General features: G+C 38.3%; 18 protein-coding genes across 39 annotated transcripts in view; 12 read left to right on the top strand and 6 right to left on the bottom strand.

Moving 5' to 3' along the window:
* Window positions 1–58,435: 58,435 nt before the first annotated feature.
* noctb (nocturnin b) lies at window positions 58,436–79,906 on the top strand. 3 transcript variants are annotated; one of them, XM_079462574.1, is made up of 4 exons: window positions 58,436–58,645; window positions 71,280–71,491; window positions 77,802–78,077; window positions 78,559–79,749. In XM_079462574.1, exons 3-4 carry the CDS (start codon window positions 77,810–77,812, stop codon window positions 79,413–79,415), a joined length of 1,125 nt encoding a protein of 374 aa, XP_079318700.1. In that variant the 5' UTR covers window positions 58,436–58,645; window positions 71,280–71,491; window positions 77,802–77,809; the 3' UTR covers window positions 79,416–79,749. The 3 variants fall into 3 exon arrangements, with proteins under 3 accessions (XP_079318700.1, XP_079318699.1, XP_079318701.1); XM_079462573.1 differs by lacking the exons at window positions 58,436–58,645; window positions 71,280–71,491 and adding an exon at window positions 73,844–74,016 and having other exon boundaries at window positions 78,559–79,906; XM_079462575.1 differs by lacking the exons at window positions 58,436–58,645; window positions 71,280–71,491 and adding an exon at window positions 76,044–76,145.
* A 521-nt stretch (window positions 79,907–80,427) lies between these two features.
* elf2b (E74-like factor 2b (ets domain transcription factor)) lies at window positions 80,428–95,820 on the bottom strand. Of its 4 annotated transcripts, none has more exons than XM_079462569.1 (9): window positions 95,435–95,820; window positions 90,202–90,321; window positions 88,833–89,037; window positions 84,088–84,201; window positions 83,825–84,001; window positions 83,562–83,642; window positions 82,908–83,097; window positions 82,403–82,765; window positions 80,428–82,314 (listed from the first exon to the last, which is right to left on the bottom strand). In XM_079462569.1, exons 2-9 carry the CDS (start codon window positions 90,274–90,276, stop codon window positions 81,564–81,566), a joined length of 1,956 nt encoding a protein of 651 aa, XP_079318695.1. In that variant the 5' UTR covers window positions 90,277–90,321; window positions 95,435–95,820; the 3' UTR covers window positions 80,428–81,563. The 4 variants fall into 4 exon arrangements, with proteins under 4 accessions (XP_079318695.1, XP_079318696.1, XP_079318697.1 ...); XM_079462570.1 differs by lacking the exon at window positions 95,435–95,820 and adding an exon at window positions 92,731–93,144; XM_079462571.1 differs by lacking the exon at window positions 95,435–95,820 and adding an exon at window positions 90,490–90,517.
* A 326-nt stretch (window positions 95,821–96,146) lies between these two features.
* mgarpb (mitochondria localized glutamic acid rich protein b) lies at window positions 96,147–103,126 on the bottom strand. Of its 2 annotated transcripts, XM_079463326.1 has the most exons (6): window positions 102,935–103,095; window positions 101,289–101,383; window positions 100,965–101,037; window positions 99,024–99,296; window positions 96,807–97,460; window positions 96,147–96,655 (listed from the first exon to the last, which is right to left on the bottom strand). In XM_079463326.1, exons 1-6 carry the CDS (start codon window positions 103,008–103,010, stop codon window positions 96,618–96,620), a joined length of 1,209 nt encoding a protein of 402 aa, XP_079319452.1. In that variant the 5' UTR covers window positions 103,011–103,095; the 3' UTR covers window positions 96,147–96,617. The 2 variants fall into 2 exon arrangements, with proteins under 2 accessions (XP_079319452.1, XP_079319453.1); XM_079463327.1 differs by lacking the exon at window positions 96,147–96,655 and having other exon boundaries at window positions 96,759–97,460; window positions 100,961–101,037; window positions 102,935–103,126.
* A 384-nt stretch (window positions 103,127–103,510) lies between these two features.
* On the top strand, window positions 103,511–108,119 carry hpf1 (histone PARylation factor 1). Of its 2 annotated transcripts, none has more exons than XM_079462446.1 (8): window positions 103,511–103,659; window positions 104,215–104,380; window positions 104,631–104,817; window positions 105,163–105,261; window positions 105,405–105,555; window positions 105,972–106,059; window positions 106,227–106,399; window positions 107,080–108,119. In XM_079462446.1, exons 1-8 carry the CDS (start codon window positions 103,618–103,620, stop codon window positions 107,212–107,214), a joined length of 1,041 nt encoding a protein of 346 aa, XP_079318572.1. In that variant the 5' UTR covers window positions 103,511–103,617; the 3' UTR covers window positions 107,215–108,119. The 2 variants fall into 2 exon arrangements, with proteins under 2 accessions (XP_079318572.1, XP_079318573.1); XM_079462447.1 differs by having other exon boundaries at window positions 103,591–103,711; window positions 107,080–107,949.
* A 957-nt stretch (window positions 108,120–109,076) lies between these two features.
* ank2a (ankyrin 2a, neuronal) lies at window positions 109,077–161,145 on the top strand (the record flags this gene model as incomplete). The annotated part of the gene is given in 48 exon segments (XM_079462736.1): window positions 109,077–109,196; window positions 123,780–123,881; window positions 126,223–126,321; window positions 127,283–127,381; window positions 127,467–127,565; window positions 127,736–127,921; window positions 129,956–130,054; window positions 130,652–130,750; window positions 131,176–131,274; window positions 131,411–131,608; window positions 131,699–131,797; window positions 132,026–132,124; window positions 132,334–132,432; window positions 133,086–133,283; window positions 133,407–133,505; window positions 133,590–133,688; window positions 133,766–133,975; window positions 133,979–133,993; window positions 133,995–134,144; window positions 134,828–134,926; window positions 135,069–135,167; window positions 135,748–135,846; window positions 135,941–136,013; window positions 136,417–136,540; window positions 136,670–136,754; window positions 136,861–136,961; window positions 137,154–137,189; window positions 138,004–138,228; window positions 138,462–138,560; window positions 139,328–139,482; window positions 139,616–139,827; window positions 140,084–140,276; window positions 140,361–140,457; window positions 140,583–140,811; window positions 140,929–141,054; window positions 141,272–141,394; window positions 141,487–141,519; window positions 141,824–141,845; window positions 143,113–150,696; window positions 151,364–151,441; window positions 151,834–151,965; window positions 152,090–152,230; window positions 152,349–152,550; window positions 152,749–152,815; window positions 157,408–157,491; window positions 157,741–157,905; window positions 158,294–158,467; window positions 159,387–161,145. Coding segments are annotated over 48 exon segments (13,146 nt in total). The 3' UTR covers window positions 159,408–161,145.
* A 4,718-nt stretch (window positions 161,146–165,863) lies between these two features.
* On the bottom strand, window positions 165,864–194,276 carry camk2d2 (calcium/calmodulin-dependent protein kinase (CaM kinase) II delta 2; the record flags this gene model as incomplete). Of its 7 annotated transcripts, none has more annotated exons than XM_079462836.1 (21): window positions 193,920–194,276; window positions 192,597–192,691; window positions 183,852–183,911; window positions 183,708–183,762; window positions 182,017–182,082; window positions 181,444–181,516; window positions 180,878–180,980; window positions 180,389–180,472; window positions 179,754–179,848; window positions 179,102–179,224; window positions 178,906–178,989; window positions 178,671–178,713; window positions 177,058–177,098; window positions 175,257–175,316; window positions 173,296–173,340; window positions 172,813–172,861; window positions 170,783–170,803; window positions 168,929–169,004; window positions 168,546–168,640; window positions 167,362–167,590; window positions 165,864–167,265 (listed from the first exon to the last, which is right to left on the bottom strand). In XM_079462836.1, the coding sequence occupies exons 1-21, from the start codon at window positions 193,979–193,981 to the stop codon at window positions 167,262–167,264; spliced, it is 1,563 nt and encodes a 520-aa protein (XP_079318962.1). In that variant the 5' UTR covers window positions 193,982–194,276. The 7 variants fall into 7 exon arrangements, with proteins under 7 accessions (XP_079318962.1, XP_079318963.1, XP_079318965.1 ...); XM_079462842.1 differs by lacking the exon at window positions 165,864–167,265 and adding an exon at window positions 172,407–172,505 and having other exon boundaries at window positions 167,358–167,590; XM_079462837.1 differs by lacking the exon at window positions 170,783–170,803.
* Window positions 194,277–200,328: 6,052 nt separating this feature from the next.
* On the top strand, window positions 200,329–203,376 carry cxcl8a (chemokine (C-X-C motif) ligand 8a). The gene is made up of 4 exons (XM_079461557.1): window positions 200,329–202,214; window positions 202,402–202,531; window positions 202,682–202,768; window positions 202,880–203,376. The coding sequence occupies exons 1-4, from the start codon at window positions 202,151–202,153 to the stop codon at window positions 202,890–202,892; spliced, it is 294 nt and encodes a 97-aa protein (XP_079317683.1). The 5' UTR covers window positions 200,329–202,150; the 3' UTR covers window positions 202,893–203,376.
* A 984-nt stretch (window positions 203,377–204,360) lies between these two features.
* On the bottom strand, window positions 204,361–206,263 carry pde5aa (phosphodiesterase 5A, cGMP-specific, a). The gene is made up of 4 exons (XM_079463336.1): window positions 206,188–206,263; window positions 205,954–206,054; window positions 205,785–205,860; window positions 204,361–204,887 (listed from the first exon to the last, which is right to left on the bottom strand). The coding sequence occupies exons 1-4, from the start codon at window positions 206,212–206,214 to the stop codon at window positions 204,762–204,764; spliced, it is 330 nt and encodes a 109-aa protein (XP_079319462.1). The 5' UTR covers window positions 206,215–206,263; the 3' UTR covers window positions 204,361–204,761.
* Window positions 206,264–214,840: 8,577 nt separating this feature from the next.
* Window positions 214,841–224,659, top strand: ppp2r2ca (protein phosphatase 2, regulatory subunit B, gamma a). The gene is made up of 9 exons (XM_079463454.1): window positions 214,841–215,685; window positions 216,827–216,924; window positions 217,146–217,320; window positions 217,606–217,718; window positions 217,869–218,046; window positions 218,919–219,083; window positions 220,337–220,506; window positions 221,225–221,316; window positions 221,562–224,659. The coding sequence occupies exons 1-9, from the start codon at window positions 215,622–215,624 to the stop codon at window positions 221,851–221,853; spliced, it is 1,347 nt and encodes a 448-aa protein (XP_079319580.1). The 5' UTR covers window positions 214,841–215,621; the 3' UTR covers window positions 221,854–224,659.
* Window positions 224,660–224,999: 340 nt separating this feature from the next.
* Window positions 225,000–233,415, bottom strand: wfs1a (Wolfram syndrome 1a (wolframin); the record flags this gene model as incomplete). Its single annotated transcript, XM_079462735.1, has 9 exons — window positions 225,000–227,646; window positions 228,520–229,208; window positions 229,303–229,440; window positions 229,595–229,725; window positions 229,889–229,966; window positions 230,549–230,722; window positions 230,867–231,011; window positions 232,231–232,307; window positions 232,839–233,415. 9 exons carry the CDS (start codon window positions 233,413–233,415, stop codon window positions 226,467–226,469), a joined length of 3,189 nt encoding a protein of 1,062 aa, XP_079318861.1. The 3' UTR covers window positions 225,000–226,466.
* Window positions 233,416–234,300: 885 nt separating this feature from the next.
* On the top strand, window positions 234,301–241,225 carry crmp1 (collapsin response mediator protein 1). 2 transcript variants are annotated; one of them, XM_079461620.1, is made up of 14 exons: window positions 234,301–234,973; window positions 236,214–236,302; window positions 236,461–236,645; window positions 236,730–236,894; window positions 237,120–237,181; window positions 237,263–237,343; window positions 237,524–237,592; window positions 237,682–237,802; window positions 237,987–238,143; window positions 238,537–238,678; window positions 238,805–238,975; window positions 239,072–239,251; window positions 239,431–239,596; window positions 239,720–241,225. In XM_079461620.1, exons 1-14 carry the CDS (start codon window positions 234,620–234,622, stop codon window positions 239,809–239,811), a joined length of 2,034 nt encoding a protein of 677 aa, XP_079317746.1. In that variant the 5' UTR covers window positions 234,301–234,619; the 3' UTR covers window positions 239,812–241,225. The 2 variants fall into 2 exon arrangements, with proteins under 2 accessions (XP_079317746.1, XP_079317747.1); XM_079461621.1 differs by lacking the exon at window positions 234,301–234,973 and adding an exon at window positions 235,290–235,500.
* Window positions 241,226–242,883: 1,658 nt separating this feature from the next.
* LOC306897743 (D(1B) dopamine receptor) lies at window positions 242,884–244,053 on the top strand (the record flags this gene model as incomplete). Its single annotated transcript, XM_079462734.1, has 1 exon — window positions 242,884–244,053. The coding sequence occupies exon 1, from the start codon at window positions 243,022–243,024 to the stop codon at window positions 244,051–244,053; it is 1,032 nt and encodes a 343-aa protein (XP_079318860.1). The 5' UTR covers window positions 242,884–243,021.
* Window positions 244,054–247,359: 3,306 nt separating this feature from the next.
* Window positions 247,360–254,278, top strand: fip1l1b (FIP1 like 1b). 4 transcript variants are annotated; one of them, XM_079462322.1, is made up of 17 exons: window positions 247,360–247,669; window positions 248,070–248,127; window positions 248,404–248,518; window positions 248,791–248,897; window positions 248,985–249,043; window positions 249,620–249,730; window positions 249,804–249,934; window positions 250,086–250,198; window positions 250,456–250,509; window positions 251,035–251,134; window positions 251,245–251,398; window positions 251,514–251,540; window positions 251,615–251,669; window positions 251,840–251,898; window positions 252,005–252,185; window positions 253,454–253,597; window positions 253,805–254,278. In XM_079462322.1, exons 1-17 carry the CDS (start codon window positions 247,591–247,593, stop codon window positions 253,944–253,946), a joined length of 1,689 nt encoding a protein of 562 aa, XP_079318448.1. In that variant the 5' UTR covers window positions 247,360–247,590; the 3' UTR covers window positions 253,947–254,278. The 4 variants fall into 4 exon arrangements, with proteins under 4 accessions (XP_079318448.1, XP_079318449.1, XP_079318450.1 ...); XM_079462323.1 differs by having other exon boundaries at window positions 247,383–247,669; window positions 249,623–249,730; window positions 253,805–254,120; XM_079462324.1 differs by having other exon boundaries at window positions 247,384–247,669; window positions 251,843–251,898; window positions 253,805–254,127.
* Window positions 254,279–254,510: 232 nt separating this feature from the next.
* Window positions 254,511–259,910, top strand: chic2 (cysteine-rich hydrophobic domain 2). Its single transcript, XM_079462710.1, has 6 exons — window positions 254,511–254,825; window positions 255,393–255,447; window positions 255,745–255,900; window positions 256,379–256,435; window positions 256,695–256,754; window positions 258,693–259,910. Exons 1-6 carry the CDS (start codon window positions 254,698–254,700, stop codon window positions 258,741–258,743), a joined length of 507 nt encoding a protein of 168 aa, XP_079318836.1. The 5' UTR covers window positions 254,511–254,697; the 3' UTR covers window positions 258,744–259,910.
* Window positions 259,800–262,444, bottom strand: LOC306897717 (OCIA domain-containing protein 1). Of its 2 annotated transcripts, none has more exons than XM_079462707.1 (8): window positions 262,106–262,444; window positions 261,757–261,841; window positions 261,625–261,678; window positions 261,483–261,530; window positions 261,270–261,399; window positions 261,081–261,196; window positions 260,788–260,937; window positions 259,800–260,140 (listed from the first exon to the last, which is right to left on the bottom strand). In XM_079462707.1, exons 1-8 carry the CDS (start codon window positions 262,163–262,165, stop codon window positions 260,103–260,105), a joined length of 681 nt encoding a protein of 226 aa, XP_079318833.1. In that variant the 5' UTR covers window positions 262,166–262,444; the 3' UTR covers window positions 259,800–260,102. The 2 variants fall into 2 exon arrangements, with proteins under 2 accessions (XP_079318833.1, XP_079318834.1); XM_079462708.1 differs by having other exon boundaries at window positions 260,001–260,140; window positions 262,112–262,426.
* A 767-nt stretch (window positions 262,445–263,211) lies between these two features.
* On the top strand, window positions 263,212–270,810 carry slc34a2a (solute carrier family 34 member 2a). 2 transcript variants are annotated; one of them, XM_079462766.1, is made up of 13 exons: window positions 263,212–263,782; window positions 264,787–264,850; window positions 264,931–265,023; window positions 265,228–265,356; window positions 265,457–265,600; window positions 266,490–266,601; window positions 266,682–266,877; window positions 267,086–267,181; window positions 267,282–267,369; window positions 267,648–267,815; window positions 268,394–268,510; window positions 268,749–268,873; window positions 268,957–270,810. In XM_079462766.1, exons 2-13 carry the CDS (start codon window positions 264,790–264,792, stop codon window positions 269,509–269,511), a joined length of 1,884 nt encoding a protein of 627 aa, XP_079318892.1. In that variant the 5' UTR covers window positions 263,212–263,782; window positions 264,787–264,789; the 3' UTR covers window positions 269,512–270,810. The 2 variants fall into 2 exon arrangements, with proteins under 2 accessions (XP_079318892.1, XP_079318893.1); XM_079462767.1 differs by having other exon boundaries at window positions 263,459–263,782; window positions 265,441–265,600.
* Window positions 270,811–274,373: 3,563 nt separating this feature from the next.
* rbpja (recombination signal binding protein for immunoglobulin kappa J region a) lies at window positions 274,374–280,456 on the top strand. 3 transcript variants are annotated; one of them, XM_079461913.1, is made up of 11 exons: window positions 274,374–274,405; window positions 275,112–275,150; window positions 275,238–275,333; window positions 275,589–275,754; window positions 275,854–276,028; window positions 276,160–276,297; window positions 276,885–276,997; window positions 277,176–277,316; window positions 277,477–277,632; window positions 277,716–277,819; window positions 278,119–280,456. In XM_079461913.1, the coding sequence occupies exons 1-11, from the start codon at window positions 274,386–274,388 to the stop codon at window positions 278,450–278,452; spliced, it is 1,482 nt and encodes a 493-aa protein (XP_079318039.1). In that variant the 5' UTR covers window positions 274,374–274,385; the 3' UTR covers window positions 278,453–280,456. The 3 variants fall into 3 exon arrangements, with proteins under 3 accessions (XP_079318039.1, XP_079318038.1, XP_079318037.1); XM_079461912.1 differs by having other exon boundaries at window positions 274,395–274,478; XM_079461911.1 differs by lacking the exon at window positions 274,374–274,405 and having other exon boundaries at window positions 274,976–275,150.
* Window positions 280,457–283,078: 2,622 nt separating this feature from the next.
* The window catches only part of stim2a (tromal interaction molecule 2a), a gene marked incomplete at both ends in the record, with an annotated part of 7,970 nt that continues 2,690 nt past the window's right edge, over window positions 283,079–288,358 (top strand). The window contains 10 exons of the mRNA XM_079462733.1: window positions 283,079–283,196; window positions 283,941–284,080; window positions 284,797–284,911; window positions 285,395–285,506; window positions 286,083–286,198; window positions 286,636–286,813; window positions 286,891–287,068; window positions 287,144–287,305; window positions 287,487–287,587; window positions 287,817–288,055. Coding sequence (XP_079318859.1) covers window positions 283,079–283,196; window positions 283,941–284,080; window positions 284,797–284,911; window positions 285,395–285,506; window positions 286,083–286,198; window positions 286,636–286,813; window positions 286,891–287,068; window positions 287,144–287,305; window positions 287,487–287,587; window positions 287,817–288,055 — 1,459 coding nt within the window. The remainder of the gene's footprint in view (window positions 283,197–283,940; window positions 284,081–284,796; window positions 284,912–285,394; window positions 285,507–286,082; window positions 286,199–286,635; window positions 286,814–286,890; window positions 287,069–287,143; window positions 287,306–287,486; window positions 287,588–287,816; window positions 288,056–288,358) is intronic.

Here is a 288,358-nt window from a genome sequence, read left to right as displayed (position 1 = left end):
AATAATTTGTTACTTCACATGGATAAGCATGGATAATTCATCCATAGAAAACAACTCACCAACAATGGATCCAGCAGTCCATTTGGCTCCCCGCCTCTTCCAAGAAGACGGACCTTTTTTGAGTGTTTGGAAGCCGCTCCTTGGGGGGTTTTGATTTGTATCATTGTAGTCCTTTGTAGTTTTTCTGGTTTATTAGTGTTCCCCAGGTGTGTCTTGTCATCTTGTTAAGTTCTCTGTATTTAAGCCCTTGTGTTTCAGTTGTTGTTGTATGAGGTTCTTTTGTGTTGGCGGTCTGGCTTTTGTGGATTACGCTGTTGTTTTGTTACTTTGTTTTATGTCATTATAAAACATTTTAAAGCATGGATCCGTTTCTTGCCTGGATTATTCATTGTTTCAGTTTGGTTCCAAATGGTTACATGGAAACATTAAGACAAAAAAAGGTTCTTCTATGACATTGTGAAGTACCTTTTTTTAACAGTGTATATAGTGAATAATAGATAAATATGTGAATAAATATAAAGTGTTTGCATAAACTTACCTGCCTATAGTTGACTCAGCATACTAAGCTGGGACACAATGACAGGAATGTGCACAGTACTTAAGCTTTAAAGAGCCATCAGTGTGTTGGCAATGTGCTTTTCTAGCAAACAGGTCTCTCTCACTCCAGCCTGTTTACTCTGTTTGTCTATAAGCTGAAAGCGAAACATAAAGAAGACATCAGGTCTGTCAGCTAGGACTGCTTTTCTTCTCTCTGGTCCTGCGAAATGACTAAATGTTAATGGTCCTTAAGCAATGTCTAATTAGTCATTTATTTGGACTTAGTGCCAGTCATGAAATTTGTTAAATTATATTCTATTACATTCCTTAAATCTGCTTGTGAGCTTTCTGTCTATAGGCAGCTGCATTATAAGGCAGATTTCTAATCCCCATGGAACCCCATAAGTGACTGGTTAGGAAAAATGTCCTGATGTTGAAAATATAACATAAGTATGTTTCTAAATCAACAGTATAATAGGTAAAACAATACAAAGCCAGTTTTGCATTATAATAAAACCCCTTTTATGAACTACAATATAAAAAAAAATTAAAAAAAGTTCAAATAGCAGATGTATTTCCAAAACTTTTTTTAATTACATACAAATGAATTAACTAAACGTGTCTCATACTAAACAAAATCGTTTAATTAAGAAATAAATGAATAAGCTAACAAAACAATTCTTTAGACAGAAATAGCACAAAAAGCATTAAAACACCGACATGCCGCCATTACATTTTTTTAACTTGACCCTGCGCAACCAATCACATTACCCTCGTGAGCGCACACATAGAACATTGTGGGACATTGAAGGCAGTGAAGGATACATCTATGCTGCCTTCAAAAACCGACCTGATGGAGGTAGCTCAGGAGACAGGAAGTAAAGCAAACATTGGTTTCGGACGTGCCTTGATGCCTTCCTACCTTGAAATGCTGCCTCCGAAGGCATCGTTTTCGAGCTTTCGGACACAACCATAGTTACAAACCTAAGACGTCTCTCAACAATACAGCTTAACGTTATACAATAAGATAAATTCCTGTGCGATGCATTCTGGGAATCCTTTTCCGTGAAAGCTTAGATGTGATGCTGCCTCATAATTTGGCCAAAACTAGGTAATTAAGATGGCAGAATTAATGTTGCTTATAACATACTGTGCTTACTCTTGTTTGCACTAAATGAGGGAAAAAAACACAATTAGCCCTATTTAGAATGCAGATGAACACAACTTCAACAGAAGCCATTTCTCTCAACCTCTCTCACAAACCCACTCCAGTTTGCATATAATACCACACTGAGTTATTGTTTGGCAAATGCAATTAATGAACTCTGGATTAATTACCACAAATTTCATCACCGTCTGTCTGACTGTTTAAATATGAATAAATATGGTATTAGGCTTTTTGAAGAAATTGTTATAAGCTCTTAGAGAGAGAGAGATAGCACATTTACAGAAATGGAGGTATTCTAGTGTGGGATGTTCTTTTTGGGGCAAATCCTTTTGGTCAAACATTGACCACCGGAATAAACCAGCCTGAGGCAGCATGGAAATGCATGCAGATCCAAGCTGGTCTTTTTGAAAGCAAGGACGGAAATATGAGATGAAAGAACACAACAGGACAACAGAAGAGAAGATGAGATGATATGAATAAAACCGATGTGCAGGATAGAGGCTGGGAATCTATTTCTCATTCAAGAAGCATCACGGCCATTGGGGTACGATGCTGGAATGGAGTTGATCATACGGGAACAGACTGGCTTGATTTGATGCTTGATTGAGCTCTGTTTGAAGATGTAATCCATTCCAATTGTGATGAGCAGGGAAGAGAAAAAACAGACAGGAACGACAAGACACGTACGGTTTCAAAAAAGAACAAAACTGCAGGGATTGCTCACAAGTGGAGTCCTTCGCTCCGTTCAAATGAGAACAAAGTTCAGCAGCTTTTCAAACCCTGGCAGATAAGAGGAAGAAAGGGATAAAAGCTAAAGAGGGCAGAAAAAAGAAGGACCATAATGAAGGCCAAGGTGCAGAGAGAATTTTGAATGTTCAGAGGTGGAATATGCAACTCCTGTCAGAGAGTGTTTCTGGAGGTCTCTATGGGACTCGTGTCTCGACACCCTCTGATCGTCAGCATTACTTTGGGGGATTTAATTAATATAACAAAGTCGAATCTCTTTCACACACATACAAATTTCTCTCATTGCCTCTAGCGCTAAGATTGAGGCTCCATGTTATTGCCTCTCTGTTTCTCTTTATGGGGTCGCTGACTGTCAGATCAGTATATATGCTGTGATTTGTTTTGTGTTTGACTTGTTTGTGTTACGTCGTCTTCGTGCTCATCTCATAAGTCTTGTCTTAGTCCAATATACCCAACATGCAGTTTTCTAATTTCAGCGTTTATCATCTTTGATTTCACAGGTACGTCCTACAAAATTAGCCATGAACATATTGACCGGGTCACTCCGGGACGCATATGTAGGCATAAAGAAAATTAAAATACTACTCTATACTTTAATTATTTTATAAATATTGTTATTATTAAAATAAAGAAAATATTCATATATTTTCAAACATTTTTACAAACTTATTACATGTTTTACACCCCCCTATCATAGGAATGGGAACATAGAGAATTTCCAATGTCATATTGGATAAAAGCATCTGCTAAATGACTCAATGTAAATATAAAATATTTAATTAAAACATCTAGGTGCTTTACACTGGTAGTAATAATAATATTAATAATAATAATAGCCATCATTTATTATTGTTGTTGTTGTTTGCAATGCAAAAACAATTCATATTTAGTAATTCTTTGTTATATTTTTTCCTACACTTTGAAATATTTGTATTTATTTCTTTTATTTGTATTACTATTTTGTGCTTAAATATGACCTGACGTACTATCCCAAAGCTCGCCCATGTTTATAAAAAATGTCAATCTGAGCATTGACATTTTGTCATATATTTGTTGCATGTCGTGTGGAGAACATGTGTCGTTTTGAGTTGTAGAACGCCTGCTTGTGTTAGTTTATTGCAAGAGATAACCACCTTAAAAAATCTAAATATAACGGTGCTGACTTTTAATTTATGATCCATCGCATTTGTTATGATCCACAAGGTCAGACAGAGCACTGACCGGAGTCATAAAAAGGATTTGTAATACCAATCGCAGAAAGATTTGTAAGCTACCATTTGAACAGCGGCATAACATATCCAGCGTGTGTGTGTGTGGTATAATCACTCAAGCTTGGAGCACTTCTGGTTAGTAGATTAGTTTGTGTCACTAGGGGTCCCCGCTTTCCTGAGGTGCCTCTGTTGTGCTGTCTGCTTTGTTTAAGTGTGTATTTGTTTCCTTGTTTATTATGAATCCTCCAGATTGTAAAATTGTTTTGAATATAAATGTTGCGCAGACTCTTCAATATTCACATCAGGCGAGGTGCAATACAATTCGTTTCATTTGGCAGAATATGTGAGACACTGATTCTTAATCACCTAATATCATGCCACAATGAACAGATCGGAAAGTCGCGAGTCAGGACCGCACAAGACGAAAGAGAGAGAAATGAAAGCGAGACAGCAAAAAGTGCTGCTAATTTACAGTTAAATATGATGGAAGTAATTCGGGAGGACTTAAGCGAGACAGGAAAGCAACATCGGATGCTTCTAAGATGATGAAACTTTCGATTTGCCATAAGGACATCAATATGCCAACTTATTTATGCGTAACGCCAGCTACGGCCAGAATCATGCCAGCTATTGTCTCTTTCATGGGATGCAGCGATTTGAAAGTCCCCTGCATTTGTTTAACATGCCCAAACAAACTCCTACACTCAAACGTTGGCTCTGTTTGCGTAGAACGTTCTGTCAAAGATCTCTTAAACCAAATGAACTATTTGAAATCGAGATGAAGGTTATACATCGCACCCACGCACGCAAACGTTCATAATTTCAACAATTGGACCTGCAATATGCTGGCAGACGTAGATGATTTTGAAGGTCTACTCCACAGAGTTGTTAAAAGCAACGTTTCCATCCCACTTATTGACACATCCAGCCAGAGACAGAAAGACGAAGCCAGTCAGGGCAGAGTGGGAGAGGAATGGGTTGCATTAGCTGGCACGCCAAAGTTTAACTGGCATTTTCATGCAAATTCCATTGGCACAATAAATGCCTATCAATGAGCTCTGAACGAGAAACAGAGTTTTGTTCTGTACTGGTTTGATGTTAGGGCCAAAATGCCTAGTTTCTGAGGCAGGATCATATGGATTACCAGAAGTCATTGCAACAAGCAGTAAAAAACAGAGGGAAATGTGTTGTGATGGATTAATCTTTAAAATTGACTTGTACAACATTTATAAAAAATTATGTAATATATTTGTACAAAAATAATGGGTTATTTTCAACTCAACATGGGGTCAAAAAGGGACGAATCCAGCCATTAGGTTAAAACAATAGGTTAAAACAACCCAGCATTTTCTGGAGTATTACTGGAGTTGAGTCTTGAATGAATTTCATTTGCGAGGCACTGGGGGTCCTGTCCATGTAATATGTTCCGAATCAACATTCATTTTTGACCATTTCAACCCAGCAATGGGTTGCGTTGACCTAACGATAGGATAAAAATAACCCTGAATGTGGATGTTTTAGTTTAGTAGAACGGCACAAGCATGCTTCACACACAGACACGTGCACACACACACATACCATGAACAAAACAGTGTGGCATATACTAACCTATGTAAACAAGCCAACTCTTTCTGATTTTCGACCACAGCATGAGTAGGATGAAATCTCAAAGTTCAAGTCTTTCAGTCGATAAACAGTGACATAGACCCTTGATTTTCCTTGATCCAAAAGCGTCATCATTTTACAAAGGATTTACAGAACACCTTCTCCAGAAACTTCACAAAGTTCATTCTGTGAATGTTGCCTGATCCCCAAAGGTCAATCCATCTAGAGCCATAAACGTAGGTTAAGGAGGGGGTCAACCAAAACAGTTGTGTATGTGAGGGTTTCACACTCACAACTGTTTCTGTTGACCCCCTCTTTTTAGCACTGCCCTTCTTTGGACAAACAAACAGCCATTTTGGCTCAAACACAATGCTGAAGAACAGTACATAATCTTTTAGTGTGCAATCAATAGAGAGCACTGGCAGGAACATTTTAACACACTTTCTCATTGTGGAAAGTACAAAGACGCATAACAGTGCAAGAGTTATGATTTGATAGATGCTCAAACTGATCGCTAGATGACTGTAATAAATAACAAAAATGTTAAGTCAGATGTGTCTTAATGATACCACAACGTCCAAGAGTTAGGAAAACATTTGCATTTAAATAAAGCACACATTTCGACTGGATACAAAAGATTCTTCCAGCCTTTGACATGCCCTTAAAAATTAAGAAATCCTCCAGCTGTGAACAGAGTATGATGAAAAACACTAACTGCGACAAGAAGCTATAAGAGGAAATCATGCCCTTTAAAATGCAGTCTGTGTATTTATTTTGATCTTTTTCTTGTCCTTTACCACCTCTTATTATAATGCACCATTAAGGACACCTCTGTTAGCATAACTCTTTATTATTAGACAAAGACATGATGTATAAATGGACAGGTACTGACGCCAGGCACAAGCGCTCATTGCCAGAAAAATGCTCATTGCCATTGATCAAAAAAATGAGAAGCGGAGATGTGCATCCATTTGCTGAAGCAGACGGAACAAACACATAAAAACAGGTTTAAAGAGAGAGATGGTTGGTTTGAAAAAACACATGCGAATGAGAGGATAAATGTATAGATTTAATGTGAAAAAATGGAATGGCCAATAAAACAAGATAAAATGAAATATCAGAAAAACATATTTGGTTGTATAAGCGTGGCTACATTTTAACAAGCTACAAAGTCTTTTTTACATATTCATAAATACACAGGTGATGTGAAGGATAAGGTTGCCAACAACATCGCCACCATATTTATGCAGTAAAAATCTGGCAACCCTAGAGTGGAGGAGGGACTTGGAATAGATTAAATTGATTTAAAAAATCTATTAAAAAACACATTTCCACACAAATCTTTACACATCAAATCTGACTGACAAATACAGTACAACAAATACATAATAATGTTTTACAGCCATTATTTATGGCAATATTGTCAGTAATTTACACACTTTTCATTATCTTGGTCCACCTGGCACAATGCATGGGCAAGAAATGCTCTCATTGCATTCACCAAACCTAGATTTACATGTCATACCACCAGAGAGAAATGCATACTTGAGATTACTTCTAAAGTCCAATTATAGTGTGCTACACTGGCATCGAACGCCCATTTCAGAGAGCCCAAAACCTCAAGCAGAGATTGGTGTATTCTGTGAGTCGGTATGGTTTATAACTTCACAGCCGTTATTGCTTCTACATGCTTCCAATCCACAATAACAGCACTTACGTCTGACCCGGGAAGAGACAGCCAAGCAGAAATTTAACAAAATTATTTGTTGGAAAAATGGCACGCTATGGTGGTGCCATGTTGAAAGTCACAAAGCTTGTCTGTACAGGCTACTGGATTGGAAGCGGGAGAGTCTACTCTACTGGTTAGAAAGAGTGCCCATTTGGCATTGGCACACAATGAAACAGACAGATAAATAATATTGAATAGAACCCGAAACACTTTTTGAGCCAACGCGTCTGTCACTGGATTTGACTGTACCAGCCCAAATCAAAAAGCGAGACCAGTAAACTGGAATCTAACACCCACACCTTGTGCGTTTTTTTTATGACGTTTCAGCAGATATTTTAAGATATTGCATGTGCCGCCTTGCTTTTGTGGGCTTCACTAGCAGGAAATGGATGTGTTAATCAGATGTAAGCCACATATTGTTTATCACAACAGATGGGTGCTCAAAACATAGTTTTTACATGTTCTAAGGTGTGCATATGAAGTGCTTGATTGTAAAGACTACGGGGATTTTAGGGAATTTACACAGTAAGAATCCATATTGTGCCCCTAAGCTATAGCTCAGAAGAGAGAGATTTGACTGACACAGAGCGTCAAGGCTAAATTATATAAAGCGTATATAACATGTTTAAAATATGGCATGAAATAAAAACACAAACCAATAATATTAAAAACCTTGTCGAAAAATTATAATATATTTTTTCTGTCTGGACTACTGTGGTCAAATATTTAAACAATAGCAATATTTAAGGTTGGTGGAATACAACTGTTCTGGACAAACTCTCCGCTGTCCATGCAGAGCGGGAGCGCAGCAATACATGTACCCCACCTGGGGAACTAGAACAGTTCATTATGCGTAACAGGATTCAATGAAAACTATCCGACAGATACAGGCTGATATGGAGGAGATGGGGTTGATTATTATTATCGTAATGTTTATTTTTGTCTTTTATGCTTTATTTTAATCACTGTTTATTCAATAATAACTGTTAGTATTCTTGTTACTATTTATATTTTTTGTGCTATCGATATTTTATAACCGCCTTTGTGTGTAAAAGTCGAATGATTATACTACCAATAATTTGTCTAATGTAATCTTGAAGATTTAGTGTTGCAATTAACACCAGAAGAGCTGTGCGTATAAGTGTGTGTCCAGAGGACACAAGAACACACACCTGAGGGCACTGGCTACACCTAATGCAGGTCTCACCTGCAATGCGACACTGAGCTGTAGACACTGTCAGTGTCTTATTCATCTTTATTTGTGCTTTTACTCCTGAATCATCTTGATGTAAATCATTATATTCTGGAGAAAAACATTTGAAGTGAATTAAATAGTTATTAGATCCCACGGGAATGACAATTGCTAATGAGATCTCATACATATCCCTGATGTCTCTCTTAGAAAATTGCTGAAGTCTCTTGTTTCTCAGGCCACAATTACACCTGAATTAACATCAGTCTCAAGTGATCCGATCCAAAATTGTCAAATTTACAACTGGTAAGAATCGCAAATGCATCTCATGTGACCACTTGGGGTTTTTACATGCTCAAATGATCTGGGTTATGCTAGCCACATTAAATTGTCGGTTATGTTTAGCTCTGTTCTCTTACAGTGTTGAGACAGTCTCAAATGCGTCTTTATATTTTATTTCTTCCAAGAACTTTTAAGTGAGAAATATAAAAATGCATATAATATAAAACATGTCTAAGTCTAATGTCCAAGTTTTGAAAGAGCAACTCATGAGCGATGAAGTCCTCCTTTGGGACACTCTATCACACTCAAGTAAAAAGCGTGAAAGGTTTCAATTTAAAATCCCACATTAAATTAGTCCTAAACCCCTTAAATTTTAGCTTTCACTATTTTAATGTCTATATTTATTTCTTTAAAATGTTAGACGTAAAATATTACTACATGTTTCTTTATCTGGTCTGGAGATTTATGTTTATGTTATGTTTATTTAATTGATGTATTAAACAGAATCCGCATGCACTGTCCTGTTAAACTATGCCGCAGGTCACAACATATTTTAGAATGCAAATTATTTATTATCCAAATTATGAAGCTAATTATTTACAGCAATACCTACATGGTGGGAAAATACATTGTACACTGGTACACCCGATTGATAAAAACAGCCAGGCTTGCCAAAAAGATTTTCCCATGTCAGGCATGTTTGGTTTAATAGTTTCAGAGGGCTTCATCTGTTTAGGCTAAGGGACCATCTTAAAAGCTGAAACAAGATAAGACCAACAAACCACCATGCAGTTAACTCCAATAAGTCATTCACACTATAACTTTATAACAGTCACTTTTCCATCTGCTTAAGTGATTGAGGTTAACTCCGTGTAAACCAATTAAACCAACATAAGTGCTTAAATGGCATCCAAACATCTAACTGACTGTCAGACTATTAGTTAAAACCCACTTCCTCCCTTAAGTAGTGACGAACAGACGTGATAAATGACACGTGGTGGAGAGCCATTTGGCGAAGCGCAGTACCACACAATCTGAAATCCAGGTTTTAAACCTCACAGTGATTTACTTATTTTGCCTTGTTAATTTAGGAAAAAACACATACAGCGCCTCGTGGATAAATTAAAAAGTTTTGCCAGTTTGTAATACCCTCATCTGTGGATATTTAGAAAGATTTTTTTTAGAGCGACATCATTAAGCATGTCCAGCTTTTATTTGGGGTTGTGTCCGGGCGCAATCGTGGCAAAAAGCAATCAGCAAGGAGCGCTCGATAATTTCTCAGTTATTTATGAGTTCATTACAACCGTTCTCACCTGTAGCCAATAAACTCATGCGGCTGCGCAAGCTTATAAACATGAAATATCATGTCACGGTCAACGGGTCAACCGTCGATGAATTAATCACAACAGAGCAAATGTGATTACGTCAAATAATCTCTGCTGGAACCGTAAAAGTGGGGCGATCGAAGACGGAGAGAGACAGTCAGTGCGCAGCAGACACATACATACTTTTCTCATTTGAAGGATCCCTAATATGCTTAATAAGTGAGACTGGGATGGTTCAAAACTTGATATTGTGATCTCATCCCGGAAGCTAAAATTGTAAAACTGTAATTGCCACCTACAGTCACTGGACAGCCATTCATTTATTAGGCATATTAATGTTGCAATTGTTGGCCAGTAGCTAGAAAGCACTATATCCACTTCAAATGAAACCTCATGCAATGAGATATCTCACTTTTGTTTTTGCTTTTACGTTGAGCCCTATTAAAGGTTTCAGTGAAAACAAGTGTCATGTGGCCCAAACCTAACTTCCGGTAGACCTCCGCAAAGAATCAATAACTGTTAAGTAGCTTTAATGTAATTTAATACACTTGATAAACAAAAATTAATATAAATTACATACAATATTAAAAAAATTGTTATAACCCAACACAGACCGGAAGATCGTGCTTGGGGCGAACTTCCTATGTGCACAAGCCCTTTGAAACCATCCATTTATTATAAAATGTAATGCAGTGAATTTATGCAAATTAGCCCGAATTTTATGTCCAGTTTCCTGATGTCCCTTACCATAAGATTTTTTTGAGACACCCCTTCACTCAATGAGCATTTGGCAGAAATTGTTTATCCAAAGTGACTTACATGCATTTAAGGTAGACATTTTTATCAGCTTTTTCTGGGAATTAAACCCCTGACTTCTAAATGCAACGCTCTACCAACCAATCCACAGTATATGCATGCAAATTCATTATGTTTCAGGTACAGTACTTATTAATAAATCCTGAGATGCAGCTCGGAAGACATTTTTTCTTTACTATCTTGCTTTATGCTATGGTCTAGACAGCAGAGAAGAAAAGGAGAAAGGACTAGTTTGATACGTTTCAAGGATCTGGGCTCAGCTGCAAGAAATAACTTAAGCAAACCTCATGTAATTGAAAAAATATTGTCACTGTTCGTTTTTTATTTCTTGCTTAAAAAAACATTGCCAGACCAAACTGCAATATTTGTGTACTGAAAATTACTTTATTTTAGTCATAAACATACATTTAATAAATTGAGCCAGTGCACATTGCAGCATATTTTCTGAAATATTTATGTTCTCTGAAATGAAACAAACTGTACAATCTGTGTACTTAGTTTAATGGCAAACCTCTGCCAACAACGGGCCATTCACTATGCATTCCAAACATTTCACTTTCATAAATTGTGATTGTTTATATTATTCTGGACTTGTGAAAGGCAGATACTTTTTCAATGGGCACACAACATACAGTTAATCTTTCATGGTAAAAACGGTTAAAGTGAACAAATTATATCAACTTTCATTAAACTTTAAAAAAACTATATCATTCGGTGCAGTAGCTACTAGCTCCACCGTTTGAACATGCGTTTGATTCTCAGGGAACACACGGATGATATACGATTGTATATCTTGAATGCACTATAAGTCACTTTGGATAAATGCACCTGCCAAATGCAGAAAATTTAATAAGATGAATCATGAATCAAATTGTCTAGCCTCCGACATACCTCAGAGCAGAATTTATTTAAAGAAATATAAAAAATTATTATTGGTTTTTGCCAAACAGTTTAATTCGAAAGACGTGTGTGGCAAAAGCATTTAGCTACAGCAAGCACCAAGTTAAAAACTACAGCATTCATGAAACTAAAACATCATGAAAAAACGTTTTCACCTTTTCACGAAAAGTGTTTTAACAGTGTTTTTGCTGGCTGGAATCTATTTCAGAGTCTGATCCCTTTAAACAGTACACCTTGCTTGAAAACGTCTTTTGCATAAAGCAACTTCAACGGATCAAGCTTTAAAATCACGGGGTGGAGGCGTGGTGTTTATTTAGAGATGTTCAAAGTCTATTACACTTTCAAATCTGACATTTTGACTTTACCCATCACTTCTCAACCCATCAAGCAGAGACACAAAACGATAGAATGAGAGAACGAGAGTCTGAATCAAAGTAAAAAATCTCCTCCCACCCGTTATCACCCGTGTGGGTGGAGTACTCACGCGCCCGTGCTGGAGCTCCCGGTCTCCAGGGTGGGAACTTGTAATTCTGTTTAATCAAATGCCAAAAAACTCTGACTTACAGAGAATGAGGAGGTGAGAGAGAAAGACAGGCAATGGAAAAAAATGCGAGACAGACGGTTAATATATGTGTGCGTGCCCACAAGGCAGTAAACTGCGAGCTCTGAGGTCAATACACTGAACGGTGGGTGAATTTACTGCATATTCATGCTATAAACTAACTACATTTTCTACACATTAACACACACACGCCATGTGTAATTCAATGTCATTAGGTGTTTGCAATGGTCAGAGGAAGATCAAAGATTATATATTACATTTGTAAATGACTATTTGACATGTTCATGTCTTACAGCACTTTTTAATAACGGAGTAGATCATCAATGTATCATACTGCTCCAACAATGACTTATTTAACTTTATAGCATTAGCCTTTGCTTATGCAAGTTAATACAAATTCAGTTGTTCACTACAGTGTCTTTCACTGTGCATAAACTAATTAGATACAACTGTTGCTGTAAAATTATTAGTTAGCATTGCAATTTTTGCATCAAAATCATGTAATAGCTAATATTTTTTCTATTGAATTGACGATTTTTTATGTCAGCTGGGTAACTTATTTTTTTAAGTTGAAACAACATATACAATTTTAAAGGGAACAATATTATTTTTCCTTTTGTTGTATAGTATCATTCGCATTACAGCCTCAAAAGGATCAGTTAATGCTGTGTGTAACCTGTGTGTTGTGTGTAACCAGCTCTTATCCTTTCTCACATAGAACAACCTCCTGGACAACAACCAGTCTGGTTTCAAGAGCGGTCATTCATTGAAAGAGCCGCCTCTAACTCATCTGTTCTTCTCCTACTGGATTAATCTGCTGCTTTTGACACCGTTAACCACGACTTCCTCCTGTCGACCCTCAAGACTATGGGTGTCTCTGGAATGGTCCTACAATGGTTCAGGTCTTCCCTCTCAGGCAGGTCAATTAGAGTATCCTGGAGAGGTGAGGTCTCTGAGTCCCAACATCTCAACACAGGGGTGCCTCAGGGCTCAGTGCTTGGTCCGTTGCTATTTTCTGTATACATGACATCCCTAGGCTCTGTCATTCGGAAACATTGCTTTTCATATCTGCTATGCGGATGATACACAACTCCACCTGTCATTTCAGCCTGACGATCCGACTGTTTCTGTTCGCATTTCAGCATGCCTAGCTGACATTTCACTCTGGATGAAGGACCATCGCCTGCAGCTGAACTTTGCAAAATCAGAACTGCTTGTAATCCCGGTTAACACAAAGGTTCATCACAACTTAAATATAAACAAGTTGCATTTAACAACACACATGCACGTTAATATATTTTAATAAATATATTCTTTCTGCAAATTTTTTCTGGTATATTGAAATTTTAGGCTCCCAGTCCTGATAACAATATTTAATGTAATAATATACCTAAATAAAATATACTTTGAATCTTTTACAGTTTCTGACAATCCACTAGCATCAGTGCACATTGCATAGAGAAAAACTTGCATTACTACCATGTATCTCAATTCCGTCAATTCTCTTTCATTTCCACCTACATATATGTATATATTTTTTTATTATGATCTATGTAAAGCTGCTCAACAACAACGAAAATTGTGAAAAACACTATATTAATAAAATTTCATTTAAATGAACTTTTTTTCATTGTAGGTTCATGCTAACTAGTGTAATCAAAATAAACCTTGTATATTTGTTCAGGGGGAAATTACAAATTCTACCATATGTACATTTGAATAAGCAAAATGGGAACTGTACAACCAGTGCTCACCATGCACTTTATCTCTGTGGGAAAAAACATGTTTTGATAATAACCTTCTTTGAGTAAACCTTGTTTTCGTGTTGTAAGAGAAGAGGTCATGAAACTTGGTGGACAGAAAGATAAATTGAGAGATTTTTCCTTTAGAAGTTTCATTGAAAATCCATTTGCCTCAAAAATCTAACCTGAATTACTATGATGCATCTGATCAGCACTTACAAATGCACGCATCTATGCATGTATAAATATTCATCTGAATCAAATACATGAATTAGTTCTCCTCATCTGTCTTTTGCTGGTAAAGTTAAAAAAAATCATATACTGAATAAAACAAGCAATAACTAAAGACTACAATATTAGAGTAACCTGGAGGCGGGGTATTAACAGTGAGCAAACCAAGGGTAGCACCCTAGCAATGCTCTAACAACCACCCAGAACATCATAGAAAAAATTGCTGCTATGGTGCTAAGAAAATGTGGCCCATCCAACACGGTAAGGGATAGATGGGATACAGCTTCGGCGAAAATCGTATGTTTAGGGTCAGGTTTGGAGGTAGGATTACTATATGTTCATCCAGTGAGATTTTGGCCAAAGCTGTATATTTAGGTTTATTCATTTGGCAGACGCTTTTAGGCAAAACGACTTTCATGTAGGAGAGCACATAAACATTTTGTCAGAGCTTGAAACACTTTCTAGCCACAACCATCCTACACCCTCTGTGATTTTCCCAATACTTTCTTCAGTCCAAGAGTTTTAGTTTTCGTTGGCTGTAGTTGCACTCTGACTCAGCAGGAAATATGTGCATATGCAAAATGCTATTTTTTCTCTTTAAGACTTTGGCTGAGATGAGAAGTTGAAAAATTTGCTTTCGCCAAGTGATGGATGATATGTTTATGTTGGAAAACAGTGGGGCTGATCAAATACTGTTCTTGTAATGTAAACATGGAAATGAGTTTCGGATAAATACTTACAAGAATAAATATTTACAATATATTAATCTCTCCATTTCATAAGTATCGTCTGACCTCAAAATAACAAACAAATTAAAATGGCTACTGATGCAAATGTCACATCTCCTTGCCAAAAGCTTATGCCAGGATCTCCCAACTCTTTTCTGATAACTTCTCATCTCCTCTCTGATTTTGGCTGCTGTTTAATAATTCTCTGAATGCCTAGAAACACCTGCAGTACGGCCCTTTCAAAAGCATGTATTTAAAATAAACACAGTGAAAAGCAGAGGGACGGGGAGTGTGGACACAAATGCCACTTAACTGAATTACCACCGTCCATGGGACTTCGAAATCCGTGGCCGGAGCCAAATTCTGCGAATCTAAAAGAGGTTTCGCATTTGAGTCGGTAAAGCAGAGAGGGCTTTCACAGGGAACACATTCAGCATGTCGAAACTAGTTTTCCCTCAGGGCTCCTAGAGGAACAGAGTGAAACACGTCTACACAGAAAATGAATAAGATGTTTCAAATGACTTGCACTCCCTTTTGTGGCGTTCAGTGTTTTGCTGGCTGGTACCGAGGGGCTCTTGAGAGCACATAAATGTACCCATGTCTGTATCTGTGGTGGTTTGAGACCACAGATGCATGTTTGGCAATCGAACACTCTCATTTTGAGCATAAAAACACCGGCGCTTTCAGGAAGCAGAAGAGTGTATCTGAGAGCACTCCTCTACCACCACACACACAGAGAGCAAAACGGACAGTGAGCCTACAGCCACAAATCCATAGTAGGGTCACAGTCTGTCAGCCAAGGTTGAAATTGCAATTAAACAGTAAGTAGAATTTCTCTGATTTGTGGGAGGTTAAACTTTAGGGTAACCTTCAACGAAATGTTTGCGATAACATTGGAAGCCACTCTCTAGACCCCCCTGTGGGACACTCGGAGTTGAACTTAGAATTAGTTTTGAGTCACAGTTAGCCCACAATTTCTGTGTTAACACACATGGTAAGACTCAAGACGGACCATTTATCATCCAACAAGAAACTGTGAAAAGCAAAGAGCCTGTTTGGTAAATTACAAAGAAGAGAAAAGAAATACTGCCGCTCCTTGGGGAAAACATATCAGAGCTGAATACATTTAAAGGGTTGAGAAAATTGAGGTAGTAGCGGTACAAAAGAAATATGAAATAGGAGAACTCGCTTAGATCTCAGTTGTTTCTTTTCGAGAGCGATGAGATTAAACATCAAGTAAATGTAAACATTTGATCAAGCGTCTCTGATATTTCTCCTGAGGAAACGTTTCATATGAAATCGTTGAAAATGTTACAAACTGAGCTGAGATGTGCTAAATCTGAAACCAAACCTTGAATTTTAGATTTCTCATCAGACTTGACGAATTACAATTATTTAAGTTATATAATCTACATTTATTTCTAAATAATATTAACATACTTTTTCAACTTTATTTCAATGTATGTGTCTCATTTTTTCTATTTCCTCCAAGCTATTTATGAAGAAACATCTTCAACAAATGTGATATTTTAATAAAAACCTTTCAATCAATCAAATTTCTTGAACTATCAAAAGTTGCATTTACACAACAAGGTTTAAGTGACCCAACGTGACACTTTTCATGGCTGTTTTCTTTCCAGGAGTTTTTTTTCCATGACTCTTTTCAATGGAGCAAAGATTGGATGCCCAGTAAAAGAAAACCCCATTCCCATTGCATATTACTTCCTTTTTTACTTCCGTCCACCCTGGATTGTTGGTTATAGTGTTTAATGCAAATGTAAAATATAGATTTTTTTGTGTCATATAAAAAACATATATAGTCAACCAATCGTCATATAGACGGTTTCATCAGGCACACACGCCTCGTCCAAACTACTTCAGAAGATTGTTTGGTTATCGATTTTATTTATATTATTTGAAATTTGAAATGACTAAATGTATATGTAAAGATTAACTTATATTATTTTTTTATAATAATTGTATTGAATTAAAATAAAACTACTCAACAGTTAAAGCATCTCTGCGGAGCAAAAGAGCAGTCTGTTAACCATAAAAATTTCGTCTCGATCATGTTTTAGTAATTTAAACATAATGCATGCATCCATATTATTATGACACTTGTATGAACTGTAACTCCCTTTGGATAGAAGTGCCTAGCAAAAGTATTTTAACATATAACGACGTAAAGATTTTAATATATAACACCAATGCAGCAGCTTTAATGTAAATCAATAACCAGGCAAAGTTTGTGTAAACAGTCCAATCGGGGTTGAATAAACATGAAACATGGATTTCTTTAAACTGACATCCATGCTAGGCACATTTGCCAAATGTGAACAATAGACGGAAACGGAGAGTGAGAGGTTTACTAATGCACGATGCTTCAGTTCTCCTGTGACAATGATTTGATTAAGATACAAGTATTAATATGATGATCCACAACTACACCTTAAATCTACATGGGGATAAGTCTCCATACCGGTCAGACCCAGAGGAATCCAGAGCGGCAGAACGTAATGAGAAATGCACACAAATACATGTCCATACGACACATGCACGCATATTAAGATATCCGCGTTCATATTTTATGAGGAACATGCTGTATTTGTCCTCCCCAAGCCAGATAAATGATACATGAGATCTCAGCGCTCGCTAATCAGAGCCCAGGCTTCAAACATATTCAAAGCGGCTGATATATTTACATGATCTGGAATCGCAAACAGAACAACGTTGTTGTGTTTAGACACGAGCACTCGGTTGTATACAATTCCCTCACTGTGGTTGTACAGAATGGCAGATAAGATCCACAAGTGTAGTTTGGCAGTTAAAGCGCCCGTCACAATGCCGAGAGGATAATCAGATGCCTGAGATGAGGCTGATGAGAGGATCCATTAATCTGCCAGAGATAGTCGTCATGCTGGAGGCTCTATCGCGCTCTCTCTCAGGTTCTCTGCATTTTAACAACCTGACAGAAGTCTATTATTACTCTTACCGGGACTCAAGTAAACCCAGTGGTTGCCAATGTAAAAGTCGCATGGTGGGAAAAAAATAAACAACATTATAATATTACAAGACAACATAATTGCAAAAATAAATATATACTTTCATCGGATGCACGCGTTCGGCCTGAAATTAACTTTCGGTCTGGGTTTGTTGATTGGTCTGGCTAGTGGCTAATAATATAACTATTTATATTTCATTTAAATTATATCAATATTATTCAATATTACCATTTCATTGAATACATTTGTATTAAATAAACAATTTGTTGAATTGTATCGCATATTCATTTTATAAAGTAAACAATTTGCTGAATGAGGTTGTGTAACTTTGTCACATTTAAGTTTAGCCAAGTAACGGTTCTTCTACTGGTTACCCCAAAAAAGCTGGCTAGATATACTTTTAATTTGATAGCTAATGTAATTAACTTATTTATTTTGCTTGTTTTTAGAAAGAATCTGCAGGTACTCTATTCTTTGCGTATGCGTACCAGAGGTTAAGTTTGGGGCACAAAATCGTGCATTCTCTGTATTGTTTGTTTATGTTTTTGCTTCAAAACCATCAGTGTTTCTCAAACAGGGGGTCCGTAGAACATTTTTGAGTTATTATCTTGCATTCAGGGTTTGAAATGAACACACACCAGACGCAGATAAAAATGAAATGCCGATTTGACAGGTTACTTGAGTTCTTAAATTATGTTCACTCACTTTGCAGGGACGGTTCATGCAAACCAAATTATATGTAACAGTGTGAAAAGTTCATATCACGGTTATGGTGAACAACATTATCACGAATATCAATATTACCACCTTTGTGTTAACATGTTCTGGAAATGTCAAAAAAGTACTGATGTAAACCATATTGAGTTTACCTGTAAATGTACTTTTGTTTGATTGACATCAAATAAACAACATTAATATTAGTCATGACACGTTGGGGGCATGAGGCTACAGGGCGATATGGCTGCTGACTATTTTGTTCCGAATGTCAATAATCCTGACTCCTGATGCACTCTCCTGACACCCACGTTTCAAGTTGCATGCACGTTTTAATCTTGATAACTTTGTTTGATGCTTGAATGGTTTTTTCGAGCCGAAACACTGGTGTGGTTTAAAGGTAATTGAAATATGACGCTGTAAATAAACCGGTAATCGTTACATCCCTATTGCGCAGCTTCTGTGCATTTCTGACTCCAACATACCCGTCATGCGGTGTCATTTAGAGCGGTTGATGCAAGACATCACAGCACCGGTAATTTGAAGTTGATTCACAAAGAGATAAATCAATTTACATATTTTACAATTTACAATACATATATATAATATAACATAATAAGAGTAATTAAAATTAAAATTAAGATTATTAGATTTTTTAATATAAACTTGCCTTGCCTAAACATCCAACTAATTACAAACTTCAGCTTTAAATGATAAAAACAGACAAAAGTAATACTAACATAGAAATAAGTTAATCATTGTTCTCCAGTAAAAATATCCACCTTAAATATACTTAATTATATTTCTGTTTTCAGCCTCATTTTCAAATGGTTCATTCTTGTTTTAAGCATAAATCTAACAAAAGCAAAGAAATAGCAAGAAAAAAGCAATTTGCTTAAATAGACTTCATTCTATAATCACTGAAAATCTTTTTATTTCACACATTTTGAATCCTAGTTTAATTTATCTTGCTTAGATATTTTTACTTGAAAACTAGACAAAAAGTAAAATGACTCATACGGTGGGAGCAGTGTCATACTATAGCAACATCCATAAAGAGAAAAAAGAGGAACAGAGGGACAAAAAGAGAAAAACATATATCATTAGTCCAGTCCGGCTGTAGCGCTGCTGTCCCGGTCTCTGTCGTCTCAGGCACTGGCACAATTGCCCATTCATTTGATATCTGAGATCCGCTTCTTTGAATTGACTCGCTTCCCAACAAGCTCTTGTCTGTTTCCACCTCAAGACAACATCCACCTGTGTCATCCATTACGCACGCAAATAAATGGACATGTTCGAGCGCCCGGCCTGTGGGAGATTGCTCACCGCATGATGCATATTTCCCAGAATGCACCGGGTCATCTTTAACCACAGCCACAACTTAATGTTTAATTTCCTTTCCACACCCTTCCAATCTCCGCCATTCCATTTCAGCCTCTCTCCTGCTTTTATTTTCTGTGTATTCTGCTATCTCTCTCAGCACTTTTGTTTTCTGTTTTGTGATATGTTTTTACTCATATACCTGGGCGTTATCATGGAATCATACGAAGTTACAAAGAAAGCCAAGACGGAGAGGAGGAAATAAAAGGAAAAGATGAGCAAAAATGGACAAAGACACCGCCCAAATTTTGCATAACAATACTCAGATCAGAGTGACAAAAACCAAAGGATGTGGGTTAATATTTACTGTAATGATGATTCTGAGAAAGGTCCGTAGGCGACCAGAAGAATCACACACACAAAGGCATGATAATTAAGGCATGTATAGAGGACCGCTGCTCTCCCCACATGTGGGCTGCCATGTTTGTGTCTTCTCTTTTCTCTGTGCGGGACTGATGAAGCTCCCCTGAGCGACTAGTGATGTCTGTTTTTGTGGCACAGTGGGAAGCGTTATGTGGGCTTGGAGCAGTGTGACTCAAGAGTGTGTGTGTGTGTGTGTGTGTGTGTGCGAGTGTGTCTACGTCTACACCAGTGAAAAGAACAGTGGGGAGCAGAATGTCACTGTAATTATAATTTCATTCGATGCTCTGTTGATCAGAGTTAGATACGGAGGTTGAAAAGGAAGACCCCAAAGCGTTTGTGTGTAAACACACACACACGGGACAAACATGCCTTACATGTGTATGCACAGAAAGATGTTAACTACAAGAAAGCTTTGTGAAAGTGTGTCACAGTGTCTCACCCTGCTGCATCAGTGGCCATCCATAGGGTACGAAAAATGATCTAAATCCAATGGAATTATTAAAAGAAAGTGATTGTTTTTAGAAATTGTCAAAGAAGATGTGGTCAGGAGGTCAAAATAATTTTAAAGTCGCAGTGTGGGATTTTTTGCGGGCACTAGTGGTGAGTTTGAGAATTGCATGCAATCTCTTAGTCCACGCTCACCCCTCCCTTTCGACACACAACATGGATTGTCGTCAGCTGAGACAGCAGATAGTCGCCCTTCAAGCAACAATGTTTCTTTACAAAGTTAAATATAGAAATTATAGGTCTTTATACTCCGCAAAGACCGGGTTGTATGAAGAGGTCCATGCAGTTCACGATCCGTGGACATGCTCAATGACTGTGATGCTGTGCTCGCACAAAAATAAGGATTGCGTTCCTCGCTCTATATTTCTAGCAGGAATAGTTTGTTGTTTTCGGGACATGAAAAACATTGTGCGACAGAGAGTGTCTTCACGCATCCAGATGTGTCAAACTGTAGGTGTCAATGAGCTCTTCGTGCAAATTTCTCGCTTAAGTTGAATTTTTTTAAGAAGACACATCTATTCGCGTCTTTGCATTGACTTAATTTATAATTTACGTTAAGAATGAACGCATGGTTCATATATAACATAACAAGAATTTTGTTTTCTACCAGCCAAAACACACATATCTGGGAGTTATGGCTACAGTGTTCATTTTACCATCAATGTTTTGCTATATGGCATACTAATAAACACAGACCATACAGTAGTTTAAAAGTGTACTGAATGTGGTGTAAAAAACGGTGTTACTCTGAAACAAGTTGACTCGATGCAAACGCTGTGGAATAAGCAAGAAATTGCTCACACATTCATTACAGAGGTCTGCGGCGTTAGTTTGCTCTCACTGGCGGAGCGAGAAGATTAAAATGGAACAAGATGGAACTACGGCACAATAGGAAAAAAGAAAACTAAATTACTCTCTCTCACACATTCACTCCCTACCTCGCTCACACAGAGGTACAAAGACACTGTATTCAATTCAAAGGCACTGAACAAAGATTTTGCCACTTTTCAGTTTATGAATATTTGGGCCAAATATAATGTCTCCGTCCAAAAATAGAACTGTAAAACTAAAGCAGGGCCAGCGATTCAAAGTCACATACAAATAGTTGAAAGTTGAAACAGGCCAATCAACACTTTACTTCTTTGGCATAAAATTCTTTCATCCATGGGGGAAGAATTAACAGAAGCCAACATGCAAGTACAAAGTTCCACAGTTCCGTTCTTAAAAAGTCTCTTTTGAGAAATAAACCGGTGGCCTGTTGGTTTGAACCTGTGACACGTTGAGCCGTGGTGCTGATGTGGGAAATGCAGGTTTGAATCCTTCATTTCACTTTCTCTGTCAATAAATATGATCAAAAACAAATGAATTTTTTTAAATGTTAGTTTTAGACACAGTTATGACAGATAAAAGCAAGACAGATGAGAGATATAAAAAATGTCAAGAGGTTTCAAAAAGATGCTTTGGTTTAATTGCGTGTTTGAACATCAGGCCCATGTACTTGAATGAAGGTAGGGTTAGCATCAGTAAGTGTTAAAAAACAGCAAATGACAAAAACCTGGAGATTAAATGAGAACTCTTGCCATAATGTGAAGTAAACAGAGGATCAGAGGTAAAGGGAACTGGGTGACTCACAGTCCTTGAGGGAAGAAAAGAGCTTCAGAACGTGTTTATACTCCGAAAAACCTTGTCACTCTGAACCCAAAGAAAATCTTACAGAAAAAAACTCCATTAAAATAAACTATTTTCCTGCTGGACCCCGGAAGATATATTTCTCTTATTTGCGGATACACAAGCATTACAGCAACCCTATTAATCCAACATAGAGGCACATGAGCTAATATCAGTGTGGATATCTCGGTTGGATTATTGCATTGGCCTGGGTGGACTAAAAGTGAAATTCTTCGATGAAAGTCAAGGGGTCATATGGGATTGCAGAGCTCCGAAATGGCCAAAGATATCATCAGGATGGTAACAAATGACCTTAACCAAGTAATATTCCTATAATTATCATTGGCTGTGACATCTGTCGAGGCATCCAGGGATAGGCTGTGACCAAAGGTTGTGATCCAACGTGTCCTCAATTATATCGAGACGGAAAGCAAAATTATGTGTTAAGGGATGTTATTTGGATGAGATATTTTGAAACACAGCCTACATCCCAGAATGGCCGTATGTAATATGGCTTTTTAATCAAAAAGCTGTGGACACATGTATTTTTATTCTGTGTGTTTGTTTAAATCGAGTCTGTTTGTGTTGGAAAGCCATAGGGAGAACTTGCTGGGGGAAAATGGTTCGATCTAGCCTGTAGCTAGCAGCCAAAACCGATCCGCATTTCGCACATCCCTCTATCTCTCCCTGCCATGGGGGAAGAAACAAGAGGAAGGGTTATGTAAATAATGGAAAAGGGTAATGGGCCTTTAAATACATTATTGAACTACAGGTGTCTATGAGAACACACACACAGACGGGCAGATAAGGGCCACCACACAGGCCTTTCGAGCCTCTCTGGCCCAAAGCTACTCAAATCTCCGATATCTCTTTATTGTGCTGTTTATTCTGCTATCTGAATGCATTTCTTAGCGGCTCTGTCTTCAAACAGTCCATTTACCACAAACAGTCTGAGTATAGAATAACAATAATTTTAATATCCTCCGTTATTCTTCCAGACAGTGCAGAGCATGTTACCGGTGCTGAAACACAAACGGCTTTAAACACAAGAAACACAATAAACACAAAGGAATTCATTAGATGTTAATTATTTGACACTCAATGAATATATGATGAAAGATGATAATTTACTTTGTAAAGCATCTTTATACGATATCAGTGTTATATTTTCACAGAACGTTCTTAAAGTCACCAGGAACAGGAAAACTCTTAAGTGTTTTACACAGTGTAGCAGTGATTATTATAAATTATTTATCCGTTAATCATTAATTAACGATTTTTTATTTATTTATTTGCACTTGTAATCTTTAATCAAACATGTTAAGCTCCTCCCCCCCTCTCAATCACATGATGTGCAACAAAAAAGAGGTAGGACTATTTGGTCTGGCATTTTTAGCCCTCCCCACCAGGCCCAACTTATAAGAGACAAATCAAAAAGGGAAGGGCATTTTTTTCTAACTTCAGTTTCACTCTGATATACATCACGATACGGAAAAGAAGTAAATCGCAATGTCCATTTCATGGGGAATTTAAAGGGGGGGGGGGGTCTAATGGGATTTCATTTTTTTTAATTTAGTTAGTGAGTAGTATAGCTTTTGGATAAACAACATCAGCAAAATCACAATGCCCAAGGTTCACAGAAAATGAAGATATTTTTAAAGTGATGAAAGGCTCGTTGGTTCAACATCAAGCTACTTCCTGCATCATGACGGCCAAATATTACACTCACCCTGGCCTCTGGAACACAGGTAATGGGCTGGAACTCTCAACACATACTATAAAATGTAGACCAATCACAAATGACTGGCTCACCTTGACCAATCAGAGCGTTTCAGAAGGAGGGATCTCATAGAACCAGGAACTCAACATCCTGGTTTACGTTTACATTTATGCATTTGGCAGACGCTTTTATTCAAAGCGACTTACATTGCATTACAATACTTTTTTTGTTTTCTGACTATGTGCAATCCCCTGCGATCGAACCCATGACCTTGGCGTTAACCACTGAGCCACAGGAAAGCTTTTCTGAGAATAGAGATAACAGTGTAAAACACATATGAAGCATTTTTTGACAATCGAAACCTGAACACATATTTTTTGTATAAATGTATACATTTCTTTGTTCAGATGAACACAAAGAGAGATATTTTGGAATAATGTTAGGAAACGACAGTTCTGAGGCAGTATTGAGCCATAGGAAAAAATTTAATGGTTCTCCAAAGTGACTCAGAACTGTTTTTCCTACATTCCTCAAAATTTCTTCTTTTGTGTTAAACAGAACCAATAATTACTAAAAAAATGTCCCACTATGGCAATCGATGGTGCTTCAGAACTGTTGGTTGCTTACATTATTCCAAAATATCTCTCTTTGTGTTCAACCAAACAAAGACATTTATACATGTCTGGAACAACTAGAGGGTGAGTAATTCATGACAGAATTTTCATTTTTGGGTGGAGTTACCATTTAAGCTGGGTTTTCGCAGACAGGGTCACATATTTGAAGCACATTACGTCCAATTGGATGTCATTGGTGTTTGTCTCTCTGTATCTCTAAATAAATTTAAATATGAAAAGCCATGAATTATATTTACTTAATTTAGATTATAGGAACTACAGACTGCAAGCACACATACAGTAATTTTATGGTTGCTTTAACTGTTTTTATAGCATGGAAAAAATAATAGGGAGAGCCTTTACTCTACAAAACCAGTATAAAAAACAGCTTTTACTTAAAATTAGGCTAACATTTGAAGTCAACCTCAGAGAACGTTATAAAATGTTTAAAAGCGGTTCATGACACCTTTAAAATTCCTACATTTGGATTCCACCAAAACGTAAGGCATACGTGTTTGAAACAATGTAAGTCTATGTTAGCAAAACGTAGTGCATGTAAAAAACAAATTCATTAGTTAACTAATATTTTTAAACTCAAAACTCTACTTATTCTTTTAAGTTAACCCACAAATAATTTTTTACACTGCATGCTATTTCAACAACACCCATGTTAGCTTCATGAAGTACATGCTACGTTCTCTACAGGTTCAGGGGCACAGCTGTAATTACAAGTTTAGTTGATGAATCGTGGCCCGTGTTTGACCTTGACTCTTCACTGAGGCGGAGAAGAGCCTCACAAAGCTTCCCTGTTCAACACACCCTCAGACTTGTACTTCCCATCAGTCTATCCCTCAGGAACAGGAGAGATTGTTTTTTCATGTTTCCCCTGTTTTTCACATCTTTCCTCTTCTCACTTCCACTCGCTCTCCTCCTTCAATTGATCCCACTGAGACTACGACCAGAAAAAAACGGAGGAGGGAGAAATAACGAATGATGGTCTTCCTACTTGTTACCATTCAAGTGGCCATAAGCGCATCTCACTCAATCTCTCTAATGAACTTATATGACCGAAGGACTCCGCGACACACCCACCCTTCATTCCCACTGATGTAGTGGGCCGCACATACACGCTGAAGGCGTGTGATGGTCGAGATAAAATATGAGCATTGTGAAAGATTCGTTTTTTTCTGCACGACAAAGTCCACTTGAGTACTTTGTTTTCATATTTAAAGCAGAACTCCTATAATGGAAGTTAATTAGTTTCAAATAATCCATTTTCTCATAATTACCCATGAATCATAGGGAAATATGAGAACGTATACAATAAAAAGGGAGTGTATGACTCAAAGCCTGGCCATTTGTTTTACTCTAGCGCATCATTACGAGCAGAACAAACCAGTTTTCTTCACTGTCTATTTGTCTCCATCACTATCAAATCTCACTTATTGTATGAAGTTTGACAGTAAACAGTCCCGTATTAGGATGAATGCTGGCGAAAAGGTGCTGCGGGGACCCCTGCAAGAGGATTGAAGCACAGATTCCCAACCTCTAGTCCCCAATTTCCATCTTCATGCATTGCGTATTCAGCTCAGGTTGGGCTCTCCAGGTGTGGTGGCAATCATATCTCTTTGCAGAAGAGGATGATGTCAGCTTTTTAGGGATGGGCTATTTTTCTGGCTGTGCTGTTTCCGGGGCCGCTTTAGCGGGGCACAACCAAACACTTATTACTCAGGGGCATAGATTATGACAGGCCAATCTCCGTGAAAAATAACAACAAGCCATCATAGTCAGGCTGAGAGAGAGGAAGGAGAAGCTCAAAAGGATGAGAATGGGAGGAGAGAAAGACACAGGTGAGAAATTAGAAAGTGAGAAAAATGAAACTCTAACCGGCTAGAAAATAGCCAGGGAGAGGATGAGAAATAAGAGAACAGAAAGAGGTCGAACTAAAAAAGGAGAGAAAGAGTGAATGGGAGAGGTGATGATTCAGTGAATTAAAGGGAGAGACTGAAAAAGCTGACATTGTCCAAATGAAGAGAAAGAGATAGAGGGAAGTAGCATCATTAGGTGAATAGAGATATAAATTATACTTCCTCGGCTAGAGGAACCCCGGAAGATTAAAACGTATAGAAGGAATAAAAGTACCACAAATGACAACTCTTTCATGCAGTATCATAATTGTTGCTTCTGGCAGCTATAAGAATAAATGGAGAGCATATGCACGGTTTTGCTTGAAGGAACAGTTTACTCAAAATTTACGAATCTGTCATCATTTACTCACAGTCATGTTGTTTCTATACTGTATGCTTTTCTTCCATTTAACAAAAACAATATTTTATAGAATCTTTCCGAGCTGTTACCGGGGTGGTATATTTTAAAGAAATACATTTTTGCACTTAAGTGGTGCATATTATTTCCTCAGAGGGACGTATTGGTACCAATTATACACATATTTGTACCTAAATGGTACAGCACATGAGGACCTTTTAAAGGGATAGTTCACCCAAAAGGGAAAATTTCGGCATTATTTACTGACGCTCAAATTGTTTCAAACCTGTATACATTTCTTTGTTCTGTTGAACACAAAAGAAGACACTTGAAAGAATGTGGGAAATTACAGAGTTCTGAGGCACCATTGACTACTGTAGATTTTTGTAGATTATAGTAGTCAACATAGTGCCCCAGAAAAACAAGAAAATGTTTACAGGTTTGAAACAAGTCGAGGGTGAGTGAATTATGACACAAAATTAATTTTTGGTTAAACTGGCCCTTTAAATATTCTGCCCCGTGACAGCATGGGTACATTTTGAGCATCTTTCTGAGAGTGGATGTGTGGATTTAAATAATCATAGAATCAAATGTAACTTAATGTTTAAAGAAATGTAGTTTTCCTTATTATTATTTTTACACAAAATCCATTTGAAATCACACACATCTATGGTAACCTTTATGCAGTTATTTTCATCTGATAGTATTTATTTATACTATATTGTGCACAAACTAGCACACACACACATATACAAACAGAAATGTGAAGGACTGACAGCCCCAGTCATCTCTTCGCTTTCATTCTAAAAAAAAAGTAATTTCTCTGTATGTTCCAGTAAGAAAAATCATGTGGATTTGGTTAAGGTTAAGCTTCTAAGAAGTTTCATTTTCATATAAACTAACTCTTTAAATAGAAAGTTGAACTACTTATTCATACTAGGCTGGGATGAACAAAATTATGCAAAACACGCATTCATTCCACACACATGAATTCTCTAAAGCAGGCTCACACAAACATTCTTTCACTCTCTCTCTCTTTAACACACACACACACACACACACACACCATAATCAGCATTCCCACATTAAATCTGGACCAACGACTTCATCTTCATTTACACAGTGGGGGCCTCACAGCAGTAATACTGTCTGTTCGCTCATGAGGGTTTTGAATCAGGAAAGCGAAAATACCTTCCGCACCCCCCGCATTCAGACTCTTACCTGCCGTTTCTCTCTTAGAAACACACACACACCCTTCTCCTCCTCATAAACCCCCTCATCTCACCTCTAACTGCCCTTAACTATTGTCTCCCCATGTATTCATCACCTCCTCTTCTCCACCCACCTCAGCTACGCTTATCTCTCGCCAGCCAGTCCCTGCCTCCTTCACCTCCCGTCTCCCCCGGTCCACGGCTTCATTCACAGCCGGGCAGCGGCAGGGGTTTGGCCCCCAGCAAAGCGGTTCCAGAGCACGCTTATTTTCTCCCTGTCCTATCAGCGCTGATCTGCTGTCAGTTAACCAGGCCCGGGCAGAGTTCTCGGGCCGCTTCCACTGATCTCCTGTCAGTCACACGGACCTCGCTTTAGCTTCCTGACCATTCCCAGCTGCTTGTTATTCCACACAGGGAGCAATCTGTAGAACACTCAAAATAGCAGAGTAATGGATTCCTGGCGTCAGCGATGCAGTTTAATGCCCGAAAGCCGGCTGGTATAGAGAACTCTGGTCATGTACACTGCTGGGGGACAGAGTGGATCTCATTTAGAAAGACTGCATAGTTTAAACTTCAGAGGTGACTAAACCGGGATTTCGACTTAAACCTGGATCGAAGAGTTCTGTCTATGAAACACCAAACGCATGAATATTAACACCAACTGCTTAAGACTGCGGTGGACCTGCAGCTTACCCAAAAGATCATATTAAAGCAATTATCTATTAAAGTACAATTAGTCCATGTATACAGTAAATACTTATACATTTTACCATAAAAAATTGGTGACTACTTTGTTTGAATTCGTATGATCTTATTCATACGTTTTAGTGTGATTTGCTTTTGCGCCAGTGACGTTACACTGTAAACAATTATTTGTTTCAAAAATTAAGTTTGTGATTACGTGAATTTTATGCAAAATTGTTATGTTAAGGAAGCAGGGTAACTTATTTTAAGTTAAAAACAACAAAAGAGTTAAAACAACAAATCAGTTCAAATCTTATAATCGTACATTTTTAAAAGATTCACATCATACAAATTGGCATATATACATTGTTTGTGTATGATTATTATGACATATTCTGTAAAAGAATGAAGTACTGTAATAAAAGGGATTGTACACAAAAAAATAAAAAATCACCCTCATGTCATTCCAAACCTGTATAACACAAAAGAAGATATTGTAAAGAACGTTAGTAACCAAACAACACTGTTACTCATGAACTTCCATTGTATGGAAATCAAACAACACATTTCAAAATTTCTCAAAATACATTTTTGTGTCTACAGAATAAAGAGTCATATAGCAAGAAGAACATTTTAACACTGCAGACAGCAAAAAAAACATCTGAGAAAGCACAGTAAGCAGATAATTGACATTTCTGCTTCTTAAGTCAAAAAGCATCAGCCGTCTGATTCACGTGGAATTGTTTCTCGGATTTATCACTCTAGCTGTCCAACTTGTTAAAAATGCATGTAGATGGCATAAAATGAAAAGTTGATGATGAATTTTAGATAAGTTAGACCTAGCCACGGGCTTAGAGGGCTAATTTAAAACTCTATCAGTCTTTATGGACTACAGGCGCACCCTGACTTAGCTGTCAGTCATCGCTATGACAACCAGCCACCCCACCCACTCTTTAAACCTCAATGAGCGAGAGAGTGAGCGCATGAATAAACGGCAAAGTTCCATCCATCTTTTACTCTCCATTCCCACTCTCTATCTACCACGCAGCCTTTAAATCTCCTCAATCACTCATCCAGCTGAGCCAAGGCCCCTTTCCCACCATCCCGTGGGGATACTTTACATACAGAGTCACGGATTGAAACAGCAACACTTACGGCACCCCATCAGACAAGTCGGACCCAGATGAGCATTCCTAGCATTTGACATTCCAAGCGTTTCCCCTTATAGGTGAAGATTTCCATCTCCATTAATGAAATTCCATCAGGACCCTTACTCTGAACAAAGACCTTGAAAAAGTTGAGCACGATGTTTGACTAAATAAATCTTGACTGTGTAACGTTTGCCTCTATATCCCCATCCCTGTTTAAAACCTAATATTGCTAGTTACTCTGCACACTTATTTTACATGGGTTGAAATCAACGTCAAACCCGACAGTTCAAATTAAAATCATTATCAAGCTTACCAATGAGAATCTAAGAGACGATTTTGAACAGTTTAATGTACGTTTTTTAAAATATTTTTAAACCAAAAAGTTACGCATTCCAATAAAGCGACAAAACAGATCTCCCCACTGGTTCCTCCATCACAATGTCTAGGGTCGCTGGTCACAGCTCCCCAGCACGTCACGGTGCCTAGTGAGGACGATCCGTCTCGACCACGCGATCCGGTTTGCCAGGCACACGTCCAAGTTTCGGGACATTCTTTTACCTCAGCAGAGGGAGATCGCTCCCATGCTTCGGGTCTAGGTTGCCACCCTTCTGGAGAAGAGGGCAATCAAGCCCATCCCTCTGTCTGAGATGTCTTGGTGGTGACAATCCCTACTTCATCGTCCCCGAGTAAGCTGGAGGGCTGCACCATCTCCTGCGATGTTGACGCAGAAGCGCATTGGTTTGTGGTTATCGACCCGAAGGACGCGTACTTTGTGTCTCGATTCTCCCCCAGCAGACCATTTTTTCGGTTTGCCCTTGAGGGTCGAGCATACTAGTACAGCCTCCTCCCCTTCGACAGGGACAACAGGGACCTTTTGCACAGGCACCTAAGCCAATTGGGCCAAAGGGTCAACCAGGACAAGAGCATGCTCTCCCCTTTCATTGGGAGCAGCTGGACACAGGACAAGCGGAAGTATGTCTCCCCCCCAGTGAACCTACTGTGCGGAGACAAGGAAGAGGAGCATCTTAGTCGGCTAGTTGCGGCCGATTGGTCCAACCAGACTTGGTTCTCTGAGCTCCACTCTGACGGCCACTCCTCCCTGGCCGATTCCCCTGAGGAAGGGCTCGGTTCAGCACCCAAGACCAGACCTCTGGAACCTTCATGTCTGGCCCATGGACGGGACGAGGAGACCCGAAGTGACCTGTCTGCAGTCATGAGCACGGTCACTTGGGCCAGAGCACCAACCACTAGACAACTGTTGCTATAAGTGTCACCTCTTCTCGCCCAGCTGGGCATCCACAGCACAGAGTGCTCCGGTCTGTGGCTTCAAGTGTCAAGTGTCCCCCTTCAAGTAAGTTTCTCGGGCAGCACAACCCAATCAGCAGATTCCTAAGGGGCACGCGGAGGGCTAATTTAAACAGTGCCTCTCAAGTTCCTCAGCCCAAAAAGGTGAATGAACGTCCCATTCTCCAAGTTCATTGGCCTTTTCAAAGTATAATCGGAGACGATAGGTTCTCAAGTTAAACCCCATTCTGTCAACCCCAACGTTTGCCGCTACTCGCGTTAGCGTATTGCTAATAGCAAATTAGCAACTCTCATTTAAATTACATGGCATTTGGTCCCTCTGACTCAGCAAAACTCGTTTGATTGCGGATTTGGCTAAGAAACAACAACTTCTTTGATTATAAAGAAAGCATCCTTATTTTGTCGAAACGCTTGTAAGAGGTGCTTGTGTAATAGTTTAATCCAATTCACTGAATTAAAAGCACTGGGAAGTTTTCTCTCAGTGCGGCGATAAGAGCTGTGGATTAATCTGCCTAGTGTTTCTGACAGCCAATTTGATAAACAGCCACTTATCTCTGGGGCAGCTGCAAGGGAAGAGAACAAATAAATCATCGTAGAGAGAAAAATAGGGAGAGACTGTATAAAATAAGCCTTTGTGTCCATGCTTTAGATAAATGGCCGTGAACATGTATATTCAATTAAACATGTAGAGCAAGAACGTGCTACAGTGCCTAAAAACCACTAAGCCTTCTGCTATTATAGGATTTGCTCTTGTGTATGGGTGTGTTCTTGATGTGTGGGCTATGTCAGCTGAATGGTGAAATGTGTCATTTCTGGATGTTAAAAGGCTTTCTCAAGCCCAGTTTACTGTGCAAAGACTACTCTAACTCAAGATTAAAGGGATAGTTCACCCAAAAATGAAAATTACTTACTCTCAAGTTGTTCCAAACCTGTATACATGTATTTGTTCTGTTGAACACAAAGAATTATATTTGGAAGAATATTAGCAACTGACATTTATGGGGCATTATTGAATACCATAGTAGAACAATTAAAATGGTGGTCAAAGGTGCCCCAAAACCATTTGCTTTCCTAAATGTATCAAAATAAATGTGCACAGGTTTGAAGCAACTTTAGGGTAAATCGTAATAGAATTTTCATTTTTGATTTGAAGAAATTTGGGGTGAAGAGAAATAGAAAAATAAAGGTTGTGAAAGTGAGGGAATACAAGTTGATGAGGTGGAGGATGAGGGAGAGAGAGAAGAGAGGTACCGGCCGTTTTGACATATGACAGTGTTTGTTCTGTTAGCTCACAGTTAACCGAACCTTAGTGTGTGAGTGCCCGTCTGTGTTAACCTGTCAGAGGGCCTAACCCAAGGCTAAAGTGGCAATTTCTTTTCACACTCCAACACTGGAGAGAGAGAGAGAGAGAGAGAGAGAGAGAGAGAGAGAGAGAGAGAGAGAGAGAGAGAGAGAGAGGGAGAGAGAGAGAGAGAGAGAACCTATCATCAGCCAACTGCAGCAATGGCCAGAAGACTGTCATAAGCCATTGGAAGATTTGCAGTATGGTTATTGTAAGGCAGGGGGAGGGTTGGCCGAATGTTTTTCAATCGCTCTGCCATAACTCTCTTTTCAATTATACCTGACAAGAGATTTTTCTGGGCTTTAGAGCCGCCATGGCAGCATCATGTGGGGAGAAAAGAAGCACTATCGCTACTGCTCATACTTAAGGTCAGGGATTTGAACAAACCTTAAACTCAAAATTAACAGGTAGGAATGATGCCTCAAATCGCAATGCTTGTCGAGGAGAGCAGTGATATTACTTTTCTAAAGAAATGGACACAAAATGAAAACAGTAAATACCAGACCAAAACCATATTCAGAGAACATGGGATCCCTTTTTTCACATGGGTAGTGACCACTCAGAACACAATAGCAACGCACTAGTAACCATTCACAACACCACAAAACAATTGGCTACCATTGACTTTCATTGTATGGACACAAAAAAAAACACTAAGACAAGTGCCATATAGGCCTATAGCTTAAATAAATTTTTATTTTTAGGTGAACTGTCCCTTCAAAGCCTAGTGAACAACATGACAGCTAGAGAAAACAAGACATTCACGCTGTCATTGTGTCAAGTATGATGCACAATAGACCAATAATTTCAGCCCTTTGGCATTTAAACGTTTGGATTTGACCTCACACACTCGTATACACTCACGAAAAGCTAAATCTCACCTGGTCATCTCTTGTTCCCTCACAGCGTGAAAGAAGGAAGGTAAAAAGACAGAGGAGAGACACCTGGAGAGAGTCTTTCTTCCTCCTGTATTGAGAATAGAAAGCAATCAAAGGGTCACAGCGACGACCACACGTGGGCCACGCAATCACACGCTCGCACCCACGAGCCACAAGCTGTGACGAATGAAGAACAATTGACAGACCGAAAAAACAACAACAACTGGCCCGCGGTTTCCCCACCGCTGTGCGAACCGCTAAGTATTCCAGAAAATACACAGGCATCTCGAAAACAGCAAATGCGGTTTCACCGCCTTGTTAGGAATTCAATAAGTTGTTCGTCCATGGGGTAGATTCACAAAGGATGGATAGCGTTGAACAATAATGTGTATGAGTGCGAGTAGAGGTCACGTTGTGTCCCTACAATGATAGTAACAGCAAAAATCTAAATTGCGGGAAGCAGCCAACAGCACCCAGGAGAAAAATGGGTTTACAAATATAATAAATAATGTAAATAAAGCTTTTTGAGGGTTAGAAGATATAAGTACAGTAGCAACTATAGATAATGTGGTGGAGGCATATCTGTAAAAAATGCTGTAAAAAAAAAGTGTACTGTGCTTTTTTGAACAAAGACAAAACACTGCATATCAGAGAATATGGGAATTTTGTGTTCTTCTAACCTTTGTTTTTATAAACTTGTTGTTATTTTATCTTTAAAGCTTCACGCCTATGCAACATGCATAGATTCTTTTATCTATGCAATTGTAAGTGTTGGAGCTGGAGCCAACACTTAGAATTGACCCAGGCCCCTGTGAATTCGAGCAAGGGCCCCTATATAGCTTCTGATGTCTGTTTGTGTGTGTGTCTGTGTGTTTACAGCCTTTTGTTTGAGTGTTTTGTTGAATTGTTTGCAGCAATCACATCTTCTATATCCTATCAGCAGAGCCGGCGGTTCTTTGAGTTTGCGAGGTTGCTTTCTGGTAACACTTGAAATCAAATGCAGGCTCTTATCTTCAATGGTTGCTAGTGAGGAGCTTTACACTGCCCACTGGCATTCACCCAAACTCTCTACGGGTCCATCACCTCCTCCAGGCAACAAGTGTGTCTTCACTTAAGAGATGAGCAAATGACTGGGCTACACAAATTGTTTTTTCTGTGGAAACAAGATCGGACATTTACATTTGTGCATTTGGCAGACACCCTTATCTAAAGTGTACTAAATAGAGTTCAAGGTACACTTTTTTTTACCGGATTTGGACCTGTGACCTTGGTGTTGATAGCACAGTGCTAATACTTGAGCTTTTTATATGATAACGCAAAATGTTGTTTTCATAACACTTTTGGAAAATGAGTGCAGCAGAATATTGGGTGCAAGATAAAATAGAGCAGGACTTGATCTCATGCATCCAAATTTGACAGGATCTGGAGGGGTTTCAGGTTTCAGTATTATTGTTTAATATTATTTCCCCCTGCATGTTTGGTCTTTGTTACATCAGCAGAAAAGGGAGTCATTACAATTCAATGCTGACGTCCGTATATTTTGCTTCTATGTTGCCATCCCTGTTTAAAACAAATATTATAGTCAAATGACGTCAAACTTACATTTCCCGTAAAACAACAGATCATTTCAAATCATTATTACAAGCTTACATTGATGTAAGGTTTGTAAAGTTGATTTTGGTTTATTTTTAATAAAAAAGTAACAGAAGCTTTAAAGAAGCATCGAAGAGATAGTTCACCTAAATTTGAAAATGATGTCATCATTTACTCACTCCCATGTCATTTTAAACCTTTATAGCTTTCTTTCTTCTGGAGAACTCAAAAGAAGATATTTTGAAGAATGTTGGTAACCAAACAATGGTCGCTACCATCGACATTTTGTGTACGATCAGTTTTGTGTCCGTATAAAAATATATTATTTTGTGTTCTGCAGTAGAAAGAAAGTCATACAGATTAGAAATGACAAGAGGGTGAGTAAAATGATGACAGAATTTTCGTTTTTGGGTGAACTTAAACACAACTTGACAGCTCTGGTTACTGCTTTCATTTTATGGATAAAGCATAGTGAAGGATCATCACCAGCAGCTTAACCTTGTCAAAACAGAACTGCTTGTAATCCCGGCCGACCCTAGACTCAACACAACCTCTCCATTCAACTAGGCTCATCAACCATCACAACTTCAGTCACTCGAATCAAATTCAAAGCTCGACAAGACCACCACTGGTTCGGGACTCCCATTTCTTCCCTCGCTAATACAGACCTATGTAACTGCCAGATCCCTATGCACTGCAAACGAACAACGTCTTGGAGTGCCATCCCAAAATGGGAAAAATCCCTCTCACGTACCTTCTCTGGATCTGTTCCACATTTGTGGAATGACCTTCCTGCTGCTGCAAGATCAGCAGATTCTGTAGCCATCTTTGAGAATCGGTTTAAAACACATAGCTTCCGTCAATACCTGACCGATTGCTTCTATTGTTTCTCATTTGTAATTCACTATGTATGTCGATATGTAACACATACAGTATCTTCGGTCAACACCTGACCGATTAGTTCTGACTTCTGTTTCTTTTGTACGCTTTCTATCCTTAAAAAATCCTTTGGTCTCATATAGCCTACCACAGTATACGAAGCAGTTTTTATTGCACTTATGCTTTTTGTTGTGCTTATGTTGTTCAAATTGCTTCTATTGTTTCTCATTTGTAAGTCGCTTTGGATAAAAGCATCTGCTAAATGACTAAATGTAAATGGATAAGGCATCACTCCCAATGTAACCATACAGGTTTAGAACAATAGAAAGCTAAAGCCAATTATTTCAAGTGAACTTTCCTTTTTACAAAGCACAGATTATTAGTCCCTTTGCCCATTATCACAATAATGTGCTTTAAATTAGCTTGTGGGTTAGATAACAGCACTTAGTTGTTAGCTAGTAATGCTTGAAATCGGTTGTTTAGACTCAAGACAACATGTCACTCTTCAGCAGGTCACTGCCGCTATGGACTAAATTCTGAGCTTCTTACCCTACCTTATGAAACACATTGAGACAGGATTAAGAGCCCCTTGATGGCATGGCGATGGGCTTTCAACAAAACAGCTGTCCTCCAGCCCAGGCTAGCTGTAAACAAAGGCTATAAAAACTGATTTCAGGTCAGTTTGAAGGAGCTATGTGGAGTGCATAAAAATCTACTTGGCTTGATTTGAGGCCGTGTGTGGGAGGACGTTCGAACTTGAGAGAAATAAAGATTGTTAAACTGATTTGGGGTCAGCTGAAGAAAACCTCTTACATTGAGATGAGACAATCAAGCTGATTTGAAGCTTGCCGGCAGCCGATTCCAGGGCTGTATGCGCACCTGTGGCTCACTGACTCACATTGTGTTGAATAGAGGCTGACTAAGCTTAGAATAAAACTGCAATACTATATCCTCGGTTTCTACACGTAGCTTAGATCTATTAAAAATACTATGCCGTTCAAGTTCTCTTTACCAGCTAATTAGCTTTACAATGAAACTATACTGTATGGTTGATGCTTGAATGAGGTGATTGAAGCCTCTTTAACTTCACATCTGAGGCTAAGAGCCTATAAAAAGTCCCTGCTTCCTAGAGAGGCATCAAGGGTAAACATACAGCAACTGTAGAATTAAGTCTCACTGTTATTGTACTATAACTTTCATTAAAAATGTCAAGTCAGAACATTGTTGAGTGACATATTAATATAGCACAGCCCTATGATTTTCATGATGCGTAAAAGGAAGACGGAATTGTGGAATCCGGGCATAAAAACAACAAATTTGCTGTTTAGAGTGGAAAGTCATTTTCTGTGATTTCTGTCATTAAATTCTGTCATCATTTACTCACCCTTGGCCTCTTCCAATTTAAACCTGTATGACTTTCTTCTGCAGAGCACAAAATAAGATATTTGGAAGAATGTTTGTAAAACGGCAGTACCTCACTTCTATTCACTGTATGGACACAATCCAATGCAAGTGATCACACAGAATTTTTTATACATTTGACCTACAGTTACAATGGGTTAAAACAACCCAACATTGGTCCAACAATCCAACGGTTTTTGACCCAATGTTGGGTTAAAAATACCTGCATTTTTAGAGTGTTTATTACAGTTGTTGTGTACACCCTAAAAGGGTCTGGGTTGCAGCAACACTTCAAACTAAAAAGAAAACTGTCATCACATCTTCACAGGAACGTCTTTGGTAGGACAGTATCAAATGTGCAGTCCGGAAAACCCAAGGCAGTGTCGGCCGCGGCCCCATTAGTGATGATTAGGGTGTAGAGAATGTCTGAGTGCAGTGGAGTCGAAAATGAGTTTTTCACATTGACATTCAGGGCCGCATTGTTGACACCATTCGGTCGCATCTACCTCTGCATTATTGTCTGCGAATTTATCATCATTGTTGATGGGTCAGATTGATGTGATGTGTTACTGAATGCTGTGGCCATTAATATTCCTCTCAGAATCAACTTGATATGAAGTTTGGATGGTATGCTTGACTGTGTTTACTCTGTATTATATTTTAACTCTGTGGATTCAACCACTGAACATGGTGCTACACACTAATTGGCAAAATGATCAAAGGTGACTTCTGCAACTGGTAAACTGAAAATAAATGTATAACTGCGTGTGCGCGTAGAGCACTGTCTAGTGTCTCTCACCAATTTCTACAAGCTGTTCCCCAGGAGTATCAAGATGCCATCTGAAACTGCCAGGCTATTAGTGTAGCACGCGGACAAACAGCTGCAAGCCATGTCTTAGAACCTTATGTAAATATCACACAAATGTATTAAACAGCAAAACTTTGATTTTAGGCAGTGGCCTAGCAAGTCAGGTCCGGGCCCATATGCAGGAACTTTTTACCTGGCCCCATCGGCCTTTATTATTAAACATCTGTTAGCCATTTTTCAAATATTTTCTTCATTTTTATGAAAATAAATGCCTGCATGATCTGATAATGTAGAAGAGTGAGTTGGCAATAGAAGTCTAAAGTAGTTGCATAGCGTCAGAACTACTTGTCACACGTTTTACTCGCTACGCCACTGAAGCTGCTGGGAAAGTGATGTTGTTATAACACTCTATTTACACTTTTGTTATGGGGTAGGACTCACATATGTTCATAGGTAGACCAGATCTGAGATCAGTCATCTAGTCATTTTCTACAGGTTTGTACAGTCATGAATAAAACCCCCAAACCCACGGCCCCACCTGCATACCCTGAGTACCCAAACGCCACGCCACTGATTTGAGTTTCCTTGGAGCTGATCCGTGTCGTAACAGAACCCCTTCTGCAAATAAAGCCATATATTACAAAATGTCATTCGAAAAGTTGATTCAATTATAAACATTAAAAAATTACACATATCAAACTGGCGGTACTTAAACAGCAATGTATTGAACTAAACTTTTATGGCATGTTGATCAATTCTGCATATCAGATTTAGCAAACTAAAATAAATCGCAGTGATAATTATTGTATATTCTAAAAAAAGCCAATTTGTATTGGTTCATTTTCAAATGTATCTCTCCATGATGAGCAAATAAAAGAAAACCAACCAGACATTACATTTTAAGCGGCCATTTTTAAGATATTTTCTAGTTTCAAAGAAAATTTTTAATATGTGTTGGCTGTTCCACCAATACCGATGGCCGATTATGCTGAGTGATATTTTATCTGAAGAATATTTCTTAACTTTCTGAATGTTATTAATTAAGTCTCGACATTTTCTATGTACAGAGCACAAATTCATTGCAATTACATGTCCTATCGCCGATAGAATTGGAATCGGAAAAATTGCTTTAATCAACCTGAATATCGGCCGATATATCGGTGTATCTCTAGATATAACCTTAAAAGTGATATTAAATAGAGAAAGAAAATCTAAATAAACCCATACGAGAATAAAATGCAAATAAAAATGTTTCAAAGAAAGTGGGCCAGACTTTCCTGATAATCAAAGTTAGACTATGCTAGACTCTTCTTGGATGAACAAGACAGTAATGAGACAAATCGAATCTCAGATAAGCAAGAACAAATCCAGAGAAAGGTAATAAAAACAATTACACAGGAACAACTGCTCAAACTTTAAGTGACTGGAAAAACAAAACACATAATAAAAGATTCCTTGAAAATAATTCAATTTGAAATCTTTACATAATAAAGTGTATCTATCCGAGTTAACCACAGTATCTCTGTCCAATCACTGCTGACCACCTGTGTTTGCTGAACACTGCCAAAACCCTCAACCCTCACATTAACCACAGTCACTTCAAATATCAATAAACTAACATGCTTTCTCATTTACGCTTGTTAAATTTGCATTTAAACTTTGAAACTGCTTTTAATCAACATGTTTAGCCACCTGTTTTGTCTATTTTTCTTACAGTCACTTTCATGCAAACACATACACACACAAGCAGATGGAGCCATTATATTTTCTAATAGGTTTCTATGGATGTTTGTGAGAAAGAATCTTTCTACATAGAATAGATGTAGACCTCCATTGTGGCAGAATTAGAGGAAAATATTTCCATTTCTGTAGGCCGGAGCTGTCAGAATGATCTGACTTTTAATACACCGTTAAAGTTTTATCATAAAAATAAATCAGTTGATATTCAAACAGACATACTTTAGCAACTCCTGAAATATGTGTAATGTCCTACTGTGTATCTGCTAAATGTGCACCTAACCATTTAGAAATGAAAACTAATATTTATTTATTGACAGTTATTAGTATGTTCGAACAATGACAAATACAGAAAATTTGAAAAGAAAAACGACCACTTCTTCTTTACCAGACACATGTATCAATAATTGTCGTAGGATAAAATAAGTAATTAAACCCAATGAACATTATAGTTAAAATACACAATTAATATTATAAAGCCCTTAAACTGTGAAGACCTACAAGATGTCTGTTGTGTTTATAATTTATTAACTGTGAAGACCTACAAGATGTCTGTTGTGTTTATCATTTATTACCAAAGAACAGTTCAGATCATGATGACTGTACACAACATCTCCACAGGAAGTGATTTGCTGTAAATGCTACAAAGATGCAGGAAACCTGTTACAATTTCTAGAGGGAATATAAAATGTAAATGAGGTTTTGCTGTCTGCAAAAGGGTGAGACTTTTAGAGAAAATACATGAAGGTGTAGTCTGTAGAGCATCACTTTATGCTGTATGCACTTAAGTGAGAAAGTGTGTGTGCCTGTAAAGGAAGTAGGAGAGCGTGCGAGAGAGAGAGAGAGAGAGAGAGAGACTTTATCACTCCCTCATGGCCAGAAGAACAAATCCATCCATTAAAAGAAAGAGACAGCCAAGGTCAACACCCATATAAGGGCAATCATAGCACAACGCTGCAAAGAGTAAAGGTTCACTCTATCAATGAGGACTAATGGCTGTTCAACACACACACAACGCCAGTTCCAGTGTGTGTGTGCGTGTGTGTGTGTGTGTGTGTGTGTAGGTGTGTTGAGATTTCATGCTGTATAAGAGGAATTTCTCTAATAATTTACAACACTACTGCATGTTCCATGAAAGGCAACCAATATTTAAGTAACATACAGAATCAATGGAAGTTACAGGCTACAGAAGACTGGGTTAACAATGCTGCCGGCCTCCTTAAATGCATGAACCATATCAAATAAAAACTGAATTTTATTGCTATTGGTCAACTTTTGTTAGCGTTAAAAGTTAAAATAATGGTGAATAATAGTGACATCATTACTTGCTCAGGGCAAATATTGGATCAATCCAATAATAGTGATAAAAAACTCTCCGTAAGTTTGCATACCAGCCCTATAAAGGTGTAGAAGACGCTCTAAGAAGGTACTCTAAAATTGCTTGTACTATCTGTTTGCGTCCTGCCCACTTGGGCCATCTCTTGTGTTGTCGAGGCTTCGTTATTTTGTCATTGTATAGGTATGAAAGTCCTGCTGATCGCTGTATAAACGTCAAGCGAGGAATGTTTTCCTTCACGGAGGGTCCAGAATTTGCTCTGGAGATTTAACAAAGTTATCCGCTATGTTTCAGTTTAATATGAACTTTGTCTTGAATATTTCTCCTAAAATTCCTTAGAAATACACACAAACAGAAACAAGATTATTGTTGACATACAGAAAGAACCTCGCCTAGAGATGGAATACAAATAGCCATGCTCAGAATTGGTGTTATAGACACAGTGGAAGAAAAGTTTGAAATAATAAAGACTTTGTTGCAAACTTTGGTATCTTGGCAAATCTGATCATAGTTTGAGACATGTTGAGATTACTCTCTAGAGGAGACACATGTACGATTACAGGTTTTTCAGAGGAAATAAAACACATAAAGGGTTAGTTCTTTAAAAAATGAATGGCCACCCTTATGTTGATCAAACCCTGATGGGTGTCTTTGTCCTTCTAAAGTACATTTTTTCAACAAAAAAAAATTATTTTAACAGACATGCCAATCCAGCTTAGTCTCAAACTTCAAACTAGTCTCTAAACAGTTTTAGCACGATTACTTTTTATAACACATGCTGTAACATCCAGAGGAGTGAATTGTTTGTAAAGAGGCGCAGCATGGGTTTGAGTAAATATTGAAAAAAATATAATTTGGGGGTAAACTATTCATTTAAGCCAAAGTCTCTCCATTTGCTCTCCATTTGATCTTATTGTTATCCAGAAGAATGAACTGAGGCGTGCATTTATATATTAAATAGTTAAACTTGCAACTTTAAAGGTCTGACAAAATGTTCATTATACACTCTTTCACCGGATGTGGAGTTAACACAGCTGGTGTCCCCCTTCAAAGATCTCAAGTGCTCCACAATAACACCTTTAACAACCTCCTGAAAAACATTAATGGCTTCAGCAAGAGCCGTCACTTTGTCCTACCGACTCGCCTAGACTTTCTCTCTCTTCTCTCTCCATCCTCCTCTTTCTCATTACGGCTTTCGTTCTCTTTTCTCTTCTGGCCAATAGCGTCTGTGCTTGGTTCTTTCATACAGAATGAATCGGAAAGATGTGGATGAGAGTCATTTCTCTCTCTATACCTGTCATGCTGTGTTTCCATGGTTTCTTAATGCTCTCCTTTACTCCCAATTCCTGCTCCTTACTTTTCAATAGTCCACCACAAAAGACGACATGAGGCTTCACACTCTAAAAGCTCTCCTCATTTCTATCCGTTTTCTAGCTATTATGCCCGTTTTCTTAATTTTCAGGTTATTCTGACTTCTTTTCTCCTTCCTTTCTTATTGTCCTTCTTGCATTCTTGTTTCTTTCCTTTCCTTTTTCTTTGGATAGTTACTAGTTATCCACCTGCTGGATGAAAAACTAACTTTGACATTCTACGAAACTATTTTTTTAACTATTATATTAAAGGTGCCATTCCACGTGATGCCAATTTTCAAATGTTAGTTAGTTTGTAATGTTGCTGTTAGAGCATAAATAATATCTGTAAAATGATAAAGCTCAAATGCCAAGCGAGATATTGTCGCTATTCAAGGACTACAGAAAATGGCTGGAATCGGACTACAGCCCTTTACTTCCCAGGGAACATGATGTCACTATTTCGATTAACCTTCGACCAGAGAAATACGCAAAAAAAGGGGGCGAGACCTTCCTGAGAGAAGAGGAGTGTTTGGTTATCAGAGATTGTAAACATTTTGACTTACTTTCACTTTCATCCCAGTCCTACAGCTGGTAATAAGAATTCAACTACCCAAATTCTTAGATAACCCATTGTCGAATAACAGCTTCCATGACTTAAAACATCGCCTGTGAAAGCTGTTTTGTGTAATACACTGATGTATTGTGTGTGGGCGCATATCTCTAAAACACTTCTATCAAACGTCCTTTGAAGTCTCCTGGTCAATCTAATTGTTTTAGTTTCCAACATTGGGTCCAATATAAAAAGGCAAAAATAATGTTCTATATAAGTGTTAATAAATATAACCGTTCTGATGCCAATCGGTCCGGTGTCATTTCCCTCACCACAGTAGGAAAAAACGTGATCTCTAACAAAGATTGACGTTTGCACGCACTAGCAGACCTCCGTCACACTTCGATCGATACGCATGTTTTTAACTGATGAAGTGAAGTTGACGCCATTGTTACTGTTTATTTCTTAAAGCCAAAGCTTTTGGAGAGGGTGACCAACCAATCACAACAGCCTGAGAAGCGGAAGCTCGCTGATATGGTATGGGTGGGATCACACACACCCTCTAAGCGGGGAACCAATCACGACAGATTGGGTCAGCTTTGCCAATCAGAGCGTTTCGGAAAGAGGGACTCCAATCGTTTGGTGAAAAGAGGGACAGCGGTGAACAATAAACATGAACATCCATTGTTAAACACCTAAAAAACATAATCAAAGCTTCAAACACAGCTAAAGAATGGTACCTTTAAGAGCCTATTAAAATGTCCAGACACCCATTTAGTCACCTCAAATTCTCCAATCCTGGAAGGCAAATGAATAACATACCAAAAGCCTGAAAGTCTTTGTGAAATAATTGTTACTCTCTCTGTCCCGTAATTACTCTCCATATGACTTGTTACGTACGCAATGCCATCAGAGAAGCATTATGGGATGCAATGAACATCTGCTTGTCACACTGGCGCATATTCTAACAAAACACCTGTAATTATGCAAATAGTACAGCATGTGATTATCCTGTGTTACAATGACATGCGGTAATGATTACAGTCGATTTAATGTCTTACACATTCACCCTTATAGATTAAATATATTTTCACAAATATTATACAGACCATAGTTAACATTCTCACACAAACAATGAAAATGCTTATCTGTTACAGAACGTCTTCCACTGCAAGCTTTAATGACTCCTTTCCAAACATGTCTTTTTTTAAATGTATATGTTTTTTTACTGTTTTAACAGGAAAGTAGAGGGAGGGGGAGGGGTGAAGTGGGTTTCTTTACAATATATTCTTTTTTTAAATAAAAATTCTCTAATAATTCAAAGCAAAACTATATTTATGTCCAACATTAATTGGACATTAAGCAATTTATTGGACAAAAGTCTCAACAAAAACACTTCACTAAAAGTACATATACAGTACTGTATGTTTCCTGTTGTTTTGAGGTGTTATATGTTTAAATGCTTATTTTTATGCATTTCTTTACCCCGGGTACCTGCGTCTGCATCTTCGTGTTCCGTTCCTGGCAAACCCTGTCTACAAGGGACGAAATGTTCAATGGACGGATCAACAATCTTTCTCTTACTGATTTTGGTTCAGGAAATTCAGGAAAGCAGGAGTCTGAAGTAGAGATGGGAGAAGATTGTTAAACTAGAATGAAAATGGAAAGATAGATGACGACAAGAAGAGACAGGTGGAAGAACAGAGATCTCGAGAAAGAGGGTTGAAATTGACAAGTGCTTGTTTGGACAGTGAAAAAGATCCAGACGAGGAAAAGACAAGCAGGGATGAGGAAGAAGAGCTTGAGAATGCAAAAAATGAGGTAGACTGAGGCAGACACAGAGAAAGAAAGATACGCAAGACAATGAAAACATGGCAGAGAGACAGAGAGATAGAGAGAGAGAGCAGTCCGGGAAGACAGCAAGAGAAGGCGTCAGGCTGCTGGGTAATCTACGTTATGAAGAGAGACAGGAAAGACAGGAGAATCAATGAACCTGTCTCTGCGAGAGAGAATGGAGCCCTGGTTCCATGCCTAGCCAGCCCCAGTCATCCTGGAGCTCAGTAAAGCAGACAGACCAGGCAAGCTCATCTCCTCCCCGAGACCAGGGCTACTCACAGGGGGCATCATAGGGCGGAGAGGAGAGCCCACGGAACAGTAAATCAGCCAGAGCTGTCGCTAATGCTTAGCACGGCAATATGTTCCAATACATCCCAGTCAAGGGCACGGAGGCGAGCTGACCCATTGAAGGAGGGGTTGAGAAAGAGCTGATGAACAGGAGCAGTAGAATGTGGGGGGAGACATGATGAAAGAGAGCGAATATAAGAGCAAAAGGGAAAAACAGGTAAAACAGAGCAGTGTTCCTCTAAATCTCAGTGCTTCAAGAGTGAAATTATTATTTATGAAACGTTTTTTTCCAAGCCTTGATGCTGATTGGTCAATATCTTTTTTATTTACGATAAATTATGTGCGTATGAAGCGTTGTTACTTTTTTGGAGAGGTGCATGTTGTGGCTATGGGGAAGGGTACGCGGCTCTGCGTAGGCTATAGCGTAGGTCCTACGCACAAGTATAAACTGAGCTAAGCGTATTACTGAATTATGAATGGGTGGCGCGTCAAAATTACTGAAGTGACATTACTTTAACTTTACAGCTAGCTTACGCAGTAGTTAATATATAGCCGAGAACGTGCTTTAGCATTGTATTCGTCCAGAAAATGAAGAGAGAGCGAGATCGCATGCACGTTAAGACGATATTTTATACTCTATGATGAATAAACTAAAAGTTAATCCGTGGGTCACATGCATTCCGAACTGTTGAGCACGATCTGTACAGAAAACGGATCAACCTCAAACTGTTTCATCACTACCACTGTGTGGTAACCGTTTTATAGACCACTTTGGAAGACGTAAACAACGCTGGTCCACAGGGACTTCCTTTTTCAGTTTTTGACCATACACCAAAGCTACAACATTATCGAAAGCTCATCTTAAGCATATCAAACCCTTTAAAATAATAAAATGTGTGTTGTGAATACAGTTGGAATTTGTAAAAGCGTTTGTAAATAATTATTACTAAAGTCCCAACGTGTTAAGAGCCTCTGTGGTATAACAAAAGTCCCTTTAGGAAAGTCGTACCCCACTCTTCGGAAATAATTGCAATTTCAGTAATAAAAGACCAAGTAAGATCATAATGTCTATGTCTTGTGTTGACAAAATGTTATAAATACTCTCCTACCTGCAAGTCGCTTTGGATAAAAGCGTCTGCCAAATTAATAATTGTTTATACCTGAATAGGAGAAGACACCTGTAAAATCGCTGGCTACAATAAGTCACAATAAAAAAAATCCTAAATCAAAGCTAACATTAACTGTACCGTAAATATTGTTTATTCAACTGAAATTGCACTAAAAAACACATTTTCCCAGTTTCCAGATTAACAACTGTGAGTACAGAGCCCCTCCCCTAGATAATTATTAGTCATTCATGACTAATGATTGGCTCTTTTAACTGTAAGAAAGGACTTTTTGCCGCTAAAGCGTTGCACTTTTCCCTGATTCATAACTGCTTCCTCTTGTCTGCTACTGCTACCTAAATCTCGAACATCTTTCTCCTGTCTTTATTAAAACATGATTTTGAGAGATGCTTTGAAGGTTCTTCTCCCTTAGGAAGGGCCTTAGATTTGTCTGATTCAAAAACAATATGTTTGTACAAAATATAATAAACTAAAGGGGAAAAAAGAGATGATAGAAGACGAAAAGATTGAAAATGAATCGAAAAATGAAAGGCACTTCTTAAAACTATGTATCGTTTTGTATCCCGTCGGGAAGAAACTTGGAAGCCAACAACCTACGGCAGAGATCATTCAATCCGGAGAGCACATCGGTCTCTCAGCTTGCCTCTCTTCAGTAATGTACAGCACCCCAGCTAATTGTCACTCTTTCTCTCATGTCACTCGTCTTTATATGTCACAGATTCCCATGTGTCAACGGAAAGCCTGAGAGCCGATCCTATCTAATTGGACACAGGAGACCGACGCTTCAATCTTAACACATGAAGCATTTCCTCCATCTCGCACATGACGCCCAACTTTCTCTCCTCAAACATATTGGAATATTTCAAACCTCCGGGTGGGAGAGAGATTCTGAACGGTGGATCGCTTAGCGGTGTTAGCTGGAACATGGTTTACATAAGCCATAAGAGTACGTTAGCGGTGAAAATGAGACAGAAACAGACGCATGGCACTGTTGAGAATTATGGATGCTGTTTAAAGGGATAGTTAAGAATGCTGTCATCATTTACTCAACTTCGAGTTGTTCCAAATCCGTATTAATGTCTTTTTTCTGATGACACAGAGAATGATATTTGGAAGAGTGCTTATAACCATAACAGATCTCGTCCCCCATTGACTACCATAGAAGGAAAAAATACAAGTTAAAAGTGCCCAAAAACTGTTTGCTATCCTAAATTTACTTTTGTGTTAAACAAAACAAAACAAATGAAAAATAAATTTAGCTAGTATGGGATGACACATTTTTAGGTGAACTATCCCGTTAAACTAGTAGCTGCGTTCTGTAACAGTTGAGTTTCATTACATCTCATCGGGTTGTCCAAACCATGGCCTTTCTCAATACATGTTCTTCTTGTGTCCTCGTGGTCTCGCTCTACATCATCAAAACCATCAAAGTCTGGTTCCAATAATCAAGAACGCAAGAACAGAGAACCCATGAAAGTACCCAGATATGTTCTTGATATCAAGGATGCATTGTATGCAGCCTTGTAACCCTAAGGAATCCGCTTGAAGTCCAAGAAATCACTGCGGTGCTTCCATCCATGTTTGTTCTTCCAAGGCTGCCTCGCAAGACCGGCCTCCACAAGAACAAAAGTTCTTTCTTTGCGTTCTTGGAATTGAGAAACAGCCCATGTTCCAAAAACAAATTCAACCAATTAACCTGGTATGACGGCCCACCAGTTTGGACTTGGGCAGAAACCAGATCTTATGTTTAAAAAAACAGCTACCCACTTAAGACCATACTTTGAAACAGATGTATAGTGTAATGCAATGTGAGTCGCTTTGGATAAAAGCATCTGCCAAATGCATAAATGTAAATGTAAGATGGATATTGCAAACCAGCAAAGACACCTTCATTTAAAATTCACTGTACGGTCAATAAACCCCAAACGTAAACACAAAAGCCCTAATGAAATGCACATTCACAAATCATAAAGCTGCACAAATCTATGAAGCTCAGAGGCGAAGCAAATAGGTCAAGTTTACAGTTCGAGGCATACGGTATTCAGACATAAACACACTGCAAACCATACAAACACACACATGCACAAACTAAGCTTTGTAAAGCCCAGAGACAAACAGAAAGAAAGAAATGTAGTAGCAAAATCCCACCACCCTTACTAATAAAGCCCCACAGAACTGAATCTGTATGAATTATGTATAGGTGTCTTCAGGCATGTCTTACTTTACACGCACAAACACATCTTAGATAAGTCAAGTGTCTCTTGAGTATCCGCTAAGTGCGCAAATATGTTTTACTGTTCATCTGAATAATCCAAAATCACTTCAGAAATTGGTCATAGGCTCATAAGAACACAAACACAGACTCCAGGCTGTTATCTTGTACATTTTTGACAGTATTGGTTTTTTTAGGTCAAGTTACAAAAGTCAAAAAACTGTGTTGTTGTAGTCGAGCAGTTTGTTAGAGATAAAAATTAAGTGTTAAGACAAAGTCAGGAAGTGCTAATAAAAACAAGACGTGTACTAATACAAAGGTATTTAACAGCATAAGGTAAGTGTTAGTCTGTACAAGAAGGAGGAGTTAGGGATGATAAATGGCTTTAGATGATATTCCCAAATTGGTTTTGTCACATTGTTACCCCAGTTCAACACTAGTTAAAGCTGCAAAGTTTTTATTTTTGGTTAGAAAATAAGTTTATATTAAATGTATATTGTCAGACATCCAGTGTCTTTGGTCCAGTGGACTGTGCCACGACCCAAGTCCCAGCTCGTGGTCCTTTCTCGGTTTCCTCATCCCATAACTTGCTGTCTCTCTTCGCTGTCCCATCAATATAAAGCCAAATGGCCAAAAAACTGTTTTAATTAAAAACAAAAAATTAAAGACTGTCAATTTTGAAAATCCAGCTCCTGGAGGGCCATGATCCGGCAGAAATTATGCATGTTCCAGACAAAGTTGGAGGAGGGAATACTCTAGTTTAAACGTTCTACCTTCTAATTCAGTGCGTTCCATTTGCCTGTCACGGTACATTAAAGATAGCCATAACTGTGTTTATTATTTTAATTTATTAATTAAAACATGGCGAAGACACTTTGTTTCATATGATTTCATTCTCTGAAAAAACTTAAAGGCATTTTCACTTTAAAAAACAAACTTTAAAGTTTCACATGACATAGCTCCGCATTAGTCTCAATGAAAGCATATTTGATATCAAATGTTGCGTCTCCCTAAGGTCGGCCAAGTGTTCAGAAGTCTGAGGTGGGACATTTTTTTTAATTTTCTCTAATGCACCATTAGTACCAATTTTAATCAAACACACAATAACTAGGAATGGTCTGCCTGCAATTCAAAATTGCAGGCAGGTGGGAGTTAAGTTTTGCGATCCTTCAGGAACCATTGTGGACACAAAAGATATTTTAAGGAATGTTGGTAACCGAACAACAGCGGTACTCATTCACTTCTATTGTATAGACACACAACCAATGCAAGTCAATGGGTACCATCGTTGTTTGGTTACCCACATTCCTTCAATTATCTTCTTTTGTGTTCTGTAGAAAAAAGTAAGTCTAACAGCTTTGAAAAGACAAGAGGGCGAATAAATCATAACAGAACTTTCATTTTTGGGTGAACTATCCCTGAACTTACAAGAACTAAAAGTAAAAAGTAACAAAGCTTACCCTCTCCACTTCTTCTGTGACTTCCCTTCCTGTGGGAATATTTTTGTGAACTTGAGTCTTGAACTTGAATATTTTTTTGTTTCACTATCAACACGAGGCCAAAACTTCTCAGTCTGTCCATGAGTGTCCAACTGTTTAACACATTAGTAAAGTTTCATGGTGCTGTGACAGCACTTTGCCTTCAGCAGCTGGAAGACCTCTGCTTCAGGATCTCCAGGGACTTCCTCCCTCCATAATTATTTTAAACCTCTCCAGTACCCTTCCTCTCCCTTCATGCTCCATCTCCCTTTTTCCTCACAATCGTCTCTCTCTCAAACTCTGTCTCCCTTGTCGAAACATCTGTTGTTTATCGGTTCTCCTCATCTCTATCGCTCCTTCCCGATGTGAGGGAAGAAGAGGGGGGTCCCGTCCTGGGGGGCTCCTGTCACTCACTGATCACCTGCTCCAGGGTCTGGGAGGCAGCAGACTTTCCCTACGGCTAACCGCACACCGGTCAGCACCATGACAACGCAGCTAATGTATGCAAGGGAGATGAAAGATGACGATGGGTTGTCCCAGCGGAGGTTCAACCTAGTCACCGGCAGAAAGTGAGGGAGGCCCACAAGACAAAAGTAGAAGGTGAATCAAGGAAGGTGAGATCTAAGCTGCCTTGCTGTCGACGCATTTAAATAGCATTCAACTGAATTCTCAAGAACCGAGACACATTATGAAAAAGGCTATGGGATTGCCATCTTTGTGAAAGGCTGGTGTGGTGCTGTCTTAGAAGTACGAATTGTCAAAGAAAACGTAGAGACATCGCATAACCTTTGGAAAATCCTTTGCCTTGGATGTATACATAAGATTACAATGTAGGTAGGCAGTTTACTAAAGTCTAGGTAGGCAGTTCACTAAAGAACAGGTAGAAGAACAGGTAGAAGGGAAAAATTAAGGAGAATTAAGATGAAGAAACCAAGTGAGAATATGTAAACAGCAACAAACACAGCAGATATTCTTCCCATTTTGCAAAGCGTCATCTTTAAATGGCCAACCATGATTTCTCTTATTTAAACCCAAGAACTCCCATTATTGATCTCCATCTTAGGCTAATTGACTGCTGCCAACATGCACTTGATGTTTCCCTTATGTCTATGTCAGTCCAGAATCTCTCCAAAAGCAGCCGATACTCTTAAACGTTTCCCCCATTTACTCTATTGATTTTTCCACTATTCTACAAAAGCTAAAGGCAGCTTGTAGAATGTGGAAAAGCTGTATTAGGCTTGTTTTGGTCAGCACTCAAGGAAGGCCTGGTAGAGAACAACAATCTTCCTTCAGTTGTGAAGTAACAAAAACAATCAATCGTGTCCCAGAGAGGAAAAGAAAGCACAAAGCCACTTTGTGCTCTACTGCAGTACTCCACTTGATCTTTCAATCTATTCCTCGCAAACGAGAGCTTGCCCTGTCGTAGAGCATGCATGCATTAGCGTGTACATCTGTACTGTGCGATAAAACACCTGAAAACTTATTTTCAACCCTTTGCCACCTAAGCACCAAAGGGCATCTCAGAAACCAAAGTGATTGGATAAATTGATGCCTACCACTCTGAGTTTACCCTTAAAAATATATAAGGACTCCAGGTCCAATTTATACATCTTAAAAGGAATCAAGGGAGATGCACAAATTGCCCCTGACTACTAGGCCTGGGACACTTAGATGAGATAGTAATTTGGAGATAACTTATCTTAGCGCAGATAACAGCCACCAACAGGTTGAGCAGCGGAGCCCTATTAACTATCCGAAACCGCAGGCATCATCTATTCATCTGACTTCAATTTAACAAGTTCAAACGCTTCAGCACACCTCTTTTCCAACCAAAATTTCATTCACTCTCACTGAAACAAAAAAGTTTTTAGAGGCAATGAAAAGGCGTGAAAATTATGTGACATTTGAGCTTAGGAACCTTCAAAAACCAAATTGGATTCGGTGCCACCAGCATGAATGAACGCTCTCTAATACCAAACACACCTCAATGCAAAGGTCAGCTAAATCTACAGCTTACACACAGATGCACTCACCAAAAAGCCCTGTTGTGAAAGAAATCTACTTGAAGATGAACTGTTTATACTGATGCTAAATAAAATGCGTATGAGCGATACTGCTGTGACACTAGCATCTTTTTAATGTATCTCTTTAAAGAGCCACGTATATTATATTAAATGTACATAAACAATTTACATATAAAAAATACATTGTCAACGATTCTAGCACTGGGTTCACACGCGCGCGTAAATAACATAAAAAGTCAATGCAAGGATTGCGTATAGACGCAAACTCGTGGCAGGCGGTGTGAATTACGCAAGTCGGGCGGTGTGATTGTCCCAAACACGCATCATTCTTGTCTACCGCGAAGGTTGATAATATGTTTCAGTAACTTTTTTCCCACGAGTAATAAAGAGCGTGGAACACGATTGTTCGCGTTTGGTGTGAACCCAGCATAATGCCTTCAAAACATTATTCACATCGAGAGAGCTCTCCAAAGACGAACCATAAAAGATCCTCCATCTATCTCAATAGGCTACAAACCCAGACGGCAAAACAGAACATCTGCAATATTCAGCAGAAAATAAGCACTTATTGAACCTCTACAACTCTACAAGGGCGTACGTACCGTTCATTCTTTGTTCAAATAAGAAAAGCACAAGTCCAGCCTTTTATCTTAACATAGTGCCCTCGCAGCGGTACTTAATAAACTGAGACAAGGTCCCAGGAAATGCAGTTACTTTTAGACATATTGTACCGGCACAGAAGTACAGCAAGGAAAAATCCACATATAAGTTCAAGTGAGAAACAGAATCTGAAAAGCAACTGCTCCCTATAGTTCTCCAAACTAATATAGGGTCATTGCATTTAGTGCCGCAGTAGTAAGTCGCAAAATACATATCGTATTAGCTTGGCCTGCGGACATAGATAAGAACATGGAAAGAAAGTGGCTGGGGTATAGGATTGGCAAGTTGCGGTGAGCTGTGACAGGCAGTGGATTTTGGAGAGGTTTTATATTTATAGAATCTGAGGAAAACCATAAACTGAGACCGGTATAAAATGTGAGAGGTAGGGAGAAAAAGAGAACAGTGAAAATGTGGAAAAGAGCATTTGGGATATTCTTCTGAAATCCACCTTTTGCTTTCCGCAGAAAAATAATTTGGTTGACATGACACCCAAAAAATAACAAAAGCAACCTTGGGGAGAGGACCGGGAAACCTTGTAAGAACGCTCTGCAACTTTATCATTAGCTTAATAAGAAACAATCCAGCCATTATTATCCTCAAAAGTGTATGTCCTTGGCCATGGCGACAAGATTCGTGGGGTAAGAAAACACGGATCACTTTCTCCTCATTGGGTACCCCGGCAGACCTGAGCATTTTAGTGCACCATGTATCGCCCAAAACGCGGCTGATGCGTATGATAAGCTGGACCAGGCTTGGAGAATTGGATCTTTTAATCTTGCAAAGTGGGAGAGGAACTCACCAGGCAGAACTGATTGAATTTTTGTTCCTTTTTTTTCTTCTCTGAGCCAGTCCAGAATTGGGGCAATAAAGTTATAACAGCATTCATTACTTTTCGTTGAGTGCTGGGACATTAGTGTCTTCTTGCTCCTTTCCTCTCGCCTTTTTCTCCATCATCCCCACATCAGAGGGCCAGATGCAATTTCAGGTCGCTTTGATTGAGACCACTTTCACATACAGACATTCATCCACTTTAATGTTAACCTACCACTGAGAACAGTTATCCATAAAACATGCATAGTGACAGTAGAATGAAAAGGGGAAGGCAGCGTTAAATATTCACGGCTTCATGAAAGCACAGAAACGTCTGTCCTCACTTAATGAGGAACTTTGCACAATAAGCCAACGTTAACACTATGTTAATATTTAGTGTATGGTAAGTTTTAGTCTGTACTGTACTGTGTCACCCTTGTGTCATTCAAAACACATCTGACTCTCTATTTCTGTGGAACACAAAATAGGAAATTATGAGATTTTGAACTACGGCTCTTTGATGAGTAGAAAATATAGCTCGCTCTAAAGAAATTGAGTCGTTTATAACATGCATTTGAAAAAGCAACACTCGTCAAACATCATTATTATAAATATACTGTGTTATCATAAAAATACTTGAATAGGTTTGACGAACAATAGAATATGCCCATCGGTGTCCCTAATGACATACAACGCACTATGCAGTATGCACTCAACCATTCACATTTATGCATTTGGCAGACGCTTTTATCCAAAGCAATTTAAATTGCATTGCATTATACATTTGTTTCTGACATACATTTGTTGCCATCATCCATGTCTGGACAATCCACAGCGTGATAATTGCAACACAACACTTTACAGGTTCACAAACCTTCTACTTAACGGAGAAAGCATAGTAGGAATTACTTTTCTCATGAAACCTTCTTTACAAAACAACAAGTTCAATTTTACACGTGTAACACTTTCATACAGACATAAAGAGCAAAAGAAAGAGATATCCATGTACAATGATCAAAGATGAATCCTTGCATACCCTGGTAGTACAACTTTTTAAAATCTGTTGAAGACACCTTGTACTTTATGGAAGTCACTAAAATCAAATGTATCTGTTGGTGCTAATGTTAATCGTTGCTCATTTTTTGAGGCTGTCAATTTAATGTGTTAATTTAAAATTTATTATCAAAAAACAACCTGTTAAAAAGTAACACATTTAATGATGTATGTGTGTAAAATCGGTAATACCACTGGAGCAATTCCTTCGCCTAAATTAAAATGTTTTACGAGTCAAAGGCAAGTATGTGTATATATACCGCCAATAAAATCTGAGACAAAATCTGAGACAAACTAACAAACTTTATTACCCGATTGCTCCGAACTTAATGTCACTAAAATGCTTTTGTTCACTGATCCAATGCAAACAATGCATTAACTATCGTCATGTCTTTTAAAAGATTTTCTCGTCTACCACAGTAACACAACACTTGAAATGATCTTCATTTGGCGTATTTTCTCAGCAACTGCATGCGATTCATTCATTTATTAATAAGCGTACATAATTAATTCTACAAAAATTCAATTATCAGCCTTGTAATTGAATCGTGACTTGATTGGATGTGTTAAGATATTCATTCCTTTGCCGTTTGAAGCGCTTGAATCTGCACCACTGAACTTAAAAAACACCTGATTTTGAGAAAAATTGTTGGTTTTGTATGTTTTCGTCATTGATTTCATCCAAGCAGATCGGATTGCTGAATGCCTGTCAGAGAACCAGCCTGATGTTCGCTATCCCTCAAAGAAGACAGATTCAAATGTATCTCCTCTGCTTGCAACCTAAATACACTCCACTTTGCTTTATAGGGTCAGAAGCTTTTGTGAAAACATCTGCTATGTACAGATTGTAACGTCAGGCAGGTTTATGGGCTGTCATGCTCCTGTCATGACAGTTTCCAATATCCATTTTGATACTCTGCGCGGCTCCGGGGAACTAGTGCACTACTGACTGGGGTAAAAACTGTATAAATAGTAGGTGAAGAGGCATGTGTGCAACGATAAAGGCTATATACTGCATGCTTTTTTACTATTTACTACTTGCATACTGAATTTTAAAAATGTTAAAGGTATGAATCAAAAAGGCTTTCCGGTGTACATTGGGCTACATACTGAATACTTAATAGTATGCAAAACAGTATGTTCTGTACGATGATATGACTTTCTTTCTTCTGTTGAACACAAAAGAATGTCGTAATCAAACAATGGCGGTACCCATCGACTTGCATTGGTTTTGTGTCCACAGTCCACACAATAGAAGTGAATGGGTGCCGCCATTCCAGCATTCTTCAAAATATCTTCTTTTGTGTTCTACCCAAAAAACAAGGTCAAGAGGGGTTTTTGGGTGAACTCTTAATCAAGCTTGTTGAGTGTGTGGGATGTTATTACCATACAGCGTGCTTTGCATCTTGCACATTTTTCTCAATTTTGTATGTCAATCAGTATGTATACTATGCCTATGCTAACTTGACATAAAACTGACAGAGATCCTATTTTCATTTGATAATAATAAGCGGCACGCCATTCCAAACACACCCCGAGACTTCATTTGTTTGCAGGAGATAGCAGTGGAGCTCAACGCTTGGAATTATTACGAGCCATGCATGCTGCACAGAATCACAGCTTGTGGGAAAGAATCCAACAGCAACTGTAGTCAATTTGGTAGGTAAATTATTAGCAGCGCTTGTAGGTATTAGCCCATTGTGTCCAAGCCTGTCTGTCAGCTTCAGTGCAATACTGTAATTAAGTGCCTGGATCTACAGAGCATGTAATCTCCTGCTTCGCACCACTGATGCGTTGCACTCTGGGAGTTGTAGTCAGCGACAGGATTGATGGCTGCCATATGTAGTCCATTTATCATCGGGTCTGTTTGAATTCCTTATTAAATGAGACAGGAGCAGCATGGGGGATGGACGCGAACGAATGAAAGAATATATACTTGCGTTAAAGTAGTAAGAAGAATGTGTGTGCATGTACGTCTGTGTACCATGGACAAAAGTATTAGGACACCCCCTTTTAATAGACTTTTTAATCTATTGCAGTAATTCCAATCCAAATAATTATTAATGCTGTACCATACAATACCATATTAAATCCTTTAGTTTCCATCTTGGAAAAGGCTGATATGACTGCACACCATACAAGTCATTGGGGTTGGGCGATGAGTGTTGGCACAAAGGTGTTCAGCTGGGTACATGTTTGGGCTTTATGCAGACCAGTTAAGCACTTCACCACTCGACTGAATCAATCATTTCTCTTTGAATCTTGCTTTGTGCACAGGGGCATTGTCATGCTGGAATAGAAATGGACCCTGGTCAAACTGTTGCTATAAAATAAAAATAGCTCAATTCTCTAGAATACACTATATACTGTAACATTAAGATGTATGCTCACTCAACGAAAGTAGTCAAAGCTTTTTATTAGAAGGGGGCGTCCCAATACTTTTGTCCATGTAGTGTATCTATCTGTCCATCCATAAACGCATAGACTTTGTAATGCACATCACAGCAAATGTCCAAAACAACTCAACAACTACAAAATGGAACTACAGTAATTTCTGAAAAGTGTTTAAGAAACTTAAATCTCCTCACAGGAGGCCTTAGTTGGCTGGACATATATGTGTTTTGGGGCTGGTTGATGTTTAACGGTTCAGTATCTGTACGTGTGGGTTCTGTAATGATTTGCCCACACACCTAGAAAGAATTGCCTTGCTATGGCCGAATGACCACTTACGACAAATACGCACACACAAGAAACACACTTCCTCTCCATCACAAACTCTCAACTTCATTGTTCTACTCATATAAAGAGAGAAACGGTAAAACGCATCTTTTTCGGCCCTGTCTCTCTCTCAGCCTGTCTCTCTCTCTCTCATGTACACTCTGAGCAAAAGGTTGTGAACAACACCCAGACCATTTTCTAAAGCCGGTGCATACGAAACCTCTCCGATAAGGGAGGGTGTCTTCTTTCAAAACAGCTTTTAGCACTCATTTCTTGGAATTGCCTCTCCTGTTCTCTCTCTCTCTCTCTCTCTCTCTCTCTCTCTCCCTCTCTCTCTCTCTCTCTCTCTCTTGTTCAGTCATTTCCCCGCTGTGCTTTGATGTGTCAAGAGCTCCCCCTACTGCTGGCAAACAATCCTGTGAGTTCACCTCACCCTTGTTAACTGGATTCAAATGAGTTATGAATTATTCGTCAATTATTTATTGACTCATTTCCATGATGTTTATCCGGAGTTTATTAAGGGAAGCTGCCCTAATACACCCTTGTCAAAATCCATCGCTTCCCATTTAAAGTCCCTCTAAAGCCAATCATTACAGAAAGAAGTCCCCTCATACAAATCATTGCTTAACAGATCGGCTGAAATAAATGACACTTGCTCTGGTTAGTTGCGAGGTTAGTCTGCGATGTGCGGGACCGTACTGACTACAGGACGACGTTTACAGGCTTATGGACCGATGGTCCTAAAAGCGAGTGCATATTTGGTACCCCAGTGGTTCTTGACTCTGAGATTTGACTGCGAGCATGCATGTGACAGATTTGAAAAGGCATTCAGATAACAGCACGTTATTCATAGTTCTGAATGGACGTATTATGCTAGCTTGAGAGAAAGGAGCCGTATGCGTCTCTCTGTAGTCGGCCGCCTCTTTCCTCGGCAGACTGTTAATCCTATTTGGTCTGTGCAGTGAAAATGACTGTCAATAGTTTAAGCTGATAAGAGAAAGAGGCAACGGGTTTAACTGGAGACCTCTTAACACAGTCTCTCCACAAAGCAGGGATGGAGTACTTTCATTCTCCCGCTTTTTCTCCCCATTTTCTTTCTCTCCCTCTCTCCACATCTCTCGCTTACCGTCTAATTCCTCACCCGCTCTGAATCATTCCAGGGTTGAGCGTTGGAAAGAAGCTCAGGACGAAAAATCGTGTTTTTGTAAGTCATTTTATTCACTTCTCCCTTAACGCTCGTACACTCACACCCACAGAAAGGCAGTGAAGAGAGGCAGTGGCTTGGAGATGAATGCATTGCTTTTGATAAGGTCACACTGTATTCTGAAGAGTTCTTTAAAACAGAAATAGCGCATATATGTTTTATCTCAAAAGCTTTGGTTAAAGAGATGTAGGTCAGTAGAAAAGCTGAAGACTTGTACTTACAGTATCTAAGGTACTAATGTTAAATGCAAACTAACAGAATATAAATAAAAGTTAGCTGTAATTCGGTCGCCTATACAACACGCTGCGATTCAGACTCCCCTTTTAGACAAGAACTGATATTGAATCAAGATATGCATAATAAATATGGAGCTCTAAGCAGAATATATAGTTATAAATCATAAACACATTTATGATTTAAATAAGCAAATGTATGATGCTAAGTAAGCTATGCTGCCTTTTAATTTCCACTGAAACACTTATGTAACTTATACGGTTAATTCTGTCATCATTTGCTCACCTTCTTGTCATTTCAATAAATGAAATGAAAGTTTAAACAGAAATATTGTTTCAGAAAAAAAGTTGCTAACCGAACTGCGACGGCACTCATACTTCTATTGCATGCACACCAAACCAATGCAAGTAAATGGGTGCCATTGCGGTTCGGCTAACAACTTTCTTCAAAATATCTTCTTTTGTGTTCTGCAGAAGTCATACAGGTTTGAAATGACATTAAATGCTGACAGAATTTTAATTTTGGTGTAAACGTTCACTTTAAACTTTTGGACTCCATGCCTGTAGGAGTGTAAATAAGTTAAATATTCCATGTTAAAATACCAGTTCACATTTTTACTTTAATAAGAATATATCAAACATAAAAAATGCAAAACAGATGCCCTTTCACTAGTGGTCTCAGACTTGGGAACTGTATCTAACAGTTATTTTTATGTTCCAGGTTTTGAAAAGACACATGTAAAAGTCTGCCTTACTGTGCTTAATGTTACTTTGCTCTGCCATCAGTGTAGACGATAATCGTTCAAGGCACGTCTCAATCCTCTGGATGTTCTGTGAAGTACAGAACACAATTGTGCAGCGGGTTGAGTTGGAAAGCATTGATCTTGAATCTGACCCTTGCTGGAGGACATGGTTAGAATTTCCATTTGAGAAAATGGTACGATGTTGAGATACAGAGGTACTTTATACAGCTGGGACTTATACTGGTTGGCGATTTTTACTTACTAAGGTTATTGTTGCGGGGATGAATTCTCATTCTGATAGAATTATCACTCGGTTTAAGAATAGGACGTTGGACAACTCAACATATCAACATAAGATTTTCACAAACTAGTATCTTGCAAGATCCAAAAAGTGAGAACGTTGTCATTCATTCAGCCTCATGTCACTCCAGACACGCTACCAAAACATAGTAGAATTTAAGAACCAGTCAAAGATAAAACAAGTACTCCATGTTCTGAAGTCATGTTTGTTTTACGAGGAACGAAATTTAAGCAACCATTTAATGAATATTGCAAACTTTTTATCAAATTGTCAATGACAGGTGGTCAGATGTTGTTTTCAGTCAGGTGGTCAGATGCTGTTTTCAGTCAGTGGTCTCAAATGGCACCGTTTTCTCAATTCAACATTTTTGAAATGGGTCAACATCCACTTTCATTGCATGGAAAAACTGATCAAACATTTTGCTTGAAATCTCCTTATGTGTTCCACTAGAAAAAACACACAGAACATTACAGGTGAGTAAACCACGGACCTAGTATTTTTCTCTCTCCCTGGCAGTAATAGAAGCATTTTAGAGGACCTAAGCAGGACCACCGAGGGGTCGTTGTTTGAGAGCGATTTTTGTCCTTGTGAAGTGGGAGCGATTGAAGTATAGAACCTCTAATAGAGACCAGGAGTGCCTGAGGGACCACAGACTAGCCGGCGAAATACAACACCCGAGAGAACACAGAGCCTGAATCTCTCACACGTGCATTCCAAAAACAACTCCACCCCTCAATAAATAACAGTAAAGGAAATGTTTGCTCATCTTAGGAGTGTGTATTTGGAGAAGTCACACACCCTTAAGGCTAGAAAAAATGAAGGGAACGTAAAAATAGCAGTGGAAAACTGAATATTATAACTAGTGATTGAAAGAACGGTGGAGAGAGGTTAAGAACAAAAGGAAGAGAGAGAGAGAGAGAGAGAGAGAGAGAAAGTGGGATATTATGTTATCATTAAGCTCAAATGTAGTCTCATAGGGCCTTAGTTAACGGCTGTGTGTCTGCGCTCAGAGTGTGTGTGATCATTTGAGACAACACCTCTTCATTTCTATATTCCCCATACACTACCTCATTACTGTATCTCAGCCATCAGACCAACACTTAATTACCGCTCCCTCCGCAGCTCTACGCTTCTGCGCAAAGGCTTCCACAGAGCAATAATACTCGCTTTAATTCTGGGGGGTTTTTTTGGAGCGCAATGGTCATGTCTGCTGAAGCACCTTGACAAGAAAATGCATTATCTAAATTCCCATCAGACCCTTTAGTGTGTTCCTCGGGTTTCTGTTGGGTGGATGTAACTACTTAGCAAGTACTTACTGGGAAATGACATCGACGGTCGATTGTGAAAACGTAATTGTTAAAGGGACAGTTCACCCAAAAATGAAAATTGTGTCATTGTTTGCTCACTTGTTATGCTAAACATAAAAGGAAATATTTGGAAGAATGTTTGTAGCCGAACAGTTTTATGGCACTATTGACTAAGAACTATTACTATTGTTTGGTTTTCCACATTCTTCAAAATATCTTATTTTGTGTTCCATAGAACAATGACATTTATATAGATTTGGAATAAATGGAGAGGTGCATAAGTTGTTTTTTGACACCGTTGACTACATTTATCAGAACATTTTCAACAATTTGACTCCCACAAGTAGCCAAACACACACACACACACACACACACTCAGGGGAATCCTGCACTTTAAAGGAGAGAAAGGGCTGCTGAGCACGAGACAAATCTGCTTCTCTGGTCTTTGTCCAGGTGGGATGATCCACGCTCGGGCTAAACTGTCCTTGGGAGCTGTGCCACATTTCACATCAGCAAGCCTGGCAGCGCTGGCAGCTTTCCGCATGGGCGGCACTTTGAAAAGTCTGCGACAAGAGGAGAACAGGAAATGCAAAGACGGGACAAAAAATAAAAAAGATAGCATGAAATGAGATCAAGCTTTCCTGTTTGTCTGAGCGCTCGGGAAGCGGAGGCTAATTAAGAGATGGATAACCGAGATTAGAAAGACAGCGGAGTGAAAGAAAAATACCATTGCGAATGGATTCAATATGGATTAGATACCAACACAGCAGGACGGGCTCTGCATTCACACAGATACAAAAAAACAAAGCCTCTTAGTACATTTTCGCTTTCCATGTCCATGAAATTATAGTTTACGCAATTACGGTTGGAAAATATTCTAATACTTTACAATTTTGATGAAATTTTTATCCAAAGCAATTTACAGAGGGTAAACTGAATTGAATAGTTACCCTGAAGCAACTGTCTTTCTCAAGGAGCAATGGGTATATAGCATAATTATGATCTTAATAACAAAAATTCCGGGGAGGCTAAACACCCCGTAGAATATTAACAATCATATTACAATGCATTGGGGTTACATAGATTCACGCATCTACCAGAACAAGTTGGAAGATACATTAAAAGCCATTATAGGTTATTCGATTCCACCACATGAATAATAGATACTGTACATGAAAACAACCATGTTACATAGAGTATTGAATAACGTTCAAAGGCCACCTGTGGTTAATACATTAAATGAAAGATAAAGCTAAAAATGCAAATCCTGCATCAGGAGTTGAGTGTGAACTTGACCTTACGCATGCAGAATGCATCCGTTGGGCTTCTGGCACATTTGCAACCACCTCAACATTGCATTCAAGGCATACCATTTTTTAGACTGTATGCATCTTCTCTGGAAATCGAATCTAAGACATTTGCTCTGCTAACGCAATGATCAACCATTGAGGTACAGAAAAGCTTTGGTGTAATTTAGTTCATAGTCACAGTTCATAGCCACCACTGACTACCAGTAGGAAAATTGTTTTATAAATCAGTGTGTTCTGTTGAACACCAAATAAGTTTTTTTGAAGAATGTAGGAAAGCAAACAGTTCAGTTCTTTTGACTACCAATGTTATTTTTCCTCCTATGGTAATCAATGTTGGCCAAAACGTTTAGGTTACATGCAAACACAGCTTCGGAGAAACTCGAGGGTGAGTAAATGATGACAGAATTGTCATTTTTAGGTAAACTGTGCCTTTAAGTGGAGAATGAGGCTTGGCACTATTGCGATAGCGGCCACTCTAAAAAGACTCGTCTTGTTGGTTTATTGACCAAAATGAACATGGGATTGGTCACTAGCAATACTTGAACCCCTTGTCATTTTATACAGAGAAAGTTGGCAATAAGGTATAAATCCATAATGAAGGAGCACCGGGCAGTGCAACAAGAAGCAATCACACACGTCTTATCTATCCGGACACGACTAAATCTCTCAGAGGTTGCCCACTGTCAAGAAGCAGGCTATTTGTTCTCTAATTCATATTGTGGGTTGCGTGAGGGGTTTAATTCAGGTGGGATTAAAATCACAAAGTATGTCCGTGAGACATGCATTCACTGGACCACCTCAGGGAAAACTAGTCCCATCTGAATAGGGTTCTGAAAACTTCCATATGTAGATTCACACCCGTGCCCGTTCACATACATTTTAATAAGCGCAGACTATAAATTGTTTCATCAGAGTGTTTAAAATGGCAAGCTTGACAGAGAGTTACTAAGGCAAACTACTATTGTGCATTACTCGCACTACTGTACTAAATCATATGCATTTACATATTTCAATATTCACTTATATTAGGTTAGGTTGGAGAGTTGAGAGAGAGACAGCTGTCTTGCACGCTTGTGTACCCGACTCTCTCGTCCAAACACATTTTTGAAACAAACACAAAAATGAAAAAACAAAAAGCAAAATGTGAATCTGTTTGTGGAAGCGCTGATGACTGTTGACATTATGAAAAGGTTGATTGAAAGTGATGTCGTGGTAAAAAAGGGTAATAGCAGGAAATCCAAATAAAGGTAATTAACCATCTGCATCAATAACGGAAACATCTCACCTAGAGGCCAATTACAAACACAATCCACAACTACTACAGAAACAACACCATAATCATGACAAATGCTCATGCGAGACCGTGTGTCCTACGGCGGAGAATTCCCACCAAACTGCTTGCGACATCGATGTACGCATGCAAACGCCTTGGTCTTATATAGGAAGCTCGAAACAGATTGTCGGGTCACTGCGTGTTTATCTGCCTCCACTTAACAACCTACACCATCCACCAGCCCTAAGCAACCTTCATACTCCACCGCAGAGAATAAACACACGCAAAAGCACAAACAGGTTCCCACACAGACTTATGCAGACGGCATCGAGCGTTTCCCCCAAGCGGCGAGCAAAAATCCTTCTACCCACACATACACACACCCGAACGCTGCCAAAAGCCTCGCAGAGATTTTGGCACAGATGCAGCGCCACGAAACACTTCCATAAATGAATTCTGTCAAGACGCGCACACAGACACATGCTCGCCAAGCGGCCCAGGCATTTGCTAATTTGTTGGCATGGCGAAGCTTCTTCAAGTAGCCTCTCAGGAGAAGTTCTTGTTTGCTAACAGCAAGGCAACAAAGCGTTGACAGATATGACTCCGGCCTGCTGCGCTTAAACTCGTTTCGCAGCCTCGTGCGGCGATTTTTAACAAAGCCTCGGTCGGTACGCATCACGTCGCAAACCTGATCAAGCTTGTTTAGGCTGCAGCTGTGATGCTCGAGTACTGAAACCCTATCGTAAATGAAACAGTTAACAATTTGAATGAGTCGTGTAGAGGATGTTTTAAAAAGGAACAGACCTGTCGAAGAGACAAATCACAAATGAGATCTCTCAATTGGTTTTCCAAGGTTAGATGAGAAGCAAATGGAGCCGAGAGCTCAGCAATGTCACCAAATGTGACATGATTGTCTGTAATAGTTTTAAAAATGCCATCACTGATCTTGCATTTCATCAAATCAAATTGGTCAAAACTGATCTGTTATTTAATTTATCTCAGCGATGTCTTCCAAAGCTCCTACGATGTCAACAGATGTCTCATTGGATTTAATTTTTAATGACTTGTAGGAGAAACATCTGATATGAAGTTAATATTTAAATGAAACATAACTGGGAACTTGCAGAAAGACTAAAGTCGTTAAATTTTAATTTATTACAATGTACACAAAGTACACTTACCAACTTGTGGCATGTTCAAATTATCTTAACAAAAAAGAAAAATACAACTCTTCCTCAACAATTTCACAAAGAGTCCCATTTAAACACCAAATCATTTCAAACTTTGTCCTTGATTTTACAAGCTTTAGGAAAACAGCTAATAAGTTGGTATGGGTATTTTACTCTATTTTCTCGTGACGTAAATTGCCATCTTTGCTAAATTCAGCAATTGAGACTTCTGACAATGTCTTTTCACATTTTTAAATCCACAGATACTAAAAACTAAAAATACATTTCCATACTCTCAAATAAATGTTTTAGCCACCCACAATCCACACATTTATGTCTCTTTTAATAAACAAAAAGGGCAACCATCAGTACTGTCAGAAGTAATTACAGAAATAAAAGCATTGGTTGCAATAGCACCATGCAGCACCCTCCATTGTAAATGACTTAAACTGCAATAAATTGTCTGGCCACTAGAGACTGGCTCCAAAACAGAGCAGAATCTTATTGAGCCCCATGTTAAAATGGCCAACTTTATAGTGGAGAAAAACTTGTTTACCGCCTGGAAAAAAAAAAGATTGAATATTTTTATAACTAATCTGTTTGAATTATATAAAGCAGGGGTCCCCAAACTTTTTTATGCAAGGGCCACGTAATTCTCCCTGACTTTAATGGGGGGCCGGGTCGGTTTGCAACAGAAAATTAAATGGGCCGGAGGTACTACTCAAATTATTGTGGAGATTTAAATATGATTTGAAATGTATTTATTATGCCTCCTAATGGTAGAATCGTTTATTTTGTTCGCCCGTCAGCTGTTCGATCGCAATGGTACGTTATGTTGAGCATACCATTCTGTTGGTATGTGAATTTAACAAATAATTAGGCTATGTTAATAACTTAGGGAAATTTTAGCTTGAAAGCCAATATTTATTATCAAATAAAGACATGATATAAGTGAAACCATATATTTAAACAAAGAAAATGTGATATGTCTCAGGCATTGTTCAGAGGGCGGTCCAAATCTGTGGGCGGGCCACATTCGGCCCGCAGGCCGTAGTTTGGGACCCCTAATATAAAGCCTTAAAATTCTGCATAATTAAGGGCGTGGCCACTTCAGTGACAAGTAGTTTCACAGTTCCACCCACATCCCACGTTATTATGCAGGAGTGACACGTGGCGACGCGCTGCCAAGATGGCTACGACCGGCTCCGCCTACTTTACTTCAAGGTTGCTCTTCACAAACCTACAGGTGACGACACTGACACTACGTCCATGTTTGATACGTCCATGGATTTGACCCAGAGTCTGTCGTCCAAAATTCACGCAGATAACGCGTTATGGCCAATCAGAAGTTGTCTCCGCCCCTCTCTCTTAGAACACTTTGGATCCAAACATCAAAAAGTAAGAGATTCAATCTCAGGCAGGAAAATTCTTAATCTATACTTCCTTCTGCACCACTCTCGCCACATCCATCTAACTTTCCTACGAGCAAACACACACGGAAAAGATTAAAATGTAATCACTTATATAACCCTCGCTGCAAGACGAGAAAAAACACCACACACAATACTACTGCCACACACACGTAAATCTCTTAATCTAAGCACACATGATAAAGCCTCTATTCTTCGTAAAAGATTGTTTACGTTTCAATTTGAAAATACATTTTGACTTGGCTCAAAAATACTCTAATACCCTGGAGCATCATAGCGCTGACTGTTCAATGAAAGGCAACACGATCTAAAAATCCAATCCTGCATGTTTGAAACTAAACGGCCTTTCAGAAACGTGAGGCGAGTGTGTGATGTGTTGCCGTCTGCACCGGTCAGAGTGAATTAAATGCGATTGATCATCGTCTGTGAATGGTTTTAACAGCCAAAATGTGATGGATGTGGATCATGCAACACTAGAGGAGAACACAACTAGAGGACAATCTTAAAATGGTCAGACTTTTAGATTTTTTTTAAATGAAAGTCTTCAGTCATGCGTCTTAGATTTCGATATGAGCATTATTCAAAATTATCATTAAAGACTGGATCTGAGTTATGCCATCCACATACATTTATAGCTTTTACTGTAGTACTTTATATCTGGTTTTTATTTCTCCTAAAACTTAGGAGATCAATATTTGGCCACGTTAATACTTTATTGTGAAAAACAGAAAGAAATCTTACAGAAACAAAAAATATTGAGATGCACGCTTATTGAGAATTAATATTGAAATATTGAGAATTATGTCGGCCACGATAACTGACACTATCCGGTCTGTTTTTCTCTAGACTAATTTCCCCCACTGGTCGCACTGGTGCGACCCACTTTCTCAATTGGTCTCACCAATTTACAATTTGGTTGCAACCTTTTATTATAGTAATCATAATGACCTTGCATTATGACCTCAGTTGATTCATCGTTCTGTTAATTTGTTACTCTGTCTTTTAAAACACAAAATAATTACACACCAAAATAATTGCAAAGAAACGTTGTATTCGTTATTTTATACAGTTGTTATTATTTACTTTTATATTTAAGTTATATATTGGCTATGAAATGATCTGACACAAATACGTGTTGTATGTAACCAGCTCTCATCCTTTCTTACCCCAAACAAACCTCCTGGACAGCAACCAGTCTGGTTTCAAGAGCTGCCATTCCACTGAGACGGCGCTCCTCTCTGTCATCGAAGTCCTGAGACTGAAAAGAGCCACCTCTAACTTATCTTTTCTTATCCTACTGGATCTATTTGCCGCCTTTGACACCATTAACCACCACATCCTCCTGTCGACTCTCAAGGCTGGTGTCTCTGGAATGGTCCTCATGTAGGTCATTAAGAGTATCCGGTGAGGTCTCTGAGTCCCAACATCTCGAAACAGGGGTGCCTCAGGGCTCAGTGCTTGGTCTATTACTATTTTCTGCATACATGACATCCCTAGGCTCTGTCATTTAGAAACATTGCTTTTCCTATCTGCTATGCGGATGATACACAACCTGTGCTCTGCAAACGTACGTAATTTTGTGGTGCAATCGTATGAATGAAAGTGAAATGAGAAATAAACAAGGAGATGACCCAAAAAAGAGCTTCCATGAGAAAGAGGTCATGGAGGTTAGATAGAAGAACAAGGGAAAAATTGGGCAGAAAAAGAGAGTATGACACAAATGGCTGCTTTGAAGGTAGAAGCAGGAGATGACACAGGGCAAAAGACACAGTGTTAAGTTTTAATGACGGGGGAAAGAGTGGAAGAGAAGGCGAGGCAGCAAATAAGACAGCAAAAAAAGAGATGAAAGATATAAGGGTCATTGAGATATTGCAAAGAGGATTACCGAACTGCATAAATTAGAGTGAAAGAGTGCACTAATGATAAAGAAAGAGATCAGAAATGGACGAGGAGGAGGAGAAAGAAGAGAGAGAGGCCAGGTAAGAAGTGAACAGGTTAAGACTCTTTGTAAGCCTGCAGTGCCCTCTACAGATAAAAAATGTAAATGCCGTACCAAAAGAATCCAGCAGCTTGGTGCCTCTCTATCCAAAAATAATAAAATAATAGATCTTAGGCATTTTCTACTTTACAGGAAGGCTGTTTTTAATGTGATTTTAAAACAATCCCTGAGAGATTTCACCGCCCTGCGGTTGCATTTCACACGATTCCAGAGCCACTTTAGCATGGACTGATATCTTTTATAAAAGCTTCACGGCCCCACACAAAATGTTTTTGGAATCATCCGTGAACAATGCCAAACACATGACACGACGTGCGGTTATTTCCACGCAGCTAACATTCACTGAGCTCGTTTAGCAGATCAAAAGAACAAAATAAATTGAAATGTCAGCCAGTATACAAGTTAGTTTAGCTCGAGATTGTCAAACAAACGTCAAACAAATGAACCATCCGGATTAATCAAAAACTCTAATCCTGCCTGAGGGCCTGTTGGCGGACGTACGCGCATCAGTTTCCGTATTGCATTTGGCCTCGAGCAAGGAAATGGCAAAAACATAACTGTCTGATTTTGCCAATAAAAAGGCTTGTCATTCATAGATCGATGCTCCAGCTTCACAGTGTAGAAAGTAATGAAGTGTGCACGCGCGTGTGTCCTCACGCCCAGTCAATTACAACATCCTTGAGAAAAGGACAAGGACTTAAATAGTGACACATAAGACGGAACTGCGCACACACGCACGCTCAAACACATTCACGGCAGTCTCGTATAGAAGCTCGGCTGTTATTGCCAGCAGCAACAGCAGTATTGATTTCCACCGAGAGGAATGGAGACGGTGACATGGGGAGAAGGAGAAAACACGTGCGCAAGAAACTTTTGATTGGCATGTAAAGGATAAAGTGAGCTGCTTATAATGCAAAGGCTGTAGACTAGAGAAACCTGAGTTAACCAGTGTGGACAGTGTAAAACATACAAACAGAGAGAGAGAGAGAGAGAGAGAGAGAGAGAGAGAGTCATTAAGTGTGTGCCCAGTAGGTTGAAGATGGAGGTCATCTTCAACCCTTCGTGATCCACTGTCGTTTTATCCGGATGACCAGATCGCCCCTGTGCTTTCTTTCATCCGACTCTGAAAACGACAAGAACAGAAAGGAAGACTGCAAAAAGAAGGGAAGCAGATGGAAGACCTTCCTTTGTCTGGTGGGCGAGAGACAGCGAGATTGAGAATCTACGAGCATAGACCCATTTTTAGAAGGAACAGTCAAAACATCGAACCGCAGGTGAACTTACTCTCCACAGCCTGCTTAGCTTCCAGAGGTGATCTTATACGATCTTGGTTTAGTAAAAATGTTCAGAAGCGTTTCAGGAACCACTCCAAATCATAACAGGGTGGTCTTAGAAACCGAATACAGAGTCGACGAATCTCAATGGAGCTGAATGCAGATTTGTTGAACGCGACACTTAAGGCTTAAGAATTGTACATGCTGGAGTACATCTCTCCTTTTTTCATTCTCTCTCTTCTTTACCCTGCCAACAGAACATTTTTAAGTGTCTAAATTAAGATACAATATAGCTCATATCTTGAGGAATCCTTGATCTTTTGAGATTAAAGGCTCTATGAAAACATACTGATATTTTCATAACTTAAAAAATGATTCTCTAGATCAAAAAAGCCAGTGAAACTAAGCTACAAAAAATGCCTGAAGGGCCGCTTACACAAAAAATGAAAACTAATAATATATCTTATTGAAAGCTTGTGAACTGCTAGCGTCATTTTAAATGGACTTTTATTGGCTGTACAGGTTTCGTCTCATCGGCTAGAACAAAAAAATACTCTTAAAGTGATCGTTCTGCTAGTCTTTTACATTTAGAACATACTGTATGGCTGTTCAACGATTATTAGCATCCAAAATAACTTCTGTTTACATGATAATGTCTGTGCAATATGCTTGTTTATTTTGTATTTATAAACACATACATGTATATGTTTTTTGCATGTATATATTTATATATGTATGTATTGTATTTAAACATACATTTTTTATTTTTCTTAAATATGTACATGAGTATGTGATTTTGTATAAAAACAAAATTCATATGCACAGTCATATTATTTAAAAACAAACTTTTATTCTGGATGCGATAATCGTTGAACAGTCCTATTTGAACATCTTTAAAACTTGATCGTTTTTATATCGTTCGTGGTGTGACGGCGTTTTTACTTTATGATCTATTGAAAATGTTATCATGTGACCCCAGATTAATATTCGGTGTCCTAGAACGTCCTGCCGTCACAGTGAGGTAAACAAAATATTATGGTATTATTACTCCTGAACACATCAAAAGTGGAAAAGTGGAAAAACATCTCACTGTTAACAGCAATGGCAAAAAAAGCTTAATATTGTTTATTTGTTGGTCCCAAAATTGTTTTGAAACTTTCTGCCATATATTGGGCTGGACAGCAAAAGTGCAGCGCAGTTACTCACATGTCACATGAAAAGAGAATCAAGGTTCTATAAGAGTCTTGAACACACAACTGCGATACTGAACGGAAAACCAAACCATGCTGGTTGTTAGCGATAAAACACTTCATATGATCAACTTCAGAAAAAAAATGAATGCCAGTTCATAATATGTCTCTTCGCAGGAACACAAGGCAACCTTTGGTACTGTAAAAAGCCAGTAACAGATATCAATACCACCGTAATTATTGTTAATGCATTAGTATGGTACCATATTCAAGAACAAAACATTGTACTACAGTGCAATGGCAGAGATTCGATTCGTTTTGAAGTTTAAAAATAACCCTGTATCGGTCCTTTAGAGTCTCTCTGAAATTCAGAGTTAACTAACAACCTCTCCTTTCTCTTTTCAGCATAATCTGACAGCTTTCCTGTCAACCGTGTCAGAAGAACGGAATTAGAGATGAAAGAGAACAGGAACGGAGGGACCGTGAAAGGAAAAAAGAATGGAGGGGTCGACAAACAGGTCATGTCCCAACTATTATCCTGCCACTGGCGTTAGCCATTAGCGTAGCAGTGACAGTGAAGACCTCAGGGGGATCGATTTTGAGGAGATTCACTGCGGGTATGAGTTTCACCATAATCTTCACCGTGCATAATTTCAACCTCAGTGTATCCTATAGGTTAAAAATGAGGTAATTAAAGTGAGAACATGACAAAAATCGGAATCTGTTCAGCATATGGCACCACGAGAACGCTCACACAGTCCAGAGACGTTCCCTGCTCACTGCCCTGAGCTGTGATGTCAAAGGCAGCTGACCGGACAAAATACAGTCCGTTTTACACAGCACTTCAAAACGCAAATGAGCCATTTGCAAAACATATAATATTGTGAAATAAATTGAAATACTGATTCAGCCTCCGAATGGGTAAAAACGCTATTGAAAAGCATGATGCTGCAGTTATGGCCTCTTCATAACTTAAACGTTTATGAGAGCAACAACAAAGACAGCAACAGCTAAACCGTTCGTGAAATTGACTTTTCAAAGAAAACAAACATCTGAAAAATTGTTCTTGCTTTCTTGAATGCTCTGAAATGTTAGTCTGTCGAAACAACTGGATATTTGGAAACCTGTTCGGAAAAAGTCACGATTTTCCCAAATTCAACTCATGCTGCTTCCATCGGCACAGAAATTACAATTCACCTTTACAATACATGAAATAACTCAATCCAAACTCCATTGACACCATGCATTGCAATTCCATCTTCAACTGAGTTTATTTTCCTGTTTTCACCCTTTTTATAGATTTATTTTCCTATTCCCTTGTCTTGCTATAACAAATTATGCTTTAGGTAACCTAATGTGGTATAATTCATCATCCCCCTCACTGTTCTTATAAATCTGCCTCCATCTTGCCTATATGCTTCATTAAACCTCATAAACTGCACGCGCAGTGGAATCCAAAGAGAAATTAGTTTTAGAGATTATGGCCTACCTGAACAGACATGTCTGAATGCAATACATTTGCAAAACCGACCATATATATTTATCTGTTCATCTTTTCTTTGTTCATCAAAACAAAGCACGTATCGTTTGTTTCCGATCTATTGTATTTCTATACTGTATGCCCAGGCAGGGACTTAATGCATAATGCTAAATTAGGGTACAATTTAACCAAATAAAAAAGCAGTTTTATTACGAATTAAACAAATATTGTGCGTAAACTCTAAATGAGGATGTTGTTTTAAATGAATCAGGTGAAAGACAGGGTGGGGCTTCAAATAATTTTTCAAGGATTTGTCTTGCCAACGGCCACATACAGGCACATTAGCCAATTAATACTTTCCCTTCTTGAGTTTTGGTTTATGTCTTCACCCACTGGTTTCTGATATTGCCTTGATAAATTGTTTTAATTTTGAGATGTTATAGAACTGATGAAATAATATAAAGACTGCTTTTGAAGACAACTGTTTGCCCAGTTGTCTTTAATCTTTGAATAATACCATATCTCATCTCTATAGTATCATTACAGCCTGATAGCATATTTCCATCCTTTTGCCACTGTTTTAGTCATAAAAAGGTCCATTTGAAGGTACTGACTGCTCCTTTATCACTGCTTTCTGAGCCATTATGAAATAATTATTCCTGTGCCACTGCTGAATCTGAATACCATTAGTGTATGATTTTATTTTCTATTTTGAGAAATGTCAATGTATTTTAGTGTACGTTATGCTTTCACATATCTTGAATTGCCGTATATGTAGTTCCCTGGTATATTTGCCAGAGTAAGCCATTTAAAAGAAGAATAGTAGCTTATCTCTCTTTGTTGTGCAACATTGGACTGATTATTCTTTATCAACACAAAAGCCTGTTCTTTTTATAAGCCTGTTTATAATAAAAAGTGTATAGTTATGCATATCATGATTAAATATATTGTGTATTTTGTATAAATTGTGTATTGCGAGATTAACCCCATCCAAAAAAGTCTTAAAGTGGGGACCCCCATGGATGGGAGATGGAGATGGTAGATAGAGATAGATATTGGAGATGGGGATGGGGATGGTAGATGGAGATAGATATTGGAGATGGGGATGGGGGATGGGAGATGGAGATAGGGATGGAGATGGGGGATGGAGATGGAGATGGAGATGGAGATGGAGATGGAGATGGAGACGGAGACGGAGACGGAGATGCTTGGTCCCTCGAGACCGCTTGCAGATTGACAGGAAGAAAGTGCGCAAGACCCTCTCGTTGACACCCGATGCGTGTCATTTTGTACAGCAGTGCGGAGGATTGCCCAACAATCCTTGTTTTATATTTTCAAATTGCTGGGATCTTCACTTATTCAATCCAATTATAATATAATATTAACTAATAAATGAACATGTGATGACGTGTATTTAAAAGATGCACTTTTAGCAAGTAAAACAAACGATCCACCTGAGATTTATTTTGTGTCTATGCAACGCTGTGTCGACCCGCTAGATGGCGATCTAACTCCGCCCATCAGATCCGTTCATCCCATGACCTTGCTTGTGGTTCGCGGCTGTGTTTTGTAGCGAGCGTCGCTTGAGATCACACGCCGGCTGGTTCCATCGATACACACGGTAACTGACCGACAAGAGGAACGGTATTTGACGCCAATCTGGTGAGTGATAAAAGGGCTACGTTAAGCCACGCTTACCTGTCATATAACTACTGTACGGTGCATGCGCTTTCCGTTTCTGCCGTATGTCCGGGGCAGCGCAAGTTAGTAAGACTGCGTCACCAAAGCAGCCTACTCAAACGCAATATATCGTAATGTTATGAATCATAACGTTTCTGTAGATCAATAGGTTCACGTTGCGTTAGCAAAGCAGAGATCGCGGGGTCGATCCCAGTGAATTGCGTATTTATATCGATGTTTAGCGTCTGACTCGTGCTGTAATATCGGTACTATTATACGCAACGTGTTCAATGTGCTCACTTGTTGAACTTAACATTAGTTTATCCTTAAAGATGAGCGATAAAGATGATATCGGTAACTGTTACTATGAAAAATACCGCACATGTCAGATACCGCTACAAATAGTTAAACGTAAAAATTGGTGATGTGCCAATAGATATGTTCACCTATGGCGATCATTATAATATAATATTATATCTCCACAAATCGGTAATCTTTCCCACGACCTCTCCCCCAGCTGTCCTGGGTTTTATCACACAGATGGCTTCAGGTCACTGGGGGTCAGACAGCAGGGATCTGTTGGATCTCATGAACGAAGACCCGGTGTCTTGATCTCAAGCATAAAGTCGAATCCCCCTTGAGATACATTTTGATGTATCAGTGCTGTTATCCCAGTACTGTACACTTTTACTCGTTCTGTTTGTGTTGTCGATGAAGCTATTTTTGATCTGTGACTTTTTAAAGTGACCTCCGGCTTTAAGTTGAAGGACACGCAAAGCAGAGAGGGATGGAGGGATTGGCATTGCTGTGATATCCCTACAAGATGATCCCATCTGTATCAGTAGAACATTGTAAAATGCCTAGGTCAACAGTTTCTGTTGGACCCATCTGCAAAGCTCTTACACAAAAGAGTGAACAAATATTGTTTACAAAAGAAAAGGTGGTGGTAGTACTGTGGTGTTGTTATGGGGCCGTAGTGATGTGATGTATACTGTGGTACAGAGTGATAACAATGGTAAGGTACCACTGTATAGAAGATGGTGCTCCAGGTTCACTACTTTTGTAGTTGTTTGTGACAACTGAAAAAATACATTCTTAAAATTGCACTGACAAAAATGAAGTATACTATAGATCATTTCACAAGACATAAACAACAATGGTCCAGAACCACTTCCCGTTTTATTTATTTTCCTTTCTTAATCTTTAATGTGTTTGTTTAACATTTTGATTCAGTTCTGAATCTTCTGTCGGTTGTATTTTGTTGTTTCGTTTGTGTAGTGTTAAAAAACGGAAACAGGAAGCGCTCTGGCGTCGTTTACGTCTTGCGTAATGGTCTGTAGACATGTTCCATGGCTTTAGAGGTTTACTCATATATTTGACGTTTCTAAAATTCTATGATATCTTTGTTTCTTTTCTTAAAAAAAAACAGTTGCTCTACCATAGTAAATACCTAAACGCATGGTAATATTTGGCAGCTCTTTTCTGTAGAGGATTGTATAGAGGTTTTGTATTAACATGGCTAACGTAAGACAATCACGTGACAAACATAGTAAATTGTGTTATTGGGACTTATAAACCAGTTACTCAACCAGTCAGAAGTTGACAAAAATGTATATTAAGAATCTTAAAATCTAAAGTAGAAGAAGTAGTAGAAAAGAATCTGTGCAAAGGGTGGCTACATTGAGGATGCAAAAATATATCAGTAAAAACTTTACTGAAAAAATTCTAAAGCAAATATTGTGTATGGAGGAGGGGGATTCATTTAAAATCGGCAAGTGAGCGTTTGGACCCTTGCAGAGTTTCCTCTATGACAAGTTAAACACAGAGTTCTCAGTTAAAAAAATTACACCATATGTGTAGAAATTGTTATCGGTGTTACCTTGTTCCTTCCTATAAAGTTGCATGTTCATAGTTTGGCTACATCACGTGTGGATGGTTACATTGTGTGTGCACCATGTAAACAACTTGTGCACTCACTGTGTGTGAGTCCGTATGGTCTCCTGACGTCTCAAGCCTGTAATCTAAGTCTGACAGAAGCTGTTTAACACACAGCCAGTGGTGCATTTCTGTTTGAAAACACACGAACACAACTTCAAGATTGGAGGTTGTTGGTGAGATACAACCACTTTTCCTCTTAATGAAATGTGTAGAATTATAGTTGGTGTTTACTTTCTAATATTTCGTGAACCGCTATTCACCTGTGGAGCTTGGGTTATTGATTTTGTATAGTGACTTACTATGTGTTACAAATCCGATGTCCCATGTATAGACTTTGTATAGGTTTTATGATAAAAACTGCATAAGGCTATTTTGGGTTTATGGTTATGTCATAATTCATAAAGACATGTTTTTAGTAGGACCCTGGTACAGGTATCAGATGGATCTTAGTCACTGTCTTGCTGAAACTTTGTATCTTCGGAACAACTTGTTTTCAGGAAATGGAAAACATACTATATTTTTCGAATAATTTAATACAATTTATTATAAATACTATTACATGCATACTGTAGTTAATTTAGTTTGTATTGTTTTGCTGCATTCATGTTCCTAGAAGCAAAGAAGCAAACAAAGTCTATTTTGTGATTACATTTTTATTTGTACTAAAGAAGATCTGAAATAGTTATTTGGACTATATTGTGATGGAAAGTAGTGGATAAGTGGATGATAAAAGTGTACTGTACCCAATTCCAAGTGGCGTTATGGAAGAATATTTTCTGGGTCTTTCCAACAAAGATATTATACTTATTGCAGATTGTGGAATCACCTTCAAATTTGACAGGATGCTTGATTTATTACTAGAAGTAAAAATGCACATATTCAATGTTTTTCTTCAAAACTTTAAACAATGCTTAACACCTGTTTAATGTTTATTCACTCAGCGAAATGCATTATGTACATAAAAGCCATAACTAGTGCCTATCTGAATACAGTTTCCCTTTTTTCCTTGAATATGATTAATTTCATCATCTACAGAACCGAGAAGCAACCGAGTTAGCAGCCAATGAAGAGTTAATCAGGGATGTTCAGTTGATTAAGGCCAACATGATCTTACCAGTGACCTACAGACCACAGAGGAGTTTTGTGTAACCCACCGGCACATTCTTTTGAATGGAAAAAGTCTACACCTGTGAATATGTACGGCACTGAGACTTTTAAATCAATGGAGCTATTACATGCATGAACGCCTTTCGGTTCAAAGTGAAGAGTGTTTTTCGCTGTCGGCTCGTGTTTGACTGCTGCTGCATGGTGCTCGGTGTAGCCATATGTCTGCTGCCCTAGGGCGGCAGGTGTGACACTGTGGGCGTAGCTTCTAATAGAGATGTTGCCATGGTTGCTGTACTGTTGGCTGCTAGCAGACGTTTTTCATACAGGATACGATTGAATAAGGTAGTTATCCACACTAGCGTCTTTCAAAACCTTGTTCTGTGGAATACAAACAAAGATATTTGAGAAATGTCCATGCAGTGATGTTTATGTACCAACATTATTCAAAATATCTTCTTTTGTGTTCTGCAGAAGAAACTCAGTCAGGAATGACAGGAGATTGTGTCAAAAATGAAAGAAATGTCATTTTTGGTTGAACTTTGTCTCTAAATGGCAATATTTGGAGATGTGCCTGGGTTTGATTTATACAGTATATAGTCCAAAATGTATCAAATTGATGTTTCCATCTACACTTTTATTCATTTCACATTTTGACCTTTGTGGCTATATTGCTGGTAGATTGTGGAACGATCCTAATATAGCAACATTTTCTTTTCTTGTAGTGTTTTCCATGGGCAGCAGCACTAGTAGTTTGTATAGTGCCCTGGCTAAGACCATCAGCAGCCCTGCTCTCTCTCAGCCGTGTGACTCTGGGTACAATCCAAATAGCGACCTGGATTTGCATCAGGACCCGGTGGACCCTTTGGAGCTGCTGCGGGAATGTAAAGAGGTTCTGAGAAACCGGCCAGCGCGACTGCACAGAACCTTCGTTCAGACCGGGCATGGGGACTCGAAGCAGATGCAGATCAGAGTCATGCAGTGGAATGTACTTGCACAAGGTGTAAAGCTGACTGTACATTCACATTTATAAAGAACGATAAAAACACCATATGATTCATATTTTACGTTATATCCAAGTGTACGTTTGACATGTAATTGGATCATTTTTATGCTAGAAAGTATATGAAGAAGTTTGATATCCTCTTTTCTCACTGGCAGATAATGCACTTAGTGTATTCTTTAAAGGGCAAAAAATTTAATTCGGTCATCATTTATTCGCCTTCATGTCCATTGTACGATTTCCATCTTCTGCAGAGCACAAAAGAAGATATTCTGAAGAACGTTGGTAACCAAACAACATTGGCCCCCATTGATTTTCATTGTATGGTCACAAAATCAAAGAGACATTTCTCAAAATATCCCCTTTTGTGTTCCAAAGAGTCGTATACAGGTTTTGAATGGCATCGGGGTAAATTAATGATGCAAGAATTTTTATTTTGGGGTAAATATCCATTTATTAAACACGCTCTCTCTTTGCAGCTCTCGGTGAAGGCATGGACAGTTTTGTGAAGTGCCCCCTGGATGCACTGATATGGCCTGAACGGAAGTATTTGATCCTAGAGGAGATCCTGACCTACAAACCTGACATCCTGTGTCTACAGGAGGTGGATCACTACTTTGACATGTTTCAGCCCATTCTGGCTAGTTTAGGCTACCAGAGCAGTTTCTGCCCCAAACCGTGGTCCCCGTGTCTGGATGTCGAGAACAACAATGGCCCTGATGGCTGTGCTTTGTTCTTCAACCACAAACGCTTCCAGTTGATAAACACTACGAATCTACGACTGTCTGCCATGATGCTTAAGACTAATCAGGTTGCGATCGTCGCTACACTGCGTTGCCAAGCAACGGGACGAGCGTTCTGTGTCGCGGTAACGCATCTGAAGGCACGGAGTGGGTGGGAGGTCCTACGCAGTGCGCAGGGGTCGGATCTCCTGCGGAACCTGAGGAACATTGCACAGAGTGGAGCCACTGAAGAAAACCCAGTCTCCGACATTCCTCTGATAGTATCTGGTGATTTTAATGCAGAGCCAACAGAGGACGTCTACAGGAATTTTGAAACATCTAGTCTCGGATTGGACAGCGCATACAAGCATCTGAGCACGGACGGAAAAACAGAGCCACCTTACACAACGTGGAAGATCCGCCCGAGCGGGGAGAGCTGCCACACGCTGGATTACGTGTGGTATTCACACAGTGCGTTTCATGTTCATGCAGTTCTGGACTTTCCTACAGCAGAACAGATCGGACCAAACAGGCTGCCTTCTTACAACTACCCATCAGATCACCTCTCGCTCGTCTGTGACTTATGCTTTAAGGATTTGAAACCTGTTTACTAATAAAATCTATAGTTTAGACTTGATAGTCGTTTCACAAGATGTTTAACAAGTTGCGACTTGGCAATGTTTCTACATGTTGCGTGTTGTTTCATGCATAATTCTTGATGCATTCTTTAAGGGACAGTTCACACAAAATAAACGTTCTGTCATTATTGATTTCTCCTCATATTAAATCCATCTTTTGTCAAATCTTGCAAAATTAAATTCAAGTAAAACAAATTAATCTACAGATATTATTGAACTTGTTGGTGAAGGTTATGTGCCTCAAACAAATGCATTGTTGTATTCCTTAATAAAAATATAGTTTGATAAAAAAGTAATGTTGTGTACATTCAAGCAATAGTAGTGTATTTTTGTCACTTAAATAATGTCATGCACCATTAATGAATCACTGTCTTTGTGAAATATGTCTATTGTGTAAAGTCGTTGACCATTTAGCAAGAATCCTTTAATTGTCCGTCACTTGAGCATTTCATCAGAGATGTAGATTTATGCTTCATCACCTATAAGCTTAACATTTTTCCAGGTAACCACACTGCTCCACGTATTACTACATGTACAGTCAAAATAGGACGATGCATTTATCCAGTACAAGTACCCTGCATTACACATATTATGCAATGAGAACTGTTTGGCTGATATAAATGTAACACTTTAAATAACTTAATTTAGGTGGAAAAGTATTTGGTCACTGTAGCAAACTGTAAGAATGCCTTAAGAAACTGGATTACACAAGTTATAAGTGGCAGTTATATTACATATTTTAGTTATAATTCATGAAAGTAAATGTGTAAGGTCTTGCATTTTAAAGCAACTGACATAATATTAAAGAATTTAGACTTTATACCCTTTATACTGGGGTTGGATCTAACCCAAATTATTATTGCTGATAGGTTTCAATAATTGCCTTGTTTATATATAAAAGGAAATGTTTGGCCTTCCGTTTATTTTTAGTGGGCATGCAATATAGCATAGCAATGTATCAAGGAAAAAAAAAAACAGTACCACGGCTCAAAATTCATGAAGTTTTTTATATTCGAGTAAAATCTACTTGAGTACACTTTGAAACAAGAGTACAACAAAATAGAATATACTTCAAATGTTGAATATACAAACTAGATTATTCTGAACACAAACACATTGTTCTCTCTTTCAGAACTAATAAAAAGCAAATTGCAAAAGAAAAAGGCGCAATAAACATTTGGATGCATGCTGCCTATAGACCTCATTCTGTACTTCAGTGACAACAAATCCCCCAAAATTTCAGTCGTCAAGTCTCTTGATAGTGGATTCGATCATATGAAAGAATCAAACGGTTCGGACTGTTGAACTCCAAGAGCTTTGAATATGGACCACAAGAATGCATTGCCGTTTGTTTACCGGTAATACTGTGCCTGGTACAATATGTCGAAAAACAACAAGATATTAACACAACAAAAGCCTAATAAGTGTGACTTGCAACAAAATAAGAAAAGTTTTACTGTTCCAAGGCTGCACTGTTTATAAATTCAGTAAACTGTATAATTCATATATACAAAGTCCTTTATTTCCGCGATTATTAGAAATGGAGGGAGAATCGACTTGTGCCGTTTCACAAGTTCTTGTGAAACGGCAGCACATGGGCACAGGCGCGTACTCACAGTGATCGTCTAAAGAAACTGCTGGTTTTGCGTTGCAATTCGAGCATAAAAGAAGTTATAAAAAGTCAGATTTACACTCCATCATTCACATTTCAACTATGCGACTATTCACTCATTAGTGTTCTGTTAAGCTGTTAGTGTCTAAGTTTAATTAAAAATAAAACTATTGTAGAACTGTAGTGATCTTTACACTGGTCCCTACACCAATTCATAATTGAAATGACAGACATCTAATAAACCTTTGACGTGTATGTAGATTTATCCACATGATGGGTAAACCGTGTTGATGCAGGTGAGTCACAATGCTTGATGAGTTTTCGCCTGGTAATTTTTTTATACAATGAAACCACACGTGAACTCTGTACAAAAACTGTACAAGTCAACAGTAATCTCCAGTTAATTTGGTATGGGGTACAAAAAACACACCCAGCGTGTGATTGAATAGTAACTGGGGTAAATGTGTCTATTCATTTATTATCATTCATGACAGAACAAAATGCTTGGCTCCTCAGCTCTCAGCTGTTTCAGACTGTGGTTTTGAACCTTCTACCACCACTTCTACTGTTTGCTGTGTGGTATTGTCCTGCTCAGGTCTTGTCTGGACCACGATCACCCGTTCTCCTGAAGTGCTGTCTGCTTTAGACTCTGAGTTCGGTACGGCGCTCTTTGCTCTCGGAGAAAGCTGGCTCTGTTGAATCTGGATCTGTACTGGGACTGACACTGGATTCTGCACGGAAATCGAAGCAGGTACCTGTGTGGAGCTCTGGATTGAGACTGGACTAGACACTGTCTGAACGGACATTGGGAGTTGAGCTTGCGTCTGGATTGAAATGGGGAACTGTGTCTTAGTCTGACCTGGAGTCTGCTGAGCAGTCACTGCTAGTCTGACCACCTGCGTCCCTGGCGCCACAGAGACGGGTGTGAGGGCTCGGACGGCGAGCTGCGTGCCCATCAGATTGATGCCCGTAGGGGTACCGGGTTTGGTTTGAAGCTGGCACTGCGTTAGCTGGGAGGCGGGTATGGTGATTATCTTTGCGAGCTGGACTGTGATCTTGTCACCGTTTTCTGCTGTGGCGGGCACCATCGTGGGTATGGTCTGGATCAAGACTTTGGGCGCATTTCCGATGGTCCCTGTACCGGTATTGGTTGGCGCAGTGGTGAGGATCGAAGGATTTGCTGATTGCATTGCCATGGTGGAGATTTTCTGACCCAAAGAATTCGTCATAACAACCGGCACTTGCATAGCAACCCGCACAGTCCTGGAAACAAGATATATTATTAGACACTGTTATTCAAAACCACTCATCTGATCTAACTTGCACCATTTTTAAATTCAACTTTGCTTACCTGGGTGCACTGGCATTGGAAACTATGGTGGCATGGGAGTGATGTGATCCATCGGTCGCCGTGGAGACTGTTACTATACGCTGAATGGGAGTTGCCGCCAGTGCAGCTTTGGCTTTTGGAAAGCCTGGGTGAAGCAGAGTCCTACTACCCCCTCTTAAGATGGCAGGGGTTTTGGAGAATTCAGTATGCAACAGTGTGTCAGAAGAAGGAGGTACACGCTCATAGGTTTTCTCTTCGCTTATGTCATCACAGGGGTCACATTTATCGTCATCTATGACAACAATGTCTTTAGGCATTTCCTTAAACTGGTACACCAACCTCTGACCTTCGACTTTAGCCAAGATACCTCTCTGATAGTAATACCTATGAGAGAAAAACACTAATTTAACACACAAGGAAATACAAATATAAAAACATAAGCTGTCCTGGACGCTAATCCTCGATATGGCATTTCAGCTGTGCCAAAACAAATGAAACGAAGTATACGTTCAAACAAATCTTTTACCTGAGTGCTCTGCCCATGGTTTCGTAGTTCATATCAGGTTTATTCTTGTGTTTGCCCCACAACTTTGACACCGCTTTAGAGTCCACCAGCTTAAAGATGCCTTTCTCCCTCTGTGTCCATTTGATGTATTTGGGACAGGTGTTCTTATCCTGCAGAAGGTCTAAAAGAAACTCCCAAAGGTATGTGCTTCCTGTAGGAAAACAGCACCATTAGAGCTAAATCGAAGCAATAATTCACAACCATTGCTAATCTTTCAAAATACATATCACACAAATATTGAAGGATCTTAAGGCTAATAACAGATATTACAACTAAAGTTATAGATCACATTCAAAATTAAATTCCTGTCATCATTTACTCTTTAGTCTCTTGTCATTTCAAACCTGTATGACTTTCTTCTGCAGAACACAAAAGATGATATATTGAAAAATGTGTTGTTGCCAGTAAACAGTTGGTCCCCAACTGTTTTTGCTTACCAACATGTTTCAAAATATCTCGTTTTGTGTTCGGCTGAAGAAAGGGAAGTCACAGGTGTATAATTTGCCAACAGGGTGAGTAAATTCTGACCAAATTGTAATTTCCAGCACTGTAAATAAATAAATTTTTAGTACTACATTTTAAGTACATGTATTCTCTATTTCCTAAAATACATACCTTTTCCTTCTCTTGACTTCTTTTTGATGCCCAGATCCGGAGATCCATTTGAAATGTGATGGGGTTTAGGTCTGCGCCCAGCTAAAATAAAGATTATCAACAGTTTAGAAGCGACCCGGTACTGCTTTTCATATTTTGTCTTGTTGGTCATAAGATGAGTTTAAAAATAAATGATGAAGTCAATAAAACAATAACAAATGGGCCCAATTTTTTTCACTCCTTCACTCCTGTCTACAACTGTACAAATGTTCTTGCAGACTCACATTTTCTTCTCTTAGTGGGTTCCATCTCCAGCACCTCTGGCTCCTGTATAACAGTAACCATCTCCATGGGCTCGCAGTCTTCTGTGCTGACCTCCACCACAGTCTCAGTCAGCACGTCTGGCCGCATGGCAGCGTGAAGGAACTCAGATGTGTTAACACACGGGGGCACAAAAACCTCTACACACCAGAAAGACAAATAATCTTAGTAAAGATGTATGGGCATGTATGTAAAGTGTGTTATGTGATGGGGCACATGTTTTTACCAGGGCTTCGGTCTCCGCGTAAGCTGGATGGAGAATCCATGTGCAGAAGAGCTTCTGCAGCCTCGATGGTTTTATCGGAGCAATGCACAGTTGAGCCATGAACCGATGCTTCCACTGCCATAGAGAAAAGACACACAAGCCAGTTAATATTCTTAAAAACGGTATGTATTGAGTGTGCATAGTATCAAACAGGATTGTTTTATAAGCTGTTCACAGCATTATTTGTTAACAACAACATTAATGCATATCATTGTATCTTTATAACATATACAGCTTAACTTCATTCAATACTCAATTTCTAAAGTCTGTCATGTTTAACGTGCTAACCTTACTTTTTAATTGTAATATCTAAGCGATTTTGTTATTTTATAAATCTACAAATTCATTTTTAATGCAATGGTAAATACACTGAATAACCAACAGAGGGTGCCATTGGGTGCAAAACCTGCACAATTTGGACTTCCCAAAACCATGATCCAATCCAACTAGGTTGAATCCCAGAGTAAAAAACTTCAGCTTCAGCTAAAGCTGTCAGTCAAAAGGATCTCATAGAGATCAAAACATGCAGATCAGTTTGTTTTGACAGAGAAAAGGACAACACTAATAATCACGCCGCTTTATCAATTTCCTATGAAATATCACGAATCCGCACACTTTCTAACAAAGAAACCGTGCTGAAGCAACATTTTGTATTCTTCATAAACAACAAACGATTTAACAGCCAGTGGCAGATTTACATTTACGCATTTGGCAGATGCTTTTATCCCAAGAGACACGTTGTATTCAGGCTATACATTTTGTAGGTGCGTTGCATGGAAATCCAGGACAGGAGGACTGTACCTGTAACAAGTCTACTTAGCCCAATTAGCAAACACTAAGACAGTTCGGATGAAAGCATCTGCTTAATGACAAGTCACTTCCTGGAGGGTCTGAGTAAGCAACAGTTGCGGAGACGCTGATCCGAGACCTGCAAATTCAGGCATACATAGGGTAGAACCAGCACCTGTGCCAGTCTATCCAAGCATTCGCTGACCTCTCATTACAACCTGACCCTGTCCATGTTTGGGTATGCGTGTCTGTTGCCACACACAGGAGCTATCTTTAGGCAGTGCCAGTCATAACCACACACACACACGGTGTCCTTTAGAATAAGTGACCCAGCATTCATTTGCTTCTTGGACTCAGACAAATCATCCCTGGAGAAAATGTAAAAATTAAGCTATTATAAAAAATATTGAAGTTGCGATAAGAGAGTTGCTGTAGATTCAATAATGCATAAAATCTTCCTACTGTGAAGACGTTTTCATTATTTTGTTGATCTAGTTTTACTGAATATCTAGTGATTCGGCATATTAATTATGCAAAACCAAATCTAACAAGTGTATGTCAAAAACAATACTAAGCTCTTTACAAGCAGCAGAACACAAATTGGACTACAAATAACGATCTATTAAATGCGATATTAAAGTAGTAAACATATGCCGATTACGTTCATACTCGACGTATAAAATCGAATAAACCCACGCTAAAGATTGAGTATTGTGGCACTATTTAACCGCTACTAAAATAGCGGTCCAGAGGAAAGTAGTGCAGTCCCTCTTCACTTCCGTGTTTACAGTCGTCGGAGCTTTCCCTCCAGTTCTTTCTGAAGACGCTCTCCGAGTTTCCTGCCACTCGATACCCGCCCCGACTCTGATTGGACGCCGCTCTAACAAACGCCCCAAGAAAAGGACGAGACGATTGGTCCCGTGTAAGATTTCGAACAGAGCGCGTATGCTATTGGAGGACGAGTGCTGTCATTCAAAGTTTAGACAGGCCAGCGGAATAACAATGCTTCCGCCATGAAATCTTAACATTCACTTGAAAAACTCTGAATAGCCATTCGACACATTTGCAACACCACCCGCTTATTTTGATTAGAAATAAAGACGGTTAAATAAAATAAAATGTTGTTCTTAGGTGTTGTAACTTTAGCGACGAAAGCACGCTTAAACAGTGACCATGCTTAGATAACGGGACATTTGCTAGAATAAATCAACGCGCACATAATTACAAAAACAATGTTTTCGCCGTCCAGTTTAACTACGTAAATAAATCGAGTATTCGTTTTTAAATTTTAAATGCTTGTTGCATTTTGTCTAACGTGTATCACATTTCCTTGGAGCACGAGGAGTTCACCTCAAACAATTAAAAAATAAACCTCTCGAATACGATTTTATTTGTAACTCAATTTACTGACGGGTAAAATAAAAAGGACGTTTAAGATATTTATTCCGTGTTTATCAGTTTAAAATACAACTCGATGTCCTTCCGACTCCAGACAGCGTGGCAAAGACGTAGGAAAGACAACATCTCTCCCACTTCCTGGTTTCAGAGCAGCGCACCACCTCCAGAGAAGCCCGTTATTTGAACACACTCCTCGTTTTAAACACCCTCGCGCGCCGTGCAAACTGCACACTGCGCACACAAAACACAACGTGCGTGACTTACATCCACACTACTTTTCAACTTTCTAAAGCAAACGGAAAAGAAAAGCGGGCAACGCCATGCAGGTTGCCAACCAAGGTGATCACTTCCTGAAATGCCCTCCATTACTTTCTAGCACAACTTAACGGATCTCAGCGCTGCGGCTCGAGCGCCGCCGCGCTGCGCCTCAAACAAGCCCGCACCGACAAGGTTTAAAAGCGCTTTTATCTTTTTACCTGCTCGTATAAGAAGATCGAGCTGGTTAGCGGGTCCCTCATGCAGCGACGTCGCCATGTTTCGTCCAGAGGTGCAGATTCACATTGACTCGCATTGAAAGCGTATAGAGACGCACGACTCGAATATCACTCCGCCTCCACAGGAAATCTCCACAAATTCAGCAGCACGCCCCGGGCGAGCACAGATCCTTCCGCGCCGTACACAGGAAATCCTCCGCGCTCTTTGCGTTTACGTTTAATTTACGTCAAAAGTGGAGAGAGAATTCACTCAATTCGTGCGGATTCGTGTCCAAATCGCGTCTATTTTATCCCCAGTTTAATATTATTAGCATACAATATACAATTTAGGGCGATTAAAAAACTGCGCACACGTGTGCTACATATACATACTAAAAACAAACATTCAGCAATTCAAATCGGCTAAAGTATGGACAGTCGCGCATATTACTCGATTGAGAGATTAACATTTGACATTTTCCTATTGTCTTTTTGTATGTTTGAGATATTGTGTCATTTATTTAGATTTAGGTGTTGGCCATTCAATTAAATAAACATATTCCTAAACTCCTTTAATTGTGATAACATTCTCTGAAATTCCTCTGAACAGTAATTTGTTAAAACAATCATTTTAAGATGTCTAATGATCCGTTTTGTACTACATTTTATGAAATGTCCGCAAGAGGGCAGTGGCGATTTACCACCGAACAGCACTGGTTGCATTAGTCTACATTACAACTCTGGATTAGGTAATGTTTAGATAAACGTTCATTTGTTCATCTTGTAAATTATTTAATAACATAACCCACGTGGATCTCTTGTGTGAGCATCCAATGGGGGTGCTTTTCTAAACACAGTAAGAATGTAATATTGCACAAATAAAACAACTACTTGACTCCGTTGACTATGTTTGATTTTAAATATGGGATAATGAAATACCTTCTGGATATACAGTTCATTTCAATTTTTGCTTCACAAAATCTCACTGCCAAGACTTAATACTGCACCGGATACAAAACAAACATGTTGAAGCAGTTTATAAAACAATACTATTAACAAATACTGTCCATACATTTCTGTTCCATTTACATGGAAAATAATTCTCCAGAAAACATTCAAGATCACATAAGACTGAAAGTTAGTAATTCATGGACATGGACAGTGGGATTCCGAGTTGACTGCATTTAACTTGAAACCTTATACAGTCTGTTTATGGATAATATGGGTATGGATTTGCTAAATAACCTGCACTGCTACATTTTCTCATTCTGGATTCTGTGCAGAAGTGTTTGCTGTCTGAATGGCAGCAACAACAAAAGTGGGCATGAAAACATCACTGACATGTGTTTTAAAGCTGGGATATTTCTGTAAAACATGTTAGGTCCATTACATTATTACTGTAGTCTATTCATTTTGTGTTGTTTATACATGGTCAATTCTTCATTCACCCATCACATAAATCCATCAGCGTTAAAGCTTGTACACACCGGGACGATAATCGGCTGCATTTTTCGAGACGTTTTCCATGGCGTTTATACCAAATCGATTTTCAGTGGTGATGAGCCGAGTGAACGTGCAAATTCACTCCCTGGCATAGTTGCCGGTTAATGAAAAACAGAAATAACCTGGCGCTGTGCACCTCTAGGCTTCTAACACTCGATTGTCACACAAAAGAAGAATTAATCTTGCTTCCTCTTCGTCAATATGTGCTCAGCAAGACAGTTTTGTACTTGAGCGCCACAAAGTCATGTATCTCTATCATTAAAATATTTTTTTTTTCACCAAACCAAATGCATAACTTGATAAAATGATCAGTTAGCCTCACAATGTTTCTTGCTCACATTGCTAGGGTTCTATTAGGATATCAAGCATTAAAGAGAATGATAAAGTGCTGTCATTGTTTTGATTCAATTTAATATAACATTAAAAATAATCTCCTTACAAAGAAAAAAGTTATACGGTCTCGAACAACATGAGGGTCGGTTAAATGAGAACAATCACCTATGCGTAGCTTAAATGCAGTAGTTTGAACTGTGTGATTCTTACCCATCTCCATGACTTCTGTCTCCACCTCCTGCTCCTCGGCTACACCTTGCATCAGGTAGGTCTCATCATCATACACCAGCACCTGAGCAGCGAAGCCCTGCTCCATCCGTGCGCTGGGCACATGCTCCACGATCACTGCAGGATACTCTGCTTCGCCTTCCACTTCTCCTTCCATTTCCCCCTCCATCTCACACACTCCTTCCTCCTAAAAGAGAAACAGAGGCTGTGTTAAGTGGTGAAAGACCAAATTCTAAATAGGAATTTCTGATTTATTTTTGGCAGGTTTTTAACTTCATTTAGTACAGTGGGAGAGAGAAGGGGGCGGGATCGGACAACAAGTCAGGATTCGAACTTGGTGACACGTAGCGCAACTGCGACCAATGTCAGAGCTCGTGCCCACGAGACTATTAGCTTTGACAAAATTAGCATTTCTAAATGAAAGAGGCAAACCTTGCTTGCTTGTATAGAAATTTGATGGGTTAGGATTGTGTTGAGCAATGCACTGAAACTGTATTTTAAGCCCCGTTGAATTGCAAGGGAAATCCTTAAATGTATTCCCTCAAAAACTAAATTTCCTTTCGACTGAAGATCGACATAAACATCTTCATGACATGAGGGTAAATACAAAATCTGCAAATTATTGGGGGTATGATATTAAAGAAAAATATGTGATAACTTCCTAAAAAACACGATATGCGATTATATACTCCTTTGTAGTTGTAATATGCCTATTCCAATACACAAATCTACAATTTTCCTATAATTCGATACATAATAGGAACCAAAATGTTTAATTTGTGGAACAATTAATTTGTTTTAAGAAAATAATATTTTAAAACCTTTTCAACATTTTGGTACCTACACCTGTTATTAAAACTTGGTTGTATTTAGCTAAAGTAATAAAGTAATAATCATCTGTAATAGCATGAGAGTAAATTATGAGAGAACTTTTATGAACTATTTCCATTTCTACAAATAGTCAGTAAAACGCTTTGGAAGTCTGTGACTGCAGTATAGTCTTGCAAAGCCATTCTGATACAGAAACTGGTTATCTACATATGAAGTTTCCTCGGGAATATCTCAGTTACTCAGGCACCTTAAAACTACAACATTTTTAAAGCTTTGATGGTTTCGACAGACCCAAATCCAGTTACTAGATCTTCCTCTGAGGTGCGAATTGTGCCAGTTTTGTGTCATGTTAATGTAACTTTTTTAACTGACAAAAACTTGGGAACCATGATTCAAGCAAATATGCATCAAATGTCTTTGAATAATTTGTGGGCGCGCCGTGTCAGTACCAAAGACTAACGCCAACTGCACAAAGCATAGATATGCAGGAACTGGACCTTTGTTGATGCAAAGTTCTTACCGGTAAATGGTCGTCCACTGCAGTGACATACTCCACCACGGCTCCTCCACTGTCTACGAGCACCACAGACGTCATGACTCATACCCAGCGCTCTTCTGACCTCAGTGGCAACCCCATGAACTGCAGACAGAGCACATAAAAATAAATCAAATACATTTAAATAATTGTATAATTAATTGCTTTAAGTGAATACAATGATTGTGTCAAAGCCAAGATATATGTTTGTGAATTGTATCTCAAACAAACACTACTAAATGTTACAAGCAGATTCTAGGCTTTTTAACCTACTCTCCCGCTCTCTTGTCTGCTTGTCTGGGTCAAACAGGAAACTCAGTCTTGCTAAGGAACAGAACACCAAAACAGGAAGCCTGTCGGTGGAACACTGACGTCATGGCAACAACCAACATGCTTTGGTTTGTGGCATGTAAAGCGCAGACACTATTAAAGCAGCAGGACACTCCCAAATTGTGAGTCTTCCTCATTACACTTTCATTAAAGTCAGTGTAACACCGTAGTGGCTAAATTATTAAGTAACTTTACTGCTTCAGATGGCTTAAGTGACGGAGCAATGCAATTCAGTGGTGAAATGTAAATGTTCTCAAACTATTGCAAACACAATATAGTGAAAATAATAAAAACAGGATCCTGTTGAATATGCATAACTTATCAAAACGGTTATATATTTGATTCTGCAGTACCTTTATACAGATGCTTAGCATTGTCCAACAACTGCAACTTTTTCTGTTAAAAATAAACCTTCAACTCACATTGAAGATTGAAGTAAAGTGCAAACAGAAGATGGCGATACAGAGGCAAAACGTACAGACTGTAGCTATAACCACTTTCATAAAGTATCCACCAGGGATGTTTTCAACAGGCAAACTTGGCTACTTTGAAAAGTAGATTTTTGCACAAGAACACTATTTTAGATCACTAACAAAATGTGAATCATTGTATCAGTACATAAGGCCAGATACTGCATGCTGGTAGAACAAAGACAAAGCAATTTCAAACTTGGAGCAAGTTATTACATTCTGTGGAAGAGTACAAGGAAAAATATTTCTGGAAAACATTTCAGGCGAGTAAAATTCTCTCGCACTTGCCCATACAAAACATTCACTTGTCCCGGACTAAAGATGCACTATAAATTATCGTCCATATATGGTCATGTTTAATGTTATCATATTGGCCGATAATACAATTTAGGCCGATATATCATTGCTGGTTTAACTTCTTCAGCTGCACACTGCTCACAGTTAAAATACAGTACAGTACTGTCTCTCTGTCGTGATCATTCGCTTACTATTAGCACAATTTTGTTGATGTACGTACAGTATTTATGGATATGTAAATTATAGGAACATATTGCTTGATCAGACGGCTTTCTACCTTGAGACATGTGGCTATTAAGTACATTCTGGATGAACATCTATAATTTGTTTATTAAATAAAAGATTCTGAAGGTTAAAGTATCGCTAACTGGTGTAAAGTTGTCTTGGTACATGATTTGCAGGGGGGAAAAAAGAGAACTAATGGTCACCTTGTTTTCTGCAGTGAATGTTTAAAAATGAACATTTAGTAATTTTGCAGACGCTTTTATCCAAAAAGACTTACAAAGATTTCGGGAGCAATAAGCGATATGTCCTAAAAGAGCAATGGTTGCTAATACAAAGTTACTAGTTTCAACAAAAGCTAGACCACTACCTGTTGAGAGAAGAGGGTTAGTGTAACTTTTTTTTTCATTTGTCTGTCAAGTATTCACAGAAGAGGTGTGTAATTTTTTGAAGGTTGTGAGATGTGGTTGACCGGACCGCGTTAGAAAGAATGTTCCACCAGGAACGAGTTGGTGGAACATAAAAGCAGTTTGTTTCTTCTTGTTTTAGTCTTAAGGAATGTTGTATTAATATTTAGATACTGTGTGTATCAGCAGATATATTGGTTATCAGTTTTGAATGTTAAAGAATAATCGGTTATAGTTATCGGCCAAAATGTACATATCGGTGCATCCCTATCCCGGACAAGCATTAATGTCTGCACTTAAGATCAGTCTGTTACATTGTTAAAGGAGTCACTTTAAAATTTGCACCCATTCACTTTTGCATAGTAATTTTTATTCCTAATATGGCAAGTCAATGTGGGCAAAATTTTAAGTGAACTACTCCTTTTAAAGTGCCCTGCCCTACTACCATAGAAACACAGTCACAAGGTCTGTGCTAGAATGAAGGGTTGTGTCAACTAAAAGTGACATGCACACTTCCTCACAAATGTGACTGGATCATGTCATCTGTAATTTTAGTTCTTTGTAAAACACAAATGCAAAGCTAAATTCTCAAATGCAGAAATTTATCAAATATCATGCAACAAAACAAATGTAGTTCTTCCCCATTACAAATTCTGTTCAAAAACTGTTTTAGCACACGACAGTACATTGTGATCTGGTGGATATACTATTACTTGATGAGTTAATTCCACAAAAGTTGCGCTTCGAGATGTTATTAAGAAAACTCAAGTAATTCATCCGTTTCCAACCTTTTGTTCCTGGTGCAGCTGTAAAAATTCCACAGCGTTCCCCCTCCAAGATGCATACCAATTCCCAGGAAACACTCCAAGACATTTCCTTAAAAAAAGGCATCCAGTCCACTTTAACCATGGCTTCCTTTTCTTCAAAGATCTCCACATTCCAACAACCTGACTCCACGGAATCCAGTCACTTTGCCGAAAACATCATCAGGGAATTAATGAGTAATGTAAAAATCATAAACAGTCTGACTGACGCAAACTACATTGCTTTCGCTTCCTGTCTTTTTTCGATCTTCTTATATTCCGCAGCCATTACTCTTCTAAGAATAAGTTTATACATTTAATCTCATCTCGTGTCTTAAGGGTAAGACAGCGTCTGTAAGTTCGACTCAGCATTCTGTGAGGCAGGATCACATGGTCTGTGCTTTCCGAACAGGCATCACATGACCAACGCACAACGCTGCTTTTGTGTCCTCAACAGACTCTCCAGTGATGCAACGTCCCACCTTTAAACACACACACACACAGGCAATGCCAAAATCCAGCCTCCACCCAACCGCCCTTCAGATGCAACACATTATTCCTCAATGAGAGTCAGCTTGCATCATCTTTCCATCAAAACGGACCAAAACCCCTTCTGCTTTTACAAGATTCAATTCTTGCTTTACAATAAAGTTGCTCACCCATATGTTTCAAATCTGCAAGACTTCTACTGTGAAACACTTTGAGAAGGGGTCAATGTATACTGTTAATCGATGCATGGAAAATAAAATAAAATTGTATTTCACAGAACAACATCATACAAGCTTGGAACAACACAACACCAGCTAAATGGATTTCATTTTGGGGTGAACTGTTCCATTACGGTCTGTGGTCATTCCTATTTTATGTAAAGAACATGGAATGACACACTTGGGCAGATCGCACACAAAAACACAATGTGGGAGTCGGTGGGGGTCAAATATTTGTGCCAAATGTTAGCTGACCTTGTGCAAATTGGTTTACGGAGCAGAAATCATTTTCCTGCATTCAAAACCGGCTATCCGTTGACTTGAAGACTTACACAGCATTGTAACAACACATCGCCACAAATTCATCAGGAAACAAACAGCACAACCAAGCAACTTTATGAATGATGACATAATTGAAAAAAACAAGCAAGATTTATGAAATATCCATTGGAGTAGTTCAGCTGTGTCAGTAAGAAATAGAAGCATGGCACAAATGTGTATCTACTATGAGCAGATTGTCCACAAAAACAGTCTTTGTGTTTAGTATTGCCTCACCAAATACTTCCTCCTTCTAAACATCTGGAAGAGCAGGGAAATACAAACTTGTCCTGTCTTAAACGGCAAAGTAAATATGGTAACAGTTCATGGGAAAATACGTCTGTGCTTCCATGACAACACTAATGTGTCATAGATGTTTACAGTGAAACAACAACCAGTGATTGATAATCCAGTAGGTTAAAAAAGCTCAATTCTGTTTTGCAGTGAGTTAAATACAAACTCATCCGACTCATGAGGACAGCCACGATGTTTGCATACTGGACATCCATAGCACACAAAATGTAAAATTAGAATGCGCTTCTGATGTCTCTTGTCGTGTCTGTCCAATACTTTGACCTACACGCATCCCCCCATTTTTGCCCATGCTATTGAAAATGTTTCACCATATAAAACCCAGTCAAGTTAGAGACATTTAATAGCCCAGCAAAGATATTTATTCAAGGTAATTTCAGGGCCAGGCACTTTTCATCCCTTATCTTCTGAAATCAGCAATTGCTGATTTCAACAGATCAAAGTCCTCTGCAAGTCTACACTGTTCACTTTACTTTCAGCAGTGTAAACATACGGATCATAGAAAGTCTTCACAAGTGAATAAATCGAACCCAGGGTTAGACCAACCCGGTGCCATTTTTACATAAAGTACGGTTGTGTTTCATGTCAATTATGATAAAAGTCGTGGGTTTAATGTGTCTACTGTGTTACATGCCAGCAAATCAAATCTATAAGCATCATCACAGGTGTGAATGTAAAGCAGTGGATAAAGCAAAGCTGATCCAGTCGTACTCTGTCCTATTTAGTGGGCGTTACAATATAAACTTCGGAGGAAAAACGACACAGTAACATCATGTCAGATCTTAGTTAAGAGGAAAACCACAATTTAACCATTCATGCGTTCTTTCGCGGTGCAGAACAGCAAGCAGAAAGTCTGATCCTATTCAGTATGTAATACACATATGTGTCAGAAATCTCTCGTTGATACACGTTTTACACACTGCACTACTCATACAAAAATGTTGCACTACTAATTAAAAACTGTATTAAGATACGTAAACAAAATATAATAGTTTTTAGGTTACCTGAATAGCATAGAAATCTAACAACAACTTTCAACGGAGAAGTCTGTAACGTTATGCCTACTTATCTTACTTACAACTCTCTACTAGCATTTAGCTTAGCCAGCTAGCAGATAGGAGCCTGGTGAGCTATTAAAAGGACAAATATGACACTTTTAAACAGATAAACGATTAAACACTTTCACGCATGCTAATGTGCCCGAATAATTATTTCAGTAATAACGTAAAACTACAGGAAAAGCCCAGTATGGCGTATGTAAGTTATCCTTTTAGCTTCAGACAAAATAACTACGCGAATATATATTTCGGCTCGTTTATTTAAATATGGAAACTTACAAGTAAATGACTTACCTCACGAAGCCGTTTCTTTAAATGAAATCCACAGTATTTGTTTTCCACGGTTTGCACGCATATACAATGAGCTGGGTAACGTTACGGGCTGTATTGTTGCTGTGGCGGGGGTGAGCTCGTCAGACTGTGGCTGCTAGCTGCTAAGCGCTAACACACCTGATACACACAAACAACCACACCAGAAAGACACACAACACTAAGCGCACACTCAACCTGACTGACTGACGAACATCAAAAACAAAAACACCGGACACACTACGATTCTCATCCCCTGCGACGACGGGACAGCCGGGAAACAAGAAGCGTGTGTTTGCAGCAAATTCCGATCAGAGTCATGATGTAGTGGCTCTCTTTCTCTTTTCACAAACACACTATTGTTTATATATATTTCTTATAACAATTGTAATGTAATTGTATTTTCTTTGAAATAACCCGTCCATTCCCTATTCATATAAAATGGCAACATTATGTAAATAACAGTCATGGGCTAATACGTTTATTTAATCCGCGAATATTATAAACATATGGTCGCTATATCGTTGCAGCATCAATTTTACAACAATTTCATCATCGTCTGATAATTACTTAAATATCTGAATTTGCTTTTTATCTTGATCGCTGAATATTGATAAAAATGCATCTGTTAAAAGAGCAAAGCTGCCCAGAATGAACAATTATAACAATAGAAATAAAAGAAATGAAATTCATGTTTAGTCGTTGTTCATTAGAGTCTTTATTGTGTTAATGACTAAAACTTCATTAAAGAAATCACATTTTTATTTGAAAAACAAAACAGGACTCAACAAAAGCTGTACCACAAACGAACAGGCAAGATTATGTAAAGACTTCTCACCGTTTATTTATTTTCTTATTTATTTACGTTTACTTGCTTTTAGGTAGTTGGAAAGTTGTTTTAATCCATTTTTTGAAAAAACAAACATAGTATGCCTCACTGCAACGCACTGCGGTTTCTTAAAGTATTTTTTTATTATCCAAACGCTCTCGTGATGGACTGCGCAATGTGCGCTTCAAAATAGTGTCAACAGTGACCTCTGGTGGTAAACTTGATGAACAATGTGTCTGGATGTGACAACATTGACAATCTAAAAAACAATTATTCATCCTTTGGTTGAAATTATTTCAGTCTCGTTGTCTATGAATCGTATTCTGTGATCTATTCAGCTCATTCCTGTTCCATCATACCATATCTACTTTCAACAGCTGTGAAAAAATGAACATTTGTGAACACCACTAATTCAAGGATTACAATTATGTTAAAAAGCTATACATTTCTGCTTTTAAAAACAGAATGGAACAGAAATTTCACATTATATTTTATTGACATATTTTAACATCATTTATATCCTACTACCATTCTCTGTAGCTTCAGTTGGTTCAACTTCCTCCACAGCAACCACCATTGTTTCATCTTCTGCAGCCCCTGCTGTGGCCTGCAGATCTTTTTCAAGGGCAGGTGGTGCTGTGAAATCTTCTAAACCAGCTGTCTCGTGACACGATGCTTTGTCTTCCTCCACTGTAGCGGAAGTCACATCTGCTGCTCCAGAAATGGAATCATCATCTGACAGCGTCACGACAGAGCTCTCAGTTTTTCCCAACGCCAAATCATTCGCAATCTCTCCAGGAAGCTCCTCAGGTGCAATTTGAAATAAAGCAGGATGTTCATTTGCGACTTCCGTCTTGACAGGGTTGTTTGTCTTAGTCCCATCATAGTCCGACGTTGCTGCTTCTTCTAGTGCTGCAGGAAGTTTTCCTTCTACATCACCATCGGACCTTCTCATGTCAGTCTTCACATCCCCTTCTTTCACAGTTATAGATCCCTCTCCTTCTGGGACCAACACCTTAACATCTGGAAGCTCCAATCCGTTGAAGGTGTCTCTTGAATGTTGCTCCTCAGCTAACCGCACTGCAGCCACTAGATGCTGGTCTCCAATTGAAGCTGCAGCGATCTCTGCTGTAGTTCCAGCAATCATTCTCACTGTGCTTAGTAGGTCTGACACAGGGGTAGCTGACACAAGATAAGTTTGTTATAACAGATATTCTTTAAGCAGTTTCTCTGTTTTGGAATGGATATAATTCAAATTGAATAATAGTAAATGGTGCATGGTGCAGTAGTTTAATACAATAGTTTTATTTCTCAAAATCCAATTGTAAGATCAATAGTACCATGGATCTGTTTTAGCAACTATTTTTTTTATTTCTGGATTATTTTCAGGAAACCCTGATTTAGTCATTCATGGGTAAAGCATCTTAAGCACACTATAAGTGGCATAAGCCTCTAAGATTAGTGGTGAAATAATCAACGCACATCCTGTGATTTACACAGAATGACTGTAAGAGATGCTTAAGCCTCTTCTAGGTAAGACATCTTAAGATACATTAAGATGCAGTAAACCTGTTACAAATAACAATTAAAGTTGATTTAAAAGCTTGGCAAGATGAAGCTAAATATTTATAGCAGATGAGCTACAAAACTAACACTGTGCAGGCAGGGGCTCTTCTAGAAACAATACAATCGACGGATTCAACGACATCAACATAAACAAACGTTATGTGGCCCAAATTAATCTTCTGGTAGAACTTCGCAAAGAATCAATAACAGTCCCATACAAAATACAATTAATATAAACTTAATATATAATATACATTTTTATAGACCGATAAACAAACACAGGCCGGAGTTAACTTCAGGCCAGGCACGCACAGTATGTTCGATGAAACCATCTTTAGGCAATATACTGTATATAAACACCATAGAATAGGTCAGTATGAGGATTCTTTTGGATTATTTAGAGGATTATTTTTATCTGTTTAATAATGTAAATTTAAATTAGGAATGAAAAAAAATCACATTTCATGAGACTTTATTTAATGTATAAACATTTCCTTTAAGAAAACAATTAACATGCATTGTTCATTTTGAGAATTGGTCAAGCCAAGCTTCAAATAACAGCGAAATGTCTCCAGTGTCAAGCAATATGATACGAAACTGATCATTATATTCCTTTTATATGAAACTAGAACATTAACAGTTCAGTCAATAGCACATTCACCATCTTTATCTCAATAGAGATACAGTGATGCAGGAAAAACGCTTTTTAAGGCTGAAGAGGTGCTTATAAGGCCAAAGAGGGTTGAAGAATAGTTATATAGATATGACTAGACAATTACTCCAAAAAGGTTATTTTAGAGAAAAAGGCACAAGGTATCTACCATGTTCTGATGCTTATGGTATTATTTGTTTTGTCGAAGGCACAAACAGCGAATAAAGAATGAGAGATTAGACACTAAAGTGTCAAAAACTGTTTATAATAATAGTTAAAATAATAAGAAGGTTACAGCATTAGATTAGATATTATGAAGCCTACCTTCAGATTCTATTACTGGAAACCTATAATCTCGTTTTCTCAATTTCACTTTGAGATCAGCACCCTAAAGGAAAAAGGACACTACTTCTGCTCACAGGACAAAGACTCCACACATGTTCTGAAGGTGGGTCAGGGATGGTTCATTGGGTTCACATCTAAGCTGCTGGGCATCTAGGCTGCTTCCTCAACAGAAGATGTCTCACCCGTTGTCACTGCAACTGGAGCTGCAGCATCAGCATCAACATCTTCAGTGGGTTCCTCAGCATCAGGTGTCACTGCCTCAACGACAACAGATGTGGCCACTGCTTCTTCAGCCTCCACTGCCATATCAACCACAGGCTCTGCAGGAGTATCTACAGCAGCATTGGTCGGTTCAGTAGCAAGCACCTCAGAGATGGGTTTAATCGCAGTAACGGTGAGTTCGTCTGCCGCAGTTCCCACAGCTGCTTCTGCTGCTGTGAATGCAACCACTGCTCCTATACAGATTATAGAAAATGGATAAGCAATGGCTAACCAATGTCACATGTATGAAATAAGGGGAATTAAATTGTTAATAATTAAGAGATGACTAAGAAGAAACCTGCTGACAATGCATAGTTTTTTTTTGGGGGGGGGGGGGGCGTTGTATAAATGGTTTGGAATCAGATTTTTGCTTTGTTAGTGCATAGGTTTACTGAAGTAACAAAGGAATGAACATAAATTCAGAGTCATCTAGCAGTTTTTCCATCAGTTAAAGGGATACTTCACCCAAAAATGATAATTCGGTCAACATTTACTCCAAATGTGTTTAAATTGATATAAATTGATATTTGGAAGAATGCTTATAACCAGATTTTGCCCCCCATTGACTCCCATAGTAGGAAAAATACAATGGAAGTCAAACGTGCCCCAGAACTGTTTACTGTCATTCTTCAAAATGTCTTCTATTGTGTTCAATAGAACAAAACAAAAAAGTATTTTTCCCTGGGGGGAAATGGGGGGCGAGATCTGTTTAAGCATTCTTCCAAATATCTTTCTCTGTTTTCATCAGAGAAATGTATAAAGATTTGGACCAACTCAAAGGTGAGAGAATGATGAAAGAATATTCATATTTGGGTGAAGTCCCTTTAAGTTGTTAGTATTCTGACATCAGCAAATATCTTCAAATCTTACAAGAAAATATAGACAGTGAATGAAAAGAGTAAACCAATACAGATAATCAAAAAACTCGGCAGCCTTTACCAACCAAACATAAAAAATTAACAAAACATGCAAGATGATTGGTTTAAATTCTCTCAAATTATAAGCAAGACATTGGCCAAACCAGTTTTTTGATATTCCATGTTCTAAAGAAAGTAAAAGTATAATTGCAGTGATGATGAAAGCAAAGAATTGATTGATGAATATTGCCGCAGGAAAAACCAAGATGACAGACCAGACACTGCACGCTACACAAAAAAAAATTTGAGCCAACATTCTACAGGTTATTGATGTGAAACGTGCAAAGACAGACATGCTGACAAATATAAAGATTATACTCACCCTCATCACCTGAAGAACAAAAAATAAGTGGTTAAACAAAGGAAGTAGAGGTCAAATCTACTCTAGCTGGCTTAGAGGCTGCTTAGTAACTCAGAGAGAGAAAGAATCCAGGAACCACACAAAACAACAGACGAAACAGAGGCAGGCACCAGTCAATTCAATTAATCCTGTATACTGAAAGGGAACTTAATCTCAGCTGTCAGTAGAAATTATTCACGCTTACCGATGTTAAAAGTGTACAGGATTTTGCTTTATAAATAGCGGGTTGGGTTTTGACTTTTACTGGTTTTCAGTTTGTTAGTGACATTATTCATATTTTTAAATGACCTATTTAAAGGATTATTTGTTCATCATTTTAATGTCATGGCAAACTTATTTGATTTTCATTATTTTGTGTTCCACAAAATAACATATTTTTAAAATGTTGGTAACCGTACAACATTTGGGACCCCAATAACTTCCGATGTAAAATCACTGAGACATTTCTCAAAATATCTTATTTTATGTTCCAGTCATACAGTTTTTGAATGACATGAGGGTGAATAAATGATGACAGAATTTTTCTTTTTGGGCAACTATCTATTTAACTGCCTGAATAAATAGATAAAGAATTCTGCACTTACTTTTGGATCTGGCCTCAATTTGAGACATCCTGTCATTATATCTTGCACTGTCAGAGTTTATTGTTTTAAAAGCCTGAAGAAAAGGAAGGGATGGAGAGAATGTTGAAGATGTTAATTACATTTTATTGTACTGTAAATAGCTTATGGTGGTCACTGTGTGATGACATCAAACTGTATTGGTTGTAGTTGATTCAAAGCTATTGTTGAATATGATTTATACTAAACAAACAACATTACAGTAGATCACACCGATAATATACATTTTAACAAGTTATTTGGATGCCAAGAAGCTTTCTGAAATACTGAGGAAATAAAGATACTTACATAAACAAGAGCAGCAGTTAGAGAGCCTCCACCAAGTACCATGTATGCAATGTTTGTGCCTGACGCAGGCAGTCCGAAGGACATCTGTCGCACAGCTATTGAAGAGAAAGAAACAGACAATATCACTGACAACCAGGACTGAGAAAAGAAGATTGCATTAAGTACACATGTTTATTTAAATAATATATACGGTATGAAGGGTTTTAATTGTATTATTTTATATGAAAGGGAAGGCAAAACTGAGCATGAATATCAGGACATCCTTCCAAATACAGAAGCTGAGGGGACTGCAAAAACAAGGTGACTGCAGCAAGGTAGTCTTCGCTTCATTTATACACTTAATCTCATTTATTTCTGTGTCAACAGATCATTAAGGTGAAGGCATCTCTGCAGGAGTTCAGGACAACATGTGCAAAGTCCTGCAGTCCCCACAATGACAAAAATATACACAAGCACAGACAAACACTGACTTTTATTTTAGTCTATGGGGTTGAATCTAGTGGGGTGGTAATGGCTTCCTGCACAATTCTAGTCAGACTCAAGCTGACAGTAAGCCCCGAGGCCCTCTTCAACTATTTGGGTAATTTTAGGAAATGGTTGAGGAGGTTTTGTGAATGCATCAGCTCCGTCATGCATACAGTGCCGAGTCAGCTAACACCCATTAGGCCTTTAAGTTGAAATGATTTTAAACATCTTCCTATTTTGAAGCGCCAGTGAAAGGCACACTAAAACAAAAAATAACTGCACCCAGTTCAAACTGAGTGAATCCTTTTACAGGAAATTAACTTTAAACAAGACATAATCCAGCTATTTCCCAGATGCAATGGAGCAGGCAATATTTACTGTGCACACCCCAGTCGTCTGTAATGGAAAACTCAGCTTTAAAAACAAACTCCAACTAAATCAAAATCCAGACAACACTCACAAAACATTGCTGACAATAAATAAATATAAAATATTTTTATTCCCAAAGGAAATTTTGTTTTGGAATCCAGGGTGCAAACGTACTCGATACATTGTCATTTAACAAAATATTTAATCCAAAAATCATTAGAAAAGTGCCATAAATACTAATAAAACCATGTGAAATCAAAATGATAACAGTCACCATATCCCAGTTAAAAACACCACAAAATCATCAACATTGTATAAAATAAATGTATTATTGTAGAAAGCAAATCAAATTTGTAAAAACGAAGTACAAATAATGAAAATAATAATAAAATAATTATTCATAATTAAATACTACAAAAAGGACATATCTGTTCATTACATAAAATTCTGGTGGTGCCTTCTAAAGTCATAAACAACTTTTCAGTTTGCTGTAAAAATCTATTTGAACTAATTACGTAATTTTACTTTTAACATAAAATGTATATATTGAACAATATTTTATGTGTACTTCTGGACATATTTGGGGGTCTCAACTGTTACATAACACAAGCATGAGAACTCAATGTCCTGAATTGAAGTAAATAGTCAAACCACTGACACGCATCCTGGACACACACTGGAGTTCAATTCAAATCTTACATTTCTCTAACTTATCATTTCTTTCCATATTTTATGCACCAACACCACTCCCTCTTATATTTTAGGCTGGTGCATTTCATTTTCAAACAAGATGGTAAATAGATGTTTCTTACCATTATTAGACAAAGGAGAGAGTGTTTTGCGTGCCAGAGGCGCGAGTCTTTGCCAAGCCGCTCTGTAGAACATCATTGTGCACCCTCGAGGATCCACAGTCAGTAAATGACAACAGTCTCACTGACAGACAGCCTGACTGAACTCAAGCTTGTTTTTCTCTATGAGCCTGATCCTTATAAATTCCTACTGTCACCTCCCTCTTTTCGCGTCATGCATTTTGTACACGTGGTCTGAAAATAATCTAAACACACTGGTAAAATGTTGTGACTGGTAATTAATAAATGTGTAATTTTTAAACCAAATAGTTTTGTTTGATTCAGAAATGTTATCACATTTTTGGACATTATATACAAATATTTTTATTTCATTTCAATTAAAAATTGTATTGCCTAAAATAACGAAGATAACTTTGAAAAGCTAAAGTAAAGTTAACGTTACTGCAAATGAATCTCAAATTTCTATTGTGTTACAAATCCCATTAGTGTTTAACTTCAAATGCGCATTGTCCTTGGTGCGCTTTTTATATTTTTTAAATGACCAAACTTACGTAAGTGCATTCATAATGCTGTCTCGATGTGTGACTCTTATTTTGAAATCGGTGAAAATTCTACCGGAAATCCAGAACTTTTCTACTGTCTGCATCGGTCGGAATCTCGGTAATTCGGCGTGAAACAAAATCAGCATGGCGGGACGCGGGAAAAGAAAACCCAAATCTTTGCCTCAGGTATATCACAACATCCTCGACAGTGAATGGATAGACAAAGAACGGTGTTTAGGTTTGCCATTGTTTCATTGTTGTTGCATTTTATTAAGCGGTTATGGGGTGCTTGTTATGGTGGTGTCACCTTCGTCAGTTTCGTTACCTTTGCCTTGTTACCTTGCGAAGTCAATGCACTTTAAATAATAATGTTTTCACATCATAAGGGAACTAGGTATCTAACTCAAGAACTTATGTGGCTTTGAACAGTATGTAAATAAATGCCATGCAAATCTGCCTTGGCTGTTTTTTGCGCTCATTTAACAGTCAACGACAAAGACCCAGATGCTTGTTTCATTACCAGAATATTAAAATATGTTATGATTTTCTAATCATTTTTTTTTCTTTGTACGGTTCAAAGACTATTATACCCTGTAGTCTAGTGTTGTGCTTCATAGTGATAGATAACTTAAACTTGCATGATGCATACATTTACAGACCGTATAAAATGATTTGGACTGTTACTGTGAACCACCCTATTATTTAAAAAAATGTTTAAACTTCAATTCTTGCCTGATGTAGACAGAAACACAAAATGGAATAGTAAAAAAAGCAAAAGAAGACCAGATGGATGGAAAGATAGAAGAGATGAGAGAGGAAGTGGAGAGGTTGTACAAACTACGAATGCCTGAGGATTTCTACCAGCTTTGGGAATTTTGCAAAGGGCTTCGTGCAGAGTGTCCACAAGGTACTTTGTTATGTAAACATCACTCGTTTTCACTGTTTTGTCTATACGGTGGTACCTTGTGTAACACTTTCATGTAACTTAACGCTACTGTAGTAGTAACGCCGAGGTCACAATTTGATCCCCAGGAAATTAATTTGCTATTAAAATGTGTGTCTTTCTCCTTTGTACACTTTACATTTGTATTTTTTTATCTAATGTAAATTTTCACGTTGTGTAGTCTTTAAACATGTCTTGTTTCTGTACTTAACAGATGCTCTAAAGGAAACGCTTGGGCTCCAGTTAGTCGGTCCATTTGATATCCTGGCCAAGAAGCACAAAAGCTCATCTTCCTTTCAGCCCAATTTCCATCTGCATTGGCGTTATTTTTATGATCCCCCAGAATTCCAGACCATCCTAAAGGGGAATGCAGACACACAGCACCACATGGGCTACTTCCGGTGAGTGTTTACCTGTAAATGGAACGGAACAAGCAAACGGCTCAAAAAGAACATTTGCAAAGATTTTAGATCGATTTGATGTCTTATAAAGTTTAACATTATTTGCATGATTCCGTTTTCAACGTTTATTGCTGAATTTGAGTGTAAAAAAAGGTTCTAAGCACGAGTCAATTTTGATTTATTGGCAGATTTATGGTTTTTCCAATTTCTAGTGTCTTGTGATTATAAGGTTAGGTGTAGAGTTCCACAGTTTTGACTGTAAGTGTGTATTATAATTGATATTTCCAATGTGCTATGTCATTAAAGTTATCAAATCTTCTGTTGTCCTTTTATTTTCCTGTTCAGAGACTTACCTGATGCTTTGCCTGTGTTCATTGGAGAGAATGAAGCCAAGAAGGGCTATACGATCACACAGATTGGGGACAACATATTTGCGGCAGTTCTGTAAGCAACTAGGAAGGATAAAAGTATTTTTGAAGTATACACAGAGTTAAATTTGCAAATAATATAATTAAGATGTTTTAGAATGCATGTCTCCTTGTAAAACATGTTGCAAATGTTAATTATTTACTCTCTGCATTACCCAGGCTGTTTTTGCAGAAGAAAAGAAAGGAGAGGGGATACCAGAAGGATGAGGCTGCTTTGGACAGGTTAGAAAAAGATTTGAAACGAGAGGCAGAGAGGCTGGGTTTGCCTCTGGACCAAAAGACTAAAGCAATGAAGCAAAGAGAGAAAAAGGTACTGTTGCAACATGATGTGAAATGATTTGACATTATCTCTAGAACGTTTGCCGTGTTTCCCATGTAATTTGACAGGCTTGTGGCACTGGTGAAGTCACAAAACTAATTAGCATATTTGTGACGTCATCATGTCGTGTTGGTGTTAGCAATTGGTATCTGTTTTTCTCCTACTCTCTGATCTGAAACATTAAACTGTATTTTACAACTCAATGCCACCAGCAGTCACTTAAACTGCTGCTTAAACCCTGATTTATAAATGAAACACCATCGGACAAAATCACAAAACAGTACATCTACATTATAGAGTGGACCTATGCTGTTTTTTCCTTTCTTGACAATGTGTTGCTGTATTATGAACGCTTCTTTGATTGCCTTTTGCCAACATTTGATGATCTCTGATCTTTTTTTCTGCAGGTAGTATCAAAGACATTTCATGGAGCAGGAATTGTGGTTCCAGTAGATAAAAATGATGTCGGATACAGAGAATTACCAGAAACTGATGGTAAACCTGGAAAACTGGTTTGTTTTTGTTAACTATTAATTAGTGTGTATAAATAATATTCTGCGCTTTAGTACAAAATTTTGAAATGGAAAACAAACACTGCAACACTTGTTGGCACCTTGTAAACATTCTATCTTTTTTTTTGCCTTGGTTTCCTTTGGTTTTAGCGAGTCTGAAAAAGATTTGCAAAGCGATTGCAGAGGCCAAAAATGATGAGGAGAGGATGAAAGCTTTCGCACCCATTCAGGAAATGATCACATTTGTGCAGTTTGCCAATGATGAATGTGACTACGGCATGGGCTATGAGCTTGGGATCGACCTGTTCTGCTATGGCTCTCGTGTAAGATTTCATCAAAGGCCTTGCACAAAGTTGTTATATTTACAAGAAAAGCCCATTATTATGCAGTATTCAGGTTATGACTTTAAAAATGTTTTATAAAACAGTTAGTTCTGGTCCTTTGATTCTGATTGGCTGAACTGAGTTATAAAATACCCGATTTATATTGGTTGACTGCATTACATAGCCTAAATATCATTTTATTAACTTTATTTTTAAAAAGTTAACGGTTTTATAAAAGGAATTAGTCCCGGGAAGCAGTGGATTACAGCGCATTTTATAACAGCTAAGGGGGTTTTAGACACGTAAAATGCACTGTAACCCACTGCTTCTTGGGGCTTATTCCTTTAATATGAATTTAGTTTAAATGTACTGGCTATTCCGTAAATCAGGATAAAAAATAGTTTTTATAGCTTTAATTAATGATATATATATTTTAAATTTTCATAGCTTTATGTTCTGTAACAATAAAAGTAGCAATGTTTGATTCATGTTGGAGTCTTAAGTCTTAACTTGAATAATTTGTTAATGAGTTCAGCTCATTAACTCGATAAACCGGTCAAATTATTATTGACAGTAAATGACTTATTTCGGTTGTTTTTCTGTGTGTCCCTCAATTCCATGATGCCATCTCCTTCCAGGGTTTTTTAATGACATGCCGTTCTCTTTCTTCATTTTGATAGTATTTCTATAAAGTGGTACGTCAGCTGCTCCCCATGGCTTACAATCTGTTGAAGAGAGGTCTGTTCGGTGAGATACTGGAGGCACATCTGACCAGTCGTTCCCACGACAACCTTGACCAGCTCGCCTCTGTCTGATGTATTGCGAGAAGATGATAGGCTGTGCTCATAATGGCTTGAGTTAAAACATTCTGCGGTGGTGGCTGGGAAAGATTACACTTCTTAGTTCTACTGTCGTTACGTGGTTATCCTTTGTTAAAAATGCTTTAAAACCCAAGACCGTGTAGAAGCCTTATTTTCTTAAACCTAAATTTTTTTGTTCTATAAAAGATCTGGCAGCTGCTTAGGTATTCAATACAAGCGTCAAGTTAAATTTGTTTAAATTAAGTTGGAAATATTTATTTCTACTGTTAAACCATTTCACCATAGAGAAATGAATTACGACTTCTGAGTGTTCAGTTGTTAAATGACTTATTTAAGAGTCAGCTTTCTGCATTCTCATTAACATATTTAGCGTAGCCCAATTGCTTGAAGCAAAAGGGTGTTTCACATAAAGATTTATCTGTGAGGTCCAGATTTCTGCAGTCATTGGCTGTGGTTTAAATTCATTCAGTGTAATATCTGTTTGGTTCAGGGTTAATAAATAGGCCTACAAAATGAAGAATGTATGGTTCATGTGTTAGATATCTTTTAGATTTTTGGCCCTGTTGTAATTATTGCTTGCTTATGATTGTTACGGTACCCAAAGTATGAGTGTGTTTTGGAGTTTTTTTGTTAAAGTGTGTCTTTGTTATGATAATTATCTTTTTGTTGCCCAGTACTTATATCATTCCTTGTTCTAAAGTACATTATTAATAAAGTGTTTATTTTTTATGTGTTGCCTTTTTCCTGCGCTGAGTGATAATTGTAATGTATTTTCTTATATATTTTAAGCTTATTGACTCAATAAGCTTATTGATTAATAACTGAGTATTCAATACAGCTATAAGCCAAATATTATTTTGCACATTCCCAGTGAAGAGGTTCCCATTAAAACCAATGTCCAACATTCGTTTCCTTTGTTCAGCGTAGACGAATTGAGTTGAGTGATATATAAAAGGAATAGTTCACCCAAAAATAATAAAACATGTCATCGTTTACTCACGCTTTTGTCATTTCAAAACTCTATGACTTTCTTTCTTGAACACGAAAGAAGATATTTTGGAAAATGTGGTTAACTGGACCCATTTACTTAAATTGGTTTTGTGTCCATACAATAGAAGTGAAAGGGCTCCATTGCTGTTCGGTTACCAACTTTCTTTAAAATACAGTATCTTCTTTAATGTTCTATGGAAAACAGTATCTTCTTTAATGTTCTATGGAAAAAGTAAGTCATAAAGGTTTGAAATGACAAAGGAGTAAATAATGACACAATTTTTCGGTGAACTATCACTTCAATAGTTTCTGAAAATGGTTTTGCAACCGTTGTCTGGTCCTTATATTCTTGTATTTTTTATTTTTTTATCAGGCTACTTTGTGTTCAACCCATCTTGATTTTGCCTCGTCATGTGTAAGTGAAGCTTTGGCTTATGGAGGAGGGGATGGGATGGAATTGGATGGGAGGGAGGGAGAGCGAGCGAGCGCGCACGCAAGAGAGAGGGACCACAGAAGGAGGTTGCTCAACACTCCGATGAGAACATCGCCCACACTGCACATCTCTTCATGTTTACATTAGCCTTATCGTCAGACACGTTCGTTCTTCGTCTTCATCCAGTGTTTAAAATCGAATCGTTGCAGCGTCGTTGCACGTGAACAGCGGGAGTGTCGCATCTCCTGCGCAGACCCGCACCGCGCGGTCACGCCACCGGACACTTGTCTGTCTCGAGCCCACTTTGGTTTACAGTCAAAACATGCGACGGAGCTTCAGCCCCGAAGACTGAGGCCGGAGCACGGGTATCGATAACCGAACAAACGATTTCGCACGATACCGTTTTGTGGACGTCGTCACGCGCTGAGACGTAATGTCAAGAAGCTCGATAGAAAGTCAGAGCAGGGGCGGCTCCGTCCGAGACGTGAGGATGGCGTCTTCAAACACTTCTTCCGAAGGAGGTTCTCCGCCCCACCCGAACCGGATGCGCCAGGTCAGTGTGTGAATCTGAGGAAACGTCCCTTTGATGTTAAATATGTGTGGGCGAGCTTGACACCGGCTGCTCGCGGTATTGTGGTCCATGATGCGGAGGATGAGAGGCGTTGTCCTGGTTACCGAATCCCTCTAATGCATCATTTGACTATCGCAATGTAGCCTGGTTGTTTTTGTAAATCTATAGTTTGTTTTTTATTTGAGTTGGGCTAATATCTATCACACAATAATGTTGACACTTTCCTTTCTAGGCCAGGCCTGTATACACAGAGCTGTGTCCATGTGTACACTGCAAGTGAGGTTTAACACCTGACAAACTGCACAGTTAGAGAAGATGCTGTTTGTTGCCATTTTGGAATGTTGCCTAAGTGCCACTGCTTGAGATTCAATTTATTTACCAATGTGTCGTCATGCATGAAGCCACAGCAATGCTTAAGAATGTCCAAGCACTTGCCTTTTTTCTGGCGAGATCTCTTTACAGCACTGTACAAAACTAAGATTACCCTCTGGGTATTCAGCTTGCAAGTGCATGTCTGTGCTTTGCTATCTTACCAGGTAATTTGTCTATAAACCAGCCATAAATAAATAATGGCCCCGGTGTGTCATATAGGACATTAGTTTGTGTGCATAGATGCCCCGACATGTCACTCAGACATGAGATGATGTGTAGTTGGTGTGATTTGTTGCTCTGAGCCATCGTGAAGGTTGTTTCCGCAGTTTTACATCAGAGCTGTCATAGCTTTTGGTCTTGGTTTGTTAGTACACTAGATCTCCCTATAAATCTCCTCGATCCTTCATCTCTGACATCATGCTTTGGTTCTGTGCCAAACGCTGATGTAAGATTTAGAAAGTGTCAGGTATAAAAATCGGCCTCAACAATGTCTTCTTGCCCGATATAGACTTGTTCGTAGATTATATGAACGTGTGCATCGTAAATACAAATGCTTTCTCTGTAATGCAGAAAGAACTTCTTCGTGCTATTTCCTGTTTGTTATGGAAAAATTAACCCTCTTTCTCTATGCACACGCACTAATACACATTAGTGCAGTTTCCTATTGGGTCCTGTCCTGAGTTATGATATGAGGGAGTGCTATCAGGCTCTCTCTGGATAATTCGATTCCAGTAATGGACCAAGCACTGCAAGCACACACACGCGTGCACACAAGCATCACCTTATCGCACGAATACCATTTTAGCACTCTTTGTATTTTGACCAAGAGATTCCTTCGTATATGTGATTAACAGCCAAGATACATACATACAGTATATCCAGTACCATGCTCTTGTGAGATGATGTATAATAAATGCGAAACAGTCTTTATTTACGTCTCTGTATGTAATTACGACACAGTCCTGTACTCAATATTGGTAGTAATATTGTACAGTTTGATTGGATGTCGGAAGCAATCTGCTCCAAATTTGGTGGACTAACCTTTGGGGTTTTCTTAAAACTCAGTTTGAAGGAGATACAGTGGTAGATAGATACTAAAATCAAGAAGCTTACTATGTTATGGGGCTTGTGTTGCAGGTCGAAAAATAGGCTGCCATCAGTTTAGTCTTTTATATTGCTATTCTCTGGTTCTCCTGAGGAGTGGGTAGGGTATTTGTACCTTCAGAGCTGGTTAAGCGGTACTTGTAGGGTTTCTCGACACTTCAATATATACGGAAAAATGCATGTAATCTATAGGTGAAGGAAGACAATCATTACACATTGTTTACTTTAAGATTATCAGCAAACTAATTCAAGATATTTTATTCAAGTTATTAGATTTTTAAAGCAAAATGTACTGAAATAAGAAATAAACCATTCCAGGTATTTAGATAGAACTGGCTACTCTTGCATTTAATTGTCAGCAGAAAGTTTGGTCAACAAGACAAGACCTGCCAATACTGAAGCCCCACCCCTAAACCTAACATCACTGTCGCGAAAGCAAATCGTACTAAAAGGTCGAATGAGATCACACAAATTCATATGATTTATATGAACCATTATAAAATAGTTTTTGCCGTGAGATTGTATTGGAACTTCCCACTTAGGCTCGAAAATGTTTGTTTTTGCATGTCATTTAGGGGCTGATTTATGTGAAACCATTCATGAAACAATCTAGTCGTGTCAGTTAATACCAACTAGTCATCAAAAAATGATGAGTCTTCACCCAGCTGTATAGAAAACATATATTTCAAGAAAATAACAGGGACTTTTGTTATAAGATCTTGAATTCTGACTTGGACTCTGACTTTGAACTATAATATGAACTATAATTATGTGTAATTCTATGTGCACTATTGAGAAGTCCAAATTTTATGCAGAGAATGTTATTTCATTGCTAATGTAGGAGCAGCCATTTGCCCCCACCCTTCCATCTGTTAACATATCGCACTCTATTTGTCCATTTGTTGTATTGTTCATATGTCCGTTTATGCTGCAAGATTTAGATAAAAACCATGTGCATCCATGCATTATGCCCAATTACTGTTGACACTCATTTGTGACTTATTTTAACCTCACAGGTTACGCTACTCTACGGTATTTGTCTTACAGTGAATGCTGTTTTTCGCACATCTTATCGTCTTTGCTGACTGTCTATAACAGTCTCACTCTTCTCCCTGTGGGAGTGGTCTGATGTGATGTACAGGAAAGAGCCTGTGATGGACCAGCGGGGTTCTATTGCATTACACAGCTGCACACGGTTGCAATGTGGGTAGTGGATGCCAGGCCAGGTCTGCCCTCTGAGGGCTGTTTCCATGGCAACCGGGCTGCCCATAACTGTCTAAACACGACTAAACTTTAATGATGATCTTCAGTGTATTTTGAATCTAAAGCACACAAAAACTTTTTAAAATACCAAGTTTATGTTAGAAAATAAACATACATTTTAATTTGCATTTATTTGCAGAAAATTGGGACAAAAATCAACAATTGCAGACCTTGAATACTGCAAAATAAGGTCATATTTATGTTTAAACAACACAATGCTAGTGTTTTAACAGGATCAGTATTTCTCTCAGTATTTCACATTGCTGTTGGGTGAATTTATGTAATTCCTGAGGTTCGTTTTTATTGAAATTCAACAGACACTGGATTGGAATTATCACAATACATATGCGGTATATATAATTTTTTCACATTTCCACATCACTTTACAGGGAACAATATCTTAATCTTAACTATATAACAACATAGAGATCACAATTACATTTTTTATACAATTGCCATGAAAAGTGATTTCAGTTGTATTTATTGGAAGTATTTTTATTGTTAATGTACTGAAAATAAAGTCAAAGCATGAGAAGTTAATGCATTTACATCTAACATTTTGTAGAATCTTGTGCAGCATACAGAACAAAGTCTGGGTATTGTTTATTAGCTAATGGAACCCCAATGATGAGTTGGGGGAAGGCGTGGAAATGTATTTCATACTTTTAAATATTTATGAAACACCAATCAGGGCTTCCTGCAAGAGTGGAAAATGGATGAGATCAATGACGGCTTGAGGACGGGGAAAACTGATGGGTGGATCGGGGGCGGGGGGGGGTATGAACAGTGTGCTCTGGTGGATGCATAAATGGTCCTTGAACCAGGTCCAAGGCTAAATTTCACAGGGTGGGCCGTCCACTATTCATCACAGGGCCCAAGACAATGTTCCTAGTTGACACCCCCTTAAATATTAATGGAGAATGCTGAAAAAGTGATGGGATAAATTTATTTTTACTATGACACACAAGCCCCCGTATGCTTTAGTACAGTTTTCTACATTCGAGATAAAAGTAAAGATGATGAAACCTCCATATTCATATTTAGCCAAATATAGGGTCTACTAACACCCCCACTCCCCACATGACTTATATGTCTACCAAGGTGATTCACTGTGATGCATGGTACTTATTTGTAAGGAGAGGTCAGACAGCATGGCTCAGTGCACACGCACACAATAGCCTGCCCTTCCCAGAGAGCTAATTGAGTTGAGTGTGTTTGCGAAGGCTTCCCGATGCTCTGATGTGATTGCTGTCCCGTCTGCTGTCTGCATACTTTTATTGATCCATCCTTCCCTCTTCCTCTCTAGCCTTCAATAATGTCCTCCACATTCTCCATTTTTCCACTTAAAAATGTAAGGTATGCTGCTAAAGATTTTGGATCATTTTAAGCCCTTTTTTGCTGGCAGTGCATGTAATTTTAGGTCATGTGATTAATTATTTATCAGCTGTTTTAGGGAGCGGCTCTCTCAACCAAACAATGAATCACTTAAACATTTTGAAGTTTTGGTAAACCGCCTCGGATCCAGCCCTGGTACTTTTCTAATAATATCTCATAGTTAACTGCATGCATAATTTTGACAATTTCTCGGATTAATTTGTCAGATCATTGTTTAATAAACTCTACATAAAATAAATATATAAAAGTTATTTTTATTATTATCAGCTGGACAATTTTTGAGGGGCCCTGGTGAAAATCAGCGCCCCAGACCCTGCCCTGCTCAGATCACTACAGGACGTTATATTAGCATCCAAGTTATTATGTCATTTTGACAGCTAAAGCCCTTTAATATTAGCTTATTTAAAAATGTCTCTTTTGAAAAATGACTTAATTCATATTTTATATTTATATTTTGATATTTTATAGTTGAGAACTCTCTATTCACAAATTTCGGTAGACGGTATTATAAAAGAACAACTGTAGTTTATGAACAGCCTGTAATTTTGCTTTATTGATATTTGAAATGTGTGTTGAGTTCGTCAGAAGTCTTTCCATAGATGTTCATTTTGAACACACATTTTAGAAAAAATGAAATAGTGAGACATTAGTGAGGCTTTAGTTGGGATCTGGCAACCAGATTCCCAAACAAATTAGCACGCGTAGTAGTTTATAGTGTCCTCTTAATAGCACTCACTCACATACGGCCACAGAGTATGAAATGAGTTGCGGAGAGAAACTTCTGGGCTCAGAGTCACCTGCTTTACTGTTATTGGCTTCCCGTAAATGAATGTCTCGCATTGCACTCTGAATTAATGTATCATGATTCAGGCCTGATTCAGTTGTGCGGGTGTCTGTTTAATACAGCAAAGAATGCATGATCGACATACTGTATATCATATAGTGTTAGTGTGGTCTGCATACCACAGACTTATTGTTGCTGCTCTCCTAAAGAAATGTGTGATGATAATACAAAATGATCACATATATGTACTTGTATGGTTCCTATGGAAATGCATAGAAAACATGGTATTACCAGTGTCCCAAATGGTTTTGTGTTAGTTAGATTTTGTTAGAGGTATAACTGGTGTGACGGAAATAGTATCAATGAACATTTGTGCATGTTGGTGAATTTCGTAAGGGTGCGGTCATTGCTTTTGCTCTTCCTCACTGTTGTCTCTCTCCCTCACTTGCTTCTGTCTGTCTGTGTTTGGGTGCGGTCTCTACAGATATGAACGGAGTCAGAGTCCATGATAATTGATCTATTCATGTCTAGTGACATTTGAAAAGGCACAGAAAGGTTTCCACCCAGTGTCATGACAATTTAATAATGAAATATGAGGCTGTTTGTCTTATATTCGAGATTTAGGACTTTTTAGGTCTGTGTTTGTGTGTGGATAAGCAGGGTGAGAAGGGGTGGGGCTGTTCCGTCGCCAGCTTCATGACATTTGCACTTCAAAGAGCGAGAAAGAGAGAGAGAGAGAGAGAGAGAGGCAGCTGTCTACATAACATCATCGAGGGGTTAGACGCCAATTATCCAAATTTCGTGAGCAGTCTTGACATATGCCTTAAAATTCAATTGCATTGACAGTTGCTGAAAAGAAAAATCATACAACACAGCCATATGAAAACAAAACCTTTGTTGATTGACAAATGCAACGTTATAGCCCATATGACAGATATCTAAAAAAACGAATAAATGGTCACACTGTATAGACCGTTACATCGGACGCACGCGCCTTGACTGCTATTAACTTCTGATCTGTGTTTGTTTATTGGTCTGGCTAGTGTCTAATAATATAACTATTGATATTTTATTTTATTTATGTTAATATTAGTTTATATTACATCATTTTCATTTTTGGGTGAACTATCCCTTTAAGTGCAGTCCACAATGCGTGCATGCGCAGTAACGTTTGTTTACGTTTTTACTTGTTCACTCTACTGTAAACAAGCATTACATCACTGTGAACACACAATATAAAGAATTAAAAAAACAAGAGAATAGGATAACATTTTTGAGCTTGTTGCATAGCATTGTGGGATTGTTTTACTTTGGTACTCGCGCAAATTTTAGCTGAAATAAGCTATCTTTTGAGACATTGGGAGTGTTACTAAAAAATGCTGTCCTGTAGCTCACTAAGATTTGACACTGATCTAGGATATTGCTGTGAGAAGGTCTGGGTGCTTTAGTCGTTCTATAAAGATATAGGATATCAATTATAGGGGACTAATACTAAATGACATTAGTTACTATTTGGGTTTGGCTATATGTCCACTTTCTGTAGCCCATAAGTCCTGTGTAAATGTTGTGCTTTTGAGTTGGTTGAAAGATCAAATAGTCAATGTGCTCTTATGAAAGATCGATGTGTTAACTAATGGTTAATGTGAAACACTGTAAGATGTCCAAGACCAAATAGGTTACAGATGACAGCTGTGCTAAAGTGCAGACTCAGCTATGAGATTATACACCGCCTGCATAAAAACACACCATAAACTCTGGTTATTTTATTCGCATTTTAGAATCGAATTGCAGCTCTTTCAAAAAGTGTTTAGATATTTAACACTGCATACATACATGATGTTGTTGGTGAAGATGCAGTTACCAAAAGGTTGTGGGATCAAAACCCGACAAGGGTTCATCTATAAACAAACACCTTTTGTATTTTTGAGTAAGACACCTAAGTGAAGGTTACTCCAAAGGGATTGATCCTGTAAGTCACTTTGGATAAAAGTAATCCTCTAAGTAACTACTTAGTATTTATGTACCCATGAACGCAGGAAGCTCTTATTGTTTTTATGCTGACGCAGCACAATTTACCAGCGTTATTATAATAGAGCTATTGTATGATGGGCGAGACCTAAGCATCCTGGGTAATGATGTTCAGTAAGTGTAGGGATGATATGACATTGTAGCCCCTTGGGAGCTCCGCCCGCTCAGCCCTGATATGCGATACTTGGCGCCTGCACACGAACTGCTGATGTTTATCACTTTATTGATTATGTCCCGTGCTTGTCCATTTATCAGCACAACAGATGTTACAAGGCCTGTTTAAGCTCAAATAGACCAAGTGGCCGTAACGCAGACAGTTTCTGCATATCTCATGTTAATCTTGAGTACTTAAAGAATAGTATCGTATCCTTCAAATATCTTTAGACTCTTTAGTTTCTTCACATTTATAAAAGACAGATAAAGCTCTACGATTAGTTCAGAAAAAAAACGAAGTGTGCGGGGGTAGGGGCAAACTAAAGCACGTGCGCACCCATTGCCAACGAAACACAGCCATATGACTCAGTTTCACCTACCATGCGCGGTTCATTTCCGTCATCTGTAAACGCTGCGAACGCTCCATCTATCAGTTTTAAACGATCTCCAAATCCAGCGTTATATCCACCGTTTATATAACATCCATCACTGAAATGCCGCGAACAAACAAACACACCTCAACTTCTCTCACTTTTATTTGATCAGTTATCAATATTTGTTGATCCTCTCGTGTAGTTATATTTCGTAGTCGTTCTCCTAAGCCAGTGTGCATTTGTTGGGTGTAATGTTTGACCACGCTTCCTTAAAGGAACAGTTAACCCAACAATACAAATTCTGTTATAATTTACTCACCCTCGAGTTGTTCCACATCTGTATACATTTATTTGAATACAGAGAACAATATTTGGTAGAATGCTTGCAACCAAACAGTTCTTGATCACCACTGACTACCATAGTAGGAAAGATAACATGGTAGTCAAAAGTGCCCCAGAACCGTTGGCTTTCCTACATTCTTCTAAATATCTTATTTTGTGCTCAACAGAACAAACTCATTTTCCCTATATGGTAGTCAATGGGGACCAAGAACTGTTTGGTTACAAGCTTTCTTACAAATATCTTTCTCTGTGTTCATGAGAAAAATGGAATTCACTTTTGGCTTTGACTGTATATTCACAATAGTAACACCACCTGAAGTTTAGGCTAATAGTTGAATCATAAGAAATGATCTGTAAGGGTTAGGATTCGGAAATGTCAACGATTTGCATAAAAAGGGTTAGGGTTAGGGTTAGGGGTTAGGGTTTAATTGCGGGACGTTTGGGTAAAATGTAAGTTACAACCCTTAGAAAAAACACGTGAAAATGTATTTAACTTGCTTTAATAAGTTTAACAGCAGACTCTGTTGCCATCGTTAAAAAAGCCTAAAAACGCATCTCTTCCGTCAACACGTCTCTGATTGATTTATCCTAATTCTTTTCCCTTTCCTTCTTAAAAAAAATAATAATAATAATAATAATTAAAAAAAATATACTAACTTCACTATTCTTAGCTTTGTATACTGTGCTAGGCTTTAATGAACTAGTTTGATGCACTTATGTATTTTGTTGCCTATGTTGTTATAATTGCTTCCAATGTTTCCTCATCTGTAAGTCGCTTTGGATAAAAGCATCTGCTAAATGACTAAATGTAAATGTAATAAACTAATGAGAGGTCACAGATTTAATAAAGGAACTGTTTTCAAAACAAACTAAAAAAAGTGTTTCTACTATGGCATGTGTCGAAATGTGTGCCAGGTGTCTACTAAACCACCAGGTGTCAGTGTACTGATGCCTTATTCTCTGAGATATAGTTAGTCGTGGAGGCCAAAAGGTGGAGTAGAAGCATTTTAATTGAGACCTCTCAAAAATGCATGGGATGTTAGAGCTCTGGTGCAACACATTTGTGTTACTTTTAATGAAACAAAATGTAAAACACAATCGACATAAAATGCACTAAAATTACATATAATGTGTTATTTTTCTATTAACACATCCTTTTTGAGAGTCTACAATTTTCTAGTTATGCCAAGCGGTAGAATATTTATTGTTGTGAATGGGGGTTGGGGAGTCTTGATATACCAGGACAAATTATTGGTGAATCTGTTAGAAGAGTTTTTAAACATTTACACATGAATCCACACATATCACAGCCAGTTTGAAATGGAAATTGATGCAAATTGAAACATTGATCTTTATGTACAAAATCTTGTATGCAATTTAATACGATACTTTAACAGATAAACTAGCAATAAGTGATTTCAATTGAAGTGGTATTTTCAGTGAAGTTATGAATCATATCTTTTGCGTTGTTTTTGCTCTCTTCTGAGTTCTTCACTGTGGTCTCCCTCAAGCCCCTCACAGCTCTGAGGAGCACATAGTGTGCCACAGGTCTCCCAGTAGACTAGATGTTTGTCATGCTCCCCCCTCGGGTCAATCTTTCTATTTTTCACAAAAGCTATTCTTTCTGTTTATTTATTTTCCTACACATGCATTAATGAAACACACACTCAAACCATAACCACAAACATAGCCTGATGTCTTTACATCTGGACAGTCATGGTCACCTCCCATCCCCTCTCTCTTTATCTCTCTCACTCGCTCTCTGTCCCCTGATCACACATGGCTGTATAAATTCTGCGAGCGTGGCTTTCCTTTAGCCAACCACCAGACTTCAGGAACCCCTTTGTGGAGGCAGACACATCCAATTTAGAGAGATTATGCAGAGAAACAAAGTAGATTATGTAAAAAAAAAGAGTAATTCAGAGAACATTCTGTGTCCATTAAACAAACTTTTAGCCAAGATAAATGAACAAGATTAACCTTTGGGGATACACCACAAGGGCTTAAATCATCGGAAGGGAACTGCTTTTTATTAATGTGACAAACGGCCTGGGATTGTACCGCAAGTGGTTAACGTGATTCGGTATCGGTTCGGCATTATGGCCCATGCAGCGGCACACCTGAAAAAGGCTCGGGAACTGGAACAACCTCCTGAGCTGAAGGCTCTCGCCAAAGCCAGAGAGAGACGCAAGCGACATAGAGAGAGAGCCGAGCGAAAACGCAAGGTACCTGCACTTACAAACAGTGTTCTAAACTCGGATTAATTCAACCTGTTTTTTCAATTCGTCATCATTTATTGAAACAAAGACGAAAATATCTTAAAATTTAAATATATAGTTTGTGTTTGAAATATACAGTGGGTTGATTGTAAATTATATTATCAGCATAATCTTAGTAAGTAAAAATGAAACATGAATATCATATTTGATTAATATATGGTAAATCCATCTTTACTTACTAAGTACAAAAGTGTTAACATGCTCACAGATTTGCTGGCATTAGATATAGAGAAAGTGCAGTATCTTATAATGTGCCATAAACCTTTTCGCAAAGCTTTTCTTATAAAACCCCAGTTGTTCAATGTGTTTTTAGATTTTTAAACCCCGTTCTGTAGACGATATCTATCATAGGATGAAAGGAAATTAAATATACATTATTATCCTTTAGCATGGAAATTTGCAGTGGGCTTTGTGCAAATCTATCTTTACAAATCTATTGTTAATGTGGATGCAAATGTATATTTAGTGATCCATTTGTGTAGTTTTCCATATTAATCGGGATGTGTTTGTTGCAAATCGTTAGTTCTGGAGCTTTGGGTTTAACAGATGTAGAGTTAACCTGCAAAGTTAATCTCCCTCATGCTCACTTGCAGGCACGTTATGTGAGAGAGGTTTGTGGAGTTCAGTGGGAACGAGTATGTCCTTTAAAAACATTACCTTGAATTGACTCTATTAAATATTTGTGATACTTTGATGCTTCTTTTTTAACCACAAACCTTTATGATTAAAGTGATACTTCACCCAAAAATATGGTAGGAAAATAATTGGTAAAGAAATGTATACAGATTTGGAACATCTCGAATGTGGGTAAATGATGACAGAATTTTAATTTTTGGGTGAAGTATCCCTTTAATGTCTAAAAATCACACATTATTTTATTATTCATTATCCAACCTTTATAACAAATGTAGCATTTTGCATTAAAACACAACCCCAATTGTAGGCCTACATAATGATTCATATGACACTATATGGTTGCGGGTTTTATTTATTGTATTGGAGACGAGCCGCAGGGTTAAGTCCTGTAGTCAGCTGTTCCCCACCTGTTTCAGAGCACAGATACTGGAAGGGCTTATGAAAATAGGATCATCCTACTGTATATGTAGATTTGTCTCTAGAGCAACATTTCATTGACTTAATTCGAGGTGATGACATCACTTTTTGTTATCTTAAATAACTTTAAAATAACAAAAAAAAATTAATTGACATTACACAATAAACTGAGATTTTTATCCATGAACTAATGTGACTTATAATTCAGTTGTAAAATCATTAGTAGATTGTAGGGACATAATTGATCTACAAACTACTGTTTCCTGAACGTGACCTTACATCAGTGTAGGGCAGTCGGTAATAGATGGTACAGTAAATAAAGCTGTCCCGTCCGAGATGCCAAGTTTAAGATACCAAGTACCAACTGAAAAAAAAATTGCTCAGAGGTTGATTTCCTAGATTTTTTCCCTAGATTTTTTAAATAACAAATAAGACCATTTTTAAAATACAGTTCACCCAAAAATGAAAATTCTGTCATCATTCAGAACTCTTGTCATTTCAAACCTATTTGACTGACTTTCTTTTGCAGAACTGAAAAGAAGATATTTTAAAGAATGTCGTGAAACCCAACAGCGAAGGTACCCATTCACATGCATTGGTTTTGTGTCCAAACGAAAGTGAAAGGGTACCGTCGCTGTTCGGTTACCAATGTATCTTCTTTTGTGGAAGACAGAAAGTCAGACAAGTTTGAAATGACAAGAGGGTAAGTAAACAATGACAGAATTTTGGAGTGAACTATCCCTTTAAGAGTAGGGAGATGCTAAATGAATGTAGATTGTATAGCCAAACCTATCTAAAACTGTGTAAATTGGATGAGAAATGTTTGCATTCATATTGAAACCTTCAACAGTTTTGAGGTTGGATTGCAACCTGAGCTCAGTTTGCTAAGATCTCTTCTAATGCAGGATTTATGGGTATTTGTCTCTGGAGAAATATCGGACATGCAGGAGACATATGCAAAAGTTTTGATTTGCTCTTAATAAAATTGTAATGTTAAAAAGATTTCATCGTGATTTTCTTTCTATACAGTGCTTTTGTGACCCATTGTGACCTCTGCCCTGCTGATTCACTTATTCATCATTATTTTCCCCTTAATGGCAGTAAAAGCTTTAGTATTTTAACAGCGCTGTGTCACTGAGCAAGTCAGTCAATGAAAGTTCAATATGTCAGATGTCTAAAGCGGAAGTCAGAAAAGCTTGGATGTTGCATCATTGTCTGGTCAATGTGTTCAGCCTTAGGACAAAGATGACCCACAGACGATTATTCTGATTCTGTGTGATTCACTGAAAGCTATACGTCAGTCATATAAACTGTGTGCCACTCCTTTTACATATAGGTGCTCCATTATATCAGTAGTATTGTGAGATTAAGTTGTCTGGGTCATTCTGTATCTGAACTTCAAAAGGGAAAGGACAGGTTTCCAGTTGGCTCTTCCCCAGCAGGGCTTCGTCTTGCTTAGCCGGGCTCCCTCACATAGCCGCCTGGACCTGAATGGGTTAAAAATAACCCAGCGCCTGATCCAGAACGGGGTGCACGGTCGACCAGATATAGCAGTGGGAGATATGTTTACGGCCACAGTTGTCACTGGCGCAGACAGGCGGGAAGACAAGAGAGTGACAAAAGAAGAGGAGTTCAGGGGGTCTTTTGCACTACAGCTCACTGATTTTCACATTGGAACAGGACAGGGACTTAAAGGAGCAAATAACAGAGGATGTTAGGAACCTGGGGAGAAAGAGCAAGACATGAAAGTTTGGAGGATTTTGCATTAGTTGGATGGATGCTCTGAAGGTGATAATTGAATGGGGTTTGGATTCCACCTGAAGGATAATGCAAAGCCATAAAGCTAAGTGCATGTGAGAAAGGCGGAATCAATCTCCAGACGGGCAATTTGATGTCGAGTGGTTGGTTAACGCCGGAAAAGCAAGCGCGGAAACTCACAGAGGGTGGAGGCGTTTCGTTAAAGAGCGGCTGGGTTTTGATGCAAAAGCTTTAGGGTACATTTTTACCATGGGCAATGCAGCGATGTGTAAGGCATGCAGTTCAGATAAAGGCCTGCCGACCATTGGAAGCGAACCATACCTGGACCGTCACTACTGCTCTATGGAAGATACTGTGGTAAGGCCAAAAGTCTCACTAAAGAAGTGTATAAAGCAAGTGTGGTTCAAACTTATGTCAACCACATGAGCACCAGGGCTCAATTCTGGACTGCATGACTTCATCTGCAGTTTTGTAGCTTCGTCACTGTTTCGGTTTTGGTATGGGACGCTTGTTATACAAGTGCCGCACGTGTTGGGTTGTGACCTCAACAGGGGTAAGGGTCATACCTCAAACATTCCAGTCAAAAACATGTGGTGACACTGACACATTTATGTGTCACTCTCCACGTGACTTGAGAGGTGCTTGTATTTTCATCATATGAGAGTAAGCTTTTGTCTTAAATACAGTATCCAGATCTTTGTATTGCAATTTTAAGATCTTTTGTTAGATTGATAAAGGTTGGCTTTAAAATTTTATTAAAACATCATGTTTTATTAATTTATACATTTTTATTTTATTCAGAATAATGCATAACAAGTACAGGTGTTCTCTTGTTTTTGTTATTAACCGGTAGATTGGTTAACATATTGCAATTGATTATTGACATTTTTGCTGCGATAATGTCATTGGTTATCACCGGTCTAATAAAAAAGTTAGTTTGAGGAAAATGGAAATATTGAAAATAAGCAGGTGTGCACAGATTGATGCCAAAACTGAGATTTGATACAGATTTTCACATGGTTTGTCAGAAAAGATTTGGTGCATGCAAATAACTGCCACAGGTTTCCCCTCTCTCTCTCTCTCTTTCTCTCACTGTGTTTGTTTGATGTCAGCTGTCTTCATTTAGTTTTTTGTCTATATTTAGCAGTCAAACACACTTTAGTGATAAACTACAACCCCTTGTTGGCAAAACTTTACTCACACACCTTTGTTTTGGTATCTTTGTGGGGACTTGTCATATACTTCTATTGTTTATATACTGACCCAATGTCAGCGTCTTTCCCCAACGCATATCAAACCTCTAAAAAACTCACACAGACATTTTTACATTTAAAGAAAAAGCATAATTTAGTATGTTTATTAATCAGTTTTGTGCTGACTGGTCTCAACAATGTAGATGGATTTCATGTTTAACTATACTTGTGGGGACCTGGCCGCAGTTCTTCTGTAGAACAGGACAACTGTATTACAACCATAGTTGCATAACTGTACATAAAAAAGGGAACAAAATGTGCTCTTTGGTCAACTTTTGTCAAAGGGAGTTTTGAGATTAATTGTGCATCTGTCATATCAAACAACGCAATATGTTTGTGCTGTTTAATCCTGGGAATAATGTGACATTATTTGTGTTTCCTAATATGTTTCCTGTTTGTTTCTGCAGTCAGACAGCAACACAAGCTTCCTGAGAGCAGCCCGGGCAGGTAACATCGACAAGGTTCTGGAGTTCCTTAAGGGCGGACAGGATATTTCCACCTGCAATCAGGTATTTTTCTCATGCATAATTCACACAAAGTTATCAAAAAGTCAAATACTAAGTGTGTTTACTAACACAGCCCTATCCCCATCTTTCGCTTTTCGTAAGCGCTCGGCCTCGACTTATGTCCGTCTTGTGCACCTTACTATCTGATTGGCTACGATGGTTGTTTTAGGACTCGGCCCACCATTGTCTAAACACGTGTAATTCGGAAATCGGACACCCCGCCTTTAACTCAACATGTCTGTGTCTAGCTAAAACATTTTTGTAACTTTTAACTTTACATTGTGTTGTTACTTCAATTTGTTTTACACAAAACAAATTACACTATGCACTCATTCAATATATATACTCATTCAAGACAGTAATGTCCACTATGAACCAAAAATGGATGTCCCCTCAAATAGTGCGCTATATTAGGGTATGCCGGTGCAGATCCAGTGATAGTCCTGTAGGCAAGCATTAGCGACTTGAATCTGATCCGGGCTTCAACCAGTCGCCAGTGGAGAGAGATGAAAGGGGTGTCACATGAGCCCTTTTGGGCTGTTGGAAGACAAGGCGTGCTGCTGCGAGCCCCTCCATGACATTCCCTGTTAACCTTCAGAGTTTACACGGAAACGATAATGCCTTATGGCACATACAAATAAAATGCTTATCATGTCACAGAGAGATTTATTTACTACTCATACTGATTCATTTGAAAGAATCTGTATTGCTCTTTTGACATCATCACCCGGCACAAAGCCAGGGACTTTTTTCCAGGATTTCAAAGCGTTTCTCTCGTGTGACCTGCAGCTGTTCACACCCCCGACCTTCTGTAACGTTTGCACTACCAAACTCTCCTTCATACACAACATTGCTGATTTGAACCCTTTCTTGTCCTTACAAATTGTCCCAAGTGTAACATCAAAATACAAAATGTTCTGCATCATCAATAAACAAACTACAGTTAGTTCAGAATGCAGCTGCCAGAGTTTAACCAGGTCCAGAAAATACCATCACATAACCCCAATGTTATCAACCCATCACCAGCTACACATTAAGTATCGTATTGACTTTAGACTTATATGTAGCACCTAAACTCTGGAATAGCCTTCCTGACATCTTTTCAGCCAAGCATTCACTTAATGTATAATATGCTAAATAAACTACCGGGAGACTGCTGACATTAGATAATATTTAATAGAATAATTTTGCTTGTTATAAACACCATGTACCATGTGTTTTACCTTTTTTTGTGTTTTTCAGTTTTTCTTATTTTCTTCTGTAAAGTTACTTTGGAACAATGCACATTGTGAAAAGCGCTATATAAATACAATTTAATTAGATTTATAACACAAAATACAGTATTCGAGAGATACCACATGCAAAATGGGATTCAATGGGGTTTCTTCTGTAGCTTTACTGGTTGGGTGCTCGCTTTCCCAATATCATGAATTTAAGCCCTAGAAGCATGCATCTTTTTAATAATATATTTTTTTACAGAATTTTCTTGACATTTTGTAGGATGTTTTATGTAAAAAACAGTAAATCGTAATTAAATAACTTTTCACCGATTGGGTCACATATATAGAATATCCATAAATTGTAATATGCTAAAAGGTTTATTGTACCGTTTACCCTTTGCCTATAATAACTTAAAGTCTGAATTTGTCCTTGTTCTGATGTATAATAGTTTTTACTGTAACATTATCCCGTATGATGTCATCAGGAGTCACCATTAAGGTGCCTGCCAGTACAACAATGGACATGCAACGACAGAGCTCTCTCTCTTCCTCTCTCGTGCTTTCTGTCCTGTTCTCTCTGAAAACACGCTGTTCAAATCCTCTCTGAGTGATATTGAAAATATAATCTGCACAGTTTTATCAGTTGCCCCTTTCGCTGGAATACCTCTCGCCTGATGCAATAAACAGCTTTCATTATCCAAATAAATGAGATTATATTTTTCCGGTTAATTCTCTCCGCTCGTGTGTGTGACTGCTGTTTTATGAGACATGCACTGTGTCAACATTTGCTCATCGAACAGAGAATAAGTAAATTAGTGAGACAGGTGCTGAAGTTGAAACAAGGGGGATTGCGCGTTCACAGCTGGAAATGAGGAGATTAAATAGAGAATCTCCCATTTAAACATCGAATAAACTCCCATTGATTTTCATTGTATGGACACAAAACCACTGAGACATCAAAACATCTTCTTCGCACATAAGAAAGAATCATATACAGGTTTGAATGACTTGTGGGTGAAAACATAATGACAGAATTTTCATTTTTGGGTGAAATATGCCTGTAAGGGGATTCATGCACATGTGAACTAATTTAAAGTGTATTGATCGTGTCTCTCTCATTGTAGAATGGACTCAATGCTCTCCATCTAGCAGCCAAAGAAGGCCATGTGGAGCTCGTAGAGGAACTTTTGGACAGGGGTGCTGTCGTGGATTCTTCAACCAAGGTACTTAATGCACATAAACACGGTTTGAGGGGGGGGCATTTGAGCCCAAATGGTGAAAGAAAACAAGTCTGGAGGTATGCCAGTCATCTATCACTATGGTATGATAAGTACTGCTGGAGTCTTGTGACTTGGGACACTCCTGTCATCTGTCACACGAGAAGAGAGACAGAGAGAGAGAGAGGGGGGGGCAAAAACATGGACATATACACAACTTACCTGCAATCTACTGCATTAAAAGGATAGTTCACCCAAAAATGAAAATTCTGTCATCATTTACTCAAATTCAGATTGTTTCAAACTTGTATACATTTCTTTGTTCTGCTAAACACAAAGGAAGATATTTGGAAGAATGTCAGTAACCAAGCCGATCTCATCCCCCATTTACTACCATAGTATTTATTTTCCCTACTATCACAGTAAATGGGGGATCTTCCTTTGTGTTTAGCAGAACAAAGAAATTGATATAGGTTTGAAACAACCTAAGGGTGAGTAAATGATGACAGAATTTTTGGTTGAACTGTCCCTTTGAGCACATCCAACATGTGATATAACCTCAATGACACATTCTTAAGTTTTGGAGATTTAGTTAAATGTGATACACTTTTTGACCTGACAACATTTTAGTAATTTTAGTAATGCAAGCAATGACTAAATCATTATCGCTTTATTGCTCTCTGTACTCGCTGTATCTCTTTGGATAAAAGCGTCTGCTAAATGACTAAATGCAAATCGGCTCAGTGTTCTCGATAGCAGCATTCAATCTTACTCTTTTACTCTTGAAATCTTTATTCTTCACTTTACCCAAATTTTATAAACATAATCCATAATTCCATCAGCCTATTTAGTAATCGCCTTTTTGTAAATAGAATTGTCTTAAATGACGTATTGTTAATTGTTCCTCTGTGTCTTCTTCTGACACATTTAAAGGCACAGTAAACATTTCTTTTATTGTTTTATTCAGAAAGGAAACACTGCTTTGCACATCACCTGTCTGGCTGGGCAAAAGGAAGTTGCTAAATTGTTGGTGAAAAGAGAAGCGGACGTAAATGCCCAATCACAGGTGAGAAGAATACTTGTATGTGATCTATAACTTAGATATTTCAGTCTAGGGCTTTAAACCAAATACTATATGTTTGTTACTACAGAATGGCTTCACTCCACTTTACATGGCCGCTCAAGAGAACCACCTGGACGTCGTGCGATACCTTCTGGAGAATGGTGGCAACCAGAGCACGGCCACAGAGGTCTGTAAACTCGTGTCTGTGCAAGGGTTCCATTTTGTGCTTCTGATGAGTTTTTATACATCTTATCTTGAACTATGGCAGAGCATCTTGGCCAGTAATAGTAACACACCAGCAACCACAGATCAGGTCAATATATGTTTGGTACTCATATATGTTCTTTCTTACTGTAGGATGGTTTCACTCCTCTGGCCATTGCTCTGCAGCAGGGTCATAATCAGGTGGTCTCTCTTCTCCTGGAACATGACACTAAAGGTAAAGTCCGCCTCCCTGCCCTTCACATCGCAGCCCGCAAGGACGACACCAAGTCTGCTGCTTTGCTGCTCCAGAACGACCATAATGCTGATGTCCAGTCCAAGGTGAGAGAGGACAGATGTGGGTTTCTTGATATAGGACGTTGTCAAGTTTTATAAGGATTTGGGGTCATGCATGGAAAAAACGAATCTTTACAACAGCTCCCCCTGGTGGCTGTACTCACAACTGTCTGTCTTCATATCGAGATTGAATTTTGTTAAATAAAACTTTAAAATGATGCATTTTACAAACAGTTACCTTTGGTAATACCATGATTTAACACTCTAAAAGGCGCTGGGTTGTTTTTGCTTAGTAAATATTGCACAGAATACACTGCTGGGTAAAAATTACCCAATGCTGGGTTATTTTTAACCCATTTGTCTTTACCCAACCCAGCCGAGTCGAAACGTTGTTGCCATGACATTCCAGTAGGATAATATCATAGTGTTCTTTTAAGTACTATACTCATCAAAATCAGAGGTGGATACTCCTTAAGTATTTTTACTTTCAAGTACTATTTTCGAATATCTGTACTTTATCACAGTGTTTTTGCTTAGAACATTTATGACTTTACTAAATGATAAACCATATTTCATAGTTTTTGCCCCACTGCATTTCATAAATAAATGTTGCTTTCTTCCTTTTAATGGGCCACTTAAGTACAAAATGTAGTACTTTCTTTTACTGAAGTATTTTCCTTTTGAAAAAGTACTAGATTGTTAACGTATTAAAGCTAAAACAAATGTACAGTAAACATTGCTGCATGCTAAAAATGTTATGAAGTAATTTTTTATACTTATACTTGTGAAAGTAAAAAATACTTTGATAAAAATAATACTTCTTAAACACAAAATCATTGTTTAACAGGAGTATTTTTGCAATCTCAAATTATGTATTTTGGTGTATTAAAGGAATAGTTCCCCCCCCAAAAAAAACACACACTCACACAAAGGAATACATTTTTAAGATAAACTTATATTTTAGATGGATACACATTGTCGGTATTTAAAATGTAAAGTGTGAATGAGAGGTAAAGGAATAGTTCACATTCAAAATGATTGAATAATAGATTATATTATATTAACTTTTTTAATGCTCTAAGATAAAAATATTATTCCATATTTTCTCCCTCCTACCACATGTGACACCTTCAGATGATGGTCAACAGGACTACAGAGGTATTAAGACTCTCTCAGCAGAATCCTGCATCTGTCTCATCTCTCATGACATCTACTGTATTACCTAACGTTAAATCTTTCTCGTGAAATGCATGGAGAGAAGTCTTTTAATCGGTGTAGTGCATGACACATTGTTGTTTCGTTTAAGATGGGTTTTTCCTTTATGGGAATTCCTGTTCATCAATACACATTTTTATTGCTGCTTTCTTTCAATTGACATTTGAGCAGGAATTGTGGGTTTATTTACATGAACTTATGATTTTACTAACAAGACTTTTAGAAATGAAGTATCAGTGCATGTTTACTCATCGTAACTAGTGTTGTTACCATCTGTGTACAGAAGTCTCTCGGTCACATTGTGCTGCACATTTTTGTTAATTCTGTTTTTTTAAATTGCACCATGTCTGTCAGAATGGAAAGGTAAGACGAATCATCAAACCAACTCAGTAAGACAGACATCTTAATGTAAATTCCCTGTGTACACGTTCATCTATAGCAATGCGCTGATATGTAGTGAGTAGATGCTGACGAACATTATTTTGTTTAGATGTTTTGTTTTATCATCTTCTCTTGTCACTGAGAAACTTCTCATCTTTTTCAAAAACTCATATGACACCGGGGCTGTGTTCATATCTGAATCCTCTGATTACGAATGTAATCTCTCTGTCTCCTATTTTATCAATGTCTTTCTTTTTACTGTAGTGCATGGTGTGGTTGGATCCATCTGTAGCAGCTGAGAATCCAGACATTGATATACTTTTTCATTCTTTCCTTTAGTTTTTGCACAAATGTGATGAATCATTGGAATGCTGCATGGTAGATCACGGAAGACGAGACTTAAAGTAGTTCCCTTCGTTCTCTTTTTCTGCTTTTTGTATCCTTTTTTATTCCTTCTCTTGTTCCCTTGTTGTTTTATAACAGAGTGGATTCACTCCGCTGCACATTGCTGCCCACTACGGAAATGTTAATGTGGCGACTTTGCTGCTTAACAGAGGGGCTGCCTTCGACTTCACAGCCAGGGTAGGATCACATGCTACTAATGTCACCTTCTTAGCAAAATAACACAAGATTTTTTTACTAATAAATTAATCTTTATAGTTGTATCTTAATCACTTGACATCTGTCAAATCTTTTCTAGACTTTTTTTGTCCTTGTCATGATGGACCATTATCTTAGTGTAATGGATACAGTAATGTTAACCTCAAATATACAACTATACAGGCAATAGAATGAAAACACGACCAAAATCATGACTTTTCTCATCCGTTTAAGCTGATCATGTCTTTAGTTTAAGGGTGTGTATTATTTATTTGTATGTATGGTTTTATTTGTATTTTCATATAGACCACTTCAGAAAGCGTAAACATTACTGGTCCGACGCTGTTCCAGAAGAATTTCCCATTTCGGTTTTTCAGCACTGCACGTTTGCAGAAAATACAGAATCAAAATGTTAAACAAATATCTTTAATAATTTATTATACACGTAAGACTGAATAAATAAACAAAAAAATAAACTTGAAGTGCTTGTGGACCGGTGTTTACACCCTACAAAGTGGTCTATATTTGTATAAGTAAGTGGTTACAAAATTTGCCATTTAAATGTGCAATTTCATACAGAATGGTATAACCCCTCTTCACGTGGCCTCCAAGCGTGGTAATACCAACATGATCGCCCTGCTGCTGGATAGAGGAGCACAGATTGATGCCAAAACTAGAGTGAGTATTTCATCAATGCCATCGATACACTATAAAATAAGTGTGTGCCACAGTGACCCCTATTGCCTGTACCTATAACAGCAATTCAAATAAGAGTGAAACGGCCAGAAGGCGCAAACGCTAACAAATACATTTATACATGGACATTATTGTGATGAACTTTTCGTCACTTTTGAAGTATTTACCACTGAGATCATTTTATATGAGCCTTAAATACCGACTGTTGACTGTAATTGTTTACTCTGATTTTAATACAACAAATGGCTGTTTTTGTTCGCTGTACAACCCGTGTTTATAGATATGTGTTTTTGCATCAGTATTGCAGTGCTTAGGATAAGATATTGTGCATGTGGATCTCAGGTGTGTGTTTTTAAATGTGACTGTGCTGTTTGCACAAATATTTGCCTCTTTTGTCTGATAAACAGGATGGACTGACACCTCTGCACTGTGCAGCCAGGAGTGGACATGACCCAGCTGTTGAGATACTGCTGGAGAGAGGAGCTCCCATACTTGCCAGGACCAAAGTACTAAACTTAAATCTTTCAAAAACTACCGTAACATAAAACGTGGTAAAACCACTGTACATTTTTATTTTTTAATAAGAAAATGCTTTTCGAATTGTATGTGTTAATCTGTGTTTGTTTCTCTCAACACAAACAGAACGGCTTGTCCCCGCTTCACATGTCAGCGCAGGGCGATCATGTCGAGTGCGTTAAACACCTTCTGCAACACAAAGCACCTGTTGATGATGTCACGCTGGATTACCTGACTGCACTTCATGTCGCCGCCCACTGTGGTCACTACAGAGTCACCAAATTACTGCTGGACAAAAAAGCAAACCCCAATGCCAGAGCGCTGGTAACTCTTTTTAAAGATGATTGAGGGCTGCTTTTGTATGTGTATGGACCAGCTGATAAATCTGACGGTTGTATTTTCATTCCTTATCAGAATGGATTCACTCCTCTGCATATTGCCTGCAAAAAGAACAGAGTGAAAGTGATGGAACTGCTGGTTCAATATGGAGCATCCATCCAAGCCATCACTGAGGTAAGAATGTAGTGTATGGCAGTAGTCTGGGTGGCAAAAGGGATTGGAAAAAAACGTCCAGACAACTTTAATATCTTTAATGTAAAAAACCATTTTACCAAAAAGTGGAATTCAACAAATTTGACAATTTCTTCTTACAGTGGTAAAGTGTGTTACGGTCTTTTAGCTCCACTGCTTTTTTGCTACTTTTTAGTATTAAAGCTCTTGCATCTCTATCTTCCTTTTTAGTCTGGTCTGACGCCAATTCATGTTGGAGCATTTATGGGGCATCTCAACATCGTCCTCCTGTTGCTGCAGAATGGAGCCTCACCTGATGTTTGCAATATTGTGAGTACATCATCATTATTATAATTATAGACGTGGTTTATTTCCTCTCATGTTGCAGCCTTGACATATCCGTTTTTTACACATCCTGTCATTTTTTGTTCTCACTTGACATCTCCCTAGCCAAAAAAGAGTAAAACTTCTCAGTTTACACAAAGTTGTATTTTTCTTGTTGTTGTGATAGTATGTTGTTTGTGTGTTGTGTCCTAAAGCGTGGAGAGACGGCGTTGCACATGGCTGCGAGGGCAGGACAGCTGGAAGTGGTCCGATGTTTGCTAAGGAACGGCGCTGTAGTGGATGCCATGGCCAGAGTCAGTCACTGTTAAATATACAGTAACCACAAGACATACACAAAAGTTTTTGGACACTTGAGTGAAATGTTCTACTTCTTTTAAAAAAAATGTAATAAGAAAGTGTTTGCTTAAATGTCTGAAATGAGTTTAGTAGACAAAAATTTGATTTAGCTAATTTTTTCATGACAAAACTAAAATTTTATTTAAAAAAAATGACTTTGACTGAATAATGAAGAAAGAGCAGCCAATAAGAGCTAGAGATAAAAAGCATATCAAGGTGAGACCTCAAGAAGCTGCTTGATAAAATGTCTAGTCAAAAGATGACTAAAGTGAAAATATCACACGTTTTAAAAACATTTTTACAACATAATTCCCATAGTTCCCTTTGTTTTATTTCTTAATTTTGATGAGTTTCTTTATTATTCATTAAGTGAGAAAGTGTCCAAAAACCTTGACCGGTAGTGTATAAACAAAATGTTCCAGAACTTTTTACCTTCATGTTTTAACCACATAAAATCACACAGGATGACTGGGTGAATTGCTCGGCTTCTTTTCTGACCCTGAAACATACAAATATTATTAATATATTATACAAAGTATTCATAATTTTTCATCTTCAATCATCTTCTTTCTTGCACACTCTCACCCTTTCTGTATTATTCACCCTCCAGGAAGACCAAACCCCACTACACATCGCGTCTCGTCTGGGTCAGACAGAAATCGTGCAGCTGTTACTGCAACACATGGCTCACCCTGATGCCTCCACCACAAACGGATACACGCCTTTGCACATCTCTGCCCGTGAAGGGCAGCTGGACACGGCCGCCGTGCTGCTGGAGGCCGGTGCATCTCACTCTCTTGCCACAAAGGTCAGACTTAATCTGAGATACACACAGTTAAACACAGATATGTGACACTGTTACAATTATTTTGTATAGAGACCGTGTATATGTATAGATATTATTCTATAATATTCCCTTTTTTCTTTATAGAAAGGTTTCACTCCTCTACATGTTGCAGCTAAGTATGGAAGCCTGGATGTGGCAAAACTCCTCTTACAGCGCAGGGCACTTCTGGATGATGCTGGAAAGGTACAAATGTAAAATATATGGCGTCATGATTTTTTCGTTAAAATAGAAATATTCACTATTGATATTTTTGTGTTTCTCAAACAGCACGGTCTAACACCCCTGCATGTAGCCGCTCACTATGATAACCAGCAGGTGGCGATGCTACTCTTAGACAAAGGGGCTTCATTTCATGCTTCCGCCAAGGTGCAAATCTTATGTAAATTCAAAATGACATCATCCACTGAACATATCCTAAAGGTTTCTTAAACATCTCTTTGCAGAATGGCTATACACCACTCCACATCGCGGCAAAGAAGAACCAAACACAGATCGCCACTGCCCTGCTGCAGTATGGAGCGGAGACCAATGCATTGACCAAGCAGGGTGTGAGTCCTTTACATCTGGCCTCTCAGGAGGGCCACACAGAGATGGCATCCCTGCTGCTGGAGAGAGGTGCACATGTCAATGCGGCCACTAAGGTAGACACTGTTTAGTGTAAAGACACTTTACATGCATTATTATAAAATATGTGCTAATGTAAATGTTTTTTTTTTTTTTAAGAGTGGCCTCACGCCACTTCATCTAACTGCTCAGGAGGACAGAGTCCAGGCGGCTGAAATACTAGTCAAGCACAATGCAAACATAGACCAACAGACCAAAGTAAGCGTACATTTGTAGGCAAGGGTGAAATTTAACTTTAGAAGAATGGCAAGCAATTTAAAGAGAAATTTGAAAATAAAATATATTTTCTAAAATTAGGCATGTAATATATCAAATTGTAATTTGAAATATTATTGATTCATTTTGAATAATTTGACAATAAATATACAGGTATTTTACAAGATTAGGCAATGAAATTATAAAATTTTCATTTCGTTTTGATATCAAATCACTTGAAAAAGAATTATAAATAGACAAACTGTATAAAGTAATCAACAGTTTCAAATGCAAGGATCAAAACTGTAAAGAACAATAATATAGAATAAGCCCATTTTTAACCGATATAATCTCGTTTCGCTAGATAAAGAATCAGTGTTTTTATTATGATTTAGTCACAGTCATGTAATGTCTGTTCATTTATACTCGAATCCAGAAGCTTTTAATTTTATTGTTAATTTAATGGAAAATAAACTAATGTGCATTCTTGAAATCCAAACAATTCAAATAATACAGTTATTAATATACTGACTTTTAGTTTATCATGGTATTTGGAAGTGTGCACAAGAACAATATTGTGCGTGTTCATTATGGCAATATTGTATTATTGAATACCTACCTTTACATGTCTATGTATATTTAATATAAATGTATAATTTAAACGGAATAATTGTTTTTCCTTGTAGCTGGGCTACACTCCTCTTATTGTGGCTTGTCACTACGGAAATGTCAAAACGGTTAACTTCCTTTTGCAAAACGGCGCTAATGTCAATGCGAAAACAAAGGTAAGAAGTTGTTGTTCAGTGAATTTATAATTCAATAGTTATTTAAAATCCCATAATTAAATCAATCTAAATGATTTGGTCACCCAAATGAGAAATGGACAAATGTTGCATATATTAAATGCTATTTTTTATAATATTTCAGAACGGTTACACACCACTTCATCAGGCTGCTCAACAGGGAAACACGCATATTATCAATGTCCTACTGCAGCATGGAGCCAAACCTAATGCTGTCACCATGGTGAGAGACAAACTTACAGCGGCAGAAAACATTAAGAGACCATTTCAAAATTATTTTCAGTTCTCTGAATTTATTATTTGTAGGTATGTGTCAAGGTAATATCAACATATGTGTTTCATTCTGTGAACTACTATTTTGAAAAACAAAAATATTGTTTCTAAATGCATTTATTTGCAGAAAATGAATACAGTCAAAATAACAGAAGACATGTTCTGTATTTTCTCAGACCTCAAAATACTGCAAAGAAAACAAGTTCATATTCACTCTTTTACATGTATTATTTTTATGCGATATCCACGATTTTTATCAGAGTTTTCATGTGTCTTGTCATGCTGTTGGATGACTTTGTCACTTCTGAGGTTTGATTTTGTTGAAATTCAACCAACACGGGACTGGAATGACCACAATACATCTAGACATGATGATTCCATTTTTTTCCATTTTAATAATATTATTTATTTTCCTCTCTCCTCTATTGACCATCTCTCTTTCTCTCTCTCTCTTTCTCTCTCTCTCTCTCTCTCTATCTCTCTCTCTCTCTCTCTCTCTCTCTCTCTCTCTCTCTCTCTCTCTCTTTTAGAATGGAAACACTGCACTTTCTATCGCCAAGCGTCTGGGGTACATCTCAGTTGTGGACACTTTGAAAGTTGTCACTGAGGAAATAATCACAACCACATCTGTATGTAAACATGTAAATGAAGAACTTTTAATGCATTTATACATTTATACATATTCGTTGAATTTAGTTTTGATGGCAACTTGCACTATTGTAGACGGTGACAGAGAAACACAAAATGAACGTTCCGGAATCGATGACAGAAGTTCTGGATGTCTCTGATGAGGAAGGTATGGTGTACAGTATTTTGAACAGTATTTTCAGAATTCATCATGGATCTGTGTTAAACCTCATGTGCCTTTATAGCCATACAACAGATGGAGGAAGAAGCTCTAACTGAAGTCTCTATGGAGAGTGAAGGTATAAAGGGTGTAGATACAGAATGAACTGATGCCTTTACTAACATCACATTTGACAAAAATCTTTTCAGTTCATTCTGAACCTATTCGGATGAGTGCTTTGGCGTTTGTGTGCTAATCGAACAAGGCATGAATATTGTGTGGAGAACTAACTTTGCACCTAATATGTGGGCCTCAAAAATCTGTCAAACAAGGAAACTACAGGCATGTGTCAGAGAGTCACTTAGTCCGTCATCTGTCAATCATTCAGTCAATATGCATATGTGATGTGCAGGTGAGGACACAATGACAGGTGATGGAGGAGAGTATCTCAGAGCCGAAGATCTGAGAGAACTGGGTGATGACTCTCTGCCTGGACACTACCTGGACGGCATGAGCTACACACACAACCTAGACCGGTATACACATGCATACACAAATATTTTATTATTCACAAATTTAGTTTTGATAAACAAGTACACGCACGCACGCACACACACACACTCAATGTGTCATCTTGCTCGTTCATTTGTATTGTCCCACATCAGATCACACGAGACCCCCAGTCATCTTGGTTATAGAGGTGAAGGAATGTTGATAGAGGACATGATCACCAGCCACCAACTTAACAGGGTGAAACATCACACTACTCATGTGCAGACACAGAGAGCTTGTAGCTCATGTAACATTTCAGTGTTTGGATTTTGTATTTCATGATGTAGTGTAATGTGTTTGTCAGGTGTCTGCTTTTCGAGTTCATGAGAAAGACTCGTATCGACTGAGCTGGGGTGCTGAACATCTGGATAATGTCGTGCTGACCGGTACTCTACTGCAGTCGGGGTTAGTACATCTCACACATGTCTGTTAAACCTTTCTGTGTTTCTTTCTGTCTTTCTTTCTTTCTTTCTTTCCAATCCTAGCTTCCTTTTTATTACCTTCATTCTTTTCTGCTATTCTTTCGTCTCCCTCGATCACTCATCCTCTTTGTCTTTCTCTGCTATTTGTGACGTTTGTCTTGTGTTCTGCTTGTAGTCGATCAACCCCATGCCTTGACCATGACAACAGCAGGTGATTCTTCATTTCTATCCCTTCTGCCCTTTTAGCTTTCTCTTTCTTTATTATAGTGCATGCATTTCAACAACTGTTTTGCATTTTCAAATAGGCCCTTGTGTCTATTGAAACTGTAATAAGCATGTTGGAATTGACATGTTTTAGTGTTCACCTTTTTCAAAGATTTCAAATTTCTCACAAAGGTTTGGTATGACTGGACACAGTATGTTGCTTCATTTTTCACATGTTATCTTTCTTTCTGCAGAGGCTTACCACTGCTTCATGTACAATACAAAACATTTAGCCAGTCAATTTACAAAATGTATTTATTATGCAAATCATCCAATTACTGGTTTATTTTCTGCAGCACAAGCCACTAACTATAATGATGATTTTCAAACATATGGGAGGCCTATTTGCTTGATAAGTGGTTTTGCAAAACCAATGCCTGGGTGGTCTTCCATATGTTTGGAAACTAGAATGTGCACAGCATCCTAAAAAAAGTTGCATGGCTTTCTTTTCCTACATATTTAAATGTAGATAGACTTTCAGTGATGTTAACCATAATGTAAATAACTAGGATTCTAACTAGGATGTAAAAATAACTAAAGAAAGTTTTTTTAGGTTTGGGATGACACTTTTGGAAGGACTGTTTCAATTATTTATCGCACATAATTAATCTCATGTATTTAATGTTTCGTTTTTATTACAGTCAATCTTAGGGATGCAACAATATGTACATTTTGGCCAATGATGATGATTTTAAATATCAAAAGCTATAGCGTTTGTATTATCAGATTAAATTTCTTCTTCCTTTTCTTTTTGAAATCAGCTTCCTGGTTAGTTTCATGGTGGATGCCCGTGGCGGAGCAATGCGTGGCTGTCGTCACAACGGACTTCGCATTATCGTGCCACCTAGAAATTGCTCGGCACCTACACGGGTAACATGTCGCCTGGTAAAGAGGCACAGGTTGGCATCCATGCCCCCTATGGTGGAGGGAGAGGGGCTTGCAGGAAAGATCATTGAAGTTGGACCTACAGGAGCCCAGTTCCTTGGGTAAGTCTGTGAAAGACAGTCTGAGCACAACGACAACATGTTCAGTATCACCAGTATCAACGTTTTTGTCTGCTTATGCGTGTATCTGTTTTTAGGACCAGAATGGTGTATGTTCTCTATCTTGTTGTCTTGACTGTAAAAGCAGCACAGTATGTCATCATGTCTAAGTCATCACTAGTTCAGGAATAACAACAATGTTCCGGGTTTTTTTTTAATCGCTGCGATCGGAACAGTAAACTCCACCTCCCTACAGCTCCTCCTCCTCTAAATGAGGGCGAGAGTCTTGTCAGCAGAATTCTACAGCTGGGTCCACCCGGCACCAAGTTCCTCGGGTAGGAGAGATCCTAATGCCACATACTGGATACCAGTCACACATCTCCCCTAGTTATTGTATATCCATATGTCCCGTGTTAGTAAGACGTTTATTTTGTCCTTTTAATCATTTCGGTTTTGTTGTTCATAAGTGTTTTGTGAAATTACCCTTTTCTCCCTTGTTTATTTTAGACATCACTGGACTTCAGTTTTGTTATTTGTTATTGAATGTTTATTGTGTTGAAAGTGTCAGTCATGCACTGTGTAGATTGCATTATACTTTTGATTGATTTAGTTTACTCCCTTTAGCTACTGTACCTTACTGCATGTTTACCTTATTGGTGACATTTTACAATAAGGTTGTTTGTGTTTACATTAGTAAATACATTAGTTAACATGAACTAATAATGAGCAATATAGTTTTTCAGCATTTAGTCATTATGTTAACGTGTGTTGATGCTAATAATTCATGTTAGTCCATAAACTAACGATAACAGATACAGCTTTTGATTTAAAAAAAATGACTAGCAGATGCAGGAATTAACGTGAACTAAGATGAAAAAATGCTGTAGAAGTATTGTTCATTGTAAGTTCATGTGCAGAAATGCATTAACTAAAGTTAACAAACACAACATTATGGCAAAGTGTCACTTCCGTGCTTGCTTTTTCCCTTTCAAATGCACACATAATACTCACAAATGTACAATGTTTTCTTTATGGTGTAAAATTAAGTGATTTGTCTTCACAGTCTGTTGTCTGTACTAAAGTACTGTCCCGTGTTTTTCAGGCCTGTCATAGTGGAGATCCCCCACTTTGCCGCATTGCGAGGAGCAGAGAGAGAGCTGGTTATTCTGCGGAGTGAGACGGGCGAGAGCTGGAGGGAACATCACTGTGAGCACACAGAGGAGGAACTCAATCAGATCCTCAATGGAATGGACGAGGGTGAGTGTGTGCCGAACCTGCGTGATCTGCATTGGATTTGATTCATTCAATTCCTACACTCAAATCAAATTCAGCTACATTTAGGTCTTAATAATATGAGGATGAAAATGTTTTCTTATCGCATTGACACCAGAACTGGACCCACCAGAGGAGCTGGAGAAAAAACGGATCTGCCGCATCATCACACGAGATTTCCCACAATACTTTGCAGTGGTGTCCCGAATTAAGCAGGATAGTCATCTGATTGGTCCAGAGGGTGGGGTGCTAAGCAGCACGCTTGTACCACAGGTCCAGGCCGTGTTCCCAGAGGGAGCGTTGACCAAACGGATACGGGTGGGACTACAGGTATTGGGCCCTGCCATGCAAAATTTTTACTGGTCTCATAATGCTATATGTGTATTTATCTTTTAAAACTCCAATGCGTCATCTTTTGGAGGATCTTGTAGAAGAAATAGAACATTCTTAAACCACACTATGGAGTAAGAGTGGAATCTGTTTGCTCTCCAAATTGGATAAATAAAAAAGGAATACTGAATTGCATAGGAATAGGACAATGAGGTGTTCATCCTGTCCTAATAATCCTAATCTCAACCTCTCGTAGGCCCAACCAATCAGTGAAGATCTGGTGAGGAAGATCTTGGGCAACAAGGCCATATTTAGCCCAATTGTTACCCTGGAGCCCAGAAGGCGCAAATTTCACAAGCCTATCACCATGACAATTCCTGTCCCCAAAAGTCCAACCAGTGACGGGACCAACAATACACCCACTCTTCGACTGCTATGTAGCATTACTGGTATGTGTGAATTAAATAAGATTTAATCAAAAAGCTCACTTTGTTTTAGAAGTGTGATCATTTTAAATTATATGGTATTTCTAGGTGGGACTACTCCAGCACAATGGGAAGACATAACCGGATCCACACCTCTAACATTCATCAACCAGTGTGTTTCATTCACCACCAATGTCTCAGCAAGGTTAGTTCTGTTAAATTGAAAATTATTTCCTGACTGAGAATTCTTCTTCCTGTAGTTCAGCAGGTAGACGATGGGACTTACAAAATAAAAAAGGTACCTGATTAAATCAATGTTTGTCCTCATAGGTTCTGGCTCATAGACTGCCGTCAGGTCCAGGAGTCTGTCAACTTCTCCAGCCAGTTGTATCACGAGATCATCTGTGTTCCCTACATGGCCAAGTTTGTCATCTTTGCCAAAACATTGGACCCCATTGAAGCACGACTTCGCTGCTTCTGTATGACTGATGATAAGATGGACAAAACTCTGGAACAGCAGGAGAACTTTACTGAGGTGGCCCGAAGCCGAGATGTTGAGGTACGGCCACAATCCGCTTGGAAACCTGAAATTCAATATCATTGTCTGACTATATTGTCTGAGCCTCACGGCAAGTGCAATTGAAAATAACTATTTCTCTATTTTTTAACACTGCAGGTATTGGAAGGAAAGCCCATCTTTGCTGACTGCTTTGGGAATCTAGTCCCACTTACCAAAAGCGGACAGCACCATGTCTTCAGTTTCTATGCCTTTAAAGAAAACCGTCTTTCTCTCTTTATCAAAGTAAGCTCTCATTTTCCAGCTATCACACATTTGCAATTTTGTCTAAAGCTACTAGTTGTACTAATTTTATAAAGTGAAATAAAGGGTAAAAAGGGATTTCCTTTGCTAAAGTGGAACAGTCTGGTGCAACACTTGTAATCTGGCATTCAGCTCGGTTCCAAATAAAAGATAACAAGGTATTGGTGGAAACATTATGGTGCCTCTTTTTTGTCAACAGATCCGTGACAGCGCTCAAGAACCATGTGGCAGGTTATCTTTTACAAAAGAACCACGGACATATCGTACCCTAAACCACAACGCAATCTGCAATCTGAACATCTGCCTGCCTGTGTACTCAAAGGTAAATACTTTTAAAAATCCCACAATCATCAACTTTTTCAAATTGTATTTACTTGAGAACTTTTTTTGAACATTTACTTTACTCTTTTTAAGGATTCGGATTCGGACCAAGATGCAGATGAAGAGGTAAACCCCATTTTAAAAAGTTTTGCGTGTAATAAAGCAAATTAGGGATGTCAAACGATTAATCCCGAATAATTGAATCTGTGTTTACATAATATGTCTGTGTACTGTGCATATTAATTTTGTATTTGTAAAAACATACGCATACATGTATATTTATGAAAAATATTAAAATGTATATACGACTTTAATTATTGGTAAATATAAATAATTACATGTATATGTATGTTTTTACATAAAAAAGCTAGAAATGTTACTCATATTTTCACACTATTAACGCTTTTGTTTCAAACTTATTTCTTTGCAGAGTGAGAAGACACATGAGAAATGTAAGCAATATTGCAGTGCATAAAATATAAACTGTACACTGCTTTTTCATTATTTTTCCATTACACCTCTTGTACGTGTAAGCTGTTAGTCTCCACAGTGTTAGCACAATGGTATAATAATGTTGAAGTTGTCTTTATAAGATGAACAGAAATTGTATTTGTGGATCCTTGAATGCTGTGCAATGGCTAATCCTGTACACATCCCTTCCATTCTTCAGTTTTAATTTCAACGGTCTGCTGTTTTTATTAAAACATTGTATTCAATTTCATATATACAATAGTATCTACTTCTGGCTATGTTTTTTCAAAATTATTTTTATGTTTAATGAGGTTCGGAGTAAAATCTGAAACATGCCAAAAGAGATACTGGAAAACAACCATATTCCCTCATAACAAAATCAAACTGATTAGGCAACTTATTTTTGCCTTTAATGAAAATACTTAATTTGCTTGTCGCAAAATTCACCTTTGCATGGAATTGATTTCCTTTGCATGGAAATAACTTGACTTACACATATTATATTTGTATATGTGTGTATGAATGTGTCTGCTTAGCCTGGGTGTGTGGATATCTTGATTTACCCCTATCGCTCACTTTTAAATATGGTTCACTTTTGTGTTCATTTTTGTTTGTCTTACTTTCATTTACCTCAGTCTTATAACAAATTCCCATTTTGAACAACTCCATGATAGATATAAAGATCTACATGATGAAATAAGCCATAGCATTTCATAATTTAAAAGCTTTAAGCTCCTGATCGTATCTCAGTGCAGCTTGTTAGGTATTGTTTTGGAAATGCTTTCGATGTATCTGTGTTTGTGTTTTTGACAAGAGGTCCTTGTGATGAGAACAATCTTGAGATGCCTCATTTGTGCAGCTCCACCATGTATTACGATTACTTTTACCATTTGTTTATTTGTGTGCGGGTTTTCTTATCTTTTTCTTTTCTTATACTTTTCCTCTCGTGTAAGTGTATGAGTGGATACTTGAAACTAAATGACATGTTTAAGCAAGTTATTTCCTGCCCATTTTTCCCCTCACTCTGTGATTCCCCTTTGCTTTGCTTAACTGCTACCATGCCTCCCTGAATTCTTCGGATCCAAATCTAGTTAAACCATGCGATGTTCTTCATACTGTCAAATAGTTTCCTAAACATCTGAACTGAAGACAGTTTGTATTGCTCCTGCCCTGACTACTTTTCCAATGTCTTCTGTCCTCCTTATTTCCCCTCTTTCTTACGAACATCTTGTTTTGTTCAAATGGAAGACTATGATGGATCTGAGTCAACAGAAATTTCCATGCTGCACATCATTCATGATCCTGCAACACTTGCAAGTCCAGATCTGCTTTCAGAGGTGTCTGATATGAAGCAGGACTTGATTAAAATGTCGGTCATTTTAACATCTGAAAAGTCAGAGCAATCATTTTCCACAGCTGCAGGACATCAATCAGAGAAGGCAGGGAATGAGGAAGTGGATGAGCCTTTTGTGATTGTTGAAAGAGTTAAAGAAGACTTGGAGAAGGTTGAAGAAATCCTGCGTGAAGGAACAATGGAAGAAATAAAGAAGGGGGGTGCTGCTGGAAAATTCACAATCATTGAAGATGAGGAGTGGGTACTTATCAGCGACACAGATGTTGAGGATTACAAAAGCAAAGAGACATTCTTTCAGGAAGTTCGAGTCAAACAATACCCTATACACGGTTCTCCTCCTAAGAGGGACATGTCAGCTATGGTTTCACATCTCAGCAGAGAACTTGAATATTGCCTCCAAGAAACACCAGTACCAGTTAAACAACCACAAGAGGTAGATATGTTTCAAGAAAGTCTTAAAGAGGTTATTTTGACCCATGGCAGTAAAAATTATCCAGCAAAAATCAAAAAGCCGGCAAGAAAAAAGCGCAAAGATAGAGAGTTTGCAAGTGGCAGTTCAGAAGATGATCTGGAAAGGATGAGCAGAAGTCAGTCTGAGGAATCTTTAGATGAAGATGCAGTTATTGGTGAATCGGCACCTGTTTTTGGATCACTTCCTGTGTCCCCTAAAATTGTAGAAACCCCAATTGGATCTATTAAAGACAGGGTTAATGCACTGCAAAAAAAGGTTGAAGAGGAGAAGGAGGTGGAAAAGTGGAAACCCCAAAAAGTTAATATTTCTCAAAGCAAGTTATATATTGCAGAAACCGAAAAATCAAATAAACCTCAGAAATCCCCGAAGTCTCCAAAATCACAGACAGAAAGGCTAGAGGAAACCATGTCTGTTAAAGACCTTATGAAAGCATTTCAAACTGGGCAGGATCCATCAAAAAGCATTTCCGGACTTTTTGAGCATAAAGCAATAACAACTGTAACCACTGAAACAAACGACAATCAAATGCCAGTAACAACCCAAGATTCACAAGACAAATCTGTGCTAGAAAACAAAGTTCTTAAAGAATCAAATTTTATGGACCCAGACACACTTCATCATGAACCAACGATCATGAATCGTGTAACACCATTGATGACTGTAGATAGCACTTGGGATAGCCAAAATAAAGTAAGTGATCAAGCTGTAAATTCAAACATTATTTTCACTTTTGAAGATGAAAGTCCTTCAGAAAACCCATCTGAGAAGAAAACGATAGAACAGCGTGAAGAGAGCGAGGAACAACAAATAACCTCATACACAGTTGAAGATGAAGACCTGGGATTGATACCTGAGAAATTACATGGATATAGCACCTGCCAAGACAGGAGGTTGTCTGTAGAACCCCAGATTAGCCCAGACAGAAAACCATCAGAGGACTTCAGTGCAGACATTAAGGCGGAGCTCGAAGACAATGCAGAATATCAGCTCTTTAGGCAAACCACTAGTGAAGCAAATACCCATTATTTAATATGTAGTGATGGTACATCTTTTGAGGATGGAGATCAAATGCACCAGGTAGCTATGGAGTCTAATTCATATAATCTAGAAACAATCACTGAATTGTCCACTGCTGTGGTGCACAGGGAGCTCTTACTTCAAAGTGAAAAACATGATGACGAATTGGATGGAAGTCCTGATAGTGACAAACATGAGGCTTTGGCAGACTCTCCTGGCAATAGTATAGGGATCAGGACACCATACTCCAGCACAGGGGACACTGACAAACATGGGGGACTTGCTGAAACTCCTCAGGCTAGTCCTAAAATCCATGTTTTATCTTCCCGTACAACAACAGTAGCAGACACATTTCAAGGGAATGACGAGGCAGAGAGTATAACTCACCAAATAATCCAGGTGAAATTTTACGAAAAAACAGAGAGTGACATAAATGGACAAATATTTTCATTAACCTCGCCAGAAAGCAAGATTAAATCACCATCTAGAGATAATTCATTAGTACCATCCACCAGAACTGAGTTACCATCCCCTAATGCTTCCAAGATTGAGTCATCTGGTCCATTCACCAGAACTGAGATATCATCCCCTGATAATTCCAAAATTGATTCACTTATCCAATCTACCAGAACTGAATTGCGATCCCCTGATGATTCCAAGATCGATTCATTTGTCCCATCCACCAGAACTGAGTTACCATCCCCTGAGGATTCCAAGATCGATTCACTTGTCACATTCCCCAGAACTGATTTACTATCCCCTGAGGATTACAAGACCGATTCACTTGTCCCATCTACCAGAACTGAATTGCCATACATAGATGATTCCAAGATCGATTCACTTGTGACATCCACCCAAACTAAGTTACCATCCCCTGAGGATTCCAAGATCGATTCAGTTGCCCCATCCACCAGAACTGAGTTACCATCTCCTGAGGATTCCAAGATCGATTCAGTTGTCCCATCCACCAGAACTGAGTTACCATCCCCTGAGGATTCCAAGATCGATTCAGTTGCCCCATCCACCGGAACTGATTTACCATTCCCTGAGGATTCCAAGATATATTCACTTGTCCCATTCACCAGAACTGAGTTACCATCCCCTGAGAATTCCAAGATCGATTCAGTTGCCCCATCCACCGGAACTGATTTACCATTCCCTGAGGATTCCAAGATCTATTCACTTGTCCCGTCCACCAGAACTGAGTTACCATCCCCTGAGGATTTCAAGATCGATTCAGTTGCCACATCCACCAGAACTGAGTTACAATCCTCTGAGGATTCCAAGATCGATTCACTTGTCCCATCTACCAGAACTGAATTTCCATCCCTAGATGATTCCAAGATCGATTCACTTGTCCCATCCAGCAGAACTGAGTTACCATCCCCTGAGGAGACCAAGATCGATTCACTTGTCCCAGCCACCAGAACTGAATTCCCATCTCCTGAGGATGTCAAGATCGATTCACTTGTCCCATCCACCAGAACTGAATTCCCATCCCCTGAGGATGCCAAGATCGATTCACTTGTCCCATCCACCGGAACTGATTTACCATCCCCTGAGGATGCCAAGATCGATTCACTTGTCCCATCCACCAGAACTGAGTTACCATCCCCTGAGGATTCCAAGATCGATTCACTTGTCACATTCACCAGAACTGAGTTACCATCCCCTGAGGATTACAAGACCGATTCACTTGTCCCATCTACCAGAACGGAATTTCCATCCCTAGATGATTCCAAGATCAATTCACTTGTGACATCCACCAGAACTGAGTTTCCGTCTCATGAGGATTCCAAGATCGATTCACTTGTCCCATCAACCAGAGCTGAATTACCGTCCCCTGAGGATTCCAAAATCGATTCACTTGTCCAATCGACCAGAACTGAGTTACCATCCCCTGAGGATTCCAAGATCGATTCAGTTCCCCCAACCACCGGATCTGAGTTACCATCCCCTGAGGATTCCAAGATCGATTCAGTTGCCCCATCCACCGGAACTGATTTACCATTCCCTGAGGATTCCAAGATCTATTCACTTGTCCCATCCACCAGAACTGAGTTACCATCCCCTGAGGATTTCAAGATCGATTCATTGTCCCCATCCACCAGAACTGATTTACCATTCCCTGAGGATTCTAATATCGATTCACTTGTCCCATCCGCCAGATCTGAGTTACCATGCCCTGAGGATGCCAAGATCGATTCACTTGTCCCAGCCACCAGAACTGAATTCCCATCCCCTGAGGATGCCAAGATCGATTCACTTGTCCCATCCACCAGAACTGAGTTACCATCCCCTGAGGATTTCAAGATCACTTCAGTTGCCCCATCCAGCAGAACTAAGTTACCATCCCCTGAGGATACCAAAATCGATTCACTTGTCCCATCCACCAGAACCGAGTTACCATCCCCTGAGGATTCCAAGATCACTTCAGTTGCTTCATCCACCAGAACCGGGTTACCATCCCCTGATGATACCAAGATCGATTCACTTGTCCCATCCACCAGAACCGGGTTACCATCCCCTGATGATTCCAAGATCGATTCACTTGTCCCATCTACCAGAACCGGGTTACCATCCATAGATGATTCCAAGATCGATTCACTTGTCCCATCCACCAGAATTGGGTTAATATCCCCTGAGGATTCCAAAATCGATTCACTTGTCCCATCTACCAAAACTGAATTGCCATCCATAGATGATTCCAAGATCGATTCAGTTGTCACATTCACCAGAACTGAGTTACAATCCCCTGGTGATTCCAAAATCGATTCACTTGTCCCATCCACCAGAACCGGGTTAATATCCCCTGAGGATTCCAAAATCGATTCACTTATCCCATCTAACAGAACTGATGATTCCAAGATCGATTCACTTGTCACATTTACCAGAACTGCTGATTCCAAGATCGATTCACTTATCCCATCTAACAGAACTGTGTTACAATCCTCTGATGATTCCAAGATCGGTTCACTTGTCCCTTCCGCCAGAACCGGGTTAATATCTCCTGAGGATTTCAAGATCGATTCACTTTTCCCATCCACCAGAACCGAGTCATCATCCCTCGATAATTGCAAGATCGATTCACTTGTCCCATCCACCAGAACAGAGTTACAATCCCATGATGATTCCAAGATTGATTCACTTATCCCATCCACCAGAACTGAGTTACAATCCCCTGATGATTCCACGATCGATTCACTTGTCACATTCAATAGAACTGAGTTACAATCCCCTGATGATTCCACGATCGATTCACTTGTCACATTCACCAGAACTGAGTTACCATCCCCTGAGGATTCCAAGATCGCTTCACTTGTCCCATCCAACAGAACTGAGTTACCATCCCCTGATGATTCCAAGATCGCTTCACTTGTCCCATCCAACAGAACTGAGTTACCATCCCCTGATGATTCCAAGATCTACTCACCTGGCCCATTCACCAGAACTGAGTTATCATCCCCTGATGATTCTAAGATAAGAATTCAAGAGACAGTACAAGCTATGATATACAGTCACGTTAAGTCTATTGAAACAACAACACAACATATGGAAAGTTCTTCAGCCTGTAGGGAAAGTAAGAAGCCTATAGATTCTGATACAATCACTAAGAAGTATGAGGAGGTACATCAGTATAGTCTTTACAGTGAAGATCCACCAAACAGACCTTTTAATTTGGAGTCACTACAGCCTAACACCAGAAGTGAATATACAACTCTCTGTCAGACAGACTCACTTGAAACTAGTCCCGTCAAAGAAGATGAGTCATCCCATAAAAGTCCAGACTCTATTGAGCCAAGCCCAACCAAGGAATCTCCTTCTCCAGACTCTTTAGAAGGAAGTCCCATTGGGCAAGGGCCAGAATCTGGACAATTGAGTTATATTGAAAGGGTCTTCTCAACATGTCCAATGTCTGTTTCTGATTCCCAAGAAAACGCAGAAAATGAAGAATTGATTAAAGAAAGTGAATCATTCCAAATATTACAGAGCCCAGATGTACAGTGCCTTTCCATGTATCCAAAAGAAATAAGAGACCATGAGGATCTTGATGACACCAGTGCTTTACAAAGACAATTCACTCCTGAAGAAGAGATGTTTAAGATGGCTGCAAAGATCAAAACATTTGATGAAATGGAAAAAGATGCAAAAAAGAAAAAAGTAAAATTTGATTTTGATTGTACTTTTATACAACCGGAAGTGCTGTCACCACATAGAAGTCCACTGGACTTTAACACAGTTTTAACGAACGAATCAGAAGAGCAGCGGTTAGAGAGCCTGGCTGAATCTGACTCACATGGCGCAGTATTACCCTCATTTTCTTCATTATCAGATGATGATTATGATAGCCCAAATTTAGCTGAGTCACCTCACAAGATCCCACAAGATGATAGCCCAAATTTAGCTGAGTCACCTCACAAGATCTCTGTAGAAACTGATCAGGCTTTAGAGGATCATAGCCAATCGGAGAATGTCGATTTACAGATATGCAAAGATATATTTGTACAAGCAGACATTGATGATGAGGAAGACAGTGAACAAGTCCATTCAGTGTACCATAGTATAGTAATTAGTCAGACCTACACTGCTGATAGAACAAAGCAGGATGAAGTTACATCACAACTACAGAGCAAAGTGGACGTTGAGATCAGTGATGTTGAAACCGAGTCTTCTAGTGAGAGCCAAACATCTGAAAAAATTCTTGAACCAGTTTCCCCAACCGATACTGTGTGTACCAGTGCTGCAATAAAAGTGCAGGATGAAATCCAGCCAGATGCATATTTTTACGAAGATGACCAGAAAGAAATACCAGAAGAAATACCAGAATCTGTTCTAAGAGACTTGGTACCCTGGAGTGCCCAAGTGGATGATGATGAGGCGTTTGATGCAAAAATTGAAGCGGAGGAGAAGAAAATACTTGCTCTGTGTTCAGACAGTCGATCCACATCTGACACAACTCCAGGACGTACTCCAACTGAAGAAGGGACACCAAATCCATTCCTTTTTCAAGAAGGAAAATTATTTGAAATGACTAGAGGTGGAGCCATTGACATGACCAAACGGACCATGGAGGAAGAGGCCGTTTTTTTCCCAATAAATGAAGATATGACGGAAGATGGATTTGAGCAAGTCACATTTAATACCAGTGAATGTGATGCAGTAGCTTCTTTTGAGGGACCTGTAGATGGTTTATTGCAGCAGCACAGCATTGCTGATGATTCTGAAGCCTTTGAGTCTGAAACCAGAACTGAGGATGTTGAGGCCTGTTTAGTGCAGTCCGAATTCCAGAGTGAGCCAGAAAGCCCCATAGAGAATAATTTATACGAGGGCACGCTAATACTAAACATTAACACTGCCACTTCCACAGTAACACGCACGGTGCATTCTGAGCAAGACCCAGAATCATCTGACTCTTCAATGGAAGATGAACAGCATTCTGTGGTTGAAATGCCCATATCCACCCAAGAATATGTTGTTTCCACTCGTGTCTCAGAAACATTTTCTGCTACATCAAAGGAAATTGTCAGTGAAATAGTGGACGTAACACCCAAACCAAAATTAGAAGTTAAAGCAGCCAGCTTTGACCACATTTTAGGGCAAGGGGACTCCACCGAGCAGAACCAAAGGCCAAAATCTGAGGCTGATATTGACAATGCAGAATGGTCTATGTATGTTGCAGAAGGTCGGAGTAATATCGACAAACCAAAGATTATATCATCCCAGCTGCCTAATTCACAGAAACATGATGATGATTTCCCCCAACCCTCCGAACAACCTGAATCCCCTTCTAAATGCCCTCAGGAAGTGGAACTTCTGATAGGGTTTGAGAAAGGAGCAAAAGCTTCTATTGACTTAGAAAGTAGTTTGAAAACAGTTCGACCCCCATCTATAGGTGAGGATGTCTTTGAGACAAGACCCAACTGGGAAGATAGTGTGGAGACACAGATGCAGAGAATCTCAGACAGCTCTTCCCCAGACCAATGTAAAGGTATCTCAACTTGGCTGTTGCCCCCCCTAGTCTTTACTCCAAAATATACCTACGTTTTTTATTTCCATTTTTTTTTACTGTGCTGTGTTGTCTTTTGTGGAATCTCATGATTTTTGTATTTTTTGTGGTGTTTTGTGGTGTACATGTGCTCATGCTGATATATTTGTGTTTATGTGTGCGTCATGTGTTTTGTAACTTTTAGTGTCATATTTTATTAATTTGCATATACGTGTATACATGAACTAAAATCTCAAGATTGACTGTCTCTGCATTTGTCGGCTAATAATTCCTGTGCAATGCATGCCAAAGTGCTGCATGTTTTTTTCTTCAGAGAAATAACAAAAAAGGTTTCATTAAATTTCTAAACGTAGAAAGTTCCTAAATTATTTGGTAAATACACCATCGGTTAACACAGTGGATATAAAGCTCTACAGCGAATATCACTTTGTTATCCATGCTTATGCTAAATTAAATTAATTTAAAAGGACAACTGTACTTGTAATTTTTTGAAATATTTTATACACTTTCTTTAACATCTCCATAATTGGAGTCAAATATTTGCTATAATTCATATAGGGAATTTCTTGTTTTCCCAAGGTCCTTTTGGTTTTAAACATATTTAAGACATTTACATTTTTATGAAACTTATTTTGAATAATGATTACAGCAGACTGGCATGATGATATCGATAGGAAAGAAGAGACTTTGGCCATTATTGCTGACCTTCTAGGCTTTAGTTGGACAGGTAAGTTGAACAGCACAGCAACACACTGCTAAACTCACTATATACATTTTTACAAATTCTATATATGAAGTATTGTTTCTGGCATGAATGAAGTCACAATTTTTGTAACTTGTTATGAAGAGGTGTGCCTTTACCCTTCTATTAGTTCAGTAAAGAGTTTTGGTTGTTGTATTAAAAAACAAGCCAGTACACTTGAAACGACAGGAATATCACAGCTAATGGCCACCCGTAACACCATGGTAACCACATAGCAACACTCTGGCAGCCATTCACCCTTGCTGAGTATTCTACACAGTAGAATCTCTTTTAATATGTACCAAGTTCCCAAGTCTGTGCTTGCTATATGGTTTTCGGTCATCACTACAAAATTTACATTATTAAACTGTTCACAGAGCTGGCCAAAGAGTTGGAGTTTAATGAGGATCAAATTCAGAAAGTGCGTGCTGAAAATCCAAACTCGCTACAGGAGCAGAGTCATGCCCTGTTACAGCGCTGGTTAGAGAGAGAAGGAAAGCATGCAACCGGTGAGTCTATATGCTCTTTACATAAAACCAATGACCTACTTTGCTTAAAAATCATAAACATGTTTAAACAACCATATCCAAACATTTTAATAAACAGATTCTGTTTGTGTCTCAAATTCCGTAGAAGATACTTTGATTAAAAGACTGACTAAAATCAACCGCATGGACATTGTCCATCTCATTGAGATTCAAATGCACAAGTCAGTCCAGGAGCAAACCTCAAGAACATATGCAGAGATCGAGAGAACACTGGACCACAGTGAAGGTGGGACAATTTTCACCTTCAGTGATAAATGTTTTTTTTTTTGTTTGCTGGGCTTTTCTGGCACGTACTTGCAGAGAGAAGCGTTGTCTTTAAATATAAGTGACACTTTTTCTTGTAGCTCTCTCCTCAGTTCAAGAGGATGTTGAAAGTCTGCGGGTGGTCCGGAGAGTGGAGACTTCACAAAGGCATCCTCCAGCTGTTTCAGAAGAAGACTTATCTGTGGCTTCTCTCCTCGACATTCCATCATGGGCCGAAGCAATGGGAAATGCCCATTCAGAGAGCATTCATGGGGATCTAATGGAGGAATTGGAGATCAACCAGTGAGTAATACATAAAGTTCCTTGAGTATTGACCAATAAGTTTGGGTATTAGGGGTAATTTAATCTATGGTAATAATTTACCCTCTTCTGAATGATACATTTCACATTCTATAAAACTTATTTTAACAGTCTGATTGTAGTGCACTTCTACATTTTGTATATGTTACAGTAATTCCTTTTCCTATCTGCATTTCTCAGGGATAGTTTCATCAATCAATGGCCATCCCAAGAACTCAAGAAGGAATCAACGAATGAGGCTGCAGAAGTAAGTTTCTGACTTTGTGCAAAGCAAAACTAGAGGTTGATGTTTTAAATGTGTGAATCACAGCACAGTCCACAAAGACCAGATTGCATTAAAGATGTTCCAGTCATTGTTGATGTGTTTAATTATTTTAAAAAATTAAACTTAAGAACAGCCATATTTGAGGTTCATATATCTGACACTTTATCCCAAACCAAAAGTCAGGATTGTCACTGGTAATTTTGGCAAGCAGGATGTGATCAACATATTTTATCCTTGAACAACATTAGATTTGAAGGTTATAATTACTGTAGGGTTTGGCTTGGAGCTGGAATAGTGGCTTCAGTTCACTTTTACTTTAAAAGGAATAGTTTATCCCAAAAATGGTCTACGTTTATCTTAACCATCGTCATTTTTATTCCTACTATGTAAGTCAATCGTGACCAATTTTGGATGAACTATTCCTTTAAGGTTAATACTAAGGATGAAAATAGTGTTTTGTATATCAGTGTTGATCCAGGACCTACAAAACATGTTGATCCAGAAACACATCCTACTTGGCTAAACCTGCCTGAGTTTATAGCGTATGCTGTCTTTGTTTGTTGTCTGTCAGTCATTCATTGTGAATATCCCTCCAATTTCATCTTTTCTTTTTTCATACTTTTCCATGCCTCATATAATTTATGCCCTAGGTTTCATCATCTGAGGAAGACAATCAAGCTCAGTGTCATCTTTCAGACTATGAAAGTAGTAGTCCCTCTCCATCACCTGTGGGTTTAAGCAGTCTATCAGAATTAAACCAACAGTCAACAGAGTCATCTCAAAATGTGTTTAATTTCAGTCACGTATCTATTGCCAGATATTCGTCAGGGGAAAATTCAGTTGTTTTGTCAACAGTAGAACCTGACCAAATAGTACCCGACCTCTTAAAACACACTTCACCAGACAGTGAAGTTGAAGAATCTCAACTTCAAGAAACAAACCGTCTGGATGACATTTCTGTGGATATGGATCAAGTATCCCCTGTTTACGAAAAAAGTGATTTAGAAAGTAATGAAAAGACAGAACTATTTAAATCCAGTGAAACTTCAGACACCCCTGAGCCATCTCCAGGCCATGAAAGCAGAGCATCTGAAAGTGACAAATTGGTTTCTGAGAGCAGTCAAATGTCTGGCCAAGATAAAAACTGTTCATTTTCCCTTCATGGTCTTGCTTGTACCATAAAGGAGTCTGGTGACAATTTCTCACACAGGACTGAAACGAGTCAAGAAGTTTCAAGAGTGACTCCAGACCTTATAAAGTCCTCTCCAAAATCTGATCAGGTGTTTTTCTCCAAAGAAAATTTCAGTGATTTAGAGACCTCAGCATTATTGCAAAGCTCTGAGGCAGAACACCAAGATGTTGCTGAAAGGTCCCCTAGAATTGACTCTGGATCACTGCAGTCATCTCCCCATCATGAGATTACAACTTTAAATGAAGATCATTCTGAATCCATTAGCTTTTCACCGCAACCCTCAGAGAACATTTTTACCAAAGTTGATTTTATGATAGAGCAACAAATGGAGTCCCATGAACTTGAGGTCTCATACTGGCAACTTTTGGATTGTCCAGGACAGCAAACGGAAAGCTTGGGCGAATTTTGTAATGAGGAAGGAGATAAATATTGTCCTGAGCAGAAACATGAAGAATTAGAGTTAACACGTGAGCCTCTTAAAGAAGAAACTCATGGCTTTAGAAATGAACTGTTGTCCCAATCGGAGACTGACTCGGACACATGGATTCAATCAGAGAAATCACTGCTGAGTGAAAAGTCTCCTCTCTTAAGCTCTGACATCAGTCCACAAACACCAGAAACTGTCATTACTTGTCAACATTTTGACTTTGGGGAGCAGTCTTCTGAACTCAGATCAGCAGGTATTGAAAAAGCGGTTTCAGAAGACTTTGAAAGTTCAAAGCGGCCACAGTCAGAGTCATTTTTGTCTTGTGCAACCTTTCAGCAGTTAGAAAAGCATTTTGGTCGTAGTCTGTCTGACTCATCCCAACCCTTGGTGAACATGAATCCAGCATTTGAGGAAACTTTTTCCCAGGAGACAATATTTGCTGACAAAAAAAAAATTGACCAATGTCTTTCCGTGTCTTCAGAACCCTTGGAACTCAGTCTTTATATAAATTCAGAGCTCAAGGAACCAGTTTCTCATGATGACGCTGGCAAGTCATCCAAACATTTAGAAGAAAAACATTTTGGTTGTCTTTCTTTGTCATCTGAACTCTTGGAAGACTCTTTAAACATGAAACCAGTTCTTGAGGAACCTTCCCAGGAGGTAGTAGTGGAGTCACCGTTCTCTCAAGTTGACAATAGTAACGTTACAAAAGCCAAAAGTTCAAAACGACCACTGTCTGAATCATCTGTTTCCTCAACCTCCATAGAATCAGAAGTGAAACATTCTGGCCGTTGTCTGTCTGAATCTTCTGAACCCATGGTTCCCAGTCTCACCAGTCCTAACAATCTATTGTTTGAGGAAATTCAGAAAACAGTTCAAGAAGAGAACCCATTGTCTGATCAACCAGCCATTTCAGAGGTGGATCTTTTACCCATTTTTGGAGTTGAAAGTGAAAAACATCATCTTGATGTATCTCAAGGGGAAAAACAATCAGTCATTGAAGAATCAAAAGAATCACCAGAAGATACTATATTACAACATGAGTTGACTGAAAACAAGGAACTAGAGGTGGGCACAGAGATACATTCCATCACTGACATACCAAAGCCTTGCAAAGATTTAACACCAAAACCCAAAGACTTACAAAGTGTTGATCAACATGACGGCTCTGATCTTGAGACATTCTTCGACTGTAAGCAGAACATCTCAGACTATTCTGAACAAGAGGAAGATGACCCTTGGAAAGATACAATAGCCCTCAGTAACAAAGTCATGAAGTCTAATGTCTGTGAACTAAAACAATTAGATGATAGAAGTCCCTCAGCGTATGTGCCATCTGATAAGAGCCCTCGCTGGTCTATCAACTCTTCAGATGGTGAAGATTTTGAGGATACTACCATCATCCAGGAACCCAACGATGATGCCCATGAAAAAGATGTCTACTTCGCAAGTCAGGGGGGAAATCTGGACTCTGCTTTGCAAAATCCTCAGGAGCTTCCTCTTCGAGGAGGGAATGAGTATAATGATGATGAATGCATTGGTCTGAGGAGGGTAAGAGTCCTAAGCATGACCTCCCCTCCCCCATCATTCACTAAGCCACCCTGTTTTATTTCCGGCTGATTGAGTTTGCTCTACAGTATAGGGATGGTGTTGGATTGAACTATTTTGATTGATTCCTGTCAACTAACCTTAAGAATTCATCTATAATAAAGCAAACATTTTTAAAGATGGTCGTGTCACATTTACAGCTTAACCCCAATGTAATTGGTTCACGTTGTTTGTTGTAAGGGCTTGTGGGTGCTGCTGCATGTTTTTCATTGATTGAAATTGCACAAAATTAGGAAAGTGGAAGATAACAATAACTGCTTCATACTTTACATAATAACGATCATTTTAATAAAAAGGAAATATAGTGCATGATTTCAAGTATACAAAATTGTATCTTCATGGCAAGTTCTGTATGACTAAATGTTTTATCTTACACCCTGTATGTTTTAGTTTTATACCGTTGATATAAAACATAACTTTTCACACATAATGCTTGATTAGGAGATTGATGAGGCGTTAGGTGTGCTGTCAGATAGCTCTGACGAAGATATGCTGACCACCACAGTGGTGCGAAGGAGAGTCATTATTCAGGTACAGACATTTATAACTGGGATGTCAGAAGTGTGTCTGGCCGTTGGTTGCTCCATGTTGGAGGTTCAGTGTGAGTTTTTCTACCAAATGTAGTGCACATGACTATAATTTTGGCTCCCAAAGCCTGTTGACTAACTCAGACTCTTGCACGATAGTCTCTCGTTGATCTGTAGTACCTCCAAATGGTCATTAGTGCTTTTTTAATGAAAATGTATACACACTCAAAAATGCTGGGTTATTTTCAACCCATGCTTGGGTCAACAAAGAGATAAACCAACCGTTGGGTTAAATTAAGAAAATGGCCATATCATATTTGAACCAACCCAGTATTTTGAGTGCAACAATCTGAGATTTTGTATATAAATACAAAATTCTACAAAATATTTTTATTATAGATCAATTAGAGACCAACTGGACGGCTGTTTTTAGGTGTTCCATTCCCATTTGAAGTTGGCTTTTGGAATTTTTTGACACTGAAACTATAAAACCCTGCATTTTCAGCTATGGCTTAAGCTCCCTGCTCCTCAATTGTTGGTAGAATTTGTCCATTTTTACTAATACAAAGCAGTTACTACAAGTGGGCTGAGAATATGATCTGTGCTATTACAATTAGAGTTTAAATGAAACATTTAATCCCAGAGTGTCATAAAATGGACAATTTCTACATATTATTGTAATAATCTTTTCAACAATTATTTCTACTTATTCCTCTTTTGCTAACCCGTACCTTTACCCAAGTCCAGGGGAAGCTGTCATATGGAGAATGTTGCTTAAGCAGGTGACATGTGTTGATTGTTTGTTTGATTTCTTTAACAGGGTGATGATGTTCCAGATATTCCTCCACAATCTGTAACAGAAGAGCAATATACAGATGCACAGGGAAACCTGGTAGTGAAGAAGGTACATATATCCGTCTTTTGCCAATTTTATACCTACTGACATGGCATTATTTACTTTCCTCTGGAAAAATCTCACTTGCATTTGAAAATATAAACTATTGCTTTTCATAAACTATACAATTCGGATATATTACACAATACATTATGAATTATGAAACATACTACCAGATCTATTCACAAAGAATCATATTATACTACTTTACATAAATAAACAATAAAACGTGTTTTCCCCTCTCTGTTACCTGTTCAGGTGACAAGGAAGGTGATTCGCCGTTGTGTCTCATCTGACGGGGTTGAGAAAGAGCAGGTGAGGGTGGAGGGATCTGAACAACAGCCTGTCATTGTGGAACAGGGGGACGGATACTCCAGAGTGATAAAGAGGACAGTACTTAAGAGTGAAGGGCATCAGACAGAGGTGTGTGATTGAGTTGATTTACATCTTTATGTCAAAAAAGTACAGATTGCTTTAGTTTGTCTTTGTGTCTGGTCTTAACTGTTTAAATGATGCATTAACAGGGATGAATGATGATATTCTATTGCTTAGTTTTGGAATACTACAAGCTGTTGTTCAGTTTTAAAGTCTTGTCATTCCTGACGCAGAGCCAACGTGCTGACTAGTGTTTGAAATAGTTGACTATTTAAACCCATGTAAAATGCTGCTGCTTATGATGAACAAGATCATTCGTTTATCATTTAATCAATTACACTAAATCAACCTAATCTAAATATAATTTCTTAAACTAAATGAATACAATGAAAATGTGGGAGTAGTTTTGAAAACACATTTTACTAAATCATTTCAGGTGACTTTCCACGAGAGGGCTGGTATGTCTTCTTTAAAGGAGGAATCGGCTGGTGGTCCGGAGGTCAGAAAGGTGGTCCAGACGACAGTGGTACACGGAGAACGTCTGGAAAAGCACGAGGGTGATTCCGTTCTCGCCGCAGACCTGCCCTCTGCTCGGGATGACTTCAGCCAGGTGAGCGGCCAATCACAGCAGACAGTACTGTACATCCTTACAACATCATTATTGAAGATTATTGTTGTTATGATAGGAAAATTACCCCATTACATACAAACATTGTAATGTCCGTGCCACAAAATGTTTCATAAACACTTTTTACTAATGCTTAGATGAAAACAGATCCTAACTCAAGTCATTTGTTGATTGCACACTTCACCTGTTGAATGTAATTCTTCCACTTTATAATGTTGTTTGCTTAAACGTACAATAAAGATTGAGTTTTATTTCTAGCTTCGGTTTCCCAATGACCAGCCATATCTTGCAATCTAAATTAACTAACACAGAATTGACCTTTTCCATGATACCCTGTCCTAAAACGGTCTAACACATGCCAGTAGGATTCATTCAGTGTCACAGTCTCTGCCTCATTCCCTCAGGCTCTAGGCTACTTTGGGGGCTTTAAGAAGGTTTCAATCCCCCATGTGATAGAGCAGGAAATACAGCAACCTGATGGATCTGTTATCAGGAGGTTTGGGAGACAGGCATGCTGTGTGTGTGTGTGTGTTTGCAAAGTCATGTCTGCATAATTACTTATAGTGCCTGAAACTTCATGTTTTGCAAATTACCAGAGATATTGTATTATGGGAATTTAGTGGTGACGTGTGCACTTGCTAACAGAGCATGTGTTTACACTTTATTTATCTCGAATTGACTCACGATGTCCCTACTGTACATATCGATGGAGTGTCTATTCTTTCAGTCTTGTAACTTCTTACCTAAAAGAACCGTAATCTTTGGTACCGTGGTTGTATCATGGTATTCCAAGTACCTCAGTAGAGTAAATTTGATTAAGAATTACCATGGTAAATTTCAATATTGTAAAGGCATTAAAACACGATCTTGATTTCTGTCCCAATCTGTTTTTTCCCTACAGGACGAGGATGAAGAAGTCTAGGACCAGGAGGAGGTCAACAGTGAGAGATGCTGGGGGACCAAAGTGAGTGTGCGTGGAGCAGATAGACGATCGTTCCGAGCACCATGACAACCTACAGCATCACCTCCATCACTTCATTCACCACTATTGTGCCCAAAACGACAGAGAGGAAGAATGAGAGGACGCAGAAGAGATGACGTGATAAATTCCTCCCCTTCATTTTCCTCTCCCAATATTCTATCCCTCTAATCTCTGCTATGCACCATGCTCATGCAATCCCAGAATGCACTTCGCTCCTGCCTCTAACAGTCTTCCTGCCCGGTCAAACCGGACGTTCGGCCTATTTCAGTAAATGGACAGTATTGTCTTTTTATTCCCTTCCTTGTACTCTGTGACCAAAGGGTGTTCTTTCCTTTCGAAGTAGTTTTGAAATCCCTCCTTTCTCTTGAAAAATAAGTAGCTATAGTGAATGCAAAAATCTAAAAAACAATCACAAAGGTTTTAATCCAACAGTTCTCTCATAAATCTTGTTGTTCATACTCAAAGCATTTAAGCTTGAAGCTAAAAAAAGCAGTTCTTGAACTTCAATATCATCACATTATATCGCCACATCAAGACTTGCTCTGTTGATCTCAACAGTTGAGGTCTTTGCCTTCTTTATCAGCTGTTGGGGTATCGTGCGTCTGTGTAATATGTCCATTGAGAGTATATATAATATGCATTTTTAAAATGACAGCAGAGCACATTAGCCACCTGTAAGGATATTATCAGGCATGCTTAGCTGGCAGCATTCACTTACAGTACTAATGTCTTTCTATTGTTAGACAACTGTCGATTTTCTCTCTATCTTTTCTCTCACTTCACTTTGTGTGCGTCTGTGATCTGTAGCAACCCTCACCATAATCATCATTGGAGACATTTCAACAGCTTTTTGTTATAATACAGTAGGTCACATGAGCAGATGCTTACGGTTTTAAATTCAGGCAGTTTTAAGAGGGATTTCGGATGTTGGTTTGGAATTGTTTTGGAGTTTACTGAAATGATGCTTTATATGTTCTTTATGTGCGTGTGTGTGAATGTGAAAAGGGTTTGTGTATGATTTGTTTAGAAATTTATATTAGTTTCACTGTTGTGTATATATTGCTCAATGTCAGTTTTAAGGAGGTATTTGTGATGACGAATGTTTTCATATTGGGTTGGTTTTGGAAGTGAGTTTTTAAAAAGACTGGTATAGTTATGCAAAATGTGTGAAACGGAATGAAAAAAATGAAAGATCGAATCTGTGCATTTACTATTGACATGCCCTTCACCGAATCACGAGTTGGCTTCATTTGAAACTGCTGAAAGAGAGTTTGTGATATCGTTTTTAGTTTTTCTGAGAGCAGCTGTGTTAGAAGAGGTTATCATTTAGTGCTGATCTCAGGCCAGCTCACATGCATGTCCATGCATTTTCCCTTATAATAGTTAATAGAATTCGGGTTTGGGAAACTGGCCCTGGAACGGCACTGAAAGTCATCCTCAACCAGGTTGAACACAGCTACTACTTTCACTGTGACTGGCCCACGTTTGATTTACTGAATCTGCATTCTGTGTCTGTGGAAATAAGAATATGCATATAGTACATATATATATATATCTATCTATCCATAAAGGCATGTATTAGTTTACTATATAACTTTAAAAAAAGACATTTAAACACTATACAATGGCTGCAGTGTGTGTATATGGCTGAACGAGAATAAAAGTGTATAAGTGTCATAACCTTTATGTGATGGTTGTTTTTCCTTGTTTGCTTTGGTGCAATGTTGACAACAATTTTGTGGGATAGTTCAACGTCTGCAGAACACAAAAGAAGATATTTTGAATTATGTTGGTACTAGTCAACATTGGACCCTATTGACATCCATTGTACGCACACAAAAGCACAGAGACATTTCTTAAAATGTTTTCTTTTGTCTCACACAGAACCTAGCCCTGTGTGATAGGGTGATGATACACAGAATAACAACATCATATATTCAGTACATATCACCTTTATTGTATTTTTCATTAAATATGCTGATTTGCTAGAGCCACCATGAAAACAAATTATGTCATTTACAAGTTTATATTGGCTTTGAAGTTTCTGTTGGTATCATCAGAATTTTTTTTTTTAAATAAAAATAAAAAAGTTAAATAGGATTTTTCCATTTCAGAAATGTAGGTTTAGTGAAAAATCTGAGTATATGTTAATCCTGAAATATGGGAAACGTTAGGTAGGCCTATGAGCCAAGTAAGGGTTCTTTTCAGAGGTCGGACCTTTGGGGAACTGGGAGCAGCTTTATGATTTCAGATGCCAGTAAATGTTTTGTGATAGATTGTACGGATGTTTGTGCTTCTGTCATAATATTCAAAGTTTATGTCATATATAGATGACAGACGCGGACGACAGGGAGGAAAAAATTTACAGAATACAGATAAACTGACAACATACACCAGAGGTGGGACCAATGCATTGCTTTCAAGTCCCAACAAAGTCCAGAGTCAAGAGAGGCGAGTCCAAGTGGAGTTGCAAGTCCTGAGCTTTAACCCCCTGAGCAAAGGTGTCCAAAAGACGTCTTTGTTATGCCTTTGGTGATGTTGAAAAGACGTCCCTTGAGGGGCCAAAAGAGAAAGGTTTTTCTACATCTTTTTCGATTGGTTTGGAGCAATGGTAACTTGCGCTACACGGCGCTCCAGAGCAGGTTTTATTCTGGGTTAAAGATTGCGAACCAAATCTGGAACAATCAGCTTATCAAATTATCATGAAAATGTATGTTGAAAGTGAACAATTCCTTTAAAACGGAGAATGGAGGTTGTGTTGTTTGGTATCTGAACATATAAGTTTTTGACAAAAGTCAGAGCGACTACAAGAGCTAGGACAAAAAAAAGAGGTTCTGTGACAAATAATCGCATAGAAAACTAGTTTGATATCTTTATATAGTATTTAAGGTTTAGTGTAGTCTGTTAACCTTTCATATTTATAATCATTGTTTTTATATATTTCGCAGTGGATGATGTAGAAGGAAAATTCTTGGACAAATGGACAAACATCCATTTTCTCACGCTGGGCCGCACCCATTATTTTTCCTGTGCTGTGTGTTCAATTATGTGAAATTACTTGTTTGACAACTGTTTTGAAATGATAGAAACATCCGACAGTATTCACGGATGCAAACGACAAAATGCTGATTTAGATTAGGTAACTGTATAGTCTGTGCTTAAATTTAAAGGGAAAGTTCAGCTAAAATTCGAAGTATTGAAATGATCAAATGTTGACAATCACAATACACTTGTAATCAGGGGCGTAATTTCACAGGGCACAAGGGGGACATATCCCCTCCACTTTTCAAAATCCACTTCGTGTCCCCCCCTTTCAAATTAGTTTGTTATGATTTTTAACCACACGCCGTCATCGCCATGGAGAAGTAGGAAACAAAATCTTGCGCTATGCGTTTCTTTCCCAAAACTCAAAAAAACAGCTTAACGTACCTAAACAACATCCACGGAAAACCAAATTAAATCAATTTAGTTTATCACTGATATCAAACATAAACATGATAATAGAAATGTTTCTCAGGTTGTCGCTGCCTTGAGCCAAGTTATGTGTTTCTTTTAAATAAACATTGAATTTTTGACTGTTTTACACTACCCAAAACAAAAAGGTGTCACAAAACCATTTTTATAGAGTACCCTTTAAGTGCATTTACACTATTCGCAATATCCCACCCCGTCCTCACATTAAATTGTAAGGTTAGGCTGCGACATATCATATAGAATATTGAATTGTATATTATAGAAATATAAGAAATTCCTCCATGATATCCAACTCTGTAGCCAGAATTTGTCTCTACTGTATATGAGTCCTGTATCTCTGTCTATAAGCACAGACTGTGCACTTCTGAAACTAAAGGGCGGCTTCATTGCCCTATTCAATGAAATATGGAGGTGTTATAAAAAAATGATATAAATAAAATAAATGACAATGACCCAAATTAATTTAATCATTTAAATTGACTAACAGGAATTAATAAACGTTCATAAAAATGAATTTTCATTTTCTGGTACCTCCTCCCCTCTTTGACGTTATACAACAAAAGTGAAACTATGCCTAAACAGACTTAAATTACATTGTTGAAACGCTGAGGGTTTTATTGATGCAGCACTGCTGAGGAGGTAGGTTTGTTGTCTTGTTGTGCTTATATTGGTATCTATAGTATTGTAACTGTCTAAAATACAGGTGTTAGACTTATTCAATTATGTATATATTTATTTATTTATTGGAAAAACAAAAAGATCACCATATTGAAGGCATGGGCAAAACTAACAAATATATTTCAATATTTATCCAAAGGTGTATTTATCCAACATTGAGAAGCAGAATGGCATCTTGGTCTGGGAATCCATTTGATCCTTGTTTGATAAACCTTGAATATTACTTGGGCCTTCAACCAATATGCTATCAAGGCCAAAATTCCTACATAATGTATCATGGCACTACATGGACAAATGCAATTAGGATCATGAATGAAGGTTTCAGGCGTTCCACCTTTGGCATGCTGGGACCTGGTGTCTATGTTACCAGAAGCTTTGAGAAAGCATCCCGTTATCCTATACAGTCATATGGTGAGCCGCTAGCTGTCCTCAAACTTTGTGTAAGAGTGGGCAAGGTGAAGAAGATTACTTATAAGGGTCATCCTTATATGCCATCATATGACACAGCGTGGGTTCCTCCCAATTGTGGAATGGTACCCAGTGGCCTAGAGGAGGATTGTGTTTATGATCCATGTCGTATAAAAGTGTTGGACATCATTTCAAACAACAGGCTTTGGTAGAATCTTGATTCAGAATTTAACAGATCCTCTGTAAACACCACAGTGTTGTAAAAATCAGGGAATGTCACTTCAGGAGTTGATGACGATTAAACAATGCGTTTGATTTATTTTAAAAAACATAAGTTTATGATAATCACGTTGTTCATTTATTTACACAAATCAAGTGCAATGCAAGGGCAAGTATTTCCAGTTTAAAAAATACGGTGTAACTGGAGTTTTAGAGCTTCAGGATTTATGACACACACTGGTTTCTTTTGAAAGCAATCCACGGAACTTTGTTATCGCCAAAACTGTTTCAAAATATACGCTTAAACTGGAGAAACAGGACAGAACAGGTTTTGCAATACCTACAGCATTTACTGTAAACGGGCGGAACCAGACGTTGTAGACATTGGGGGCTTAGCCCAAAAGAATGGGCATGGTCCCCCAAGGACAATATTTTTTCCCCGTCTATGGCAGCTTTATTACCATTTTTGTACCAAATTGTTGTTTGTATTATCATTTTGAAACCATAACAAAACAAATGATCACAATGACATTTCCTCTTATGTCTGCAGTGGGCCTGTTACTATGAAGTTACATAAGAAAGGTTGTTAGGAATTTGGAATAAACAGCATCACTAATATAATAATATCTTGAAGTAGTTTTCATCTCTGAATCTTACCATTTAACATTTTTATTGTAAAAAATTTGGTTTTTGTGTCTGCCTTGTTACGTCTCATTCACACGCTGGAATTCACGCATGGTTTCTGTTACGCGCCCGCCTGCCGATTGGCTGAAGTTCGGTATTCTACAGTCTGATTGGCAGACATTCTGCTTGGCCGCTGTCATTTGATTGGCTGGAGTTGCGTAAACTCTGTCTTTCTCATTTGATTGGTCAACTTTTTTACATTTTACATTGAATGCTGCCACCCAGCATATTGAATGATAGATTCGGGGCTTTAGAAAAATCATTCGTGGCTTGAGCCCCAAAAGCAAGCCGGCACATTGAACACATTGAAAATGAAAAAAATGTCAAACATAAACAGACAGTTCAATATATTCTGAGCATTTTTATGTCAGATCCATAACTCAAAATGTCAAACTGTGCATTTACTTTTCACATGCCCTTTATGACTCAGCGAATCACAAGTTGGCTTCATTTGAAATGGCTGAAAATGAGTTTACTACTGTATGTAATAATTGTAGTAATTTATTTTGAATGCAGTAAGAAGAGGTTGTCCTTTTGTGCTTGTCTCAGGCAAGCTCAGATGCCGATGCATTTTTCCTAATAGTAGTTAAAAGAATTCGGGTGTATACGTATATGTTGCAATGTTAACTATGTTGTGTGATAGTTCAACCAAATATGTAATGGGAACCTTAGTGGATTCCTTTCTTCTGCATAACACAAAAGAAGATATTTTGAAGAACATAGTAACCAAACAACATTGGCCCCCATTGACTTCCATTGTATAGACACTGAACGTTTTTAAAATATTTTCTTTTGTGTTCCACGGGTGAGTCGTATGCAGATTTTAAACCGTATGGCAAATGATGACACTTTTATGAATTATTCCTTTAAAGAAACAACACCTAGCCGTGTGCAAAACAGCAATAATACACAAAATAGGATAACAACATCATTCAGTACATATGACACCTTTATTGTAATCTTCATTAAATATGTTGATTTGCTAGCGCCACCATGGCAACAAATTATGTAATTCGCACCCTCATATTGGCTTTGAGGTTTCTGTAAGGATCATCAGAGGAAACGTCTTTAAAAGAGAAAGGAAATGGAAACAGAAAGAAGTATATGGCATTGGCATAGTCCAGAAATGGTGAGGTTTATCCTCAAGGAAGACCGTTCTGACATCACCCTCTATGACATCATCTTCCAATTTAGTGGCGCACAGACACGATGTCGCCACTGAGGGCAGTGTGCATGCTTGAAAATCAGCCCTGGCCTGCTCTTCTTGCCATTGGCAAAACAAACGTCAGGATAAATAAAAAGCACAAATATACCTGAAAAATGATACATGTAGTTTCTCATAAGCTACTTACTGTATATTTCTTTTCTCATACAGCCATGATATAAAGTCAAAAGATAATAGTTACACAGCCACTCATTATAGGAAAATTAAGCTACGTAGATCTGAAGGTAGGGTGATAGTCTTAGATATGTCGGGTCATAATGATAATTGCCACTCTCATCATTACCGTAACAGATCTGATAAAAATAAAACAAACATTTTGATAAGGAAACCATTACACAATGTAAGAATAAAGAAAACACAAAATCAAGATCATTCAAAAAAAATGAGTCCTCCATGCATTACCCACTGCTTGTCACTTTGATGTTGCTACATTCTCTTTGATATCTGTTTTTTCTCATATTCTATGACATAAAGGTAAACAAACAGTCCATATTAGTATTTTGCAATTCTCATAAATCAAATAAATTGGAATCATTAAGGAGCCGAACATTTGAAGCTAGCGAATATAAACAAAGCTCTTCAACAGCGTTTCCTAAAATGTTTTCATTTTGCTGTAAGCCAGAATTTAAAGTACGTATTTTTAAAATATTTTTTTTATTTTAGCGTTTTTTATCTGAACGATCACAACATATGTACATCACCAGAACGATAGCAAGCTCAATATTAACATTCTTATCTTTCAAAATTGTATATATTGCACACACATAGACATAAAAATACAGTACAGACTTGGGGAAAGGTGATTCTCTTTACATATCTATACATTTAAAATGCATACCAAAACGGCTTAAGAAAAGAAACAGAAAATAAAATGTTAAAAATACACTCCTTTTATTAATGTCCATATATGCGAATGGCCCACGGTGTAGGTGATGACCTCTAACAAAACGTTTCAACTCTCTGGTCTATGTGCGCCTCGACGAGAAAGGGAGACGGGCGTGGTGGTAGGGAAGTGGGTGGGCTTAGTAGACACGCCTCCAGCTTGATTGACAGACAGTTGGGTGATGGTTACTTCTCGACAGGGGAAACTGAAGCTTAATATTTCATTAACTACAAACAGAAAAACAAACATCAACTCTGAAATAGGAATGTCACTAAATTATCATTTATTTCTGCATCTCAGTACGGATGCACAACGGGTCTTACTTGATGGGCACGCTGGGGGCTCCGGAGCGATGGAAGTGAATGTTCAGCCACTTTCCATCACGGCGGTGCCACACACGGGTCTCTTCTGACTGCATGGTGCGCGGCATCCCGCTCGCGTCCATGTACTGAGTCAGACGGATGTAGGCAATGCACGCCGCGTCCTCGCCGATCAGGTGCACGTGGGGGTTCAGCAGGATAGTGTGTACAGGTTTATTACCTTTAGACAATGCTGAGGGAGATATAAAGAATGCATGATTAGTGGGTGTCAAGATTTCAGTCATCAAAATATCAAATTGTTCTAGTATATTTTATTTTGATGCAAAGATTGATCAGTGTACTGAATTTTGTGGTTTAAAAAATAAAAGATTTAATATAATAAAAAGAATATATATTTTTATATTTAAAAATAGTTAAAAAAAATCGCTGTATATTTACATGAAATTCTTATGTATAAAAGAAAACTGCCATTTATATTTGTGAAATTGCCATACAGTAAATAAAAGAAAATGTTTTTTAAATGTCACCGTTGTTCAGAAGAGCAGTGCTTGTGCCTAGGATGAGGGAGGCACAAATTATATAATTTAATATGAAAGTACCGTGAAGTTTGAGTTAGACACATGTTTTTGTTCAATGTGATAGTTTTTATTTGTTTACTTTATGTATTATTTACTTATTAAATACATTTAGTATTTGTTATAATATTAAGTAGAATTGACTTTATTCTATTTAGTAAGTTGTACTTGAATTATAGCAGCAGCTTTTTTACAAGGATTGTTGCAAGGATTTTATTTCTATTTAAGTAAATTATATACGTTATTTTTGTTTGGTGAATATTCAAACTATACGCAAAGCCTTGCCATCACGTCCGGGAAATATTTCCGTAAATTTGAGTGAAATCCCAGATAATCCCGTGCGAGTAGGGCTATATATGTCCATACAATTTCCATATTTAAAAACTGACATATAGGCCTATTTTTATGACTTTTTTGCCATTTAATTGACATAAATAGAAAAACACTGTCATATATTTAAATCCTCATATATAAAAAAATGGCATATATTTCCATCCAATTCCCATATATATAAAAAGCCATATATTAACTTGAAATTTACTACCAGTTTTTCCATGACTGTGGAACAATGGCTAGTTTTTAACACAAAAAAATCAGTATTGACCTACATACCATTATCAAAGTAGAACCTGTGGAAATCATGTCCCTCCACCAAATTTCCCAGTGCCTCTGGCTCAAAGGAAGTTAAACCAGGATCACAAATCTTTCTGTGGAAAAAAGGCCAAAGTGATTTTAGAAACTAGCGCTGCATTGTGTGGACATGGTTGTAATATGGTCATAAAACTATGTGTGAATTTTCCTCTGGTCCTCTATCTGTCAATCAAAAGCTGTTATTTAGTGAGCCTTGCTTCTATTTATAGATGGAGCACCTGTTGTGAAAAGGACAGGTGACCATTAGGTATAATCTCAGTAATCAAAGGAAAAATAAAGCAGTGCGTCATTGTTCCTAAGAGGCACTGTTGTTGTCATGGAGACGGGTCGGTGCGTTCACTCACGCGTAAGCCTCAAAGTCGCCGTTGTTGATGGACTCGATCAACTGCTCGGTCACCTTTATGATCTCCTGCTTTCGAGCTGAAACACACAGAGAGTCTAGGGTGTGAGTGGGCTGTCCTCGCAGCATGAGAATCCAAATGATTCATCATCAGAAGCCAACTCAACATTTTAGGTGTCTAAATATAAAACCTCTGTTTGGAAGCACAAGACCAATATAAAGTTTACATGTCTGCCTTTAATGTTATTAGTTGACTTTAGGGCTGGGTGATATATGAGCTATGATATTTTTGCAGTTACCTATATCAGCTAAAAATGTGTTAGAATCTCATTTTATCCAATTAAAATTCAATAAAGTAACAAACAAACAAACTCAATAAAATATATGAAGTAAAAAATGTACTGTATGTATAAATCAACTAGGACTGTCAAATCGATTAATCAAATTATCGTGTTGTGTTTATTTATGTATGTAGTTATATTTTAATATTTTAAAATGATTAAACTTCTTTCAGTGGGACATTCAGTAATATTGTTTAAAAATGTAACTGTTGATTTCTTCATGTAAAGGTACCGTAACAATTATATATATACTGTATATATAAAATGTTTAAATATAAATATGTTTCACATATTTTGTAAATATATACATGTATGTTTGTGTTTTTATTAGGGCTGTGAATAGATACATTTTTAAATCGCACACGTATATTAAAATTAAACATACACTACTTATTTTGATTAACATGTTTATTTTAGAACTGTCAATTGATAAAAAAAATGACTAACTAATCACACAAAGCTCTAATAATTTCACATTATCTCCAAATTAATGTAGAAACAACACATGTCTTTAACAGCATCATTTAACAAATGAAATCCAACATTCTAATATTGTTGGCTTTGCAACTGATGTCTTTATTAAATATAAAATAAATTCTACTAATAAAACCCATTAAAATAAGTCTAACAGGGAGAAAATAAACGTCTAAGAATGCGGCCCTCTATAAGAGCTGCCACTCTAAGCAGGTCTAAAATGCCCTATTTTAACTTTTAAGACTGTGCTTGTGAAAATATAGACAAAATGTGCTTTCCGGCATAATCTTGTGTGTTTTTCTTAATTCAAGCACAAAAGAGAAGTTAATACTGGTGTGCTGTCTGACAGATTCTGACGCAGCCTTAAGCCCATGTGTACACCAAACGGGCGCGACCAAAGCTGTTGCGTTGAGCCGTGTTTCACCGCCAGAAGCTGTATATCTACACTAGACGTGTCTATACAACAGAAATGATGACAGAATAAACGGATGTTGCATTAATGGCTTTTAATATTTTTTAAGCGGTAATCTGGATAAATGTATTGCATGTGTTAACGCATTAACTCTGACAGCCCTAGTTTTTATATATACAAATAAATAGACACGGCAACCACAAACATAAAAAATTTTCCAACAGATTTTTGAATCGATTAATCTTGAATTGATTTGACAGCCCTAAAACTATTTAGATTAACTAATAACATTAAGACTAATAACATTTGTTAAAATAAACTATATATATATATATATAGTGCAGTAAATATCGGCATGCAGTATATAATTTACAAAACCCATATTTGTTTCTAATAGTAACCACAAATGAACCATGATTTTGCTACAGTAACCATAGTTTAACAATGATATTTGTAGTAAAAATATGGTAATACAGATGACAATCATTTGCAAAAAACCCTCGATCAAAAAAAAGCTAACATCATATTTCAGATCTCCCAGTTCATTACGTTGAGTTTCAGAATGAGCAGTGTTTACTGGTAGAAAATCGCAGGCAACACGTTCATTCAAAGTATTAAAGTTTAAATTTACCTTTATTGATAACTTGGCAAGCTAAGGGACAGCAAAGAGACGGCTCATAATTGGTCAAAAAGGCAATTTCTTATGAAAGCACCAAATCAAACTAGTGCAATGTATCTACTTCTACTGACGATGACATAATAACTCCAGCCCACCGGGCAAAAATACGTTAAATGTACTTTGTACTTTTAATATTTAACATTTCATTTAATGTGAATTATTAATTCTATCATTAAATCACACATTCTCCCGCACTGGCTCTGTGGCGTCTGCAAAATTAATAAAGGAAAAGAAAAAAAAGAAAAGAAAGTTTTCTAGCTGATGTTTTTTGCCCGGAAGGCACTGAAAGACAAGTGAGATGGAAAAGGGTTTGCAGCTTTCAAATGAGAAAAAGAGGGCTTTACTTTTTCTTTAATAGCTCCTTTTCTCTTACGATGGACATGCTTCATAACATGGGATCTTTTTCAACATCATTTTGTATGGAAATTTCCAGGGTTTTCGATGACCAAAACACATGAACTAAAATGTTAAATACAATTTTACAACCTTTTTTCCACATGAATCACGACAAAACATCATTTGTCATACGGTCATGTGAATGTTAAGGCTAATTCAGACTGAAACGTGTTTGTTGGATCATTGTGGAACCGCTTTTGGTGTTTGCTGGGTCAATGTGAATGAGAATTTAGAATGTTGTTTGATGAATCAGTGTGAATAAGCTTCTAAATGTTCTCAGAAATACTGAATCTGACGTTGAAAAACAGCGTATTGTCCTTTCAATACTGGTTTGGGTGCGTTCATATTATTGAGGTTCAACAAATCCAGAGTGCTGGTTGAATATCAACAACTTTGAATATGCATAAATCAAATCTGCATTTATTGGTGAGGTTAAGGGAGGGATATCTCATGGAGCAGCAAGCACATTCAAATTCTTCTGCAGATATTTCAATAGTGGGAATGTTCGGTGCAATAAAGGATAATGAAATATGTGGTCACAGCAAAATGTCTTTATTGTAAGATAAGGTTTATTTGAATCGTATAGGGTGCAGTCGGAAGGTTGTGATGGAGAGCTTAAGGGCAAACAGATGATTTCTGTCAAAAGTGAAGAGCGCTTGGGGTTGTTCTCCCACATCGAGGGCTTTTGAAGCGGTATTTAACAGAACGTTTTGGTACTGTGTACACATTAAAACCAGTTTTCCCATTTACTTGAGCATCTTTGGTTATTTGGTTATTTGTGATTTGCTTTGAACCCATCAGGCCTTTCTGCACATGCATCACACATCTACGTCCCCCTGTCCTTCACAGATTGGAGCCCAACAGGTTTTTTGTCTATGTTTTTGAATTTACTAAAAAACTTTTTTTAATTCTATGAATTTGTGCTTTGAAAATCTCCAAAAGCACAGGCGCAAACCATGAAGAGCAGTAAGACGTAAATACGTGTTTTATAGAACAGCTGGATGGCTTAAAACTTTGAGAGCACTGATGAGGGATGAAGCTTGGAGCTGGAAAGTAAAAGAATATCCAGGGTAAATCTGAATAGTTGAGGGGGCTCTTGTTCATACAGGGGGAGTCGAAGCATTTGAGCGATGTCGGGGGAGGACGGGGTGGTTTTCTCTCTTGCCCGTCACGGACTTACGCTTCACTGAGGAGATGGGCGCCTGTTTGGGCTCGGAGTTTTGCGGGCGGCCCGCGGGTTGCCAGATTGTATTAATGCTGAGGTTTCCGAATCGTCTTGCTGTACATTGAACCAATGAGAGGAAGAAACAACAGGAGCAGGACAAACCAAAAAGAACACATTTCAAATAGCACACTCCACAGAAATACTGAAATAGACACCCGAGGAGGGGAAATAAACAAGGAATGGAGGGAAGGGGAGGATGGAGCGCTCGGCAACGGGCAGAATTTGGGAACGGGAAGTGGGGAATAAGCAAAGAAGGACGTATGTGTGATTGGGGAGAAGCGGGTGTGATAGACAAACTGAGGAGAGACAACAGCAGGTCTACAGACAGACACAAGAGAAGCGAGGAGACACTGCACTTTACCTTTGAGGTCCTCGTCCTCGATAGTAGTGTTGGCACTCTCTGTTGATTCCTGCAGAAATGATAAGAATATATGTGAGGCATTTTTTGAGATCATTCAAATATCATTTTGAGATATTTAATTTTTTGCAGCCCCTACCAACATTTGAGACAATATTTAGGTTATTATTTTTAAGTAATGCATAGATTTTATATTATTGTATTATTAATACTGTATAAAGATTGAATATTTTATATTGATAAAGATTGACATAAAAATAATAAATAAAATGATTAACATGGTACTTTCATTCCCCGTCAATTAAATATAATGTGTTTAAGTTTTCATACTAATAAATGGTTTTCAGGTTGAATGGTTAAGCTAAACCAATGCAGATATATTTATGTATTTGAATCATTACTGTAAAATAAGCTCTTTAAACTCACGCATTTAATAACAATAAGATTATATGATACTTACAGTCCAATAAAAATATGTTCCATTACCTTGTTTCTATCCACTGGATTATGGATCACGGTAGTTTGTGGCTCCTATAGAAGTGCACAGGGGGTGAGAAAATAATATTAGCAGAAAAATAAGAAGCGTGATGACATAATGCCTGATAGTGGGTACATGCAACATGCATCACAAATGGTTTGTTATTTATAAAACATACTTCATCAAAGAAGCATTATAAGACTACATCAGGGTCTATTATCTAAAACAGCAACAGATCCAACACTGATGTATTGTGTAATACTGTGATCTTTCTACATAGTCTGTGTGTTCAACAAGAGGGGATGCTGAACCTGCGCCAATGCTCTCACTGAACTCTATGAATACACCTGTATTTCAACCCTTTGTGTTCCATTTATTCTCAAATACTTCAGAAGTTGATTGATTGGTTGATAATATCCTCATACAGTGTAAATGACAAAAGCGCATTGAAATAACATTTAGCCTGTGTCAGGCATTGCATGTAATGGTGCATGGAGTGGTGCATGACGGTGAAAAAGTGTCATGGTGATGGGCGTTGCCAGGGTTTGTGTGGTTGCCAGGGTTAAGGAAATGCCATCTTAAATATACAATAAACCCACAGGATATCAATAACAAATATTGACTAATATGCAAAAAAAGTAAAACCAGCATTTGAAAAGTAGTTGAGTCAATTTTCAAATTGTATTATTTTGAAAAATAAATGTGTAAAATACACACAAAAAGGTAGGGTATTAAATCAACACATCAATAACATGTTATTTACTGTAATTATGCTTTACAGAAATTCAAATTGTAAAAATAAAATTCTATTATTTTTCTAATGTAAATTTACTATTATATACATGTGCTCGATGTATATATCATTTTTTATTTTAAATAAGTAAATCAATATAAATTCTTAGCACTTTGGATCAGATATCTACCGCAGTATGGATTAGCTCTTTGTTTTTTTTTTGGCTCATGGATATGACATCACCTCTACATCCCACACACACCCACTGACAGATATGTAATTAACGGACCTGGTGGTGTTTAGCGGGACTGAGCTGAATTGATCGTGATGTTTTGTCTAATCAGAACCAGATTACAGAAGATTACATAGGACACATTTGTAATTTGTCTAAGAACCATCATCCTCTGAGTGTGAGCCTGATAAACAGTGTGTGTGTGTGTGTCTCAGTGCGAGTGCGTCACGGTGTCGTCAGTCTGACAGAACTGCTTCTTGTGCGTACGTCTGCGTCATTACACGGGGCAAACAACGACCAACACACAGAGGGACAGCTCTGACCACATGACCCATCAAAGCAATGCTTACACAAGCCATGCACATATTTAAAATACCTGTATGCCTTTGCCAAGAAACATAATCTAAATCAGAGAGATTGGGATTTAAACAAAATGACCAAAAACAAATGGGGGAATAGCAGAATAATAGCAATGCACCGTGACTGTGAAGCCAAAACCACAAGCACTATATGGATTTATTTAGTTTGAGATGTTAGTATCGTTACGAAACATCAATAAGAAGCTGGAATTATCTGGAATTAGAGATTCAAATGGAATCAAAACACATATGCGATATGAGGGGTGAGTACAAATCATGCACAGTCTTTGAGGATTTATCATATAAAAATATAGAAGAGGATACACCGAAAGAGCCAGATGTATAAGCCTGTATATTTAAAAAAATTATATTGCTTACATTCAACATTGTTGATTAGTTGTATTCCAATTATTTTACCAAAATATTCTGAGTTATGCATTTTTTACATTAGCTACATTAGTTACAGTAGCATATTATGTTGTTTGCATACTGTAGCAACATCCTTACATCAAATAAAAGATACAAAGTCTATATTAGGAGCAGAGCATTGTAAATTCCCTTAGAAAAGCTTTACAAATATGGCTCATTGGTCATAGGGGGAGGGATTAATTGTCATGCAGCGGGTTGGGCTGTTGTTGTGGGTACCAGTGCTGGGGCAGGGCCTGTGTCTTTGGGGCTGCTGGCTAGGTTGGTTTTGTTGTTAACCTGTAGGTGGGATGAGGAGCAGATCACACATTACCAAATATCACACTGAGGGGTCTACTGTATTATACTGGGGAAACAAAATGACACAAAACTGGGAAAAAGAAAACTGGGAAGATCCACAAATAGAAAAACACAGATATGCTGATGGACGTACTGTAGATATACATGCGGAAGTAGTGTATGATCGGATGATGCCAATTTATGGAATGGAAATAACAGAAATGTACAGTACACAGGATGAATACATATCATATCATCATATAAACATATGATGTACCGTAAATAGTAATAAGAATATATAGTTCAGGCATGAAACTCTAAACTTATCGCTAATTGGGTCATTCAAACGCGTCCCAAGCCAATCAGAAATACTTCCTTATTCACGTAACCATATACATACTGTATAAAGCATTATTATTATATTACCTGTGCTCAGTATGTGGCGCCATTAAGAAAATCTATTTCATCCCTCTTCCTCCCCAGCTCCACCTGTAGAGATCTGCTACGTGGGTTCTACATTCTAGCAGCAGCCTCCCTTTGTTATTTTTGACGAAGCTGTTTTACTATTTACTAAATCTGCGTAGCATATCTCGTCCGCCAAAATCAAGCTTATTTACATCATGTGTGTAAAAGTTTTTTTCAGCAGATTCTTTATTTTGGTGTTAAACTTATTAAAATTATAATTCTATCCACTATGTTATGTTTGAAAAATATTCTTAAAATATGATGCAAATTAACTTTAAATCTTGCTTTATGAGCATTACTTTTCTTTTACTTATAGCTAATAAAAGCAAATTTAGACACCCAAACTGCGTAAGTGACAGTGAAACCAACGTCACATTTTGTTACTCATGCCGTAAACATTTGTTCTAATCTGAGATTTGGTTTGGATTAAATAATCTGGGTCAGAAAAGGAAGCAGGACAAAATTCAAAGACTGAAACATGGTGGGTTAAAAAAAGGGGTAAATTCACCAGAGGAAGTACCATTTCGTGTACTGTATTAAAAATCATCTTTTCAAGTAAATTAGACTTCTTGACATTGTGTGCTAAATCGAGTGTTGGGCGTTTCCCCATATCTGGACATTCTTATTTAATCTTAATAAATCATTATTATTGATTTAGCTGTCTTGCAAATATGAAATATATTAACTAATAAAAATATAAAAAATAGCTTGTGACTTAACCTGGTAGCTGGCCCAATAGATCCTCAAACCAAACTTTGAACCCTCTATGCCATAGAAAAGGATTGTCTTGGGCATAAGTGGTTTCTGATCAACATGCAAATAAATAATCAGCTATTTTATCAGTCGGCGAGATAGATTTTTGGTGAATTTCCCCCAATGTAAATTTTTTTAATGTATGTTACACATTGACAAAATCAAAACACATAAGAAAAGAGAAAATAAAAATGAGAATGATGGTAATTCCCCTTAATTTCCAGCAAATTCGGGGAATGAACTGAACACTCCAAATTGATCCAAATTGATTTTTGTTTTCCAATTTCCTTAATATATCCTCAAAAATGGAATTGAAACTGAATAAAATGCCACACAGCACTTTTGTTAAATTGTAAACTGATCCAATTAAAACCTCAGAATTTCTGGAAAAACATCCAACAGACAAAAGCAGATCTGTAGGATGCACAATGTTCCTGCTGTAAAATGATTCTCAGGCATTGCCAAGTTATGATGTTCTTTCTTGGTTTTGCCAAAAGATGAACAGGAAACAGGTTTAACCCACCTTCACACCATCTGTCTTCTTGTTCAACAAGGTTTTGGCTGCTGTTGATAAAAATGAAAGACAAACATAATTATTTGCATATAAAAATTTTACTAATCCAAGAAGGCACATGCAGCAGGCATTCTGGGATTTTTCGTTCTCCTTAAAACTTAAAAGTCATACAAATCGTCCATTGTTAGGGATATGATCTCTATAAAGCAATGCTAAGGGATCAAAAAGATTAAACCCAGGTTACGTTGAAAACCAGACGTAAGCAACTCTTTTCTTAGAGATGTGTGTTTGTTTTTAAAAATACCCCACTGTTCATAATTTTTTTGCATATGGTTCTACTTAGTTTTAATATTTTGTTATCTATGGCATAACATTTCACAGTAAGTGCCACCTTAGTTTTAAAATACATTTTTGGGGCCATGGTACATTGTGTGCCATAAATATAACTAGGATATTTAATCTGGTGAAAGTTACCAATTGGTAATCTAAAATCCTTGACATATCAAAATAATTATTTGAGCTCAAAACATGACTTGCCATGCATAAAAAGGCACAATGCATTTCTAAATACATAACAAATATCTCATGCTAGGTTTGATGCCGAGTTACTTTGATAGGGTGCGAATATTTTATTCAAAGTTTTTGCATAACAACACAGTATGCAGTATAAATGTATTATATACATTTGTCTATATTATAGTACAAGTAAACTTTATACTTTTCATTTTGTAATTATATAATAGTGTGCTGAATATTTTAGTTAACATTGTCTTCAGACAGCACACATTTTTCCTCGAAGAAAGAGTTGCTTGAAGACAGTTTACCACAGATTGAGTGCAGACAACCATACAACTTTCCATTCATTCAAAGCTGTTCTATGATTCTATAATAATTCTATATTTTGCTAACAGCTGTCATATTTAAAAGTTTTGAGCAATATAGCTTATACATAAATGTTTCATTCCATGATGTAAATGAACATATCCAGATGGAAATGTAACCAGAATGAGCAAGCATTGAAGATATAAGCAAGACAAGAAACGTTTACCTTCCAAATAGTTAAATACTGTACATTATTATTGTGATTACATTTACAAGGTGCTGTGTTTCCAACATACTCAAATAAAATATTTCTGCTGCATTGCTTAAAATAAAACAGTTAAAACTGTAACAATTGTTTAATTTAGTAAAAATTGTTAACTTTTAAAAGTCTAAATGCAAGATCTACCGTGTAGAGTAAATATCAGCAGACTTATGAATGTAATCTGTTTGATAACATGCAAACAAGGGTACGGTTGTCTCAGAGGAGCAGGGAAGTGTGTCAAACAAGCAAACCAGCTAACTGGTTAGAGTAAAAACACATCCCCTTCTCACGTCCAATCGGATTCTTACCTCACACGACACACAGGACCCCCCCCAAAAAAGAGACAAAGCAACGATGAACAGGAAAGAAAAGGTTTGAAAAAGGTACGCGACCCTTTCACTTTAAAAGACCTTTATCAAAAATAAACAAACATCAAATAATCCACAACACAACTTAAAACAAGGTATAAATAAAAAATAATGTAACCCAGAGGAATTCATAAACACACACATTCAGAGATCAGCGGTGCTAAACATACCTGAGAAGTTTCTTGTGACCAGCAGAGTGGTCAAAATTGCACCCTGGATGCAATAAAAGTTTTGTAAGTGAGAAAAAAGTGAGAAAAGGATGAGAACGGAAAGTACAGAACCGTACAAAGGCAACAGCATAAGAAATCTGCATGCCCTTATTTTTCTCAAATAAATGATTGACATTTGACCAACGTTGTGTAAAGACGTCTAGGGAAGAGACAAGAAATGCAGAAAGAACCAAACCTTGAGCTTTCTCCTGGCATTGAACTTCTTCAAGCACTCAACGGTCTCCTGTCTGTGCATCATGGAGGCTACAGTTGAGCGTTGCTGAAGAGAGAGAGAGAGAGAAATACACACATATAAGTGATAAGTGAGAATTAGGAAACCCTTCTGAAGAAGCGTGTGTGTTCATGTAGATTTCTTATGTTGAAAGACATACGCAGATCCATGGGTGTTTGAGAGCTTCGGCAGCCGTGATGCGTTTCGAAGGGTTGATGGTCAACATCTTATTAATCAGATCTTTAGCTTCGGGGGTCACCGTGTCCCACTCGGGGGAGGGAAACTATCAAAACACAAGTAATGAATCAGTTAATGACTGCGTAAGACACGTTGGCCTGGGAGCCCAGGGTACCGAAGAATAATTACATCAATTTATCATCGGATATGAGGAAGATTAGCAGATCATCAGATCAGAATCAGATTTCTTAGAAACCTAAGTAGTTTATTTATTGATTGCATCAAAAACTCCTGGGTTAATAAAATATGAATATTAAAGCGGCAATGCCTTTATTTCACCATCTCTGGTTGAAACATAAAATTGCAGGGGACTTTAGGTACTTATCTTTACGTTGGTTTAAAAACATAATAAAAATGTTACTGAGCTCTAAATTATATTTTGAATACATTCTGAACAGTTTATTGAAATACATTTACCACCACCGCTTCTTATCAATAACGTAAAAAACAAGATATTCTCAAACAGGAGCCAGTCATTCTAATGTCTTGAAGAGTGAATGTCTTCTGCTGTGTTTTGTGTGCATTTGAATGCTACGGCTTAAAAAATCATCATAAATATAGTTAGCAGGACTCACGTCATAGGCGCCAGCCTTGATCTGCTGGTAGAGGCGATGCTGGTCTTCATCCCAAAATGGCGGATATCCAACAAGCAGGATGTAGAGAATGACACCTATATGAAAGAGAGCTCCTGTTAGCAGAACAATCACAGTGGATCTTTCTTTAAGGCAAATATACATTAAGTATAGTGTAGATACAAATGCGTTTTATTTATCTATAGAGCACATGGCTGAATCTAAATGGTAAAAGATCAACGAAAAGGCGACTACTGTATGTCTCTGATATTTATTGATTTATGATTTCCATACTTGTATTATATTTATTATTATTGTATAGTCGTTATAAATTTTATTTATTTACTCAAAATACCCTCACCGTGCCTTTTACCAACGCAATACATTAGTCCATAATTCCAAATAATTGTTATAATCTCTTTAATAACAAGGGAAAATTGAAAGCTTGAAACCGAATATTTCTAAGCCTAAAAACAGAAAGACAATTTAGCAGAGACACTCCATTTGGCTGTTCAGATTCAACGCTGCTCAAAAACTCTATCAGGCTGCAATAATTTAATAATCAGTTAATGAGCTTCAACAATGACATCCATCAAAGCAACCCAGTGAAGAGGCTGATGTTGCCGCGATTCACTTACCACAGGCCCACATGTCGACCGGTTTGCCATAAGGATCTTTTCTCAAAACCTCTGGGGACAGATAACCTGGTGTACCAGCAAAACCTGGAGAGAAAAAAGCGGTTCAGAGAAATAAAGCAGCGGTTTACACAACAATTAATGATTATTCTTTCAAAGTTGGGAACCGAACATCACTGGCCCCCATTGACTTCTATTGTATGAACACAAAACCAATGCAAGTGAATGGGGCCAGTTAAAAACATTCTTCAATATATCTTCTTCTGTGTAATGGAAGAAAGTAAGTCATACAGGTTTGAAATGACAAGAGGGTGAGTAAATGATGACAGATCTTTTTTTTGCGGGGGTGAACTATCAATTTAACCTCATTCATGCCTTGGAAATATAATTACGATCTTATGTATATTGTCTAATGGAAATGATCTGATGTCTAACAGCATGGCTATCCAGTTAGACTGGACAGATGTCCTTATGTATAAAAATGATACTTACCAAACCATGCCTGCTGATCACCCTGGACCTCAATGGCCAAACCAAAGTCAGCAAGCTTAACTGCAGCTCCCTTCATCTTACTGGCCAATAGTAAATTCTCAGGCTATAAGAATCACACACACACACATATATTGTATAAATATACTGTATATAACACTGAATGTTATTCATTTTCACCTGGCTAATGGGCTGCTCTCAAAGCAGCTATTGATTGAATTAAAGCTTATTTTAGTTCGCTCAACGGTGGCCGTGCTGTGATGACTCACTCCTCCCCGCCAGGTTGAAAGACAGAACATATCGAAAGAAGTACGACAAAAGCTAAATCTGTCACACAGACTGAACGGTTCTCGCACAAATGTGGATTGATTATCGCCAGCTAAAAGGCTTTGTGTGGATTTCGGTAGACTAAAGAACAAAATATTAGATTCTCGGAAACAACGGGGCACTACAAAAAGCTATTTTCTGTTAGACAATACAGGATCTGGCCACCTCAAACGGTGCTAAATTTGGCACTGGACTACACTCAGTGGCACTGTCTGGAGCAGTGTGTGTGTCTGTGTCTTGACCTTCAGATCCCGGTGGACGATCCCATTGACATGGCAGTGATGAACGCTCTCCAAAATCTGCTGAATGCAGTGACTAAAGGAGAGAGAGAGAGAGAGAGAGAGAGAGAGAGAGAGAGAGAGAGAAACAGCGGCAATTAAAGGTAAGACAGAGAGGAAGTGTGACAATGGGTGACAGAAATAACAGAGGGGAAGAAAGAAAGAGAACAGGGACTTCATCGACCCTCTTATTCAATAAAATAAAATGTTGTGGGGGTCTGTACATATACTGTAGAATTATACAATCATGTGTATAGATGCAGTCACCTATCATCTATAAATAACTCGCTGTCCTTTGTTTTCATTACGCCAAGCTCGAAGACACACATGCAAAATTACGTTCACACAAGGAGGAAGTGGGGTACAATTTATCATCAATATAAATATCATCATTACAGGAAGAACACTTTAGACATCTCGAACCCTACAACAGAATCAGCGGCCTTAAAAAATGTTGCCCGTAAGCAGAAATCTTTTCACAGTAATGAATGTGATGATGTACTACCTTTGGGTGTTTGTGTATGTGTGTGTGCTTACCTGGCATCAGCTTCGCTGTAATATTCTCTCGCTACAATATCTTCAAACAGCTCACCTCCGGTAACCCTGAAGTCAAAGGTCAACATTTATGTCACGTAACCAAAAAGCCGGACTCCTGAACTAAAACAAAAAGGCATTAATAATCACCATAGCAAAATCGTTTTTAGAAATCAATTGTAAGCTATAATGAGCTGCTTGTTAAATGACAAACGAGAAGGACCAATCAGAGATGTTGCTGTTACCTTGGAAACAGGAATCATAGTGATCTCAACAATTGAGTACCACAGTGAGGACGTATATTTTTATGCAATGTCAGCCTTTTAACACTTCCAGTTCCATTGCCCCAAAGTCTATGGGTTTTTGGTAAATCGCCTGAAATAAGATCTGTAGCCAGGGGCATCGCAAGTGGAGGGAAAAGATGACTGAGTACATAGGGCCTTGGCATGTAAGGGGCCTTGAAGATACTGAAATTATGATTATTATTATTTTACAATTGTGTGCCTATACTGCGCGTCTGTGCATCTTCTCTGTCCGTCTCTAACTTTGAGAAGCTTCGGAAATGTCAGACGTCTGTGTAAATGCCTCACACGAGCACAGCACGCATGCAACAGAGAACTGCCCCTGGACCGTGCTTTGCCTATTGAGGATGACTGATCTATAATATATAGGTGAAAAAACATGTTTATCTTATGAATAAATATAAATGTCTAAGATTGAAATTGAATTGAGATAATCCAAAGAGAAAAAATGGTTTTACAATTTCCTGTTCTTTTTACTTTGTTACGTGCATTTGCAAATTATGTTACTTTAAGAATCCCGTTTGCAGTATGGTTTAAGTCAAAGGGGAAAAAGCAACATTTTATTAGATTTTATTTTGGAAAACAGTTTGTTATTTAAAGGCATGCTTGGCAAATAGAGCACTATGTTCTTTCATCATTCAAGTTGATTGAAACTGTATTTGCGCTGCAGTTCGTTACTCTTGCGATAGTGAAGTTCAGGTCTGTTTATTTGTTGGATGTAATATAAACGGTATAAGGCTGGATTTGGAGATTGTTTGAAACTGATAGATGGCACGGTCCCAGTGCTAAAAGATGCCTGACATGACCTGCACGAGGTAAGTGAAACTACGTCTGTGTTTTGTTGGCAATGGGTTGCAATAATGTATAAAATACCAAGGGATTAATGTGATGATGCTGTAGTTCCATCCCACTCTCCCCACTAGTTCCACCTCTAGCAGCTCGTGTCTTTCTGGATATAATCGTACAGCTGTATCTCTCTTTTATAAATGTGATAAAACGAATTACTCTTCGAAGATATGACGTATGCAATACTACTGTATAGACACTCAAGATTGATATAAGATTGGCAGAAACTGCCTGTGATACGCTACCAAAATGGTGGCCATGCTGAATAAACTGTTAAGATTTGTTATGATTATTGTTCAAGATTTTAAAATACAGAAATAAACTGCAAATGTACAAGTTGGGTGTAAAAGTTTATTTTAAAATATGCTACGTATATCAGGTTCATTCAGTAATGTTGAAATAAGCGGGCGTTCTCATGGGCTCTGACGTTTGCTTCAGGCTGTCCTCTGGACATTGTCCTGCTATCACATACTGTAAATATCAACTAGCACTTTGTATATGGGACAGGCTAATATTAAGCACGAAGAGTTTATATTGCATACTCACAGATCAAAAACTAGGTAATGGAAGCCTTCCTCAGATATGCTGTCATGAAGTCGCACTACGGAGAGAATTGTATGCTGTAATTTTCTCATATTTAGTTGCCGTCTTGCACCACAAATGAATGTGTGAATGTCTTTGGAAATTTACCAATATTCGGGTGTTTCAAGAGACGACAAATTCTGGCCTCTCTCTCCAACTTCTGGTGATCTGAAAAAGACAGATTTGTTGAGACAATGGATGACATATGGGACATATCTGTCACTGTGTGTATCTTAAGTGCAAACAGATTTGCTTGTGAAAGGCGCTTCATCATGTGTTATCTGAGCACACGTCTGCAGATCTTTGATTAACCACCAGGGGACAGTGCGCTGATATCTGTCAGCGTGTATGCCAGGCAGATGGCACCCTGACCTGCACAAAACTATAAATAACAACATGCTCCCTTCTCTCTTCTGTACTAATCCGATGAAAAAAGTGAAACGAACTAAACTTAACTCACAAGCAGAAGAAAAACATCATTTTTAAAGAACGATGTTGACTTGACCACATTCAATTAATGTTGACACATACAGTATTTTAAGTTGACCTGACTACTGTGTATCCATTTACATTTAGTCATTTAGCAGACGCTTGTATCCAAAGCGACTTACAAAGAGTTCGGGGAGCAATAAGCGATATGTCATACATACATACATACATAATTTGTGTATAGCAAATTATTAATTGTGTGGAAAAACATAAACATTGAAACATACGTATTTCGCCTCATACACTGTTTGTGTGACCAAGTCTTCAAATTTTTCAAAACCACTTTTTAACATCTACTAAATTCAAGATAGATGAAATCGAATTCTGTCCTCATTTTCACATTTGTTTTCAATTGATCTCACTTTTCTTTTTTCCCAAAGTAAAGTGATATGCATGATAGATTTTCTTGCATGATCTAAAAATAAGTTAAAGGGATAGTCGATTCTGTCATGATTTACTCACTTTCTGCAAACCTGTTGAACACAGAGAAACATATTTGGACGAATGCTTTCTTGGACCCCATTGACTACCATAGAAGGAAAAATTACAATGGTAGTCAAAAGTGCCCCAGAACTGTCCCACATTCTTCTAAATATCTTCTTTTGTGTTGAACAAAGAAATGTACATAGATTTGGAACAACTTGAGGGTGAGTTAATAATTATTAAAATGTTTTTTTGGGGGGGTTTGGTTGTTCTTTGAAGAACCATGGCAAGCGATACAGATCTCGGATCATTGGTCAGGTCGAGCACATTCCATTGTGGGATACATTTACTGTTAAACATTTTGGCACACATCACCTGCATATGTAACGCATCCCAAAGAATCCCTTTCTGTGCATGGTACACTGCATACTTTTGAAATAGTATGAGCAGTATGACGTGTGCTATCTGAAATCTATCACAGCCGATTCATAATGAAACGAAAATCCAGTGAATCACACAAAATATTGGATTTATTCAAATTCAAATTGTGATTTTAAGCATAATGATCAGCTCTAGGCCATGTTCAATTCCTCCTTTCATTTTTTTGAGAGGCAAACAGAATAAATGAAGTTAGGAGGTGGTGCTGGGGATAAACAAGATGCACATAAGCTCATATCGCTCAAATCTGATTTTTCTTTCCATTTGACGTTCAGTACATTTCAGTTTATCAGCTATCGGCCTCATCTGCAATCTTTTCCCTCAGTCCCCCACAACTCTCTCTATACCACTATTAAACACCCCCCATCACTCCCAAGCTCCACAGGTACGAAGTCCACCTACCAACCGGCCAGACATCTGTTGTCTAGCAACTATTCCACCAATCAGAAAGCAAAGTCCTCTCTTCCTCTCTGCAGTGGAACCAGCCCTGCATGCAAATATCACAGCACTCCGGATTCCATAAAGCCAGCACAACTTTCAAAGTTATCCTCCAAACTTTGACACATCTCCTTATAAAACTGAAGAAATTAGACGATTATAAGATGATGACACTTACAAGGTAACTTAACACTTAAAGTGACAGTTCTTCCAAAAATGAAAATTATATCATTTACTCGCCCTCTTGTCATTTCAAACCTGTATGACTTTCAACAGAACTAAAAGAAGATGTTTTGAAGAATGGTTTTGTGTCCATAAAATAGACGTGAATAGGTGGTTTGAAACGACAAGATTCAAATGATGGCAGAATTTTCATGTGTGGGTGAACTATCCCTTTAATTCTGGTGTTTTATAATAAAACAGCATTCAAGTTTGGGGAAAGGACTGCATCCAAAAAAAGATGTGCATAAGCAAGATATGCTCGGATCGACAACAGATGGCATATTCATACTGAACAATATCAAGTGCCATTAATCTGCTGTTGGACAAAGCACGACTTATTAAATAACACTTTCAACATGTCTATCCATTTCAAATGTTTTTATATTTAAAATACAAATGCAAAACGTTAATTTGACAATCTGCGTACTTATGATTACTACATATTTTCCGGCTGTAAGCCCAAGCTAATATTACATATCATATCTTGTTCTTAAAGTGGTAGGTCAACACCTGTATAAGTATGTCACATGACACATGGAACGACCATGTGACCGGTCTGCACTGTGCTATTGTGCCAACAGCACGCGCTTTTCGAGTTGACAAGGCCAAACGCTAATGCTATCAATCGTTGCATTATCTAAACCACACACAAAGGACTGAATGCGAGTGACATGACGGAAGGAAGCTGTCTCTTTGTAAAGTACCATAGTTTACACTAGACTACATGCCACTTGTCAAAAGTAGTAGTGTGTGTATAGTTTGTCTATATTGAACATATAATGCAGCCTGGTCAGAAATAGGTAAAGACCTATATGTGACAGACTATCACCCCATCCCACACACACATACTCATCTTCTATCTGAAGCCTTCCGCACTGCAGCAGTGTGTGTGTGTATGAGATAGAGAGTATTCCTTCATGTTTGGTGCTGCTTTTCCAGGAGATTAATGAGAGATTTGAGATCAACAGGCGGGGGAGAGAGAGAGAGATAGAGAGAGAAAGCAATAAACACGGCAACGAATGACCAAATACTCGTCCTTTGACTTGACTATAGCAATCATGCTTGATAAATAAATAACATGGAACGCAGTCTTCTGATATGTGATCCAGATTCAACCAGATACTTCTTTATTTTACAGTTACCGTTGGATTTACAAGCAGCACCAGTTAACAAACGATAGGGCCTAGCACAAACAATAACAATATATACTGCTCAGAAGACATTCATAACGAATTGCAAATTGTTTTTGGAATAGCATTTATTTGCATTGCATTTGTATTTGTTGGACTATGTATGCCTAAATTGTGACATTGAAATGCAACTGGAACACGCTGTAGCTTTTTACATTTCTTTACATTACTTACAAGAATAAAATGTCAGTTGCAATGCAGTTGCTAAGGTGATCTTGCCTCTGAGGACGTTGCTATGCACTTACTACGTGAGGTTGCAATTAGGATATGCATGTGTAAGCAGAACATTTTTCACAAATGTGGAATTCATTTAAATTATTTTAAAACCTACACTCTAAAACACGCTGGGTTATTTTCAACCCATAGTTGGGTCAAAAAGGCCCAACCGTACTGGGTTGTTTGCACAATTTCTGGGTTATTTTACATTTACGCATTTGGCATACGCTTTTATCCAAAGGGCCTTGCATTGTACTATACATATGTTTCTGACTATGTGCAATCCCCTGGGAATCGAACCCATGACATTGGCATCGCTAGGACCACGCTCTAACCACTAAGCCAAAGTAAACCCAACAATTGGCTCTGTTGATTAATGATCTCTTAAAAATAAAGGTACTAAAGGGATCTTCAAAGCATTGCAATTGGGGAGAAAAAATAAGGTTCTTGAACTCTGCCACCTCCCATCGACCCACCAGTGTGTTCAATATTGTCTCATCAAATCTATAGGCTGTGGAGCACAAGACCAGACATATATGGTATCTTTTGAAAAGGTAAGAACCTTAGCTTCCTTACTAGTCTCATAAAAAGGACTGAAGGACTGACACTTTAGATTAAAGAAAATAATTGTAAATTAGGTGAAATTTAGACGATTTTCTGTACAATTAGACAATTTTAATTGAAAATGCCAAATATGCACAAGCACTTGTAGAAACCTTTTCCACTAAACAACCTTTTGTGCAACACAAAGATTCTGGAAAACTGGAAAAAAGGGCTAGTTCACCCCAAAAGAAAAATGCTATCATCATTTACTGACCTTCAAGCTGTTCCAAATCTGTATACATTTCTTTGTTCTGATGAACATGGAGACAAATATTTCGAAGAATGCTTATAACTAGACAGATTTTGCCCCCAATTGACTACCATAGAAGGAAAAAATAAAATGGTAGTCAAAAGTGCCCCAGAACTGTGTCCTACATTCTTCAAAATGTCTTCTTTTGTGATCAACGGAACAAGTAATTTTTCCTACAATGGAAGTCAATGGGGGACAAAATCTGTTATAAGCGTTCTTCCAAAAATCTTTCTCTGTGTTCATCAGAAATGCAAAGAAATGTATACACATTCGGAACAACTCAAAGGTGAGTAAATGATGACAGAATTTACATTTATTTATTTAAAGTATCCCTTTAAGGTTCTTATGGAAACACTGCTACAGTATGGTGTCTTTCGACTTTTTGCCAAAAATATTAGTGTAAAAGCACAACTTTAAAATATTTGTTTCTCTTATCCATATCACACACATGCAGTGCACGTGCGCACTCAAGGACACACCATGTTGAGGATGTACAACTGCAACCACCCAGGCAACAGCTTAGGACAGAACATTCGGTTCTATACGTTGAATGCTTGAGCAGGGAGAAACACAACAACCATTCACTAAACTGTGATTAGCTCCTTTATTTCCAGCCTCAGGAACTGAGGTGAAGTGCTTTTTGTGTCTCCTCAGGCATATGACCCTCATCTTCACGACACCACAGACTCTCCAGCGAGTTAAAGCCCATTAGAGAAACTGAACCACAGGTCAAAGAGCGACTGAGAACCCGGAACTGAGACGATGTGTCTCTAATTAAAAGTGCCCTAGCTATCTCTCTTCAGAATTCAGTGGCCTAGTTTATTAAAGTGAGTTTTTAGGTTTTACTACGTGCTTTCTGACACATTATGAGCACTGACCTACTAGTTCAGTACATGTGGACCAGAATATCTAACAAAAGTTCAGCTGTGTATTGAGGTAATGAGGGGATGCATTTTTGTACTGTGTGTGCGTGTGCGATGACATGTACAAGGTGCTGTCTGAGAAACCAATGAGTTTATTTTTAGCTTTGCAGCACCATAGCCTCTCATGTGATCGTACTCACCCTCTCTCCCACCAAGAGTGAATGACTCAACTGAGGTCAAGGAGATTCGGAGGTAGTGAATGTTCTAAAAAAACATTTCTGCGGGCTCATTTCAGGTGTTGGTTAATAGCATTATTAGAATTTAGCATGTGGACAGATTCTGCAAATAATCTCTAAAAGAATTGTAAATGAAACACCCCTGAAATGCAATCTTTGTTTAGAAATGTATTGTATTATAAAGAGAATGTATTTGTACTTTTGCGTATTAGATATTTTCAAATAAAACTATTGTTAAACCAAATTTTAAAACATCTGCATTAGTATCTGATACTCATATTTATTTATGCGAAATGCAGGCTAAAGGCCTGCAGAACATGATTTTTAACAGACGGATAGGTGTAACATGAATCTGTGTATATAATTTAAAGATATTTGGAAGAATGCTTGTAACAAACAATTCCTGGCCACCATTAACTACCATAGTAGGAAAAAGTAGTCAAACCTTCTTTTTCCTATATTCTTTGAAATATCTTATTTTGTGTTCAGCAGAACAAAGATAAAGCAATTTTTCCTACAATGGTAGTCAATGGTGGCCAAGAACTGTTTGGTTACAAGCATTCCCTCCGAATAGCTTTCTCTGTGTTCACCAGAACAAAGAAGTGTATACAGATTTGGAACAATTTATGGGTGATAAATTGAAGACAGAATTTTCATGTTTGGGTGAAGTATCCCTTTAACAATCAAGGACATGGAAAACAACAGTAATTCTTACATCTAATTCTAAAATGGTAATTCTTAACATGTTTCTCACAGCACCGTCATATATACTTCCCTTTGTGGTTTCTCTATTTCATCGCTGCTGCTCTGTGCAGTATTTACCTTACATAATACGCAAGCTGTGTGCTGCATGTCTGTTGACCTCTCTTTTGCCTTTTCTTAGTCTAGTTCTCTCGTTTACAGTCTGAACTTCCACTGCCTTTCTCCTCCTCTCTCTGCCTTCTTATTTTTACACTGAAAAAAAATAATTAGATTATGAGGCTGAGAATGTATCTTAAAGGGACAGCATACCCATAAACAAGCGGCAAACCTTCCGATCTCTCTAGTCAAGCCAACGCGGAAGTGACCCGTTAGATGGCTCCAAGTGAAAGCGGTATCTCATTGAGCTTCATGTTAAAATGGTCAACTTTACATCAGAAATATTTGCGGGCCATTTGAGTGACAAGTGGTTTCAGCAACAAGACGCCTCAGCTCCAACCACGTCCCACCTCTTTGCCCATTTTGGATTACCTGGGAGTGACGTGCTGGAAGATGAACGGCTCCGCCCACTTTAAGCTTCAAAACAGCACCTCAGAAACCTACGGGTGACATCACGGACACTACTTCCGTATTTTAAACAGTGCATGCCGCTCACCTGCAGTGTAGACTTTTAAGATGATATTGAATCAAACTTGCCGTAGATTTGTATGCAGCTTAGGGCTGCACATTTTGCACTTGGCTGTATTTTCGTCATGTTTATCAAAGTGAAAACCAGACATCACGGTGCACTTTCAGAGCCTCAAGTGCTCCAGTCTGGACTCTGGACAGCATCAAACTCTTGCAACGCAACCAATCAAATCTCAGGGTACAACCAAAATGTCAGCATAACCAATCAGAAAGTAAGAAACATTTTTAGACCCAAATGCTCATCGTTTTCATGATCAATCGTTGCTATTGCATTCGAGAACTACGGCCCATCTCTATGTTTTACATCTTTGATTTGTTAGTGTTTTCTCCTTTTTGTCCATAAGAAACATCCACTGTGTCAAATCTTTCAATGGGACAGAATTATTTACAGTATATTATCATATGTGTAGTATTGAAGGGACGGTTCAGCCAAAAAAAAATATTGTCATCATTTTCAATCCTGTATGACTTTCTTACTTCGGCAAAACACAAGATATTTTAAAGAATGTTGGTAACTGAACAATGGCGGTTCCCATTCCCTTTTATTGAAATTGAATGGACACAAAACCAATGCAAATCAATGGGTACAGCCGTGGTTTGGTTATATCTTCTTTGTGTTGTGCAGAAGAAAGAAAGTCATGCAGGTTTGAAATGACAAGCTGATGACAGAATTAAATTTTTGGGTGAACTATCCCTTTAATACGATATTAATAATAATGGTTTTCAATATCACTGTTATTTAAAAAATATATAGTGTGACACATACATTTACAGCAAGCGTGAAAAAATAAGCCAAAACGACAAATGTTTGTTTAGGACTAGTTCTATGAAACAAGAAAATGTCTTAATATAGATTTATTGCATGTTTGAGGCAATAATACAAGAATATATTGATTAATAAAGATTTTTTAGATTTCAACCTGTCAATACCCATCTCCTCTTTAAATGTCACCCTTAACCGACTTTTAATCCGAAGCCAGAGGTCATGATCTCACCCGTAAGGGAGGGTTTAGTATCCCTGTGGGGGTATATGTGCATCTGTGTGCAGTGACATTTTTATGCGTGTGCTTATAAAATCACAATTCCTGAGCTTATCCCAGAAAGGGGTTAAGACCATCTCTCATATGGCACAGCATCCGATGTAGTAGGGCACTGCAGTGCTGAATATCATAGAAAGAGAGATGAATACAACATAAACGGCCACAACACCCGATGCTGTATTTTTGGAAACGTTATCCCAGCATGCATCAGGGGAGTGATACTGATCCCAGAATCTAGGTGTCCATTCAAACTCTGCCGTGCAAAAAAGGAGGGGTGCAATTCAAGCCTAATGATCCGGATAATACTCTCGTTTTCACACCTTAATCCACAATTGGGCGAGAGAAACGTTGTTATAATTATAACTCAGAGAAAAAGGCAACAGGACGGACATGATTGACTATTTTGAGAAAAGATGCTGGGAAGAAATTATTTGATTGGTTGGACTGAGGGCAGGAAGATAGCCAATTGCCCTATAGCGGCAGAGCCTGTAGGCAACCAGGCCAACGGCAACAATTACAGTGACGGATCTGAAAGAACTGGGTCGCTCTCTGCCCACACTTTGCAACAGGGGATAAGACCAACCAAAGCCTTTGAAAGCACACACACATATAATAAAAATGTAAGTGCAGTGTATACACACATGTCCATAACATGTGTCCACTAATATTACACTTACTTTACACAAATTCATCATACAGCCTGATTGATATGAGGCATGTGTGACAAATGCATAATCCCACAGCCACACTTAAAGGCATAGTTCACCCCAAAATAAAAATCCTGTTATCATTGAGTCATCATTATCATTCACACAAGGGAAGTCAATGGGGCCAATGTTGCTTAGTGGCTAATGTTTTTTTTATTCTGCAGAAGAAAGAAAGTCATACATGTTTGACATGAGGGTGAGTAAATGATGACAGAATTTGTATTTCTGGGCGAACTATCACTTTAAACAGAAGCAAACATTACGTCAGCACAGATGAGGCCCAGATGCAAAGACTTATACAATATCTTGGTTTAACTGCCTCAGACCTGACGTGCAAAATAAAAATCATTACCCCTGGCGGACAGCTTCTTCGTGTTGATGATTTTGGCGGCATACTCTTGGCCGGATGATATTTTCACGCATCGTCTCACAATAGAAAACGCTCCCCTAAAGAAAAGGGATGAAAGAGAAGAGGCAGTGAGGAAAAAATGGGCACAAGGCCCTGATGCCGAAAGGATAGAGCATATGGCACCGAGAGTAGAATGTGTGCCATGACGGAGGCTCAGCCTGAGCTTTTCCAAGGTTACACAACTAAGGTTGTTTGTTCGTGTGTGTGGGTGTTTGATGAGCTTGTGGGGGTGTTTTCAAATTGCATGGCATATTCGCTGGCCACCTATGCAGTAAACACATCTCTGGAGTCATGGGAAATGAGGGGGTAATTTACACATCACCTTAAATGCCCCCTTTCTCCTTTCTCATGCAGAGTGATTTTTCAAGCAACCAAAATTATAATAAGCATGTGCCTTAAGTCAAATGGAATCTGTGGATCGTGGGAAGCGTTTGTTCGCAGTGTTCATATATGAACAAAGCGCAGATGGCGCAGAAGGTTTCGGCAACATCATATTTTGCACGAAACGTTATTCCAGCGATTGAACCATGCAGCGACGAGGAGTATTTCAAAGCAAGCTCACATTTGGTTTAAAAAACCCTCTCAATTCGGGTCGTTTCGGGGGCGATCAGAACGCATCAGCACATCCAAACGCTGAAACGCCCAGGGCATCTCCAGAACCCCAGATCGGAACCACCAATGTGGCCCCTGCTGCGCACCCTACAGCCCCCTCCCCTCACCCTACAGCCCATCCACCCTCCCGACCCTTTGTCAGACGCAACGCAAGGAATCCCCAACGCGATAATTAACGGCACGGGAATGTGTGTGTCCGCGCTGTCGCATTGCCATGAGTATTTCTGTCTCCAGGGGAAAAATACCGAGAGCCACCCCCGCCGCCCTAAAGATATGTCAAATTACCCTCGACTCTCCTCAAAATTAACATTATTCCAGCTGCTCGGATATCTGATGCGCTGGTCTGAATGTCCGGTGCCTACCCGGGCAACATTTCTGGGCATCACCGGGTCCAAACGCGCCCGAAATCATGTCTGCATGGACACTCGTGTAGTTTTTGAGTGACCAGTCTATGCCAACAAACGCTCATGGCAAAGCGTTGGCTTTGATAACAGCTAAGCTGTCAAATACAAGACGCGTCATTTCATCGTGCGTTCAGCAAGATGCCAAGACCTTGGTTGATAAACAATAACATTTCGCATGCAACGGTTCTGTTGCCAGACGTGCAAATTATACAACAAATGCACATGCACACAATCATTCACGCGCACTCACTTTCCGAGCTCCTCATAAAGCTGATATTCGTCCGTAAATCTGGTGCAAATGGTCAGAGCCATTGTGATGGGGAATCGGCAAAGCGAGGAAGAGGATGATGCGGAGAAGCGCAGACGGTCTCCTCTCGTCCCTCCTTAACACCGAAAGGAGAGCACTTGAGCAAATTGTCTTAGGGTCCGCTTTAGGTGTCTGTCTCTTGGGGTTGAGATGCGCCGATCGATGGCAGTTGTTTAGATACGGTTACGTGGGGGTCGATCGGCAACGGAAGGAAGAAGCGCGTTCACATCCGATGGTTCCATGGGCTTATCATATGCGCGTTGACGTTGCCATCTCTCTTTTGGACGTGTTCACATCACCTCGCCCCCTTCTCCCTCCTCACAAAGCAATGCCCCGCCTTCTCGGAGATAACATGTAGAGTTTTAATATTTGTACTTATCATTGAGGTCAAACGTATAGGCCTAATAATCAATTATTAAACGTGACGTCATACTAATAGAATTGTCGAATATGTGTCCTTAGAAGTAGTAGGCCTAGTTGTTTTTTTTAAATTGCATATTTTTACATTTTAAAACCTTTTCAATAGGCCTATAATTATATTTAATTATTTCCTTTAGTTTTCCTTTAATTTGCTGTATTTTAATATTGCATGCTGTATTGTTCGATCTGCATTTTAAACTTTCAATCGGCATTACTTTGTTTGGGTATATTGATTATAGAGACCAAAATGGCTAAATAACTGAAAAACTACAATGTGAAAAAGTAACCCAATATGAATGAATGAATGAGATTTTTTCGCAAAGTAACCTATTTATGCACATTGTGTATTATATATATATATATATATATATAATACACAAAAATAGACACAGCAGACAAATCCTATCACTGATACAAATGTAATATAGCCTACAGCAATAGGCCCACGTGCAAAAGTCGCGTTAAACTAATATCAATAGGTTATATGTGTGTTGCATATACATTGTAAAAAATGAAAATATGTAAATTTGAACAATATTTCAAAACAACAACTGGTTAATAAATCATAACTGAAACATCCTAATAAAATGTACTGTATGATCCTAATACATCCTAATAAATATATACTGACAAATCAATAACTTCACGGCGCATGTGCAGCCAGAGTGCTAAAACGTAATGACGCACATTTTACAGCTGGCCACGTGCTGAGCACAAATTTCTTTGCAGTTCTGTATTTTCACCACACGAGTGCACCGCTGTGAAGGCCATCATTTAAAAGACTATTCTGTCGTCTTACAGTGTGGATTCAGTATCAACATTTCCAGTTCTTAAGAATGAGTACTGGCTCTTACCTTCCAAATTAAAATATCATCATTTATTTAACCTGCTGCCATTTTTAAAGTCACCATGAAATCAACAGGGGAAATTCTAAGTGTTTTACACAGTGTTGCACACCACCATTATTATGTTTTATTTATTGGCACTTGTAATCTCTAATCAAAAACACTAAGCTCCGTTCTCCCTCTCAACCACAACTCTTCACCCCACGGCATGCAACAAAAAAGGGGTAGGACCAGCTGTTGAGAGAGGGATACTATATCCTATACCATACTATATAGTAGGCGAAAATAAGTATGAGTCTGTCAACTTCCGGAAACTATTGAGAGCCTCCATGAACAGCCATTGCAGTGAAAAAAACTGTTCCATTGGAGTCAAAGGAGTTGACATCTTTCTCAATGGCTCTGAGTAGGACGTCAAATGGCCAGGCATTGTTATCCCTCGTCTCCACATCAGACTGTAAACCAGCATTCAAACCTGCCTCCATTTTGTTAGCAACCTCCAGGAAAGAGAGTCGCAACAAAGGAAGTTCAAAATATTTGCGTGTCACGTGATTCATGATAGTTCCAGGAAGTTGTTTTCTCTTTAAATTGATTATTTCTTTCATTTTGTATTCATTAAATGACTTAAGGATTTGAATGGGTTAAAAGTTCATCACAATTGGTCTGTTTTGCTGCATTCCGTGTGGTATTAGTAATTTCCGGGAACCACTGAGAACCCCCATGAACTGCCATTGGTAGAAAAAACTGTTCCAATGAAGTCAATGGTGTTGGCGCATTTCTCGCTCTCTCAATAGCTCACAGCTTACAACACTTAAATTTAGTCATTTAGCAGACGCTTTTATCCAAAGCCACTTACAGAGTTCAGGGAGCAATAAGCGATATGTCATACAGGAGCAATAATACAATAGGTCCTTATACCAAGTTACTAGTTTCAACAAAACCCAAAACAATAACTGTTGAGAGAAAGGGTTAGTTTATCTTTTTATTTGTCTGTCAAGTATTCACAGAAATTTTATCTTTTGAATGTTGTGAGAGATGTGGTTTACCGGACCAGTTAGGAAGAGTTCCACCAGGAAGGTGAAGAATTAGAGTGAACGCGATTTACTAACCTTTGGATAAGTCAATACAAGTTTGCTGAAATCAGGGTTCTTGATCTATGAGGGTGTGAAAGTATGCCGGTGCAGATCCAGTGAGTCCTGTAGGCGAGCAAACTTTTTTTTCTAATTTCAGAAGCTGTTGCAAAGACAAAAAATCCACCTGCTGAAAGCAAGGCAAAGCAAATCCACCAAGCGAGGGCCACGGACAAATCCACTGGTTTGATTCTGTGTGGCAAACCAGCAGATCCCACAGGCATCAGAAGGTAGCAATGAGGTCTCTTGAGCAGAGATAATGGCAGTCCGGAACTCCAGATTTAACAGGGAGCAAGGCAGAGATAGATATCTGGTGTAGATAAACAGCTCTGGAGCCTGGACAAAACGATGTCAAGAGACATGTACTCACAAGGCAAGACTGGATAGGACAACCTTCAGGTGATTAAACCAAACGGATTGACCCAGACAAGAGGAAACATAAGGAATATAAAGGAAAGTGAGCTGAGAGAAAACAAGGATCAGCTGGAGAAAGTGCTGGAAAATCAGAAAACCCCAGGTGAAGAGTGTAAACTAATAATGGAGCAAACAAGGTAACAAGGTGCGTGAATGGCAGAAAAAAGCATCAAGACATAAGTGGAAAAAAAAACCCACAGGCGCTAGACCCGAGACCTGACACCCCATCGACAATCAATAGGACCAACCATTTTCTGTTACCAACATTTTTCGAAATATCTAGAGAAGAAAGAAAGTCATGCAGGTTTAAGACAAGAAAGTGAATAAATTATGACAGACTTTTGATTTTTTAACATGAACTGTCCTTTAACTGTTTTGTGACAACCATCTGCAACCTGTTTTTCAGACACTTACAATCAACTAGTCTTCATTGTCTCTTTTAAAATTCACAGAGATTAATGTTTTCAGATTTATCTCTATACTTCCTGGAACATTTCTTCAAACAAAAGCGAGTATGATTAAGTATGTCGCAGTATGCAAATACACACAGAAGAACAGCAATTTTCTTCTTTTTACGCATAAGCAATTAACATTTTCACTTCCCGTACAAATATGGAACCTGGTGATCATTGTATTCGAGAATGCTAAACAATTGTGTTTTAACCAAGAGTTAGAACTAAACTTTGGGATATCACTATTTGGATCTTGAAATATAATCTCAAACTAAACATTTATTAAATAAAACAGTGTAAAAGTAAACAAAATGGAGATGAAGATATTCACAAGGTTTTCCTAATTTCAGGTTTAAACGTTTAACCCCAAACTAGATATAAACTTGTTAGCTTTTTAAAGTGAGGATCAAAAGAATCAGCCATGAAGATCCTTTATCTGCCAAATGGCTGGAATACATTTAAAGAACTGAACATATCTTTTTCATACACTTGCACTTTTTGAAAGTTTCAGATCGAAACACAGTAACAAAGAAAATTTGCAGACAACTTTCTGCAACAAGTCCAATCTGAAAATCTGGGCAAAACCTGAGCAAAAGTCTTGTAGTGTATTTTAGCCTTAAGTTGCTAGAATTTCTTCCACCCCATGGTTGGTAGGCACACCGGCATCCTCCCAGGCAGAAAAAAGTCAGACAGGACGTAACCCCGTAACTGTTCGAGTCCTTGACTTAACTCTTAAAGTTTAGTTAATATGAGTGTTTAGAGGTGCAAACACATTTGGAATGTCTTTTATCAAAAGCGAAGCAATGACCGTTGTTAATTCAATTCAATTCAATTCAATTTTATTTATATAGCGCCTTTCACAATTTGCATTGTTCCAAAGCAGCTTTACAGGGGAAAAAACGAAAAACCCAAGAAAGGGTAAAACATACTACATGGTGTTTTATATAATAAATCAAATTATTCTAGTAAATAATATCTAATGTCAGCATCTCCTGGTGGTTTATTTAGCATATTTTGCATTAAGTGAATGCTTGGCTGAAAAGATGTGTCTTTAATCTAGATTTAAATTTGGCGAGTGTGTCTGATCCTCGAATAATATCAGGAAGGCTATTCCAGAGTTTAGGTGCTACGTATGAGAAAGCTCGGCCCCCTTTGGTGGATTTAGTTGAAGGGTTGATAAAATTGGGGTTATGTGATCGTATTTTCTGGACCTGGTTAGAACTCGGGCAGCTGCGTTCTGAACTAACTGTAGTTTGTTTATTGATGATGCAGGACAACCACTTTAAGGATGTGGATCAGTAATATACTTGCACAACATGCCTGGCAGTTAAAGGAATCTTTAACTTAACCCTTGAATACTAAACCTTTGTCACAGCATTGCCTTGTTTATTCTTACAAACACACATTCGGACCAGGAAGGGCATGTCCTTTAATGGAAAGGTAGTTTATGCCACATGCAGACCAAAGTCTCAAACACTCTCATCATTTGGCAGATAAAAGTCTTATACCTGGAACCAAATCCCTCTGAACCCCTGCATACAGGTTTCACACTGTCTTGGGAGACAGGCAGCCCGGCTGGCAGGCTGGACCTTTTGCCAGGAGTGGGGATAGGCATTGTCAGTGGGGACACAGCAACAGGTCATAAAAACCACAAACCTAAACATGAATTACCAGGTCATTAAAACACACAAACAAACCCCTTTGTTTGTGACACTTTGATAAGTAGACAGACCCAAAGTCTCAAACACTTTTCATAATTTTTCAGATTAAATTCAAAGCCAACGCTCTTAGAAGAAACATCACACACATAAATCATAGACAGCAGACTGTTTTCACATCATGTTGGATGGTAAAAATACCAGTACACACTGGTAAAACATGTATGAGCATGCAGCAACTATACCTTCCTGTAACAAGTACAACCTCGTATAGTGATATACAGTACAGTAAGTGTGACCTTTACACATTTGCTATAGCTATTGAAAAGAAGATGCAATATGTGCTGTACACATGTGATGTCATTGTATCTTGGCCAAAATGAAAATGTATATAATTCAATATAATGGAACTGGAAGAAAGTGAACCACCACAAAGCTTCATCTACATGGATGAGGCTGGGTTCAACCTAACGAAACGCAGAAGGTGTGGTCGAAATATCATCGGCCACAAAGCTACAGTGGATGTGCCAGGCCAACGGGGGGGAACATAACCATGGGTGCTGCTATCTCTGAGAATGGTGTGCTAATGCATATTCCCATCATGGGCCTTTCAATACAGAGCGTCTTGTCCCCTTTTTTGACACTCTCTACAGGGATCTCATCCCTGAACAAGAGAGGGGTCAGATTGGAGATGACCTGCCAAAGTATGTGATAGTTTGGGACAATGTCAGTTTCCATCACTCCAACATCATCAGGCAATGGTTTGCCACAACAGGATGCTGATGGAGTTCCTCTCACCCTACCATTCCTTAACCCCATTGAGGGGTATGTCACATACATACACCAGCCACATACAAAGATGACCCTTCTAGCTGCCATGGATACAGTTTTCCCTAAGGATATTGTCCTTCACATTTCTATTTTTGTTTTTTTCGTTTTTTTTCTTTGTGCTATGCAGTGCTGTCTTTTCCTTTTTGTATCGCAATGACATGGTCTGTCAATAAATTACAGAACAAACTGTAAAAGCATAAATGTGAATCATGTCCAGTCTCTTGCAGTCAAACTCCAACATACACTAAGAGTAACCTACACTTTTCAATAATTGTCATCAAAACTTTAGCCATTTACAGTTACGCATTTGGCAGAAGCTTTACAATAATTCGAAGCGACCTACATTGCATTATACTACACATTTGTTTGTAAGTATGTGCTCACTTCTGTGGAAGACTTTGAATGCATCTAAACTTCGCAGTGGATGGGAAATTGTGTTGTATTGCACAAGCGTCACATTATGTAAACTGCATTTCTAACAAAGAACTGCACAGATGTCATAGCAAACAGCAGTAAATACACACAGCTTGCTCTCTTCTTCTGAAGTTCAGACAGAAAGATTAACAGCTAAACAGATTATCAGATAAACAGATTAAAGCAGATTCATAGTGTGTGTGGGTGTGTGTGTGCGTGTGTGCACATTCGTTGGAAGTCATTCCCACAATTAACTGATAGTATTTCCTGCTATAGTTTTAGGTGAGTGATCATTATTCCTTTTACAGTAAGATCCTTACTGTAATTTATGGGAAATACTTCCTGATTTTAAGCAAAAGAGAAGGTGGGAGAGAGAGAGAAAAGACAGAGATAGAGACCACAAACAAGCATTTTAGAAATTAGAAATTGTTTTGCTTGATAGATAGATAGATAGATAGACAGACAGACAGACAGACAGACAGACAGACAGACAGACAGACAGACAGACAGACAGAAAGATAAATAGATAGCATTGCCAGAAGCCTTATTGGAATAGGATTTCTTTTGCATTGTTTTATAAAAAGTATAGAACGAAGAGTCTGTCTAACACTGTTTCATTTCCTTCCAAACATTTTGCAATACTGGACGAACTTTCTCAAGAGAGGGATATTTGTGGTTTGGCATTATTTTCAAATTTGTCAGATTTTTTTATACCTTTTGTAACTGATACAACTGCCAAATACTTAATGCAGTTCAGAACTGGTTAAGTTAGAAAAAGTTTAAACAATTGGTTTAACAGATATATAATAAACAATGGATGTAATGTATTGCTTTAGAAAAAAAGCAACTAAATTATTAAATGTAAATATAAAAAACATATTCTGTGAGCAGCGTCTAAAGCCGTTATAACCCTTTGACTTTCCAGAACTAAATCATTTACCAACCACTATGACTATAGTGTTGCCCATACAAAAACAAACATCTCAGCACAATGTACCGCTTACGTAACTACATAGACATACACAAATGACTAAATGTAAATGTAAGTGATGCTAAATCTAATCAAAACCAAAAACCAAACCAAAGTGTATCTGAACAACCATTTGCAACAACGTTATTACTTACCACCTCTAAAAAATGAACTCTTGGTTCTTGGCCAAAATAAGTTCTTTGACAATTTTCTAAATGTTTCAATTTCGTGTTTAGAAAGGCTACATGAACACAGTAACATTGCCTGGGAAGATGATATTGTGGCTTTGTTGCTTTGCCAACTCAAAACAATACACATTTCTTCTGTATTTTTTAATCTTTGGAGTTTTTATATACAGGGGTTTTGCTATGTTGTGGCATTTTGGAATACTCCTAAAATCTTAAAGTGGTATAGTGTATTCACCCTCAAGTCATTATGACTTCTGCACATCATAAAAGAAGATATTTTAAAGTTTAACATCGGACCCCATTGAAATTGTATTGACACAAAACCACGGAGACATTTCTCAAAATATCTTCTTCTGTGCACAGAAGAGAGAGCGATGTTAATTTTGGGATGAACTATTTAATGGCACTGCAATCATAAATACAACTGAGATTTATGCAACAACTACAAAACATGTTTTGGCCAGCTGCGGTTAAGTGATCTTGGAATGCAATTTTAATATGTTTAAAAAGAATTTTGTGCGTGTTGCAATACATAGACGTCAATGTTGAAAACCTCAAAAGCTCCATCCTTCTGTCACTTTTCTTTCTGATCACATGAAAAAGTGACATAGTCAGGTTCACTACCTCAACAAGTTTATGACATCAGCGTAAACTTTCCCAGACCGGTTTATTGTGCAACCCCCTCTGACTCATATCCAGGACTGGGCTATAAAAGAGTGCAAGCTTCCGAATGTGCACATCACTTTCAACACAACACAAATCAACACAAAACAGAATTTGAAAACATTCTGCATTTATATTATCTAGTACTTTGTTTTAGATTTTATTTTATTTGTGATACTTTTACTCTAGAAAATGAACTGCAAAATCTTCGCCGTCTCCATCATTGTGTTCCTGGCATTTCAGGTTATTTGTGAAGGTAAGCGCATTGCTGAAAGATTGAATTATTTTAGCATGTATACAGTTGGTGATATATGATAAATGTATTTGTTAGTAACACAATTTTCATAATTTAAATGTGCATTAAGATGATGGTTTTAAGAAGCAAAATATAAGTGTATAATAAAGAAATTGCCTTATATTAAGAGTTGTATTTTTTCTTTCAGGAATGAGCCTTAAAGGCCTGGGAGTCGATCGCTGTCGCTGCATTGAAACAGAGAGTCGGCGTATTGGCAAACTCATAGAGAGTGTGGAACTCTTTGCCCCCAGCTCTCACTGCAAAGACTCAGAGATCATGTGAGCGTTCACTCTTTGTCAGAGCAAAGTTTATAAAAAATGTTGAACAATGATGCTTAAATATAAAAATATTATAATCAGCTTAGCGATTTATATCGGAATGAAGAAATTGAATGTTTTTTGCTTATTTGTTTCTTTTTCATTCCACAGTGCCACTCTTAAGAGAACTGGGCAGGAGATCTGTCTGGACCCATCTGCTCCCTGGGTAAAGAAAGTCATTGAGAAGATCATTGCCAAGTAAGTGTCAACAAGCCCTCATCACATTGGTTTGGGATATTAAAACAATGTTTTATGTTTTATCTATGTCATCACAGCATGATATCAATCTCTTTTTGTCTCTGTTTACAGCAAAATACTATGAACATCTCGACTACCAACGTTGTTATTTAAAAGAGATATTAAGCACCAGGAGTGGATGAATCTCTTCACTTCAACAAAGTTAAAATTTTCACTGATGGCAACATTGTAGCCGTTTGTGTGTGTGTTTGTGTGTGTGTGTGTGTCTGTGTGCATGTGTATTTATATTGTATTTATGGACATTTTGTATTTATTTACTGAAAAAATTAAGGTTATTTATTTTTGTAATGCCAGTCATTTTATAAATTTTCTATTTTAGCCGAAGTGTGTTTGGATGTACAGTATGCCATTTCACTGTGATATTAAGCTTTCTCCCATTCACATACTGTATGTGATCAAATGGTTAATCTGAGTTAATGTAGGATTTCATTGTTAACTACTCATTCATGAGTTAACCAGACAGACACAATGATGTATTTACAACAGATTATGTTTCTACACTTGATTATGTTTCATAGATTTTGCAATAAATGATGTCAAGAATCATAATTTGTCTATTTGTTTGTTTCAAGATGTGTAAAATTGTTGTTGGGGTATCAGATAAGATGCACATGAGTGTGATGAGGTGTGAAAATATACTTAGTTCCTTCAGACACTTGAAAAGTATTTAAGCTCATGTAGCTCAACGGTAGACCATGGCTTTACATTTTCTTAACGGTCTTATTAGAAGTGCTCCTATAAATTAGACCAGAGTTAAACTTGCCTGGTTATAAAGTACTGTAAACACTTCTTTGAACCAAAAAGTAGGTTTAATCTTGGTTTGGGCAACCGACTCTGCCTTTGAGTCTCACAGAGCATTGCCCTGCAGCGTGGTATGTAGCACACGAGATTACAATCATACATCTGGCAAAGTTGCTTCTAAACAAGACTGCACTTGCCACAGATCACGTGAGGACTAGTGACCACATCAATGAAAAACACCATTCTGTTGCACCCTGAGTCACTCCCCCATAATATGCTATTGATCACATTAAACTTCGGGGATTTTAGAGAAATGGAAATGTATAATATCAACATGAGGGTCTCCAGTTGTGTATGCTAGTTTTAGAAACAGACAGATTTTAAATCTACATTAAATCTCTTTTTTTATTTTGATTGATCAAATCACATAATATATCTAATCTGACTACATCACACTAATAAACGTTCATTTTAAAGAATGTACATGATGATATAAATCAAATTACATTGCATTAGTCAAGAGAAACCCAACATTTTGATGTGATCAAAGCTTGCAGAATCTAGTCTTGTGAATGTAATATTTTCCACATAAAATCTGTTGGGAACTACATCATTGTGATGTAAAATAAAAGACACATCAAATTCCATCGCTTTTTTTATTCTTCTCAGTCACATTTTAAATATTCTGCTTCATTTTTGTCTTGTTTAGACTGTTGACTGACAGCCAATGCGTTCACCAGCCATACTGGAAACACTTTCTGTAGTTGTCCAGTTGTGAATGTACGGCTTGTACCTACTAGAAAAAATGGCAAAAGACCACAATCTATTGTTCAAGATTTAGCTTAATTAAACCAAAAATCTACAAACTGTATTTGGAATGATGCTTCCTTAGCAGTGCTACTATTGAAAAAAAGCTGTGTGGCTATTTTAACTTCAGGTGGGACTACAGCTGATACATTTACATTTTACCATTTTTTCCCGTTTACTGTAGATACAGTATGTACAAGAGGTCCGACTCGGCTATCGAGTCTTTTGTCGTAGTTATATTATGCCCACACCGATGACATTTCTTTTTTAACCACAGTGAATTTCATCATACGCTATGTGGGAAAAATCTGAATATAAAACATGATTTGTTTCACTCTTTGAGTGCTCCACGCCTCAACATGCTATTTCTCGTTCCTCATATCATTCATTTTTTGTAACTTTTCTTTCTTTCTTCCTCTTCTCCACTTTCTACAAGCTGTTGCAAGTTGTTTCTATTCCTTCTGCAACCTTCTATCAAAGGGGAACAGGACTGGAATATGCTGGCCAGGGCCTGAGAAAAACAAAGAGGCGAAAAAGAATACAATGTTTACAAGTGAAATAACAAGGATTTGCTGTGTACAGAGAGACACAGCATTGCAGCAAAAGCGTAGTAAAGACACACAGCACACATACTGACACACATGTCTAACAGGATGTGGGCGGAGAGGCTCTTACTTTGTAAAGCGGTGAGCAAATCTATATAATCGACCTGCGTGTGAGGTTAGCGTGTAGAGTTTTCTCGATCCATCACATTCTGAGAGAAACAAAATGATTCAGCCTCTGTTTGTAAGATTATGTCTATTAAATATTATGATAATATCCTCATTCATACTGGTAAACCATTCACAAACGTGTGAGCGTTCATACATTCTCAAAGTGTACTGTACGTACATGTGTTTGCAAACTTAAAACATGTACCTCAACCACAAGTGCAGCCAAGCACACACATAAAAGAACAACGGTTATGCACACACACAAACAAATGTATTTATCTCTGTACCTCAATCGATTGCTAAACTTGTAGCAACCGAGTTCTTTGCACAAGGAGACGGATAGAAGTGCGAATTTAAAGCGCAACCGATTGTAAGTCAAGAATTGTGTTCATCGTAGTTTTTTGTATCAGAAACATTTGCATTTGAGATTAAGTGGGACATTCTGTCGTCTAGTTTCTCAAAGCAAAGCAAATTATGGTTACTAGGCCATGGTTTGGTTATTGCACATATGTCGCTTCCCGTCATTAGCATTGACCTATTTAAATGATAAACATCCGTTAATATGGGAACAGAAGGTGTCAGTGGTAAGTGTTTCCTGTTCATGCTCTATACTGAAGACAGAATTTGTACCGTTGTATAAACTGTAAAAGTGTATTTGTTAGTCTGCATATTTCTAAATGTTTATACTTTCGTACCTTAAATGTTCTCTTGCGGTCTTCATACCACAGACAGCTGTTGTTTTGAGCGTGTTCAAAGAACATAGTTCTCTTTCTGAAGAAGCACAAAAACATGCATATAAAATGAATACTGTTATGTTTTATAGTATTACATATGTGGATGACTTGAATAGAGATTATGGCTCACTCTATATAAACAGTAAGGTCTGTTGCCAGGATGTTCTTCTCAATCATCTGCACACAAGCCTTGCAATCTTTCTTAGAGAGCGAGCTGAGAATCTGACTGCCCTGAGAGAGACAACGGTGGAAAAAAATGATTTTTTAATTGGAAAATCAAGAAATGAATAAATAAACTGTATTAAATAGAATGAGTGAGTTAATTCTGAACAGACGTATGAATAAATGGATGGATGGATCGTACAGGTTTGTTGAGAATGAGAAGGCACATGTCAAAATGATGCTCCAGGGATGAATGGCCATACAGCTGAGCAAGAGGCTGGTTACTCCTATAAAACAGTGTGAAACAGAAGGTAAGAGAACAGGCATATTTAGAAATGTGACACGAACAGCATAATGAATACCTATGTATTTGGCAAACATTTATGTACGGGGTGATGCAACCACAGCGTTATCATGCCATCAACAAACCTTAAACAATGTTTATCAGCATAGTCATTGTGTTACACTGAATAAATTTCATTTGTGTTACACTGCATAGATACACTTTACAGCCCTGTTTCCCATACTGTGTTCTTAATTTTAATAACTAGGTATACTTACCCTGAACCTACCCCTAAACCTAATCTTATACCATGTAGTTACCTTATACTACCCAGTGTCATGATTCTGCCGCATCATGTCATGTTTCTCTTGGTTTAGTGGCAGGATCATGACTGAACCTCATCAAATCAAGAGGGGAACAGGTGTTGGGCATGAAATCAATAGCGAGGAGACGAGAGGGCGGGAACAGAGATGAGACCAGAGAGAGTGTATGAAAGGCCATAAATGCCTCTCTCCACACAAAACATGAGGTTCTGTCATGATCCTGCCACCAAACCAAGAAAAACATGACATGATGCGGCAGAATCACGGCAGAAGCCCCTCCTTAACCTGACGCTCCTCATGGCACAAACAAGGCAAGACAGACTGTGACCAAACAAAAACAGGCCAATATGATAAATTCAAAACAGAACACAAGAATACAGGGGGAAGTCAGAACAAGGGCAAAACTGGGGAACACAAGGACACGGACTGGATTGTCGGCAGGACACGGACTGGATTGCCGGCAAAACGAATTGGATACGGACAGGAATGGCCAGCAGACACGGACAGGAATGGCCGGCTGCACCGGCCTGGAATGCCCGGCTGCACCGGCTTGGAAGTGAGACAAGGAGAGACCCCTTAGTACCCACTGTCTGTGCCTGGGTCCTCTGTCCTTGTCTCACCACCCCGATCATGACACCCAGTACTTTCCTAGGTAAGTACACTATAGGTACACATACTGTAAAATAAAGTGCAACTGCTTCCTTTAATATGTAAGGGGTAGTTTACTTTAAAATATAAGAAAGATGTCAAATTCTATAATAATTTACACACCCATGTCATTCAAAACCAGAATAAATATCCTTTGTCCATTAAGGACTAAAAGAAAAGATTCAATTTCATTGTAAGTAATGAAAAAGTCAATATTCCTGCCTTGAAATTCATAGGGGATTGGAACAACAGAAGGACAAGTACTGTAGATGAGACGTACATTTATTTTGTAAAATATCCATTTAAGTTAGCAGAGTGAAATCGGAAACGTTGAAGTCAATGCTGCATTCCTGGAGTAGGTTGAGATCCAAGAACGTGCACAAAAGCCTGAGTCATGGCTGTCTGTGACCTGTCAAAATCACTGTAGCCAAAATCCAGTAGACAGAGAGCATTTCCTGATGGGATAATGGCCTCCTGAAGGTTAGGAAAGAGATAAAAATCACAGATAAAATAATTCAATTTTTCGGACGGATTAAATTAATATCCTGGTTTTAAATAGACTTAAACCACACACACAAGAATAATTCTTAGTAAAGGATGTTGTAATTTCTTTAGATATAATTGTGTTATACATAATTATAATTCATTTTTGCATTATTAAAGGATAAAACCAACAATTTACTAGTTTATGAAATCTTTTTTTCCATCTTTATAGGTTTAAATTTCTTCATTATCATATTATAAATGAAATGTATAATCCTAAGTGTCAGTCCTAATGTTAATCACTCTTGTGGAAAGCACAGTTCTCAAGTTTAGACTGGTTTTTACAGGTGCAGATTCTGCATTACGAAGCCAGAAGAAGTAAAAGCAGTTTGTTTTCTCACGCTGTAAGTGTAATTGGGTGTATTGTGAAACATATAATGTGCATCTTTTATTATTGCAGTAGACTAAAAAAACAACTTTAAATAGACTAAAATGTATGTGAGTAAAATAGGAACATAATTTTAGTTTGTTATACAAGCAAAATAAACGTAAAATGTGGCCTAATATAGCGAAGAATTTGGTTGTTTTCTATAGATTGACTGTGCTCACGTCCAGGGCTTGAACCTTCTCTTGTGAAGCCGAGATCTGATAAGATAAGACCTTCAGGTGCGAAGATCCACCACCCCAACACACACACAAATACAAAAACAAAGTTATACAGCTAATGCCAATGTCCTTTTCTTTTGTATAATATTCCATCAGCATGGAAATTCCATAGTAAGGAGTGTAATGAATGATTTCTTCATGACATGTAATGTAGGGATTTACGGTTACTAGAGAAAGTGACAGCATTTCCTGTCATGATTCCTTCTGTCTGCAGATGGGTTCTATCCTGAAATTCCTGACAATTTCTAACCTCTTTAGTCACATCCAGTTTGGCTCTGGCTTTATCTGCCATCTGCTGCGTCCTAAAGCGCAGTACACTGCAAAGTCTTCCAGGAGGTGCTCATCAGCTCGGCAAAAAAACATCAGTCCCAGGAAGCACTGCGTTTCTTTTATTGACTAACTGACACACACTATAAAAAGGATTTTAGAGAACAAAAGCTGTCTGTATATTCTACTGGATCTATTGTCATACCAGTACCACTGTCAAACTTACACAAAATCCATGTAAATAGAAATGTATAAACTGCAATGTCAATATTAACATTAGTGGTAAAGCAAGATCTGATCCTTTTTACATGTGTAAACTGTGGATATTTACCTATGACGAAATTTCCCGGCTTGCCTATTATAGGTGCACAGATAAAAGTTGTTGTCTGAGGGGCCTCCGAAATCTGGGCCTTGGAAAACAACGCATTACACACACACGCACGCACACAAAACAAAGAAAGAAAATTCCACATGAGAGGTACTTTTTGATCATATGATGAAATGTTTTCCCCATTTACAAAAAAGGAAGAAAAACTAAAAATGTTTTCAAGTGGACATATGGCTATATCAGGACACTGGCAAATGCGACAGAGCTGACAATTTAACATATCACATGAACTTACAGTATTTTCTTCATGTTGGTCATTTTTGTAGTTTTGTACATGCTTGGCATATGTGTAGCCTATAGGCTATTTGTTTCAAAGTCCCAAAAAGATTACAAATGCAGCATTCATTAAACATGATTCACTAAATTATACACCTTCCTTTGTTTTTAATATGTAAGGAATTAGACCGAGCCACTGTTTTCTTTAAGTTCTAAATGGAATACCTCTGAATTAAACCCCTGCAAGACAACAAACCGGGCCAACTCCAGCAGAACCTGTCAATCAAATATATAATACAGTGAATATAAGATCAAGAATACTGTGTAAGGATATATAAAAAATATTATGGTATATATTTTAACCTTACTGTTACCTAAACATTTCTCAACTAAACATTTTAATTGCTAATGTACCATTTGTTATTTGCAAATAAATGTAAATACGAATTGTAGGTGATACCTGGTTACGTTTGCGCTCTTGTTCAGAGTTTTCATACAGCTGACTGATGAAAGCACCTTGAGACAAAATGATTGGTCATTCTCGTGAACTATTTATTTAAGTCAGATGACTCAAATGGCCTGTTGCTTGTACATCTATAATACAGTATCTGTTTATATAAATCTAAGTAGAGAAGCTTTCTTATACCCCGGAGAGTTACTAAATACCATTCAATTTTACTGAAGGGCATTAAACGGATATCAAGGTAAGACTGACAGATTTAATTAACACTTACTTTCTTATCTTGCTCGGAGAAAACATGTCTAAACATGTCCTGAGCTCCTTTTATCCTCACACACGATCACACCCATAACCTGCAACACACCAAAAAGAGCGATAAAGTTTTACATTCAAACATTTTTTATGTTTTAGTAGTGTAACAATGTAAGACTTTAGTTAACATTAGGGCATATGTTATATTTACATTTTTGTCGCCTTTATGTAATTTGCTGCATTTTTATTATCTTTTTTTTCCGAAAATGATTGTTGCGGTGTTTTACTCATGTAATGCTGAACATCCAGACAACAAGTGGTAATGAAATCCAAAGCCCACCTGCTTTTTCTGATTTAGGACGGGCACACACAGAAGGCTCTTGGGTCTATCCTCTCCCTTCTCATCCACACTTTGAAATATTGGATCCTATAAAAGCACAATTGGAACCAAATTATTCAATCCTGTAACATATTGCATCTCATACTAACGACTGTGTCCGTTTAAGGATAGCTCAATTATATTATAATGATATGTGAAACCGGTTGAAGCCCAATGGGTTAAGTGGCAGGTTTTATGTGTGAGAGAAACAGCTGGTTTTCTCTATTTGCTCAAGCACACTGCACCTTCTCTGCTCTCCATTCTGCCGGTCTCTCTCTCTCTCTCTCTCTCTCTCTCTCTCTCTCTCACACACATTATGTTACAATGTCAAATCAGGGTTAAAATCTGAATAAAGCGGAATTTCCCGCAGCCAACACTTGCTCATAAAGATCCAGCGCATATAGGCTCATATACACCTCACCTTTTGTTACCCTCACACAAACACACACTAACTCTTGCACTGAAAATCAAATGTGTAATCTAAAAAAAGTGTTAATATTAACAATGAAGTTAATCGTTAGCTAACACAAACTAACAATGAACAATACCTCTACAGCATACTAAATCTAAAATCAAATGTTGTCATTGTTGACCTGGTGGTTAGAGCGTTGGACTTGTGACTTGTGATCAGAAGGTTGCCGGTTTGAATCTCAGTGCCAGCAGGTCATGGCTGAAGTGCCCTTGAGCAAGACACCTTACCCCTGATTGCTCTGCAGTAATGTGCCACTGTAAAAAACTACCTGTAAGTCAAGCGTCTACCAAATGAATAAATGTAACTGTAGATGTCACATCCTCTTCCATAACACTGGAATTGCCCAACTCTCTCAGATCAGATTACATGACTACTCACCTTAAGGATCTGCTGAAGTAAGACCTGGCAGAATCATCCAGTCACGCTTTCACCCTTTCACTCTCCATTACCATCCTGAATCCCAACCTTTGTGTTTTGGCTCCTGGGATCCGAAGCGGCGAGAAGACCCATCAAGCACTGATGATCACACGCTTTTCTTTCTCGCTTTCCCTTTTCTCCCTACGTGCTTTCTTCCCATTTTTCCACAGCTTGGATTTGGATCCTTGAGATCCGACGTGTCTTAGCCGACGTGTCTCCATAACGTCCCTCGGCAGATAATAATGGAAGGGACTCTGTATACCAGCATGGCATGCTTTGTCTCTTCCGTCTTCTCTCCAAGGGACAGAGCAGATGCTGATATCACACGGAAAGCACGAAAAACAGAAGCGCGATCCGTGTTCACGGCATGGTTAGAGGATTACGCTTTGCTGTCACCAGCAACATTAGCATCCCATCTCAGTGAGCTGTGGTGGCGGAGGCTAATCTGTTACATAAAATGAATCTCCATGATAACACCAGCACTTGTATTTCATTCAGAGAACTGGATTAGTGTCCCCAAGAGGTAAAAACGACTCTGTACTCTTGTCTTTAACCCCCTACGCATGCCAAAAGATCTATTAGCAAATGTCAAGTGGGCATAAATAGATAGACCTCACAAGACCTAAACTGAGATAAGAAAACAATGTGATAAATGAATGGAACTACAGGAAGCGGGGATAGAATTGAAGGTAAAAGTGCATTTTATTAGACAGATCAGTACACCAAATTACACATTACAAATCACAGATGTTTTATTTATATTTGGAATTATGGTGGAAGAAGCTATTATTATTTGTAAAATATATTATATGCATGCAGCTTTCCATGATCAATATATTATGACATAAATGAGATAACAGCATTTCCAGGAAATTAGTGACTGAAACAACAAGGAGAAGCGGTCATGTATGAGAAATATTTTGATCAGAAACCTTGCCTTTTCATATTTCCTGATTATTTTACAACCATTTGAAGATTATATCTAAACAGATAGATTATGTCTAGACAAAACACAATGTGGGAAAACCCCCGGTACAGCTAATCATTATTTCACAAAGGTAAAAGTAATAAAAAGACACATGATATAAGTCTAATCTATCCGGTTTCATATTGATGTTGAAACAGCACTTCAAGGTTTGACAGTTTGATATTAGCGGCCTCTTAAAATGGCTCTTTCATGCAATATAAAAGCCAGACGCATGGCATTAAACTCATCCAAGGTACTTACTGTATGATTTTCAAGTCAGATGTGTTATTTTCTTTCGAGATATTGAATAGTATATGATTTCTTAGACCCTATGTAGAAGACGTCACACATAATATACAGAATACACCATATAAGTAAAAGTTACGTTTATCAATATGGTGTTTTTGCCCACAGGTTAAATATATTTTTATAAATCTCCAACCACAAAAAAATTCCAGTATAAGATAGAAACTGAGTTACTTCTTGGTTTAAAAATACACACTAGATCTCGATGTGAAATGTGATCATTTTTCCTATTTCCTAAATATTTGTTAATGTTCAACTGGAATACAATATTTTGATACGTAAGTTGAAATTGTTTTATGTAACTTGATATGAAAATGAGGTGAAAGTTTACAGTGTTGCTGCTGGGTAAAAGTAGTTTTAATTTCCAGATAATAACAAAAAGTATCTCACTTTGAAAACTGAAAAGCAACTATACAACATCTAGGATGAATCACATGGTCATAAATGGCTAAATTAGTTTGATGTCACCACTGCATGTACACTTTCCTTTGTGAGGGTATTTATGTTTCTTAAGGACCCTTAAAGCTGTGGCTTTTCCCCACACTGGCCCCTGTGGGTTCAAAAAAATAGTTTGGAATCCACCAATCTTAAAGTTTACTAGTCGTCGCCATCTTGGAAATGATATCAACGCTCATTGAAAGGTCGGGATTGATCGAGTAGCTAAATTGAGTTACTTGTTTATTTGTAGTTAGGAGGAATGTTTGAAACTTCCATTAAATTTACGTGAACTGTCCCTTTAAAGAGTAGCGCCCTCTGGAGGTCACATTTGTCTACACAATGTCATCAAGGTTGTCTCATTTTAGTTAAAAACATCTTAAAATGTACATTTATTTCTCTTACGACGTAATTGTAATTGTGTTTTTACCTTGAAATGTAACGGTTGCTTTTCTGAAATAGAACCAGAAATAATGACGTATGTGTGTAGATGACGTATGTGTACATTACATGAATCACGTAAAATACATATTTATATTGTTAAAAAATGGTAAAATATTGAATGTTTTACTGGTTGCTCTCGAACCTTGGCTGTCTTCTTTGATTTGATCGTAATCACACTGAAATTACATTTTGAGACCATTGATTGGAATAAAGGCTTTAAAGGCTTTTAAATCTTTATCGGAATGACTTTTGGCCAACACTTAAAGTTTACAGACTTCTTATGTGAAATTGTTTAACATAACCTCACTTGCTTCAATTGTCTGATTTTAATGAACGCACGGCTTTTCCCACTAGATGAGCTCTACCACTAGAGGTCGTCATCACGCCGATCATTCTTATAATTATATAATAATAATAGTTTATCAGTCGGTTAATACAACGCCAAACAATATTCAGTTATATTTGTTTGTGTATCACTCTCAACAATGTGTTATTTAACAATTCAGTAAGTACCTTTAAAATCTTTTTATACTGGTTTTTAAAGCTTTTCCGTAAAATAACTGATAATCTGATGTCGCTTCATTTTAATTGACTGTTTACACCCCTTCACCAGTAGGGGGCATTGTTTAATAATTGTGTACAGTTGTAAAAGTTTCCTATTGTGTTTTTGCTGCTGAATTCATGTTTTATTTAGGTTCAAGGACATTTCTTAGGGAGTGCCTTGTGTTTGTTTAATAAACAGTTTTCATTGTCGGAAGCCCTCACTGATACACAGCGTATACATTTTTATATAAAATGTATTCGTATGTCCACCGTTTTATAAACTAGACAGAGATTTAATGCTCCGAGTGTTCACACACAAATGGATTCACAGGTCTTCCTCTACTCACATTCAAGTCCAAATCTGTAAACATGTCTTTATTCTGATGAACACAGAGAAAGATATTTGGAAGAATGCTTATAACCAGACAGATTTTGCCCGCATTGACTACCATAGTAGGAAAAATACTATGGTAGTCAAACGTGCCCAGAACTCTTTGCTGTCCTTCGTTCTTCAAAATGTCTATATTTCATAACATATTTCATACTTTCCATCTCTTCCCTGTTCTCTCCATCCTCTATTTATTCAGTCAAATCTCTTCTCATATTCATGCCCATCCCTAATGTCTTCCCTATAAATCAGCTCTTTTATTGGATTTTCGTCTATTCTTCCCCTTTGAGATGTTCCCTTGCTGCTCATCAGCTGACATATGGATTCGCAGTCCCGGTTCTCGGTTCATTCTGTTGCTCTGCATCCTTCGTTCTTTTGCCTCCATCTGTCTGATTTTCTCATGTACTCTCCTCTACAGGCTCATTCCTCTTGTCACCTGCAGTGGGAGGGGCCACCGGAGGTAACAGAGCTGTGATTGGACAAAAAGGGAGGAGGTTTCTATGACATTGTGATGCTGTGCAGATGCTCGGCAGCAGCGGTACTCGCGAAAGACAGGCTAGCGGCATCCTCTCTCTCTCTCCCTCTTTCTCTCCCTCCCCCCTCTATTTCATCTCTCTCTTTTTCTCTCTCCTTTCCCCTCACACACAGGCACGTATACACACACACATACTCCGTCACACTGCAGCAGAAGCGAGAGGACACACTGTGAAGCCGTGAGGTTGAATCAGGCCTCTCCTCTTCCCATCTTGCTCCTTATCTCTCCTGTGGAAGACAACCTGTCTCACTCCTCAGCTACCCTTTGCTCTCCTTCAAGGACTACTGGAGCCTGGGAGCATCTGCTGTCTCGGACTTACTGCAGCACAGCGGATCTACGGATCACTCAAATACACCTACATCCGAGGGCCTTCCTCTTTTTTTTCCTCTGCGTTTTTTGTTGCCAGGCAGTGTTGGCTGGGCATCAGGCCGTGTGGACGCGTGCATGCCGGAGCGCGTGTCCATGCATGAGTGCGTGCTTGACACGGTCCTTCTCTCCAACTGACTGAGCACACGCTCCAACGCGGGAGACTGGTTTTACACCCCAGCTGTCATTTTGTCTTACATTTCCCTTCTCCATCCTTCAGATCCTCATCCCTCGCAGCTTCTCTTCCTCCTGACAAAGGCGGACAGTATCCCAGGATGCCGTGCGGCAGGCCACCCTGCTAGGCCGCAGCAGCATGGGCAAAGCACCGGGGGGGTGGGACAGCACGGATTGGACGGCTCTGCTCCAGACGGGCGCGCTTACGCACTCCGCCGCTTCAGATGGGTGAGGACGGCGAGAGCCCCAAAATCAATCACAGCTTCCTCCGAGACTATGTCACAGAAGGTATGTGCACGCACACGCTGTCAGTCACACGGGGAACACGGATCTGCCACACGTACACAAATAATTTGATTTCGTTCCCCTCTCTTAAGGCCTGAATGTAACCTTGGTCTCAGCAGCTGTACCGTAGTCTTGTGTTTCAGCTGACTCATCAGACTTTGGTCACCTTCTCCCATCACACACCTGTTATTGGGTTACAGCATGCATTATTCAGTAAAACACATGCAAATTCTTATTGTTTGAAGGATAAAGCTTTAAGGGAAGCCACCCATAGTTTATTACTTGGTAAATGCTTCAATTTCAAATACAATTTTTAATTTAAAGTCTGTCGGTATATATTTTAATTTCTTGTTGCACTATTTGCACGTTTCTGTCAGGATATTGTCTGTACGTTAGGAATAATGCATGTCTTTTGAAGGCTTACCATAATCACATTACACAATGTTTTATCAAGAGCAGCCCAGGCTATTTTTATTGGGTGTCGTCATGGTGTTGGCAGAAGCGTTTGTTGTTTATCAAGTTTTAGGGTGTGAAAAAGTAATTCCCATTAAAAGCTCTTGACTAAAAGTGTTGGCGTAGAAAGTTATGCGATCATTTGTGCAGTGCTAGCACATGTTTGTGCACCGCTGTTACTTTAGTTCATTTGTAGTGTAAAATACTTTTTGCCTGGGATTTTCACGCAAGATTGGAGTTATTCTTAATCATTTTTTTTTATTCTTGAAATGTGTAAACAGGAGTTGTGAAATGTGCTGTGGTGTCATCTGCAGTTGTTCAAAACGCATAAATCATGGAGAGTAATATGACAGAAACACAATAAATACAAAAAAAAATTCGAGGCAGAATGCATGTGTTTACTGAAATGAAAACTTAAATTTGCTGTCAGGTCTTTATGATATTATAGAGAGAGTGATAATAAACTGTATACACATTGTTTTTTTCATAATTTAAAAATGTTTTAAATAATTTTTAAACATTTTTAATTACTTACTAGTACAATAAAATGTGTATTATTTTCTGTATAAATATATATATTCTTTATTATAAATTATTCATCTTCATTATAGGTTAATCTCTCTCTCTCTCTCTCTCTCTCTCTCTCTCTCTCTCTCTCTCTCTCTCTCTCTCTATCTCCCCCTCTGTCTAGCTGATGTCATTTCTACTGTGGAGTTTAACCAGACGGGGGATCTGTTGGCTACCGGGGATAAGGGGGGGAGAGTGGTCATCTTTCAGAGAGAGACAGAGGTAGGTCAGATTGTGAAGTGCACTAGGATAATAGAGATTTTAATATGCAGAAAGGATGATATGCATGAGGATGAATTCGATTCTGAACATGTTGACTTGGTGGTGGCAGGTTGGGGGCAGATCAAAGGTCATAATGATTCGTAAAAATGCTGAGCTGCAAATATGAATTATGTGTTGAAGGATTGTGTGTATGTAAGTGTATGTCTTATTCCACAATACAGCCTAAAGGCGAATATGAGGAGCTGGGCGAATCGGGCGAGTATAACGTCTACAGTACGTTCCAGAGTCATGAACCAGACTTCGACTATCTGAAGAGTTTGGAAATTGAAGAGAAGATCAACAAGATCCGATGGCTGCCACAGCAAAACGCTGCCCATTTTCTCCTCTCAACCAATGGTAACCCCGAGCACCCTATCAGTGGTTTAATCCAATCTCATATTTGTCCAAATAACCCAATGCTTAAAAAGCGTATATAAAATAATTGTTTTATATAAAGTAATTGTAGATTGAAAAACTACCATAATCTATAAATGAAGCCGAAACGTAATGCATTATTAATTGGGTCCCTATATAATAGGGCTTTGCAAAATCCAGAATGGTTGAGGAATATGATCAGTTTTGCTATAGAAAGTTTCATTCTACAATTAAATTGATATCATTCTTATATAATAACTTCAACAGATAAAACGATAAAGCTATGGAAGGTGAGCGAGAGAGACAAAAGGCCAGAGGGCTACAATCTGAAGGATGAAGAAGGACGAATAAAGGACATCTCCACCGTGACCTCATTACGGGTATTTCCACAGCTGATGATAGATCGATCAATACAATGCAGGACGTGTTACGGATTTGATCTAGCATTTGCATTAGTCACTGACTTATTATTAAAAGTATGTCAGTCCATGTCCTATAAACAGAAGATGCCATAATCTGTTTCCTTCAAGGTACCGGTCCTAAAGCCCACTGACTTGATGGTCGAAGTGCGGCCCAGGAGAATCTTTGCCAATGGCCACACCTACCATGTCAACTCCATCTCAGTCAACAGCGATGGCGAGACATACCTGTCGGCTGATGATCTCAGGATCAACATGTGGCATCTGGACATCACAGACCGAAGCTTCAGTATCCTTCACGTGCTCTATTCTCTCACACACACAAAAGTAGAGGAAGAGACTCATCATGATGCTTTTATTGGCATATTCATATACAGGTATACTGTCCACTCCTTAGATTACAGGCTGAGCTATGTGAACTACATGTTAAAAATAACTGGGATACAGCTATAAATGACATTTTGGTATGATTTTAGAACATTGTTTTTTTACTGAACTGGGTTGTTATTACTAGACTAAAGATACAGCGGTTTTGTGTTCCAGACTGCATAGCAGCTACCCTGTTTAACATGCCGCTGACCTAGAAATGAAACATCTACGGAAACATTAAATAATTCACTAAGGAAACACTCTCCCTTAAAACACATAATAGCTACCTTCAGGAGGAATAGGGGTTGTGTGTGCATGCATGTAGTGCAGAGTGAAAGTAGATGTGCGTGTGAACAGAATAATAATGAACTGTACGGCTTTATACCTTTGAGGGAGCCAATGATACGTACATAATAAGCTTCTATTGTCTCTATGTGCTTGCAGTTGGAAATCCAGGATATTTGACTATTAATGTTTTGGGGATTTTTGTAGCCATGTTGTAGGGGAGATCAACCATGTAACCATTTATTTACCCTCACGTTGTTCAAACCTGTTTCTTCTTTGGTACATGAGGAAGATATTTTGAGAAACGTCTTAGTGGTTCTGTGTGCATCCCAATGGTACCAGAGGTTCTTAAATTTATAAGTCGCATAGTTCCTTTTTGTTTTGCAATGGTTTTAATGTGTTTACTATTGTTTTGTGGGTGGGGGGGATAGTGACCCTAAACCTTTGAATGGTTGTGTACATGAAGCTCTTGAAATTAAAGGTTCGCTTGACCAACTCACCTCTCAGACATTGTGGACATTAAGCCAGCCAATATGGAGGACCTGACAGAGGTGATAACAGCAGCAGAGTTCCACCCGCATCACTGCCATATGTTTGTGTACAGCAGCAGTAAAGGCACGCTACGCCTCTGTGACATGAGAGAGTCCGCTCTCTGTGACAAGCACTCCAAAAGTAAGCACGCACCTTATAAAACTAGGCTGTAGTTGTAATGTTTTGTTTTTAATGTCTAACAGTAAAACTGGTAACTGAAATTGTAATAAATGAGGTAGAATTAAAGCCATCTTAAAGGGGTAGTCACCTTAAAATAAACATTCTGTTATCATTTATTTACCCTCATGTGGTCTTAGACCTGTGTATGACCGTTTCTTTGCAATGCAAGTCAATAGGGCCAAAGTTGTTTGGTTACTTACATTCTTCAAAATGTATTTTTTGTGTTCTGCAGAACATACAGGTTTATAATAACATGAGGGTGAGTGAATGATGAGAGCATTTTCACTTTTGGGGTGTACTATCCCTTAAGGAATAGTGCAAGCCCCCCAAAATAAATAAATAATGACTCATAATAAATGACTCTTATGCTGTTTCAGCCCTGTATGAATGAAAAAAGGACAGGTTTTGAAAAACATGAGAATGATTGAATATACAAATCTGAGGTTCCTACAATGTTTCCAAAGTTTTTTTTCTTCCCTTGAAATCTTATGTGTGGAGCAATATAATCAACTTATTCAGAACCTGCTAGTAAGTTTCTCGGTTAAAAAACACAGCAGGAAGCAATGAAGTCGATAACAATTATGAAGGACAGCTGCGCTAGCTGCAGGAGAAATTAGCACTCTGGCACTTGAAGCAAGATTTACTCTTATAGCTACATTAAAACACTGCAGTGTTGAAGGCTTTTTATTGCCATCATTAACTGTGAAACCATTGAAACGGTTCCCAGCAGACCCGGATAGACACAAAATGCCTACTGATGGAAAGCGACAGCGTACAGTAGAATGTACTGAGCAACTAAGGGCTAATGGAGCTTCATCCATTCAAAACAATCGTCCTTAAATGGACCGTACAGTAAAATGAGTTTACTCACCCTCGAGTTGTTCCAAATCTGTATCTATGAACACAGAGTAAGATATTTGGAAGAATGCTTGTAACCAAACAGTTATTGCCCACTACAGTAGAAGGAAAAGTAACAATGGTAGTCAAAAGTGCCCCAGAAACCATTCTACAGAACTACATTCTTCAAGATCTTTGGTGTTCATGTGAACAAAGAAATTAATTCAGATTTGGATCAACTTGAGGGTGAATAAATGAAGACAGAACTTTAATTTTTGGTTAAACTCTTCCTTTAAGTGTCAAAAGCTGCACCACTACAATTATTTCAAGGGAACTTGGATTCAGTTTGAATTGAATATTTTTCCTCTTTCTGGAAGTCTTTGAGGAGCCAGAGGACCCAGGCAATCGCTCTTTCTTCTCTGAGATCATTTCGTCGGTTTCTGACGTTAAGTTCAGCCACAGTGGACGATATCTGCTTACTAGAGACTACTTGACTGTCAAGGTATGGGACCTCAACATGGAGAAGGGCCCGGTGGAGACCTACCAGGTGAGAAAAACATATCAGTGATCTTGGTTTAATCTGTACTAAGAATACATTAACATTGATCATTTTGGGCTGATATGGTTTAAAAAGTTTGACAGTTTTTTTATGCGGTCTGTATACCACTGTGAGTACTAACAGCAGTTGTTAACTAGGTAATGACTTCAGTTTTACTACCAAAACTGTCCAAAGATACAAAGAATGCAAAGATTTTTTTTAGGCCATGTGAGGTCGGGGTGTGAGGCTGTAACCAAAGCACGTGCACACTCATTGCCAACAAAACAGACATATGACTCAGTTTCACTTACCGTGTTGCGGTTGATGTCCAGCTGGAACCTTTTAGAGCAGGGACCGCATTATCTCGTATCAAACGATCTCCAAATCCAGCATGATATCCACTGTTTTTATAACATCCATCACTGAAATGCTGTGAACAAACCAAAACACCTCAACTTCTCTCACTATCGTAAAAGTAACAAGCTGCAGCTGCAGGCCCACAGCGCAGCCAATCTTGATGGTAAGCGTGTCTTCCTATAGCTCGTTGGTTCACGTGTGGTTGGGTTCTTTCTCCTTGCCGTGGGCATGCTTTTCCGGGAGAATTGGCCAATAAGGGACTAAGAGAAGTTGTTACTCAACGGTTTTTCATGTTAGAGAAAAACTTTCATTGAAGCTATGGTAAACAAAGATCAAATGAAAATGTAAGGACATTTTTTGTGTGTTTCAGGTTCACGAGTACTTGAGGAGTAAACTGTGCTCGCTTTATGAAAACGACTGCATTTTTGACAAATTTGAGTGCGTGTGGAACAGCACAGACAGGTAGGCTAAATTGTATTATTATATTTTTCCAATATAGGCATATTTCGTGTATTTCCTACTCATACTTTGTGATTCTTCCTAATTCCTTTCTCCTTACCTCCATTCGTTATTATTATGTTCTTCCACTTCCATTAATTCATATCATAATCTTTTTATTTTCTTCCACTTTAAACCTCCCCGCACTGATTCTGTTACTTAAACATTACCCGTCATGCTTTGGTGTCTCTCATCATATCCCCTCCAAGTGTTATCATGACAGGAGCGTATAACAGTTTTTTCCGGATGTTTGATCGTGAGACGGGTCGCGGCGTGACCCTCGAGGCATGGCGAGAGAGCAGCAAACCGCGAGCCGTGCTGCGGACTCGCCGCGTTTACACCGGAGGCCGTCGTCGCCGTGGCGATGTGGGCGTGGACAGTCTGGACTTCACTAAAAAGATTCTGCACATGGCCTGGCACCCGGCGGAAAACATCATCGCCATTGCAGCCACCAACAACCTCTATATCTTTCAGGACAGGGTCAATGCTGAAAACCAGTGACCAGAGACATCAATGGGGTTGCCACAGGGCCACACACATGCATTCAAAACCACATTTATGAACTCGATTTGATCATCAATTAGAAAACGTATACATCATCGGCCATGTGGAGATGGACATAAATGCCAGACCCCTAAAATATACAGATTTACATTGCAGTTAAGCTTTTCTGTCGGAAAAACTGCACACTTGGAGAAGCATTGATGTATAAAGTTTAACAACTTTCTGGTTAATTACACAGCCAAGAATGTTGCAATGAGCTCCGCTTTGTGAATTTTACAGTATGATTGACTGTACTCTCAGCCAATCCTGGACTCCTTTGATAGGTGATGGATGGGATTGTCAGCCAATCCCAGAATGTGCTGACGTGACTGACAGCCAGAAGGGATGAGGGGTGGCGCAACTGGGCCGAGCATCAGGAATGAGACAGCTCCAGTTCTCCTTGCCAGGTTGCCATGGATACAGGTTACTCAGTTGTCATGGTAACAAGAGTGCTCAGAGCAGTCTTCCTATCACGTGCTTCCCAAAAATCTGTCCCACAATGCATCCGCTAAACAAGCTCACTTTTTTCTTCACTTTGACCGTTTGTGGAGATGCATATTAGACCGAATCACTATATTAAATCCTTGCAGGAGCTGTAAATTCCAGTGCTTGTTGCACAGTTGAGATGGACTGCTCCTTGCGTCTTAACTTGGTTACACCTCACAATGGATTACATTTACACCTGTGTGGTATGGTCAAAATGACCAAAGCCAAAATCGTAGCCTGTCACAAAGAAGTAAAATGTGGCCAACGTCATGCTAATGTTCTCACTTTTATACATTGTAAAAACATGTGTCCTAAAATGTTAACGTACAATCAACTTACTACTTTAAGTCTTTAACTTCAACTCTTAGAAACAAGTTAAGCAATTTCAACTTTTATTATAGTTTTATAAGTTACATTATATTACATTACATTACATTTATTCATTTGGCAGACGTTTTTATCCAAAGCGACTTACAAGTAGTACATAACAAAACGCTGAAATGAGTTGTAATGCCAATATACTTGTACCAAAATAATCTGGATTGGTCCAGACGCTAGGGCACGTCTTGAGGTCGGGGAGTGACGTTTACACTGCACAGTTCTTCACTAGCTGGCCTCCGTTAAATCTCAGTCTTGAGAGGATCACACTCCACTGCTATGATTGTTTTGATATGTACTGTACTGTTTGGGTTCATACAGTATATGGTGAAATCGAAAGTGAAAGAACAAGGAGGTTTTCCTGACAGCCCTGCGTAATGCTATTGCAGTTTTCAACCCAGCAAGACCGACCTACCACAGTTATATTTCCTAATCAAACAAGAAAAACAAAACACTGCATTAAACAACTAGCAGCGATCCATATACTCCAAATCCAGTTAAGGAAAACAACAAATTAGCCATTCAAAAAACAAACGGATAGCAAAAAAGTACTACAAAAGTTTTCAAACATTGGCAAAGGAAAACGTTTTCAGTTTAGCCCAATTCTAACAAGTTTCAATCTGCAACCCAAATTGTTAAATATAATGAGGTTTACAAATATAAAGTGAGTAGCAACTGGGAGGTCGTGTGATTTACAAAAAGATGACCCAGCTTATGTAGAATTATACATCTTGGAGTCTTCATCTCATGCGTGTGTATGAAACATTTTTCTTAAAATAACTCTTAAAATAAAATGTATTTAGCGATAAAACATTTGTTACCACACAGGTGTATGTGTCACTCCGTATTCACTGTAGAAAGAACCTAGTGAGTCTTTTTAAAGGTGCCATTCACCTTCTGGGTGACTGGTTGTTTGGTGTTGGTGTGGTGATGAAGTGTTGGGTGTCAGTTTAGTTTATGAAACAAAGGTCAACGATTGTTTTTATTATATGAAAAAGGCTTGAATGAATGTATCTGTCAAACCCATGCTTTTAATTCATTAATTTTGAAACTGTTATGATGTTAATGGGGTGCTCTCCTGTCGACAAGCTTGCTTGTCCCTTTTCTGTCTTTGTAGTGTCTCTTAAGTGTTTCCCTGTCCCAATTTTGTATTTTCATTCCTCTACACGGACCGAGACTGTGCCTCCTAAAATTTGTCTCTCACCTTTTTATTTTTTGTTTTTGTTAAATGTGTAATTGCACCCATAAATTAACATTCTGTAATTTACTCATCCTTGTGACATTTCAGTCTTGTTTGACTTTCTTCTGTGGGGCACAAAAAGAGATTGGCCTTGGTATCAAACAGCTTGGTTCGCTCCTTTTGTGTTCCTTGCAGGAAATCAGGTTTGAAATGACATGAGGAAGTAAATGATAGTTTCCAGTTTTTTATTTTAAAAACCGCAGTGCTGAAATCGATTACTAGAATTACTCTTTTTTTGTCTGAGACGATGCTTCTCGGCTGTTTTTGACTTTGTTCCTCTCTCACTCGGATTCTCTTACCAAATAACGTTGCACCGTGACATCCTGTTACCATGGTGATAGGCCTTCTGCCATTATGCATTCTCTCATCCTCTCCGGACATGCGGTGAAGTGCATCACAATGCAACCAGGGAATAATGGCTTGAGTTTTACCCGGTCCACACTCTCTCAAGACACACATGGCTTGAGTTTTTCAAGACCACTCCCTCTCTCAGACACACACACAGGCCTATTCATGCAAGCATACACGCAGAAAAGCATGTTTTTTCATTATCCAGTGTTACTAATGTGTATATCTATGATGCCTAAACATATTCTATTGACACTTAATGAAAAATAAAAGAGGCAAATGGAGGAATGTGATTAAATCAATATCACCTTGAGTCAGTTCTACATGAATTACTCTCTCTCTCTCTCTCTCTCTCTCTCTCTCTCATAGTGTACACAAAGTGCTTTCAATGAACGCAGGTTTACCGTCTGATGGTATTTGCAAGCGTAATTGAAAAAAAAGTTGAATCAAGTAAATGGCAATTTAATGTTCTGACTTTAATTAATAATTTTTTTCTGTTACTTTAATGTGTTGTTTTTATTTCAATGTACTTATATTTTTTATGCCAGTGTATTATTGTGGCTAATGATTTCTCTAAAAACAAAACATAGCTTCCCATGTTAGTTAGCAGTTCTTGGCTAGTTTAAGCTGCGGTGGACACCAAAGTAATTTCGAATTTCTTTAATTTTGAAGGCACTTCATTTAGGTTTGAAGGCCATGCATTTTACACAAATAAAAACAGTTTCAGGGATCATCAGTGTTCAAAGTGCACTTTGAGATATTGTAAACACGTGTCACACCCCATTGACAAAAAATGTTTACATCACAAACTGTGACAACATTGAAGGTTATCACTGTTCTTTGGCATGTACATTCAGATAAGAACATGACATTAAAATAAATAATTACCTCAATAATTAAGATCATCTAACAATCCTCATCATCAACCCCGGGGTTATCATTTGGATTGGAAAGGTGTGTCTGAATTTTTGTGGAAAAAATAACTTTGAAAAATAAAAAAAACTTAAAATATAATTTACTTCCAAATCCAACCCTACATTTGCAATGGCTAAAACACATCTGTATATACTAACAAAATGTACATGACACACTAAACATACTGGATTGCAAATTTGAATTAAACCTTATTCAGTTCCGCGACATCATTGACTAATAGTAGAAAATTAAAATGTTAGTCAAAGGTGCTCCAGAACTGTTAGTTTTCCAAATTCTTCAAAATATCTTATTTTGTGTTCAACATAACAAACAATAAAAAAATACAATATTATTTTTCCTACTATGGTAGTGGATGATGTCCCAGAACAGAAAATTGCTAACTGTGTTCATCAGAACAAAGAAATGTAAACAGGTTTGAACAATCCTGCTGATGAGTCAACGATCACATGGTTTTCATTTTTTTGGGACCTGTCCATATTTTATGAAACATGAATATTAAAATGATCTGTTTATCATTATAAGCTATGTAAATTATTGAATGTATTACCCATTGATGACAACCTAAAGCATGCACAATTGATAAACAAAAGGGATGTAACAATATCACAATCTCACTTTACGATAATATCTCGGTATGAAAATATTTATTGCAATATTTAGAATGACAAATGATGACTTGGAAACCTGCCATAAGCATCCTATTTCTTTATCCTCTAATCATAACTGTTGCTTAGAGGTATGAGTTATAGTATGAGATGGATCAGATGACCTAAAACTCCCTTTTATAATATAAAAGAACTACACAAGATAGGCCTTGCCAAAGGTAACGTCTATAATTTTTTCTAACATTCTCTATGTTCGGCCTGGAAGATCTATCGTTTCATACAGTCATGTGACCACGATAATTTTTAGACAATTTTGCTATTGCGAAAACAAGACATCAATAATATTGTTACATCCCTAATAAAAACACTCTCACATTTATATTATTTTCCTTTTGCCACAAAATAATACCTGACCATCACATACTTGAAATATTTATAAAGACGTAGCAATGAATCTTTAGAGAAATGTTTAAAAAATAAATTTTCTTCGTTTGATCATTAGGAAGCTTCAAAATAATTCAGATTTATTATAAATGCATTGAAAACCATATTGTTTCCAATTTTCTTTGTGTTCTCCTTCACACATTGATCCTAGCATGAAGGAACGGTGCAAAGAAAAAGTCAAATGCAAATTTGATGGCTTTAAGCATTGTCTTTCTCCAGTTGCGCTCAATCTTGACCTGTCGTCCTTCAGGCACCAGTGATGAGCTGCAGTCTGGACAGTGTATAGCTTTCAGTTCAAAAGCAGGTAGCCTGGCACCCAACTTCCCCTCAAGCTTTGTGCTGAATTCAACCAGACTGCCTGGGTCGAGATTCAGGAGCACCTGTTTAAACTCATGGCTTGCAATCAGGATGATGTCGCCTGCTGGATCGTCGAGTTCCATGACCCCGTCCACCGGCATGCCTACAGTAACTTCAAACCGGTAACTATCAAAGCGTTTTACATGACATTGATGTTTAGCAAATGTTTTTATTCTACAGAGCTCCTCTTCTTCCTGCTGGAGAAACAAGAATGTGGTGTTGACAGGAGCCAAGACGCCTTCCGTTACATTCACAACCTGAGACGTACTGTTCCGTGGTTCGCACTTTGGGTAAACCTCACCGTAGAGACACCTTAACCAGTCTCCCATGAATACAGGTAGCATGTTTATAACTGACTGAGCTCCGTTTTCTGTCTCGGCTACACGCACACGGCGAAATATTCCTTTCCAGGTGACCCGGTGACCTTCTAGATGGCCGCAGAGGAGCTGAGTTTGGGCCATGCCACGATTCTGCCAGGCTTGGGGGCCGCATAGCGTACCGTACTGCTGCCAGTTGAGTGTTGAGTTGTAGACCTTCATTCCTTCCGCATTGTATATATAGACCCCGCTGAGTAAAATAACAGTAGAGATGCACAAAAGAATCAGTTTGACGGGGCCTCTGTGGGTGATGGAGCGAAAAACATTGAGAATAGAAAGGCTGAACCGGGTCCAGAGTCGCAGGGTTACAGGCACAGCGCACACGGCTAGGGTAACCAGCATTTTGGTTAACTCCAGTTCCAAAAACCATTTAACCATTTGAATCAAAAGCATTGCTAACAGACCCATAGCCAGGACGGGCAAGGCGAACAAGAAGAGGAAGTAGGCCACACAGGTACGAATAAGACCAATGGTGGTGGAGTTCTGGAGCAGAATCACAGAGAACTCGCACCATACGAAGCAGACCAGGTATGGCACCAGGAAACAGTACGTTCCTTTGAATCCCCTCATACGTGCCATACTATGACAAAAAGAGGTAGAGTTAGGTTTGGTTAAGATCAAAATACTATATTTATGCAATAAGAGGATGTAATTGTAGAGAAATTTAATTTACTGGATTACTGCAATCATTTAAAGTATAGGTGTCAATATATAAAATTTTCACTTCAAGGTTATTGTGGCCAAAATAATTAAAGACAATATTATTGCTATATCTATAGAAATTTCTAATTTAAATAATACTATCAGTCAAATTCATCATTGATTTAATTTAATTTTGTTCAGTCTAAGTTTATTCATATAGCACTTTTTACGATGTTGCATTGTTCCAAAGTAACTCTTTTTCAAAAGATGAAAACACAAAAGAGGAAAGTCTCCTCTGACGGGTTGTTTTGTGTTTTCTCTCTTTTTAGTGTACAGAAGTGGAGAGCCACTATTGTGGCTCTTAAGAATAAACTTAATTGGTGCTTAATTCTATACTATATTATTGTTCGTGTAGAATTAACACAATATCCATAATCATGGTTGTGAATGTACACCCCAATATCACTATAGTTGTCAATACATGTATATTGTGGAACCCCTAATGTCAAGATTGAAATGCAGGTTGACAGTTCAGCCCAAAAATTAATTATTTAATCATTTACTCATCTGCGTGTTATTTCAAACCTGTGTGAGAATACAAAAGAAGATATTTTGAAGAACTTTGGTAACCAGACAACACTGGTCCCCGTTGACTTCTATTGTATGGACACAAAACCACTAAAACATCTCTCAAAACATCTTCTTTTGTGTCCCACTGAAGAAAGAACCATACACATGTTTCATATGACATATTATTTGCTTTTAGGTGAACTATCCCTTAACCATGTACACGTGACATTGGTTCCCTTACCTGAAGAACAGGTACATCAGGTAGATGTAGAGCACACAGGGTACACTGAGCTCCAGCACAATGGATTCTCCCAGAGGAAATTTTGTAAACGTACGCCCCAGCATCCTGGCTATTACCATCTCTTTGGGCAACCTGCTTGTTAGGATGCATAGAGATGAGGCCACCTCAATGCACAATGCTCTTCGTGCATATGCCGCAGCAGATGGGCTCAGGCTCATGTAACTCAGCACGGTAAAGAATATGGCCACCGTTGAGAGCTCTGAGCACGGTATCCAACCTTTATCTGCTACTGGAAAAGTGAAGATCACAAAGAACACTGATATCATGAAATAAAGATACTGTTCCAGGTTGTTCCAGCCAAAGTTGTTCTCCGCTTGCTCCACATCTAGGCTGGGTTCAAAGCTTGTGAGGAGTGCGGTGAAGGCGCTGAAGTTCTCCCAGCCTTTACTGCTTTGAAATATTCTTAGCGTGCAGATGGCCATGGAGATAAAGGAAAGGTAGAAAATGAGTAGCGGGATTGCAAAGTCAAACAGATCAATGGTTAGATTGGAAATGATGAAGAAGAAGATGAGGGCGTTGACGTGATGGGTAGGGATAATGGTGCTGAGCCACTGGACTCCAGCACGAGATGCCCAATCGATTAAATGCTCTTTCATCTCAATAATGAAGTGGAGTGGATACTGCAAACCCTGCAGAGGAAAGAAAGCAGGATTCAAACAGGAAGCTCAAATGTAGATTTTACAAAGTCAAATCATTATATAATCCATTTTTTTAGGTTTTTACCAGGAAGTGAGCTTTGATGTCCAGAGCTCTCTTCATTGCACCACTGCGTCTGGTTGCAAGTATCATGCCGCTGCTCCCCATTCCCCAACTGGTCTTCCGATGACGCTTATGAACGGCAGGGGCCAATTCATTTTTTCCCTAAAAACCTTTCCATTATAAGTTAAATCTGCTTGGGGCACAGCTGATTTTTAGATATACTGTAGGAGCAAATAGGAAGTGTTCACCCCTAAAATAAAACTTCTGTCATCATTTATTCTCTGAACAGACCCTGATCTTGATAATAGCTCCTCACCTTCTCAAATGTGGCAGCATCAGCAGGACTTTTCTGTACAATAGTTTTCTCCCTGGGAGTGCGCCCAATGCTTTCTGTGAACTTTTTGGTCATCTCCACAAAATCTTCCACATCCACATACTTGGAGCCAGCTGTAAAAGAAAAAGAACAGGCACAGTTGTGATAGTTGATGGAATTAACCATATAACTGGCTTTCATATCAGATATTGAGGTGGACATTCAATTTCTAGTTTCTATTTTTATCCTTTAAAAATCTAATGGAAATCCTATGTTTTGTATTAGATGTGCACTTACATTCATTAGACACCATGGTCTCCAGGACTTTCCTCTGAGTTTGTACATTTGGTACTGCACCACACATAGCAGGCTCGCCTGATAAAAAAGTATAAATTACATTTAAGCGACATTACATTTATCCCTGTCTTTAGTGACATCCCATTGGCCTCTGCTATTGTTAAAGTGGAGGTAACAAGCTATTTCATGCATTTTGACTTCTTTACTTTGTTAAACATGCAGGCTTCTCATGCTGAATTGGTCAAATAATGGGTTGAACATATGACGTAGTATTTCTGTGCTCGATTCACTCTGCCAGGGTTCGCACAGGTTTCTGAATGTTTTTTTCAAACATGGATTCCCATTTCATAACAAGGGTTCTTAGTCCTTAATTGGACAATTCTCCTGGAAAAGCATGCTCGTGTGTCATCCAGCGAGCAAAAGAGCACGCCCATCAATGCCGCTTCACTCGGTTGACGGAAGTGTAGCTGTGTTTGTTTGCTCACTGCATTTCGGTGATGAATAATATATAAACAGTGGATATAACGCTGGATTTAGAGAATATAAAGACTCCTCACAAATAGAAAACTCAGAATGTGTTAAAAATATTGGTTTCCACAATATTAAAAAATAATCAATAAAACAAAAAAATTTGATGAGTGAAAAGCATCTGCCAATTACCTGGCACAGCATTGACCTGTCTGACGTTCTCCAGCATCTCAGACATGGCGACTTTCTTCTTCCTGTCAGGATTAAGTTTCCAGTACATCATCATGGCTGCCCGCCTCACTGACTGTTCAAGCTTACTCTCAGATGACAGACTTCTCACCTCCTGTGCATTCTCCTCTGTAATGCCTGTCATTAAAAAACAGGACAATTAAAATGATTACCAAATAATCATTAAATTCAGCATTACAACCAAGATCAAGCTAATTACATTTGCATAAACTACAATTAAAGTCATGGTCTCTGTTATTTTGTCACGCATCTTCCACTCACCCCTCTTCTTCATCCAGCACTTCTGAAGTAGTTTGGCTGCATCCCTCCGACCTCGTTTAGCTGCCTTGACTAGCCATTCAACAGCTGTACGGTTGTTTGTCTCTGGGTCTTTTTCTTCCGCCAGTTTAAGGTAATATTTTCCAAGCTAAAACAAACACAACATACAATGAAATGAGAAGAGGTTGAGTAAATGATGACAGATTTTTTATTTTTGGGAGAACTATACCTTTAAATACAAACAAAACCACTCAATATATTTCTCGAAATTTCTCAAAATATCTTATTTTGTGTTCCACAGGAGAATGTCATATATACAGTACAGGTTTTGATCAACATAAAGATAAAAAGATTATTCAAATTTGTTTGGGGGCAACTAATGCGTCAATATACAATGTAATTATATGGCCAACCAATCATACTTCTGTTTTGTTTCATTACATTTCCTTTCTGCAGCTGTAAAGTGCCGATCATACACACAGACTGAGCCAAACAGGGTGTTATATAACCACATCTAATCTTAGCCTCTCCTAACACTGAACTATAATTTCCAAACCACAGTGAATGGTTTTACCAACATCTTCAGAGATTAAAGTACATCCCTAATAGACAGTGGATTACAATTTATAATGAATGATCCAAACTATGGTGTGAATGGTATAGCCCCCCTAATATTATTATGCATATATGATATATTCTTCCATGTACCCTAATTATCTATTATAGCAGAAGCGGTGGGTTTGGAATTTGTTTCAGAGGAAAGAGGAAGTTGCATTGCATGAATAATTTTGAGGTCTCATCTTTCTATGTATGTGTACGCTTACGCATGTCAGCTGGGTTTGTATATAAAGACCAATGCAATGCTCTGACTATGTCGGTGTATGTGTGAGAATGTGTACATGAGGGGTAGTTTAGTTATATTGAGAGAGGGATCATCTTCCAGAAAGCTGAAAATAGATACGCACCCACTACCAGGCCAAAAGAAATGTTCTGTCAACTGCTAAGAAAGAGTTCAAAAACATTTAGGAATTAAATTCTTGTTACCTAAAAACTGAGAATCATTTACAATTTTACAGTCTTAACCAACAAAATAATAAACATTGTCAACTAATTTACTTTAGGTTTAGTTTTTTTATGTTTTCAATGCTTGTTTAATCATAGGGTTGTATCAATATTTACTCCAACCAAATTTTCTCTGTCCTGTTTCAGGGTAAGTGTTGGAGGATTGGATCAAGTGTAAAGTTATATCAAAAGATGTCAAATATGCTTATGTAACCCCCCATATCAATCCTTATGGTACAGAATTTCTTCATTATCATTCTACAAATAATGTGAGTCATATTTCAAATGTATTTTAAGGAACTCACTCTACTCTGCGCTTTGGGGTCTCCGGCCTCGGCTTTCTCCAGTAACTCTTCAAAGGGCAGATCTTCATAAGTATCATCTAAGTCGAAAAAAGAAATAACAATGTAACTGTCTAACTAACAATTTTTTTTGCTAGGTTCTTTGCTTAATGTTAAATTTTCTCGCCTACTGGGTTTCACAATTCATTTGTTTTATGGCCCCGATCGAGTCAAACTACTAAATTGAATTAGAATAAAATTAGATTAGATGACATGCTGCTTTTAGAGATCTCTGTTGAAATCTCTGTTACCTAGACCTTCAGAATAACCTACACCAAGAAAGCAGAAGTATACTTACTGAGACGTTTCATATTTTCACAACATGAGAAAACCATATTTTTGATATTTTTGGAATTAGTGCTAAATCAGACTCTGGTGTCCACATAGAAAGATAGTCTTTTCAGAAGATCAACATTCTGTTACTGTTTACATGTCAGAACCCAAGTCCAAGTTTAGATCGCAGTTAACCCTTTTGGTATGAAATCAACTATCATTTTTCAAAATAGTGAAGTGACAAAAATGGATACTTATACAACACTGAAAAGTGCAGATTCAAAAGTATAAAAACTCACCACACTCTTCAACTTTGGCTTGCTCCTCTGCTTTTCTTATCTTCCCCTGAACAATCACCTGCTTGGCCGCAGCCAAAAAGCTTCGTTGATGGGGGGTCTTACCAGAGCCCGCCACAGGTGCTGCGGTGAGAGCTGAAGATGGGTCAGGATCAGGGGAAACCGTGATGTTTGGAGTTGGTGTGTCATTAGAAGATAATTTTGTTGGTTGGGATGCCGTTGGAGAAGAAATGCCTGTTTGTGATGTTGTTAATTTTGGAGATGATTCTGTCATAGTTGGAGTAGTTCTAGAGAAATGTGATGCAGGGGTACATTTAGGGGCTTTGGGGTTCTCTGGTGTTGGTTTAGAGGGAACGTTAGTGATTTTAACATTGGATTTAATATCTGGAGTTAAAGAGGGAGTGGATTTAGGCAGACGGTTTGGGCTGCCAGAGGTGGAGACAGGAGATCCACCGGTCCCAGAGAGCTCAGTGTCTGGAATGGATTCGGTTGAGGGAACAGGCGGGTCGGGATGTTTTGGGGTTTCTTTTTTTCCCCCGAGAGTCTCTTGGGGTGATGGCGGATTGCCACTAACATCCATCTCACCTATAGAGAATAACAAACAAGAGCTTGAAAACGTTAATAGACATTTTCTTTCCCTGTCCTAACCATTTACTTTAGAATATGCATTTGATGTTAACGTGTATTACATTTTTTATTGTTTAAAATAAATGTAATTCCATGCAACTCTCAAAATTATAATGATCTTTACTTAATATCCTAATGATTTTTGGCATAAAAGAAAAATCTATAATTTTGACCCACACAATGTATTTTTGGCTTTTACTAAAATATATGTGTGTTCAAACATACAACAAGTTGATTTACAACTCACAATGCAAGAAATCAAAATAAAAACAACTTACTCATTTAGGTAGACGATCTTCAAACATTGGACATATGGCGTGACACAATAAAAATAAATTCTTTAAAAACGTTTTCGTTCCGTGCACTCATAACCACTCTGAAACGTGAGCCCAAAGAACCACGGTTGTTAAAACCAACCCTGCAGGGAACAAGATCTAATTGGACAGTTTAAATGCCAGTCAAAAATGCCTGTTATCCGATTGGGTACTGATAGAGCAGCGCATGACATTGCTCCGTTCCTCGTCATCGTGCTTGTTTGGGATTCATGGCAAGAACAAACACATGATAGATTAATTGGTTGGCGATTTAACATGACAAAGTAGTGTAGCAAGACGAGTAGGTATATTTACCAAATGCTAAAAGGTGCACTTCATGTTATTGTTATTAAATCATGAGATAAGAATAGAAATCTTGCGAGGGAAACCGGTGACCTAGATGTCAACGAAGCATACAAGATAACAGATGTATATGATATGCATTTTTACTGGATGTATGTGAACAGCCCACTAAATTGTTGAAGCGTGCCAGTAGTTCACTGCAGTGTTCCTGCGCATCTTGCACTCACTTTTTGGAGGATGCTCGTCGATGCATCTTCATCCCGACGAACTGATGATATAGCCTACTCTCTTTTGAAAAGTAATTTGTGAACGTCATGTGTTTTCGTGAATGCATTATTACTCGGATAACCATTTATTATTCGGGCTATCTTATTTTATTGCGTCTTATTATTGCATCACTTCTGTCTAAAAAGTAGATAGCGCGCATCATCAGAGGCGCTCAGTCTGCGTGCTTTTGTGACTTGCTCCGAGTCTGCGCATCTCCCGACATCTGACCTGTTTTTCAACACGCATAATAAAATCATCCATCTCGTGTGTGTGATGTCGGACTACAGGCGACAGTGGAACCGGGAGGATGAGCTCCCTGTGTACCTGGCAAAGCCCGTATCGACCGGAGCCAACCAGCGACACAAGCATCATGGGATGTTCAGCTCCGTCGAGGGAGCATTTGATAGCAAAACTATAGATTTTGATCAGTACGCCGTGGGAAGGAAAGGAAGCAGGACGTCGCGGAGCTGCAGCAGGGAGCGCGTTGTGGATGGGGATTTTGAAGCATATGATGTCCGCGGGGGGTCTGTCGTCAACACCCCGGGCGAGACGGACGACGGGCGTGCGGGTGTCGAAGTCACTGACCAGACGGGGAGTGAATTGCATCATGGAGAAAACAACGGGAAGGTGTGATATTAATTATGATATTTTATTAGGTTTTATTGCATTTTTACATTTGTAGGCCTATTGTGTTTTGAATTTTTTATTAATTTATATAGTAGACATTAATGATCACTCATTTATATATGTTTTACGCACAGAACGCGCTGAATGCCTCGATGTTTTTTTAAATCACTAAATGTTCATTGAATATATTTCAAATTCTATGGTCAACGAAAACCCCGTTGAGAGTTTCACCTCTCTCCATCTCCCTTTGTTTCAAGTGAGGGGGGCGCTCCACAAAACACGTCTCCACATAGGCGAACATTACAATCATTCGCGTACACACACATAGGTTACACAGAAACGCACGGCCCGCGGGAGAGGCGCTCGCTCATCCTGCATTACGAGCGCTTCTTCGTAAAGTTGGCTGGATGCACAAATGAAGCGGGTCATTGTGATTTTTTTCTCAAATCTGTGATTGACTACGGGGTGGTTAAAGAGAGATGTCTGGGACAGGCTATCAAGGAAAGACGAACATTCCTCGTTTGACGGTAAGGCGAGCTGTTCCGCTCTCTGCGCATGTGGAAACGAGCAGGGATTAATTTCTTAGCGAAGCGACTAAGCAGAGACCAAACCCGTTTACAAGTGCACTGAAATCAGACAACGGGAATGTGACCATTAATGCTGCAGCTACAATACGCGAAAGCCGGGCGCGCATCCCTGCCGTGCATTAGGAGAAATGTGTTGTTTAGATTCTCTAATATTATATCAAGGTTGAGACCGTTTTACAGATCAATGCCATTTTCACGCAATAGGGTTGACCGCCGAGAACATAGATATATATGGGATGTTTTTTTATTCCAGTGCACAACATAATAGAGAAATCCGTTCTGTGTGTTGCAGTTTTGCCTTTCGGTTCTAACCAATGGATTACAAGTGATTCTAATCCTGAATTGAAGCAATCTGTGTCAGTAATCTTAAACATAATCTGGTTGCTGTCTAGGAATTGTGTGTAATGTATTTAGGGTGAGATTAAATTGCTTCCTCTCCGAAAACGAAGATGCACAAAAAGCACATTTTGATGTGACTCCTGACAGCTGGATGATGTATGGTTACCATGGCAACCTAACATCTCTCCACCTCACAGGCTTTGCTTTTCTTTGGTTGGAGAACCCCACTCATTTGCGAAGTGTGATGGTAAAACTCATTCTAACATAAAATATTAAAATTTTTTGGTTGTTTTTTTCTTTCTGTATTTCCTCAGAGTGAGCGGCTACTGATTAAAGGTGGCAGGGTGGTTAATGATGATCAGTCGCTCTATGCTGATGTCTACGTTGAGGATGGAGTTATAAAGTAAGACATGCACGATTAAAATGTTCTTACGTATTTTGTTTGCAGTACATTGCAGTTGTTTACTGGTGATTGGGGTTTGTGTACTGGTATTGTTGTATCTTTACTGTTTCTCTTCATCCTCCCGGTACTCTTTATCGATCTTTTCACCTCTCCTCCAGACAGGTTGGGGAGAACCTGATTGTACCTGGTGGTGTGAAGGTGATCGAGGCTAATGGGTGTATGGTCATACCCGGGGGCATTGATGTGAACACCTGCCTGCATAAGGCTTACCTGGGCACCCCACCAATAGATGACTTCTTCCAGGGCACCAAAGCTGCTCTGGCAGGAGGCACCACCATGATCAGTGAGTTTGGATGAACTGTTAAATTAACTGTATAAGAACTTCCAAGAACCTTTATTAATTGATTGGTCACGTCTTGTGTTTCAGTTGACCATGTGAGTCCAGAGCCAGGTGAAAGTCTATTGGAGGCCTTCGAGAAGTGGCAGGAAGCGGCCGATAGGAAGTCCTGCTGCGATTATTCGCTACATGTGGATATTATACAGTGGAATGAGGGTGTAAAGGAGGAACTGGAACTGCTGGTACAGGACAAAGGTGAACACTTATTTACAGTGCAGGTCACTGTAATGGATCCTGAAGGTCTTCACAGGAAGCAAATTTTTTATTGTAAAAACGTTTTATTTTACACATTCTGAGACGCCCGTGTTTGCATTCTGTTTGTTTTTTTATGCCAGATTGCATGTGTGTGCTGTGCTGTCACATATCTTACTTTTTGATACTTTTGATACTTGGCCCCTTATTGTTATTTTTTGTTGGCAGGAATTAACTCCTTCCAAGTGTACATGGCTTATAAAGACTTATTTCAAATGACTGACTCTCAGGTGAGTTAATGCTGACTATTGTAGCTGTACATTCTATATGTTTTATCTATTTATATATTATCTTTCACTTTTTTTCTTCAGCTGTACGAAGCTTTCTCAATCTTTAAGGATTTGGGTGCAGTAGTACTGGTACATGCAGAGAACGGAGACCTCATAGCACAGGTAGCCACCGGTGAAAGTGTGTAGCAACACACTCAATAAAGTCATTGCTTTGATAACGTGGAAAAACTGTGATCCTTGGGTCTCTTGTGGACTAGATGTGTTGTAAAATGGCTTCATGTTAATGTTTTAATTATTAAACAAGAAATAAGGACAGTTTGCATGTATACGTTTGTGTTTCAGGAACAAAACAAAATTCTGGGAATGGGCATCACTGGTCCAGAGGGACACCCGCTGAGCCGCCCTGAGGAGGTGGGTAAATGAGTTTATTGATGAAGAGTTTGGATTAAACTGTTTTTTTGTCAGATTGAGACTGATGTGATTGGTTGTTTGTTTCTCAGGTGGAGGCGGAGGCTGTTTTCCGCGCCATCACCCTTGGCAACAGAGTCAATTGCCCTGTCTACATCACCAAAGTGATGAGTAAAAGCGCAGCTGATACTTTGTCCCAAGCGCGGAAAAAAGGTGATCACATTTAATCCACTACCATGCCGAGTTTACATTCAAATGTGATGTCAATCCTGATTAAGAGCCATATCAAGTGTTATCTAAATGAAAATGTAATGTATTTGTTTAGTAGCACAACTTGCTCTTTTGATCGAACGTTGATACAATGTTCTTTTGTTTGGATTTTCTACATTTGCGTTAGGCTCTGTTGTATTCGGTGAGCCAATAACAGCCAGCTTGGCAACAGACGGGTCACATTATTGGAGCAAAAACTGGGCAAAAGCAGCAGCTTTTGTGACCTCTCCACCCCTCAGCACGGACCCGACTACACCCGATCACCTTCACTCTCTGCTTGCCTGGTAGGTCACTTTTTGGCTTGATTTTGAGAGCTTAAATTGTAGACGTTTTGAATGTGATGTTTTTAATGTGATGTCAGAAATGCAATGTAGTTTTTTTATCTGCTCTATCCATAACTTCTGCTCTGTTGTGCTATGCCCAAACTGCAGACACACCTTTCACTGGCCCGTTTCTAAATATAGAACATGCTGTCATCCTCTGTTGCCATGGTTACAGAGCTCACTCCCCCCTCCACCACACACGCAACTTGTAGACGTGCAGCTGGGCAGCTAGGGGAGAGATGTCACTATGTTGACGTGTTAACTCTTAGAGGCAGCCACACATACATTGTGTTGCAAGATGTGTATTGCACATCATAATTGTTTAAAATATTTGTGTTGTCCTCTTTTGTATAGTGGGGACCTGCAGGTTGTGGGTAGTGGACACTGTGCTTACAGTACTTCTCAAAAGGCGATAGGAAAAGACAACTTTACCCTTATACCTGAGGGAACTAATGGAGTGCAGGAGAGAATGGGATTTGTGTGGGACAAGGCTGTGGTAAGTGTATGTGTACATATACAGAATATATGTGTGTCTGTGTATATACAGTATATGTATATATATATTCTAAGGTACTACTTGCATTCAAGAGCCATGAGTAGTCACTCAATCTACTCTCTACAGGCCATGGGGAAGATGGATGAAAACCAGTTTGTTGCAGTAACAAGCACCAACGCTGCCAAAATCTTCAACCTGTACCCCCGTAAGGGTCGAATTGCGGTGGGTTCGGATGCTGACATCGTTATCTGGGACCCCGACAAGAATAAGACCATCACAGCAAAAGCGCAGCTGTCGGTAAGACATTACGTTTAGCACCCATTCATATAATTGTCTTTACTTTTCGTTTGTTTAAGCTTCTGGTTGTTTCTGTCTGGATTCTTTTCTTTCTAGGCTCTTGAGTATAATATTTTTGAAGGAATGGAGTATCGTGGTTGTCCCGTGTATGTGGTCAGTCAGGGCAGGATTGTGTTTGAGGATGGAAAACTTCAGGTTGCGCAGGGGACTGGACGCTACATCGCCCGCAAACCCTTCCCTGACTATGCCTACCAGCGCATTAAGATCCGTGACAAGGTATGAAATAGGTAAAGGTGTAGAAAGCAGTACATTAACTTTTACATTTTATGTTAAATCTGGTGTCTTAATAAGTCTCTTCATTTTTCAAAATAAGAATTATAGCAAAGTTGTGGGTCTATCATGTTGAATTCTGCGTTGTGTGTTTTTTTCACCAAACGTAAACTGGTGTTTGACAGGCCATGAACAAGCAGGGAGTGTGTCGTGGGATATATGATGGTCCAGTATACGATGTCCCAGCGACACCCAAATATATTACACCAGCACCCTCTGCAAAGACCTCGCCCACTTCGCACCAACCTCCACCAATCAGAAACCTGCATCAGTCTAACTTTAGCCTATCAGGTAAGATGGGTAGTCTGTGAAAACTCATAATAAAAAATCTGAGTCCCCCCCGCATTCGATTATTTCAGCATTTTTTTAGCGTAATACTTTATATTTTGTTATTTTATGTTTTAAAATATTCAGGGGCTCAAATTGATGACAGTGTTCCTCGACGCTCTGGCCACCGCATTGTAGGACCCCCGGGTGGTCGCTCCAACATCACCAGCCTTGGTTGAGTCTTCAGTCATTCCTGTGTGTGTGTGTGTGTGTGTGTGTGTGTGTGTGTGTGTGTGTGTGTGTGTGTGTGTGTGTGTGTGTGTGTGTGTGTGTGTGTGTGTGTGTGTGTGTGTGTGTGTGTGTGTGTGTGTGTGTGTGTGTGTGTGTGTGTGTGTGTGTGTGTGTGTGTGTGTGTGTGTGTGTGTGTGTGTGTGTGTGTAAATGGATCTGTTACCAAAGCATCAGTATTCTCCTCACACAGGTTAACAATGATAAGAATTTTTTACACATGCATGTCCATACTGTGATGCTCATCTTATCTTATCTGTGTAGTAAATGTCCCATCCACAGTGCATATCACTGTGTGCACTATATACAATAGCATCACTGATAAAGACAAACACCTAGAGATTAAAATATAGCTAGACAATCACCAAAATACTCTATATCCACCACAACTTAAGTATTATTTTAAACCGTGTTGTAATATCCAATCCTATTTTTGGATTAGTGACTAAGATTGGTGTGATCCCCGGTGTTTGTATTATAGTATTAACAGTGGCCTAATGCAAATGCCACAGCAAAGCATTCGTTTTCTGTCGCTGTTTATCTTATGGTGCTCCTCCTACTGGGCAAGTGGCAAAACTTTTAACTGGTAGTAGTGACAATAAGGAAAAGTGCTGGTCTGAGATCAGTTTTAGGCACAGTTTTAGACTCATTTAAAGCTGATTTATAAGCTGCAGTTGCAAGCACTTTCCCTCTTCTGTTCTATGTGCACTGTAATGTTTTAATTTAGTTGTTTTGTGGTAAAGAATGGTAATGAATAGCATGATTTCACTTTTAGATGTTGGTATCTGACTCAGCTGTTGATTCTTACTCTTTGTACTTTATTTTTCACCCCATACAATTGTATATTTTAAAACGTGAAAAGTTTGTGTTATATTACTGTTTATTTTATATCGTTTGAAATGATCATCTTTAGAAAAACAGTTGCATGCATGTATTAGGTTCCGTTCTCCGAGCTCTTCTTAGCTGTGCAGAATTAGCTTATTGGCAAAAACAGATCTAGACTCGAGAACCTCAGGTAAGTGCTGGTCCAATATGTTTATAGCTGGGAAAATGTTCATGTCTATATTTTTGAGGACTGAAAACTAGATGGTGCTATAGAGTTATTTGTAGCGAGCCTATTTAGGCTATAGGACTGGCACTGCCTTTATTGACTTAACCTCAGTTTAAATGAGAAATTTAGAGAAAAAACACAACTATATGCAATTACAAGCATTTGTATTTCTCTGCATCATCATATAAAACAACAAGTGACAGACATTTTAAAGAGCTGGAGAAATGTATTTTGTTTTACTGTGTATGCCTGCATTTGTTTCTCTCTGTTTTGCCTCGTCACTGTGTAAGCAAAATAAAAACGACCAAACATTCAGTCAATTGTTAAATATCCTGATGTGACCGAGAAAAGGCTATTTTTAAGCCTGCTGTGTTCCTTACCTGTCCTCTTGTGGTTTAGCATTGCCTTTGGTATTCATATTGTTTTATAACCAATGCCATTTCTGCAGGCTTATATCCAGTGTTGGGAGTGTCCCAGACGGGGCTTAAGCCTAGTCCCCGGCCAATTTAAATGTTTGAGGTGTCTTGATCGAAAACAACTTGCACTGACATATCTTAAAATATATCATGAGATAGTTTTGTGGAAAGATGCCCTCCAGTAAAGAGTTTTGTAAAGTATGTTTTTAAAAACAATTTATAATAATTTAACCTAGGCCTAGTCCTGGTTTTAACTAATCCCTGTCCGGGAAACCGCCCCTTTGTGTAATATATGTGCGTGCAATAGTGAAATTGACATCAAAATTTAAAGTCTAACTTTAAAATCTGTGCTTTAATCTATAATTCTCACATTTGTAATACTTTGGTCAGTTAATAATACTACTTGATGTAGTCTTATATTATTTATTTGAATGAATTAAAAGAGCCGTTTAATGTCTATCCTTGAATCACTTAACTAATCAAGGTTGATGTGGGTTGATATACAAATTAGTATACTAATTTATTATAATAAGTAATTATAATAAGTAATTGAGTCCTTTTTTGGAGATAGTAATATGTACAGTAATCTGTAATAAGTAACTAGTAATTAATTTGCCCAACACTGCTGATATCCAGTAATGCACTCATTGACTGTTGTAATGAAATTCACTTTGCAATGGTGAAATAAAGTCCATTATTAGATGATATGGAAGCTGGCTGTTGTGTGTTTCGCTTTGCGGAGAGTTGTTTCATTTAAATTAACCGACAGTATACTGTTCATATTCAATAAAACATATTTTCAAACTGAATCGTAGATGGACATTCTGAAGAATTGGAGTCATCTAAATAAGCTAAAAAATGATGGCCTACTGCAGGTTTCATTGCAAAATGTAGAAGGACACTTCACCTAAAAATGATTCTGTCATAATTTACTCACCTTCGAGTTGTTCCAAATATTTTTCTTGGTTCTGATTAACACTATATATTTGGAAGAATCCTTATAACCAGACAGATTTTGCCCCCATTGACTAAAGTATCCCTTTACATTTTGTAATAAAACCTGCAGTACAGTCAGTAAAATATTAAATGTATCTAAGCCTGTTAAGTTCCATGCTTTATTATTACTTTTTGAAACAATACAATTTCTAATTAAATATTTGTTATTGTTTTTTTTTATTCTGGTTTAGCCTAAACTGAGAGGCGGCGAATGTCTGTTAAGGAAACGAAGCATTCGAGGACCAACAGCTGCAGTAAGTGAATGGGCAAAAGAGGGCGCACTTCAATAGTAATAAATTACCATCTCCTGAACTGAGAGTAACTCTGAAAACACACTAGACCATGGCACTATTGACTGCCATTAAGCATTTCAGCGAACTTAAAGGAACCAAGCAATTATTTAAGACAACTTTAAACACGCACAGAGTAAATGGGATTGTTTTTGGAAGGAATAAGCGGTGACTACACTACGCAACGCATTTGGGTCCATTTTGGGGACGATTCAAGACATGTACAACTTCAGCACTTCTGTGTCATCTTCACGGGGCGCACACGGAGTGGGTCGCATTTTGCTGGGGTTTGCTCTTTCTCTATTGGTTTTATGGACGCTGTTGGGGAATCTGACGGTGTGCGCCGCAGTTTTGCGCTTTCGTCACCTGCGAGGAAAAGTAACCAACATCTTCATCGTATCACTGGCCATGTCAGACCTTCTCGTGGCTGTTCTCGTCATGCCGTGGAAAGCCGCCACGGAGGTGATAGGACACTGGCCGTTTGGTCCATTCTGCGAGTGCTGGGTGGCTTTCGACATCATGTGCTCCACAGCCTCCATCCTCAACCTGTGCGTAATAAGCGTGGATAGATACTGGGCCATTTCGAACCCGTTTCAGTACGAGAGGAAAATGAACCGTAAAGTCGCACTCGTTATGGTTAGTGTAATGTGGATCGTATCGGTGACCATTTCATTCGTGCCGGTGCAGCTTAACTGGCACCGCGCGGACTTGGAGACGTTTACCGACAATGCGACCACTAAAGAAACATGCGACTCCACCCTGAGCAGAACTTACGCTGTCTCATCCTCGGTCATAAGCTTCTACATCCCAGTTGCTGTCATGGTCGTGACATACACGCGAATCTATCGCATTGCTCAGGTTCAAATCAAGAAGATTACTTCCCTTGAGCGCGCAGCGGACCGCGCAGCTCGCACGCTTAACGCCAGGACCGGCGCGCACGCCTGTCCTCATCACCATCGTGCGATAAGAGAAACCAAACTTTTCAAAACTCTGTCTGTGATTATGGGGGTGTTCGTGTGTTGCTGGTTCCCGTTCTTCGTGCTGAACTGCGCGGTCCCTTTCTGCCAGAAACCAAACTGTGTTAGCGAGGAAACTTTTAACGTGTTCGTATGGTTCGGATGGTGCAACTCGTCGCTCAACCCGATCATCTACGCTTTCAATTATGATTTTAGAGATGCTTTTGCACGACTTCTGTGCTGTAATGACATGTGCACCAAGGCACCCCGTGACATTCAGAGCAAGGATCCAATTTCCAGTTATAATCAAGGCAGTTCTCTCAATACATCCGTGGATGTCGGATATGTCAGTTTAGGGCCCGGCGAAGCCGACAGGGTGGCCAACGAAATGCACCGTCCACTGATGGAGCTGCATTTGCTTGAAAACGAGAGCATGGTTGATCAGTTTACTAAACCAGATAAGATAAGAAGCACGTCGGAATAAACGACTTTAGGGATATACTTTTTGTTTACGTTTTGGGTTTGCACATGTTTGGAGATGACTATGTAGGTCGAGCGCACAGATCAGGTTAACTCAGCAGTATAACCACAGAAAGAGGTCTGTGCTGTTGATGGATATACTGGTTGCCAAAGAGCTAAGTCCATGTATCGTTTTCCATTAGGCACTAGCACACAGGGTTACTTCCTCTCTCATAAATAATTTGTTGGTTGGAATCTCCACTCGGAAAAGCATGTTACATTTTGGTTTGCAAGAGCACTGGGGCTATACATTTAGTCTGATATTCAAGAAAGGGCATGGATTTGATCGAAAGATGGTACATGCACCTTCATTGGTGTATGAAAATGAAATGAAATGAAAAAAGGTAATTTGATGGATAAATTAAATCAGATTACTTTACTGAAAGTGTATAACTATCAGGTAAATACTCTTAAATTCACCTCTTCTCTTTCTCATATTTAGATTTTTTAAATTTGTGTTCACATAAGGGTTTATTGCCCTGGTATAGAAGTTATAGCAATGGTTATGCACCTGAAGCCATCTAATGCAGGGCTTGACTTGTAAGGCTGTGCATTGCAATTTCTCCAGAGCCCTAGGAGTCTTTTAAGGACACATTGGTCTAGAGTGCATCCATGATATGGCATCTTATGTAATTAATTCACAATGAGAGGTTTCAGTTGGCTCAAAGCAATGAATAAAACAGGCGAAGGCCACCCCTAGTTAATGACCTTAAACAAGTTCAAGATATTTTTTACGTTTGTTGATTTTAAAGGAATTTAACATGTTTAATTACAACATGACTATATACAAACGTCACCTTGTGTAAATAAATTTGTGTGTAAAATCGCTAAGAGAGACTCTCGAAAGAGATTTTTCGCTGAACAAGAAGGTCCTTAAATTCATGGGCCCTGCACCTAAAAATATACGTCTTATGACTGTCCTTGATGCCTCATGACATCTCATGAGGCCTTCTTTAATTTTTAGAACCTTCAGGGAATTTTGTCTCTTGAAACTGCTAAAGAAAGCTGCCGTACTGCTGTTAAAAACAGATACACGCATCTGCACCTGGACTCTTAATTTATTTGTGTGTCCTGGGAGTTTAATATGTGCCAGTAGGTGCAACTCAAGTCCTCATTTGAGTATTTCAATGAATTTGTGGTGGCTCCGAAAAATACCCTGTTGAAAAAACAAGCATATGCTGGTTAGGTATGTTTTGAAGCATGGTAGCTGGTCTTTAACTGGTCATGAGCTGGACCAACACATGACCAGGTTAAGCCAGCTCATTGGCATATACTGTTTTTTTAGACGGGTATGTGGATTGCAATCCATGAGATATTAAAATATTAAACCATCTAAACCATTAGTAACTTTGGCCTTACTTTTACATTAGCACCTAATGTACTATTGCTCTTTATGACATATCGCTTATTGCTCCCTGAACTCTTTGTAAGTCGCTTCGGATAGAAGCGTCTGCTAAATTACTAAATGTAAATGTAAATCTTATTTGAAGGAAAGCTACCATAAGCACTTTTCAAGCAACATGCTTCACCCAAAAATGTCTGTTAGGTTTAAACGCTAATATAATACTGTTCAAAAAAGACATTTTTTGTTTGGTAAATTTTATGGAAGTTAACATGATGAACTAAGTTATTCTGCTTAGTGTGTGACCTTATGGTATGGGTAACTTGTTTTATTGTTATCTAATTCATAACTTATAAGGATGTAACTTTGTAAGGGGTCCAAATGCTTTTTGGGGTAATTGTCTATGGCTGCTGAATGAGGAAATAAGACAATTCCCCGTGTATGTGGTAATGCAATCCTGCACACAGCTCACTGAGTTTCCTGTAACTGATTAAAGAGGTTAACCTGCACACTCAGTGTCAGTGCTAGAAGATCAGAACAGAAGGAGGAATCTACAATGTGTATAGCCTATAAATATTGTAAAAACTAAAAAATGTAATTAAAATGAAAGGAATAGTTACAGATTATTGTTGAAAGAATATATCACTTATAAATACATTTAAAAAATAAAAATGTGATTATGTCATTCTGAACCTGTATGAATATATTTCATCATTAGAACACAAAAGTTTAAAGTATGCAAAACACCTTAAGGTCTATCCAAGTCTTGAATCCTTACAAAAGCGTAATAGAGAAAGACCGAAGGCTGTGTTGTCAGAAACGTTCTCTCACTATTGAAGAATACAATTTTTACATTTTTTAAAATGAAATGAAACAGGTGTCATTTTAAAATACAAATTGTATTTGTTTCGAAGAATAAAGTGAAAAGATAAAGGGGAAATGGTTAAATATTGAATAATTTGCCAGATATCATTTGTGTGTGCTGTGGGAGTGTGCTGAATACTGAATGGGTTTCTTAATGCTAAATACACAAATAAAGACTGCCATCTGATAATATTTTTGTTATATTTTGTTTCTCTTTCCTCGAATTTGCACAGTAGATTAAGAAAACACATACTACCACACACCCTTAACTTATTTAAACGTATTTAGGTTGGGAAAAGTGTAATTTTGCAGGGGAAATAATATTTTACGTAATATATTTCTGGCAACCCCCAGCTGCCCGAAAATTTCATTTTTAACAGATTCTTTTACAGTAAAAAAGGATTGTTACCAGTTAAAATGTTCTGAGATCTAACTTCAATAAATGAAGCTTTACATTACATACTCTTAAAATGTAACACTCTGTGTGTGTTTGTGGTAACATTTTTCATAATCTACCTAGTGTGTTAAATTTGATAAAACACTCTATTTTAATAAACATGCGTTCACTAAACCAAATACATCAAAGTCATCACCTTCATTTAATTTATTAATGTCACATTATTGTTAATCATCAGTTTATATGGAGTTTATGTTTTAACGAATCTTTATCAATGGACAATGAAATGTCCAATGAAGTAGCCAACTGCTAAGAGACATCTAACTTTGGTGGCAGGTGGTGTTAGTTTGGCCCATATTATTCTCACCTTCATTCAGCGATTACAATACCAATGAAAATGTGAAGAAAAGTAACAACAAACCTGCTCACATTTATTTACAAATATTTTTCACATTTTGGAATAACTATGTTATATTTACATTTACATTGGAAGTTAACAAGTTATATAAACTGTAAATGACACTATCCTTTTCCTCATGTGGAACCTTAGCCCGACCTGGGCTGCTTAAACAATATTTTAAAATGTATATTCAGCTCACGAAACTCATAAATAAACACCATTCATTCATTCTCATACTTCTATTCTATCGCGCTCGAAGTTTTAAAGCGAGACTTTTAATTTGTACTCATTTGAACCGGAACTGATATTCCCGGGTCTGTGAGGAACTGTTAGAAGTGTGGAGCGGGCCGTGTATATTATTTTCTTCTTTCGTTTTCTATTTACGTGGCTGCTTTTCTGTGTTTCGCACTTAAATATTCGTGCGACTGTTCTGGACCGGTGCGTTTTATCGTAACAGTGTTTGGGGTTCTGGAGCGCACTTTAGAGCCCAGAGGAGAAGATGTCTGCTGAGGAGGAGGATAAAACCACCACCACTGATGCGACTGCAGGGGACGAGGAGGAGGAATGGCTTTACGGGGGTCAGTATGCGCCAGAACTTCCACACTTCAGAAGTGTAGTTATTATAGTTCAAATATGGTTGACGGGTGATTCATTGTGCAGGTGCAGTATGGGCCTTAGGACCGCAGTGGTATCCAGTCTAGTTTATTGTCAACCCTGTCCTACACGTTCTATACACGTAGTCGTACTGTCTCTTTATCTAAAGGAAAGTTTAAGATTTGTAAAAGTGATTGGAAAAGGATTTTTCTAAACTAAAAACGGCTTTAAGTGGGAATTACAAAGTATTTTAAAGTATGATATGATATTCATTTGAGATCCCATTTGATACAGCAAACAATTCTCTCAGGGCAGGGGGTGTTGAAATGTAATCTATAAGACTTTATATGTGTTCAATATTAATAAGTTTGAACTTTTTTACAGATGAAGGTGAAAATAAAGACACTGAAGAAGAGGAGGCCAAACTGACAGCGGCCATTAGGTGAGAGATTACTTGATTTGCAGATGACCCTCATATGGACAAGTTGTTTGTGTTTTGATTGAAGGAACATGCAGTGAAGTGTTTTACATACATTGACGCATTTATCCTATTTTGTTATCCAAATGTTGAAAACAATGAAGTGATTAATCATAGAATAAAAAAAAACACTTTTCTGGTTTACAGTTCCTTACTATAGTCAGTTACTTAAGGTTTGCTCTGCATTGGTTTTTGTTTTCATTCTTGTGTGATCTATGTGTCGTTGTTCCATTTGCGCAGTGGTGGCGGTGCCGCCTCTGCTCCTCCTGACAGTGAGGAGGTCCCCGCCGAAAGCGTCACCACCCCGACCACCACTGGAAATGGAGTTGCCGGTCTGGTAACCAGCCAGACCCCTGTAAGCAGCCTTAAACTGTTGTATTATTGATTTTAGTTTTATTGTTATTGGGGCTATATCTTTATTTAATATTTATTGGAAGAGTTTGGTTCTAAAATGAGATCATTCTTAATTTTCCAATAATCATGTTTTTTTATTGTGCATTCCAATGAATATCAATCAAACTTCAGTTGTGCTTGACTGTCTGTATGTGTTAGAAATATACATATGTGGATTGGCAAGATGGTAATAATGGTTAGATGTGTAGGAATTAAAACGTTTTTTTACCCCAGGAGGAAACACCTGGAGAAGATGAAGACAGTGAGAGTGACAGTGATGATGACGATGACGATGTACGCGTCACTATCGGAGATATCAAAACAGGAGCACCACAGTACACGTAAGTGTGCTGGAATTTGTGAGCACAGATTTTGAAGACTGAAAGCTGGACTGTATGGATTGGGTTTTTATGCTGTTTATTGTGTAGGGGATATGCAGCTCCAGTAAATCTGAACATAAAAACAGGTGGCAGAGCGTATGGAGCAGGTAAGCAAATATGCACCCGTTATAGGTCCGGTTGAAAGCGCAGTTCTGCCAATCTCATATTAATCTTGAGTACCTATAGAGAAGTATTGCATACTTCGTATCTTCGAAGAGTATTTAGTTTGACCACAATTATAAAAGATCGATACAGCCGTAAGTTTTTTTTTTAAAATATGACGTGCGGGGGGAGGAACTAAATCTCGAGCACACAAAATCTCGAGCACACAATACATCATCGCATTGAGTCACTATACGTTTGTGGTGTTTACATTATGCAAGACGTGCCGTTTCCAACAGAACACAGACATATGACTTAGTTTCACTTACAGCGTGCAGTTCATGTCTGGCATCTTTTAGCGCTGGGACCGCTACATCTATCAGTTTTAAACTATATGCAAATCTGTGTTATAAATAGTTGACCATGTTAAGCATGAGAAGCCAGCATGTTTAACATTGTAAAGAAGTTGGAATACATGAAATCGTGTTAAATCACCCCTTCAAAAAAATAGATTGTGATATCAGTTAACCCTTTAATGCACAACACATTTCAACTACTGAGATAATTGTTTATGCATCCAGTAGGTACCAAAGTGAAAGGTGTCGACCTTGATGCTCTGGGCAGCATCAATGGAGTTCCAGTCCAGGAAGTGGATATGGAGTCCTTTGAGGAGAAACCATGGAGAAAACCAGGTGTGTATTAACCTTTAGAATCTGTCATCCACATGTTTTCCTTTTGTTGTTAAGTGCGAAATTGTGTTTTCAGGTGCGGACTTGTCTGACTATTTTAACTACGGTTTTAATGAGGAAACGTGGAAATCGTACTGTGAAAAGCAGAAGAGACTAAGGATGGGCCTTGACGTTCCCAACATGGGGTCCACTACCAGCAAGATCTCAGTAAGCACCAGCAGCACTTACTAAGGATGCCAATGTCAGGGTTGTGGGTTTAAAATCCCCAATATAGGGAGTTTTTCACAAAAAACTTCTCACGATGAGCTGATTTGGAAAAGTGATGGCCAAATATATGAAAGTTCTTCCTTTGTTTCAGGTTCAGCAGGGTCGTACAGGTAACACTGAGAAGGAGATCACAATACAGGCTCATACGTCTAAAGCAGACTTCTCTCCGTCCACAATGTATAAAACAGGACTCACTCAATCTAGGTAAACATATTAAACATTATTTCATTGACTATGGCTCAAAAATGCAACAGGACGTAATTAAAATGAACCAAGAACCCATTGAGCCTCAGACTGCTAAAAGATCTTATGCGTATACATATATTAATCTGCTGCAGGTTTATACACACACTCTAGTCTTCATGTTTTGCATTTGCATTGTTTGTTCCGCTTTTGTCATGTCGGAGAGGGGGATTAGTAACAAATTTTTTTTTTGTCTCCCATTACCTATGCCCTCATAGGATATCCCCTCCACAGTGGGCGGGTCCTACCACTCAAGAAATGTCCTATTATACGTAAGTGGGAGTGTATCTGGGTGCCTCGCATGACTTTTAAAAATCAGGGGGTTTCATTCATTTTGTTTTAATGCTATGGATGAATACACTTTATTTAAGTTGGAAATGTTACAAGATGAAAATCAGCAGTTTTGTATAATCTTTAATGTATAGTTTGTGTCTATCTGTTTTTATCAAGTTATATATAATTATTTGATATAGAGGTGGGTGGTACCAACAAAATGATTTGAATATGAACGTATTGTATAAATATGATTCGCCAAATGAAATACTTCTTAAGACCATTTGGAAGAAAAACTTGATACTTGTAAATTGATTTGATGAACTTAAAGCCTAATCGTATCACATAATTTTATATTTAATTAAGACACGTTTTGCTTCTAGAAAAATCTCTACCAGTTTACAATTTAAATACCGCCTAGCTCTACTCAGGTGAAAGTCTGCATCTGCAAGGCATGAAATACACAAAAATGCACATACGCTCAGATTTTGTTCGCTTTGTGTGTATTTATGCATTCGTTTCAGGAAGCCGACCGGGACCATAGATGTGATCGGCGGACAGACTGCCACCATTAGCAGAGTGGAAGGACGACGTCGCCACAATCTTGAGGGGAATAACATCCAGGTGCGCATTACATACACTCACAGTGTCTTCAATATTCACACTGTAAAATTTGAATGCATGTATAGTTTTTTGGGCTCAGTAACGTGTAAAGTTACTTTTTATATTTGTAGGTGATCTCCGACCACTCGACACCAGAGGCAGAACCCCCAGTGGCTAAGATGCCTCCTCCTTTCTTTCCCCCTGGGCCCCTCCCCCCAAACATGCCACCACCTCCATTCCTCCCCCCTCCTGTCAGTCAGGCTCCGCCTCTAATCCCGCCTCCACGTGAGTCTGACAATAACTCAGTTTAGTTTTATGTATATTGTATACTACAAATTATTACGCAGATTAGAAACTTAGTTCTGTTTTAGACATATTAACATCTCGTCCTCTTTCACAGGGATGCCCATCACAGTTCCTCCACCCAGTAAGTTTTCTTCTTTTTATCTTATTTTATTTTGTTTGTGATATCTCTGTTGAAACCTTGTTTTTTTTCTGTAGATTTCCACCCTCCCACAAGTGGACCCCCACCATCACTTATTCCCACTTTGGACAAGTAAGTATTCACATCTTGTGTTTCTTTCAGCATGCAATACGAAGACATTTTTGGCGAAGCTGAATTGGCAAAAAGTAAAAGATATAAATAGTTTTAGATTTTTTTTGAAGCATCTTGTGTATTATGTTAGTATATAATCACCACTTAACAAATGGCTGCGTTGTATTTAGCAGTGGACATCCAGGAGGATTTGATGGACGTCCTGTCCCTCACTACCCATTTCCTACAGGTAAATAACCCCTCAGAATACTTGTTAACCTGATTAAAAATTATTGAATATTATTTTTTTATTTTTTTATGTAAACTGAGAAAATGCACATTGGAATTTATTTCAGGTGGGTTTCCTCCACCCATGCAAGGACCTGTTAACCCTTGGCCTGGTATGATGGACAACTCAAAGCCGTGGGACTACTACCCTAGACGAGACAAAGAGAGGGAGAAAGACCGGGAGAGGGAAAGGCCGAGGGAACGAGTCCATGAGAGAGATCATAGTCCCTCCTCTGTGGCTTATAACAGGTGACGTACAGTGTTGTATCGACCATGATTTTCCTCAAGACCTTGAAAGGTTTTCGTTGTTAATTGCCAAATGTAATTTTTTGTTCATTGTTCATATTCTATATTCGTGTCATCATCACAAAATATTATCAAATAACCATAATGTTTTTAGGAACCATTGTGGGTGTCCCATATGACAATATACATTCAAGGGATAGTTCACCAAAAAATAATACTAATTATAATTGACTTGTCATTTCAAACATGATGACTGACTTTCTTTTGCAGAACACATAAAAATATATTTAAAGAACGTTGGTAACCAAAAGCCGCTGGTACCTTCACAAAACCAATGCGTACCAACAGTTTTCAGTTACCAACATTCTTCAAAATATCTTCTGTGTTCTGCGGTAGAAAGTAAGTCTTATACATTTTAAATGACAAAATGGGGGGTAAATATGACAGAATTTTCATGTTTGGGTTAACTATCACTTTATGTGTTGTGAACCAGTCCATTCCAGATGGAAAGTGGGGTGCGAATTCCATTTCATACCAACTTTTGAAACCTCTCAAAGTTTAGATCATCGTGACCTAGTTCTTCAGTTCTATTTATGTCTTACTTTTCAGTAGAGAGATTTAAAGCCCAGAGGGATCATTAATAATAGAGATATTAAGTGCACACAGTTAGTGCTTGGTGGTATGACCATAAATTTATATAACGGTATTTTCCAGATTCATACCGTTTCCGGTACGTGACGGTATTTTTTCCACATTTTATACTGATTGAGAGTGGAAATACTGCAGTTGATTGACTTAAAATGCCCTTTTATACTGTCATATGGTGAGTGAATATTGTAGAAAAATGCCACACTAGTATTATATAGCGTAGCAAGTCCCACAAAATGATGCTGTTTATAAAGAGGTTGCAGTCAAAATACAGAACCTCTTCTTTAACAACTGAATAGCACGCAAAGGTAACTTGCATGCATAATATTTAAGCAAATAAATAGAGAAAAAAGTTTGAGATTAACCTTTTCCTTGGTAGCATCATATCTATGGGTAGCACTGTTGCTCCCAACTTCAAGAGAATGTGAACCCACTCGAAATTAAATACCATCTGTCTGAAAAGTTGATTACAAAATAGTAACAATCATATCATTAAAACATGATTGTGATGTATGCTGTTTTTACAAAGTCACAATGGCTTGATGATTTCCTGAAATCATATTTTTATACATACATAATAATATTTCTGTCAATCAGTATTCAATAAACTTGTTCTTTTGCAGTGATGAAGAGCGGTATCGCTACCGTGAATACGGGGACAGAGGGTACGAGAGGCATCGGGAGCGATCGAGCCGTGAAAAGGAAGAGCGTCATAGGGAGAGACGACACAGAGAGAAAGAAGAGGGTAGACACAAGTCGTCACGGAGGTATTTGTGTGGTCCCTCAGTCACATGATGCATTCAGGATAATGTTTCCGTCCTGTAGAAAATAAGTGCTGCAACAGCAGGCAATGTGTACATTTTAAACCTGTAGCCGTTGATATGAAAGGTGAAATAAAAAAAGATGTGTGAAACAGCCTTGGTTTGTTCAAATGTATATATGATCCAGACCTCTTCTTTTTCTTGTCCTCACAGCAGTAGCAGGAGAAGACATGAAAGTGAAGAAGGCGACAGTCACCGGCGCCACAAGCACAAGAAGTCCAAGAGAAGCAAAGAAGGCAAGGAACCCAGCGAGGAACGTCCTGGTGATCAGGAGAACCAGGAGGCCATGGAGTAACTGATCTCTGCTCTTTCTTTTTCGTCAGGGCTCTTGTCAACCAAATCATGCTAAATGAAACTAGAATCCAGTTGACCTTCCTTTTGTTACTTAATGTTCATGTTATGTTGTTTTCCAGTCCAGTTGTACCATGTAGATGTTGATTTGTTGGATTAAAAAAAATAGCATTTTGGTAAATTTTGTGTCTGTCGTACATTTTTCATATTTAATACAAATAACTCAAGCATGACATTCAGCACTTGTTTGGTGTTTCGGTTAGAGAATTGGGTTTGTATTATTGAAATTTTAACGGCATAGCAGTACGATAAGAGGTGGGTAAATTATGAGGGGATAAAAAGTGAATAATGTATCAGCCATGGTAACTTTAGATACACATTTATCATCACTTGATACTATATATAAAAATTTACCAAAAGTCAAAATGAGACTAAATGACCATCTAATGCATTGTGCTCATTACAGGCACATTTATATATTTTCTATATAAAAAAACATTAAAGCACTTTATTTGTGCACCAGAAAGCTCCAAGGCAGTCGATCCGGACGCGAACTACATAATCTCGCGATACTCAACAGGACACGAGACTTAAGGCGGATGTTGATACTTGCTCCGGATTTCTGTACCGTCTCAATGATCGTTTCTCAGCGAGGCCGTATGATATACGTTATCGCCAATATTTGCGTAACGTGTGCGAAACGCGTTTTTTCTCGGCGCTTCTCTCGGGAAGCATAGAGGCCGAGGCGGGAGGCGATGATGGAGGACTTTGATGAGATTTACGAGGAGGAGGAAGAGGAAGACGAGGACAGGGCCGCGGAAGAGCAGCTGCTCAAATACGCTCCGGACCCGGTGGTCGTGCGCGGATCCGGACACGTCACTGTGTAAGACGCCCGGCGGCTCTGGACGTAGTCATATATAGATTATCAATCAACATTTTCACTCTTAAGTAACACGAGACTGTGATCGGTATCGTCAGAGCCAACACACAACAGCTTATCTTAACCCTTTCGAAAGCTAACCATGGTTTTACTATAGAAAGCATGGTATGGTAAACTATGGTATTCGTAGTTAAACCATAGTAACCATGTCATGTCCCATGATCTCACTTATTGTAATATAACATGGTATTTGTGTTGTAATTCAAATAATGATCAATACGCCAAAACGTGGTTGTTGGACTAGTAAGAACGTTATTAGAGTAAAACCATGGTTAAGCATGGTCCCAAGTTTCCTAGAGAGCATTTTGAGCTTTCTAGTGAAAAATCTGGACCACAGATTCTCTCTTGGCAGCTCGTTTACTAGGTTTTGAGAACATTTAATGAATAAAACATATGCAGTCCTTCACAGTATTTATTACAAAGTAACGTCCACTTTGGGTTTATGTGAAATAAGCCTAATTAAAATACTAAAATATTATAAAACTCAAATGAACGTTTCTCTCACGACAGGTTTGGACTGAGCAATAAATTTGAGTCAGAGTTTCCCTCAGCTCTTACAGGAAAGGTGAGTGTCACATGAATGCAATTTCTGTCTTCTGGAAAAAAAACATGGTGTTATGAAGTTAATGCATAAGTTTAATAGACTTAAGATGGTACCCATCAGATTGTTCCCCCATTATTATATAATAAAAATAACAAATGATCACAAAAGTAGATTTGACTCTGAAATATATATTCGTGTCTATCTGTAGCACATTTATTTTATTACCTGTTCGAATGGAAGCAGGAATGTCCTTGTATGCTTTATTGTTTCAGTTTCACAACATGATACTAATATCCATCGCTGTCTGTGTATTTCTAGGTAGCACCAGAGGAGTTCAAGGCCAGCATAAACCGTGTGAACAGCTGTCTGCGGAAAGCTCTTCCTGTGAATGTGCGCTGGCTGTTGTGTGGTTGTCTGTGCTGTTGCTGTACTCTGGGCTTTAGTCTGTGGCCGGTCATCTGTCTTAGCAAAAGGGTGAGTTCAGCGTCGCTCTTAAATTAAGAATGTCTCGGATTCAATTCAAGCTAAGCTCCATTGTCACCGTTTGAGGTATTCTGTTGGTTACCAACATAGTCATAGAAAATAATGTTCACTATTTTGTATGCTCACAAAAATAATATGGAAGTTTATGTTTGTGCCGAATAAACAATAAACACACACACTCCTGAAAGTATTGCACAAAGCACATCTGACATAATTATACGTACAGAACATCCACCTAGACAAATAGTTCCACCTACCATTCAGAGATGATTTACAACTCAAATAATACATCTGGGCCTATTGCCTTAAACTCGGTTTGTTAGTTTTTCGACAGAGCTTATCTTCCATCGAACCCTAAATATCTATATATAATATATTTCTATTTTGTCCACAAACAAAAGCATCATAAAATAACAAACAGTCTTGTATTGAATTGTGAAACGTCTAATACTGTCTTTTGAATCTGTAGACACGAAGATCCATAGAGAAGTTATTGGAGTGGGAAAACAGCAGATTGTATAACAAGGTATGTATAAGTATGCTTGAGATCTATTTGTTTTCCGTTCTGTGTTTGGTAATAATATAACCATATGTATTGTATTCTATATGTATGTGTATTGTATGTATATGTATATGTATTCTATATGTATTGAATTACATTAAAACTGCTGAATAGTTATTCTATCGTAAGTCAAGTTTGGGCCGTGTAATGTTTTTTTTATGTTGCTGCTGAAACCGCCTATACGTCAGATGCTAAATTTATTAGTTTTTCATTATTCATTCAGCTCTCTTTGGATTGGAGACTCAGCAAAAGGAAGTGTGAAACCAACAACATGATGGAATATGTAAGCATAAACGCACACGCTCAGTAACACAGTTCAGGGTTTCCATGTAGCTTTTCATTTCGAAGGAATGTACACACTTGTGAATTGCATGATTTAAATATACAGTATCTCACAGAAGTGAGTACACCACTCGCATTTTTGTAAATATATTATTATATCTTTTCATGTGAGAACACTTTAGCAGAGTGTCATTTCTTCAATGTAAAGTAGTGAGTGTATAGTTTGTATAACAGTGTACATTTGCTGTCCCCTCAAAATGACTCAACACGCAGCCATTAATGTCTAAACCCTGACAAAAGTGAGTACACATCGAAGTGAAAATGTCCAAATTGGGCCCAAAGTGTCAATATTTTGTGTGGCCACCATTATTTTCCAGCACTGCCTTAACCCTCTTGGGCATGGAGTTCACCAGAGCTTCACAGGTTGCCACTGCAGACCTCTTCCACTCCAACGCGACATCACAGAGCTGGTGGATGTTAGAGACCTTGCAGTCCTCCACAGACTTGCTTGGCCAGTCCATCACCTTTACCCTCAGCTTCTTTAGGTGTGTTTAGGGTCGTCATGTTGGAATACTGCCCTGTGGCCCGGTCTCCAAAGGGAGGGGATCATGCTCTGCTTCAGTATGTCACAGTACATGTTGGAATTCATGGTTCCCTCACTGACCTGTAGCTCCCCAGTGCCGCTAGCACTCATGCAGCCCCAGACCATGACACTCCCACCACCACGCTTGACTCCAGGCAAGACACACTTGTCTTTGTTCTCATCACCTGGCTGCCGCCACACACGCTTGACACAATATGAACCAAATAATTATATCTTGGTCTCCTCAGACCACAGGACATGATTCCAGTTATCCATGTCCTTAGTCTGCTTGTCTTCAGCAAACTGTTTGCGAGCTTTCTGGTGCATCATCTTAAGAAGAGGCTTCCTTCTAGGACGACAGCCATGCAGACCAATTTGATGCAGTGTGCGGCATATGGTCGGAGCACTGACAGGCTGACCCCCCCACCCCTTCAACCTCTGCAGCAATGCTGGCAGTACTCATACGTCTATTTCCCCAAAGACAACCTCTGGATATGACGCTGAGCACGTGCACTCAACTTCTTTGGTCGACCATGGCTAGACCTGTCCTGTTAAACCGCTGTATGTTCTTGGCCACCATGCTGCAGCTCAGTTTCAGGGTCTTGGCAATCTTCTTATAGCCTAGGCCAGTCATCCTCAATAGGTGGACCGCGGTCTGGATCCGGACTGCCACATTTAGCAATGAACAACGTTTAAATTGGGCAATTATTTAAAGATAGTAGTTCTGGTATGAAAGTGAAAAGGTGACAATGGCATGGAAAGGCTAATTTAGTTAGAAACACTGTTTTCTGTTTATGATTTTTATTGTTATATAGCATTTTTATTGTTACATTTAAATTGTTGTTTGCATGTTAGTAGTTTTTTTATTTTATTTAGAAATATTAATTATCAGACTTCTTTTAAGAGGACATTTCCCTAAAACCCTATGTGGAGCAACAATACATTTTGCAGATCCTCAGAGAGTTCTTTGCAATGAGGTGCCATGTTGAACTTCCAGTGACCAGTATGAGAGAGTGAGAGCGATAACACCATATTTAACACACCTACTCCCCATTCACACCTGAGACTTTGTAACACTAACAAATCACTTGACATCGGGGGTTGGAAAGTGGCTAATTGGACCCTATTTGGACATTTTCATTTATACTCACTTCTGTTGCCAGCGGTTTATACATTAATGGCTGTGTGTTGAGGGATTTACACTGTTATACAAGCTGTACACTCACTACTTCATATACAAAAATGTGAGGGGTTCACGTCAAACAGATTAAATTTAACTAATCGATGATGACGTGTTACACTTATGTAGAATTGTATTTGCAGTTTTAAACTTTCACTTTTCTCTTCACTGGACAGGTCATTTTAATAGAGTTTCTACCCAAGATTCCCATCTTTAGGCCGGATTAGCAGTGGCAGAGCTGAATTTAAGCCTCCGGCGTGGTCTTCCCGAGGTGCCTTTCTCCGGTACTGTCATGGTTGCCTCATACCCTTACCCTCCACACAGACTCTGTTCACATACGAGCGCCACTTACCACACTCCTCACAGAGAAAAGCACTGTTTACAACCCACACAGAGTCTTCAAAGAGGCCGCGACAAAACTCCCAAAGCTGTAAACTGACACACATCACACAATCTGCACAAGTGGATTCCTGTTGCTGACTACCACCTGAATCACTGTGGAACGGACCAGGGTGATCCATGAGGAGTAAATTGGAGAATGAAACGGTCCCTGCACAATACATGGTTCTCCATGTCTCCCTCTCACATATTATCAACATTATACAAAGACAATCAAATACTGACTGTGCCACGCACCAACTAGACTCTTACGGACTTTTACAGGTCTAGTTAATGTCAAGGGCCTGATGGGCTCCAGGTGCACCAATGGGGTAGTGATGCAGTACAGAATACATGTTTCTGCTGTTCTCTTTTTTTGGAGTATTTTTTAGCAATGTTTATTTGCTCTGTTTAAAGAGATAAACAGCGAATGTTTGTCTTGAATTGTGTGTGTGGGTGATTGTTTCTGTCCGGCTACAAGAAATATCTTCTCATTCTCTCATGTTAAACAAATCAAGCAATTTGTGAGTTGGATCAGATTCAAAATATTAAAATATGCATTATATTATCAGTTATTAGTGACGGTCACACTTAATAACTTCTCCAGTATAATTTGTTAAATCCACTTATGTTGGAGCTTGTTTAAGGCAGAACGGATAATAAATTAATTTTTTACATTTAACATTGTTGAGCTTTGTTTCAAGAGTCAGGTTAAAATATTTGTTCAAACAGACCTCACAAGTTTTGCTGCCTGCAGGCCTTTCTCTTGGGGAACTATATTTGTGCAAATGTAGGTTTATAAGGCATTCGGGTCCGATAACTCACTTTTTAGGTCCTTCAAAACCTAAATACTATTACGTGTGTGCGTGTGTACTGATATTACTGACAGTACAATGCCCTCTCTTGTCTGATGTCATCCCAAATCCCAGGGACATCATCTTTATTTTTCAAATATTATTTCTGTGTATTTATGTACAATGTGTGTACAGAAATAAAATATGCCCAACTTGATATTTATTACATTTCCTTTCATATGTAAATGTAGAGATATATAGTATGTTTTGTAATTATATAATAATCATTTCAAACACCTTAACAACTGCATAGTTATGTCATGTAAATGCACTTTATTTCTTTATTTTAAAATACCTTTGTTGACTACAGCACACACCATTTTTATATAGGAGCTAGTGAATCTAGAGCGACTCTCACTCTTCCCAAGTGTCTCCATATATATTCTTCTTTCCTGTTTATAGATTAAAAACAGAGATTAATGGAGGATTTACCTCTATAACATTTCCATTATATAATGTAGGTAGGTTCTTTGGCATTTATTGCGGACAACAACAGAATAATTTACATTTAGCGTTGTCAAACAAGTCATTGTAAGTAATCGCATCTAGAATAAAGGTTTGTGTTTACTTAGTAGATGTCTGTGTACTGTGCACATTAGTTTTGTATTTATAAACACAATTACATACACACTTATATATACATTTAGGAAACATGTTATTAATTTATATTTACTTTTATTCATAAACATTCAATCATTTTAAATTTTTCTTAAATAAATGCGTGTATGTTTTTATAATACAAACTTAATATGCACAGTACACAAACATATATTATATAAACACAAACTTATTTTGGATGCCATTTATTTTGATTAATCGTTTGACAGCACAAATTTTTATAAATGCGTTGAAAGACTGATATTATTTCCTGGTAAACACAGCCATGAATCGCCGACTATGGTACAAAAAGGGGGTTGGACCTTTAAATAACTGACATAAATAATTTACATAAATTTATTAAGCAAACTTATTCATCCTGTAACTACTGAGATTTACAGCCATCAGTCCTGTGGTGGAACAATTCATTTACACGTCTCACCTTTTTTGGCTGCTGCGACGTCAGCCGGATGCTTTATCTGTACGCCTGCTTTCTGATTCACTGTGATATCATAGTTCTCTCTGTTGCGAGTCTGTAGATCTTCGTACAGAATTGGTTTCTTTTGTATGTCCTCCTCGATGTGCGATGGCTCTGTTGGATTTAGGGGTGGTTTTTAACAGTTTTAAACTGAATATGTGTGCAAAATGTATAAATGTGGTCCCCACTTTATTAGTCTCTACAGACACCACAGGTACTGTGGCAAATTACGCAAACCGATGAAGATGCTTAGTTACCAGAGAGTCGTGTGTCATATGCTGAGGTCATGGAGTCGCTGTAAGTGCCATCTTTTTCATAGGAGAATGACTGAGTTTTGTCTAAATCACTTAACTCAGGCTGCCCGCGAGGAATCCTGAGAGAAAAGTATAACGTGTTAGGCTTATTTATTTGTGTTAGTTGTGTATGTTTGTGTGCGCTGTGTTTACATTGGCAGGCGATGCTGCTCTCTTTGCCTCAGTGCCTCTCCCAGCGGAGAATTCTCCAACGTCTTGAACTTCTCAGTACAAGTCTTCATATATGACATCTTTCCTCCGAGGTAGCCACAAACACCAGCAACTAACACCAAACACACACATAGATACTCCCACTATAAGGTATTTCTATTGACATTACTATAGATAGACAGACATTTTACTTACATGCTACTTTGGGCAAAGAACCAAATCTACCCGAAGCGGTAAGTGCACCTAATAAAAACATATCAAAACATTGGATTACCACTAACCAGAACCCTTTGGAGATCATTTAATAATTTAATGTTTTGTCCTACAAGATACTCACGTCTAGAGATCAGGAACTGAGTAAGAGCCATGCTGATGACTGATATAGGTACAGCTGTATGTGTTAAGAGAAGTTTAATTTTCACAAAAAACAAAACATAAGGATAATGTTCAGCAATATATGTGCACTCACATCTGTACCAGAAGCTCTCCTGATTGCAATCCCTGAAGACTCTCCCCTCTTCCTCAGTGGGAATGTAGTCAATTCCTATGGGACCCTACAAACACACACATATGCATGTGTGTATATGCACCCTTAAAAAGCACTGTAGTGTTACATCAGTCAAGTGAGGTAAAGAGAGAGAAGCAGACAGACCGAGACATATAAATCAGATTGTATGGTCGTCCAAAGTGTTACAAATTATACAACACGATTTTGTCGAAATGTTGTAAATTTCCAACAGTATTCAGCATTAGAGATAGAGATGTCTACAAAGCTGGTAAATTCCTGTTATGTTTTATTACGTTTTTTCATAACACACCAATACTTTTTGTCCTGATCGTCCAGGATTCGTGAAACCCGCCTCAGGCTGTTGGGACATTGCGCAGCCGATGTATCTCTCGCTAAATCCTTGGCGTTTCGAGTCAGATCCGTGGGCGTGGCTTGTTGTTTTTGACTAAATCCTTGGTGTTTCAAATCTTACGAAACCTTTACCCTTGCCCACTCCCTAACCCTTACCTTATTCTAACCACTTAAACTACCTATGATTGTTAAACTTGCCAAAAACGCTGTTGCATGATGACGTCCGACTCGTGATACCGGCAGCTCTGACACACAAATGTCAAATCTGGAACCTTCTTCCTCGATGGTTTTAATGGAGAACACGTGTTTGTTTGCTGCCGCCTTGCGGTTTAAATGGAAACAAGCACCTTCGAGTGCATTGATCTAATGTTGCGAGTGTTCGTTTACATGAAGTAATCGAAGTAACCTAGTTAGTGCTAACCGCATACTATAGATATATAGTATATATGCAATTTGAGCTCACGAGCAGGTTTATTTGTTGGTCGGTTATTTTCTATTTATTAGCAAGCCATTTCAAAGATATCGATCTTCCCCTTGAGGTAGATAGAAACTCCATTAAAGGAATTTAGTAACTCTCACATAATATGAAATTCTGCTATGAAGTTACAGAAAAACTACTTGAGATTTGCTTGGTGTCTAGGCACAATATTGTGGACAGCAAACCCTTGACTAGTGCTTTCTAGCCAGCAGAGAGCACTGCAGTTGAACTTTTCAATGCATAGTTACATGCATAGTTACACAGAGATTATCTTGATTTATAATGCTTCATAGTGGATTATTTATGATGTATTCATATAATCTAGATAGATACAGTACATTATTTCCCCCATGACTCATAATAATCACCCAATTTGTTTAGAAACCGATTGGAATTCTGTTGTGATGGTATGACAAGAATGTCCATCTATCGATTAGTGCCCTAGATTCAGTGTACAGTGTTTGATTTGTCCCCACACTGTAAGGTTAACCAGGACCACACACACACATACAGTTCATGACCTCACACATAGGATACAGAGACATAATCGACGTGGCAAGTTTAACGCCAACTTAATCTAATGTGCCACAGTGAGCATTGACACAAACATGCCACAACATCACAGAGGTTATGTTGCACATTGCTTCTTGAAGAGTTTTACATTACAAACATTGGAAACCAGACGAACAGACAAAAAGGAGACAGGCAGTGAATCATGGCACTGTGCACGCGTCCCCTCCCAGAGCGTTATCACTGACGTGGTAAACCTTGGACAGGGAATCCTCAATGATCTTCTGGTGGCTATAAATGCCACTAACAGAGCACATGTAGACCATCACTCTGAAGAATACATTTAAAAGGAAATAATGGGGCAAATGCGCACCTCTTAGACACAATCCTGTGTTCTGGCTGTGGTATATTTAGTTTTAGTCACATATTTGGTACCCTTTGGAACTGGCGAGACAGGTCGAGAGGGGATTTGGTGAAGCGCATAGATAGAGCAAGTACTTGACTTCTAGGCGCTGAAGGTGAACTCACTCCAAGAAGACAAAGAGAATTTGGAAGTATTTTATTTTTCTGTCAACTGTCCGGACAGATTTTGTTCCCACTGATAGTGGGCTTTGAAAACTCAACACGGACAACCCCACTACACCTCAGGTGAGTGTTATCTTCATCCTGGTTGTAAGATCTGCCTTAATTAAATTTTATCAAGGAATGGCCATTTTTTTTTAAATTTTAACATGAGATGTGCCAATAGCACATCGTGTAGAATTAAATTAAAGACCAAGTTATTTGCAGTGTTTCTTATTGTAAAAAGGTTGTGTTAAATAAGAATGAGATTGAAGTTGTTCATATTCTGTCTGGTGTCAGTGGAAAAAGCTGGTGGTAAATTACTGTATGTGGTACAATACAGAAATCAATACACAACCATATGAGTTTGATCAATTGAGGAAGCTTTGATTTGTCCTGTCCATTTACTTAGATAATTATTTTGCATAATTGTATTATTAATAACGTAATAATAATGGAAATCTTATGATTCCGTAAAAAGGAATGTTTGTAACTTATTGTTAGTTTATAATGCATAAAATAAACTTGAAACGTATTTCAACTGAATGAATGTTTAGTCCTTTCTCAAATATTGAATACATGGGTTAGCGTAAAATCGCAACACTTTTCTACGAATAGTATGTTCAAATAAAACCTTCTCACTGTTTTCAGACCAATCATATTCCCAGAAAAAAATTACCTGGTTGCCTTTAAAATATTTCATACGTCATTCAAAGTTCAATCTGCTTAAAATTGTAGGTTACGTTGAACCAACAAAATACAACAAATAATATTTAAAAAAAAATACTAACTTCACTATTCTTAGCTTTGTATACTGTGCTTAATGGACTAGTTTGATGCACTTATGAATTTTGTTGCCTATGTTGTTATAATTGCTTCCAATGTTTCCTCATCTGTAAGTCGCTTTGGATAAAAGCGTCTGCTAAATGACTAAATGTAAATGTAATATTTTACTGTGTTATTTCAAAGTAAATACTGTTTATACAGTATACATAATGTCTCATATGATCTAATATCAAACTACTCATGTCCTTAAAACTGAGAAAACATCAGTAAAACAATGACACCGGATGTGTGTGTGTGTATCACAGACAATGGCACCTCACTTCAAGATGGAGACACGTTCTGAAGAGATGCCAACAGAACAACTTGATGGTAGGTACAGTGACCATTTAAACTGAAAAATATGAGTCTGTTTATAATTGAAAAACTAAAGTGTCTAACACTTTTCTCAGGTCCAGCTAAAAAGTCCCTCTCCACAGCACCTCTCATTGAGGATGATCCCTGGGATCTTCCTGAATTGCAGGACACTGGGGTTAAATGGGCAGGTAAGCTGCATATAGCTTTGTACTGTGTTATTTATTAAATTATTAGACACTTTTATTTAGAGCAACTGACAAGGAATTCAACAAAGGCTACATTTTATCAGTTTGTATATTGATATGAACCCCATGACCTTACCATTACCCCAATGTGAAATAAATTCACAAGGATAAATAAGTATTAAACTTTTTTTTCTGTATTTCACTTAGATCTGGACACTAAAGGGAAAATCCTCCGAGTTCTAATCACAGTAGGAAAGCTTATTGGTCTGGTCGGTTTGCTGTACATATTTGTTTGCGCACTGGACATCCTCAGCTCGGGCTTTCAGCTTGTTGGAGGTACCATTAAAATGCCCACCTATAACACACCAACACAGGTTGGAATCTAATTGAACCTTTTTTGCATTCATTGATCATGCAAAGTATTGTGTTTCATCAGGTAAAGCAGCAGGGGACATATTCCAGGACAATGCAGTGCTGTCAAATCCTTTGGCAGGTCTGGTGATTGGGATGCTGGTAACTCTCCTGGTCCAGAGCTCCAGTACCTCTTCATCAATTGTGGTCAGCATGGTGTCGTCTGGATGTGAGTATGAATCACTTTTAGTGTAAAATAAAAGCATATTTTGGTTCTTCAGTGGTTCTTTGGGATGATTGAGGTGCTATATAGAACCGCTGAAGAACCATAAAGGGGCTTTAAAGGTTCTTTATATGGACACGGTTCTATATAGCACCAGAACTTCCGAACCACTGAAGCACCAAGATATGGTGCTTTATAGAACATAAAAGTGGTTCCCATATGATTACGAGCAAAAAAACACTCTAAGTGCTATATAGCACCATTTTTTATATTGTACAATTTATTTAAATGATTAAAACTCTATTATAATTTTAATGTATTTATTATAAAAAAGTACAGTTCATTTATATTTAGCGAAATTCAATTATATTTTAATTATATTAGTTAAAATTGTATTTAATGATATGCATTGCAATATTGTAGATTTGCTGGTAATCAATTATGATAATTTTGTATTTATTTATAATAATCATAATATAACAAGAATTTAATACTTATATTATTATCATCATCTTCATCCTTATTATAATTTTTTCTTTATATTAATAATAATAATAATGAAAAGATTAATGTTATTCTACTCAATAAATTAATTTCACATTAATTTCCCTGAAAAAGGTGATCAGTAAGTCATGGAAATTATTATAATCGTTAATATAATAACTTTTCAATGTATAATATTAAAGCTACAATTACTTACAATTACAATGACTTGTACAGTCAATTATTATGTAATATTTGTTGTGATGTATCACATTATTTTCATTCTTCTAATGACAACTGTGCCATTATATAATTTACTGTAATTTAACTTTTAAAAAATATTATTTAAGCAATCACATCTTCTATTGAATCACAGAGTCAGGTCACTATTAATCAACCCCTCCCTCAACAGTGCTTAAAGTCTCAACCGCTGTTCCTGTGATCATGGGGACCAACATTGGTACATCAGTCACAAATACAGTAGTGGCCATGACACAAGTTGGCGACAGGGCAAAGTTCCGCAGGTAATGATGAGAACAGGCCTGTGTATGATTGCATGAATTAATATAAAGAGAATATAACATATTGGCTTTTATCTGTCCAGGGCATTTGGAGGTGCCACTGTGCACGATTTCTTCAACTGGCTTTCCGTCCTTGTGCTGTTGCCACTGGAGGTTGCCACAGGTTACCTGGTGAAACTCACGGAACTCATTGTGAAGTCATTCAACATTCAAAGTGGAGAAAACGCACCTGACCTCCTGAACGTCATTACCGACCCGCTTACCCTCTCTATCATAGAGGTGTGTATTACAATAAAGAGCAGGAAGAGAGTAAATAGCTTACATGCAGTGATATTGCCCCTTTCTTCAGTATAAAGCTATGCGGGTTGCTGTTAACAAATAGGATAATAGATTAATAATCTGAAATCAGATTAGTAAAAGATTACAAGCAGAAATAAAGAAATAATTTTGTTTTTTTGTCTTTGTTTTAATTTAAATTTTTCTGTAGCTGGATAAGACTGTAATAAGCGGCATTGCTACCGGAGATCCTGAAGCAAAAAACAAATCTCTTATCAAGATGTGGTGCCAGACCTTCCAAAACACCGTAATTATTTTGATTAGATTAAGACCAAGAGGAAATTATTTATGGAAAATGCTAGAATGTGCCAAACTCACGTGTTCTTCTGACATTTGTGTTTTTCTAGACTCTACAGAATGTGACAATACAAAACTGCACTGATGGGTCTTGTTGGGAACTGAAAAATGTTACAGAAATTTTTAACATAAAAAAATGTGAGATTCTGATTATATTAGTTTTAAAGCATTATAATAACAGTACTTATGAAATGCTTTGAGTTGCCTACTCTTCATGCAGCTCAAGTATATATTTATGTTTATCAGTCTATCGATCATCAAACAATAATTCGTTTTCAACTATTAAATAAAATACAAAACAATGAACCATTTAAAAAACAGTGTTTAATAAATGTATTATATTCCATTTGGATACAGAAATTGTGCTGTTCCTTTAAAATCGATTGAGATATGTTCCTCTCCCTCTATCCACACAGGTCATCACATCTTCATAAACACAACCCTCTCTGACCTGTCAGTGGGTCTGATTTTACTGTTCTGCTCTTTGCTGTTGCTGTGCACTTGCCTCATTGTGATCGTGAAGCTGCTGAACTCAATGCTCAAGGGCCAGGTGGCTGTAGTCATCAAGAAGATTATCAACACTGGTCAGCATCCCACAGCTCATTTTTAACCAGAGAACATATTAGCATGTTAAAGGGATAGTTTACCCCCCCAAAAAAACAGTCATATTTACCCACCTTCATGTTGTTTCAAATCTGTGTACATTTCTTTGTTCTGATGAACACAGAGAAAGATATTTGGACAAAAATATTTTTCTCTGTGTTCAACCAAACAAAGAAATGTATATAGATTTTCATTTTTGAGTGAACTATTCCCTTAAAATATACAAGAAGGACATTTCATAACTTTTAAAGGGACAGTTCTCCCAAAAGATGAATTCTTCATTCCCTAATGTAATTCCAAACCTGTATGACTCTTTTTCTATTGAACACAAAAGAAGACATTTAAAGAAATGTATCATTGCCTTTGAAGCCATACAATGGAAGTAAATGGAGGCCGGTGTTGTTTGGTTTCCAACTTTCATCAAAATATCTTCTTTTGTGTTCTGCAGAGGAGTTTGAATGAGTGTGGATGATGACAGAATTTAAATTTCTGGGTAGACTGTCCCTTTATGTTTGATAAGAGTTTGACATTTTACTTAACATCTTAAACACTTTGACAGATTTTCCATTCCCGTTTGGATGGTTGACTGGATACATTGCGATCATAGTGGGAGCCGGAATGACATTTATTGTGCAGAGCAGCTCTGTCTTCACCTCCGCTATAACTCCTCTTGTAGGTCTGTACAACATATGATATTCCCTTTGTATACTTCATTTACAAGTTGAGGAAACAGGATCCCGTAATTTGAGGGGTATTATTAATACTTAGTGCTTGTAATACTACTTATCTTGTTGAACATTTTCCTATCTTCAGGAGGATGATTGGGTGTGTTTTACTTTTTTACAACTATGCTTCTATCTAATAAATGCTCAAACAACCGACATGTGATACGGCTTTGTTCTTTTTGTTGGCAGGCATTGGTGTCATAAGCATCGAAAGGGTATATCCTCTGTCCCTGGGAGCCAATATTGGCACGACCACAACAGCAATACTAGCAGCCATGGCCAGTCCAGGAGAAACGCTGGCAAATTCATTACAGGTTAGCATGATGTAACAATTTGCACAAAAACACACTCGCACACCCAGTCAATGATGTCACAGTGTACCTTCTTTCATCATTAGATAGCCCTGGTTCATCTCTTCTTCAACCTCTCTGGGATCTTGCTGTGGTACCCGTTCCCCTTTACACGCCTCCCCATTCGTATGGCGAAGGCTCTCGGTAACATAACAGCCCAGTACAGGTGGTTCGCTATCGTCTATATCATCCTCTGCTTCTTCGCCATCCCTCTTCTAGTCTTTGGCCTCTCTCTGGCTGGTTGGCAGGTCCTAGTGGGGGTGCTTGTCCCCATCGTGGTTGTTCTGCTCTTCGCTATCGTCGTTAATGTTCTACAAAAGCACAAACCACATTGGATTCCTTCCTGTCTCCGATCTTGGGACTTTCTCCCTCTGTGGGCTCACTCTCTGGAACCCTGGGATAGAGTTGTCGTTGTTATGGGGGCTCGCTGCTGCTGTTGTTGTAAGTGCTGCAGTTCTATGACGGGAGATGAGGAGACGGGAAAACACAAAAATAAGGATAACGGACTAGAGATGTATGACAATCCAACAAATACTCTGGAGATCAAAGAGGATAAGAAAACATTGGACGCCCCTGAAATCCTAAAGGCAACCTCTTTATAGACACATTGCATGGTTACGTGTTATTAATTTATTATACTTTGATCACTCAAACATGTCTGCAACATATCCAATTCAAACTGGTTTTGAATGTTTATACTTGATGTTGACAGTTTATTGGTGGACTTCAAACAAAAAAGAAACAAAGAATAGTTTGAGTTCACCCTTTATTTTGAAGACATTTGTGTGTGTGTGTGTTTTATATGAACACAGTTTTACATGAAAATATTTTGTACGGCAAATTGTTAATGGTTTTACTAAACACACAATCGTATGAAACACAATGACACATTTTGGAAATACAAAGAACAGTCAAATAAAATCTGATGTAAATTAGATTTAAAATCCATCTATGAATTATTCTCCATGTTTTTATCTACAAAACCTTGTAGTTTATTAGAATATTATTTCATATTTCATCCATACATTATAATATTCATGGTAAACAGAAACTGATATCTGGTAGACTTTTAAAGGTCCAGTTTGCAGAGGGGATACGTACGACAACGCATGCACTAGTCCACTAGGTGTCAATACATGTGTGCAGTTTTCGAAGAAGAACGATATAAAACCAACACGCTGAAACATATCCATCTCCATACAGTTAGGTTGTTGTCCTATGTTGTCTTGGTCGGATTGTTTGCATTGGCGAATTACTTCCTCTATCATTCATTTGCAGTGGGTCTGTGAATGATGCAACTCATCGCTGCCCTCAGACGGTCTGGTTGAGCACAAATTCATTTTACCGTGCATATATGTCAAACTTTGTGTCGCGTTTGTGCACCAGACGGACATGGATGCGGAAAGTCAAGTATACCCAGCGCTTTACATGGAATTCGCCATGTTGTTTCTACAGGAGACATGAACAGACAAACTGTAAATGCGTTATCTCCTTCGGCAAAGAAGCGAAAATGTGAGAACATCTTTGTCCTGTGAGAGCCACCATAGCACAAACGGGAGGGTTGGAGTGAGCCGTTAGATGCAATTCGCAACCTCACTGCTAGATGCCGCTAAAATCTCCACACTGCCCCCTTAAAATCATAAAAAATTATAAATTAATGTATATGGCATTTAACTTTAATCAACAAAACTCATTGGTTTGATCAAGTCCACCATCATTAAAAATGCTAAATCTGTCTACATTTGCTTACCCTCAAGTTATGATAAGACATACATGATGTAGCAATGGGTCTCTTTCATTTCCTCAAAGTTTTTTTCCTGGTTGCTCCTAAATGAGTTTTTACCATTCATCTGAATTACAGGCTGAATCTTGTGACAAAATAAAGAGAGAAATCAGAATCAGTGACATGTTTTGTAGTGTTATGATTTCTAATGATAATTTGAGCCTACATCTAAAGTGATAGTTTACCTAAAAGTAAAAATGCTGTCATCGTTTACTCACCCTCTTTTCATTTCATACCAATTACTTTTTTCTTCAGCAGAACACAAAAGAAGATATTTCGAAGAATGATAGTAACCGAACGGGTTAAAGTGGTTTCGGTCTGTATAAGTGAATGGGTTCTGGTGCTGTTCGGTTTTTATATTTTTCCAAAATATCATCTTATGTGTTCTGCAGAAGAAAGTCATACAGGTTGAGTAAACGATGACAGAATGTTCATTTTTGGGTTATCTTATCTTTATCTTATTGAGAAATGTCATACTCTCAACCCCAGGTTCAATCCCAAAGCTTTATTGCATCCTCTATCAGGGTTAATAATTCTTCTTGGACCATGGTCATATCTGTTGTATGTTCTCTGTTTTTCTATGCTATCAAAGAGACACATGACGAGTGGATAGATTTTAGACCATAAACCCACGTTTTGCCCCAACCTGTTTATACCACCTCATTATTTCAGAGGTGTATTTTGCTCCTGCAGGATAATGGCTGAATTGATAATAACTGAAATAATAACTGAAATGAAGAGAACAGAGACAAAGAATTGTCAGAAATAATTAGGTGGGGGGGACAACTTGTTCTGATGAGCATATCTTTATGGTGCTATATGTTATCCTACAGTGTTGCGAAACTGCATTATCAGAGAAATATATAGAGTTGACAACGTAGTTTAAGACCCTGCAGTGTCAATTTGTGCTTTCATCAATGATAAAAAATCACTAATGATTAAATGAGTTGAGTTTTAACTTCTTGTAAGTGACTCATCTATTTTCAATTGATTGTTGTGCAACAATTTTTGGTGTCTTATGCTGCCTTCACGTGCTCTCGGAATTATCGGAACTATACAGTAGGATGTAAAGTTGAAAACTATTAACATAACATTTTCCCAAGACACATGCAAGCATGAATATGGCATCCTGCATTCTTTCCGATAACAAAGCACCTGAACACAACCAGCTCGGAATCAGAAGTGGGATTTACCAAATTACAGAGAGCACACAAAAGGCAGCATTACTCTCAGTTGTATCTTGTTCATATAAATAATAATATTAAAATATGTATTCCCAATACATGTTAAATTATGATAATGTATGTACTTTGTACATGATACTTTTATAATTCAACTTTTCATAAAAAGCTTGTTATAATATACATTTTAAGTAATATGTTATTTGTTTTAAAGTGCTGAGACAAGGATTTCTTTTTAAGAGAAATTCTCATTTCAGTAAAGAGGCTATGAAGATTTCATTCACTCAAGACCAACTCCTTTCTACTTGAATAGGAAAAGACCAAACTCCCTTGCTAAGGCAAAACAACAAACTACCAAACAACAATTAAACCTTGCATTAACTACCATTTTATTTCTTAGACTCAAATACATATTTGCAGAGTACTTCACAACCCTCTGTATATAGACAGAACTAAGATTTCAAATGGCTCTTTTTGGTGTAAGGATCAAAGGTTTAAGGGCAAATAGGAATAATACGTTCATTATCTCCTGGAACTTTGAGGGGATCATTGCCCTCTTATCTCTCTATTTGCTTACTTATGACTAATAATGTTATCTAGTCAGATTTGAAAAACTATCTTTAAATATTAAAATAACTATGATCTATGAACTAAATGTTACATAAAGAACTACAAGGATTTGAGATACCGTGTGCCTATTTGGAAGCTAATAAATATTAAATAGGGCTTAATTATCAACTATGATAACATATACTCCGATAACACCAGATCAGTTCTGTATGTTGATATCAGTTAATAGTTTTGATAAATGTGATCAGTATTGTGCATTATTAATGCTTTGTAAGTGGATTTGTAATATGTAATACAAGTAACACTGACAAAGCATTACATTGTCTCTGTATAATTTAACTGTTGTACAATGGTGGAATATTTACTGCATGTTACAGCAACTGCTGTGGATTGATTTCTGATACAGAGCAGTCTTTTGCAATAACCCCAATAAACACACAAAAAAAGTTTGTTTTGAGTATCAATTCCACAATAAATTATACGTTTTACAGACAGTTTTAGTAATGTTCCACTTAATTTATACAACTGTATAAACTTAAACAAATATAACACTTTATGTAACTCTAAATGAAATAGTTTAGTGTCAGCCTAAAATATTGTATCCTTAATACTCTCTCTTCTGACCCTTCATGTTAGTTCCATAAACAGTTTTTAAATAAAAACTGAAAAGGGATTGAAGTTTTCTAGAATTCTAGCACAACAGCTTGGTAAGTAGGTCTTCGCTTCCCCATGTTTTCAATATTTCTAACACCAATGGTCCAGTTTGATCCCAGCAAAGACACATTGTAAAATAAAAGTACAAATCCAATTAAACAAGTGTTTCAGCACACCAGTCGTAATCCTACCATGTGATAATTCATTGCTCTAAATCACATTTATATTATAAACGTTTATACGAACTTAAAATCAATAACATTGTCTGCTTAATACCACACATTGATTTTACTCAACAAAGTGAGTTTACTGTACTGTGCTGTTTTATGTATTTATTATGTGGGACACAACAATGAGCTTATCCTTTTTTATGTGACTTTCTAGATTTCTAGACAAAAACTACTTTTTCTCAACTAGGTGTACACACCGGCATATTGATGGCTTGGACTAAAAGCTCCAAAGCCCAAATTTGTATTGTCCCTAGATTTTTCTTGGGCACCTCTTAAAATAAATAGATGACAATGAAATATTTTAAGATTAAATTTCCCTTATTTGCATTATATCAAATATTGATCCGTCGATGGAATCACAGAAAAATGTGTCTATCTGTCCCACTGGACGATATGATTGCCACCCCCAGTCGTGCGAGTCTAGAACCTGCCCGATCTAGAAACATCAACCATCCGATTCTGCTAGTTTGGGCCACAGAGCAAGCTGATTGACGTACCAGCATTTCTGCCGTGAAGCAATACTACCATCTGGTGATACTAAAGCGACTTACAGTAATAGGAATTACAATGTTATTACAGTCTATAACTTAATGCAATGGAAAGGGGCGAAACCGAAACCAATAATTTTCCTATAATTCACTTTTAATAATGACATCCTTTCCAGCTGCTCGCAGTCACATCGCTATTTCCTGGTGTCGGCGCTCTAGTCTGCATGCTTCCTTCCTTCTAGAAATCTTTTCTCACGGCCCGCACTAAAAAGGTGCGGCCTCGATCCTCGCCATCGTGAGAACTTTCACACGCGCTTGGCTTGCAGTCATCCGCAACACACTCTCGCGATAACACGGAATCGGACCTCATACGCTACCCTCGTAAGCTTAGAGGGACTCTCGCGAGACTTCGAAACTTTCCCACGCCGGTGTCTCCCTCGCCGCTCGCACCCCCTTTATTTCTCACCACTGTCCCCGCCTGCCCCTCCCCCACCGATGCGGTCTGTTGTTGTGTGGCGCAAGCGGGTGAAATCTCGCGATTGTTGGCCTTATAAGAGAGAATTGGTGAAGATGGCGCCTGTTGTGACAGGGTAAGCTGCGAAATTTTCAACGGACGGGGCGCTGAAAAGTCTCGGATAAAATGAGCTTCGGCGGTTTAATCGAGTTAATTCGTTTTGGTTTAATGTTTCATACGCCTGGCCACGTGTTCGTGCGCTGGCGGCCGGTTGCGGACAACTTTTGTCCGGTTTTGAAGGGGTTTTAGCCATGGGCTCTTTTATTCAGTTAGCCGCGTAGCCTTTATTTAGCTGATATATTTTCATCAGTTTTTCGTAAACACTTAATGCTGTGGAGAGTTAATGTTTTGCCGTGTTTACAGTGAAGGTGCAGATATTCTGGTTTAAAACTTTAACGCACTTTTATCCCCCCAAAGAAGACGAAAATGTAGTCAACTCGTGAGTTAATGTACAGGGGAGAGCACTTTAGCAAATGTTAGCCAATCCAAGTTAGCCAGTCAAGTATCAAGACTGAGACTGTGAGCTCGTAGAATGAACCAAAACTTGTTTTTATTTCATTTGAAAGCCGTCAACTCAAACTACACGTAGTTTTTAAAAAGTGTACTAGAAATTCTTTATATGTTTGAGAAATATTAGTGTCATTTTCAACTTTTGAGGGGGTATGTAACTTTGGGGGATGTGACAAAGTACGCTCACTACATTCGGGACTGACTGGAAACGATGTATTTGGTTGAGTAAACAGTAATGTTGAAATGTGTGTGAATGGACTTTTGTTTTGTAGGAAATTTGGGGAGCTTCCTCAGCCAAAGCGTTTGACGAGGTATATACATTATAAGTTATTTATTTTTATGAAATGTATATTAGGAAAGTATAAACTAACTTTTTCTTTTATATTTGTATCATGCAGAGAGGCGATGCGCAACTACTTGAAGGAGAGAGGAGATCAGACGGTTCTCATACTGCATGCAAAAGTCGCCCAGAAATCCTATGGAAATGAAAAAAGGTAATCGATCTTAACGTGTGTTTGTTCATATTACATGTTGGTGTTGTTTAGACCCTTTTGTTTCAAGTGTTATCCTTCTAGCTCAGTTGGTCGAGCATTGCCTTTTCAGTGGAAAGGTCATGGCTTCAAATCCCATGGAACACATATACTTATAACGTTTATGAATTTGGTCAGATTGCTTTGAAAGCATCTGTCAAATGCTTAAATGTAAACATGCAAACATTTTATTTAAAATGTGGTTTGGGTTTGTATTAGATTCTTCTGTCCTCCGCCATGTGTGTACCTGATGGGTTGTGGCTGGAAGAAAAAGAAGGAGCAGATGGAACGGGAGGGCTGTTCGGAGCAGGAGTCCCAGCCTTGTGCCTTTATTGGTATTGGAAACAGCGAACAGGAGATGCAGCAGCTTAACTTGGAGGGCAAGGTGCAAATTTTAATTCAGACATACTGTAACTGTTTCCTAAAATTACATTACTTCTTTTAAACTCAAAAGGACCTGTCATCATTACATTATCCTTTGCAGAACTTTTGTACAGCAAAAACGTTATACATTTCTGACTCTGACAAACGGAAGCACTTCATGCTGTCAGTCAAGATGTTCTACGGCAATAGCGCAGACATTGGAGTCTTCCTGAGCAAACGTATCAAGGTCATCTCCAAACCTTCCAAAAAGAAACAGTCGCTGAAGAATGCAGACCGTGAGTCCAAAGAGTTCAACATTTGCTTTTGAATAATAAACCCGATAAATTATGAGGCTTTAGAATTATGATCAAAACATTTTATGAGTATGGCTCACTTTTATTGATGAATCTTTCTTTCTCTGTCCTAGTGTGCATAGCTTCTGGGACGAAGGTGGCTCTTTTTAACCGCTTGCGATCTCAAACTGTCAGTACGCGGTACCTTCACGTGGAGGGTGGAAACTTCCACGCCAGCTCGCAACAGTGGGGAGCCTTTTTCATTCATCTATGTAAGACATTCACCACACTAGTTCTTTAGAAATATCATGCATTATATTAAAAGCAACCACATTGGTTTTTCAGGTATTACTTTTGATCAGTTAAACTGATCCTTTGCTTGTCTGGAAGCATAGTCTGTTTGTCCTCATTTATACTGATTGACAGAGGAAATACTGCAGTTGATTGACTTAAAATGCCCTTTTATACTGTCATGGAGTGAATATTGCGTACATAATATTTAAATAAAGAAAAAAGCTTGAAATGAACTTTTCCGTGGTAATGTGCACCCACCCGAAAATGAATACCATCTGTCTGAATGGTTGAAAACAAAATAGTAAACATTTTACCATTTAAAACATGCATTTGATGTCTGCTGTGTTTCATGATTTCCTGAAATCATATTTTCTGTTCACCTGTGAGTCAGCATTTATCTCTCCACCTTCTCTTTTCTATTACTTGTATTAAGTCCTCCCAATTTACTGTATTGTTTGTCATATATAATGAAGGAAAGTAATGCGGGACACATTGATCTGTTTTACTTATTCAAAACCAAGTCTTTCAAGTTTCTGAGTTATAATCGAGTTTCTTTTGTCTGTAGTGGACGATGATGAATCAGAGGGTGAAGAGTTTACAGTTAGAGACGGTTACATCCATTATGGTCAGTCGGTAAAGCTGGTGTGCTCTGTTACAGGCATGGCTCTACCACGACTGGTAAGCTATTATTTACGTTACCATTCATCCTTACAAAACAGGATGACTGCGATCATTGTGTGAGTGAATGTGTGTTTTGTAGGATTGGGTGTAGTGAGTATTTGTGGCGTAGTTAGTAACGATGACTTTGTCAACATTCTTATGCGCAAAATGTACATTGTAACAAATGTGTGTGCAGATCATTCGAAAGGTGGATAAGCAGACAGCACTAATGGATGCTGATGATCCTGTGTCACAACTACACAAATGTGCCTTCTACCTTAAAGACACAGAGCGGATGTACCTCTGCCTTTCACAGGAGAGGATAATACAGTTTCAGGTTAGTCCCCCGATGATAGTTATAGGGTGGCTGTTACAAATTTGTTGTAGGTTGAGTGACTTCGTTTTTGCAGATATGAAATTATCTTGGAAGATACGTGATGTAAAACGTCCAAACTAATTATTCATATTCACTAAATACTTTTTGGAACTGCTTCCAGGCCACACCCTGTCCAAAAGAAACCAACAAAGAAATGATCAATGATGGGGCATCTTGGACAATCATCAGCACAGACAAAGCGGAGTACACATTCTATGAGGGTATGGGCCCTGTACCTTCACCTGTTACACCTGTTCCTGTCGTCGAGAGTTTACAGGTAATGCGCACAGCTGTATTTAACACGCTGTACTAGACTGTATGTGCCAGATTACCAAGAAAGCTGTAAACCCACTGTTGCAGCTAAATGGAGGTGGAGATGTTGCCATGCTGGAGCTGACAGGACAAAACTTCACACCTAACCTAAGAGTCTGGTTTGGAGATGTGGAGGCAGACACTATGTACAGGTGAAATAAAGACACCAATCAATTTGTTCTACAGTTGAGCAAATAATAAACTGTTTAGCACTGAATCAGATCTGCCATAAATAGATTCCTGCAATCTAGGAACTGAAACATACATGTTTGTGCTTGTCTAACTGTTTTAATGTGACTTTGAAATGGACAGTTTGGTTGCAACATGCAATAAATTAAACATTTAAATTAATTCTGCACATTCTTTGTTAAAAAAACTAAATGTGCTTGCAGAGTTGTGGACATCACTGCTTATTGTTTTCAATCCATGAAAAATGATGTGTTTGCTGCAGGTGTGGCGAGAGCGTACTCTGCGTGGTCCCCGACATCTCTGCGTTCCGTGAAGGATGGCGTTGGGTTCGGCAGCCGGTGCAGGTTCCCGTAACTCTGGTCCGTAACGATGGCATCATCTACTCCACGGCTCTGACATTCACGTATACTCCAGAACCTGGGCCTCGGCCACACTGCAGCGCCGCCGGAGCCATACTGCGAGCCAACATCAACTCCTCACCATCTGCTTCTTCCAGTCTGCTGCTGCAGTCGTCCGTTGATGGCCAGGGGGGATATGCTGCAGCCGGCAGCGTGTCTTCGTCTTCATCCTCTTCCTCGGCTATGTCTGTATCTTAACTTGGGAATTCATTGTGTGCGGCAAATGCAGACTCCTAAGATTCTCGGAATTAGGATCACAAATATCGGATACTTGGTGCCATTGAGAGGGATCGGACCTCATGGAACGGGCAGCCGAAACAAAAGACGGCTCCTGGCTGCGGTTCTTTTTCTTTGTTTCCTGAGGACGTGGCAGCTGAACTAATTGCCACAGGATCAATGCATTAGCCTTACATGAAAACAAGAAACAATCAAAAAACTTTTTTATAACAAAGCCACTTCTGTGTAAGTGCAAGAAGAAATTGGCTTTGGGAGGTTTTGTTTTCTATTAAAGGGCTTAATGCACCGTTTCAGCTTGGAGGAAAAGGTATCATAGTAATATAGTTTTTACGGACCAAGGAATATAATTATTATTATTGTTATTTTTATTGATATATAATTTTATAAGCTTTAGCTAAGGTACATTTTTCACCTTTTTCAGTTTTATAACACATAGTAAACTTTTGTTACCAAATAGTTTTGTATATTTCTTGTGAGCGTTTGGGCTCAGAAGGAAAAGGGTTCATGCATTTTGAAAGCTTGAACTCATAGCTGCCTTTTCATGTCTTGGCAAATGCCTTAAGTCTTCCGGAGTTTTACCTGACCCTCTTCTCTTTTGTAATAATATTTTTATGTCATGTATATTTGGTTTTTCCCTACTTTATTTTCACTAAACTGATGTATAATATTGATGACATTTTTGCATATTTGGGAGAAAGTGGCTCTTCTCGATTGCTTTCGTATTAAGTTTTCAACACAAAAGCTTTAACTGACTTTTCCATTTGGCCTTAAGTGCCATATTGTACCCGTCAGTCACAAATTGCCACTAACCTCTGGCCTTTTTTCATTGGCTATTACCTTTATGATGTCCAAGAAATGGGTAGATTTTGGTATTGTAGCAACAGAAACTCAAAAGCCTGTGGTAGGTATGGTCAGTACTAGTCTTGTTTGCATATCATTCTTGCTATCAGTGTCATGTATATTATTTTCAGTATCGTTCTAAAATCGATATGTAGGGTAACTGCTGCTTTGGTTTAGTTCTGAAATCATTTTGGGTGATGAATTATTGATGTCAGCTAGACTACGACTGGACTAGATATCAGGCACCTGTGACAAGTTTTTTTTACCATGTGGAGGGACTGCTTCGTATAGCCCTAGCCAAAGCAATAGTTGTCACCTGTGTTGGTTACCTATCAATGATGTGGATCTAATGAAACTGACATTGATAAGAATCTTTGTTGTCTAAATAATGCCACCAAGGCCTTTATTACTGAATGCAATACAAAGGAGGCCTGTGCTTTTTTTCTGGCCAGATTTTGTTCAAAATGAAATCACACTATTCCGTTCTTCCATTTCGCTTGAAGTATATTGGCACCTTTACAGAACTGAGGAAAGGAAAATACAAATTTTGTACTTGAACGTATTTGGATCCTGCATAAATAAGCGACCATGCTTTGAGGCAACTGGCTTCTCGGTGGGAAACTTAACGGAAACAACCGGAAAAGCACTTATCGCGTTGCGCAGTGAAGATTTGGTTTAGCTAACAAGATAAACACAATCATGTCTGTTATTCATTTAGATTTTGTGACACAAATGTGTCCTTTCAACTGAACTGTGTTATTGGGGTGTCATCAGCTTTCTTTAATTTTCTGACCTTTTTAGCCAGTTACGCTCTGTATAAAATGTATAGTACCAAATGTTTATTTCCCTAATAGCTGTAGTCTAAAGCAAACTGAAATTGAGGCCTTAAACCACTTGTTCATTTTTATAGGATAATGTGGTAAGATATAACACTACAAGTTACGCCCTTTTGTAAAGAGGGTACGAGCGTTTGTATGCCTCTTAAGTGCAGGTCAAAGAGCACAACGTTATGTCATCTCAAGAGGCTGTGCAGACGGCCTATTCAGAGTTTTTATGTACACCCACCTCTATATGCATCACCATCAATTTATGAGAAGCTTTCATAAAATAATGTGCTTTGAGTTTGTTTTCAATCGGTATGCTGCATTTTGTTACTTTTGTCATTGTACAGGAACAGCAAAAGTATTTCCTCTGTGGTTTTGGTTCTAATTTGTGAGATCTTCCATGGCTAATATTGAGAAATCTAAATCTATTAATATCCTATGGTGATATATTATGTAATATTAATGTTCATATGTTAATATTATTATTATATATTTCTTTTATGTTTGAGAGATTACCCCCACCCTGTTCTTAGTACATTCTGTGAGCCGTTTTCAATAGATTCTTTAATCTGAGAAGAATATACATCAATGAAAACTGCCATATCTCAGTAGGTCAAATTGTGAAGGTCATATAACCTTTCCAGGTCTGTTTTCAGTGTTATCTTTTCACGCCATGTCTTCCAGAATGGTATGATCACAGAGGAACTGGTTAATGGTTTATTTTAAACCATGTTGTTTCGTCATTTCTGTAACGCAAGTTAGATAGCTAACCTGTCACCCGTGCCACTGTACCTTCATTGAGCGGAAACTAGTGTATTAGATCACTGTTATCTTTGTCAGTTTTGTCTGTAGAAGAGAATGGCTGTTTTCTCAACCATTGCAAGTAATTGTTTTTTGTTTGAAAGTTACCAGCCTTTGCCAGACGGCTGCCGTGCTGGTATTGAGTGCATGATCTCTAGCAGATTTGAACTGTATTGGTGCTGTCTAACTCTTAAAGGGCCAGTGTATCTGTTGCTTTCGGAATGGATCACTAAACACTGTAATAGATGCAAAACGTGTCCTGTTGTTCATTTATTTCAATGTGTCTGCAGTAGGTTTAATACATGTTGCCCTATAAATAGGCGGTTAAACATAGTACACAAGAAAAAATTATGTCAATATGGTTTCTGTACTTTTTTTGTCTTAGTATATTTTCCAAAAGGAGCAAGATCAACTCGAAACTCTGTGACTTCGCAAGCAATATTCCATATACAACATAGAGGAAGCTGTCAGACCGTTTAAATAGCTTGCTGTCAGTGACCACAGAACAATAGTATGATCTATTAGTTAAAAAAACTCAGTTGTAAGAACATAAATAAGAAGCTTTATAGACAAGCGTACATTACCCCTTGCGTAGAGGTCACTACAGTGGAATATAATATCTAAACAGTTGAAAAGTTACGTAGCTGCTTTACATGCTGTTGTAACATATAGATGTTATGTTACAGATGGCTTTGTATGATATGTATTACTTGTTCATGAAATGCAATTTTCCTCCTTGCCGTAGATAAAAAGTGTCACAGATTACTTTTTTGTCTGCTAACATTTGAGATCTTTAACATAGTTATAAACAAAGGGTGACCATCAGGGGGTCTTTATTTTTTCAGATTGACTTTGAAGCGCGTGTGGCCTGAATTTCAATGACGGGCACCTGTCAGTCGTTGTTAACCTCTGGAATCCTCTCACTCAAGCCGCGTTTTTATTTTTAGGTCATGTGGCCCTTGAGGTGTAACTCGAAACTCTTTCTGTTGCTCTTTCTGAGTGTACGAGTCCTCAACAGATAATCTGATAGGGCACTAAATTTAATCCTGAGGCCGGGGATTTTTGTGTATGCTTGTGTGTGTGAATGCATGCATATGAGAAACGCGTTTACAGAGTGCTAAAATCGAGTTACCAGGCGCGTGGAATATCTTCGGCGGAAATGAAGCTGTTCTTCCAATAATTTTACAAACCAGCTCTTTTATTCGACATGATCTTTGGTCTAGTTGGGTGTGATTAAAGCGCCATCTATGTGTGAGAAACGGCACAACAGCGTGTTTAGCATTCTCGATCTGCACCGTTGGCTACTCCGTGGCTCATTAATATTAACACAGAAATATCAACGTTGCTTATTCGATTTGTTTAGCGTCCGAACTAATTTTTTTATCAACATGAATTTCTGGTTTCGCCAATTAAAAATAGATGAATGTCGCTTTTAAAGTATTAGCCTTAATATTTAGCACCAACGTCTTACCGTCAACAAATACGTTACGCCTCCTTTACAGACGTCACAATATCGTAAGTAATATTCATGAGCCAGTCTCAGCTGGGATTTGTAAATCCGCATTTGGCAGTATGAAAGACGCACGCAAACTACAGGAACACAAAGTTTGGTGACATTTAATCACCGCAACACTTTTATGGACACTTTTAATCAAGAGAGGACTATCGCATGAAGAACTACTTTCATACGGATCTACTTTCATAAGGAAACGCGGTTACCTTCAGAGTTTTTAACCTTAAAGTTAACGGAGAACGTTTCTTTGGCATTGTGTTTTGTTATTTTATAGCCCAAAATGCTTTTGACAGCGAAACAATTGATTTTGCTTGAATTATGTGTTTAAAATATTTTTTGTATGTTGGGTGCATTAATATTAGCATAACAGAAATACGCGGGTTTATCTAAAAACGGTTTCATTACCCAACATCGGCTGTTTATATTTTTCGTTCATGTCATTTATTTGCGAAATCCTACTCCTGTTCTAACCTGTGGATATACTTGAGCAATAAGATTTTTCCTGAAGCTGTAGCTGTTTATAGCATCACTATCACATAACCTGCTGGATGTGCATCTGTTCTTTGGATCATCTGAAGTCATAGACAGCACTGGCGCTTAAATACTGTCATGCACATCTTCTGCCTCACCGCGTTGCTCGTCCTGCGCGGCCTGGTCAGCTGCGACACTTCCAGTGATGAACCGCACTACACTGGACTGTACAAGGACGCAACTGTAACCGCAACAGGCATGTGTGCACGCAACAAACGTTGTTATTTGTTACTCACCAAAAGATTGCGACTTCTATGTTTGCCAACGTAATTTTTCCATGCATAGCCTCTGTATTCCAAACCAGATTTGTGTATTGCTTTTTATTCACATTTTCAAATATGCGTTTATTATAATTTGCCTACTGTTACATAATCTATGTTTATAATGATATGAGGATTGTGTCAAAAACTACTTATCAAAAATTCAGATTTGTGTTCCTAGCGTTAGATGAGTGAATGTGATTCGATCCCAGAGAACAGGACACATTTATAAAATGTTAACATAAATGCATTGTAAATGGCTTTAGATTAAAGCATGAAGCCACATGCATAAAAATGTAAGTATTTAAGTTGTGCTTGAAGATTTTTAGATTCTGAAAATCAGTTTGGGACAGATCTCCTTTGAAACTTTATAAAGACTAAACAGTAGGCCTATTTTTTCCCAGTAAAACAAATTAAGCTTGTTTTAAAGACAATTATAATAATAACGTAGATTCTAAAATAGTTGTTTCTTTCAGAAGAAAATACTGCATTACCATTAAGTTGCCATACTGTAAATAGTAATACAATGATACTTTCATCCACAGTATCTCACAGGGCAATGAGATGCACATCATTTTAGTCCATATGCTCCCTGAGAAACAAACTCACGACTTTGAGTTTGTAACCACCTTGCTTGTTCAACGATCATTTGACTCCTGTATAAACCTATGTGTGCATTTTCTCCACAGATCCATGTCTGCAAGTGAGCCCTCCGTGTATGACTGAGGCTGACCGCTTCAGTATGGAGGCTCTCCAGCACATCCACAGAGAGATGGATGATGATCAGGATGGAGGTATTGAGGTGGAGGAGAGCGTCGAGGTAATCAACCATCACACAAGAAGATTGCACACACCCCAATGTGCATCCTGCATCTTTCGATCAATTCATTGGTCAAAAGATGCCTCAAATTCCAACAGCTGATTGAGCGACACATTGACGCAAAGCTGTGTTTGTAAAGTCAACTCTTGAACCCACCGACTTAGATTTTAACACTTTGTTATGCACAGTATGTGTGACGTTTAGGTGTGAGCGTTGTTGCAAAGCACCATTATAGGTTCCTGTGCACATACTGTTGATCAATTTAGAAACACATGTTTCCATTTAGTGTCTAAGACAAACTGTTCAAGCTTGGCACTGAGGGGACATAACACGAGGGGGATGGGTTTCTCAGCAATGTCCTGCTGGAGATCTGTGTGTCTGGCATTGAGTTTCTTTCCCTCGCTGCTATAGATATATAGTTTATGTGCTTTGACGTCACAAAAAACTCTCACATAAACCTTTCTGCATTTTTAAAATCAAATAAGCATCAAAAAAGCACCCACCGGCTGGTATGTGATCTCAGGGGGGGGGGGCAGCCAAGCACTTTCATGTTGCACGTTTACCCAGCTGTTATTTTAAACACACATGTTGATGAGTGTGTGTTTGTTGGGGTGTTCTTGTATACATAAAGAAGGTTAGCTTATAAAAGTATTTTTTCATATTAAGCAAAAAAATACAGTGCAGTTAATGCATCATGTGTTTGATCTTTACCGTAGTTCATCATAGAAGACATGCAACAGCAACAACAGGCAAACAAGCACAGCAAACTCCATCAAGAAGACCAGCACATCACTTTGGAGGAGCTCTGGAGGAGCTGGAAATCCTCGGAGGGTGAGATGTTGTACATTTGTATATTTGGCAATGCTTTTGATCTGAAGTAATATTTATATAACACTTATAGCGCATCCAAGACATCAGTATGTGAATTTCTCACAATCAAACCTATGACTTTGGCATTGTTCAGCTATAACAACTGTTGGTGACCATTTGTCTGAAAATTCTCAGATATCCTTGGTCATAGTAGATTCATTCAGGTCAATTGGATGCATTTCTCTATAGCCCAAAACATTTCACCACTCGTCGAAGAGGGTTGTGATGATAGAGATTCCAGCATTTAACCTTATCACACAAAGTGATATCACATGACATCACATGTGTTAATAGTCGCTTAGTCGCATTACAGCTCACTCATAGTAGAGTCGACAAGAGTGAGATCACTGGTGAATTAAGGTGAAATGTCTATATTATGTCAATGTGGAACGTAAGTCAAACATGAATTCGTCCCTTCCTTTGTGCTTTCTTTCTCTTTATCAGTTCATAACTGGACTCAAGAGAACGTGTTGAGCTGGCTGAGGGAGTTTGTGGAGTTACCTCAATATGAAAAGAGCTTCAAAGAGCTGCGTGTAAATGGGAACACATTGCCCAGGTGAGATAAATCCATATTGAACAAACTGAAGATCCAGTCATGTTTGATATAATGGGTTATGTCAGGTACTTTAGGCATAATAATATGTGCATATCGCTGTTGTCCTTTTCGCTGTTGTTCATCTCCATTTTGGTGATTTTAGTCGCCTTTTATGTTTGTTACTGGGTCTTGCAAATGTATGACCAATAAAAAGAATTAAAAAGTGCTTGTCTAGTGTGAAAGTACAGTGTTTGAACAATTTTTTCATTTGCCAAGAAATGTGGACATCTTAGAAGAGAATTGACAATATACACACTGTGCCTCCTTTTTACATTTCTGAGATACAATTGTGAGATATTTTTGCCATCTAAACACCTCTACAAAAATGGTCAGACCAAATAATAATAAAAACATATTTGAAAATAAGATTTTTACTTCCTATTATACAGTAATGTTAAATGTTTTGTGAGTGAGTGAATTATTGACAAATTGTCATGGCATAAGTAAGTGGATCGTTCATACAGGTCAGCGCTTTCAAGGTCCTTGAGCGAAGTGCTTATTATTCCAAATCCTAATCTTGCTGATTTGTGGTAACAGGATTGCTGCCAATGAACCATCATTTATGAGCACTCACCTGAAGATCCACGACCAGCAGCACAAACAAAAACTCAAACTCAAAGCTCTGGATGTGGTACTGTTTGGACCTACTACACGTATGCATATCAATTTTACACATTCACATCAAACACATTTACATTCAACATGAAGTTACATTTATGCATTTGGCAGATGTTTTTATACAAAGTGACTTTTAGAGTGCATTCAAGCTTCAGTTTTGTGGGCAGCGTGTGTGTGTGTTTTATTCCGTCTTGTCAAAGCGATCTAATTTATTGAACGTGCTTCAAAACAAAATCCAAAAGCTGAAGCCACAACATTATGAAACGGTCGAGTTTCATTCAAATGGCCCTGGCTCCTTAAATGTCAGTAACAAATTTAGCTCTTACTGACGTTTGTCTTTTGAGCGCACATGAAATTAAATATCAATGTGCTCGAGGGTTGCACACAGAACAGAATTAATCCTCAAAATGCAATCTGCGAATGTCCAGTCAGCATGCTGTCTGATTAATAACTCCGCCCACCTGTGTTAAAGGTCCCCCGCACAATTGGATGAAAGACCTGATTCTTATGGTGTCAGTGGTGATGGGGATTGGCGGATGCTTATTTGCGAAAGCACAGAATAAAACATCTAAGGAACATGTTTCGAAGATGATGAAGGACCTGGAAAGCTTGCAGAGAGCAGAGCAAAGCCTCACGGACTTACAGGAGCAGTGAGTACTGTACACATTTGGTATATTTACAGATTTGGAACGTGCATTGTTTATACTAACTCATTTATGTTCAAAAGGTTGGAGAAAGCCCAGGAAGAGAAGCGCACAGTGGTGGTAGAGAAGAAGAATCTCGAGGAAAAGATGAGAGATGAGATTCAGGGAGCTCAGGAAGAGGCTAACCGCCTTTACAAACTCCGTGCGGGAGCCGTAAGCGAGCTCAGCCGCCTTCGTTACGCAGAAGAGGAGCTTGACCAGGTAAAGTTGCATAGCTCACAATAACACTTGAACCCTCGATACCCCTCGGCTCACCTCACGGGTTTCGTCGCACAGATGCGTGGCGCACTGATAAGGGCGGAGAAAGACATGCATTTCCTTTGGTCCATCCCTGAATCGCTGCAGCTATGGCTACAGCTCACCCATGAGGTGGAGTTGCAATACTACAACGTCAAGAAGCACAGTGCAGAACAACAACTCAACACAGCTAAAGAGGAGGTAGTGCAAAGATGTATATGTCATACGCAGTCTTAGATAAATTCCCTTGCATGAATTAAATTACCTGCATTTTATTTAAAAACAAACAAATTAAAATCACATTTATTTCAGATAAAATGGGTATTTGCATAAATCATTACAGATAGTTATTCAGCATTTGTCGTATGGTATTTTTGCACAGGCTGAGAAGATCAAGAAGAAACGGAGCTCTTTGCTGGGTACTCTACATGTGGCACACAGCTCTTCATTGGATCAAGTGGATCAGAGAATCCTGGAGGCAAAGTAATGAAGTCATCTGTTATTTTATTCAACATTGTCCAAAACCTGTATGTGACTCTTTCTTCTTTTTAACACAAGGGGAGATATTTTGAGTGTTTTTTGTAGGGTGAACTATCCCTTTAAAAGGTGTCTTGGAGGTAGTTGGTGGATAACTGTCAAAGGTTAGGCTAATTTGTGAATGTCACTTGATATGTTGTTATCTAATGCAATATAAATATAACACGTCTTTTAGGAATGCACTAGCGGAGGTGACTGCTTGTCTTCGGGAGCGTCTGCACAGGTGGCAGCAGATAGAGAACTTGTGTGGATTTCCTGTGATGAAAAATGCTGGCCTGTCCAATCTAACCGCTACTCTGAACCCAGACTCCAACTGGATGCTAATGCCCAGGGCTGCCATGCAGTCCTATCAAGTGCCCATGGCGATGGAAGACATGGATGAGGAAATGTCACAGATTATACCACAGATTCCTGGTTGGTTCTTTGTCTGGCTGGCTTTTTAGCTGGCCATCTAGCATCTAGCTGTCGGTCCAAATTTTTATTTAATTGGTATTACTAGATAGTATTGTGAACATTCTAGTCCAGTGTCTGTTAAATTTCAACAAAATCAAACCTCAGGAGTGACATAAAGTCATCCAACAGCAATGTGAAAGACTGACAGCATCACCAGACACATAAATGGTTTTCACATTAAGAAAATATCATACCAGTACAAATATTACTGTTGTACTGCTTAAAAGTGAATATAGACTTGTTTTTGGCAGTATTTGAGGCCTG

Source organism: Barbatula barbatula (genome assembly GCF_947034865.1).
Source record: "Barbatula barbatula genome assembly, chromosome: 8".
Lineage (NCBI taxonomy): Eukaryota > Metazoa > Chordata > Actinopteri > Cypriniformes > Nemacheilidae > Barbatula > Barbatula barbatula.
This window is presented reverse-complemented; position numbering and strand designations above follow the sequence as displayed.

Excerpts from the sequence above, each read along its gene's own strand:
- noctb (XM_079462573.1), top strand. The coding sequence starts at position 77,810 with ATGGGCAGCAGCACTAGTAGTTTGTATAGTGCCCTGGCTAAGACCATC. Across the intron at positions 78,078-78,558 it reads GTGGAATGTACTTGCACAAG|CTCTCGGTGAAGGCATGGAC; the intron begins GTGTAAAGCTGA and ends CTCTCTTTGCAG.
- elf2b (XM_079462569.1), bottom strand. The coding sequence starts at position 90,276 with ATGACGTCTGTGGTGCTCGTAGACAGTGGAGGAGCCGTGGTGGAGTAT. Across the intron at positions 83,643-83,824 it reads ACCCACTAAGAGAAGAAAAT|CTGGGCGCAGACCTAAACCC; the intron begins GTGAGTCTGCAA and ends TCTTTATTTTAG. Across the intron at positions 82,766-82,907 it reads ACCATGGGCAGAGCACTCAG|GTATTACTATCAGAGAGGTA; the intron begins GTAAAAGATTTG and ends TTTCTCTCATAG.
- mgarpb (XM_079463326.1), bottom strand. The coding sequence starts at position 103,010 with ATGATGTTCTACAGAGCGGCTTGGCAAAGACTCGCGCCTCTGGCACGC. Across the intron at positions 101,038-101,288 it reads TAACTGCTGCTCTTGTTTAT|GCTTTTAAAACAATAAACTC; the intron begins GTAAGTATCTTT and ends CCTTTTCTTCAG. Across the intron at positions 99,297-100,964 it reads AATTGAGGCCAGATCCAAAA|GAGCAGTGGTTGCATTCACA; the intron begins GTAAGTGCAGAA and ends TAATCTGTATAG.
- hpf1 (XM_079462446.1), top strand. The coding sequence starts at position 103,618 with ATGGCGGGACGCGGGAAAAGAAAACCCAAATCTTTGCCTCAG. Across the intron at positions 105,262-105,404 it reads AACATATTTGCGGCAGTTCT|GCTGTTTTTGCAGAAGAAAA; the intron begins GTAAGCAACTAG and ends TGCATTACCCAG. Across the intron at positions 105,556-105,971 it reads TGAAGCAAAGAGAGAAAAAG|GTAGTATCAAAGACATTTCA; the intron begins GTACTGTTGCAA and ends TTTTTTCTGCAG.
- cxcl8a (XM_079461557.1), top strand. The coding sequence starts at position 202,151 with ATGAACTGCAAAATCTTCGCCGTCTCCATCATTGTGTTCCTGGCATTT. Across the intron at positions 202,215-202,401 it reads ATTTCAGGTTATTTGTGAAG|GAATGAGCCTTAAAGGCCTG; the intron begins GTAAGCGCATTG and ends TTTTTCTTTCAG. Across the intron at positions 202,532-202,681 it reads TGCAAAGACTCAGAGATCAT|TGCCACTCTTAAGAGAACTG; the intron begins GTGAGCGTTCAC and ends TTCATTCCACAG.
- pde5aa (XM_079463336.1), bottom strand. The coding sequence starts at position 206,214 with ATGTGCCTTCTCATTCTCAACAAACCT. Across the intron at positions 206,055-206,187 it reads TTCTCATTCTCAACAAACCT|GGCAGTCAGATTCTCAGCTC; the intron begins GTACGATCCATC and ends TGTCTCTCTCAG. Across the intron at positions 204,888-205,784 it reads ACCGCAAGAGAACATTTAAG|GCCCTGGCCAGCATATTCCA; the intron begins GTACGAAAGTAT and ends TGTTTTTCTCAG.
- ppp2r2ca (XM_079463454.1), top strand. The coding sequence starts at position 215,622 with ATGGGTGAGGACGGCGAGAGCCCCAAAATCAATCACAGCTTCCTCCGA. Across the intron at positions 216,925-217,145 it reads TCTTTCAGAGAGAGACAGAG|CCTAAAGGCGAATATGAGGA; the intron begins GTAGGTCAGATT and ends TCCACAATACAG. Across the intron at positions 221,317-221,561 it reads GTGTGGAACAGCACAGACAG|TGTTATCATGACAGGAGCGT; the intron begins GTAGGCTAAATT and ends ATCCCCTCCAAG.
- crmp1 (XM_079461620.1), top strand. The coding sequence starts at position 234,620 with ATGTCGGACTACAGGCGACAGTGGAACCGGGAGGATGAGCTCCCTGTG. Across the intron at positions 236,895-237,119 it reads ACTGCTGGTACAGGACAAAG|GAATTAACTCCTTCCAAGTG; the intron begins GTGAACACTTAT and ends TTTTGTTGGCAG. Across the intron at positions 237,344-237,523 it reads ACGGAGACCTCATAGCACAG|GAACAAAACAAAATTCTGGG; the intron begins GTAGCCACCGGT and ends TTTGTGTTTCAG.
- fip1l1b (XM_079462322.1), top strand. The coding sequence starts at position 247,591 with ATGTCTGCTGAGGAGGAGGATAAAACCACCACCACTGATGCGACTGCA. Across the intron at positions 248,898-248,984 it reads ACAGGAGCACCACAGTACAC|GGGATATGCAGCTCCAGTAA; the intron begins GTAAGTGTGCTG and ends TTTATTGTGTAG. Across the intron at positions 251,670-251,839 it reads CTTATTCCCACTTTGGACAA|CAGTGGACATCCAGGAGGAT; the intron begins GTAAGTATTCAC and ends CGTTGTATTTAG.
- chic2 (XM_079462710.1), top strand. The coding sequence starts at position 254,698 with ATGATGGAGGACTTTGATGAGATTTACGAGGAGGAGGAAGAGGAAGAC. Across the intron at positions 255,901-256,378 it reads TCATCTGTCTTAGCAAAAGG|ACACGAAGATCCATAGAGAA; the intron begins GTGAGTTCAGCG and ends TTGAATCTGTAG. Across the intron at positions 256,755-258,692 it reads CCAACAACATGATGGAATAT|GTCATTTTAATAGAGTTTCT; the intron begins GTAAGCATAAAC and ends TTCACTGGACAG.
- LOC306897717 (XM_079462707.1), bottom strand. The coding sequence starts at position 262,165 with ATGTCCCAACAGCCTGAGGCGGGTTTCACGAATCCTGGACGATCAGGA. Across the intron at positions 261,842-262,105 it reads GATCAGGACAAAAAGTATTG|GGTCCCATAGGAATTGACTA; the intron begins GTGTGTTATGAA and ends GTGTGTTTGTAG. Across the intron at positions 261,531-261,624 it reads TCAGTTCCTGATCTCTAGAC|GTGCACTTACCGCTTCGGGT; the intron begins GTGAGTATCTTG and ends TGTTTTTATTAG.
- slc34a2a (XM_079462766.1), top strand. The coding sequence starts at position 264,790 with ATGGCACCTCACTTCAAGATGGAGACACGTTCTGAAGAGATGCCAACA. Across the intron at positions 264,851-264,930 it reads GCCAACAGAACAACTTGATG|GTCCAGCTAAAAAGTCCCTC; the intron begins GTAGGTACAGTG and ends CACTTTTCTCAG. Across the intron at positions 265,024-265,227 it reads CACTGGGGTTAAATGGGCAG|ATCTGGACACTAAAGGGAAA; the intron begins GTAAGCTGCATA and ends TATTTCACTTAG.
- rbpja (XM_079461911.1), top strand. The coding sequence starts at position 275,083 with ATGTGTGTGAATGGACTTTTGTTTTGTAGGAAATTTGGGGAGCTTCCT. Across the intron at positions 275,151-275,237 it reads CAGCCAAAGCGTTTGACGAG|AGAGGCGATGCGCAACTACT; the intron begins GTATATACATTA and ends TGTATCATGCAG. Across the intron at positions 275,334-275,588 it reads TCCTATGGAAATGAAAAAAG|ATTCTTCTGTCCTCCGCCAT; the intron begins GTAATCGATCTT and ends GGTTTGTATTAG.